Genomic DNA, 288,358 nt, shown 5'->3' on the forward strand with positions numbered 1-288,358 from the left:
ACTGCCACTCGGTGGTGATGGAAAAGCAAAGGCGGAGGTGGGGTGACTGGAAATTTCACTTAAGAAACAAATGGCCCAGTCTGTCTGTTCACTCAGGTCATTTCTGTTAGTTTTCCCATAATTGTACTGGATCAGCAGTCAAGTGAAACGACAGATTCATCACTGATAGAATCTCTGTCCTGGCCGGCCATTCTTTGATTTGTGTGTCTGTGTGGCCGGGGCCATTACTTCTCACTGCCTTTTGATCCTGCAGCAGGCCATCTATCTTTCACATTAAACTTAATCTTCACGTTAGATGCTGATGGGGAATTTGACCTGGAGTGGCTATTGGACTAGTTTCACAAACGTTAGTAACTTCAAAAAAATACCTTAAAAGACATCAAAATTTGAAAGTAGAAAGCAAATAATGATGGCTTTCTAGTAATTTAAGGTTGTTACAAGATCTCCAGTGATAATTCTGATTATTTGGGTTCTTCAATTATTCAACTCCTTAAAAGATGAAAAGTATACACCTCCCTCTCATTACATCGTCAAAACAATTGTAATACTTCTTATGATTTCAGATATGAGCCTTTGAACTTTTTTCATTCACCAACTATATACTAGGTCAGTGGCCGGCAAACTCATTAGTCAACAGAGCCAAATATCAACAGTACAATGATGAAATTTCTTTTGAGACCACATTAAAAAATATATATATATATTTTTTATTGATTTTTTACAGAGAGGAAGAGAGAGGGATAGAGTTAGAAACATCGATGAGAGAGAATCATTGATCAGCTGCCTCTTGCACACCCCCCACTGGGGATGTGCCCGCAACCAAGGCACATGCCCTTGACCGGAATCGAACCCAGGACCTTTCAGTCTGAAGGCTGATGCTCTATCCACTGAGCCAAACCAGTTTCAGCGAGAGCCACATTTTTTAAACTTAAACTTCTTCAAAATAGACTCGCCCAGGCCATGATATTTTGTGGAAGAGTCACACTCAAGAGGCCAAAGAGGCGCATGTGGTTTGCCGACCACTGTACTAGGTCCTCTGTGTTAGGAGCCAAGGGCCAAGGATGACTCAGGGAAACAGAACGAATGCGATCTATAAAGACAGATGAGAGATTTATCAGGGATTTACTGTGGATCGAGCCCACAACCCCAGCATGTGCCCTGGCCGGGGATCAAACCCTGATCTCCTGGTTCATGGGTCAACACTGAGCCACTGAGCTATGCTGGCTGGGCATCCCATACGATTTCTATCTATAAAAGATGTTCGCTGTACTAATTACACCGTATTTTTCGGACCATAAGACGCACTTTTTTTCCCCCAGAAGTGGGGGGAAAAAGTCCCTGCGTCTTATGGTCCAAATATAGCCTACACATATACTTAAAAAAAAAAGTTTTACTTGCCTGGCTCTGTGTGGTCTCTGTGTGCTTGCCCGGCTCTAAAATGGTTTTAAATGCTGCTGTTTACTTTACAGGGTTGATTACATGTGTTTATGACTGTGATGTTGGGTTTTAATGCACATAAAATATTTTAGGACACTATTTGTTTCAGAATCTTTTTTTCTTCATTTCCCTTCTCTAAAAACTGGTGCGTCTTATGGTCCGGTGTGTCTTATGGTCCGAAAAATACGGTATTTAAAATTGGGGGAGGCAGAAAATCAAAGTGGCCAGTGTAAGGAAACGATCTGAAGTATGGTAGCAACCATACTTAGGTAAAAACTGCTGTTTGAATTTTAACCCTGCTATTCTGGCTTTGGCACTCACTTACTTGCTTAAACAATAGGGTAGTTGCCTCAACTTCCAGATTGAGACCTGCAGGCTAAGGCAATTTTCTTGTGCCTGTGGACCAGGACCACAGGAGATTGATTCCCAGTGACTCAGATGGCTTCAGGGATAGAAACTGTAGATAACCTTTAGAGATTAACCGCTCAGCTCTGCTTCTGTACTATCTGCTATCGCAAGATAGGGCCACATTCCAACATCCAGCAGGATATAGCTGGGAACAACCCTTCGGGCTGTTCTGTTCCCAGCCCTTAGAATTTAGAATTTAGAACAAAAACATTTTTGTTGTTTAGACCTTTAAAAGGACTGCCTACACCTGGAATGGTTCCGTTGGGAATGTGGCCACCTGCGTATGGTGCTCTTGCGGCCGTCTTGGCCAGTTCAACAAATCCTTGCCTACTTTTTTTTAATCAATCATCAGCTTCCAGCGGTCTTATTTTGAACCCAGAGTTCAACCCCACAATAGATCATCTTTTTTCTCCTGTTTCTGCCTCAATGATTGAAACCCCCTGCCTTCCTGGGGAAGACACCTCAACCACTCTCTCCACCCCATGCTCCTTATCCTTAGGGGAGATGTGATTTATCAGATGGTGAGAATGGGCACAAGTGGCTGCACACCGAGTTGCCTGCTATCTGCCCCACCACAATGTTTGTTCATGTCACTGGTTGGGCAAAGTCTCTAGATCTGCAGGCCCAGCCTCCTCATACCAGACTTAGGGAGGAGAGCCTGGAGCCTGGTTTTGGCTTCCAGAACATGCCCATCCATGGTGCATTAACTGAGAAACCAGTCAGAGGGTTGGATGGGGCCTCAGGAGCTGACGCAGATTGACTCAGCTGCTCCTGATATTTGGGAGCCAGATAAATAGGATTTATAACTCGTGGGGCCACCCTGGCTGACTAGGTTGCAATGCGACGTCTGAGTCACTGTGCGTGTTTGGCTGCGTCATCCAGCCCTGGCCACGTGACTCTCTGTGACTACGACCTGTGAAAGCCAACCTTGGGTGCTACTGCTGCGCTAGCCCGAGACAGGTATTTCATTATTGGAGAGTGTTACGCAAAGTGCTGAGGTCCCAGAAAACCAGCTCCCTCCCACCTGAAAGTCAGTGCTCCGGCTGCTTCAAAGCTCACTCTGCCCGCCATTCTTTCTATGACTGGCTCCTGTGTTTGCCAATCAAATCTCAGCCTCATCTGCCTCTAACTGAGCAGCCTACTTGAACACATCTAAAGCAGTCACTTTATAAAATTTGTACTATCTTAATTCTCTGCACAGCACTCATTTCCTTATTTGCTTGGTGTGTTTCCACCTGCCTCTAAAATGTAGGCTCTTTGATAATCTTCTTGCAACATCCCGTCTGATAAATACCTGGTCCATATGAGTATTCAATAAATAAATATCTGCATCTGAGACATGAATCTGATGGCAAGGACACAGAGTAGATGAACTCTTCCTCCAAACTGGAGTCTGAGTTCTGGGTCTCAAGAATAAACAATGAGAAAGACACAGCTGCTCTCTGCAGTCAAATGCTCTACCACTGAGGTATACCCCCCCAGTTGCTCTCTGGAAGTGACAACATGAATGACTCTCTGGAGGGACCTCCTGCTTCTACGGATACTTATTTGGTAAAAACGCCTGCTCTATGGTAATGATCAATGTTTTATTTATTCTGTCCATCAGTAACTAATATTGGAGAACTTTTACAATATTAATGGAGGTCAATCTAAGAGAAGTTCAACTTACGTTTTTCAAAATATTTTAATACTGGGTAATAAGAGAAATGATTATGGTCAAAATTATTATGCCAAAACCTGCAGTAAATGTTTGATGGTAGTGTACATACAACTCAGTTTTTGGTGTAAGATTCTTTGGTAGTCAGAAAGAACATCTGATTTACTTCGCTAATAGGAATATCTCTTAATGCTGGGATGGCCTCTTCCTGGTATTTCTTCTGCTGCTGATTTTTAGCATAGTTATCTGCAAGAGGACAAAAGGCTATGATTACCCAGTGAGTTCTTCTACTGTCATTATGTAGACCCAGTACATCATTTACGAGGCTAATGCTTGGATAATGACAAATACGTTTAAATGTCATTAAAGGATTACTTGAAAGCTCTCTTTAGAAGAAATGTCCCATTTGACTAGAAATTAGCAAAGTACTTTTACTAGAGCCTCGATGCATGAAATACATGCACCAGAGGCAGGGAGTGAGGAGGGGGGAATCCCTCAGCCCGGCCTGCACCCTCTTGCAGTCTGGGCCTAAGCCGGCAGTGAGACATCCCTCTCACGGTCTGGGGCCCCTTGCTCCTTAACGCTGCTGTGGAGGCAGAAAGGCTCCTGCCACCGCCACTGCGCTCATCAGCCATGAGCCCAGCTTCTGGCTGAACAGAGCTCCCCCTGAGGGAGTGTGCTGACCACCAGGGGGCAACTCCTGCGTTGAGCGCCTGCTCCCTGGTGGTCAGTGCATGTCATATCGACGGTTTGTTCTGGTTGTTCCACTGTTCACATAGACTTTTATTATATAGACATGTAGCCTGGTGTATGAAATTCATGCAAGGGGGGTGGGTATCCCTAAGCTTGGCCTGTACCTTCTCCAATCCGTGATCCCTTGGGGGATGTCCGACTGCCTCTTGCAATCCAGGACCTCTGGCTCCTAACCGCTCGTCTGCCTGTTTGCCCCTAACCCCTCTGCCTGTCTGCCTGATCGCCCCTAACTGCTCCTCTGATGGCCTGATCACTCCTAACCGCCTCTGCCTCACCCTGCACCTGGGACCCAGGATTCCCTCCTCCGGCCAGTCACTGGCATTGGGGACCTGGGCTTCCCTCCCTATGGCCAGCCTCACCTGGGCCAGACGCAGCCACAGGGCACCATGGGTGGGTGGCTTAGCCTGGGCCGCAGCCCCAGCGCTGGCTCCTGGGACCAGAGGGCGTGCAGCTTGTCCCCTTTCCTCTCTCATGAGCTCATTTGAGCCTTGCTGGTCCCCATTCTTCTCTCCCCAGTGTTGAGTGTCTGAGCCTTACTGAGGATGGCATGAGGGTGTAATGATAATGTGCATATTAGCTCTTTATTATATAGGATTTCAAAGAGGAAAGGAAAGGGAGTGTTATATAAACATCAATGACGAGAGAATCATCGATCGGCTGCCCCCTGCACACCCCCTATTGGGATTGAGCCTGCGACCTGGGCCTGTGCTCTTGACCGAAATCAAACCCAGGACCTTTCAGTCTGAAGTCTGCGCTCCATCCACTGGTCCAAACCAGCTAGGGCTAGCAAAGTACATTTTTATGTCGCTAACTTGGATAGGGAAGTAATATTTCATTCGTCAGTACAATGATGTGTTAAAGTCCCATTTGCACATTTCTCATAGGAACATAATCCTATTCAGGCTGACAGACTATATTTAAATCACCTAAAAACTATTATGTCATTTGGTACAATCATTCATATAAACTCAACACTTTCCCCTTCTGCACAAGTTGTCTTTTTGCCGTGATTCAGTCAAGAGGACAGAAGGTACCAGAAAAGAAGCGTCTTGGTTCGATTCCTGGTCAGGTTGTGGGCTCGATCCCTACCCAGTGTGGGGCATGCAGGGAGCAGCCAATCAATAATTCTCTCTCATCACTGATGTTTCTATCTCTCTCACTCTTTACCTTCCTCTCTGAAATAAATAAAAATATATTTTAAAAAATAAATATAAAAGCTATAACTTCCCTAGCTAGTTTGGCTCAGTGAATAGAATGTTAGCCTGTGGACTGCAGGTTCCCAGGTTCGAGTCTGGTCGAGGGCACAGGCCTGGGTTGTGGGCTCAATCCCCAATGTGGGGCGTGCAGAAGGCAGCCAATCAATGATTCCCTCTCATCACTGATGTTTCTATTTCTTCTTCTCTCTTCCTCTCTGAAATCAATATAAATACGTATTTAAACCCCCCCCACTATAACTGATTTGCAGAATATAATGTATAGGCTCATACACGCACAAAAAGGCTTTAAAAGTTAAAAAATTCATACCTGGAAACTTAAAAAATACCTTACTTTGTAGAATCTAAGCAAGCTTAGGAGTCTTCTATTTTAATCATTAGATTTGAAAAAAAAAATAAAACTGCAAAAAACATGCTGTGGCTTGTCTACCCCTTACTGGAGTCAGGTGTATACAGAGATTCCGAGGACCCCGTCCCTCCAAAATCCCTCCTCCTGGACAAGCTCTGCCTGGGCCTGCATGCACCCCATTAACACTGCCTGTTGAGGAGAAAGGAAGTTCCTGTCAGGGAAGCTATCGAGGAACATATAATAGACTTGTGGTTTTTGTGGGCAAATGCACCTGTTGACTAGTGTACGAACAGGGTATTCATCAGAACTTACTTCCCACGCAAACCTGCCTCTGGTATAACTGCATTACGTCTCCCAGCTTGGTATGCAAGGTGTCATTTTTGCAGCCTGTTCTTGGTTGCTTTTCTCGATAAAAGCACTTAGAGCCCACTCCTCCGCCCACCAGCACCGCCCCTTGGTATAACTTACCTGTGACTGTATGAATGGAGTTGAGTGGCGAGGTGCTCATCATGTTTATTCCAAATAAGAGGACATACCCGATGACTATGGTAATGAGGAGGTAGACGGGCAGTGCGACTGCCCAGTACCTGCAGAGGAGAAAATTCAGTGGGTAACAGACTTCCCCCAAAGCCATACTTCTTGTTTCAAAGTGATTTTCTTCTGTTCCTTCTGTTAGCTCCCTTTCCTTCAAGTTCCTTTTCTTTTCTCTTTTCTTTCCTTCCTTCCTTCCTTCCTTCCTTCCTTCCTTCCTTCCTTCCTTCCTTCCTTCCTTCCTTCCTTCCTTCCTTTCTTTCGTATTTCATTTTAGAGGCCTTTATAAAATGGTGAGTTACGTTTGTCCACTGACATTTAAAAATAAAGTATTGTACTAACAAGGTTATTTGAAGCCCCGTGTATATGTGGGCCAGGATGGCGAATTGGCGAGTCTCACTGTAGGAGACCCAGCCGTTTCACCAGGGGACCGCCAAATGTCAGAGATTGCAGATGCTTTCCTTGGGGAGGGGCCTCCTGTTTTGCTGGGAGGAGAGGGCGGTATAGGCCTGGCAGCCACAAGCCTGGGAGCGTAGTGAGGAAAGGTGCTTGGGGGCATCTTATTAGTCAGCAACGCAGGATTTCCATTCTCCTCCCTGTCTTCAGTGAGGGGCCTCATTCCCAGGATCAGACCTCAAGCCTACAGACTCTTACTCAACGTTCCAGAGAGTAAAACTGTCTTCTGCAGAGGAGACAGGGCCAGTCTCCCTGCCTTAAGGGAAAAGGAGGAGGTTTGGGGGTATTGTGCTCCTTAAACACTGTTTTCAGTTCAATCCAGAATGACCACATTAAAGAGGTATCTGTACGTCCCATTTCTAGCCTTTCTGGAATTCTAAGGCACAGATATTCTTGCTGGCTTCTCTGCTTCAGCAATGCGAAATAGTGCTAACCACCTCAGTTACCTCTCACCTACGTAGAACGCTAAAATTTTGTTGGTACTTCTTACTTGCTATCCCATTATTTGTTACCTTTAAAAAACATATTTTTTCCCTACAGAGTTACTTCAGCAAGGTGTTGGAAGGACATACAGACAAACATGCATTCAACACGTCCTTTTTAATTGAGATACATCTACAATGACCTTTAAAAAGCTTCACATTTCTGTTTGGCTTAAAAGGGTACTTAAGGTTTGAGTAGTCTTAACAAAAAATCTGACCCTTCAAAACAGCATTAATATACTCTTATTTTATTTAAGCAACATATTAAACTTACTTTTGAGGCCAATAGGTCAAGCTTAAGGCGTTCAGCCAAGACTCAGGAACGAAGGCCCACACGAGATACAGGACTGTAAGGAGGGGAGAAAAGGCCAGTGAGCTTGCATCTTATCCTCCACAGGTCACATGAAGCAAAAAGCTCCCGAAAAGCTGCCCTGACTCGCTCAGAAATGACTGTTCCCTCCCTCCACCCTCCTAGCTTCTTATTTGCAACACTCTTGCTATCACAATTACCTCATATCTTTTCATTGTGATAAAAAAGTGACAGAAGCCCTGCTGGTGTGGTTCAGTGGTTGAGCGTTGACCTATGAACCGGGAGGTGGGAGCACAGATTCTCCGACAAGAGGGACCCCAGCATTGTGAACTTCACCCAGCGTCTGGATTCCCATTCTAGTTGTTTTTTACGGACGGTGCGTGTCAGTATTCTCATCAGTAAAATGAGGGTAATAATAACAACATCCACCCCACAGGATTGTCTTGAGAATGATAAGCACTGTCCCCAGCTTCTTTACACCCGGAGAACCCGAAGGCTCAAAGAAGTAAATGGTCTCAGGCCATACAGCTAATCCGTGGAAGAGCCACACTCTGAACACAAGTTATAACTTCACTGCACAGATTTCTCTACCAAACAGCTTGGCTGATGCATTAAGGTTCACATTTCCCACCTTCCTAGTTTCCACAAAATTCCAAAAAGTTGGATGAGGGGTACCCAGTTCTCTCCCTCTTGTCCCCTCATAATTCTCAACACCTTCAGGGGAGAGCTGGGGGCCTGGTGTGTGTGGGATGTGTCTCCATGAGCATCAGTTTCTTTTACCCGTGCAATGGGGTCTTACAGGGATGAATGCACCTGACCTCTCCAGCCTCCTGCCTTCCCTTCACTCCCCAGCTGCCACAGCAGCACAGGAGCCGCGTCCAAGGCCTCATCCGGGGCCTTCCCACTTTCCTCCTCCTTACTGTTGGGAAGAAAGCGAACTGACTCCTAGTCCAGTGGTCGGCAAACCGCGGCTTGAGAGCACATGCGGCTCTCTGGCCCCTTGAGTGTGGCTCTTCCACAAAACACCACGGCCTGGGCGAGTCTATTTTGAATAAGTGGTGTTAGAAGAAGTTTAAAAAATGTGGCTCTCCAAAGAAATGTCAATCATTCTACTGTTGGTATTTGGCTCTGTGGACTAATGAGTTTGCCGACCACTGTCTGAGTCTGTTTCATGTCTCTCCCTGGGCTCCCATGGCACTTCCCACCCTGAGTGTTAAGTTTCCATGACTTGTCTTGTCCATGAGACCATGACCACGGGCCCCAGGTTCTATTCCCTGTGCAGTCCTACCTGATGCTGCATAAACAGCAGCTGGGATTAAACCTTTCGGGCTACTGCCTGGCTCATAGAACCCCCTAAGCACACAGGAGTCCCCTTCAGGTTTTCTCAGAGAGAGGCATAGGCAGGAAGAATCACAGCTCATGTGAGCACCCGAACAGCCAAGGCCGTCATTTCCTTGTCCTTGAACACCAGGGAAAGGCCGTGGCCATCCATCCATCCATCCATCCATCGGGAAAACGTACTTACTGAAGCCAAACTGGGAGCTTAAGAAAAGAACAAAGCCATAAATGGCTCTTTCTGGCAATGGCGACGGTGAATTTTCCACCATTTTTCCCTTTGAGAAGATCTGTGGGAAGGAAACACAATCACCGTTAGGGATGTCCTCCCCTCATGCGTCTGTGATACCCTCATGGCTTTGCCACGGGCCGCGGGCGCAGCCTCTGCAGGGTTAGTTTTTCTCCGGCTCACACGGCGGCGAACGGCCGTCTGCGCACACCCCCCGGCGCCCGCCCGCCCGCCCGCCCGCCCGCCAGCGCCCACGCCGGACCCGCCGCGCACATCGCTCCAAATCTCGCGGGCACACGCGCGCACACGCCGGCGCGCGCACACAGGCCGGCGCGCGCACCGCCCGCAGCGGAGCCCGGGGGAGGGCGGGAAGGCGGGGTGAGAGGGCGGGAGGGAAGACGCCCCCGCCGGCTGCAGACTTCGCCTCTCCGCGGACGGGGAAGGAGAGCTGCGCCGGGCGCGGCCTCCCCGGGCCTGGGCCGCGGCGCCCGGGTCCGAGCGCCCGCCTCGGAGGGAGCGGCGGGAAGGCCAGCGACTGTCTCACGTACGAGGGGCCAAGGGGGTCCTCGACTTGGACTCCTTCGGGCGCCCACTTGGGCCCCTCCCAGCAGCTGGGCCTCTCGGCGAGGAGTCTCCTGCGCAAGCGCCGGCCCGGCCGTCGCAGAGGCGAGAGAGGAGAAGCCGAGCGAGGAGCCCAGGGGCGACGGCGCCCCCCGCCCGGGCGCAGGCGCGGCGCGAGCTGGGCCGGCCGGGCCTCGCGAGCGCGGGGTCCCGCGGGATCGCACGCTCGCCGCCGCCGCGGAGGAGGGGGCGTGGTGTGGCGGCCGCGCATGTGCAGCGCTGCCCACGTGATGTTCAGCCGCCCGTGCTGCTGCCAGCTGCCGCTCCTGGCTGACGTGGAGGGCCGCAGGCGGCAGCGGCTGCGGCGGCGGCCCTCCTTCGAGACTGGCAGTCGGCGGTCCCGGCACGCGGGGCGCGGCAAGGCCGCCGGATGTCTCTCCGTGTCGCAGAGCGGCCGCGATGCCCGCTACGCATCGCCGTGGGTGTGTGGTGAGTGTGGGTGCGCGCGCGCCGCTCGCCGAGGTGCCCGCGGCGTCGTGTCTGCGCGGGAGGATGGGGCGCGGGGGAGGATGGGGTGCGTGGGCTGCTGGGGCGCGGGTGCGCTGGGGGTGTGGCCGCCTCGGCCGGCCCCTGTGGGTGCGTCCCTTTTGTCTGGCGTCCCCCCCTCCGCCCCGGGGTGTTTGTGTGAGGGGAGGAGCAGCCCTTTGTGTGCGCATCCCCGGCCGCCCGCGCCCCCTCGTCCGGAGGGCGGCCCCGCTGCTGGGCCAGGGGCCCTCCGGCCGGCGCGCGCAGGCACGCGCCCCTGGGGCGCCTCCAGCCCTTCGGTGGGTGGCGGGCGAGCTCTTCCCAGGGACCGCGTGGCGCCCCCGGCCGGTGGGGTGACCCCGCTTTGTGTCACTGCCTCCCGGGGGGGGGTGCGCGTCCCCTGCGCGCGTGACCGCGCTTCTTGCGGTGGCGACCCCCCTCGGCCTGCAGCACCCCTCGCCCGGGGTGCGTTCTCGTGTGTCTCGTGTGCGCCTGGGTCCCATGGAGTGCGTGGTCCGTGTGCGGGTGTTCGGGAACGTTCGTGCACGCCTCGTCCTCCGCGTCTAGTGCCTCCTGTGTCTGCGACACCTGTTTTTCTGTCCGGGCCGGCCCCTCCCGTCCCCGTGGAGGGGGCCTGGGGAGGGGGGCTGAGCCCGGAGCCCTCCCCTCTCTGACGCCACCGCGGAGCATCCTCCGCCCCCCGAGGCCAGTGGGGAGGGGGGCTGAGCGGTCTGGCCAGCTGCGGCGCGGTGCTGACGCCATCGCCTGCGTGGAGCCAGCCCCTGCAGGAGGGGGGCCAGCGACCCAAACTGAGCGGAGGCGTGGGTGCCTTTTCCAGAGGCGCCCTACTCCCCCCCCCAAAAAAACAAAACAAAACAAAACAAAGTCAGATTGCAGACTTTTTCCAATATTTGCAAAACCAATAACATTTTAGCCTACCCTGGCATTCTCCATAATGCTTAACGGTCCACGCAGTGTTTTATGGCGTTCACAGAAATCCTCTCTCTTCTTTCTGCCCAACTTTTAAGATTTTCCTCCTCCTCCTCCTCCTCCTCTGGGAGCAGTTTTCTCATTGTTACAGCTCTAGCTAGGTCTTTTTTTTTTATTACAAGAAATTTGCATTTTTATTTTAAGGGAAATGGCATTTATTAATTAGGTATAAGGATATGCAGGGAAAGAAACTTAAAAACCCATTAGGGACCCAACTACTCTTGTGCAAAGGTTCCTGCTCTCCGCTCAAGGGCTGCGTTTTGGTGTTCATTTGCTCGATTGTCTTATTCTTGCCTAATTTTCCTTTTTTTTTTCTTTCTTTTTAACTTATGGTATATTTCATATATGCAATACTAAGGGGGGTCTAACCAATCCATGACTCAGATTTACAGATGTAAAAAATTTACTTTAGATCCGTGGGTTTTTTTTTTAATAAATAAAATTGGAGGTATTGGAGATGGTTTCATTTCCTCTCCTTCCTTCTGTGTTTAGGTTTGTGAACATCATTCCTTTGCATATTTTACTATAGTATACTTGGATCACGGTGAATCCATAAGCAATAATATAGTGTGTTTTTAAACTTCAATGGTATGAAAAATATGTATCTTTTTGCAACTTGCTTTTTTATCAATCAGCATTACCTTTTGATATTTATAAACAAATTGGAAATTTGAGCTATCTTTCGTTCATTTTAATTGCTGGTATGCAAAACCATTGTATGAATATACCATTATTTATCCATTTCTCTGGTGATGGACTTTTGAGGTGGTTTCTGGTTTTTTACCCTAAAAGCAAACCCACAATAAACAGCTTTGTACTTCTATGCTTGTGCACACATCTGGAAATTTCTCCGGGAAATACACCCAGTCCTTTGCTGGATAGTAGTGATATGTGCATCTTCAGCTTAACCAAAAATCACAGAATCTCTCAAAATGGTGGTTCTAATTGTGACTCTCACTGGTATTGAGTGAGGATGCTCATTTTCGCACATCATTGCTTTGCTAACTTTTACATTTTTGCCTTCTCTTTAATGACCAGCTACCTTATAACTTGAGCTTGCGGCTAAATTTGGCTTCTGCTCTAGCCGGGTTTATCTCGAGCAGCTAACTGGCTCAGTCTTCATCTAATTTGTCCTCATAAGATTAATTGCAATAAACATTTACTCTGTACCTAAGGTATGTCAGTTCCTATGGTTGATATAAAGCTAATAATTTCCATCTTGTACCTCTCTAGTGGCAGGTGAGGTGATTTAATTACTTTTTTTTATATGAATTGTTTTTAAAAACCTTTATTTTCTTTATTTAATGTCATATTTAATACATTCAGGATATATATAATTTATTTAGGTTGTGAAGCAAAATAATAAAATGAACACCTATTAATCTACCACTATTCCAAAAACACACACAAAATAACCTGTATTGAATGTGCTCACCTCCACAGTGACTTCTGAATTGTGTCATTCATTGCTTCTTAAAAAATAATTTTATCAGAGATGTATACATCTCTCAACAGGGTATGGTATTGGTTGTTTTTGAGTTAAAAAAAAAAAAGAATATTGGATACAGTTTTCTTGGGCTTGCTTATTTCTCTCAAAACCAAGTACAGATTTAAATGACCAATTTTCTTTGCTGTGTAATATTCCGTGGGTGAATGTAACACAGTATATTCATTCTTCTGTTAATGGGCATTTTGCTTTTAGGTTTTCTATTAATGAAGGTTCTTGTACGTATATTCTATATAGTACACAGTTGCAAGAATTTTTCTAATTTTCACACTGGGTACCGGTATATGCTCCCCAGGGAATGATGATGATTTTCTAGGGAGGATTTGGACACACGTGATGTTTATGAATCAACTTCTAGGTCAAATTTCATATGGACTCTCCTGAACTTGGTAATGCCTAAGGCTTATCACAGTGGCCTCCTTCTGATTCTAGTTTCCCCCCTTTTCACAATACCACTCACCCACATGGAATCTGCCTAGGGCATTACCCCAAGTGGGAAAGTTCCACCAGGGGGGAAAAAAAGGATAATTTAAAATACAGTGTTTAGTGTTAGGGAAAGCCTCTTTCAATGCAGGCACTTTCCATCTCCTTAAGAGCTGCATTCCAAAAAAACAACTTTTTATGTGTAATTGTCGCTGTATATAGTTAGTATTTTTATTAACTCTGCTGCATTAATTATAACAATTTAAACCAGTGATGTCCCTTTAATTCTAAAATGTCACTGATACTCCAAAAATTTATCCTTTGCAGTTAAGTTTAGGCAAAATATTTTCATTGTCTTCTTAAACTATGAAGAGTATGTAATTTTTAAAAGCATTTTGATGGTTTGTGAGTAAAAAGTGATAAGCTATCTGGTAGAAGTGAATTGTGGGTTGTGGGTCATGAATATTGGACTTTACAAGGTGATACCAAATTGTTTTCTGAAGTGGCTGTGCTACCTTATGCTTTGGCCAGCAGTTTGTCAAATCATATACTTTGCTTAGCAGTGTGTAAGAGTTCTGATGGATCTATATCCTCCGCAACAATTGTTACCATCGGTCTTCTTAATATTTGCCAATCAAATGGGATGAAGGGATGTATCATTATGGTTTTAATTTGTATTTCTTTGATTATTAATGAATTTTCTTTTCATGTTTACAAACCTCTGTTTTCCTTTTGTGAAATACTTGGCATATTTTTTACTCATTTTCTATTGGGTTGACTTTTAAAACTAATAAACTGTAACTTCGATCCTTTATTGATTATATGCACTGTAAATACCTTCTGTGACCTATTTTTTAACTCTTGATGTTTTTGCTTTGGTGAACAGAAGTTCTTAATTTTAATGTAGTCTAATTGGAAACTTTCCGTAGCCCCGGGCGTGTAGAGGAACTCCTGGGTTCCTTTTTAGAAGTTTTAAAACGATGCCTCTCACATTTAACTTCATGATCCATCCTGTACTGACTAATGTGTGTGGTGTGAGGTAGTGATGCTCATTCCACCCTTCTCGCCCCCATGTGGCTCCAATTGTCCTCTGATCATCTATTGAAGCGATTGTCTGTTCACCAGTGATACCCTGAACCCCTTTTTTTCATGTTTACTCACTACATGCATGGCTTTGTTTCTGGCTAAGCTTTCTGTGCCACTTGTCCACTTGTCTATCTCTGTGTTGATACCACTATCTTAATTTTTAATGCTATGGTTTAACCAGAAATCTTTATAATTGGGGGAAGGGGGTACTTGAGTCTCAGCTGTTGGATCTTTGTTCTTGTTCTAAGAATCAGTTTGTATGTGACATGAAAAATTCTTTGGGAATGAATTGGAATTAAGTTTGGAGAATTGAAACCTTCCTGTCTGAGAATGTGGTATTTCTATGTATTTATGTTTTAAATGTCTTTTAATGGTGTTTTGTAATTTTCTCCATATACATCTAACAGTTTTTAAATGTTTCGATGTTTCTATTAGGGGTTTTGCTACTATAAACTGTTGTTTTTTTAAGATTCTGTTTTCTGTTTATTGTTGGTAAATGGAAATTTAATGGATTTTAAAATATTGATCTTTAGTCATCCATTTGATAAACTATTTCTAATATTTTCTGTAATTTTGTGTTTCTATGTGGATAATTATATTGATATTATTTACAAATAATAACTCCTTGGGTTCTTTTAGTTTTTTTTCCCTTTTACTTATTTTTCTTGTCTTAATATGCTGGCAAGCTTTTAGATCTAGGTTTATTGGAAGCTTATTTTTCTAGTGGAAATACGTTGTGATCCTCTTCATGTCTAATGTTTTGTCTATCCCACCTTTCTTTTGGTAATAATTCACAGAATTATTCTTTTCCTCTTTGTTTTACTGTCACTTAAAAAAAATCTTCATTTTTTATGTCTCTCTTATAAAGAACATAGTTCTGGATTTCTCTTTTTATTCACCGAGACCATGTCTTTGGTATTTTCTAAGAAGTTAGTTCAATCTCTTGGTGTCAACTCTGGGATATCTTGGTTAAATCCATTTTTTTTTTTTTCATCTAAAATTACTTTACCCTTGTTCCTGAGAGATAATTTTGAGGCATATACACTTCTAGGTTGATAGTTTATTTTCTGTCTGCATAGTGAAGATGTTTTACATGCAAGGTCTGCTGCCAGTTTTACTCATTAAGCTTTGAAGAAAGTATTCTTTTTCTTTTGGCTACTTTGGATTTTCTGTCTTTGATGTTGTGACCTTTTATTTCTAAGTCTAGATGGAGATTACTTTTTAATTTGTCATCTTTTATATACCCATGTTTTCTGATTCTGAATTTTGTCTTTCATGGGATGTAGAAGATTCTGAGGCATGTGTTCTTTAAATTTTGTCTCTCTTTGGATTTACCTATTTCTTTCTGGAAATTTAATGGAATATATATGTATTAGACTGTATGCAGATTGCTTATTTTTTATCTTTCATATTTTTTTTAATTTATTATTTTTTTTAAGTTTTGCTTTCTAAATAGTTTTTAATTTTTACCTTTCATATTTTTATTTCCTTGTCTTTTTTCCAGAATATATAGTGGTGGATAATCTCATCAGGCATATCTTCTAGATCATTACTTTTTTCTTCAACTGTGCCTAATCTTCTCTTTAACCCATCCATTTTTTTCTTCTTACTTTTAACAACTATATCTTAAATTTCTAAAAGTTTTACTTCTTTTAAGATATACCCAGTTTTTTTGTTTTTTGTTGTTTTTTTGGTCTAATGTTTCTTGTTCAATTTTTTTAAATCCCTTCACATTCTATATAGACTATATTGGCAATCCCAATGTCTGATATACTTAGGTCTAAATTTGTTGCTTTTTTTTTCTTTTTCTTTTTCTTCTATTGTGTTCCCTCATGGTGGACTGTAACCTTCTGCATTTAGTGATCTTCAATTATGAACTCCTATCTGATCTTTCTCAGGGACTCTTAAGAATCTGGTTGGGGGGTGCTTTCCTTCTGATAGGATTTACATATCAGCTTTGACTGGAGTCAACGAGTTTTGGTGGGACCACGTTTCAGTTCCCTCACTTTGTTTCTGGTCCAGAGCTCAGTGTCCTGATCCAACTCCCGATCCAGCTACTGTTCTTGGCATTACTATGTATAGCTCTTGACTGCCAGGTTTAGTTCTAGCAGAGGGTTTGTTTGGTTGGTTTTGTAGGGTGTTTTTTTCAGGGTAGGGATGGCTTTGAATATTCCCTATTTCTATGAACTCAGAAAAAAAAAATTTAAAAAATAATAAAATCTAGGGCCCACTTTTTTGGAAGTGATAGTCAGGAAGTCAATTCTTTAATATTTAATATTACTCAAATATTTTAGTTTGTACTAGAAAAATATTGTCATACCAAACATAAGATTTCTTGGTAATATCAAATTTTCTATTAAAATATGTTTACATTGAAGTTATTCTAAAGGAAAATATTAAATATCAGTACAGGTGGCAGGTGATTTTGCAAAGTTTTCTACCTTGGGGAATGTGAATAAAAATTTGGGAAACACTGAGCTAGGGAATGAAGATGGGTAAGACAGTTTGCCCTCTGGACCCAGAATGAACCTACAGAGATAAATCTGTGATGACCCAACTGTGAAAACAGCTCTCAAAGGATATGGGCTGGGTGCTCCGGGCTTCTAGAGAAGAAGTACAGCAGTAAGCTTGGTGGGAGCAAGAAGATCGGAAATGCCTCCTGGAATCTAGTAATAAGGACTGGTAGGCTTCAAGTGGGCAGCAGGAGGTTTGTTTGGGAATGCAGGTAGTTGCTGAGTATGATTGACTTGTAAGTTGAGTGCCATGCAGTGACTGGAGACAAAAGCAGGAACAGGATCACAGAAGACATTCTATGCTAACATTAGGGAGTTTGGACTTTATTCTGAAGATGAAGAGAAGCTGTTGAATGTATTATGATCGGAGTTTTACCGGATGCCAAGATGGAAGGCATGTCACCAGTTAGGAGACTTGCTTGCTAAATCAGTTCAGAGAAGTAAGATGAAGCTACAATTTTGGCAGCAGCCCTGGGCATGAAGAGGTGTGTGTGCGCTAATTTTAGATTTCTTAGGGGAGTAGTAGTGACAAGACCTCGTGGTCAGTTGGATAGAAATGTTGAAAGAAACGGGGGAGTCTAGATTGACCCCGAGGTTTCTGGTCTGGATAAACAGGTGGCATGTAGAGCAATTAACTGATGATATACATGAAGAGGAAAGAACTTGGTTTCCTTAGTTTTTGAGGAAAATGATGTTTCTCCTGAATCTGAGAGAGGCTTGTGGGACATTTAAGTTAAATCAAGTAGCAGTTGACAGGTTCTAGAATCATAAGATACAACCCAGTCTGGAGAGCTTTGAGAGTCTTGAGCATTCTGCTGTTGTGTAGTATGAGATAACCGAAACTGGTTCTAAACAAACACAATTTTTTGAATAGTTAGGAATTTAATGTGTATGAAAGCATACATTGTACACCAAACCTATGACATCATGGATATTATCAATTAGGCCAAGCGAGACCAATAAAAGAAATATCAAGTAAATAAAAATACATGTGATGTGGAAAAGGCAAAAATCATGGTGAAGCTATGCAAATGATGGAAGTTCAGAAAGTGCTGTGTGAAGCCATGGGTGTGGTGGATAAGCTCACCCAAGGAGAGAGTAAGTGTGAAAGAGAAGAGAGTTGGCATTTGGGTGGCAGGGATGGAGAAGAAGAGCCCATGGAGACTGAGGAAGCGCAGCCAGAAGAATAGGAGAACCAGAAGAAGGTCTTTGGAGTCCAGATGAAGAGTTCTGAAAAGGAGGTGGTCTACAGCGCCAAGTAAGTTGTAAGCTGGAAAGTGCTCTTTGGACTTAGCAGTTAAGGGAGACCATTTAGTGGAAGCATCCAAACAATGTGTAAGAAAAAATACTCGCCTAGTATTAATGTTACTGATAAATTGATATTTATAGCAGTCACTATATGCTGAAATACTCTTCTAAGCACTTACAATTTATTAACTGGTCAATCAGGTAGGTAGTAGTACTATCTGCATTTGATGTGTGAGGAAACAAACACAGGTTAAGTTACTTGCCCAAGATCACACTGAGGAAATGGGAGAGCCAGGGTTCAGGCCCATGCAGTCCGGTTCCAGAGTCCATGCTCTTAACAACTATGCCATATCGCCTTTCTGGTTAAAACAAAATAGAAAATTAAAATTAAACCAGTGGTGTAAGTACAGTATAGTTGGTGTGGGGTGTGGTATTGGTGAGATCTGCAGGCTGAGATGTCACAGTGGCTCAGTCTGCGGATGTGAGCCGATTAATTGTATTGTAATTGATGCCATGACAGTGAATGTGGGCCGTAACAGTTTTGGCTTTCTGTATTTACACACACAAAACGTTTGTAAAACAAATGAGTTTAAAGTGTATATATTTCCCAGGATAGCGTAGGTTCCGTATTATATGGCCACTTTGGGTGCCAAATGTCTTTTTATTTTTTTCAAGTCAGTGTTCATTTTTGGAGTTAAATGCTAAACTCACAATATTGTTGACCTAGAACAGCAGTCGGCAAACTGTGGCTCGCAAGCCACATGCAGCTTGAGAGCCTCGGTTTACTGCTCTGTCAACTAATGAGTTTGCCAACCACTGCCTTAGGGAAAAACACTTAAAAAACAAAACAAAAAAAATTGATATTTTACAGAGAGGAAGAGAGAGGGATAGAGAGTTAGAAACATCGATGAGAGAGAATCATCGATCAGCTGCCTCTTGCACACCCCCCACTGGGGATGCGCCTGCAACCAAGGTACATGCCTCTGACTGGAATCGAACCTGGGACCTTTCAGTCCGCAGGCCGATGCTCTATCCACTGAGCCAAACTAGTTTCGGCTTAAAAAACATTTTAATAATGTACTAATGTCTTTAACCTGAAGTCAAAACTTCTGGGTGAGGGTAATGCCTTACACAGCGGTCAGCAAACTTATTAGTCAACAGAGTGGCAAACCGAGGCTTGTGAACCGCAGTTTGCCGACCACTGACCTAGAATAGGTCAGGGTCCAGACATTATATAGAATCAATCTGTTGTAGAAGGTCATTAATGACTGTATTGGAAGGGGAGACGAGCTGTAATGACTCTTGGTGGTTCTCAGAGGAGCTAATGAGAGTTAGATTTAGAAACCGGTTAGATCTGGGCAGTGATCTGAGTGTGAGTGTGACCTTGGGAAGGAGGCGCTTCGGGGAGGTGGGCAGTGCAGTTCATCTTAGCTGAGAAGGTAGGTAAACTTCAAGGCGAGGTCTTGAAGGGTCATCTGCATGGGCCTTGGTGTGTCTGTATGATGGAATTTGCAGGAGAGGGGAACACTGAACTTCTGTCAGTGTTCTTAAACATGACAAGCAGGAGGTACCTAGCTGGCAATGACAAGGAGAAGTGTATGTGGTACAGTGTAGTGTTTGAGAGGAGAGGCTATGGAATCAGAGGGCCTAGGTTTGAATCCTTCCTCGTCTGGTGACCTTGAGCACATTACTTAATCTCACCGGGAATGTTTCTCATCCGAACAGTGGGTGATGGTAATGGAACTCAGAAGACGTGCTTTGAGGATTGAGGGGATGCATGTGACATGCTTGAAATAACGTGACAAATAGTACACAGTTTGCTAGGAAGATTGTTGTTCTTCGCTTCTGAGATTGTGAGGTCTTTTCATACAGCAAATTGGACGTAATAAGAAGAATTAAAGAAATGATTTGTGTTTCAAGACCTGATAGTGGTCTCGCCTAGGAAAACAGAAAGTTGGTTTGTTTTAGCAATAGTGAGATAATAGTGGGGAAGCAGAAAGGTGTAAAAAATGGCGCTGATGATAGGAAAAGAAAGCCATTACTTGGGCTAGAGTTAGAAGTAATAAATGTGGCATTTTTCAATGATGTTTAGGTTGTGCAGCTTTTCTTCGAAAGCTTTAAATCTTACTGAGCTTTCTTCAGGAGAAAAAAAAACCTTAATTTGAAAAGGAAAGTCCTAATTTCCTTTTCCCCATTGAAATAGTTATTTTTAAAACATGGGTGTTAACATGAGGGTTTTTGCCCACCTTTGCAATCTAGCAGAGCTGACTGTTGTAGTTGTAAGTGTTGGAGCACTGATGGTTAGGAAGCTCTGGAGAGGGAAGGTCTGGATGTGGCTGTGGGGATGAAGAGACTGATAGACTCTCTCTATACCACTTGGCTGTGCGCCTTTGCCCAAGACATAAACGCATGGAGGGATGCATAGGACAATCTGAGCAGCTGCAATGAAGTGTTTTCTGTGGAGTCAGGGGTTAGCTCTGGCCAGAAGGGTGAGAGTGTAGCAGTGTGGGACTGTGAAATGATGATTTTCACAGGATGCAGTAATAGTAGACAGTGTAAAAGGACAACAGTGGGAAGATGGCTTGTTTGAGGGCTTCCATGTGCTCGGCACATAAAAGATGAATAAGGTGCCCATAATTACCCTCCTTCTGAAGGAGATATGTAAGCAGATAAATTCAGAGTAGAGGTTGGTGACTTGGAATTTGAGGAAAAGAAATAGATTAAACTGATATCTGAAGACAGTTGTGGAAGGAATTGCAGAATAAGGACAAGAATCTCTCATAGAGCTCAGTGTTCTTTCTTATTGGAGTTACTTCCTTGGGGCATAAGTTCAGGTGTTTTTCTAAAATGTCCTAGAAGCCAGGCAGACTGCTCTCATATATTGAGGGATTTAGTCACCGACTTGGGTTTGTGTTATCTCCTTAGGACGCTGCGCCATGGACATTTTGGCCCTGGGAGAGTGCACCACAGCTGATTATGCGTGGCTAGACGATTGCCCGTATGTGAGCGATACTGTCTATACTTCTGAATTTATTCCCAATGATTATGTTCGTGTGACTCAACTCTACTGTAATGTGGTGGTGAGTAGATTAGTTAACTTTTTGTTTTTCATATTATGTTTTCTTAAAGGATTTACTATAAGGTTTTTAAAAATCGAGTATAATTGACATATAACATGATTTCAGGTGTACTGCATGATTTGAGATATGTGAAATCACCGAGCTAACATCCATCAACACATAGTTACAATTGTTTTCTTGTGATGAGAATTTTGGGGATTTACCTCTTAAAGATGTTTGACTTAGAGCTATCTGAGTATCGGTGTTTTGTGCTACATGAGTTTTTACGAAGAGCTACCCAGGCTTTAGAAGAGGTGATTTCAGAAGGAAAAGGAAAGCAGCGCCTCAGCAGCAAGAAGGTGCAGTGTCAGACATGAGTGAGGGAGGGGGCTTCTGCCCGAGCTACAGAGCTCTCAGGGAGACACCGGGAAGGCCTAGCGACGTGTTGGTTGAAGATGCTGCATTCCAAGAGTATAAATAAATGTGCACTGAACGTTTTTTAGTTCAGTGCTAGTAATCTTTAAAAGTCAAGAACCATGCTTTTGCATCTTATCAGACATCAATCAAATGTGTTGTTGTTTTTTTGTCTGTGTTTTGTGTGTGTGTGTGTGTGTGTGTCTGTGTCTGTGTGTGTGTGTGTGTCTGTGTGTTTTGTTTTTTTTAGGGTAGGCAGTATAAAGATCACGCCGAAAGTGAGAGAAACTTGGGTAAGTACACTGGTATTTTAACTATAATTTGTTAAACATGAAGTCCATCCTTTCACATTAATATAACAGACTTAAATAGCTCTTAAAATTGTGTTTTTTTTAGAGTAACATATTTTGCTCAAGAGCATTTATTTATTTATTTATTTATTTATTTATTTTATAATTGATTTTAGAGAGGAAGGAATAGGGAGAGAGAGAGAGAGAAACATCAATGATGAGAATCATTGATTGGATGCCTTCTGCACACCCCCTACTGGGGATTGAGCCCACAACCCAGGCATGTACTTTTGACTGGAACCAAACCTGGGACCCTTCAATCCTCAGGCTGATGTTCTATCCACTGAGTCAAACCAACTAGGGCTAAAGATAAATTCTTATTAGTATTCTATTTCACTAGAAGCCAAAACCTTTTTTAAAAGAGAGTTTTAGCTCACTTGAATATTCTTAATATCTAACAGGTTGAAATATTTTATCCATTCATTTCTTACTTTCCCATAATCTGTTTTTGCTTTTTCCTATTAACACTGTGATTGATTCTAAAACAAGGCACTAAATATTAATTTAAACAATTTTTAAATTAAGAATTCGACATCTGCAATATGTGGTGTACTAAACCAGTTTCTGTCCTGCGAGATTACTGTGATGCCATTAAAATTCACATCTTCTGGCCACTTCTGTTTCAACATCAACACAGTTCCATAATATCACGGCTGTATCCCTGTGTGGAGGCCAAGTAAGTTACTACGTTATTCATTTTGTATAAACAGTGGTAAACACATGCCCAGTACTGAGGAATGCCAAGTACAGTGGAAGGATAGGTCTCATGCTTATATACTTGTTCAGCTGTATTCTTGTTTAGTAGAGTGGGAAAAGTTGGTACTTGGGATTTGGATGTGAATGAATAATCATGATAACATTCTATCTAATAAAAGAGTAATATGCAAATTGGCCATCACTCCAATACACAATATGGCTGCCCCCATGTGGACACAAGATAGCCACTTCCAGATGGTCAGCAGGGGAGGACAGTTGGGAGGGACCAGGCCTGCAAGAATGGGCAGTTAGGGGTGACCAGGCCAGCAGAGAAGGGAAGTTTGGGTGATGGGGCCTGCAGGGGAGGGCATTTTTTTTGGGGGGGCGGGGGGACCCAGGCTTGCAGGGGAGAGGATTTGGGTGGAACTAGGCCTGTAGGGGAGGGCAGTTGGGAGGGACTAGGCCTGTAGGGGAGGGCAATAAGGGGTGACCAGGCCTTCAAGGGAGGGCAGTTAGGGGTGACCAGGCCTGCAGGGGAGGGCAATCAGGCTGGCAGGGGAGCAGTTAGGCATCAATCAGGATGCCTGGGGAGTGGTTAGGGAGTGATCATCTGGCAAGCAGAAGCAGTTAGGGGCAATCAGGATGGGCAGGCAGGTGAGCAGTTAGGATCCAGCAGGCCTGGATTGTGAGAAGAATGTCCAACTGCCTGTTTAGGCCCAATTCTACCGGGATCAGGCCTAAACAGGCAGTTGGACATCCCTCAAGGGGTCCCAGACTGGAGAGAGTGCAGGCTGGGTTGAGGGACACCCCCCCCCACACACACAAATTTCATGCACTGAACCTCTAGTTATATATAATGAATGAAATTCTGAAGAGCATTAGATGATAAATTTGAAACTGTGTAAGGAAAATTAATATGATTTTTAAAATAGATATCAGCATTGTATACAAGAAAAGAAAAGGTATAATATATTATCCGTTAAACTTATTGTTACTTAGAACGAAGGAACAGAACTTAAAGGAGTAATATGCAGTAAAGTGTAAAGTTTAATAACTTCTTATACACAAGAACCTAATTTAAAAAAAATTTATTCTTAAAGTAGTTTTCATGCTTCTGAGATAAGTTTGAAGGAATTGCAACATCTAGAGTTGATGGAAGATATTGTGGATTTGGCGAAGAAAGTTATGGTAAGTGGTAGAATATGGCTTTGTTGTCCTCTTGTTAAAGATTATAAGTATATGGTGTCAGACTACGTGACTAATTTATAATGGTTGGGGGCTTCAGTCCTGATTAACCTGAGCTGGTGCTGCCTTCCCTGAGCCAGTGATGTGTGTGGGAGAGATCAGGCAGACGGCTGCTGTTGTGGTTCTGACAGGACATATTGAGAACCAAGACTTTCTGTCACTAAGGATAGAAGTTGGAATTTGTCACAAATGACAGTTTTCTCTTGATTCACAGAAACTTTTGTCCCAGGTTCTGAAAGTGAGGGGTTCCGTTTTCTAACTTAGAATTACGCCACTGCCACGACCACTGCCACCAATATTTTTCTGTTTGGGTAATATTATGTCAGATTTGAGCAAGTGTCCTTGTGCTGCACTGAAGGGTTTTTCATTGAGAGCCATTGAATAATTTTTCTTATTTTAGTTGATTGAGGAGCCATCTAGGGTTTTTAAAAATTCTTTATTGTTGAAAGTATTAACTAAGTGTTTTTCTTGGTATTATTCTGATTGCAAACAAATTTAGAAAGGGCATTTGCTGTTTATTCTCTGTTGATAATCCTTTGCAGTAACTTATATCAGCCCAATGTATTTTTATAAAAAATACAGGTGTCATTAACTTTAAAACTCATATATCTAGAAGTGACACTAAATCTTTTTATCATTAGATCCCAAGATGGGACTATTTCTGAATTCTTGTTTTAGGGTCCTTCAGCGGTAAATTGAGCATGAAAGTGCTTGTGGAAATTGGACTACTACATATTCCTAAAATGTAGGATTTTGTTGTTCACTGGAAAATCCATGCATAATTGGCCGAATAAAGATGAAAAATGTGTTTTGTGCTCTTTTCTTGCAGAACAATTCCTTCTTTATTGGAGGCTTACTGAGAATTGGCTATAAAATAGAAAATGTAAGTGTTAAACACGGGAACCCAGCATAAGCACTTGAGTCCATGGCAGTTGTCTTGCTGCTTGTTGCCCACGTCTGGGTCTCCATAGTCAACATTTTATGTGTAGTGTTTGCTAGTTTTAATTTCTATGTTTTGTTTAAGCACTCTCCTTATTCTATGCTGTTTACATAATTTTCATTTCCCCCCAAAATTATGCCTAGTATAATTTTGAACCTCTTTTACAAGTTGATTCTTTTTCCCCCAATAGATTATTTACCTGGCATATGTTCTCCCAAACGAAACGATTAGGTCCTTGGTATGAATGAACATGTTTTGCTATATAATTACTAGATAATTGTCACATACAATGATAAACCATTTTTAATGCTATTGGTAACATAAGCTTTTACACGTTTCTCTTAAGCCTAGCACCTGCACTGATAACTCCACTGTTTAATTTCTGAAGTTATTTCAGACACAAGTACGATTAAAAGTTCTGTGAAGGTCATTGCATTCCGTGCTCATTTGCCCAGCTACACCCTCTTGTTTACCTCTTATTCTTCTATTTGCCACAGAGCATTTAAAAACCATATCCCTTTGGTGAACCTTAATCTATACCTTTAACCTTGAGACAAGGATGGAAGTTCTAATTTAGATGAGCTCTGAGATGCCAGGTTCATCTTGTATTATTACACTCTTCTGCTACCCAGGGCGTCTCAGGCTGGGCTGTAGACTTCATCTGTCAGGTCTCTAATCATTGCAGAGCATCTTGAGCTCTGAGGGTAGTCCAAGGTGGCCTGAAATGTAACATTCACCAGTCCATGGTGTCTGTTAACTTGTATGTTGGGGTCCAGTTATTCTAAGTTCTGTTCTAGGTTAATGAAAATGTGAGGTTAAAAGTTTTATATTAAGAATCTGAAATACTATATAAGATAAATATATAATGCCAATGTGAATTTAGAATTAATAGTGAAATCACATTCTATATCCCTCTTTTTGAAACAGAATATATTGGCAATGGAAGAAGCTTTGAATTGGGTGAAATACACAGGCGATGGAGCAATTCTATCTAAATTAGGAGCAGTTGAAAATTGTTGGCCTATGTTAAGTATTTTCTTTACTGAATGTAAGTATAAATGCTTTAGATTATTATTTGACTCAGTTTTTAATGAAATGTGTATTTTTCTTAGGATTTAAAAAAATGTTTTTTCTCTGAGTAAGGGAAAAGCCTGCATAAAAGAACTTTAACCGTGTAGTTAGTTTCAATCTGTATTTTCTATCTTAATGATTTTTATGATATATTTTATTGAATTTTAAAAAACATGTTTTTATTTATTTTAGAGAGGCAGGGAGAGGGATAGAATCATTGATGTGAGAGACATCGGTTGGCTGCCTCCTGCTTGCCTCCTGCTGACGATCAAGCCTGCAACCCTGGCATGCGCCCTGACCAGAATAAAACTGGTGACCTTTTAGTTCATGGGTTGATGCTCAAACACTAATACTTTAAAAATTTTTTGTCCAATAGATGCCATAGTTATCTATATAATACTCAAGTTATCCTATATAATAAAGAGCTAATATGCTCATTAGACCAGAAGGCAGAACAACCCTCCAGAATGACCTTCCAGAATGATCTGTGGGTGGAGCCTCGAGGCAGCTGGGGCTGCAAAGGCCAAGCCCCTTGCACGAATTTGTGCATGGGGCCCCTAGTTATATATAATACTCAGAAAAAGATCACAACTGAGGCTCATATACTAGGTGTACCAGTTAATAATGTGGATTTTTGTAATCAAAACATAGAATTTCAAGAGAAACATCAAAAGTGCTTTATTCAAAGTAATGTCCATCATTAGCTACACATTTCCCTCATCGTTAGCTACACATTTCCCTCAATTTATAGATACCGTCCCAATAGAGCTTTTCTTGTTTTGAGGCAAACCATTTAGAGACCCAATTTTCCACTTCTTTGTACGTTTTGAAGTGCTGCTCAGAAAGTGCGTATGCCCCCAATCCGAAAAAGTGGTAATCTGAAAGAGCAAGGTCTGGTGAATACAGAGGGTGGGTTAATACTTCCCAGGCAAGGTCTTTCAATGTGTCTTTAATTGGTTTTGAAGTGTGTGATGGTACATTATCATGAAGCAAAATTACTTTGCCATGTGTTCTGGCACATTCTGGTCATTTCACGAACAAAGCATGGTTCGAATTGTTTATTTATTGTTGGTAGCGATCAGTATTAACGGTTTCACCTGGTTTTAGAAGCTCATAATACCGCGTTTCCCTAAAAATAAGACATCCTCCAAAAATAAGACCTAGCGCATGGAAAGATAAGACATCCCCTGAAAATAAGACCTAGCGCAACTTTGGGAGAAAAAATTAATATAAGACACTGTCTTATTTTTGGGGTAACAGGGTACATACACCGTCCTGATCCCACCAATGCAGAGCATTGTCTTCTTTCTGAAGCAATTTGGCCTTGCAGTCGATGTTGATGGTTGACCTGGATTAATCCATGATTTTGTGTATTTGGGATTCTGAAAAATAAATCCACTTTTCATCTCCAGTCACAATTCAACGCAAAAAAGGACTTTCTTTTGTGCCGTTGAAGCAACATTTTACTGAAGACATTTCGGTTTTCCATTTGTCTTTCATTCAGTTGATGTGGCACCCATTTTCCTTCCTTTAAAATCTTTTCCGTTGCTTGTAAACGATCGGAAATTGTTTGCTAAACAACGTTGAATCTTTCTGCAAGTTGTTTTTGAGTTTGACATGCATCTTCATCCAACAATGCTTGCAATTGTTGATCTTCAAACTTTTTCTGTTGACCTGGACGTTTTTTGTCTTTCGCATAGAAATCATCACTTTAAAGCATTTAAAGCAGCGTTCACAGTATCTTGAGATGGAGGATGTTTACCATAAGCTCCCAAAGTATACGATAACTTTTTCTTCAAAATAAAGTAATGAATTAAAACTTCCCACAAATGCTCTTTTTTTTGGCATGAAATTTGACATTTTTAAGTTTAAACATATCTAAGATGTTAACACCTTCAGCAAATTTGACATATGAAGTTTTGAAGCTTGCTGTCAGTACAACAAAATAGCATACATAACAAATCGCATCTATATCAACATATGTGTAACTCCATCTATTGGAGAAAATCCGCATTATTAACTGGTACACCTTGTATTCTCACTGGTAAGAGAAATAAGAGCTAAGATTATAATTTTCATATCCCTGATGAATCTGTTATTATGTATAATGAAACTGCTTTATATTTATTTTTTTACTTTGTAGAATACTTTTCTCTAAAGCATTTGAATATTTTTATAGTACAGCTATAGGAATCTTAAAACAAGGAATATTTGGCTCTTCAGTAGATGATAAGAATTGGCCACCTCTAGTGAGGACAAATTTTGTACAATTGATCTAAATGCTAGAGAAGATCAAGCTTGAACATGGAGACAGGTCTTCTGATAGGTTTAGCAGGCACTGGCCTATATTAAGGTGGGTCTCTCTGTTCTGAAGGCCTTTAGTTCTTGTCTAGATTTTATGGTAGAAATAGAGGGCCAGTATCATGTACTGGGCACCCATGTTGGCTCACTTTTGACTCTTAGTCTCTGTTCTCTCTTCTTCTGAAGGTAGCTATTATCCCTATTTTAGAAATTAGCAAACTAAGACTTTGAGAGGTTAAGTGGTATTTCTGTAGTCTAGTAAGTAGTGGAACCTAGATGAGAAGTTGGGTCTCTTAAATCTTAAAGCCCAGGTTTTCATTCTGTAATCTCAGTCTGACCCTTAGCATTACTTTACTTTATTTGGTGACTTACCCAAATCCTTTCTTGAATCTTACATTTTAAGTACTATTTTTGCCATTGGAATGAATGTTTGTCTAGAGGGGTAACTACATTTTTGTTGTAATAAAATTATTATTTAACACCTTAAAAAATCTTTTTATAGAACAGCTTAAAATACAGAAAATGAAGCCTTGTAAACTTTTAATGTAAATTTTGGTTATTACAGCATTTTTATTATTTTATTAAATTTATATAAGAATAGTCTTTCAAATAAAGTCTAATTTTAACATTTCATTCAGGAGAGTCAAATGTTGAATTAAGACACTTAAACTTTTCATTTATTATTAATTTAGAAAGCGGTTTTACAGGATTTTCTCATTTTTATTGAAATTGTGTTAGGTATACTACAGGAGTTCAGATATATTTGTTGAATTGACTTGAGTGTTTATGAAGCCCATTTGGAATATATTATGATGGAGCATTTGTTGTAATTATAGTTAGAACTGATATAATAATAAATAAGTATTTTCTTAATGCTAGAAATGTAACTGATTAAATTCATAGCATTAATGAATCTAATGTTATTAGTTTTTTTTAAATATACTATTTGATACATGTAAAAGATTACAACAAATATGTTATTTATAAGTACAATATAATGAACTTTATAGATTCACTAACCTAAGAATTAGAACATTAACAGTACCATTTTAAAAAAATAAATGTCCTCTCTCTCCTAAAAAATAAAAAATAGACAAGTACCACATAACTAAAGTTGTAACAGAAAACTGCAATATACTTGAAGAATTTGAAAGACAAACTTGTTTGGAGTGTATACAGGTAAGAAAAAATATTTACTTGCAAGTATATTTCAAGATTTTCTTGTTACACCTTTTATTAACACTCAGAAAGTTCAGTAGAACTGCTACATAATACTATAAAAATCAACATGTTTGAGGGAAATTTTAATAAATTTTGACTGGAATACTTATTTTTTTTGGAAGAGAAAAATAGCATCTTGATGAGAATTTTCTAGTGTTACAGGTTTTTAAAAGAGTTAATAAAATATTAAAATTTGATTTTTTTAATTAAAAAAGTTTTAATTAGTTGAGTAAATACGATTTTCTTTGTTAACAGCATTATTGAGATGTAATTACATGCCATACAGAATTACTCATAAGAAAGATTTTAATGAAATTTTTAAAAAAGGACTTAGAAGCATATTTAATGTTCTAGTTAATTATCTAAAGTCATTGATGTGATCCAGTTTATTTCAGTGAATTTATTTTGAAGATTTGAGTGTTTAAAGTAAGTTTTAGTCATATCTGGACCATCTTTGATAACCTTTTAATGTCATTCTTCCTGACTTTGTTGCCTCTTTTCTGGCAATTAATATAATCAGCATTGCCTATATGTGTTAATGAATTACATATTGTTTTGTAAGCACCCAGGTTTATTGAACAATATCACATTTTCTAGCCTAAAATTAAAGTTCTACCTGGCATGTTTTTCCCTGTCACGCAGCAGGCTTACTGAGTACTTGTAAACATGGGCCCTCAAGCACTGTACAAGGGAATTGGTGGTTAGCAGTCACCTGTGATGTAATGGTTTTGTTCACTTTTTAGTTTCCTTTAACAGAGTTAGCGCTAAGTCCTTAGAGACAGGTTTCTTTACATACACGTACCAAAATATTAAATGTTGCATCATCATTTTCTACATAAGTGACCCCCCCGGGTTATTTTTGATAGCAAAGATAGAAACATAGGTTCATTTTTCCTAGGTAAGGGATTCTTAATTGTCGTGCAATTAACTGATGGGTTTTCTTTCACCTTGGTTTTTCAGCAAGGAGAACTAATGAAAATGAAAGGAAATGAAGAGTTTTCCAAAGAAAGATTTGATCTAGCTATTCTCTATTACAGCAGAGCCATTGAATACAGGTAAGAACTAAACAGACCAGTGAAATCCTTTTTATGTGGCAGATCAACTTAGAATGTAGTCAGGAAGTAAAAGAGGAGGAGCTGGACACTGTCTTCAGCTTGCTATGCAGAATGGAGTTTCTCATGCAGGCACTGGAAGCATTAGAGGTGGTCTGAGTGTATGTATTAATCGGAGAGTATAACTCAGGCAAGTCTTACAAACTGGTGAATTCCATTCTGCCCAGCTCTGTTTTCTTTGAAGTTGTCTAGACCAGTGGTTCTCAACCTCTGGTTCACGACACAGATATTTACATTACAATTCATAACAGCAAAATTAAATTATGAAGTAGCAACAAAAATAGTGTTATGGTTGGAGGAGCTGTATTAAAGGGTCATGGCATTAGAAAGGTTGAGAACCACTGGTCTAGACAGACTCATGTTCTTCCTTATTTTCATTTTGCCTTCAACTAATTTCTCTCAAATTATTAATCACAAAGGGTTACTTACTAGTTCTTAAGATGTCACTTATGAAGGATTTTTGCTTTCTAAGAGGGAACTTTGAAGGGATAATAGTTGGGATTGTTGGGAGTGCATGCGTTCTCTCCGCCTTGTCTTCCATTTGCTCAGCTGCTAGGATTTGGTAGCATTTTTGCAAGTGTGCCTCCCTTGGCATCGTAGCTGGTCCACCTGATATTGTAGCAGCGCTGGGAGGATGTGCTGCAGTCTCCACGGGGAACGAGTGGATCGAGGTAGCACGGCACACTGGGAGGCTGCTGCTCAGTCCCGAGAAGGTAGAGGAAAGGGAATGAGGCTTCACCACATGTGATCAGATAAGATACAGAGGGCAGAATCTGAAGGGAAGCTATTAAGCTACTGTTAATTTACAGACTTTTTTTTTGAGTTCTTTGTCAATGTGTTTAGTCCTGACTTAGATATGTAATTCTGTCCTGCACAGTTACAGCATACTTGTAGTTTTAGCTTGTTAATGTGTCCTGTAATCCTCACAACAGCTGTATGAGGTAGACCTACCTCATACAGGGAAGTTGAGGATGGTGTTACTCAGTTACTCAGGTAGGGAAATGAAGGAACCAGGATTTAGTCAGTTGGGACTTCAAATCCTATATTTTTTCTGCTCTGCCACAGACATAAAGTTTTTGAAAAAGTTTTCGTGCTTTAGGTTTTCTGTATGATTTTTGTTTCACATGTAATTTCCTTTACTGACTGTACATTATTTTTTTTTTTAAGTCCTGAAAACCACCATCTTTATGGTAATCGAGCTCTTTGTTTTATTCGCACGGGACAGTTCAGGTAAGTTGGTTAGTGTTGTTCCCTAACTATTATGCTATATGCCCATTTCTGTTTTGCAGGCATGCAAGAAAATTGTTCAGTAGTTCCTTGGCAGAAATAGTTAAATGATTAAAAGAGAGCTTTGTAAGCTATCTATATAACAACCACAGTAACAGCAGTAATTATTCTGATTGAGTGGGTGACATGTTATACATTATTTGAAGTATTGTACTTTACTTATGTTATTTAATTCTCACAATACTCTAAATAGGTAGGTAATGTTATTCTCCACATTTATATTTGAACAAACTCATACTATTAGTAAGTAGTAATGCCCAGATTTAAACACAGATCTTATCTGATGATATAAAAGTCTGTGTTTATAACACGTTAAATTACCTCCTTTTGCTCTATGAATTAATCTAGAAAGTTCTGGAGGAAGTTGTGCTTGTTTTCTCCATCCTGCTAATAACATGATTCAGTAAATGTCCTTCATAAGTGAAAAGGAAAATAAATTCAGTGGTTTAACTATGAGAGTGAAATACAATGAATTTTTAGTTCCTAATGTTGAACTTAGCTTTTATTTATTGAGAAAGATTGTTGACACTATGCTATGATTTTGTTGTTTCTCGGTTTATAAAACCAGGACATAAATTATCAGCATTACTATTGAGCAGGGTAAGCGGTTTCATTTAATTATGTCCTGCCTTACAGGAAGGGTTTAGGTGATCTTCAAGAATACCGTCACTCAGCCTGGCCAGCGTGCTCAGTGATTTGATTCCTGGTCAGGGTACATGTCCAGGTTATGGGCTTGATGCCCACTAGGGAGTGTGCAGAAGGCAGCCAATCAATGATTCTCTCATCATTGATGTTTCTGTATCTCCTTCCTTTTCCTTTCCTCTCTTAAATAAATAAAAAAATATTTTTAAAAATGAATACATTCATTCAGTAGTAGAATAACAAAAACAAAACATACTGAAGAACCAGGTTATAGAGCCTAGGATCCTCATAATAAAGTGGTATAGGCAGGAGGTCCTGCTTATTATTTGTGTCTGACCTTCCAACAGAAAGGTTAAAATAAGAACATTTGACAAGTGATGGAATTCTCTCTGTCTATGAAGAAAGAGGGCCCTGGTTGCTTAGGTGAAGCAGTGTTTTCCTGGAGTTTGTTGCTTACGGGGTGCTACGAGTTGAGCAATGGAATAGAGGAGAACTGCAGCAATATTCTGTTCATCGAAAAGTCTCCTGGAAAGTGCTGTCTGGGGTTTCACAGTTTCTGTTACTTTTTCTCAAGAAAGCAGAGTCAATGTCAGTTGTTTCTCAGTGAAAGCCCTTATGTTGGGATGTGGGAGGGTGGGGAGTGGGAAGAAGTATATTCCAAGTTTGTAGCTTTAAAAATAACATGTTTTTCTTTTGTCATAAACAGAAAACATTCTCATGGTAGAAAATTTGGAAAATACAAGAGTTTAAAAAGAAGAAAATAAAAATCACCAGTAACCCAACCACCTTGGAGAATATCGCTGTATTTTGTTATGCAGCTTTTAGATGTCTTAAGCTTTGGATAAGCCAAGGCTATCTAGACTAGAGGAATGGATGGGCTTGACACAGTCTTCCATCACTACCACTGTCCTCAACTGTTCAGACAAGGAATGAGCTGCAAATGTCTTTAGGTTATTGCCTCTGGCTATGTCCAGAATTGCAGATATCTTATGCTGTTTGAAGGTGAATCTAAATGTTTTCAACGCGAATAGGTTGGCAGTGTGGCTAGCCACCTGTGAAAATGGAGGTGGCCGATCTGAAACCTTGAATGGGTAGAAGGTCATTCCCTCTGCATGGGGGAGCACTGAGAGCTGAGAGGCAGACCAGGGGACTCTGCCCTCTTCATGAGTGCTGAGTGCTAGACACTCAGGGAGGATTCTCTGAGACTCCACTGCAAAGGAGATGATCGGAGTACAATTACAGAAGCCAGGTAGCCTGGTGAGGTCAAGGCCAAGAGCATGCTTGTGCATCTGACCCGTGCTCCTTCCTGATAATCTAGCTTGTGGTTCAGCACCATTGAGGTTTTCGCTGGAAGCAGGTCAGCCGCATTTTCTTAATCACCAAAATGCATCGGATGCCTCTTTAATGGCAGAATGCTCGTGCCACACTGGTCTTGGTGGTGGTCCTCACCTCGCACATTCTTGATGCGCCGGGCTCAGTAAAGTAGGCATGATGTTTTCTGATCAAGAAGTAGATGATATGGCTTCAGAAAAGAACATGTTGCCAGAAGTGCCGTTGACATAGGACACCTGTCCTGTAGCTAAGTTACCGAGGTTGAGATGTTTTGAAGCTCACATGTGTTGGGGTTGGTAGATCTGTTGTGGGAATTTGGCTGAGCAACTCCAGGGACAGGTGAGGGTGAAGCATCCCCCCTCGGGCACTGTTCTGAGCACTTTAAACCCGTTAACTCACAGCATGTGCATGCCTGTGAGAGGGTGCTGCTGTCTTTGCTGATGGGGGAGCTGGGGAGGTGGAACAGTGTCCTGGGACACTAGGGGATGTGATGAAGCCAGAGTGTGAATCCAGGCAGCCTGGACGTAGAGTCTAGTAGTCACCACAGAGAAGTGGTGACAGAACCAAAGGGCAGTGTGAAAGGTGAGGAAAATTAAATAAATGGTCCAAATAGTCAGTGAATGCGATCATCTTTACAGGACATGCAGGCTAAAAACTACGAGTCTTTTTTTCACACCCGTCAGATTGGCAAAAATGTAAAACGCTCATTATACCCAGTGTTTGAGAGGATGTGGAATGAAGGGAACTTGCATACCCGCTGGAGAAAGTGTAAATTGGTGCCACCGCGTTGGAGAGCAGTTTGGCAAGCTGAAGAACATGCGCCCTCCACGGCCCTCGCCAAACTCACAGACGTGTGCCCAAGAAGAGCTGTGCCAAGCGTCACTGTAGCATTGTTTGTCAATGTAAAGAATGGAAACGGCCTAAATGTCCATCAGTAGGGGAATGGATACATCAATTATGGTATATGGTATATTCATACAATGGAAATCTATGCAATTAGTAAAATGAATACAATGCTGAGTGAAAACGCAAGTTGCAGAAATGATTTTAATGGTCTCATACCGTTTATATTTTGTTTAAAAACATGCAAAATGATATGCATCTCCATAATTATTATGTGTTAAAATGTTTTTAAATGCATGTGGCTGTCTCATGGGAGGAAGGGAGGAAGCGAGGGAGGGAACAAGGTTGGCAATGGGAGGGAGGTACCCAGGACGTCCACTGTGACAGGCTTTTGCCGAGAGATCTGAAGCAAACACGGCAAAACGTTAAGATTTTGCTAACCTGGTAGGTGGTGTGCATTATGTTCATGTTATTTGCTTTTAATTGACTTGAAATACTTGCTGAAAAGCAATACAGTGTAATTAAAAATGTACATGTTCAGATGAATAAAACAACAGTGATCACTGAGCATTAAGGATGAAACAAGTGAAAAATAATCTTGAAAGGAGAGAAATATAAGGAAGACCAAGGGCAGGGAACCCGAGGTGAGGCAAGTGTGGGAAATGGGTCATTCTGAAAGGGTCCAAATGGCGGAGGCAGTGGTGGTGTCGCTGCCAGTGGCACCGTGTGTAAGTTACCGCCACGTGGGGGCCAGGCGCAGGAGATGGCACTGGGAATGTGGGGAACGGGCCTGGAGTGGGGACGGAGCGGTGAAGATGCCTGCTTCCTGTCACAGCTTGTCTCTGCCGAGTCCTGTAGCCAGAGGGAGGTGTGCTGTGTGTCCCAGGACCCCGGGCTTGGATGGCATGCCTTTTATTCTGGTCTGGAAGTTAACATTTCCAATACAGTTTGGTAGTTAAAGGGCGTTTTAGAATGATAGTTGTAACTGAAGTAATTCGAAATTTTCAGTTTAGTTTCTCATCATATAACATAAATCTATTAATTAGAACTCAGCTTGTGAAATAGTGGGCAGATAGAGTTTAAATGACTGTGCTCTCCCATCTGAATTTCTCTGAGGCCAGAGGTATAAATCAACTCAGTTGTACGTTCTGAGATTTTTTTCTTTTTTGGTAAGAGAACATTTATTTGGTAACTCCCAGAGATAGAAAAAGTATTTCCTAAAAGAAATGAGCTTAGAAAACAAGTTATAGTCCTGGTTGGTTTAGTCAGTGGATAGAGCATCGGCCTATAGATTGAAGGGTCCTGGGTTCAATTCTAGTCAAGGGCACATACTTTGGTTGTAGGCTTCTCCCCAGCCCTGGTTGGGGCCTGTGTAGGAGACAACTAATCATTGTGTCTCACATCGATGTTTCTCTCCCTCTCTCTTTCTCTCAAAATCAATAGAAAAATATCTTTTGGTGGGGATTTAAAAATATATATATGAAAAGTTATAGAGGTAAAGGAAGGGCCTTTGGAACTTGGGAGTGAGGAAGCTAAGAGGAAACTAATGGTTAAGTGCCTGATGGGGCGGAGGAGAGGAAAAGGCCAGGAAAGGGAGAACACCAGGGTCTGAGATATTTAAAAATCCTAGTGTGTGGGAGGAGTTTAGTGCGAGTGTAGGTTTGTTGACTTAATTCTCTTATCTGTGTGGTTTGTTTATTTTCACTTATTAGCTGCTGAATTTGCTTTTAAAGAAAACAGTTTTTTCAATTGGCCCTGATCACTGGCCAGGCCAAGGGACCCCACCCATGCACGAATTCATGCACTGGGCCTCTGGTAATGAATAGAAACCGCTAGAGGCCCGGTGCACAAGATTTGTGCTCTGGGGGAGGAGGGCTCCTCAACCAGGCCTGGGGCCAGGCCCCAGGGACCGGTCCAAGCTGCAGTCAGACATCCTCGCAGTCCAGGACCCCTCACTCGTTACCATCATCTTGCAGCGGAGGCCGGAGATGCTCCCGCCACTGCCACTACCTTCACCAGCAGTGAGCCCGGCTTCTGGCTGACAGTGCTCTCCCTGTGGGAGCGCACTGACCACCACGGGGCAGCTCCTGCATTGAGCATCTGCCTCCTGGTGGTGAGTGTCACAGCGGCCAGTCAGTCGATTTGCAAATTCTGCTTTTATTATATAGGATAATGTAGTAAACATTCAACACATATTATTGGGTTCAGTTTATAAGTAGATAAAAAATGAACCAAAACAGACATTATCCCTGTGTTCTAGACCAGCGGTTTGTTGCCAATTGGTAGAAGTCCAAAAGGTTGGCGACTGCTGGTCAGACAATGGGCCAGCAGTGTGAAGGCCTGTGGTGGAAGGGAGCATGTTGCTTTCATGGGGTTAGTGGTGCGCCCACTGAACTGAATACAGAGACGGAGGGGGGAGGTGGTCAGGCTAGACCAAGGCGGGTCTCGTAGGCTACGTTAAAGCTGCCAGTGCTTACGAGAAGGATTGAACTGAGAGGAGCTGCATGATTAGTACCTTAAAGTGGCCAGTCTGGCTGCAGTGGGCGAGTGTGTGGAGGGGATGCAGCGTGATGAGCAGGAGGCTGCTGAGGTGCTCCAGGCGGGAAGTGGTGGCCCAGAGAGGGGAATGTCAGTGGGAATGCAGAAGAGGGAGGATTTGAAATATTGTGGAGGTAAAAACAAGTTGCTTATAGTTTTGCGTTTGGAACTATTCTGAGGTTTCTGCTTCAGCAGCTTCATGGATTATAGGCCCACTCCCTGTCACGGGGGTCTCTGGAAGAGAGAAATTTGACTTCACTCTTGAACATACTGAGTTGAAGTGCCTTTGAAGGATCCATGTTGGAATGTACCAATCATGAGTTACGTGTGTCTGGAAAGGATGGATGGAGACAGGTGTTTGGGACAGTTAATCTCGGTGGACTTGTGGAGATGGGTGACATTGCTCATAGAAGGGGCTCTTACATAGACTGCACATTGGAATCTCTTGATTATTGAAGAAATAACCCCCTCCCCCAGGCTCTGCTTTAACCAGTTGGATGTTGGGCTTCTAGAAGCTCCCAGAGAGTACTGCTGTGTAGCCAAGATTGAGACCCACTCCTGGAGAGCATGAGCTGAGAGAGGAGAGGGGCTAGGGCTGATCCTGGGGGCACACAGTAGAGACCAGTTAGGGGAGGAGGAACCTGCCAGGAGACTGCTCTGCTGCCAGAGAGGTGGCAGGGAAACGGTGTGGCATCAAGGAGGTAAGTGTGGCCAGCAGGGCCTGTTGCTGCTTGGAATTTGGATTTAGCAATGTGGGCGTAGTTTAGTTCCCAAAGGGGGGGGGGGGAGGTGTTAGTTGGAAGCTTGGAGAGAAGCTGGGTTAGAGCAGATTGAAAAATGAGAGTGAGGGAATGGAGACAGCATAGGCAGCTGTTGGAGGTATTTGAGGAGAGGCAGTGAGGAGCAGATAAGGTGTGCTATTGTATTGGGATGTTTTGGCTACAAATAACAAAACTCTGATTTAACTGGTTTAAATGGTGAAAAAAAAATTACCTTATTCAGAGTTCCAGAAGAAGGAGTTTCAACAGTGTTACCAAAGACCTAGGCTTTTCCCAGCCCACTGTGTGACCTGGACCTCCGGCTGCCACCGCAGGATGTGAGAAGCTACTGTAATTCAGACATCAAACCGGATAGTACAGTCTCCAGCAGAAGGATGACTTTGTTGTAATCTTCAAAAATAAAAATAAAAAATACATACTGAAAAGTGTACGGTTCATTAGTGTGTAGGTTGAATTTGCAGAAATCAAACAACCGTAACTAGATCACCACCCCAATATCCCAGAAGCCCCCTTGCTCCTAGTCACCACCCATCTCCCCCGCAAGATAACTGCTATGCTGACTTCCAGCACCATTGGTTATTTTTGCCTGTTATTGTGCAATATAAAAAAAATCATAGTATGTATACAGTATGTGCTCTTTCATGTTTGGCTTTCAGCATTGTTTTGAGATCCATATTGTTGCATGTAAACTTGTAAAGTGTTCATCTATTGCATGAATATACCGCATTTTATCCATTCTATTGTTGATGGGCATTTGAGTAGTTTCTAGTATTTGAGTGTTATAGGTGGTGTCATTGTGAACATGTGTACTCATTTCTGTTGAGTGTATAATTAGGGGCAGGGTATCCTTATATTTAGCTTTAGTACAAAATTTTCAATATGGTTGTGTGATTTTACACTCCAGCAGCATATGATAGTTTCAATTCCATGTCTTCACTAATAATTATTTTGTGTCATTTCATTTGGACATTCTGGTGGGTGTGTAATGATCTAGTGATGTGATCTTAATTTGATTAATGATATTTAAGTTAAGCATCTTTTCATTTGCTTATTGACTACTTGGATTTTCTCCATTATGAAATGCCTGTTTGGATTTTGAGTTGAAAGTCTTTATTAGTAGTTGGGTTTTTTTTGTTTTTTTTTAAATTTGGATATGAGTCATTGTCACATATTTGAATTACAGATATTTTCTCTCTGGCTTGCCTTTTTTACTCTTGATGTTTTCACAAACAGAAGTTACTAATTTTAATATAGTTAGCCAATTATTTCCTTTATGGTAAGCATTTTTGTGTTTTGTTTCTAATCTCTGCCAGCACAAATCACCAGAATGTTCTATTTCTTCTAAAATCACGACTTTAATTTTGGTATTTAGATTTATAATCCATCTGCAGGTGGTTTCTATATTTAGTGTGAGGTGGGGGTCATATGATGTGAATGTCCCATTGATATAATACTGTTTCTTAAGACTACCTTTTCTCCATGTCATGTGATGTTACCTTGGTTGTATAGATCAGGTGACTGTAGGTAAGGGTCTGTTTCTGATTGCTATATCCCATTCTGTTGATCAGCTCATCTATCTTTAGATAGTGTTTTCTTAAAAACAAAAGTATATAACCTTTTAGTGGATATTGTTATGTAGTAGTATGTTACCTAGTTTTGTTCTTGTAATCTCGTTTTCAGAGTGGTGATTCCCCTCAGGTCTCATTTCCGATGAGAAAGCAGGCTGGAGAGCGTTTAACTTTCTACAGCCCGCAGGGATTGGGCTTCCAGGCTCTGTCTGCTGTAGCTTAGCAGAGGTGTTGTGTGAAAGATCTGGGAGTTTATTTCTGGAGTCTTGCTAATACACAAAAATAGTGCAAAGAACTATACACGAGTAACACGTCGAGCATAGAGTGAGGTGAAGATAAGATGTGTGCAGGAAATGCCCTAGAAATGTAGTTATTCCTGAGGAGCTGTGACTGTGACTCTGGATGCCCTTTTCCCTTTCTTTTACTTTTCTGTATTTTCCAAATTTCCTATAATGGACATTTATGGATGCTTAAAAATTAAAAAAAACTTCTTTTAGCTAGGTTATATACGGAAAATTCAAAAAGTACAAATAGAAATGTAAGATGATATATATGCTATATTAAAATAAAAATGAATATTTCTTGTTTTTCTTCTTAGAAATGCACTTGGTGATGGCAAGAGAGCCATTATTCTGAAGAACAACTGGTCAAAGGTAGGCTTCTTTCATATTTTACCTTGGGCAAATAATGCCATACAACTTGGGAAAAAAATCTAATCACAGGATGTACATTTGTATGTAAAGATGTGGATAAAATAGGAACTTGCAGTTCCATAGTCAGAAAGGAGGCGATTGTTTTACAGAGTTAGAGAATGGGTTCAGTGAGGCTGCAGGTGTCTGAGGGCACAGGTCGCCTGTAGGCATCTTGAGGCCCTTGAAGGGACTAATCATTGAGCTGTCAACATTCCTCTGGATGTGTTACAGACCGATTGAAAAGTGAAACGTAAAGCTTAGAAGGAACTATAGAAGATGGTGTTTGTACATAAATTCTTAGAGAAAACATAAATTTGACTTTATCAAACTTAAAAACTCTTGTATGTCAAAACACACCATGAATGAAATCATAATCTGGAAGATCATTTGTCATATATATAATTTATATAATTAATAAGATTTATATCTAGAATATGCAAAGAGCTAAATTAAAAGCTTGGTAGAAATAGGCCAATAAACAAGCATTTCACAGAAGAATTCTGAATGGGAAATAGAAAAACACTAAGCCCTGTTTCCCAGTCATTAAAATAGTACAGAGACAGAAAAACGAAATCAAGAGCAGAATAGAGAGCCTCCAAACAGACGTACATGTACATGAGTTAATAAAACAATGTGATACTGTTTGGGTCCTTCAGATTGGCAAAAATTAATGAGACAATAGCCTTGAGTATTGGTGAGTGTCTATATCAACCGGAACCCTCGATAGATAAACCAGTGGGTTGAATTGGTTACAAGCACATTGGAGAGCATTATGATGTGCGTACACAGTCATTACTTGATTCCAAGTGTGAACCCAACAAACATTCTTGCTTATGGGTGTACAGTGAGATGTCCAAGGTTGGTCATTGCACCATGTTTTAATGGTGCAGAAGCACAAATATCTAAGTGTCCATTAATGAAGCAGTGATGATTGTGGTTTTTCACTTTGTTACTAGGATTTATCAGATCTGTCCCCGTCTTGAACAACCATTATTTCTCTGACCTCAGACCTTCTGCTCTCCCCTTTTTTCACTCCCTCGTTCTCTCTTTGTTAGTCTGTTGCTCTCCTTTCAGTTCCTTAAACATGCCAGGCCCACTCCCCACTTGTACTTGCTCTTTCCTGTGCCTGGAATGAGAGTACCTTCCCCAGAGCATGAGCTGGCCTTACGGCCCCCTGGCTTCCTTTGGTTTTCACTGCGGGTCCTTTTCACAGTGAAACCTGCCCTGGCCACAGTGCTACACGCCAGCCTGCCCTTCCTAGACGTTGGCTCTCCTCTTTCCCTGCTTGACTTTGCTTCTTGGCATTTATTGTTAGTAAACATATTGTACTAGTATGCACTATTTACAGTATGTTGCTTATGGTGTGTGTGTCTCCAGTACGATGTGAGCTCCATCAGGACAGGTTTTTTGTTTGGTTCATTCTTGAATCTGGACTGCCTGACACAGGCACTCATTGAGTAATATTTGTTGACTTAGTGAATGAATGAATTGAACACTGGATTGCAGCTTAAATGAATTAACTGGCTTATCAGTAGATTTAAAAAACAATATTGAATGAACAAAGCAGTAAAAGCATAATATTCTAGAAAAATATTTATCAAACTCATGATAGTGTTTGCTTCTGGGCAATGAGAGACAGGAAAGATTAAAGGTACAAAGGAGAGTTCAGCCTTATTTGCGTAGTATTATTTCTAGCATTAAAGAATCTGAAGCCAGTACAACAAAATGTTAACAGTTAATTCTGGTGTTTGTTATAGTAATTTATATTTTCCTAAATTATAAAAATAGTCTGAATTTTTTAAAAGAGTTTCATTAAGACTCAGAAAGATTCATGTTTCAGACTTCATTTCTGGCTTTTCATAATTTGCTTTTATTTATTACTAGAGACCCGATGCACGAAGATTCGTGCAAGAATGGGCCTTCCTTATTCTCTCCGACACCGCCTTCGGTCTGGCGGAGCCCCCTTTTCGCTCCGGCATGGAACTGCCTTTCCGCCTTCCCACACTGCCCAGAGGCCCAGAGCAGCTGGGGCGGGGCGCTCGACGCCTGCACATGCAAATTACTCCGCCATCTTTGTTGGGTTAATTTGCATACTCGCTCCTGATTGGCTGGTGGGCGATTCGCAGGTACGGTCAATTTGCATCTTACTCTTTTATTAGTGTAGATTATTTTTAAGTTGTTATTTTTTAATCCTCATTCAAGGATATGCTTTTGTTGATTTATTTTAAAAATATGTTTTCATTGATTTTTAGAGAGAGGGGAATGGAGAGGGAGAGAGAAAGAGAGAGAGAGAAACATTGATCAGTTGGCTCCTGTACATGCCCTTTGGTGAATGGGATGACACTCAAACCAACTGAGCCACACCAGCCAGTGCCATAATTTGTTTTTAAGCCAGAGTGAGTAGAATCATAGAATTTTAGAGCCTTCAATTTGTAATTCAGGTTGTTTAGGGGTGTAAAACCTGGGGATTATGAAATTTCTCAAGTGGACTTCTGCATCCAACTTTTGGAGTCACTTTCTAAATACATTATTTTACAGATAAAGAAATTAAGTCTCAGAAAAGTATAGTGACTTTGCAAGTAAAAGACAAAACTGGATTGAGGGTGATGTTTGTTGCTGTTTTCAATATAAGTCCTTGTTGTGCTTGAACAGTCTTTGCTGACCTCTGCACCTGGCATTTGGCAACTGTTCCATAAATATTTTCAGAATGAATGGATGGTAGAATTCTTAATACTAAAACCTAGACCATGCTATTGGTTTTCCAGAGATATCTTTTGCTATTTCAACTTAGAAAAAGAGTACTAAAGTTCTAAAATTACTTTGAGTACCTTATTTAGAATGTTTACTCATGACTTAGTTTATCAAACAAAATATTTACTCTTCTTTTTAGAACAGTTTTAGATTCACAGCAAAATTAATAGAAGGAAGGTACAGAGATTTCCCATAATCCCATTGCCCCACGCACATATACCCTCCTCCATTGCCAGCATCCCCTGATAGAGTGGTGCAGTGTGAAATTGATGAACCTCCACAGGCACATCATCATCACCCAAAGTCCAGTTTAACTTGGGGTTCACTGCGTTGGTGTTGTACATTCTATAGGTTTGGACAAATTTATAATGACATGTATCCACCATTGTGCTTCATAAGGTGTATTTTCATTAAATGAAAGGATAGTTTTCTTGTTTTTTTCCAAATTAGTATTTTTTGTACATTCCTTTGTATTGAATTTATTAGGATGGCATTGGTCCATAAATTACATAGGTTTCAGGTGTATAGTTCTCTAATACATCAACTGCACATTATATATTGTGTGTTCCCCATCAAGTTTCCTCCCATCACTATACTGTTTACCCCCCTTTATTCTTTTTGCCTCCCCTACCTCCCTTTCCTTCTGGTAATCACCATACTATAGCCTGTATCTCTGAGGTTTTTGTTTTTGTTTTTTTATCGCATAGAATCAAAATGGTCTTTGTAAAGTGTGCGGAAAGAGGAAAGAGCTCTGGCCCCAGAATAATAGATCAGGGTTCTTTGGCCTGTGAGTGAGTGACATTAGGCAAATTCCTAACCTTTCCACTTGGAAGGCACTGCTCATGGGGAGATGCTGAGCCTAAAATGGGAGTTTGGTTTGTGAGTAGCTGGCTAGAGAGAGAGAGTTGCATTAGCCCAGGTTTGATCATGTTAGCTCTCTAGATTAAAATGTTCATGCTTGATACAGAAGATTTCCCAAAATGCATAAGTGGGGCCAACCAGGGCTGTGGCTCTGTAACAAAAGCAAAACAGAGCAAAAACCTGATCATTAGAATTAAGAGAAAAATCAGTGGTTTGGGACCTTTTTTTCTTAAAGCCAACAAAGAATGAAGAGCTGATAAGAGAGCTATGGATAGAGGGCTAGCTTAGCTTAACTTGGGTCCATGCTCCTCTTCAGAGGTGGGAAAGCTGCTGCACTAGCTGACTGTCCTTCCAGCTCTCAAATTCCATGGGTTTCCAAACTGTAAGGAATGTAATCGCATAGAGACTACTACTGCCTTGAAGTATTGTGAAACCAATTTGAATTATTTATATGAATGAATTTTATACTTCATTTGGGATAAAATTATTTCACTCTGTAGTAAAATATAATATAGGTAATATTTTTTTCTTTGGGCGTACAAAAAAATCTCTTTAAGTGAAAATGCTGATCCCTAGGCAGTTGTTAAACATTATTATGAATACTGTTCATCGCTTTCACTTAGCTCATTTCAGTAATTTTATATCCTAGAGGTATTAACATTTTTATTTATTTTTCATTGGTAGACTCTAATTAACACTTTAAGTAACTAATCAGATTGCAAATGAAATATTTTTCCTTATTGATTTCCTTTAACTTAAACATATTTTTGAGAAAAATTAAATTCATCTTTTTGGAACAGGGTCATTATCGTTACTGTGCTGCTCTTTCTTTGCTGGGAGAATATGACTGGGCTCTGCAAGCAAACATTAAAGCTCAAAAGCTCTGTAAAAGTGACCCTGAGGGAATCAATGACCTAATTCAGCAGCATGCTAAGTTACAAAAACAAATGGAAGATTTGCAAGGTATTTCACCTTAGATTCTTTTCATTTCAGTTGAATTCTTTTAAAATTTTTGAGGGTGGGCTTCTTGGATTAATGGAGGACCATAAATCAATGCTCAGGTGATTTGAATTTACTTTGTTATCTTGGTTGAGTCACTTAAGTTTCCATTTCTGTCTAGAATTATATTAGTGTTATATTCCATTAGGTAATTATAAATGATTGATATTTTAATTTGAAATATTCAGCAATGAATTATTATATACTCTTGCATAGAAAATATTCCTTCTTGAATTTTGAAATAAATTACATCCTTTTTTAAACAAAATTGTTTTAAAATTATCTCTTTTATTATTATAGTTATTTCCTGAAGAAAAGTCCCTTCAATAGCATTGTTTTTGGTGTTTTTGCACCAAATTTGTGGCTGATTTTATATATCTCAGAAATTTGCTGTGCAGGCTAGGAATTTACAATCCCTTACTCTACACTCTCAGTGTAGGTCTTTCCAGTTTTTTCTTCTCTGGGTATTTGATGTCTTATGGAGCAAATGTCATCCAACATAACGTGATCATAAGATTGTGAGCTCCTTGAAACAGGTACCATCTCTGATTCACATTTCTAGAGTGCTGCATCTAGTCAGTGATCACATCCAATGGGATTGCAAATAATGGCTGTAGAACATTTTAACAAGCTCATCACTAAAGCATCTCAAAATGTAAAATTGGTTAGGCTTACTTTTCAGTTTTCTGAATTTGAAAATCTTTTACAGTATGTGTTATCGATGTACTGTTTACTGTGTGATTGATTTTTATAGGTGGAACATCAACTAGGAATCCAGTTAGAGTCTTTTATGAAAGCAGGTAAGTTATTAGGAATGGCTTTGCCCTGTGAGTTTAAGAATCTCTGTGTTTGATGCTTTAGTAGCTAATAGCAACCACAGTGAGGTTGGGGGTGGAGGATGACAGGTGGTTTTTAAAGTGTTCCTGGGAAAGAAAAGGTGACCTGTGAATTGTCAAATGTATTTGCCCCCTCTTTTACTGAACTATTTGCATATGTGTGTATTAGCGATCAGTAGCTTTAGCCTATGGAAAGGAGTGGAGTGATTATAGGATGTTACTGTGTTTGAATGGGACCAATTTTGGTCATCTGGATGGTTCTGGCAGCGGAGAGCAGGGACACAGCCGTTGCCTTTTAACCCTTAGCCTCTTCTGGAAACAGCTGCCTTGAGACTCCCGGTATTTTTTGCAAAGGCTGAGGTGCTTCCTGTAAAAATACTAGTAGGCAGCGGATAGACTCAAGTATACTTGCAGTAAAGCCAATAGCACCCAGGGTCTGCATTTGTTACTGAACAATTAAAGATTAAGCTTTCCCTCACATGCTTAAGACACTGAAGCTGTTAATTTAAATTAACACGGAGACTTATTTTAATATTAGGAACCAGAATACACTTCTTGAGCTGTTAATCTATTTTAAGTTTTTTAAATTATATTTTGGGTTTTAATACGAAATGTAAAATAATGTTTATGTATAAGGCCCACTCCCGGAGATAGGGATCCTTTTATATATATATATTTGCTTTCAGAGAGGAAGGGCCGGGGGGAGATAGAGAAACATCAATGATGAGAGAATCATTGATTAGCTGCCTCCCGCATGCCCCCCACTGGGTATTGAGCCTACAACCCAGATATGTGCCCTTGACTGGAATGAAACCTGGGACCCTTCAGTCGGCAGACTGACGCTCTATCCATTGAGCCAAACCAGCTAGGGCAGTACGGATCCTTTTAAAACAATCTTGTTTTCAAGGAAAAAAAGGCTGAATTTGCTGGAACTTGTTTCTTTGAAAGTTAACTTTTTTTAAAAGAGCATACTAATCAATAGAAATAAAATAATTATTCCTTTTATCCCCACTCAGAGTCTACACACCTAGTCTAACATCACCTGCGTTTAGTACTTCACTTAACTTTGTAGAGATCGAAAGAGATCCCGAAGAAAGCTACCACGAAATGGCATACGGTAGCAATCAGCATCTAACGGTAAGCTCAGTTAAAAACTAAAAATGAAATTATTTCCAGTATCGTCTCATGTTTGCAATAATATTTTGGTAAAAGGTGAAATTGAATGTCTTGTTGATATGAACCTTTTTTTGCCTATTGATATAAAGAGAATGATTCTACCTTTTAAATAAATATTTGGGCTACCTCCTATAATTACATAAAAATAATATTTTATCTCGGCCCAAGGTGTTTCTGCAGCCTCTGCCGCTCCTCACCGTAGCCAAAGCCCTTGACTCTGCTGTGCTCAGCTGAACCTTGGTCTGATGGCTTCTTAGGCACTGCTAGGCCTCTGGCCTGGTCCTGGCACCAGGGTCCTAGGCAATCTGCACCTGAGTTTTTTTTCTGAACTGTAGTGTGCTCAAAACTTAGCAGATATCACCGAGTCCATATTTACATTTCCCTCCAGTGTACGATGGGGAAAAGGAAAATGGTGTCTTGGGTTATGTGGGAGCCCCTTTCACGTCCCGCGTGGTTCAGAGTTCCGGTTCAGGGTTCGGGTTTGGGTTCTGGAGAAGGCCGCACACAAATGAAAGAGATTAGAAAAGTATTAATTTGGGAATATTGGGGTCCAGGTGGGAGTCCACCTCTAGGGGGAGGACTACACACTGCTCTGGCCTTGCTATCCTTTTTATTGTGACTATGGGATACACCCATAGCCCTTAGGCAGGGAACTCCAGTAACAGAAATACATAAGACAAACAGAGGTGGAGGCTGCTTCAGCTGGCAGTTTTTCAACTAAACAGTGTGGTCAGAGCAATTAAGGTTGTTGACCAGCTTCCCGGCTTCCTGTCCGCATCTCTCTGTTAGTGAGACAGTGATAGGCTTCCGGCAGGATTGATGGATAGTAGTCATTGGAGAGAACTTTTTAAACCCACTTTGTAGTTATATTTGTTTGTTAATACTCTCCGAGGATATTATTTTCATTGATTTTAGAGAGCGTGAAAGAGAGGAAGTAAGGGAGGGGGGAAAGAGAGAGAAATATCAATGTGAGAAAAACACATTGATTGGTTGCCTCCCACCAAGCCCCAATTGGGGCCAGAGATCAAACCTGGGACCCAAGTACGTGCCCTGGACTGGGAATCAAGCCCATGACCCTACAGTGCACAGGCAGATGCTCTAACCACTGAGCAACACCAGACCAGAGCATAGTTCTTTTGTTAATAATGAAAATCTCAGAGAAGCTGTGTTCGTTTAGGGAGAGCAGCCTCAGGAAAGATGTGATAGTACTGACTCAGTACTGAACAGCTGCCCTGCCTGGCCTCATGCTAGGTGTCAGAAATGGAATTGTCATTGGAGAATTTATCATACCATAATCTGTTATCGTCAGTTATCATTTTGTTTGTTTATTCACTTAAACTTAATAACCAGCTGGCTATTTTAGGCACTTGAATAAATTTTGTTATAATCCACTTTTATTGTTTAGCTATTCATGTCTCTGTTTTTCACTTTTTTTTCTTTTGTAAGTCTCACTAATTTTATTTTCATGGGTAGGTGGTAGATGAAGCTTTGAATATAGATGATTGTGACTGTCATCCTGAATTTCCACCACCATCAGGTGAGTTTTTCCCTGTAAATCGTTGCTGAGTCCATGTGGTGGTGTCTAAACTTCTGTGCCCCCAAATTTGCACTTATATCTGCTCTTGTTGTCCTTTTACTTTGCAGTGCTTCTGTGGTAAAACATTGATTATTTATTTGAAACCAGTATTCAGTCTTTTTATGTTATTTAATCTAATTTTGGAGCTCCAACTAAAATTGATGGAAAGGAAAGATGAAACTCTACGTAGCTTGCTATCTAATTTCTATTTGGCAAGGTTTTTTTTTCTAAATACATATTTTTATTGATTTCAGAGAGGAAGGGAAGGGAGAGAGAGATAGAAACATCAAAGATGAGAGAATCATTGATCGGCTGCCTCCTGCACCCCTCACCTTCAGTAGGGATCATGCCTGCAACCCAGGCATGTACCCTTGACTGGAATCGAACGTGGGACCCTTCAGTCCGTAGGCTGATGTTTTATCCTCTGAGCCAAACTGGCTAGGGCAGTGGTCAGCAAACTCATTAGTCAACAGAGCCAAATATCAACAGTACAACGATTGAAATTTTTTTTTTGAGAGCCAAATTTTTTAAATTTAAACTATATAAGAAGGTACATTGTTCTTAACTTAATTAGGGTACTCCTAAGCTGGCCTTTGCTAAAAACTATACGAGCCAACGAGCCGCATGTGGCTCGGGAGCTGCAGTTTGCTCTGACTTGCCTCTGCATCTCTCCTCAAAGCTCCCATCCGATCCCCCGGCCCCATTGCTCTGCCCTCTTCTGCACAACTTTGCATGTCTGTCCCCGCCCAGCAGCACAAGGCTCCCTCCTCCTGCCAGGGACAAGGCTGAGCTCATAGGGCTGGAGGAGCAACAGGAAGCACAGGGCCTGTAATTCAGTATTTCCTTTTCTTCTTAATGGGATTGCTGTTCAATTATTGCAAGAAATGTCTTTTCTTTTCATCTAATTGTAAACTACCTGAAAACAGAAACTTAGCCTATCTCTCTGTGTCTGCTCTAGGCCTACATAATAATGACCATTGTAATTTATAATTATTTCATAGCATACATAGACAAACATCATCAGTAGCTTATTTTTTTGGCTTACCTGTTTGTAGTTAATGCTCACAATATTACTTCCTTTGCTCTCTTATGCAATTTACTTAGTTTTTATTTTACTTTCGTGCTCATAGATTTTTATGTCCAGATTTCAGGAACAAATACTTTTGTATTCACAGGCCAGTCTCCAAAGCATAAAGGAAAACAAAAATCTCGAAACAATGAGTTGGAGTTCAGGTATGTTTTTATCTAAGATACTGGTTTTTTCTCCTAATGTCCTCCTTCCAAGAAAAAAAAAAAAAAATCTCTTTCAAGTAGTAGCTACCTTTATGTATGTATATTATATTGAGAACTCAAGTCCTTTTCAAATACCAAAGGTATGTCTTTTGGAGACCATCATTTTTTACTAGAGCAGTGGTCATCAAACTCATTAGTCAACAGAGCCAAATATCAATAGTACAATGATTGAAATTTTTTTTGAGAGCCAAATTTTTTATTTATTTTATTTTTTAATATATTTTTATTGATTTTTTTACAGAGAGGAAGAGAGAGGGATAGAGAGTTAGAAACAACGATGAGAGAGAGTCATCGATCAGCTGCCTCTTGCACACCTCCCACTGGGGATATGCCCGCAACCAAGGTACATGCCCTTGACCAGAATTGAATCCGGGATCTTTCAATCCACAGTCAATGCTTTATCCACTGAGCCAAACTGGTTTTGGCGAGAGCCAAATTTTTTAAACTTAAACTTCTTAATGCCACTTTTTCAAAATAGACTTGCCCCGCCCATGGTATTTTGTGTAAGAGCCACACTCAAGGGGCCAAAGAGCAGCATGTGGCTCATGAGCCATAGTTTGCCAACCATGGACTAGAGAATTCTGAATCCTGGATGTTAATACTGATTTCTGAAAGTCATATTACAGATATATTAATATTAATTTTTTAAAACTCCAAAATACTTGGACATAAGAGGAAAAAAATATTCAGAGAAGTATAAAGTACAAATTAGTTGCCTTCCCTGTTCAACTTACTGCATTTCCCACACTTCTCCAGTAGCTTCCTATAGGAACTCACTGCTAGCCATTTGTTGGCCACTGGGAAGCTCACTCTGCACACACAGGCATGGGTATGTGTACATTCTTAGCCCCTTTGGAGCAGTTATCACTGGAGGAAAGTATTTATTAAGAACCAACCACTTATAAAATCCATTCTACCAAACATGCCCCTTAAAGTTAATGGTAGGAACTCTTACCACTTATCTTTATAGTTTATCCCCCATCGCCTACAAAATAGGAATTGCCTGTAGAGTGGAATTGTCAGTCGTACATTAGATACAGAAGTTTGTGAAGTTAATGAAAAATGATGCTGGGCAAGCTGCAAATCCATTTCTGCCAATTATATCAGTTGTCAGTTTTTTCTTCATTTCCTAAGGCTGATTCCTCAATAGATTCTTCAAAGAGAATGATTTGAATATCAAAACACTAAGAGGAATGAGTAAAGCCCAATTTTTTTTTTTTTTTAAAGACCATTTTTTCATGCTGCTGCAAAGTAAATACAAAGCAAAAGCATAGAATATTATGTAATTCTACTAGAGGCCCGGTGCATGAAATTTGTGCATGGGGTGGGGGTTGTCCCTTAGCCCAGCCTGCACCCTCTTCAATCTGGTACCGCTCAAATGATGTCCGACTGCCTGTTTAGGCCCAGGTCAGGCCTAAATGGGCAGTTGGAACCACCTCTCACAATTCAGGACTGCTAGCTCCCAACAGCTCACCTGCCTGCCTGCCTTATTGTCCCTTAACACTTCTGCCTGCCAGCCTGATTGCCCCCTAACCACTCTGCTGCCAGCCTGATCAACACCTAACTGCTCCCTTGTCGGCCTGATTGCCCATAACTGCCCTCCCTTGCCAGCCTGGTCCCCCCTAAATGTCCTCCCCCTGTAGGCCTGATTGTCCCCAACTGCCCTACCTTGCAGGGCTGGTCCCTCCTAACTCCTCTGCCCCTGCTGGCTTGATCACCCACAACTGCCCTTCCCTGAAGGCCATCTTGTGGCGGCCATCTTTGATCACATGAGGGTGGCCATCTTTGATCACATGACGGCGGCCATCTTTGATCACATGACGGCGGCCATCTTTGATCACATGACGGTGGCCATCTTGTGTGTGTGCATGTGGCTCGCAAGCTGTTGTTTGCCATCCCCTGGGCTAGGGCAGTGTTCGGCAAACTCATTAGTCAACAGAGCCAAATATCAACAGGACAACGATTGAAATTTCTTTTGTGAGCCAAATTTTTTAAACTTAAACTTCTTCTAACGCCACTTCAAAATAGACTTGCCTAGGCCGTGGTATGTTGTGGAAGAGCCACACTCAAGGGGCCAAAGAGCTGCATGTGGCCTGCGAGCCAGAGTTTGCCGACCACGGTTCTAAGGAATTAATCTGAACTGGGGTCACGGGAACCCTGAATTTGTAATTGGCTCGGCAGAATTGTGGGTAGCTTTAGCACCCTGGTGAGGATGGTCTGAGGTGAAGGCATCTGTGGGGCCTCCATTGACTCCAGCATTAATGTCAAAATTGAATGGAATTGTTAGACATTCAGTTGGTGTGGAGAATTCGTGTTAAAAATGATAGGCATCTGGTATCAAAAAAACACACCCATCTGGTGTTAGAAGTGGTGTCAGAAGACAGGTAGAGAACTGATCTTTCTTCCCCTCACCAGCACTGGGTCCAGGCTTTCTGAAAGGTTCTCTCTTATTAGATTTCCCAGGAGAGGGTCACCTGTGCAGCATTTATAGGGCACACTGCTTGTTTCGGGGCTGTGTTGTCACAGATAACTGTAGATTGGTAATAACTGGAGAGTCAGCACACACACGGTCCCCTTCATTTGTTTCTTTTTTCAAAAGTTCTTTTTTCTCTCTTATCACAATTAATTTATCTGGTCTCTCTCCACTTGTAATTTTATAGGGGTTTTTATTGAGATTTCATTGGATTTAGAGATTAATCTGAGGAGAAATGGCATCATAGTTACATTTCTGTTCAGGATCTTGTGACTTATTTACTCAGTGTTTAAAATGACTTCAGTAAAAGTATTTTTTTTTTTTTTATCTAGCAGACTTTTATTTTAAATAATTCAACACAGCACTCTTCTCTTTTAGCTGTAGTTCACAAGGGAACTTTCCAGCAGATTTGAAAAACCTCTTGGACAAACAGTTCTCTAAATCTTCCAAAGCTGCACACCAGGTACAGAAAGGCTTTCCCACGGAAAAAGCAAACTCTGGGACAAACCGCTTTTCGGGAGAGCCCAGTCTACCCACGTACATCTCTCAGATTTGTTTGTTAGACTTTTATTTGTGGACATGTTAAGATGTGATTGCTAAGTAACTAACTTTATTAATTTACAAACTAACTTTTCAGTTATGTTAACCAGAGATTAAAGTAGCGATTGACACTGGAATTGTGGCTTCCCAAAGGAAACAATTTGTTTCTTGTCCTGTTTGCAGGACTTTGCTAATATAATGAAAATGCTGAGGAGCCTGATCCAGGACGGGTACACAGCTCTGCTGGAGCAGCGGTGCCGCAGCGCGGCCCAGTCCTTCTCGGAGCTGCTCAACGGCCTCGATCCACAGAAAGTAAAGGTAGAATTTCCTCTCCTAACTCCGCAGCAGTGCTGAGGGCTCCAGATGCAGGCGGAGGAGAACCAGGGCTCTCACTTCCCCGTCACCAGGGACCTTTGCCGCGCGGGGAGGGCGTGAGGAACATGGTGCGCGCTGACCCAGCCTGCATGCCTGCGCTCGCCATGCCACTCCCTCCTTGCTCTCCAGTCGGTGTCCCTTGGGCCTCCTGCCTTCTCTCTGATAATCTATGAAAGCAAGGTTTTGGACCAGTTTTAATCACATGTTCTCATTCAGAAAGAAAGTGATAGTGAGGCAAATACTTTATACACACGCCTTGTAAGGCAGCAAATAAATGTACCCACGGACATTCAAAAGAGAGTCACTTCTGTTATTCTAATCTATTATGAACCACGCCTTCAAGGAACTCTGAGACAGTGAGTCTGTGTTTTAGATACTTGATAGCAGTCTATTTTTGCAAAATGTATTTTCTAATTCAGTTTGCCCTATATCTCAATCATAGCGGTGAGTAAGATTTTATTACACTTATTTTTCTGTTGTGGCTCATAGGTTGGTATGATGCAAATTGGGCAGAATTATCTTCAGATTTTTAATTGAAACTTTTTTTTGACAGCAATTGAACCTTGCCATGATTAACTATGTCTTAGTGGTGTACGGACTTGCTATTTCTCTCCTTGGAATAGGACAGCCTGAGGTAAGATTTGTAACAAAAATAATAACATAAATATGTCATTGATTTTTATAAGATATGTAAACACAGTTGTTTTCTCATATTCGCTTATTTCCATCTGTATACTTTCTTGCTGATTTTTTCTGAAATGCCTAAGTTTAGTTTGTGTTATTTTTTGAAAAGAAATTTTATTTTGTATTCTCATTAGAAAAAAGCTGTCAGATAGCCAGCAGAAATCTACTTTTTGTATGAAAAGTAAAGGACATAATGATAGATTTCAGAAACATGCTGAGGGATAAAGGCAAGTTGGAGAACATAAACATCGTGATACCACTGAGGTACTATTTAGAAAATACACATCAAGGGCTGGCTGTGCGTCTTGTAACGGTTACAAACATGAACTAGCCCGACATCAAATTTAAGGTAATGGCTGCTTTTAGTGATGGAGGAAAGGAGCGGGCCTGGGGAGGTTAGGAAAGAGAGTTCAACTTTGTTTTATTTTATTTTTAACATAAAAATGACAGTACAGTATATTTTGTTCTGGGTGGTGAGTGCTTGGATATTTTTTATTTTCCAGATTGTAGTCTTTCCATAACCACATAGTTATACTGGGTTTTCCAGGGGGTTTTTGTTTTGTTTTGTTTTGTTTTTTGTTGTTGTTTTTAAATAAAGATTGAAATGGCTCTAGAATTATCTCAGGTGTAATATTCTTTTGCTACCAATATGGGCTCCTAACTTCCTTGGCTAGATGAAGGCTTAACTCTAATTGCTACCTAATGAGGAGCAAGTTATTTTTTATGTTCACTTGCCCAGTGGCCCGCAGTGCCTGCAGTTCATTTTCCTAGTGGCCTGCTTCTTTCCTTGTTCTGGTTGTGACAGGTGAATATCTTTCATTAAGACCTGCCCATTGTTTAGATTGTTGGAGACAAATTTCATGATCTCAATTCTTTTATTCTTGACAGAGCAATAATAAAGATTTTATGTTTGCCTTTTTGGAATTGAAGAGATAGTTTATTGCATTTGTGATTTACTTTGAAGTAGTGAGACTGATCACAGAAATATAACAATGTGATGAAACTTGAACCTTTGAAAGAATTTAATTATTCAGAGTAGCGATATACTTACTCCAGTACAGCCCTTGCTTAAGACACGTTTGCCATGCCTCCATTGGAACTGGCCTCAAAGCTTCTAAAGAACTCCATTTTGTGGTGACATTTCTTTCTCAACCACAATGCGGTTAGCAGTGTTGCCTGGATCTAAGTGTCTTTAGATTTTTTTAAAAACAAAATTCATGTAAAGCAGAGGATTCCACAGTTGAGAATATTCAAAAGAACACACTTCTGTCTCCGAAAGTGTTACTAAAGGGCTGGTTTTACAGTTGAGCATTTATCTGTCTGATGCCACAAAGCGTTTAGCAACCTCATTGGCATGCTGTTCCCCTAAGGAGACAGCACTCACCAGGATACATGCGCTGTGTCATTGTGCACATCAGTCTCTTCACCATGCAGTCACACTGTGTGTTGTCTGCCAGCCCTGCGGGCCTCTGTGTGTGGGTGGAAACGCTCATCTGCTTGGTGATTTGATGTGTTCAGTGCCAGCTTTTCATTCTGGAGCTGAATCACTTTGGGTGTGAGTATCGTACATATGGTCACAATTTATAAATTGCTAAGAAAATGAATCTGGAAGGTATAATTTTGCCAAAGAAGTTTTGGACAGATAGTTGTTTTTAATGTTATACCAAAAGAATCAGCCTTCAGATAAAGTCACTTCCAGCATTTATTTTTTGAGTGATTATTATTCTTACTGCCTTTGAAGGAATTATCTGAAGCTGAAAACCAATTTAAGAGGATGATTGAACACTACCCCAATGAGGGCCTTGATTGCTTGGCCTTCTGTGGAATTGGAAAAGTGTACTTGAAAAAAAACAGGTTAGTAGATGTCCTAATAAAATAAAATAAAAAAATTTTAAAGAATTTCTATATAGTGATTTTCTATAGTGAATTTCTGTGCAGTGATTTATCAAATGTATTATATTGATTTTATTGATTTCAGAAAGAGAGAAACATCAATGATGAGAGATAATCATTGATTGGCTGCCTCCTGCACCCCCGCCTCCCCCAGGGGGATTAATTTGTATGTGCTCTGACCCGAAATTGAACCATGACTTCTTGGGTTCATAAGTCTACACTCAACCACTGAGTCACATTGGCTGGGCTCAAATATACTCTTACTAGTTATCTTGAAATCTCTGACTTTTATTGTGGGAATGAAAATTCATGTAACATATTTAATACCTTTTTTCTTCGTTATTATGACTAGGTTTCTAGAAGCTCTTAATCACTTTGAGAAAGCAAAAAACCTGATTTGTCGACTCCCTGGAGTGCTAACTTGGCCCACAAGTAATGTGGTTATTGACGAGACTCGGCCGGGGAAAATAAAGGTAACCATTTCTTTCTGCAGAGAGCTTCTCACCAACTGCAAAAGCCCGCCTTCACTGGCTGGCTCAGGTGTCAGAAGGCAAGGAGACAGCATTCTGGCTTCAGCGCCCCCACGGTGCTTCCCCTTTAAGGACTAGGAGAAGTACTAACATTTACAAAACGTTTTCTATTGCCAGTCACACACCTGTCACTTCCATGCCTCCAGTCCTCACAGCAGTCCTACAGATGAGTACTATGATCTATCCCAATTTTATGGAGAGGGAAGATTAAGTGTAGAGAGGTTAGGTAATGAGCTCACGGTTAAACAGCCGGGAAATGGTGGAGCTGGTTTTGAATCCAGGTGCTCTGACTTCATTGTGCATTCTTAAGGCATGCAATCCTTCAGAAAGGGGCAGCATTGCTGTTTCATCATAGTTACTGCTGTTACTGAGGGGTACTTAAAAACTCAGAAAGTGTAAATTTAGTCTCAAATCCAGAAGCAGAGGATGCTTTGCTAGCTTTTGAGAGACTAAATTATGCATAAATTGATTAGGGTAGGCCTTTGGTTGTGGGGAACCTGGTCATGTACTAAGAACTGGCTTTTGACCAAAACTTTTCAAAGAATAGGGGTCAACTCTCACAACTCAATGATAGAAAGACAATTAATCTCACCAAAACTAGTTTGGCTCAGTGGATAGAGCGTCGGCCTGCGGACTGGAAGGTCCCAGGTTCGATTCTGAGTCAGAGGCATGTACCTTGGTTGCGGGCACATCCCCGGTACGGGGTGTGCAAGAGGCAGCTGATCGATGTTTCTAACTCTCTATCCCTCTCTCTTCCTCTCTGTAAATAATCAATAAACTACTATATTTAAAAAAAGGACAACTAATCTAATTAAAAAATAGCCTAAGGATGTGAGTAGACATATCTGTCAAGAAGCTATACAAATAGCCAATAAGCACGTGAATGGTGTTCAACAACTTAGCTACCAGAGAAACACATTAAAACCATAGTGAGATACGATTTCACACCCATTGGGATGGTTATCCTCAGAAAGCAGCTAAGAATAAGTGTTGACAAGGATGTGGTGAAGTCAGAACCTTCCTGCATTGGTGTGGGCATTTAGAACCGTGCTGTTGCTTTGAGAAAATAGTCTGGCACTTCCTCGTGGGTTAAAGAAGAGTTATCCTGTGACCCAGCAGTTCCACTCCTGGATATATACAGAGATAACACGTTTTCACAAAAACTTGTACATGAATGTTCATAGCAACATTATTCACAGGAGGCAAAAAGTGTTCCATCAATTGATGAATGGCTAAATAAAATACAGCCTATTTATACAATTGAATGTTATTCAGCCCATAGAAAGGCATGAAGTACCCACATGCTACAACATGAGCGAACCTCAAAAACATTATGCTAAGTGAAAGAAGCCAGACACAAAGGCCACAGACTGTAGGATTCCATTTATGTGAAACTAGAGGTCTGGTGCATGACGTTTGTGCACTGGAGGGGGTGTCCCTCAGCCCTGCCTGAACCCTCTCGCAGTCTGGGTCCCTTGGGGTATTTCTGGCTCTGGGGAGTGAACCTAAGCTGGCAGTTGGATGTTCCCTAAGGGGTCCTTAGCACTGCCACAGAGGCGAGAGAGGTTCCTGCCACTGCTGTTACATTCGTCAGCCATGAGCCCACTTTCTGACTGAGCGGTGCTTCCCCAGCTCAGTGCAGAAGCTGCCCCCTGGTGGTCAGTGCACGTCATAACGACTGGTCATTCCACCGTTTGGTCAATTTGTATATTAGGGTTTTATTATATAGGATCTCTAGAACAGGCAAATCTACATAGACACAGGAAGTAGACTAGTGGTTGGGAGGAGCTAGGTATTGAAGGAAATGGGGAGGAGTTTCTAATGGGGATGGGGTTTCTTGTTAGATGATGAAAATATACATTTAGACTGAAGTGATGATTGTACAACCCTGTGTATGTACTAAAGACACGCTTTAAATATGTGAATTGTATGGTAAGTGAATGATATCTTTCCCCAAGCTGCTACTTTTTTTTTTTTTAATGAAGCTGCTATTAAGAAATTGTAAAACAAATGATCATTGGATATTTTTCTTTAAACTTTAAATTGGGATGGAGGCACGGGAACTATTGATAACAATGGTTTAAGAGCAGTGGGATCGTTGTCAGGGCAAGAACCAGCGCAGGTAGCAGGGGCTCCGGGAGGAGGCAGGTGCTAGGATCTCAGGTGAAGCAAGCGCCCTAGGGATCAGGAGCAGAATAGCGTCTAAGGGGGTTTCACCTTAGGATTCCCTCTGGAAGCACACAGTCAATCGTATGATTAAAGGAGATTCATAAGAGATACATTATACAGTGAGGTTTGATCGTTACAACAGGTAAGATTTTGATTCTGACTTTGAAATTCTGAAAATCTTTTTTTGTTCTTGCCCTCTTCTCTCCCCCATTCCATTTTCTATGGACATGTCTCTGTATCAGCCTCCATTAAAAAGTGGTATGTAGTTTGTTCTTGGCTAAACATTTAGTTATTTCTAGAATGAAAATATTTTGACAGCAAGAGGTTATTAAAATCATATGCATTTTGATTGATGAACAAGTGTTCTAATAGTATCTTTTTTGTTTTAGATGATCTTAGATAAATTTATTGAAGAATGCAGGTTCCCTCCAGTGCCAGATGCTGTTTGTTGCTATCAGAAGTGCCATGGATATTCCAAAATCCAGATATACATCTCAGATCCAGACTTTAAGGTAAGGCACGACTGTGCGCTGGGACAGTAACTTGCACAGTTGTGCCTCACAATGAATTTAGAACCAGTCCTGTAATTAGAGGCACTCAAGTTCTCCGGGGTGCCAACAGTTTATGTCCTGTGGTCCACCCCTTCCCCCGACTTCTTCAGGTCTGCACCATCTCACCTGGGAACCCAGAGCCACTGAAATCAACACTGAGGGCCGGCTGGCTAATTCCGTTTCCCCTTCCTAGCCTCTGTGCCATCGACTGCCTGCTCCTAGGGGCACAGGAAACAAAATGAGATTATTACCTCTGATTTGTTGTAATTCTCTCTCTTGTAAAATTGGACTCCAATAATCTAAAGGCCATTGTTGATCGCTGAATTGACTCTCAGAAACATAAATTTGAGATCAAGTCTGGCACATAATTAAGTGAATAAGTTACTGGGCCTTAGTTTATTCAAGAAGATAATAAGCTGCCCATTGTGGCACTGTCCCTGATTAAGCTGAGATGGAATATTGTTTATAAAATACTTTATACACTAAAGAATAATGCAACTGTAAGCTATGAAAGAGAATATGTCAGTCAAGCATGTATCTTTGGCACTAGGCATTCTGGGGTACAGAAGTAGTATGCTTTCCCATGAGGAAATGTGCTATTTAATTGTGTGTACCAGGTGAATGCAAACAGCTTTCTCTTTTTCTTAATATGCTTAGTGAGTTAGAGGTGGGGGAGGGATTGTATGTGTGTGAGACAGCACCTTTAAAATGTGAATTAAACATTTTTTTAACTCCCCCAGGGTTTTATACGAATCAGCTGTTGCCAGTACTGCAAAATAGAATTTCACATGAACTGTTGGAAGAAGTTAAAAACAACAACCTTTAATGATAAAATTGACAAGGTAATACTAATAAGATTGGGTGGTTTGTTTTTTTAATATGTTTTTAATGATTTCAGAGAGAGGAAGAAAGAGAGGGAAACATTAATGATGAGAGAGAATCATTGATAGGCCGCCTCCTTCACACCCCACACTGGTGATGGAGCCCATAATCCAGGCATGTGCCCTGACTGGGAATCAAACCATAACCTCCTGGTTCATAGCTTGACACTCAACCACTGATCCACGCCAGCTGGGCACTGTGGTGGTGGGTTTGTTTGTTTTTTTTTTGTGTGTGTATGTGTGTCTGAATAGAAGTTGCCTGGTACATGTTCTTGTGACAGAGGATAAAGATCAAGGGCCTTCAGCATTTCTTAAGCTTTTTTGGGGACGTGCTTGGTGTATGTCCTGTCAGCTCTCCTTGCATTGACCAAGCAAGTCATTCCTTCTGCAGGGAGGCTCTGCAGGTCCCATGGCAGTGAGCAGGGACTCTCAGTGTGCCCTGGAGGTTTCTGATGCTGTTTTAACCATTCCTGATGGTTATAATAGTATACATATTTAGATTTGTTCTGATATATAGCACTCTTTTTTTTTTTAATCAAATAGGATTTTCTACAAGGAATTTGTCTTACCCCTGACTGTGAAGGTATTATTTCTAAGATTATCATCTTCAGCAGTGGTGGTCAAGTTAAATGTGAAGTAAGTATCTAATTAAGGGGAAATCTTACTAAGTTGACAATGAGAATGCTTATACCTTTTAAAGCATGATTTAAATATATGGAAGTTGTATGATTTGGATTTTGTTTTTTCCAGGAAACAGTTACTTAATTCAGACAATATACGAATGATTAGGATGTGAGAATGCTTCTTTGCCATAAAGGATTCTGACATTCTTTTATTTCCTAACAGGAAAAGGAGGCTTTTTACAGTTTAGTTTTACTGTTGTCACTCTTTTTATAACTTTGTTATCTTTATTCCTGGTAAACTTATGGTATTTGAGGGTGAGGGTACATAGAGAGGGGAGGAGTGTCTTGAGGGATTACCTTTATCTCTTCTATATGGAAGTGGCAGGAGTAGGTTGTTATTAAGATACTAGGGGCCCAGTGCACGAATTCATGCACCTTGAAAGCAACTGTGGCCTGCGAGGCTGCGGTGGGCACAGGGGCAGGTCTTGGCCCATCCTCTGTACCCCTGCCAGGCCCCTGCTGCTGTGTATGTGTGCCCGCAGCCCTGCTCCAGCACTGGCACCGACAATGGGTGCAAGCAGGCGCTGGGGGAGGTGGAGAAGCCCACAGGGGTGATCAGAGCCAGCATTGGGTGCCAGTGCCTGGCAGAATTGTGGCACACGGGAGCAAAGAATTTTCAGTAACCATCAGAGGCTCTCCCCGATGACAGTGATTGGTGCCCTGCCTTGGTTTGGCACCCCTGTTCACCTGCTCCACCATCCCACCACAGCCAATGCCCGCCATGTTTCACATGCACCCCCTGGTGGTCAGTGCACGTCATAATGACCAGTTGTTTGGTGGTTCCACCATACAGTCTATTTGCTTATTAGGGTTTTATTTATATAGATTTGTAGTTTATTTTATCTCTGCTTACTTTTAATTTAAAAAACATTTCTTGCTAAAGTGTATGTACTCTCATTTCTCTTTTTAATACATTATTTTACTAAAGTTTTCTGGGCTTTTGTCTGGGTCAGAGCATCATCACTGTTCTCTGCCAAACTGACCATTGACTGTGCTTCTGAAGTGCTTGTTTCTTGTGGTTTTGTTCTTTATGTCCTGAAAGTATGAGACAAATTTCTGGTATCTTTGTTTTATTTAAAGTTTGAACACAAAGTCGTAAAAGAAAAGAAGGTTCCTTCAAAACCTATTCTGAAACAGAAATGTTCTAGGTAAGATTTCTAACAACCCATCACTAGCTTCATGATGTCTTTTACAATATCATTCTATTATGTACAGGATTTCTAAATTATGCTGTTTTTGAATTGGCTATACACACATGTCCAATTAAGTGGTTTTTAAATGCTTTTTATGGATATTTAAAATTTAAAGAGAACTAGCCTGGAATGGTTAATACTGAAACTTGAATCATAGCCTTATTTAGTAGTTGAATTTACAAGTAAAATTATGACATTTGATGTTGTAAAATTACGTGTGATTAATAGATTTAGCATTTAGATAAAAATTGCATACTTAGCTCTCAGTTGTTTAAACTTTAATTCCAAAAGCATAGTTTCTCTATTCAGCAAACATTTTGAACCAGTAACTTATTTCTCACACTGAAATACTTAATGTACTGTCAAAATTATTTCCTTCTTTGTATCCTCTTGTTCAGATCAAATAATTTCTATGTTTTTTTTGCTTCTCTTTTTGGTCCTGCCTCTTGTTTTAAATTCTAATAAGTGATTTTTTTCATCCTTGGTGATCAAGAAAAGGCAAAAGAAAAGAGGAATAGACTTATTTGTTCAAGAGAATTCATTGTAACCATATTAACCAAATTCTGTAGTTGTGGGCCATTATTGGGAAGTGAAAATAATAGTTTACTGTGGGATCTTTTTTTGAAATAAGTGTGTACATGTATTATCTTGCAGAATAATTTTTTTTAAATATATTTTTTTATTGATTTTTTACAGAGAGGCAGAGAGAGGGATAGAGAGCTAGAAACATAGATGAAAGAGAATCATCGATCAGCTGCCTCCTGCACACCCTACTGGGAATGTGCCCGAAACCAAGGTACATGCATGCCCTTGACCGGAATCGAACCCGGGACCTTTCTGTCCGCAGATTGATGCTCTATCCACTGAGCCAAACCGGTTTCGGCGCAGAATAATTTTTATTTTTCCTATTCACCTTAAGCAGTAACTTGTAAACATGGAAATAATATCTGCGCCATCTATATGTGCCATCCTTAACTAAGTCACTCAGTCCCCTTAGGCCCTTGTTTTCATGAAACAAGTGCCATTAGTTTGACTGCATTGACCACATATCAACAGCTTTTGATACTGAACAGAAGGTGCAGACTGAGCTCTGACTAGAAAGGAACACTCCTATCTTACTGTTTAGAGAATGCTTTCTATAGAAGCCAAAGGAAAATAGTTGCGTTTATAACAGGTGAATTATCACTAACTGTAAATGTTTATCAGCCTAAAGAAGCTAAGACTGAAAGAAGACAAAAAACTGAAGAGAAAGATCCAAAAGCAGGAAGCAAAAAAATTAGCACAAGAAAGACTGGAAGAGAATTTACGGGAAAGTAATCAACCCAAAACGGAAGAGCCTAAAGGTATGCTGGAGTCCAAGGCATCATAAAGATAATGTATTCTCGCTTCAACTCGAAATGTGAATACTCATCTTTCTGGGATTTAGGTTAATTGTACTGAATTGAAATTTAGGTTTCAGTTAATACTTTAATACTGTCATAGGTGCGGATGGGACACAGGGCACTGATTTTGGAAGCGGTACACAGGGTTTCAAAACACTACGTGCCACCAACCTGGGACAGACTGTACCTTTACTCATTGCTGAACTGAAGGTGGAAATAATGTTGGACAACAGTCTGTGGGCTCCACTATATGGATTTAGGTTCTAAAAGTGTAAACTATGAAGTCACTAATTATCTGAAACATTACTGAGTTCAAATGAAGCTTTTCGTAAAAGATACCATAGAGATTGCCTAGTATAGCCTTTTTGTTTTATGTTCATCTTGTTATCATTCCGTGATCAACATGAGAACGTCTCTGGTAATTTCACTGTTTCTGTGGACATACTGGTCTGTATGTATACTTCCAGATGATTTGAAGTAAGTTATTCTCATTTTCTGCGATGGCCATCTATAAAATAAATACTTCCTCTTGCTATCTTATTGTTTCATCTAGTATTCCATTAATGTTTCACAAATCAACCAAAATGATCTTTCTTACTGAAAAGGTTTCAGTGAATGTTGGTATTTTAACTTTGGGTGCTTCAAGAGGTTACATGGCCATCCTGTAGGAAGATGAGTGGGCAGGATGATGAATTTTTTTTTTTAATATATATTTTATTGATTTTTTACAGAGAGGAAGGGAGAGAGCTAGAGAGCTAGAAATGTCGATGAGAGAGAAACATCGACCAGCTGCCTCCTGCACACCCCCTACTGGGGATGTGCCCACAACCAAGGAACATGCCCTTGACCGGAATCGAACCCGGGACCTTTCAGTCCGCAGACCGACGCTCTACCACTGAGCCAAACCGGTTTCGGCAGGATGATGAACTTCTGAGATATTTTCCCACTAGTAGTCAGTGAGTCCCAGGTCTGCAATTTAGGATCCAACAATAGGATGAATAATATAATAAGAACTACCAAATATTAATTGAATCTGCAACTGAATAAATGATTGTATGTCCTTGTTTAGCTCCAAAAAACCCATTGGTATTCTTAATGACTAAACATGTTTATTGGATATAACCATGTTATATTGAATATAAAATTTATAATTTCAGGTAGTTGATGAAGCTGGGTTAGCATGGTAGAGGGAAGTAATTTTATTTGAGAGGGACTCAAATTTTAGATGTTCATGAGTGGTACAGAGTGAATGAGATAAGTTACCTTTGCTGCGTTTTGTTGAATGTGAACTCTATTTTTACAAAGGTATTGTTAAAACAGGGTGGAGCAGAAAACATACCCTTATGATTGAGTGAAACAGAGTTTATTCTTCTGTTATTATTTATTAATTATTGTGTTATCTATATGAGCAACTATAAATATACCTTTGCCCCACCCTATATTTATATTCCTAATTTAAAATTTCTTGAGTTGTTTATTTAAAACATCAACACTCCATCTGCGCCATGTTTGTATTGCTCTGTGAGGTTACTGCATTTCTCTCTTAAGTTTCTGTCTGCAGGTTGGTCCTGTTTCTCACTAACTGACCGTGTGGTTTATCCTCAGAAACTGTCGCCCGTGCTGAGAGCTGCCAGTTCCTAGACGACAGGATCTTGCAGTGCATCAAGCAGAACTCCGACAAGATCAAGTCCGGGGTGCTGGATGCGTCCAAGCTCCTCAAAGAGCTGCTCTCCTGGAAGGTTTTGAGCACAGAAGACTACACCACCTGCTTTTCCAGCAGAAATTTTCTAAGTGAAGCGGTGGACTACGTCATTCGTCACTTGGTTCAAGAAAATAATAGAGTCAAAACAAGGATATTCCTGCATGTTTTGAGTGAGCTGAAAGAAGTGGAGCCAAAGTTAGCCACTTGGATCCAGAAACTTAATAGCTTTGGTATGTCATTTACTTTTAGAGATGCAGTTTAGTAGAAAGGACACCTGGGCCTCCAAGTCTTCTGTTTTTCTGTCATTATTTGTGTGTGGTTGTTTTTTTTAAGTAGGACTACAAATGGATAAGGTTAAAAATACTATTTTTCCAACTCACAATTTATAGTTTACACAAAGGTTATAATATACACTTTCAAAAGGTATAAACACAAAAAAGCTCAGTCAGTTAGAAATTCAGTCCCATATTATGCTAAATATTTGTAAACGTGTAAAATGTAAGGACTGTAAATACTGGGCCCAGGCATGGTTACATAGCACCCCCTGTCGTGCCCTCTGGGATTGTGTGGTTCGGAAGTCTGATTCCTTAATGGAAAAGTTAGAGGGAGGAATAGATGGAAGAATTGCTTAAGATCACCTAAAGTAAATCTACCACAGGATCATAAAACTGTTCTTCTCTTCTGGTTTTCCTGGTTTGGTTGAGGAAGGCCCAACCAGTCTCTTTGCCTAAGGCCCTCAAGCAGGCACAAGATGTGAAGGTGAAGGTGATGTTAATGTAAGTGGTTTGCCATCTGATTTGGGTTTTGTTTTTATCACAGGTTTAGATGCCACAGAATCTTTCTTCTCCCGTTTTGGAGCATCTCTCAAGGAGCTTGATTTTAGCATCATGACTTTTCTCTGGAATGAGATGTATGGTCATAAACTAAGCTCTATAGAAGGAAAGCAACTTGACTATTTCTGCGAGCTGGCATCATTGAAGGAAGCCCGGTGTCTGATTTGGCTGCTGGAAGAACACAGAGACAAGTTTCCAGCCTTGCACAATGCGTTAGATGAATTCTTCGATATCATGGGTATGTGGGTCGAGTTTCAGTTTATACCATACCTGGTCTTAGGGGGGAAATCTGTATCTGCGGAGGGTAGTGATTAAGAATAGTACTTTTTATGTTCAAACTTATTCTATGGAACTCAGTGTTGTGGACATATTTAGATCACTGTTCTCATCTTAGATATCTTGACAGTGTTGTGGCAGAGATTGCTTGTTGACAGAATTTATTACGAAACTAGAGGCCCAGTGCACAGATTTGTGCACCAGTGAGGTCCCTTGGCCTGGCCTGTGCTCTCTTGCAATCTGGAACCCCACCAGTGCATATTCGGGGCCAGGGAAGGACAAAAGAAGGTTGGCCACTGGGGAGGGACCTCAGGAGGGCTCCAGGGTGTGTCTAGCCCCTCTCCCAGTCCCAATCGGCCAGACCCCAACAGCAAGCTAACCGGTTGGAGCGTCTACCCCTGGGTGGTCAGTGCATGTCATAGCTACCAGTAAATAAGATGCTGTCCCGGGACTGAGCTTGCACAACCACAGGACAAGTAAAAAGGACACAGTTCCCACTGTGTGCATGTTCCTGATTCTGGTGTTCTGAACCTAAAATGCAGTCCACCGGGCTGCCACCCTTTCTCTGCTGAGTCAGAAGCCAGCAGCCAAATGACTGACCAACAGATTTCCAAGCCCATAGCTCTGCCTCTCACCTTTACCCTGACATTTTCAGTTTTGTCTCCTTTCATTAGAAGTACTAATATTCCTTTAAAGTGTAAAAAGTCCGCGGATCTTATAGATAAAGATAAGTTGGGAGCCCCAACCTGCCTCCTGAAGTCTGCGTGCATTTTCCCTGTTGGAATTCCTGTGTAGAAGCCAAGAGGTCCCTTGAGAGCAATGTGGCTGAACTCGTTTACGTCCCACTGACTGAATTTATCCAATCAGTAACATTGGTGTGTATCTGGTTTTTAAGAGGAAACCTGGATTGGTCTGGATTCTTCCTCTCCGTATTACTCCATTACTCTGCCCATCTGCCTTCTGAATCAACGCCACACCAGTTACTGTGCCCCAACCTGCCCTGTCCTTTCCTGCCTCCTGTCTTTGCTTATTCAGTTCCTCCAGCCTCATCCCACCCCGTTGAGTGTTCATTTCAAGCCCCTTCCTCCCCAAAGCCCTGATGATCCCCTGGACCTCTCCCCTCGAAGACTTCTTTATTCTGTCAGCTTCATTCCGTGTATTTATTGTGGGACTTAGCACACCGGGTGGCAGGCATCTGCCTGCCTGTCTTTTTTGTAGAAATAGGCGTGTGGGTGGCAGGGACTATTTTGTGCACCTCTATTCCCAACACCTGGCATAGAGTTTGGCCCCTAGAAGGCACTCAAATTACGCTGAAATGGATTGAAATTTTGTGGTTCTTTGTAGTTGGCTTCCCGTTTAGTTAGCCATTTCACCCTTGCCTCCTAAACTAGACTTGTGTCAAAGCCGAATGAGGCATAGAGCATAGTCTGTGTCAGTGTACCTGGGGTGGTTTTCTTTAAAGCTATAGTGCAGGGTGGGGAATGTCTGGCCCGCCAAGGCCCAAGTAATCATGTGATTAAGGCATTAGGGATTAGTTAATTGAATGTTTGAACAAATATAGCAGCTAATTTTTAAGTTGAAAATTTGGCATGGCCCATGAATGATGTTATAAATACCCAAATGGCCCTTGGCAGGAGAAGGGTTCCCCATCCCTGTTTTGGTGTATTACATGGCGATGTTAATGCTTCGCTTGCTCACAAAACTCTCTCTCCTCCTGCAGACAGCCGCTGCACGGTGCTGAGGAAGCAAGACAGCGGGGATCTGCCAGTAAGACATTTGGTCACTTTAAATGTTGTGTTCTGGTTTGTGTTGGCCAAAGGAAGGGGGAGGCCCCAGGCCAGTAGTTCCATCCTAGGTGGCACTCCAGAACCCAGTCAGGAGGACTTCTGGCAATGCCTAATATTTCATTAGGAAGCAAATCCCAATCTGCCCCTCAGAATCGGAGCAAGTCAGCAAACGCTGAGGCTTCCGTTACCAACCGCCTTAAAGTCCCACAGCTAAGAAATGTTAGTCTTAGAAATAGGAAAGCAGTTCTTGAATAATCTCCTGGCATAAAAACGAAAAGTTATCAGTAATTGTGAAAATTTTCATGTTTTGCTCTTTAAGAAAAATAAGGGGACATTGTTTGGAGTGCCTCCAAATTGAGTGTAAATTAGAATGCCAGAGTTGTCTTCCTCAGTAGGTTGTGGCAGTTTTCAAACAGAAAATTGCTTGTTTGCTTACTTTATAGTATCAAGTCATCTATACTTGGAAGTTTTGTCTTAATCCATTCTATCAGGTATTGCCTAGCTACTTATGCAAGCACAGCTAAGATACCTGACAGGTTAAAGCTTCTCCTAAATGCACTGTCAGTGCTCCCGTGTCTGGCCAGCTGCACATGTCTAGTTTGTCTAAGTAAAAGAAAAATCATTAAAATATTGTTAGCGTATAACTGGAATTACCTTAAAAGTCTGATATAGTAAACCTTACTAAAAATGAGTTCAGCCGAAACTGGTTTGGCTCAATGGATAGAGCGTTGGTCTGCGGACTGAAAGGTCCCAGGTTCGATTTCGGTCAAGGACATGTACATTGGTTGTGGGCACATCCCCAGTAGGGGATGTACAGGAGGCAGCTGAACGATGTTTCTCTCTCATCGATGTTTCTAACTCTCTATCCCTCTCCCTCTCTGCAAAAAAATCAATAAAACATTTTTTTTAAATGAGTTCAAAATGTTGGAACAATGTAATTTTAGTTATAACAGGCAACATTAAACTTTTTCTTAATTTCTGATATATTATAACAATAGGGCTAACACACCATAGTGTTATTTTTGTTAAACATTTTATATAATTCAACTTATGACCGATCTCAATGTCATGGTATAATATATGGTAGTTTCATAATGCTGTTATTTGAGTGTTCAGTGATTTTTCTCTCCATTTTTTAGTTTAATTCTCCCAAGATAAAAAACAAAGGCAAGAAAAAGAAGCCAAAAGATTTAAAGGTATGGAGTATTTTGTGAGTTAATTATGTAAAATAATTTAATATGTAAATTAGAATTAACCAGTTCTTGGGATATTTTGAAGTATTTTGTTGCAACAACTTTCTAGGCTTTAAAGATATTTTGGCAGTCTTCTACATTTTGAATAAATTCAAGGTTCATGTTGTATATTAGTAACCATTAAAAGAGACTTTTATTTTTATTGCCCTTTTTATTTTCTGAAAATTTTTGAGTAAAGACAATTGTCATAATGTGGAATTTTATCTGGGTAGTTATACAACAGGGTGACCAAGACAGCTTTGTGTGACCAATTATTGTGATTTTTATTGCTGTTTCTATTATCTCTGTGACCTTGGGCAAGTTATTTGACTTTCCTGTGCCCTAGTGTTAACCATTTGTATGAGGAGATGATACCCTTATAAATAATGAAAACTTTCAAAATAAAAGTGGTGAATCCTAACCACAAAGCAGAATCTCCCCTCCTTCCTCTCACACAAGGTTGAGCTCTAACCCATGAGGTCATGAGGGGCTCTTCATAACGCTCATGTATTTAAGGGTCATGTTGGGGGCAGGTGTGGAAATAGTGAACAAGTATTAGAGGAGGATGGAGCAGTTAATAAAACTAATGGGAATTTTGAACTCATTTTCAATTTTTTGGAGTGTGGTAAACTACCTAATGTTAATTTGGGCCTATTTATGGTAGTTGAAACTTTTATTATTAATATGTTTCTATTCAAAAGACAATTTAGGTAAGTCTCATATATTGTCAATCTGCATGCATATTTATGGAAGCATTCATCAGTGTTAACGATAATTTTAAGATAGAACATTATTTTCATTATTTTGTCTTTTAAAACAGCCTATGTTAGTTGGGTCTGGAACAACTTCAATAACACCTAATAATGAGAATATCACTTCAGGTGAAGACCATAAGTAAGTACAGTTTTTAAATTTTGCTTCATTTTAACTCAAGTGTTTTAACTTAAGCGGTGATAATTTAATATACTTTACATTTGTGCTTTCCCTAACTTCTCTGTCTAAAGATCTACATCTTGAACGACAACCTTATGTGATCATCTTGATTGAATTTATAGCATGACTTGTCAATGATGAAAATTTATAAAAACTGCATTAAAATCACAAAGTTGCCCTGGCTGCATGAATCCATTGGTTGGAGTGTTGTCTCATACACCAGAAGGTTGTGTGTTAGATTCCCAGCCATGGCACCTACTAAGGTTTCAGGTTTGATCTCTGGTCAGGGTGTGTACAAGAGGCAACTGAACAATGTTTTTCTCTCCCTTTCTTTCTAGTTAAAAAACATACCCTCAAGGGAGGACAATTATACCTAATAAAAGTAATATGCAAATTAACCATCACTCCACCAAACCACACCTACCAGCCAATCAGAGAGGGTATACAAATAAACCTAACCAAGATGGCTACAGAGCAGGAGGAAGGCTTGGGTTTCCCAGGCAACGAAAGAAGCCGAGCTTTCCGCCTGCCCTAGCCAGACTAAGCCTCATTCAAGGCTACAAAATGGCTGCTGGCCGCAGAGCAGGAGGCTTGGCTCTGCTCCAGGCTACAAAGTTTCAACTATAGAAGGTAAATTCCAGATACCAGGGCCTCCGCTTGGGTCACCAGGGGACGTGGCTGGCCTGCAAACCACCATAGGCCCCTCGCTCAGGCCACCTCATGCCCCAAGGGAATCCCCATCCTGATCCGGGACACCCTTCAGGGCAAACCAGCTGGTCCCCACCATGCACCAGGTCTCTATCCTATCTAATAAAAGAGTAATATGCAAATTGACCATCATTCCAACACACAATAGCTGCCCCCATGTGGTCAAAGATCCTCCCCTATGTGGACACAAGATGGTCACTACAAGATGGCCAGCAGGGGAGGGCAGTTGAGAGGGACCAGGCCTGCAAGGGAGGGCAGTTGGAAGTGATCAGCCCTACAGGGGAGGGCAGTTAGGAGTGACTAGGCTGGCAGAGGAGGGAAGTTGGGGGCAAACAGGCTGGCAGGGGAGCAGTTAGACATCAGTCAGGCTGGCAGGGGAGTGGTTAGGGGGAGATCAGGCTGGCAGGCAGAAGCGGTTAGGAGCAATCAGGAAGGCAGGCAGGTGAGCAGTTGGGAGCCAGCAGTCCTGGATTGTGAGAGGGATGTCTGACTGCCGGTTTATGCCCAGTCGCACTGGGATCAGGTCTAAACAAGCAATTGGACGTCCCTCAAGGGATCCCAGATTGGAGAGGGTGCAGGCTGGGCTGAGGGACACCCCTCCCCCTGCCCCACACACGAATTTCGTGCACCGGACCTCTAGTCTGTGTGTTTGTGTACATATAAATAAATAAAGAGCTAAAGTCCATAATGTCCAAAATGACCAAAGGCTCAACCGAACACTGTAATTCAGCGACCCACACTGACTGCTGAAGGAGCTGCGATCAGGCCCGGACAGAGGCCACAAGAGAAAAGCAGGGTCTGATCGCAGCCCCCATGGCAGTCAGTCCTGCAGTCAGTGAACATGGGGTCAATTAATATCTCCTTGAGAGGAGTTGAGAATGTAAAGTACAATGTAGAGCACTTACCTATGTTATTTCACATAAAACTCTTTTCAACTAAAACTATTTTCTTTTATTTAAAATGTATTTTTATTGTTGAAAGTATTACAGATGTCCCTTTGTTTTAGGTCATATTCCCCATATCCCCCCCCCCCCCCGTTGATGTCCTTCACCCCGCACCTGCCCTTTCCAGGCCTTCGCCAGACTGTGTTCATTAGCTATTCCTGTCTAATACATAAAAATCGATAAAGATTTAGAGAAAATAAAATAAAGGATATGCCTAATAAATATTGAACAGAAGACGTAAAGTTGCTGCATGAATACTGGATACAGGCTTGAAGCCAAAACACAGCTCATGATATAAAGTTAGTCATTGTAACATAACAAAAGGTTCCTCTCACTAAAGAGATAAGATGGTTCCCAATACTTACACACATAATAGAACAGTGTGGGGGTTCAGAATGAACATCATTAAGATGTGTCTCAGTGGTATGCAGATTTTTGAGCTAAGGGCAATTTTAGCTTCAGGCTCAAGTGAAAATTCTGCCCCTTCCTTTAACCACCTAAAAAATATTGAATTAGAGGCCTTGCCCATAATAAGACATTATCCTACATAATAAAAGGCTAATATGCAAATCGACCAAACAGCAGAAAGACCTGTCACTATGACATGCAATGACCACCAGGGGGTAGATGCTCAATGCAGATGTCCCCTGGTGGTACTTTGCTCCCACGGGGGAGCACCGCTGAGCCTCTCCTGCCTCCATGGCAGTGCTAAGGATGTCCATCTGATGGCTTAGGCCCACTCCCTATGGAAAGCAAGAGGGTGCAGTCTGGACTGAGGGAGCTGCCCCTCCAAGTGCACGAATTTCATGCACCAGGCCTCTAGTAAAAAATAGAATCACGAGGCTGATGATAGCACTTGATAAATGTGAGAACCCGCTATGTGCAAGATAATATAGGGCAGTCCTAGGAAATGTTCTTTAAAACGTTTATTGAAGATAATGTTCAATTGATAATTACTGGCATATTTGCTTAAATAGGAGAAATGGAGATGTTTTGGAAGTTATATATATGATGTAGTAGTTTAACCTTAAATGTTAGTAATTTTTAATAGCATCTGGTTGTTGAAGCTATGTTTTGAAGAAACCAATATAGACGTAAGTAGAAATAAAACTAATATGTAGCAATGACCATTTTATATCATATTTTTTCTGGACTAAAAAAAACAAAACAACAACAACAAAAGTTTTGGGTTTTTTCTACATTTCTTAAAGATTGTATAACAGTTGTTTTGCACAGTCATTTTCATGGATTCTTAAAATGGATAAATTGTTTTAAATTAAAATTGTAATAACCTATGCTTATATTACACGTATATATCAGGCAGTATTCTAAGAGCTATTCATATAGTACAACTCCTTCAATTCAGTCTTTCACCTAGGAGGTAACTATTATTCTGTTCATTTTATATGTAAGGCAACTAATGCACAGTGTTGCATGATGTGCCCAAAGACACAGCTTGTAAACAGCAGAACCAAATTTAAGCCCAGCAATCTGGTGTAGAGCCCACACGCAAACTGCATCTTTTTAGAGTGCTAAAATCATGCTCCCCCCTTTTTTTAATCTTTTTATTAAGTACGAGTCTCAATTTCACTTTAAATGAATAGCACTTATAAAAAAAACTTTTCATTTTTCTCTTCAAGTTGCAATCAATGCAACATTGAATCTTTTTACTTTTTAAACCCAGGAGTTTTAAAAAATTTGCTTGGTAGCAAGAATAAGTAGGGTAATCTAAAGTGCTTATTCAGTAGTCAGGTGCATCTATTTATTGACTGTAATTGTGGAAGGTAACTTCTCTGAATTAAATCCTTTGGTAGCGGATTTTTATTTTTTTTGCATCATAATACCACATAGCTGTGTAGCGCCAGCACAGCCAAGGGTTTCGGCGAGCCTGAGGGAGGGCTGGTGAAGGAAGAACAAAATGACGGACAAAGAGAATAAGCTGGGTCTAGGTGGATCTTTTGTGCCTGGCTGAGGCCACAGAACTGATCCAGACTGCAAAGCTGATGCTTTATTTATAGTCAGGGTAAACAAGGTAATTTACAATGTTCTTGTAAGTTTTACTTGTTTTGCAGCATTTTTTGCCCCTCCCACAGCCCATTAGTTACCCCGGAAAGATCTAGGGAGCAGTCACAAGATCAAGCTTAATTATGCTTAGAGGAATGTGTCCTCTAAGCTGGGACTTATTTGCAACTTTGCCAGCAGGTCAGTCTGAGGCTTAACCCTATAACCGCTCCCTACATATAACATGTTACTATCTTTATGTTTACTTTCATTTGTTAGTGAGACAAAAGTAGATTTATACTTGTGAGTACATGAAACAATTTATTCTTGTATTTATTAATTGCATTATTTTTCATACAAACAACTGTATACCTATTTTTGCCTAATCTTGTATTATTCTCGGTCACCTAAAGCTGGGTCAATTACTCACAGAAAATTTTTTTAATCAACAGGCGCAATTCAAATTCCACAGGCCCATTTGTAGTGCCTGACCACCTTCGGCAAGACGTAGAAGAATTCGAAGCTTTGTATGGACAGCACAGCAATGAATATGTTGTCCATAAGAAGAAGGTGTGGGACATTAACCCAAAGCAAAAAAGTTCAACTCTGTATGAGTGAGTAGAATGTTTCTGCAACTACTATTTTATATGGAGGCTGCCAGTTAAAGATGTTATTTAATTTGTATCCCAAATGATTATTTAATGAGTCATTTATTGGCTTGTAAACTCTCGGGAAGCAAAGTGTTTTTATAGCTTTTGTTCAGTATTCTACAAATAAAACTCAGGATTTTTAATAATTAAATTTAAAATTCTAAGGATTATTTTTTTAATCTTTATTGTTCTGAATATTATAGATGTTTCTCTTTTTCCCCACCATCGCTCTCCTCCACCCAGTTCTGACCCCACTGCAGGCCTTTTCCCCCACGCCCCCACTGAGCTCGTCCGTAGGTGTGAGCTCTTTGTCCAGTCTTTTCCCACACCCCCCACAACCCCTCCCCCTGAAAATTGTTAGTCTGCTCCCTTTCTACGCCCTGATTCTATTACACTCACCAGTCTGTTCTGTTTATCAGGTTTTTTATTCATTTGATTTTTAGGTTCACTTGTTGATAGATAATGTGTTTGTTGTCACTGTTCACAATTTTTTATCTTTACCTTTTTCTTCTTCTTCCTCTTCTTAGAGAATACCCTTCAGCATTTCATATAATACTGGTTTGGTTGATGAACTCTTTTAACTTTTTTTTGTCTGTGAAGCTCTTTATCTGACATTCAATTCTGAATGATAGCTTTGCTGGGTAGAGTAATCTTGGTTGTAGGTTCTTGCTATTCATCACTTTGAATATTTCTAGTCATTCCCTTCTGGCCTGCATAGTTTCTGTTGAGAAATCAGCTGACAGTCATATGGGTACTTGCTTATAGGTAACTGTTTTTCACTTGCTGCTGTTAAGATTCTCTTTTTGTCTTTTGCCCTTGACATTTTCATTATGATGTATCTTGGTGTGGTTGGTCCTCGTTGGATTCCTGTTGTTTGGGGTTCTTTGCGCTTCCTGGACTTGTAAGTCTATTTCTTTCACCAGGTAGGGGAAGTTTTCTATCATAATTTCTTCAAATAGGTTTTCAATATCTTGCCATCTCTCTTCTGGCACCCCCATAATTTGGATATTGGTATGCTTGAGTTTGTCTCAGAGGCTCCTTACACTACCTTCATATTTTGGGATTATTTTTTCTTTTTGCTTTTTTGGTTGGATGTATTTTGCTTCTTTGCATTTCATATCTTTGACTTGATTCTTGGGATTCTCTCGTCTGCTGTTGGATCTCTGTATATTATTCTTTATTTCATTCAGTGCATGCTTAATTCCTGATTGGTCCTTTTTCATATCCTTAAGGATCTCACTAAATTTCTCAGAGGTTTCTAGAAGATTCTTGAGTAACTTTATAATTGTGGTTTTTGAACTGTATATCCAGTATTTTGCTTTCCTCCATTTCTTTCATTTGTGATATGTTTCTTTTTCTCCACATTTTGGCTGCTTCCCTGTGTTTGTTTCTATGTACCCGGTAGCTGCTAAGTCTTCTTGAGTTGATAGAGTGGCCTTGTGTGGTAGGTGTCCTATAGGACCCAATGGCTCAGCCTCCTCAGTCACCTGAGGTGGACACTCTTGGTGCACCCCTTTGTGGGCTGTTTGCACAGTTTTGTTGTAGTTAGCTTTTGATTGCTGTTGGTATCACTGGGAGGAATTGTCCTCCAAGCCAATTGGCTGTGATGACCAGCTGTGTCTGCACTGGAAGATCTGTTACACAGGAGACACCCTTACAGGGCAGGACTTGCTTCAGTGGGGCTTTGGTGCTCACTGAGTCTATCCCTTGAGTGTGTCATTTATGAATGTGAAGGATTGTAATTCGGTATGGTTTTATTTTGACCATTGGGTACACTGGCTATTGGATCTCCAAGGAGGTACAAGGTCAGCCACTATCTGGGGCTGCCCAGCAGGAGCTACAGAGAGATCTGCAGATTCCTCCTCTTTGTATGGGGATTGGGGGTGCCCAGACAAAGCCCAGCTGTGAAGCAAGGCTGGCTGCTACTGCTGGCCTTGGACCTTCTTTTGGAAGCCCTGGGGCCCTCCTACCCAGCTGTAATTTGACAGGTTTTAAAAGAAAGAACAGGCCATTCATATGCAAAGCCAATGTACACAGCTTGGGTGGGATTGTAAATTGGGTGGGGCGGGGTCTCAGGAAATCACCAGGGCAAAATAAACAGCAATGGCAGCCAGTCAGCCCTGCACAAGTGAGGTCCCTGCATTTCCATGTCCCCCGCCCTATGCAGGAACAACGATCACTGGGAGCCCCTTTGAAAGCTGCCCTCGCATCCCTGCCCCATGTCAGACAGTCCAGTTTCTCCCCATATGTATCTCGGTCCCCCAGAGTCTCACCCAGAACTGAAGTTTAGAGCAAGCAGGAGCTTGTATCTCCCTCCCGGTTAAAAGAGCTGCACATCCAGGTGCCAACATTTTCCAAGCCTTTGCACCTCTTACCAGTCTCACTGCACTTTCTTCACCTCTCTTGTTATGCAATTTTCACTCAGCCACCTTTCCTGCTGTTCTGGGTGGTAGTTGTTCTGCATTTTAGTTGTAGTTTTGATGTGGTTATGAGAGGCAACAAGTGTTTACCTATGCTGCCATCTTGGTTCTCTCCTAATGATTATCTTGTCAGTTTGAGTTGCTAATGAAGATACTTTCTACTTCCAAAACTGTCCTGCTATGTCCTGATAGGACTAATAAAAGTTTCCAGCCATGCCCTAGTTGGTTTGGCTCAGTGGATAGAGCGTGGGCCTGCGGACTGAAAGGTTCCAGGTTCATTTCCAATCAAGGGCAGATGCCTGGGTTGAAGGCTTGATCCCCTGTAGAGGGGTGTGCAGAAGCCAGCCAATCAATGATTCTTTCTCACCATTGATGTTTCTATCTCTCCCTCTCCCTTCCTCTCTGAAATCAATAAAAATATATTTTATGCCATAACTGGTTTGGCTCAATGTATAGAGAGAGCGTCTGCCTGTGGACTTGGGTCCCAGGTTCGATTCTGGTCAAAGGTCTGTGCCTTGGTTGCAGGCACATCCCCAGTGCAGGGTGTGCAGTAGGCAACTGATGTTTCTCTCTTATTAATATTTCTGGCTCTCTGCCTCTCTCCTTCTTTTCTGTAAAAAAGTAATTATATATATAAAAGAAACATCGATGAGAGAGAAATATCAATCCGCTGCCTCCTGCACACCCCCCACTGGGGATGTGCCCTTGACCAGAATCAAACCTGAGACCCTTGAGTTTACTCTATCCACTTAGCCGAACTGGTCAGGGTTTATTTCCTTTTTTCACTTAACATTTTTGTTTTTATATTCTGTTTGTTTGTTTTTTTCCCTCAGATAAATTTTTTTTTCCTTTTTAAATAGATTGTATACTTATATAATTAAAAACGTATAAAGTAATTTTTAATCCCCTTTATTTTTTTTACTAAAAGTTATTTTTTGTGGGGTTTTTTTTTGTGTTTTTGTTTTTTTTAAATATATTTTATTGATTTTTTACAGAGAGGAAGGGAGAGAGATAGAGAGCCAGAAACGTTGATGAGAGAGAAACATCGACCAGGTGCCTCCTGCACACCCACAACCAATGTACATGCCCTTGACCGGAATCGAACCTGGGACCTTTCAGACTGCAGACCGATGCTCTCCACTGAGCCAAACTGGTTTCGGCTTTTTTTTCCTAAAAGTTTTAAAAATTATTTTCTGATGGAGAAACAAAATTTTACTTACAGTATTGTTGGTTATACAGTTAGCCTTTCTCAGATTTAATATGATTATAACATTGTTGGGGAAGAGTTGCGATCAGCTGGAAGTGAAATAGTATTTGCTTTGGGAGAATTTTTTGGGAAATATACACTGATTGGCCAGATTATTATGATCTCTGAACGCATAATTATCTGGCCACTTAGTATATATATTAGAGGCCCGGTGCATGAATTTGTGCATGTGTGGGATCCAGCCAGCCTGGCGGGGGGGGGGGGGGGGGGGGGACATGGGCAGTTGACGGGCCTGCCTGCTGGTCAAATTCCTGGTCGAGGGGACAATTTGCATATTAGACTTTCATCATATAGAATATACACTGAGTGGCCAGATTATTATGCATTCAGAGATTGTAATCTGGCCACTCAGTGTATATTTTTAATGAACATGTACAAATACTTATAACAACTTATATAAATGCAAATTTTTCCCCAGTTATTTCTCTCAGTTATTGGAAGAGCATGGTCCCTTGGATATGAGTAACAACATGTTCTCTGAAGAATATGAATTCTTCCCAGAAGAAACTCGTCAGATACTAGAAAAAGCCGGAGGTTTGAAATCTTTTCTCCTGGGATGTCCTCGTTTTGTTGTGATTGACAACTGTATTGCTTTGAAGAAAGTTGCATCACGACTCAAGAAAAAGAGAAAGAAGAAAAACATCAAGACAAAAGTGAGAGAAGTATCAAAAACAGGAGAGTGTTTACGAGGTAAACTGCCGCTGAATCCAACCGCTAGGGAATTTAAACCAGATGTGAAGTCCAAAGCAGTGTCCACTTTATCTTCAGCACCAGCTTCTGAAGATGTAAAGCCCCAGCTTGCATCTGCTGATGCTCCCAAACTAGCCTGTGAAGCCGAGAAGCCACAACCAGTGTCCGAGAATCCTCCCAGGCCAGTCTCAGAGGGCGAGAAGCCCAAAGAGGTCTCTGCCAGTCCTCCCAAAGCAGCCTCTGAGGATGCGAGCCGCCAGCAAGCAGCCTCTAAGGAGGCGAGCCAACAGCGAGCAGCCTCTAAGGAGGCGAGCCAACAGCGAGCAGCCTCTGAGAATGCGAGCTGCCAGAGAGCAGCGTCTCAGCATGCGAGCCGCCAGAGAGCAGTGTCTCAGCATGCGAGCCACCAGCGAGCAGCATCTCAGCATGCAAGCCGCCAGCGAGCAGCATCTCAGAATGCAAGCCACCAGCGAGCAGCCTCTACGGAGGTGAGCCACCAGCGAGCAGCATCTCAGAACATGAGCCGCCATCGAGCAGCCTCTCAGCATGCGAGCCGCCAGCGAGCAGCCTCTGAGGAAACGAGCCGCCCACGAGCAGCCACTCGGGAGGTGAGCCGCCTGCGAGCTTCCTCTGTTTCTCCCAGGCCAGCTCATGAGGACGTGAAAACAACCTATTGGACTCAGGCCCCAATGGTCACAGGGTACTGTACATACCTTCCCTTTGGGCCATTCCAGGTTGCCCCACCACCACCAGCATACATAAGCATGGTGCCAACGTTGCCCCAATACACTCTTTACACCCCGATGGCCACCATCTCAACTGAGTATCAGCTGCAAACCTCGGTGACAGTGGTGTCCTCTTACATAGCCAATGACAGGCCAGGTCAGAGTGCTGCTGTGTATTGTGAGGGGCGCCGTCGTCTGAATGCTGAGCGTGCCCCTGGCCAGCAGATTGCCTCAGAAACACAGATCCCTCCGAACTCTTTGGAGATGTCAGGACAGTCACAGTGCGGCACAGGTGGTGCTGCCCCAGCCCAGAGTGAGCCCAGCAGAAACCATGGTCACTGTGCAAATGCTGCCCACAAGCAGGAAGCAAACCCAGAAAGGACCGATGAAGCAACGGATATTCCACATACACAAGGGTTTGCCACACAGGTAAGACTTAAATAGAAAGAGGTTGTCTTAGTACTGAAGTTAAACTTTTTTCCATTTTCCATTGCCAATATATGTACACTAAAATGATTGAACATATATAGTTACTAATGCTTTCACCTGAAAATGTCTTGAAAATATGAGCCCTTTGTAGGACATAATGGGTAATCCTGTAAAGAAGGAATTTTGGGGCCTAGTAAATAATACCCTTGTTTTCTCCCCCAGTTTTACACCAGTTGAGAAATAAACTAGAGGAATCAGTAGATGGAACCAAACATCACTTTAGTAATGTTAAGGCACAGTAGGAAGATGGGGTTCTCTCTATGAAGTGGAGCCCCTACAGCAGTGCTGGCCTGGAGGCCTCCCGTCGTGCCTGCCCCGTAACACTGGATAGAGAAGGAGGGACAGTGTGCTCTCTGCACACACAGCTTCCAAGAGGGAGGGAAAGAGAGTCCAGGTTACACGTGCCCAGTTTCTCCTACCAAAACGGGAGAGGAGGGAGTTAAGCAACCAGATGGAGAGAAAGAGGAGGGAGGTGCATAAAAGTTCCTTCCTAACAAGCATAAATTTAGATTCTTCTGTAGTTAGCTTTACTGGGCATGGATTTATTAAACCCTGATTGGATTATCTCCTACTCACCAAGTTTTTTATTTTCTAGAAATTTGAACAAATAAGAGTAATGAGTCAAAACCATTAAAAAAAAAAAAAAACCCTACAAAAAATTGTGAGCATGTTTTTAAATGGTATTACCTAACGGACCTATTTTACTAGAGCAGTTGACATAGATTGAAATTGAGTGTTTGTTTTGCCCCAAAGGTGTCTGGGAGTGTAGCACATCAAGAAGTCAACACTGAGCCATATGATCCTTTGGAGGCACAACAGGTGAGTCAGAATTGCATTACATTGTGTAAAGGTTCGAATGACTGACAAGAACTATTTTGGAGCCATCTACTAGTAATTCATATGAAGTGTTATTATGGAATAAGCTTTATGGAATAAGTCCTGTTTTGTTTTTATTGTTGGAATTGGGTAAGGAAAAGCAGAGGAAAAGGTAAGATTTTTTCTAGTTTATTTATTTTATAGTATAATGGCTTTACTGTTTAACTGCTATAATGAGCCTGTATTAATTGATAAATAGTGCTTATTCACATGAATGATATAGGTAATATTATAAACTAGAGGTCCAGTGCACGAAATTCATGCAGCCAGGGAGTAGGGGGGATTGTTTCTCAGCCCGGCCTGCACCCTCTCCAATCTGGGACCCCTTGAATGATGTCCTACTGCCAGTTTACAGGGATTGGGCCTAAACCGGCAGTTGGACATCCCTCTCACAATCCAGGACTTTTGGCTCCCAACTGCTTGCCTGCCTGCCTTCCTAATTGCCCCTAACTGCTTCTGCCTGCCAACCTGATCACCTTTAACCACTCCCATGCCAGCCTGATTGATATCTTACTGCTCCCCTGCCAGCCCATTTGCTCCCAACTGCCCTCCCCTACTTGCCTGATCACTCACAACTGCCCTCCCTTGCAAGCCTAGTCCCTCCCAACCGCCCACCCTGCTGGCCATCTTGTGGTGGCCATCTTGTGTCCACATAGGGGCAGGATCTTTGACCACATGGGTGCAGCCATATTGTGTGTTGGAGTGATGGTCAATCTGCATATTACTCTTTTATTAGATAGGATAGAGGCCTGGTGCACGGGTGGGGGCCAGCTGGCTTGCCCTGAAGGGTGTCCCGGATCAGGGTGGGGGTTCCCTTGGGTCATTGGGGTGGCCTGAGCGAGAGGCCTGTGGTGGTTTGCAGACCAGCCCTGCCCTCCAGCAACCCAAGTGGAGGCCTTGGTATCTGGGATATATTTACTTTCTACAATTGAAACTGTGTAGCCTGGAGCGAGTCAAGCCTCTTGCTGGTTCAGTGGTGGCAGCCGTTTCTGTTTGGATTTGTTTACCTTCTATAATTGAAACTTTGTAGCCTTGAGTGGAGGCTGAGGCCACCAAGGGCAGGCGGAAAGCTTGTCTTCCTCCATTGCCAGTGAAACACCTCCCTCCTGCTCTCTGTGGCTGTAGCCATCTTGGTTGGATTTATTTGCATACTTGTTCTGATAGGCTTATGGGCATGGTTTGTGGAGTGGAGTGGAGTGATAGATAATTTGCATATTACTCTTTTATTAGATAGGATACCTTTGCTTTCTAAAGAATGATTGAATTAAAAAATATATTAATATAATTTACCGTGTTAATACACCTTAAGATAAAAGTTATTTGATTGACTCCATAGTTGCTGAAAAAAGGTACTGGATTCTTTCCACTATGGCTTCTGGTTTTTGTTTGTTTTAAAGCTGATTTAAGACAGTTAAATAACTGAAAACAATTCATTAATAACATTTTAACTTTAAAAAATCATCAACTATCCATTTAAAAGACTTTAAAGTAGGGCCAAAGTAAAAAAAAGTTCTGTTCATATCTAAAATATGTATAATATACACATCTTTTAAACATAAATAGTTCTTGATGTTGTTAGAGAATGACATTAACATCAAACTGTTGATTCAATACTAAACCCTTTTAAGACAAATATTCAGACATAGTTATAGTACAGATCGAAAGTTTCATTATAAATTTCAGTAATATGAATAACTTTATTTTAAAAGTGCTGGCTTTGTTTAACAGTATTCAGGGGGTTTTAATTATTGAATCATTGTGGCATTTCTTTCCCTTGAAAATTTTCACCTGCCTTTTACACTCCTTTATTTTAAGAGGCAGTTCTGAACAAGTTCAGAAATAGGCACTTTTTTGCCGAAACCAGTTTGGCTCAGTGGATAGAGCGTCGGCCTGCAGACTGAAAGGTCCCGGGTTCGATTCCGGTCAAGGGCATGTACATTGGTTGCAGGTGCATCCCCAGTGGGGGGTGTGCGGGAGACAGCTGCTCGATGTTTCTAGCTTTCTATCCCTCTCTCCTCCTCTCTGTAAAAGTCAATAAAATAAAAATAAAAACAAATAGGCACTTTTCGCTATTTTAATAGAAAACTTTGTAATTTACTTTTAGGAGGATATTTCACAGATTGAAAAGGAGTCCCACGTTTTACAAGAGCAGCTTAAGGAAGCCCGTGAAAATTACGAGAAGAGAAAACTCCAAGGCTCAGAAGAGACCAGGGACCTGGAAGAAAAGTTGAAAAGGAACTTGGAAGAAAACAAGGTAATACTATCTGGAACCTCTCTTTAAAAGCATGTGGCATCATTAGGAAAATGTGTCTGTGCAGCTCATGAGCTGAGCGTTTGCATGTTTAGGACCTCTGCAAGTTACCATAGAAGAAAGGGGCCATAAATCTGGGTTTTCATTTACCTACATTTCAGTCCGCTTGATTAACCAAAACTATTTCTGGTGACTAAGTTCCAAGTTAGCCTTGTTTATATTGAGAGGCAGTGGAGCATTAGTGGTTAGGAGTGTGAGGCCTGGAGTCAGACTGGCTGGGGTCAGATCAGGCTTGGCCCTCTCCCAGTTCTGATTTGGAGCAAGTTACTTAACTTCTCGGTGCTTTAGTTCCTTACCTAGAAAATTTGGGGTTAGATTAATACTTGTAAAGTACTTAAAACTGATGCATAGGAAGGGCTCTGTGAATGTTGGCTGCTGCTATTCGTACTATTATTATCGTCATTTATTCCTAAGGAAGGATGAGAATAACACGTAGAACCTATGCACACCAGAACTGCAGAGCCACCCTAGGGTGTCTTTTCTGAATCGACTGATTCTGAATTATGTTGGCTAAGAGTATCAGTTATATGTAACTGCTATTGGAGTAATACTAATTAGTGGCAAAGTCATTGAATTGGGGGAACGTGGAATTACAGATGCGAGGAAATGGTGGTGCAGTCTTCCATACAGAGGTAACGGTGATAGTCCATTTAAGAAAGGAAGAGTCTGTCACAGAAGTCGGGATCAGTAGCTGGGGCAATGTATTAAACAGAAGAAAATTAGCTCCCTGGGACCTTAATCAAGGAACTCATTTATTTTTTATTTTATCTTATTTTTTTTCCATATAGATTAGTTTTTTTAGGAACTCATTTGTTGAGGCTGGCCAGTGTGGCTTGGTGGAAAGTACCTCAAATACTTACTTTGGAATAAAGTTGAGGTTTTAAAAAAGAGATATAGAAACCAAATTTTCTCTAATTGAGGAAAAAATCAACAGAAAGTGATGATAATTCTCTCTCTAAACTGGTACATGTAGAGGATGCAGTTACATCCTCTGGGATGTTCCTGCTTTTATCCTGATATTTACAGGAAAAGTATTCAGATCGTTGTCCTTGGTGGAGTCAGAGACAAGTGCGTGAGGGCGCCCGATTAGCATTGTGAGGCCCATGTCATTGGAAGGTGGTCGGCACAAACAGCTCACGCGCTCACGCTGTGTATGCTGTGGTTAAGCTATCAGAGCGTGTGCTTCTAATACTTAGTGCATTTTGTTACCTGACTCCAAGTTGGCTCTCATGCTCCAGTATAACCTTTGGTCTCACATCATCTCCCAGCCAAAGGGTTGGTTCAGAGGTGAAATCATTGGCTTAGAATAGAAGCACAGGTGGGTAAGAAACAAGGTTGGCGTGGCTACCAGCAGCAAGACATGCGAATTTCCTTTGCTCATAGTTGTAGGAGTGATCCAAGTAGAATCAGGATTTTGTAAATGGAGTGGGTCACCTTAATCATTGTAATGACTCAGCAAATCCAGGGTCAGCAAGGTTGCAGCAAGGGAAATGCGAGGAGAGCATCTCCTGCTGAGTGGAGGGCATTGGACTGTCACTGAGCCTCTGCTGCCCAGGAACAGTTGGCTGTGCACCTGCAGGCCGCTGGGCCCAGCCCCACCACTGCACTCGGACTGGGCAGTCTGCCTCCCTGAGCCATTGAAAACCAAATGCTGGCAGGGTCAGGAGGCTGCTGGTGACAGACACGAATCTTTTCACAGCTGTCTCAGAGGAAATACTCCGATTTCCTCCTTATCTTCCTGCACCACAGGTCTCTGCTTCCAGAACCAGCTAAGACTCTGTAGTCGAACAGAATCCCATGGTCTAGGAACTTGCCCCCTTATACTTGAGACCTTGTAACCAGTTTGACACTGAAGCCATTTCTCCCTGCCCTGCCTTCCGTACGTCCTCTTGCTTTTGTGCAGATGTGCCGTGGCCGTACTCTTCTGCGGGAGTCGTGCTCCGAGCGGCGGGCTCATGTGGGAGTCCGAGAGCAGATAGCACTGGTTCTGAGAAGCCCTTTCTGAGCACCATGGTCTGTTCTCGGTGTTACCTGACAGTCTCGCCCCTGTCTGGTGCCCTGAGGGCAGAGGAGGGCTGCGGGGGCTGAGGCCACATACTGGGTCACGTGGTAGCCCTGGCTCAGCCCAGAGCACAGCCAGCTGTGATGGTCCTGCTGAACCCGAGTCAGCCCTGGGGCATTGCCAGCACAGTTCTGATCTCTCAGGCTCCTTTGTTTGGTGAAGTAAATCTTTCTAAAATCGTTTTAGATCTCAAAGACAGAATTAGATTGGTTCCTCGAAGATTTGCAAAAGGAAATTAAAAAATGGCAACAGGAGAAAAAACAAATACAAGAGAGACTAACAGCACTAAAGAAGGAAATGAAAAGGGTTTCAGATGCCACTGAAACGTAAGTTAGGCTCAGTGCAATGATTTCTGTTGTTTGTTTATTGGGGAGGGAGTTGTTGATACTGTAACATTTTGATATTCCCTTTCAAACTAAATCAAGTGAAGTGAAAATTGTAAATACTGTTTCCTCTAATTTTAAAAACATCTGTTGTTGAAATATGTCACCTGAAACGTTTTCTAAACCTGCCATGTTTGCAGATAAAGTGAGACTGAATTAAAGAGAGGCATCCTTCTAGTCTGAGCATTCCCTCTGCTGTGGCCATGACCTTTGACACACACACACATTGCATCTGAAATAAGCGGACTAGTCTAGATCTTAAGCTTCTTTTCAGCACTAAGATTCTGTGGTGATTATTTTATTTATGATTACTTTCACCCTGAATCCTGAAAGCATTAAGTTCCGTCCTGCAGTGTGAGGATTTGGAAATACATACAGGCCTTACACTTATCTGCTGGGCCAAACTGGTGCTAAGATTCTCCATGACTGATTCTTCCCTCACTTCCTTAAACAGTGATATGTCCTACGATTCACTTAGCTTGTTACCTCCTGTGTAACAAAACACCCAAAACTCTGTGGCCTAAATTAGCAGCTACTTCAGCTGATGTGAACCCACATCGCTGGGATGGGCTCCACCGGGATGCTGGTGTCTGGTTCTCTCCCTCTCCCTGCGGCCTCCCTGTGACTTCTATCTACACACTCTCTCCATCTGGTCTCCAGCGTGGCAGCCAGGCTCCTGTGTGGCCCTGGGAGCTTCCAAGAGTGCAGAAGCAGGAGCTGCCAGGCCCTGCAGGTCCGCGCCAGAGCTGTCAGGCTTCCTTCCACCACATTCTCCAGTTTCAGGGGGGCCTCGTCCGGAGCCAAGAGCTGCCCAGTGGGGGCCGGTCACCAGGGGCCACACCACCACACTCATCTTTCAGGGCATTTATGCATTTTCCATTTGCCGTGCCATGTTGTCAGATGGCTTTCATTATGTCTTGCTAGTCACATCTGGGCAGTTTCTAGGCAGCCCTTAAAAGAATGGTGAAACATAAAACACTGCCTCTGTCACGTCCAAGTAGCTCCAGGGAACACGTTTGCAGAAGAGATAATGTTTGTACAGCTCTTTTCCTCTTCATATTTGAGCAGGTCTAGTCTTAATCATTGTTATCCAGAAATTGAGAAATATTTATGTTGAACATGCTCAATTTAGACAGTCTATCTAATTAAACAAAAATAAATGAATCTGTTGATAGGAAAATATTTTTTCTCTGCTAGCATAAAAATTAACCATTTCTGCTGGGGAATAAACTTTTTACTGGTCCCCCCTCAATACCCCTCATACACACACTTAATTAATATATGTATTTCTTTGCCTCTTTTGGTCATTGTTTAAAGATACAGATAGGCTTTAAAGATAGGCTTCTTGTGCTTTTTACACTTTCCAAGTAAATACTTTATATTTAGTTTTTAAAGCAAAATCTTAAAACTATTAGATCTCCTAAAGAAGCTCAAAGGATATGAACAACGATGTGATTTTTCTACACTTTAGATCACACTTAGTATTAAAAGTGGCTGGGGCATAGGGAGCTCCTGCCTGGTGCAATGGGACAGACCAGTGGCATCTATGGAAATGACGCATGTTCCATGAAAGAACAAGTCACAATGGAGTGCTTAGAGGAAGGTGTCCGCACAAGAGGGAATGGCATCGGAGCTGGTTCTTAGTGGAAACGCGGGGTGTTCCGCCAGTAGAGATGACCGAGAAGGTGTGTCGGGAGCATGAAGAGGGAGACTCCTTTCCTCCGGGCGTTGCTTAGGAGTCACATTGGCACTTTGTTTGGAAGGGTTGTCAGTACACACATGAGGGTGTGTGCATGTGTGTTAGACTTTAAGTTTTATTTTTTAAAATAATATGTGTATTATTGATTTCAGAGAGGAAGTGAGAGGAATAGGGAGATAGAAACATCAATGATGGGAGAGAATCATTGATCTGCTGCCTCTTGTACTCCCTCTACTGAGAATCAAGTCCACATTCCAGGCATATGCCCGTGACTGGAATTAAACCTGGGACCCTTCAGTTCAGACACTGATGTTCTATTCACTGAGCCAAACCAGCTAGGGCTTAAGTTCTATTTTAAAGAGCAGAGGCTGGCCCTGGTCAAGTAGTTCAGTTGGTTGGAGCGATGTCCCATACACCAAAAGGTAACTAGTTTGATTCCCAGTCAATGCACATACTTAAGTTACGGGTTCAATTCCCAGTCAGGGCACTACGGAAAACAACTAACCAGTATTTCTCTCTCTCTCTCTCTCTCTTCCCCCTCCACCACCCCTCTCTCTCTCCGTCTCTCCTCCTCTTCCTCCCTCTCGCCCCCCCCCCCCGACCCATCCCCTTCCTGTCTTTCTCTTTGTGACTCAATAAAAACAGCCACCGAAAAATGTAAAAAAACAACAACAAACAGCCCAGTTGGTGTGGCTCGGTGATTGAACATTGATCAATGAACCAAGTGGTCACAGTCCAATTCCTGATTAGGGAACATGCCCAGGTTGCAGGCTTGATCCCCAGTGTGGGGTGTGCAGGAGGCAGCCTATCAATGATTGTCATCATTGATGTTTCTATCCCTATCTTCCTTTTCCTTCCTCTCTGAAATAAATAAAAGTATATATTTTAAATAAGTAATAAAAGTAAGAATCAATTTTTAAAAATCCTAAAAAAAAAAAAAAAAAGAAGAAGAAGAAGAGAGGCCATTTGCATTTTGAATGAGAACCAGTGGTCAGACTGTACTCCTGTCTTAAACGTCCCAGAGGTGCTCCTTGAAGTGGACTGAGATAGAAAGACATATGCGACAGGCATATGACTTAGTGATCAAATAAAATGGCTGAAATCCATGATCTGCCCTCCAAGTATACAAGGAAAGCTTCCAAAAAGGAAAATGACCCAAATTCTTTGCTTGTTTTGAAGATACTAGAAATGAAACAAAGTGTAAAAACTTATAAGGAATTCAAGAATTTTTGCATGGCTGTGTTTGAATTTAAATCAGGTTTGTAAAAAAAAAAAAAATCTTGAAAAAGGAATCAAAATTTGGTGATTATGCTTTCATAGGTACACCCAGAAAAATGATGGACAGGAAAAGGAACACGAATTCCTTCTGGATCAGTCTTCTGAAACCAGGCAAATTAAGTTTAAATTTATTTGTATGTCTTATTATACTTTTAATAGCAGAGGCCAAGCACACTGGACATCTAAACATATTGTTGCTTGTCTGTCCTTTAAATGATTGTTTCTGTTTTTATTTTCTATTTTATTTAATATTTAAATAAATTTATTTTTTTAAAGAAATACATTTTATTTAACACAACAATCCAAAATATTATTTTAACATGTAATCAATACAAAATTTGTTATTAAGGTATTTTACATTCTTTTTTTTTTTTTTCCCATACTAAGTCCTTGAAATTCAGCTTGTGTTTTGCATGGAGCATACCACCCCGTTTGGACTGGCCACATTTCAAGTGCTCAGAGCCCTCTGTGGCTAGAGGCTCCCCTTTCGGACAGTGCAGCTCTAGACGATAACCCTTTCAGAAACTTCATTTCTCAAATCAGCACCTGCCAGCTGCCAAATAAATTTATTCTTTAAGTATTTTTTATGTTATGTTATGTTACTAACATATTATTTCACACTGTCAGTTAAGAAATCTGAATTTATAGTTGATCATTACACCTCTTTTCCCTTGAGTTAACTGGAAACTGTATTTTAAAAACTTTTCTTCTGTGTTACTTGAAATACCAGTCTCAACTACGTTATGGTAGTTTGTTGCTCTGATTATAGGTTCATTGAAGGATTTTCAGTATGAACCTATAAAAAGTTTCCTTTTAATCTTTATTAAATGGAAATAACATTTTCACATATTGGTTACCAGTCTATTCAGTAGTAAGCAGTTATATTTTGCTTTTTTCATATATTATTTCATATACAAATTTCCATTCACATTATGGTCCATGCCTGCCTTATTTTAGCTGTTACAAATATATTGCCATGAACAATTTTCTATAGATCATTTTTGCCTTTGGTTATTTAATAATTTGTGTCAACATAGAAATTCTGACTCAAAGGATGACGGATATCCTATAAAGTTTATTAATATAACTGCTTATAACGCCAGGTGTGCTCATAAAAATGGTAAACCAGTTTCCCACCAGTTCCTCACTTTCAATTTCATATCTTCCTCTGATCATTTGTCAAGTGCAAAGAGCATGTGTGAGTCTGTATTACGTAGTAAAATACTAGGCAAAAAGTTACTCTGAAAGATGTATGTCTTTTCGTGGCATCATCTCAGAGTTACCCTAGCTTTAGCCTTTGTGATCTCAGCGGTAAGATTTTTTTTTTCAAAAGGTGTTTCTCCTTTACTGTTTGTAGTAATACTTTTACAAATGAGAAAACGAAAATAGAAGAGCAAATAAGGAGAGGGAAGGAGCAATATGAAGAGATTCTTCAAAGAGCTGTGGCTGCAGAGGTGAGCCAGGCGTGGGCGGCGGAGGGTAGGGGCAGGAGAGGGGTCCTGGCATACAGGCGGCAGGCCTGGTCTGCTCTGTGCTGACAGCAGCTGCAGCACAACAGCCTTGCCGGGAGCAGAGGCCGGTGTCCTGTCTCTGGAGCAGCCGCTCTCCTCGCCTGCAGCTTCTTCATTGCTGGCCCTGACGCTATAAGTGTCACTCAGCTGTGCTCAGTGTGCACCAGATTCTGTAACCTGCTTTCCTTACTTAACATGATAGCTCAGCCATTCTATATGCTCTCCACTTTGTATGGCTTCGTTATACTAGTCAAGAGTCGGCCATAAGCACGTTCGCCAATACTAGAAAAGGAATTTGAAAATCATCCATTTACAAGAATATCCTTGCCCTCGCCCTCCCCCCAGAAAGATAGATACCAGGGTAAGGATATTGTTTGAGAAAGTAGTGAGGCAAAAAATAAAAGTGATGACTCCTGGCTGCACTTCATTTAGTTCTGAAACTAATTAAGAAGTTAATGTTGTTTATGAGTATGTGTGTCTGTAATTATCCTGGGAAAATAAAAAAAAGGCTTAGCTTGTGCAATCTGCAAACATGAGTCTTTCAGTTAAATATCGACTGTAGCTGCTGCTAAGGAAAAGAGGGAAGGAAAAGCCGAGCACCTGCGGTCTGCCGCGCCCGCGCGACTGCCCACTTCCCCAGCTGTCCGTTCTCACCACCACCTGGCAAGCCTTTTTGCCAGTGGGTCCTGGCAAAGTGCTGACACCAGAGCTGAAGCAGGCAGTTGTACGCTTCCTGCAGTGACCCACAGAAACCACTGGCTGGCTTGTGGGGAAGCCAAGAGTCCACTGCTTTGAAAGCATGCACCAGGGCTTCCGACGCCTGTGAGGTTGAGCACGGCATCTCTGCGGCCCGAGTCGGACAGGGGGCAGTGGTGGGTGCTCGCCCGGAGCAGACAGACACAGGGAACGCCCACCAGGGCATGCTCACAGGCAGCCTGGCTCTGTGCTGTAGCAGTAAGCCACGTGGGTGTGTCGTCTCTGAGAAAAGTGGCATTTAAGGTATATTATTTTACTGACATTTTGTTATTCTAGTTTCAGATCCAAAAGCTTTATTTCATAGTCACCTGAGTGACATTACAACATAAACAAGTTCTGGCTTAGCATGTTTAAGTTTTAACAAGTTCAAATAGTTATTTTCAGTTTTAAAATACTTAAACGTTCTCTCATCTCATGGTAGATATCTGTGCTTGAAAACCAGAAAGAGATGGAAGTGTATAAGTTACAGATCGTGGAATCACAAGCTGAAGGGTATCTGAAGACCCTGAGCCAATTGCAAAGGTACTGTAGACATATGGGTATATTTCCCAGCCTGTCATTTAGCAAATGAAAGCTACAGGTGAGGAAAAAAATCTTACATTAGGCAGAACCATTTTATTTATTTACTTATCTTAATACTAGAGGCCCAGTGCACAAATTTGTGCACCAGTGGGGTCCCTTGGCCTGGCCTGCGGGATCGGGCCAAAACCAGCTCTCCAACATCCTCTGAAGTGTCTGGGATTGCATGAGTGCGCAAGCCAGGCTGAGGGACCTCACAGATGCACCATTGGGGCTGGGAAAGGACGCAGGAAGTTGGCCAGCCAGGGAAACACCGCAGGAGGGCTCCAGGGCAAGTCTGGCCTACCTCATTCAGTCCTGATTGGCTGGACCCCAGCAGCAAGCTAACCTACCAATCGGAGCATCTGCCCCCAGGTAGTCAGTACACCAGGTAGTCAGTGCACATTATAGCGAGCAGTTAAGCATCATTAGCATATTACACTTTGATTGGTTGAACAGACACCTGGATACTTAGCATATTAGGCTTTTATTATATAGCACATTTTTTATCAATTTCAGAGAAGAAGGGAGAGAGAGAAACATCAGTGATGAGAGAAAATCACTGATTGGCTGCTTCCTGCACACCTCCAGGGGATTGAGCCTGAAACCCATGCATATGCCCTGGCTGGGAATCTAACCTTGACCTCCTGGTTCATGGATCAGTGATCAACTACCAAGCCACACCAGTCAGGCAAAAATATAGTCATTTTTTGGGGTGTGATCATATGAAATATATCTTTCATGTTTAAATGTTTATTTTCATTTGTACTTTAGTGCTTTCCATTTTTAAAAATATTAAAGTGGACATTAACAGTTTCATGTTTTTCTCCTTTTTCAGTGATCCTGCAGCATATCCTGAACTAGAGTCTGACATGGATTCATGGGAATCATTTCTTTCTGATGTTAGAGAAGAAATTGAGAAAACAGAGGTAAGTTGTAAAACATTTTATAATTCTGTCAAAATCTGTATGATGGTTATAATTCCCAAGTGGCTAGAGTCAGATGGAAACCATTCCTTTTTTGAGCTGTTCTATTTTTTGTTGAAATTTTAAGAAGACTTTTTCATGAAAATAATGATATTTCTTAACTGTCCAGCTCCGCCCTGGATGCTGAGTGAGAGCAGCATGTTGATGAGGCTGGAGAGTGTCTGTCAGTGAGGTCTTACTCGGCACTTCTGTCCTTCAGGAAACAGTTGTCGTAATACCCTCATTTCATTCATGTTTCTTGGAAGATCGTTGGCCATGTTTAATGTATTGTAAGGAAAAGAGCATGCATTGACGATTGTGGTTTTCCCTTGGAATTTGTTAGGAAACTTGACCCTTTTCTCCTACCTACAGTCTCAGTTTGAAGAACAAATTAAGGCCATTAAAGCTGGCTCTCGGCTCAGTGAGCTTTCTCCAGTGCAGATATCCGAGCATCCGTTTCCCGCATGGGGCGCAGTAAGTCTGTCCTCTTCTGTTTGAAGGGAAGAAAACAAAGCATAATAAGCCAGTATCTTTCTTAACTGGCAAAGCAGTTGGCTGCTGCTGTTGGCTGAGAGTGGGGGTGGGATGGATGAATAGTTGCCCTCATGTTTTCATTAATGGTGCGGTGGTTAACCTTTGGCGTTACAGTAAACATTCTTATATAAATAGAAGACTTCCTCTCCACATCCGGGTCTGAGGAGGGACCTGAGGTGGTGAACACACTGCTGCTACACCTCCCCTCCCTTTTCCAGATGTTGAGGTGTGTGTGTGTGTGTGTGTGTGTGTCCTTGCACTTAAACAAGTATTCCAGGTGTAGCAGGTGCCTGTGATTCAGGTGTAATTTATGAGGCAAGAGACCACAATCTGAAAGTTAAGATTTGTTTTCTTGAGAAATACAGATGGAAACTGCCATCTGGGAGACACATGGGCTTTGTGGTCTGGCATCTCACATTGTGCTTCTGGTTTGAGTGAGGAATGTGCTGAACCTTCTGAGTAACAGTGATTGCCAAGCCTCATCTTGTTTTAAAGACGCACAGTCACAAAGAGCATTACCTTCACTTGTGGACTTTAGCACGTGGCTACACCCAGTTCCGCTTTATTCTGGCATAGGTGTTTCTTATTTGGACACAGCAGATGCTCAGTAAATACTCCACTGAAATGAACTCAGTCCTAGGAAGCCCGGATCACAAGAAGTTCAAGGACTCCATTGGAGAGTTTCCTGGAGCCCTGGCGGGTACTCAGTGCAGAGCGCGTCATCCTGACGCTGAAGTTTCGGGCTCAGCCCTGGTCAGGGCACAGATAGGAACCACCAGTGAATAAGTGGAACAAAACGATGTCGCTCTCTTCTGCTCCCTCTTCCTCCTTTTTCCTTTTCCTCTCCCCGTTTCCTTTCCCATCCCTTTCTCTCTCTCAAATAAAAAAGAAAAACAAGCCCTAATCAGTTTGTCTCATTAGACCAAGTGTCAGCCCATGTTCTGAAGAGTCCCAGGTTCGATACAGATCAAGGGCACGTACCTGTTTGTAGGCTCATTTCCTGACACTGGTTGGGGCATGTGCTGGAGGCAACCAGTCAATGTGTCTCTCTCACTTTGATGTTTCTCTCTGTGTCTCTCTCCCCCTCCCTCCCACTCTAAAAATCAATGGAAAAATATCCTCCGGTGAGGATTAAAAAAAAAAAAGAAAAGTTGATCAGAGAGAGATTTCAGAATGTTTTGCCACAATATTGAAATCTCCTGGTTCTGACCTGGTCTTTAAGGCCACCATTTCCCCAGCACTTGATTCTCACCTTCCTGCTACTGCCTAGCTCTGCCCCATCCAGAGCTCCTCCTCCCTCTGCGTCCTGCCTTCCCCTGGGCCCGGTCAGGCTGCCTCTGCCCGCCCGGACACTCTGTCAGGTGCGTTCCTCTCCTTCACTCGGTGACAGCTCCCTGCAGGAGCTTTTTCCCATCAGAACACGCTAAGCATTCAGACAGTGCATTCATCTCGCAGAAAACACTTAGCCTCCTGAACTGAGGAAAACGTTCTGTTGAGATCCAAAGTTTTGTCTCCACAGCATAAGTTTTTCTCTCCAATAAAGGAATAAGAAATAGTTTTATGTAGAATTAAAGATACTTATCATTTACAGTTTTCCAAGTTCTTATAGCAGATATGGAAGGGCAAGAGTTAGATCTCAGTAGAATATTTTACTATTAATGTTTAACTCTAGCTCATGTGGTTTTATAAATACTCAAACTAATTTCACACTCAGAACCTGGGAGCTCTCAGTGTGCCAGGAGCTTTCACAGTAAGGGTCCCTAACCCACCTCCTCTGTCACCGCCCTTCATCCATTGGGCATTAGTGGAACCAAGATCGGATGTGGTCTGCCCTCAGAGGCCTGTGGGCTTGGGAAAGAGACAGTAGTTACAATTGCGTGCGCAGGTCTCCCACCCCTCCTGGAGGGTGCAGCGTGTCAGTGAGGGCACTGAGCAGGAGGAGGCCAGGCCGCAGGGAGCTGCCTCGGGAGAGTGAGTGTGAGACCCGGGATAGTTAGCAGGAGGCCGGGGTGGGCTGTGAGGGCGTGGGTGGCATATGGAGGCTGGGAAAACATTCTAAGACCGCAATCTTTAACGAGGGGCACTTGCTGCAGCAAGCGTGCAGTCACCGAGGCAGGAGAGGATAAGATGGCCTGGGGAGGGGGCCGTGAGGAGAGGTCAGCCTCGGGGACAGGAGGAGCTTCAGCACTCGGCGTGGCCAGGCTGCAGGGACTGGGAAGGGAGGCGGTGGCAGGCAGAGCATGCAGAACACGAGAGTGGCCGCGGCATCGGTGCCCCAGGGTCTCAGTGGAGATGTTGGGGGCCTTGGCAAGGGCAGTTTGGGGGAGTGTTGGAGCAGCTGTTTGGTTCCTCTCCACGTGCAGCTGGGAAGGGAGGGGGTCCTGTGAGGGGAAGGAGGCAGGTGGGTGTGTGTCCTTCCTCAGCGGTGTTGCAGACTTCACAGAGAGAAGGAATTCTAGAGGGAGTAACTACTGAGAAGTCAGAGTCCAGCCCTTTCTCACAGCCAACAGACATGTTTCGATAAGTAATTAAAAACAAACATTTAATTGTATTCTGATTGTTTCCATAGTCATGCTTAATTATCAGTCTTGGCCATGGCTGTTTCTCTCAGTCCCACTGTGCTGTGTCCCTTACAGATTTGCCCCAAGTCACCTCCTGAGTCTCCAGGCCACGATGATCAGGGTCCCTCGACGTCTGCAAGTCCCACAGCGGTTCCCAGGGATCCAAGCCTGGTCTCTGACGGTGATCGCCCAGTGGGGGCTCCCTCGCCACCCCTGCCAGCATCACCCTCCGCTCAGCAGGAGTGTGAGAGCGCAGGCCCGGCAGCTCGGCCAAAACACAGCCTCCCGTCTGATCAGAAGCCGCCTGCTGCTCAGGGACGAGCCGCCCGTCCTAGCCCGTCTCCAAAGAAGCCGTTCAACAGCATCATCGAGCACCTGGCGGCGGTCCTGCCCGGTTACAGCAGGTACGGGGTCAGAGGCTGGCTGCGCAATGTTGTCACTGAACAGGCTTCCGGAGCCGGTACGTTGGGTCAGGTAGGGGCTGACGTGGAAGGATCGCACCCTTGTTTTATTCAGAAAGACGGGTGCTGCCTTTTCTTTTTAAGCATAGAGGTGTGCATTTCAAATACACTTTACTGTGCGTGTCTAGCGATACCTCTGAGCACCAGCCCTTTCCTACGATGCTGATGAGGTCAGTGACATGCGCGGCACTAGTTAGGGAGTTGCCTAGTTAGGGAGTTGCCTAGTGATGTAGCACTAATTACAGAGTCCCCTGGTTAGGGAGTTGTCTAGTTATGCAGCACTAGTTAGGCAGTCCCTGGGTGAAGTGCAGATCACTGGCTTCATGTGGTTCTGGAAAACAAGGCCCATAAAAGGAGGAGGCTGCAGCTCCTGTGACCCTCAGGTGTGAGGTTGAGAGAATGGTGTGATCCACTGGTGAACCAGGGGTATGGCAGGTTCCATAGGGAATCCGAGTGCTCTTTCACCTGAGCTCCCAGTCCACACGTCAGCAGGGCTTCTCCGGACCTTGCCTTGCCCTCCAGGTTGGTACGAGGAGATGGAGGCACCCCTTGTCTCAGATGAGGTACAGGAGTGTCTCCAGAATACAGCCGGGAGGAGAGGACTCCCCTCCCAGGACGGCCCTATGGAACCTGCCATACCCCTGGTTCACCAGTGGATCACACCATTCTCTCAACCTCACACCTCTGCACCCCCATGTTATTTCTGCCTTGGATACGCCATCAGTTGGAGTCTCTGATTTTTTGATTTTGAAACAAATAGTCCTCGAACTGTGACTGGCCAGAATGGATATTTTGCATCTACAGAGACAGACAAGCCTGCCCTCGAGAACTGAGTGTTCGGTCTGCACGGGGTGTCTATCCCGTGGCCCCAGTGTGAGAAGCATGGTAGATTCTCTCAAGAGCCATAACCCCGTCAATTATAAGAACATTCAAGTTGAAACTACTAACAGTACCTTACAAATAAGATTGTTTGCAATCCTGGCTAAATTTGGCAAAGTTAAATAATCAAACAGAAAAGCATCAATTTTCTGAAAGTTCAAACATTTGTGCTATTCGTGGTATAATATCAAATCAATTATTTACATCCATCTACATCCACTGGTGCTTGTGAAACAGGCTGTGCAAACCATGTGGTGGGTTAGATTGTTAAGGGAGGATGTCAGCCAAGCTGGTTTCCTCCTAGGTAGAGGTTTTGTGTTGGGTCAGACCAATGGTGCCTGGTCATTAGTGGTGCTGCCTCAGCGGGTGCCTGAGCCCGGTGTCTGCCGAGGGATGGCTCTCCTCCCTGACCCCGCAGATAAACTGCTGTGTGACACCGATTGCAGTGAGTCTTTAGACACAACGCTGGGATTTTCACTGCCGCTTGGATAGGCTGATCCTGCTAGTTTATATACAATTGCTATTGTCTGCCTGTTCCTTTTGTCTGGGTGTATTTGTTTCTCTTGGCTGTGGGTTGATACTGGCAGCTAATACTTTTTTTTTTTTTTAAATATATTTTATTGATTTTTCACAGAAAGGAAGAGAGAGGGATAGAGAGTTAGAAACATCGAAGAGAGAGAATCATCGATCAGCTGCCTCTTGCACAGCCCCTACTGGGGATATGCCCGCAACCAAGGTACATGCCCTTGACAGGAATCGAACCCGGGACCTTTCATTCTGCAGGCCAGCGCTCTATCCACTGAGCCAAACCGGTCCAGGCCTAATACTTTTTCAGCAGTAGAAAACAGACTTTCTGCTCTCATTTCTTTTCACTTTCTCCTTCAGCACCGAGCTTGCTGGTTTCATTAGAAAAGTGCGAAGCAAAAGCAAGACCTCGCTGTCAGGACTGAGCGTTGATGAAATCGTCCAGAGAGTGAAGACACACGTTCTAGGGACACAGCAAAGCCAGCAGGTCAGTGTCCACCCAGACACAGGTGAGGCCCGTGTCCTTCTGGGTGTCCCTGTGAGGCTTGTAAACCCAAGCAGGCTTCCCACCAAAGGTGCTGAGCAGGTTCCTGGCGACAAGGGGGCCAAGCTTTTGGGTACCCAACCTTCTTCCCCACCCCATTATCTCTGCAGCCAAGTCCGGGACAAGACAGTTCCGCTGCCTCGGGGCCTGGGGCCTCCCGGGGCCTGCCCACCGTGATAGCTGGACCTTCGCCCAAAGCCCGCCAGAGGACAGGAGGTGCCCCTGTGAGTGCAGCATGTGTGACAGCTGTTTTCCTGTCTGTGAGCGCGTGTGAGGCCTTGGGAGCATTGGGGTAGCCCCAGCCTTCTTATTCTAGACCAAATTCATGGTCCTGCAGAACCGGCAGTGAATGGCAGGGCCCTTCTCTGCTTTTTCGACGGCACGTATGTGCCGAGTGAGTCGTCCGTTTTGATTTGATTTGTACAAATAATCCACATTCAGAGAAACTTCAGAAACTAGCAGAGAAAAACTAACACTCTCTGAACCAGAAGGAGTCGCTGTTACCATTTCACATCTTTGCAGGCTTTTCTAGGCAGCTCTGCACCCACATTCTCTGTTGCTGCTGCTGTTTTAAATAAGTTGATGGTCATTTGAGGCTTACTGTTCTGTGCCTGCTTCTACTCAGAGGGCTTTGTGACCAGCTTTTATGACAGGGATTATGGATTTCCGTTAAGATTTACTCGGCCAGTCGCTAAGGGTTAGGGAATTAGATGCATGATTAATTTGTGATATTCAGCTGGTTCCAAACTTAGCAGAAAATTTGTTAACCATAGAAAACATTTTTTCCTCTGAGAAAATTAGAATTTTAAAAGTATTCTTTTTGTACATTTATATTTTTTTCCTAAAAAATGCTATTTAAAAATAAGTGTTTTACCTAAACCTGAAATTTATATGTTCATGTTTACCAGTATCACCCCAATAAATTTAATTTTTAAAAAATGAGAATAAATAAATATTTTTAATATATTTTTTATTGATTTCATAGAGAAAGGAGAGGGAGGGAGAGAAACATCAGTGATGAGAGAGAATCATGGATCAACTGCCTCCTGCAGGCCCCACACTGGGGGTTGAGCCCACAACCAGGCATGTGCCCTGACTAGTAATTGGGCATTGACCTTCTGGTTCACAGGTCAATGCTTAACCACTGAGCAACACTGGCTGGGCAGTAAATAATTTTTTTAAATAAAAACAAGTTGTTTTATCAGTGGGCTCAGCTAACTGTAGGAATAATTTGCCAATTTAGTGGCAGCAGTGAAAGGAACTTAGTGACTTGTTATTCGTCCACTTTGGTTTCCACAGACACTGGGTGCACAGTCCTGTGAGCTCTGCCATGAGGTGTTCAAGTCCAAAAACGTGCTTGTGCTGAGCTGTGGGCACAAGTTTCACAAGGGGGTAAGTGTCACCCTCAGAGCGGGCATCTAGACTAGGAAGTATTTGGGAAACAAATGGGTTTTCTCCCTGGGTTTCTGTACTTCCTGTGTTTCCAGAGACTTCCCATACCTGTGCAGCATCACTGTGTCTGTTTCCAGTCTGGTGCTGTGGGAGGGGACAGGCTCCTGGGCCCCGGCGGTGTGCCCTGAGCTGCCCGTCCGCCCCTCACTCCGAGCCGGCACACAGGCTCCCTGGGCCAGGCAGGTGCGGACATTGGGCTCGGCGGTCTCTTGCACATGAACCAGACTCATGCTGGTCAGCTTAGTGCAGAGCGCGAGGCGGGAGCAACGTTTCAGAGGAGAAACACTCCCCTGGCTGGTCCCTGTGCCAGTCTGGCAGACTGACCTGCACCCTCCGGGATTAGTGGGGGGCTGTGCTGGTGTTGGGGTGCTGGTTTAGAAGAGATCAGGGCTCTGCCACGTGGGCTTACGAACCCGGCGAGGGGGTAAATGCAGGGTTCCCACTGGGGGCCTGGGAGGCTTGCAGCCTGGCGCCCAGCCTCGGTCTCAGACCTGACACACACCCCGCTGGAATTGGATGAGTTAGTCCAAGGGCCATGAAATGCCAGCTCTGGAGGTCAGGGCTGCTGAAGCGCATGGGCTGGAGCTGGGGTCGGGGAGACCCAGAGTTCACGGGCAGGTTCTGGAGCGGGCGTTTCCTCGGGCTTGGGCCACGCTCCCAACCTGAGCAGCCACAGCGGCCCTGTGTGCTGGGCGCCAGGCCCTGCCCTGGCGGTGAAGTTCGCGCTGCCTGCTGAGGGCAGCACAAAGCGCTCAGCCTGGCACTGCTGACTTCCTTTCTCCCTCCAGTGCTGGAAGCAGCATCTGAAATGCCAGAGCACCTGCCCGGCCTGCCTCGGCCGCACCTCCCGTCGGTAGAGGAGTAACACACCTTCCGGAAGAGGCCTGCTGCCCAGGTAGCCACGGCCCCCCCACGGGAACTTGGCGGTTAGTCGAATTGGAAGAACAACAACATACACTTCTGATGTAAAAGGCAAACATTTGAAGATTCTTTGCACTGTGTCACAGTGCTAGTAAGTGGAAATCTTCAGTGTAGTTGATAGTAATTTCCCCGCTCTGATTAAACACTTCAGTAACAGCCTGAATTGGCATGACCACATTCTCACGCGGCTGGGCTGCCGCTGGGACCACGGCTCTGCATGACACCCCAGAGCCGTCCTCTGTGCGTGACCTGTCCAGGCACCCAGGTGAGAATTCCAACAGGAGTCATGTTCCTGGAAACACGCCAACAAGCTTCCTCAAAGATTCTGCGTTTTAAAAATGGGCTTAGGCAAACCAAATTTTAGTCATATTTCTTTAATGTTGAAATTTTGGCTGAATTAGACCAAAAGATTAGAATCTCATGTGAAACATTGTGTGTTTTATATTGTTAATTATTTCTTTTTCCAAAAGTAGATTTGTAAAGTGCTTATTTGTCCTCTTCTAAAGATAACATCTGACTTTTGAAAATTGATTATCAACCACTTTCTTGGATCAGCCTCTTTACCACTGAAATCGAGGCTGTGTTCACAGTCCCATCTCCCAGGTGGCGCTGCCCTTGTGGCTCCTCCTCTTCTCCTGGGCCTCTTCCTGCTTCCTGGTTAGACCAGGTGCCGGTCTCTGCTCGCAGCGGCATTGTGGGGAGCAGACAGCACCATCCCTTCCCAGTCCCACCACCTAAGACAGCCTCTTGGTAACTGGCCACCCACGGTGTCCCTGCTCCATCCTTCCATGTTTGTGCGAAGTAGCGTCTGCCTCCTGGCTAACTCCAGTAGAAACAGGAAAAACTAGTTCTCGGTACTGACATACCGACGGTAAACAGAACCACAAATTCTGGACACATTCCATTTCTCTCAAACAGGAAGGAGCAATATATTTTTCTGTGTTTTTTGTACCCTGGAAGCTCAGTCCCAAGTTCCTGAGCCAGTCTGTGCCTCCTCTGCCTTGTTCCATGCGTTCGATGTCTCAGTGGCGCCTGTATATGCTTACTGCCTATTTTGAAGAAGATTCTCCTGCCACCTTGCCTACATGTTCCTAATGCCCGCGCACTGTCCGCAGGCAGGTACACAGGGACCAGTGTGTAGCAGCAGGTACCGAGGATAAAGCAGCTGGGAAATGAGACGTGCGTTGTACATAGTTTCAGACTTGTGCACATGCCTTACACATCTGTGAGTGTCACAATAAAGAGTATTTTAAATGGCAGCCCACTGTGTGCGTGTCCGTTCCTTCTCACCAATGTTGGAGAAGCGTTCTACTTGAAAACTCAAGACACCTGTGTTACACTGACATTTTAGAATATGTTTTTGTTTTTTTGTTTTTTACTTTAGAGAGAGAGGAAGAGAGAGAGAGAAACGCCAGTGTGTCGCCTTCTGCACTCGGATCGGGCCCACAACCGGGCATGCACCCTGGTCTGGGATCAGCACTTCCCCCCAGGCTGTTACACTCACATTGTTTAAAGGGATTTCATCAGGAGAGGGGCCTAACCAAGGTCTTGGGGCCTTTTAGAGTCCAAATAAAGGCTCCTGAGATTGGCTATTTAAGTTTATGATGGGAAGCTTACACAGGTGACAGGAAGTTTATTCATGAGAGTACATCCAGGGGTGGTGACGTGCCCTCCTCAGGACCATTTCTTCTTGAGGCCTGTGGATTCTTGGACTGGAGGCCAATCGGTGGGCTTCCCTTTGCGAGGACCGTGGACGCTGACACTGAGGCGATGGAAGAAAATCAGTTATCGTGTTTTCCATCTGATGGCCTTTTGTTGAAAATAGTGTATAATTCAGCCGAAACCAGTTTGGCTCAGTGGATAGAGCGTCGGCCTGCGGACTGAAAGGTCCCGGGTTCAATTCCTGTCAAGGGCATGTACCTTGGTTGCGGGCACATCCCCAGTAGGGGGAGTGCAAGAGGCAGCTGATTGATGATTCTCTCTCATCGATGTTTCTAACTCTCTGTCCCTCTCCCTTCCTCTCTGTAAAAAATCAATAAAATATATTTGAAAGAAAATAGTGTATAATTTAAAGCAAAGACTTCCTAAGAGTCTGGATTCTTGTCCCTGCCTAACACCTTACACTGCTATAAATAGTGGGTTACCCAAAGTAAGTGTAAAATCATGGCCTCGCAATGCAAAACATTACTGTGTTTTCAAGGTATTTCACAGCCTAGAAAGTGGAGGCAGACGGCCGTGAGCACGCACCACAAAACTGAAGTAACAAACCTATTTTCGGTGGTTTTTCAGATCCTCCTGGAGAAGGGGGTTAAAGGAGGCAGGTGGGAAATGGGAACAGGATGGAGATTCTCTCACCCACAGAGGATACTTGCTGGCAGGCTCCTGAGAAGCACACGGAGCGGACGAGCTGGTCTTGTCAGAACCAGGACCTAAAGCATCTCCACTGTCACCCGCACGAGAGTAACGGGAAGTGTGTTTAGGCGGTTTAATCTGTACTAAACTTTAATAAAACTATTGAAAGAACTAGAGGCCTAATGCACGAAATTCGTGCACAGGTAGGGTCCCTAGTGGCTGCCAGCTGGGACCTCCCACGGCTGCCTGCCCCATTGCCAAAGTTCCACACCACCCACTGGTGGTCAGCACATGTGTAACTCCTGGTCAGTCAAATTCCCACCCCTTGGGACAATTTGAATATTAGCCTTCTGTTATATAAGATTAGAGGCCCAGTGCACAAATTCATACTCTGGTTTCCGGCCGCCCCAGCCCAAACAGGTCAGATCGGGGCTGGGCCTGTTGGGAGGAGGAGACGGTGGGAGGTTGGCTGGCAGGCCTGCCCTGATTTGGGTCCGATCTGAGCTAGGCTGGCTGGGAGGAGGGGTCATGGGCAATTGGCCAACAGGCCGCACCCCCAAACCAAGTCACCTCAGCCATTCTGGAAAGTAAGTTTGTTCCTGAAATCTCCGCGAGTTGCCATGGGGACCGTGTGACCGCGGCAAAGGACACCTGTCTCTGTGGCTCATGGGCCTAGCGGGCTGTGTGGGTTCAGACGTGAGCTGTGGGGCCCTCGCAGAGAAGGCGGGGGGCCCAGCCCCCAGGTTGGGGTGAGGACTGTTGTTACTTCATTATCGCCTCCCGGTTGTACCCGTCTTCCTATTCCCCCTAAAAAGTGGCAGGAAGGGACAAAAACAAAACCTAAACGTTACTCAGCAGAAACTAAACAGCGATGGTGAACTACACAGTCCTAAGGAGACGGCCCATCGGTCATCTGAAAAGACGTTTTTAACTCCATTAAGAACAGTAGTTTGGGATAGTGGTCAACAGAGCCAAATATCAACAGCACAACGATTGAAATTTCTTTTGAGAGCCTAATCTTTTACACTTAAACTTCTTCTAACGCCACTTTAAAACAGACTCGCCCAGGCCCCGGCATTTTGTGGAAGAGCCACACTAAAGGGGCCAAAGAGCCGCATGTTTGCTCACCACTGGGATGTACAAGTGGGAAAAATGAGCTTTGGCCTCACTTTGTACATAAACATGAACATCACGTGGGCCGTGGTCCAGACTAGGAGAGCGAAGCAGTCTCCACACGCGGTCCTGGCCAGGGTTCTCCGGGCGCAGAGAGCACCGGCCACAGGACAGACGTCAGGAAACGGGACGTCACTGCCACGCAGGGCTGTAAGTCAGTTACTCTGAGTAAAAGTCAAGTCACGAAGGATTCCAGAAGCATCTCCAAGGAAAAGGCAGTGCGTTTAGACCAGCAGATTATCTGAAGAGGCGCTTCACGGTGTTCACAGGCCGATGGCATCTGAGAGCCCACTCTCTGCGGTGCCATCAGGAGGGACAAGTGAACCGCCATGAGGTGCCCTGCTGCCTGCCAGGAAGGCGGAGGTCATACGGGGCCAGTGCCGTGTTGGCATGCGGAGCAGCTGAGCTTTCAGACGCTGCTGGTGGAGTGGGCGCAGTCGCGGTGAAAGTGGTGACTGACGCTGGCACGGCACCGATGACGTGGCCACGCGCACACCTGCCAGGCGCGCAGTGCGGGTATTCGCCCTCGCCTCTTCCTCGGTGGGGAGTGGAGGATCAGAGCCCAGTGGAAACAGCCCAGGGGCATCGCCATCCGGGCAGGGGGATGCTGCTCAGCGCGCACAGCAGACGTGAGAGCACCGAGCACCAGCAAAAACACAAGCCCTGTCTGTGAAAGTCGAGGCCAGGAGGCAGGTGGGGGAGGCCAGGATCCTCGCCTCAGGTGGCGCTGCGGAGGAGGGGGCTGGAGGTGGCCCCCGGCGCTGGCTGTGCGTCTGCCACGAGGGATGCTCGTCTGAACGTGTCAGCGGGAAAGGTCACGGAGCTGTACGTGTAAAGCCCGTGTGCGTTTTTGTACAGATTGTTTTCAATAAAAACAAAACAAAAGCAGTTCGGCCAGCGTGGCTCGGCGGTTGAGCGTCAACCTAGGAACCAGGAGGCCACCGTTCGACGCCCAGTCCAGGCACATGTCCAGGTTGCGGGCTCGATCCCGTGTGGTGCGTACAGGAGGCAGCCGATCAATGGTTCTCATCAGTGTTTCTCTCATTCGCGCTCTCCAATCAATAAAAGTATTTTTTAAGAAGTCCCAAACAAAAGCAGAAAAATAAGGGCATCCTGGGTCCAGGAGGCACAGTGGTGCCCACGGTCCCTGGGCAGAGCCCTCGCCTGTGAAACCAGATTCCAGTGGGGGCTGGGGGCTGGGGGCTGGGGGCTGGGGCTGGGGCTGGGGGCTGGGGGCTGGGGGCTGGGGGCTGGGGCTGGGGCCTGGGGCCTGGGGCTGGGGCTGGGGGCTGGGGCTGGGGCTGGGGCTGGGGGCTGGGGGCTGGGGGCTGGGGCTGGGGCCTGGGGCTGGGGCTGGGGGCTGGGGCTGGGGCTGGGGGCTGGGGGCTGGGGGCTGGGAGTGGACCTGACACCCCGCAGGGACCTCCGCCAGGCGGGCGGTTCAGGAAGCTGCTCGGTGGGGAGTGGAGGATCAGAGCCTGATGCCAAACCAGCTCTTGCTGCCAAGCCCCGAGGAAACGCCAGAGCCAGGCCTGGTGCAGGGCGGCGCGTGCCCTGGGTTGGCTGGCGCCAGCAGTGGGGCCGTCCGCCTCGCCAGGACCCTGTGGGCTGGGCCCAGGCGCGGGGGGGGTCTGGGTGCTCAGTGGGCTCCACCGGCCCCAGGAAGAGAGCCAGCCGTTCACGGTGCGGGGACTGGTGAGCTGGCTGGTCCACAACGGCTGGCATGGAAGGGCGGGCACAACGGGGAAATGAGTCCTGTAAAACCAAAGGCAGTGTGCCTGCTGCAGAGTGTCTGTCTGTGCTTTCGGGGTGATGGGTGCACCACGCATGCCCCGTGTTGTGGAAACGCTGTGTGGGTTCTGATCGAGGGGGGGAGTCGACACCACGGAAATGGACCAGTGCTGCCCGTCCAGACCCCCCCGCCCCCAGCTCCGGCTCCGATCCGCACCCAGAGCGTGGGGGGGCAGGAGCGTCTGTGAGAAACAGCCGGGCTGATGGTGCTGAAGTGCCTGGGGGAAGGGGCCCTTCCTCGTGTCACGTGGTGGGTGGCGAGGGGGACCCAACCCTGACCCTGCCGAGGTGACCGCTGCCCAGCGAGCGCCTCCCACTGCTGTCGTGCCGGGGTCCTGCCCTGCTGCCAGCGAGTCTCTGCCCTCAGCCTGGCCTCAGCCTGGGGTCCGGCCCTTCCCTGCCATCCGGGAAGCGGCACTGTGGTGCCGGGCAGCTGCCCAGGGACAGGCCCCTGGGGGGCCCCGGCCAGCCCTCCCGCAGCCTCTGGTCTCTCAGGCCCAGCCCCGCCAGAGGCCACCTGCTGACCCCTCTGGGGGAGGGCGTTGCTGCCCTGGGGCCCCTCCTGCCAGAGCCGGCACAGGGCGTCCTTGCTGCCAATACCTGGGCCTCTGAGTAAAGGCTGTTCTGTGCTCGGACTCCCCCGCTGGTGGAAGGTCCGGGGAAGGCACTTGGCGATCCTCCAGTCTCAGCTGTTTATGCTGGGTGCCTGAAGGGCTTAATTTAGACCCCGCTCCCGGTCCAGGAGCCTGCTGCCCGCTCCGCCGTGTCCTGACGTGCCACCGGCCAGGGCGAGCCAGGCCCCGGGCAGCCAGCCTGAGCAGAGCACACTGTGCTGCCCGCTGGCAGCCGCCCAGCCCCCAAGGCCAGCCCAGCCTGCCCTGGCCGCCAGCCCGGCCCGGGGCCGGGCCTGTGGGAGACGCTGAGCTCACGCCTGCCCTCCCATGCCCCCTGGCCGGGCACCCTGCCCCTTCACGCGGCCAGGAGCCTCTGTGCCGGGGAAGAGCCGCAGGCCTGGCAGTTGGCGGGCGCGACTCCAGCACACCCCCGGTTCCCAGTTCACTCCATCCCCTTCCCACCCGCCCAGCAGGGGGCGCTGATCTGGGAGCTGGCAGTACATGCACAGAGGGAGGCCCAGCCCAGCATCTTCAGCTTCCCATTGGGGGGTGTCAGCGGGGGGGGGGGCACAGAGGGGGAGAGAATACTGTCAACTACCACAGTCAAGTAGGCTAGTCAGTGGGAATGGGAGGAAAGCACGGAACTGGGAAAAGGGAGGAGGGAGGTGGGGGGGGCCAGGGAAGGCAGCAGTGGAGTGCCAGCCCTGGGGGCAGGAGGGGGGAACACCTATAGAGGGAGGAGGGGTCACCTGTGGAGGTGAGGGGCCCAGGCAGAGAGAAAGCAGAACAGAGCTTGCTGGAGGACAGAGCAAGAAGGCCAGGGTGGCCCTAACCGGTGTGGCTCAGTGGATAGAGCATCAGCCTGCGGACTGAAAGGTCCCAGGTTCAATTCCGGTCAAGGGCATGTACTTTGGTTGCAGGCACATCTCCAGTAGGAAGTGTGCAGGAGGCAGCTGATTGATGTTTCTCTCTATCCCTCTCCCTTCCTCTGTAAAAAGAAATATATCAAATATATATTTTTTAAAAAGAGAGAGAGAAAAGGACAGAGTTACCTTCATCGGGTGAACCGTGTAGGGGTAGGAGGCCCCCAGGAGGGACAGGGCACCCTGGGACGGGGTGAGTCAGTGGGCCTTGGGCTTGACTGGGAATACTGGACCCTATCAGGCCCCACAGACCTACATCCGTGGGTCTGCCCCGTATCACTGCCACTCCCAGCCCAGGCCATCAGCCCTGTCCTCACCGTCACTTCCTCACATCTGGTCTTCCTGCCGCCCAGACCCGGCCACAGGGAGCGGCCAGTCTCTCGGTTGCGGCCAGAGGGGTGACTGCAGGGTGTCTGGCATCTTTTCTTGTGCTGATTTGCAATCCATGCAGCTGCTTAAATCTTGGACTCGTTTTAAAATTGGATTATTCTTAGGATTGAGTTGCAAGTGCTTTATATACTACAGATACAAGTTATTTTTTAAAATATACTTATTGATTTCAGAGAGGAAGGGAAAGGGAGAGAGGGGGAGGGGGGGGGAAGAGAGAGAGAGAGAGAGAGAGAGAGAGAGAGAGAGAGAGAGAGAGAGAGAGGCATCAATGATGAGAGAGTCATTGATCAGTTGCCTCCTGCACACACACCCCCCCCCCCCCCAGGGGATTGAGCCTGCAACCCAATCAGGTGCCCGGACCATGAATCGAATCATGACCTCCTGGTTCATAGGTTGATGCTCACCCACGGAGCCATACCAACTAGGCCAAAACAGGCAAAGTGTTTAATTTTAATGGAATCCAAGTAATTTTTTCCCTTATACTTTGTGCCTCTTTAAAGAAATCTGCCAAACTAACCAAGGCCAGTAAGATTTTTCACCGAAAAGTTTTATAGTTTTAGTTCTTACAAGTAAGTCTGTGATCGGTCCTGAGATAATTTTTATCCGTGGTGTTTCCTGAAGATCAAGGTTCATTTTTCTTTTGCACGCAGCTAACTGGTTATTTCAGCATGGAACTTCCTGGTGCATTTGTTGAAAGCCAATTGGCCATGTAAGTGTGGCTCTGTTTCTAGACTCTATGCTGTTCCATGGACACAGTTTTCTGTCTTTATGCTGCTGTCCTAATTACTGTCTCTTTATAACAAGCCTGGAGATCATGTAGTTTAGTAGGCTTTCAACTTCATTTCTTTTTAATTTGCTTTTTGCTATTCCAGTCTTTATTTTCATATGTATTTGAGGATTAGCTTGTCAATTTCTTAAAAAATAGCCAGCTTAGATTTTGATATGAATTGCATTAAATCTATAGATCAACATGGAGAGACTTGATGTCTTAACAATATTGAATCTTCTACTCTATGAACATGGTATATCACTTTATTCGAATCTTTGATTTTTCTCAGAAATGTTTTGCAGTTTTCAGAATAAAGATCTTTACATATTTTGTCAAGTTCATCTGTATTTTTCATTTTTTATGCTATTGGTAATTATTTCATTTTAATTTCTGATTATTTATAGCTGGAGTATTGGGAAACAAATAGTATTTGTATATTTATTTTATATCCTACACCTTGCTAAACCAGCTTATTAGTTCTAGTAGCCTTTTTTTTTTTTTTAATGGATTCTAAAGAATTTTCTACATAGATAATCATATCATTGTGGAATAAAGACAGTTTTAATTCTGCCTTTCCAATCTGGAAACCTTTTGTGTCTCATGTTATTGAACTGCATACAACAGAATAAAGCAAAATGTGGAATACAGGGTGAGAGCAGTCAGTCTTACCTTAGGCCTCACCGTGGGCTGAAAACGCTTAGCAGTCTACCACTAAGGATAACGTAAGCTGTAGGTTTTCCATAGCTGCCCTTCGTCAGATTCCGCTTTTATATCCCTAGTTTGCTGAGAGTTTTTTACATCAGAAATCAACGTTGGATTTGTCAAGTGCTGTTTCTGCATTAGTTTGGATCGTAGAGTTTTCCCTTTTTAGTCTGTTAATATGGTAAAATTATATTATGTCCATGGATTTTCAAGTAAATCCATCTTACATTGGGATAAGCCCAGTTGGCCATCCTTTTTGTATCAAATATTATTGTTGAATTCAGTGTTTTAACTTGTCTTATAATGTCTGCATGGATGCCCATGAGGACTATTAGTCTGTATTATCTTTTATTGTGATGTCTTTCTCTGGTTTTGAAAACAGGGTGGTTTTTGGCCTCAGGAAACAGTTCAGAAGCGGTCCGTCTTAGTGCTCACGTGGGCAGCACATGCCCTAACACCGAAACAAGACGGAGAAGATTAGCATGCCCCTGTGCAAGAAAAAAAAAGTCCCCTCTTCTTTGCTTTTCTGAAAGTGTTTGCATAGAATTGGTATCACTTCTTTCATGAAGGTTTGATGCGATTCATTTTTAAACCCATCTGGGCCTATAATGAGTTTTCATTTTTATTTAACTCAAAATATTTTTTTTAATTCTGATTTTCTCTTTGACCCACAGGTTACTTAAAAGGACATGATTTAGTTTCCAAATATTTAGGGGTTTTTAGCTATCTTTCTGTTATTGATTGCTGCTTTAATTCCAGGAGTCAGCATACATACTTTGTATGATTTGATGCCTTTAAAAATTATGAAGAATTGTTTTATGACCCACAGTATGTTCTGCGTTGGCAAATGTTCCGTGTGCACTCAGAGTGTGTACCCCCCAGCCGGCGGTTGAGCGTCAACCTATGAACCAGGAGGTTGTGGTTCCATTTCTGGCCAGGGCACATGCTGGGCTGTGGGCGCCATCTCAGTAGGGGGCGTGCAGGAGGCAGCCTGTCCATGATTCTCTCCTCATTAATGTTTCTGCCTCTCTCCCTCTCTCTCCCTCTCCCTTCCTCTCCCTTCCTCTCCCTTCCTCTCTCTAAAACCATTAAAAACATTTCTTTAAAAAGAAGACAGAAAAGAGCAGGCGCTCGCTGGGCCTTGCTAGCTGTGGGGTGTGGGCTCCGGCGGGGCTCGGGATGGACACCTGCCTCAGGTGTGTCCCGCACCTGGCGCCTCCCGCGGGGGCAGGAGCGGGTCACCCAGCCCCGTGTGAGGCGAGGAGGCGTCATGTCCTCACTTCGAGGCCGGAGGCCGTCCCTGCGCGTTTCCACGTTCTTTCCCCTGGAGCAGCCCACCGAGGATTTTAGATTTCTTCCAATCTGCGGTCCTGGAGTTCACCCCCCACCCCCACCCGCAGGACTGCTGCCTGGGCAGACACAGCAGCACCTGCAGGACCCAGCCCTCCGGGAGCCAGAGCGCCTGATCCGCTTTCCCACCGCGCGGGCGGGCGGCGCCCGCACACCCACTGGGGAGGGGACAGCGGAGGCTGGCCCCTGCTCTGCGGCCTGCCCCTTCCCTCTGCTCCCCAGCCCCGGCCTCCCCACCTCCCCGCCTCCCCGCCTCCCTCCCTCCCTCCGTTCCTCCCTGCTTCCTTCCCTCTCTGCCTCCCTCCTTTCCTCCTCCCCTCCTTCCCTCTCTGCCTCCTCCTTCTCTCCCTGCCTCCCTCTCTCCCTCCCTGTCTCTTTCCTTCCCTCCCTCCCTCCCTCCCTCCCTGCCTGCCTCCCTCCCTCCCTGCCTCCCTCCCTCCCTGCCTCCCTGTTTCCCTCCCTCCCTGCCTCCCTCCTTTTCTCCCTCCCTCCCTCCCTGCCTCCCTGTTTCCCTCCCTCCCTGCCTCCCTCCTTTTCTCCCTCCCTCCCTCCCTGCCTCCCTGTTTCCCTTCCTCCCTGCCTCCCTGCTTCCTTCCCTCTCTCCCTCCCTGCCTTTCTCCTTCTCTCCCTCCCTGCCTCCCTGCCTCCCTGTTTCCCTTCCTCCCTGCCTCCCTGCTTCCTTCCCTCTCTCCCTCCCTGCCTTTCTCCTTCTCTCCCTCCCTCCCTCCCTGCCTCCCTCCCTCCCTGCCTCCCTGTTTCCCTCCCTCCCTGCCTCCCTCTCTCCCTCCCTGCCTTTCTCCCTCTCTCCCTCCCTGCCTCCCTGCCTCTCTCCCTGCCTCCCTGCCTCTCTCCTTGCCAGGGCCTCCTCTGGACTGGAGCTGCTCTGTGGCCAGTTTGGGGGAAGCCTGCTCATTTGAGGAGACAGAGCCAGGCTTGGAGGGAAGGGGCCGGGAGGGGCTGGCCCACAGAACAGAAGGGGGAGCACAGGCTCAGAGCCGTGCTGGACACACACACACACACACACACACACACCCCCGCCAGCGGCACCTCACCGGCCCCAAACAGGCTCCTCCTGAGGGAGCGGCAGAGGGAACTGGCTGTGGCCACACCTGACGTGCTTAGGACGCCCGTGGCTCCTGTGGCCCCGTGGCTGTGGCTGTGGAGGAAGCAGGAGGTGGCGGGTCATCACGCGATGGCCCTGGGTCGCACACGCCCGAATCAATGGCAAACGCACAGGGACTTTACATGACTGAACCCCAGGCAGCCACGGCCCTGGGTCTGAGCTGCGCCTCCCACAGCCGGCAGAGGCGTGTGTGTGCGTGTGTGTGTGTATGTGTATGTGTGCGTGTGTCTCTGTGTGTGTGTGTGCGCGTGTGTGTATGTGTGCGTGTGTCTGTGTGTGTGTGCATGTGTATATGTATGTGTGTGTCTGAGTGTGTGCGTGTGTGTGTGTATGTGTATGTGTGTGTGTCTCTCTGTGTGTATGTGTGTGTGTGTGCATGTGTATATGTATGTGTGTCTGAGTGTGTGTGCATGTGTATGTGTGCGTGTGTCTGTGTGTGCATATGTGTATGTGTGTGCATATGTGTGTATGTGTGCGTGTCTGAGTGTGTGTGTCTGCGTGTGTCTGTGTGTGTGTGCGTGTGCGTGTGTCTGTGTGTCTGTGCGTGTGTGCACGTGTGTCTCTGTGTGTGTGTCTGTGCGTGTGTGTGTGCGTGTGCGTGTGTGTCTGTGCGTGTGTGTGTCTGTGTCTGTGTGTGTGTCTGTGCGTGTGTGTGTGTCTGTGCGTGTGTGTGTTTGTGTCTGTGTATATGTGTGTGCGCGTGTGTGTGTCTGTGCGTGTGTGTGTCTGTGCGTGTGTGTGTGTGTCTGTGCGCGTGTGTGTCTGTGTCTGTGAGTGTGTGTCTGTGTGTGTCTGTGCGTGTGTGTGTCTGTGTGTGTGTGCATGTGTATATCTGTGTGTGTGTGTGCGTGTGTGTGTGTGCGCGTGTGCGTGTGTGTCTGTGTGTGTCTGTGTGCGTGTGCGTGTGTGTGTGCGTGTGTGTCTGTGTGTGTGCGTCTGTGCGTGTGTGTGCGTGTGTGTGTGTGCACCTGTGTGTGTGTCTGTGTCTGTGTGTGTGTGCGTGTGTGTGTGTCTGTGCGTGTGTGTGTGTGTGTGTGTGTGTGTGTAGGTGGGGGGGTGAGAGCTGAGTGCCTAGCCTTCTGTTGAGTGAGCGTCACTCCGGCCCGAGGTGGCGCTGCCTCAGGACCAGGCCCTCGAGGTGTCCGAGGGGCCATCCAGGTGGGAGCTAGCGGCCGGTGGCTCTGGGACTCAGTGGGACTCAGTGGGACTCAGCGCACACAGGCGGAGTCAGCGGGACCAGGATCCCGGGACCAGCTGGGTCGGACTTCAGGGGTGAGATCCATGTCACAGACTGAATCCTCCCCCCACATTCAGCCTTCACCCCATGTGACTGCATTAGGAAACAGGGCCTTTGGGGGAAGCTGGGGCTAACCGAGGCCGTCATGCAGGAACCTCATCCAATGGGACCCTGGTCTCTTATGGGGCCGGAGCAAACCAGTACAACCAGCACCAGCTCTTCACCTTCTTAAAGGAACTGTGCCCTAACCGGTGTTGCTCAGTGGATAGAGCATTGGCCTGCGGACTGAAGGGTCCCAGATTTGATTCCGGTCAAGGGCATGTACCTTGGTTGCGGGCACATCCCCAGTAGGGAGTGTGCAGGAGGCAGCTGATGGATGATTCTCTCTCGTCGATGTTTCTAACTCTCTATCCTTCTCCCTTCCTCTCTGTAAAAAAATCAATAAATATGTTAAAAAAAATAATAATAAAGGAACTGTGGCTCCTCATGAGCTTTTTGCATCTTCGAGCACAATGCAGAGCCTGGGGTAGCGGGAAGCTTTGGGTCAGTTTTGGAAGCATAAACAACAGTTGATGATTGTAATCTCTGGATGAGATATAGCTCTCCATTTAGAGCATTTTACATGTCATCAGTATTTTTATAGTTTTCACTTGGGCTTTCAAATCTTTCATCCAGTGTAGCCCTAAATATTCTATGCATTTTGATTCTATTGAAAATGCTATTCTTTAAACTTTATTTCCTAGTGTTTTTGATGGCTCGCAGAAATATAACTTTTGTATTTTGACCTTGTATCCTGTGATCTTGATAAATGATATTAATTCTAGTATTTTTTTTATTCCTTAGATGCTTCTATGTAGACCGTTGTGTCAGCAAATAGACAATTGTACTTCTTCCCTTCAATTTTATGCCTTTATTATTATTTAATACCTGGGACCTCTAGTACAAGACAGTCTGCCCTTGTTCCCTGTTTTAGGGTGAAAGAAGTCAGCTTTTCACCAGTAAACATGCTGTTAGCTACAGGAGTTCCACAGTTGCCCTTTATCCAGTTAAGGAAGTTTCCTAGTTTGGTGATAGTTTTTAAAAATTATTAATACATGTTGCATCTCATTGATTTTTTTAGTGATCGTTTGATTTTTTTCCTTTTAGTGTGTATGTACATTTTGGGGGGATACCCTGTATTTAATATATATAAGACCTTTCCAATTTTCCATTTCTTTTTGAGTCAGTTATGAGAATTTGTGTCTTTCAAGGACTTTTTCCAGTTCATCTTAAGATGTGGAATTTATTGGTATGAAATTATTTCAATATTTTCTCATCCTTTTAATATCTAAAGAGCCTGTGGATGGTTTATTCATGTCTAATATTGGTTATTTGTCTTTTATTCTTCATTAGTAATGCCAGTTTAACACTTTTTCTCATCTTTTCAAAGAACCAGCTTGTGACTTTGTTATTTTTTCTGGTGTTTATTGCTGCTCTTTTCCTAGCTTCTTTGGTTTTGAACAACTGGTTTTGAACTTAACTGTCTTTTCTACTTGCATTTAAATTATAAATTTCCCCCTAAAGTGATCTGTTGCTCAGTTATTGAATTATTGTGATCTACAGGAATGTAATCCCATTGTGACTTGAGAGCGGACTTTGTGTGATCGAATCCTTTCCGATGTGCTGAGCTGGAGGCTGCGGCTGATGAACAGGCTTGGGGAGTCGCCGTCACAGGGGGATGGGCCTCTCGGGGTGAGGGTGCCCCGGAGCTCAGGCCGCTGGACGGAGTGTGCGTGGGAGGCCCAGAGTGAGCATGGAGGCTGGGAGGGGGGCAAGGAGGCGAGAGTGCCAACCAGTGGGAAGGGTGGTGCCATGACCCCTCGCAGGAGGTGTTCTGGAGAGAGATGAAGGTGTTTTTGTTGTTACCATGACTGGGAGTCAGTGGTGACAGCCAGGGGGCTGAGAGACGTGCCGGGAACCAGGAAATTCATGAGGGAGGACTGGCCCCGGCCCCCGAGACTCTCCAAGTCCCGCCAAGCTCAGCCTGAGCATCAGTGCTGCGGGCCCGGTGCAGGCAGCATCGCCTGTAAAACTGTCTAGCAGCCATGTTACAAAGGTAAAAAGAAGCAAGGGAAGTTCTTTGGGTGATGTGTTTTATTTAATTCGGTATTTCCAAAGTATTATTTCAACATACAATCAATATAAACATTCTTAATGAGGTTTATTACTTATTCTTTAATAATCTTCAGACCAGCCTTAGCCTATTTGGCTCCATGAATAGAGTGTTGGCCTGTGGGCTGAAGGGTCCCAGGTTCGATTCCAGTCAAGGGCACAGGCCTGGGTTGTGGGCTCGATTCCCGGCAGAGGATGTGCAAGAGGCAGCCAATCAATGATTCTCATCATTGATGTCTCTCTCTCTCTCTCTCTCTCTCTCTCTCTCTCTCTCTCTCTCTCTCTCTCCTCCCTTGCTCTCTGAAATCAATAAAAGTATATATTTAAAACAAATGTTCCTTATTGAGGAAAAATTCTCTCCTTAAATGCGTACTACTGGCTACCGTATAACTTCCTAACATAAATTAAAAAGTAATTGTCAGTCCAGTCGACAACACCAGAGCAGCCACCTGGCCGTGGCCGTGGCCGTGCCGCTGAGCGGCCGGTGCAGGCGGAGGCCTCGCTTCGCGGCTGTGAGCAGCACGCCTCCCGGGCACTGGTGTGCGTGGGTTCCAGGAACGTGCTGCTGCGCACACGGGGGACTGAGGTCTGACTGCGCTTTGATTTTTCTGGAACTTCACCAGGAGGAGCGCACCGTTTGGGGAAGTGAGGTCGCCCCACAGCACCCCGTTTCCGCGGTCTGAGTCCCAACGCAGCCCACGCCCCGGCCGGCGCCGCCTGCGGCTTCAGGTCCTGGTGACCCTACCTGTGGGGCAGGCTCCACGCCGTTCCCTCCCGGGCCCTCTGGTTTTCCCGCCTCCAAACGCATGACCTTAGCACACGTCACCTTTACTTCCTCCGTGGATTAGAGCTGAGCATTGTGTCGATTTTTTAAAAACCAGAGTGTAGGTAGGTTGAATATGTATACATTTCTTTTTTAATGTATTTCATTGATATTTTTTACAAAGAAGAAGGGAGAGGGATAGAGAGTTAGGAACATCGATGAGAGAGAAACATCGATCAGCTGCCTCCTGCACACTCCCTACTGGGGATGTGGCCGCAACCGAGGTACATGCCCCCGACCGACCGGAGTCGAACCTGAGACCGCTCAGTTCAGAGGCCGGCGCTCTATCCACTGAGCCACACCAGCCAGGGCTGTCTACATGTCTTACCAGGTTACTATAGGAAATATTGAACAGATCCAGCTAGTACTAAACTATTGCTACTCATGAAAATAGTGGCTATAAGTAAGAATATAAAACTGCTTGTGATAAGAAGGAACGTGGGGTCCACAGTAGAGAAGGGCCCTCGCGAGGTTCCGCCCTCCTGCCCGGACGCGATGCAGCCAGAGCTGGTCTCCGCCATGGGGGTGGGGAGGCACAGGAGGCTGCTTTGTCTGAAGGTCACACCGGACGCCCTCCGATGGGAGCAAGCTCAGTGATGCCACCAGATGAGCCTCAGGAGCTGTTCTCGGGAGAGGCTGTCCTGCAGAACGGCCTTGTGAATGCCGCCAGCCAAACACTCACCATGAAGTACCAGCCTCCTTCCGTCCGCTCACCTGGGACCCTCCCTCTTCCTGGTCCCAATCTGCTGACCCATCGGCTATCCCTCCGGGCGGGCGGGCCGTGTGGTCACCGGAATGCGGAGGTTAGACAGTGAGGTCTGTTTGTGCGGGAACGTGCTCTGGGGAAAACATGCTCATGCTTTTACAACTTTCTCAGCGGAGAGACCACCCAGTGACAGCTGGCACAGACGTAGTGATGAGTCCAATCCAGTGGAACTATTGTTGGGGGTTCCAAACACCGTGCAGAAATCCCCAGGCCTTTCACCCTGGCTTCTAGGCGTCTTTTCCCCAAAGGGATCTCACGGCCCCGGAGGGGGTGCCGGCTGCAGCAGGCACCTCGGCCCTGGCACAGTCGGGCACATGCCCTGAGTTGTGGGGTGAGCAGGAGGCAGCTGATCAATGATTCTCTCTCATCGCTGATGTTTCTATCTCCCCCTTTCCCTTCCTCTCTGGAATCAATAAAAATATATATTTGAAAAAACAAATGTGGGTTGAGCTCATTTAGGTTTGAACCTTATTTCCTTTTCTTTCTTTTTAAAAAATATTTCTATTGATTTCAGAGAGGAACAGAGAGAGAGAGAGAGAAGCATTGATGGTGAGAGAGAATCATTGGTCGGCTGCCTCCTGTAAGGCATGCCACACCCTGGGGACGGAGCCCGGATCCTGGGCATGTGTCTTACCCAGGAATCGAACCGTGACGTCCTAGTTCAGAGGTCAACACTCAACCACTGGGCTCCGGCCGCAGGTCAGTGATGTCCTCGTTTCCCCGGCCGCTGCTGCTCCTGCTCGGCAGGCACGGGAGCACCGCTGTGCCAGCCCAGCAGGCGGCGTCTCGGTGGGAGCCGGGGAGCCGTCCGAGGGCAGCATCCTCCGGGGGCGGCTCCACGCTCAGCGCGGGCAGGCCCTCCCGCAGGCCGGCTGCCGGCTCCCGCCCCCGTAATGGAGTGACGTCCGCCGCGGCCAGGAGCGGGGACCGTGCAGGCGCCGCAGGGCTCCCGTGCGGATCAGGGGAGGCTGCCCTGTGGACGCTGCCGTGTCCCACGTGGCTCTCCCGTCCTCACGGGAGCCGGTGCCGCCGGGTGTCAGGAGCCGAGGTGGGGCCGCGTGGCGTCAGCCGTGACGGGGTGTCAGGAGCCGAGGTCGGGCCACGTGGCGTCCGCCGTCGAGGGGGTGTCGGGAGCCGAGGTGGGGCCGCGTGGCGTCAGCCGTCGAGGGGGCGGCTCCCGTCCTCCCCGCCTGCCGGTTCCCACGGCGAAGCCGCTCCTGCCGGGGCTGGTGGGCCTGCTGGAACCACGCGGCCTGGCGCCTCGTTGGTGCTGTTTCTTTGGCCTTTTCTCCCCCGGTGCTTCCATAGCCACGTCTGTACTCAGGGAACAGACCTTTATTGGAGTTCCTCTACACTTTATTAAATCTATTGGCAGGAAACACTTAATTTTATATTATAATTTTCTTTCTTTTTTTTGTTTGCTGTAAATAGTTTTATTTTTTTTAAATATATATATATAATTGATTTTTTTACAGAGAGGGACAGAGAGTTAGAAACACTGATGAGAGAGAAACAACCAGCTGCCTCCTGCACACCCCCCACCGGGGCTGTGCCTGCAACCAAGGTACATGCCCTTGACGGGAATCGAACCTGGAACCTTCTGTCTGCAGGCAGTCGCTCTATCCACTGAGCCACACCGGTTAGGGCGTAAATAGCTTTATTGTTTCCCTTGGGTCCAAGGCTTGGGGGAGGGCCCAGGGGGGTTAGCGGGCTGCCTCCTGGCTGCAGGGAGAGGCCCGGGCAGGGGGGGACCGGGTGGGGCCCATCTCCCTGAGCTTCCCCTGCCCAGCGGGAGGGCTCTGCAGGGAGTCCCGGAGTAGGGGTGGGGCGGGCGGAGCCCAGGCTGCAGGTCCACAGGGGCCTGGCCAGGTCCCCAGGGCCACGCGGCTCCCGAGTGCCACCCCCTCCTCTGGGGCGGCCTCTCCAAGCCCCACTGGGCTAGCATCCTCAAGAGACTTGCGCCTCGGCCAGCTCTGGGGGAAGCGGCCCGCGCCCTCTGGAGCCGCAGGCCGGGACACACACAGACACACACACAGACACACACAGACACAGACACACACAGACACACACACACACAGACACAGAGACACACACAGACACAGACACACAGACACACACACACACAGACACACACAGACACACACAGACACACACACACACAGACACAGAGACACACACAGACACAGACACACAGACACACACACACACAGACACACACAGACACAGACACACACAGACACACACACAGACACACAGACACAGACACACACAGACACAGACACACAGACACACACAGACACACACACAGACACAGACACACACACACAGAGACACACACACAGAGACACAGACACACACAGACACACGCAGACACACACGCAGACACACACAGACACACATGACACACACACACAGAGACACACAGAGACACACAGAGACACAGACACACACACACAGAGACACACACACACAGACACACACACAGACACACACACAGACGCCCAGAGCCAGGCAGGTGTGGAGGCGGCGGGTGCTGCTGGCCAGGCAGTGGGCCTCCCCTTGGGAGAAGGGGGATCATTCTGACGAATCTGGGAGCTCGTGGCTGGTTGCAATCAGGAGTGAAGGTGGTAAGACACGGTGTTGGCTGGTCTCGGGCGGAGGAAATCCAAGATGGTTCCGAAAGCGGTGGTTAGGAGAGACTGAGGCTGGAGGAAGGGGTGTCCTGCATCTGTTCTGTCCGAATACTGCTGGACAGGGACAGAGCGGGGACACCGAGGGCACTCTGCTATAATTCCCATCCGGCTCTGCTCACCCGCATCATCCCAGGGTTACGTATTTCTTTTTGTTTGTACCGTAGTTGTTTGCAATCTTTATTGTTGAGATTATTACAGATGTCCCTCTTCTCCCCCCATGGCCCCCATCCACCCGATCCCACCCAGCCCCAGGCCTTCGCCAGCCTGTTATCCGTGTCCATAGGTAATGCAGACATGCTTAGGAGATCTTTGTTTAATCTCTTCCTGTCCCCACCCCCCACCTCCACCCCCCTCCCTCTGAGAATCATCAGTCTGTTCCATTTCCATGCCTCCGATTCTATTTTATTCACCAGCTTATTCTGTTCATTAGACTTATTCATTTATTTTGATTTTTAGATTCAATTGTTGATAGGTATGTATTTGTTGCCATTTTGTTGTTCATATTTTTTGTCCTTTCCTTCTTCCTCCTCCTTTTTTTAAAAGAATTGATTTCAGAGAGGAAGGGAGAGAGAGAGGGAAACATCAATGATGAGGTGGGTTTGTAAATTAGATGAAGCAGGTTCTTAGGGAATCACCGGGACGGAGCAAACAGAAATGGCTGCCTGTCAGCCCTGCGAGTGGGGAGGTCCCAGAAAGGAACAATTAACCCTGAGACACCTCCCTCTGGGAGAAAGCCACTCCGGAATTCTTGACCTGATGTCAGACAAACCAGTTCCTCCTCATATGTCCGTGTTCCTCAGAGCCTCACGCTGGGGCTGGACACAGAGGAAGTGGGACCTTGTAAGTTCAGTTCATGGTGCCGGCCTTTTAAGAGGAACAGCTGGGTCTCCAGCAGCCTCTGTGTCACTGAGCCCCAATCGCACTGGTTTCTACAGCCCATAGTTCTTACTGCCCTTAGGGATTTCTCTTCCCAGCTCTGGGACCCTGGGCTGGGGGTCCGGTGCAGGGCTGGGACCCCTTGCTCCTCTGGGCTGGCCTCCACAGAGATGATCTCCCTCCCAATTAAGAGAGTGGCACACCTGGGTACTGGACCAGCCAGTTCTGTGCCTCCGTGCCTCCTGCCAGTCTCAGTGTGCTTTCTTCACTTCTCTGGTCGTAGGACTTCCGTTCAGCCGGCTTTCCAGTGGTTCTGTATTTTGGTTGTAATTCTGATGTGGCTGTGGGAGGCAGTGAGTATAGGTGTTTACCTACGGCGCCATCTTCCTGCGTTTTTTCTTCTTCTATTAAAGATCTTTCAATTGAATTAGTCTTTTCAAAGTACCAACTGATGGCCTTATACATTTTCCTATAGCGTTTCTGCTTTCAAATGAATTCCTGCTTTTATCATTCTTTTCTAATTATTTTATTGTTTCATAAAACATTTGAATGTCAAACTCATTAGTTCTCATTCTCTCTGATGTAAAAACATTTAAGGCTATGAATTTGGCTCTGGCTGCAGCATTGGCCATAGTGCAAATCTATTACTGTACGGTGTGCTCGTTTCCACTAAGTTTAAAAGGGCCCATTAATGAAGTTTTGGTTTCCACTTTGATGAATGTTGTATAATTTACAAGTGCTTATATTGTATTCGATTTTCCTTTTGTTATTAATTTCTAATTTTATTGCACTACAAAGGAGTGTGTAGCATTTGGGGCAGTTTCTATTTGTTAAAATTTGAGATTTCTTCTTTGTGGCAAAAATATATAATTGATTGTTGCAAATTTCCTATGAATTAGAAATATGTATTTTTAGTAAAATATAAAGGAACATGGTAGTAAAAAAGGAGGAAAAGCTCATTTCTTAAATGTGGGCTTTTTGATGTATTGAGCTTTGAATTTGGGTTTTCTTAATGCATACTGATGTGGAAACTTAAAAGAATAATTTAAGAATTTATTTTTCTGCTCCTTCCCACTGGGAAGCCTGAGCACACCCTCCTCACAGTGTGTCCACACACAGCGCCGAGGCTGGGCGGCCGGGCCTCCCCTGGCGGCCCCACCGGTGGCTGCCCATCTGCAGACAGAAAGTTCCTCCCGTTCCTGTCACTTCAGACCCAGACGCTGTGGTCTTGAGGCGTTAGTCCTCACCCAAGATGGGAGACGGGGACCCCCGAGAATGGGGTGATGGAAAGGCCATGGGGGTGCCCTGCTCAGCAGCCCTGCTTCTCGAATCACAGGAGGGATCAGGTACAGGCCCCTCAGAGTTGTCAGCGCGTGGCTGCCTTTTCCTCTCATCGATGACGTGCCCCAGGGATCTGACTACGCCGTGTGTGAGCGCTGTGGGATCAGCTTTGCGGCTATAAGCTCGGGGCCTTGAGTTGTGTGAAGCCGCGTTCTCTGAACGCTCACCGCCCAGTCTGACAGCCGGCTCCAGTGGTCGGGGTGCGAGCTTGGGCCTGGAGGCAGACTCCCCTCCAGCTCAGACCCGGGTGCTTTTCCTCTCAGGCGGCTGTGGCGCCTCGTGTCGGAGTTATTATAGTGGAAGGGGCTTCCCTGCGAGCGTCCCCAGGGCGTTCGCGTTGCCCGTTCCTCTCCGCCGGAGTCAGTGAGAGCACAGCCTCCCCTGGAAACAGGTCCTTCGCAGGCTTCCTCCCCCTCCAGAGCCAGGGGGGACGGAGGGCCGTCCGTCCACCCGTTCACCCGGGGGCGGCAGGATGCCACGGCCGGCAGACGGGGACGGGCGGGCCTCGGCTCCCTGCGCTCGGCTGTGAGTGACCCTCAGGATCCCTCGCGCCCTGACACTGCTCCGTGCGGGAACCGGCACTGGACACGGTTTGCCTGAGACGCCTGTGTCTTCAATCACCATGTCATCCCTCATGTCACCCCTCCCAGAAACCTGTCCCACAACCCTGGGCTCAAACACTCCGTGTCCGGACTCACCCGCCTGAGCCGGCGGATCCACAGCGGGGGCCGGACTGGGGGCGGAGGGCGCAGGTGACAGGCCGTGGTGGGGACAGGACAGAGACAGGTCAGCGTGAGGCCCGGAGGAGGCAGGCCTGTTAGATGGCCGCTCCCCGGGACGAGCAGGGAGGTGGGGAACCCTCACCTGTCACAGGACCACACCTAGAGGCGAAGAACAGGAAGTGAAGTCCCTAGCCAGGCGGGCGAGGTCTGGGCAACACAAGGTTTCTGAACCAGAGGGGGAGCAGGAGGGAGGGGGGCCTGTGACCTGCGTCAGCCAGCCATGCTGGCCGGGGGCAGCTCAGGTTCCCAAAGGGCCCGTGACACTCAGGACGTGAGACTCCTCGGGGTGACAGCAGGTTCCGGCCCCAGCTAGCAGACAGCGGGCCTGGGACGGGCTCACAAATCCAGGAGCGGTGCTTCCGTTTTTACGTTTTATTCTGCTTCTCGCTCCGCCGGCTCTGGAGCACAGTGGCTGGGCACTGAGCCCCGTCCTGCTGGAGCTCTGACGGCCAGAATGTGCGAGGACCTTTCCAGAACAGTGCTCTCCTGGCTCCGCCTCCCCTTCCTCCTCCTCTCCTCGGGCCGAACGGGAGAACGTGACAACCCTGAGCCTGAGTGGGGGCCAGCGCCCCGGTGGTCTGTGCAGGACACCCAGCACCCGAGTTCCCCTGGCAATCACAGGGCAGGCGCGGGGCCGAGGGACGTCCAGCCGGAGCCCTGGCCCGGGATGCTGGCCGAGGACATGGCTGTGCTCCTCTGCAGGTAATCACCCCCCAGGACAGCACTTGTATCTGCGTCCATAAGCTGGTTTAGTAAAGGAATTATAGAGCAATACACACCCCAAACCATTTTCCAAAATTCTCATTAGCTGTTTTTTTAATTAAAAGTTGTTTCTACCTTTGAAATTTACCAGAAAGCATAGCCTCTGTTTCTGCCACTGGGAACACGTCAGACAGCTCATGTGACCGTAAAAGGAGGCTGTGCAGTGTCCCCCGGCCGGAGTCGGCTGGTGGCCCTCAGCCACACGTCAGAGGCCGAGGGGGCCCACGGCCGCCAGCCCGAGCCGGTCCCGGTGGAGGACTGGCGGGGAGGCCCGCAGAGCCAGGGCTGACTCCGAGGACCGTGGGTGCTGTGGGCAGAGTGCAGGACGGGGGCGGGGGTGGGAGGGGGCAGCAGTGGGTGTAACAGCTCAGCACGCCCTGAACCAGCGGGGTCTGACTGGCACAGGTCCCGGGCGCAGAGAGGCCGGGTTCCTCGGTCCAGGGCACCGTCCTGGCACTAGCCAGAACGTATGTGGACACGTGTGCCCCTCACGTAAGCTGGCATGGAAGTGCATTCTGGGAATACGGTGGCACAAGATTTTATACCAGGTCCTGAGACTTACTACTTCGGCCACTGTCACCAGCTCCCTCACTCCCAGACAGCAAGGCCACTGTCAAGTTCTCGTGAAAAATGTGGGCGACCACAGGGCCGTGTGGCACACACGCCTGCACCGGCAGTGGAGGCCACTGCAGGCACCACCGGCAAGGAGCCCCCTCCGCCCGTCCCTGCCGGCAGGGCCCTGGGGTGGCAGCCGGGCAGCCGGGACCTGACCCAGCGAAGCTCACACCGTGGCAGACCCGTCCTCGGTCCCTCACGAGCAGCTGGGAGTCGGAGTCCTGGGGAATGACTTGCCAAGAACACGGAGCATCCGATGGCTCTCAAAGGAAAGGCCGGAGCAGGCGCCGCCGGGGGCAGGCGCGCGGAGGACACGAGGAAGGAGGTGACCGGGACCCGGGGGGTCAGGTCCACGCCTGCCCGGATCACTGAGGACCGGCTGCGGCGGCTCCGGCTCCGGCTCCGGCTCCTCCTCCGGCTCCGGCTCCAGCTCCTCCTCCTCCTCTCTCCCTCTGCTACACGCGGCAGAGCTTCAGGGGGAAGTTCTCGGTGATGAGGTGGTCGCCCTGAAGCAGCACCACGACGTTCACCTCGAATTCTGAGAAGACAAAGGTCGGAGGCCCGGGTCCAGTGCGGCCGACACCCCCCTTCGCCCAGCACTCCCCCTGGGGTGACACGCACTCGGTTACGCTGTGTGGAAGGGGTGCAAGTGAGCTCATGGGCTTTCCTGTCTAATGTAAAGCCCAGGGTTCTCTCCGGACTAGACAGCGCACCTCAGGATTTGGGGGAAGTGACATCGACAGGACACAACGGCCCTGGGCGGGTCCCCACGCTCAGAGAATGGGGCACAGAGAGGCTCCGGGCCCTCACACGCCTGTCCCACAAACCGGGCAGTGACGACGGCCCGGGACCGCCATGTTCTGGTCCCCGCCCTGACCTCACGCACAGCGCTGGCCTGGCCCCTTTCCCAGCCCCCGCCGGCCCCCGCCCCGGCCCCCGCCCCCCCGGACTGGGCGGGAGCGCACTCACCCACTTTGAAGTTGGTGGTCTCCAGCGTGGGGCAGGTGAACAGCCGGGGGAAGACCATGTAGATGGGCACCGAGAGGCCCCGGCAGACGTCCCCGTCGGCGATCTGGATGTTCTGGATCTCCGTGGCGTCCCGGGCGTAGCCTTCCGCACAGCCTGGGGGCCCCGTGCGGTCAGAGACCCCCACAGCCATCAGGCGCTGTGAGCACGAGGACCGTGGGGACCACCCCCCTCCCGTGCTCCCCGGGCTCCGGAGGCCTCCCCCCTCCCTCCCGCCGTGCTCCCCGGGCTCCGGAGCCTCCCCCCTCCCGTGCTCCCCGTGCTCCCCAGGCTCCGGAGGCCTCCCTCCCGCCGTGCTCCCCGTGCTCCCCGGGCTCCGGAGGCCTCCCCCCTCCCGCCCTGCTCCCCGGGCTCCGGAGGCCTCCCCCCTCCCGGGCTCCGGAGGCCTCCCTCCCGCCGTGCTCCCCGGGCTCCGGAGGCCTCCCCCCTCCCGTGCTCCCCGGGCTCCGGAGGCCTCCCCCCTCCCTCCCGCCGTGCTCCCCGGGCTCCGGAGGCCTCCCCCCTCCCATGCTCCCCGGGCTCCGGAGGCATCCCTCCCGCCGTGCTCCCCGTGCTCCCCGGGCTCCGGAGGCCTCCCTCCCCCCACCGTGCTCCCCGCGGGGCCTCACCGCAGGTCTCCACGCGCACCAGCTGCAGCTCGATGCTGCGCACAGCGGCCTCCGAGCTCTCCACCACCAGCTCGCCCGTGAGCGGCTGCGTGACGGCGCAGTTGGTGGAGGTGAGGTGCCCGCGGACCAGGAACTTGGGGAGCAGGGCTCTCTGGCAGGAGACGGAGAGAGGGCGTCAGGGCTGGGAGTGACTCCAGTCAATTAGGATAAACAACAACGGAAAACAAAGACGGTAATTCTGATAAAACCCACGGGGACCCTGCTTTACCAAACGGGGAAAAGGGAGACGAGTGTTCATCTGTCAACCTAACTGCCCCCGAATTCCTGCAGACGCAGCCCTGCACCCCCCCCCACCCCCCATCCCAGGCTCCCGTCTCGGCCACCGCACTGCACCGTCAGGCTGAGAGCTCCTCGCGGAGGAAAAGGCGTGTAAAAGCGGCTAAGAAGTATTTAACTCAACTAGTCACGCCAAAAAGTTAAAAAAATAATAATTTAAGCCCGGCTGGTACAGTGTCGACCCAGGAGGTCACAGGTTCGAGTCCTGGTCAGGGCACGTGCCTGGGTTTTGGGCTTGCTCCCCAGTAAGGGGCGTGCAGCTGATTCACTTTCTCTCTCATCAATGTTTCTGTTTCTCTTTAAAAAAAAAAAAAAAAAAGGATCAATAAAAAAATATTTTCACAAAAGAACTCAGGATGTTCTGTGCAATAGTTTTGGCAAGTCCACACATTTTGGAAACGCAGAGAACAGTGTCCGTGCTGGCTGGGAGCCGGGCCTGTGGGCGGAGGCTGGGCCCGGGAGGGATGGCGGGAAGCAGGTGAGGAGGCCCCACTCTGGCCGCGCCTCCCCCTCGGACGGGTCCCGGTCGCTGGAGATAATCCGGAGCTAGACCACCGTCCAGCACAGACTTAACGCGAGCCACACATGCGACCACACACATAACTTAAATGTTCCAGTGGCCACATTCTAAGAAGTGAAGGGACCGGGTAAATCAGCCAGTGTATCAGCATCACGTCCACATACGACGTCTGAAAAGTCCGACGTCACGTTCCCTCTCGGGCTGAGGCCGACTCCCAGTCCTGCCCCAGCGCGTCTCACTCAGGCAGCGGCCACTGTGGCCGGGCCGCCCACTGGGAGCACAGCCTGGGGCTGAGGAGCAGGGAGCCGGGATGAAGTCTTCATTCAGGCCCGCGTCCTAAAAATAACTGAAGTACAAGCAGCTCTTGTTTAGGAAGGTGAGCGCCGGTGCACCACACGGACGCTCCTCGGCAGACGAACAGTGAAAAGCTCTCAGGGTCCGATGGAGGAGCTGCCAGCGGCCCGCCCGGCCCAGCACGGTGAGACCACGCACGCCAAACAGCCCCGCCCGGCAGAGCCACGGCGCCACCGAGGCCCACCAGGCCACCCAGGGCGTTCCTGAGCCTGTGGCTGCCATGACGCCACCAGGTCAGGGGCTGCAGCCTTCAGCGGGCAGAGCACTGGGCCGGGTGCCCAGAGGCGCTGGGCATAGTCAGACCAGAGGCGGGGGCACTGGGCAGGGGCAGCCAGCGGGCTCCCAGGTGATGCCAGAGGTGGGCAGCTGGCCTCAGGCAGCCTCTGCCGCTGGCCCTCGCCCAGGTGGCCTGCAGCTTCCCTGAAGGGACTTCCCACCAAGGAGACGCCCACGGCAGCTGGGCAAGGAAGGGCCAGTGTCCCCAGTTACTGCGGCCCAGGCAGGAGCCCGCCACCCACAGACAAGCCCCCTGCGACCCGACCCTGAAAGAAGCTCCAGGCCAGCCCCCTCCGCCACAGCTCCGAGTGCGTTTGTAACGGGAACAGATTCTCCGGGCCAAGCCAAGGACAGAGCCTAACGAGACCATCCGCCTCAGACCCTCATCTACAAACACAGTCTAGTAACCAAGAACCCAGACACAGGTGAGGAAAACAAGAGCAAGGAAAGGAGGCGCGCACTCTGAGAAAGAACCACCCCAGGGAACAGCGCCCACAGGAGGGGATGAAAGGAAGGGCCCGCGTGGGGGAGGAGCCCCAGGCAGGAAGGAACAGCGGTGAGAGCATTCCACCCGGAGCGCTAATACCCGGACAAGCGATCAGATCAGGGCTTCTGGGATGCGTCCGGGAAATGACATCTGAGACATTCCCAGGACTGAAGGCAGGCTGGCCTCGCCGTGCAGGAGACACTGAATGCCAGATCCAAGCCTGGGCGAGTGCCCTGACATTCCCCAGCACAGGGACGGGCGAGGTTGGGAGTGCGTAGGAGAGGAGGGATAAGGGAGAGGAATCACAGCAGCGCCCACAAACATGAGGACCAGACTGTCACCCGTATCACTGGGCACTAGGAACCCAGGGAACTATTTCAGGGCAAATGATATCAGAGCTGGACTTTTCTACCTAGACTACAATTCAAGTGTGGGAGCAAAGGAAGGGGGTTTCCAGCCACTCAAGGGTTCACGCTCACTCCTCACCCCTTCTGACAGAATGACTCCAGGATGTATTCCAGCTAAACGAGGACCAAGTTGAAAAAAGGAGGAAACACAAGTGAGTAGAATCAATGGCGAGCAATGACCACGGTAAAACTTACTGTGAAGACTGCGGAATGTACGGAAACTTCAGGCCACATGACGAAGCTGTCTGTAGCCAATACCCCTGGGGAAATGAAGCCGCGATAACGGGACTTCGATTTCAGACACAACAAGCAAGGCGGCGTGATGAGAAGAAAACGCAAAAGCGTTACGAGCCTCTGTCAGAGGAGCGGCTTCTCAATGTTATGTACTCAGAACGCCCACGTGTATCTGAACGCTTAAGAGTAGCTACTGGGAAAGGAGAAACAGGATGCCAGAGGAAAAAGGAACAAGCACCACTCAGGACAGAAAGAAACAAACAGCCTTAAAGAATGAGGAAAAGTGGGGCAGCACAGTCTGCCAGAGTCCAGGCAAGGTGGACGGAGTACAATGGGCCGGTTTTCAAACCAAGAAGAATGCTCCGTCGGGCCAGGTGCGGAGGGACAGCACTGGCTGCTTTTATCCCTCACCGCCAATTCCCTCCAGCTGTCACACATTTCCTAGCATGTAGATTCTTCACAAGTAAGACTCAGACCGTTCTAACGGAATGAAGGAAAAGGGGGCTGACGGAACGGCCCTGGGAGCTCTCAGGGAGGGTGAGGTCGTAGAGGGGGCCAGGGCCCATCCCCACCCGCACGGTCCCCGCTCTCTCCTCTGCGGGCCCCTGGGGGTGCGCTCTCCGAAGTGGTGGCCATGGACTTTCTGAAGGCCCCACACGCCCGTCAGCTGTGGCTCTGCGGGAAGAGGCTGGCCTCACTTGGGAGCCCCGCCCCAAGCTTGTCCTCCACCCGACTGACCAACAGGCCCGGGACAGGCTGCGGGGGAGCGGGAAGCACAGCTGTGGCCGTGGAGGAGAAGAGACAGGTGGACACTCGTAGGCGGTGGGCACTGGGCTCAAGGGAAGGGAAGAGTCTAACCAAAGCGCAAAACTAGAAGATGTGAGAAATAATAAACACCTATCCTAAGAAACTTCACAGTATGAGTCTTCTAAGTAGTTTCTGAGTTTAAAGCCAGACTGCTTGGGGTACAGACGATGACCAGGCCTTTCCTCTCGGCAGTCTGCAGGGGCTCAGCTGCTCAGCAGGCACCGCTGGCACCGGGGGCGGACAACGACGACGGACACGACACATGTACCTCTTTGACGTTCTGTAGGGTTTCGGGCGTGATGGTGAAGTCCACGGGGCTCGGAGTCAGCTTCCCCTTCTGAGGCTGCGGCAGGAGGGAAACCACACTCAGGGCTGAGGCCCAAGAGCTCAGCGGGCCAGACTTCCTCCCTCTTTGGAGACAGGAGGGCAGCCTGGTGAGCCCGGAGGAGCTCGGCACCAAGAGGCAGGGTGCGTGGCTCTGAACGCACGAGGGAACGAGGCCGCCGGAGATGTGGGCTGGGGGCAGCGTGCGGCCGGCCAGGGAAGGCCCACCCACACGGCAGCCGCGGGGGACACGGACCCAGGGCCGTGAGCACGACCATGCCACCAGGTGTCACCCCGAGGCCAGCGCTGCCCGTCAGCGAGGCCTGCGTGCTGGGACTCCTCAACGGGCACAACCCCCCAGGTCAGCGCCACGCAGGCCCTGGCACCACCAGGGACGCGGGCGCGGGAAGGACCCCTCGCTGGCGGCTCAGCTGACCCTCCCGGAGCACACGCCGGCCGCCGCTCACCGCCGAGTGCACGATGAACTCGCTGGTCTTGGTCAGGTCCTTCGCCAGCAGCGAGCGCTTCATGTCGCAGCGCAGCGTGTACTGCAGGGACGGGAAGCGAGCGGCGTTAGTGCCATCGTTTCCTCTTAGGCTATTCAAGGACACCAGTCAGGGTTTCAGGAAAACTCAGTCTAACGGAAGTGTATCTGAAATCAGCATGCACAGAGGGTGACTTAATGCTCAGAATAAAGGCGTTTCTATATTTAAGAACACACGGTAAGGTTACTCCTCAGCCGATTCCCACAGCCGCCCTGTGGTTGGAGCTGCGGACCGGGGTGCAGGGTCCCGCCCGCAGCACAGAGCGAGGGTGAGGAGGAGCAGGCACTGAGCAGAGGCGGTGGTACCTGCAAGGGCAGACGGGGGGGGGGGGGGCCCCCGCAAGGGGAGACCTGCCTGGATCTGACCTGGGAGTGCTAGTTCTGTGGTCCACATCTCTGTTTTGACTGAGTCAGCTCGAATTGGATTTCTATAACTTGCAAATAAAAGGGTGTGACTAGCAGGCCCTAACTTTCGGTCACAATGTTTTTTAAGCGTGAAAGCAGTAATTAGCATACAAGGCAGCTGGTGGTAAGTCAGGAAGGGCTGGGCAAAGGGGGGAGGAGGGAAATGCTGATGCTTCGTACGGGAACGGGAACGGGGTTACACGCAGACTACCATCTCAGTTCTAACAGCACAGGGTAAGGACTGTTAGGGCAAGGGCAGGCACAGTAACTCACTCAGTCATTCAGTGACCATCTGCACTGAGCGGCCAGATAGCTATGATCTCTGAACGCATAATACTCTGGCCACTCAGTGCACGAATTCATGCACTGGGCCTAGAGCACTCCATGCCAGTTAACCCTAGGAGAGGCCGTGAAGACTGTACTGCACGGGGGTTCCCGGGGTGGGCTCTGAAGTCATACCTGCCGGTGGCAGGAGCCCACGCTCCGAGTCCTGACGCAGTTCTGTAACTGGAGCTCAGACTTGTCTGCAAAGCCCTGCCTCCCCGCTCATCGTGATCTCTCCCCATCGCGATCTCTCCCCATCGCTGCGGTGTGATCGGGGCATGGGGGCAGGAGGTCGGCCTGGGCAGGCTGGAGCAGGCACCAAAAGGAGGTGCAGGTCCCATCTTTTCCGACCATCAGTGAACACAACATCGACAGGCGTGAAGCAAGAAGACACGCACCCACAGACGCCTACAAAGGCACTTTTAACTGTAAACAGGGTGACTGGCCGGGGAATGGTCTCTACCGAGACCAAGTTATCGGCTAAAACTTTATTATGAAATAAAAAAGTTCCTAGCTTCACCCTTTTGCACATAAACAACAAGTGTCTCCTCTCATTTAGCGGGGGTGGGGGTGGGGGCAGCAGGACTGACATCAGAAAAGTACCTTTCTTTAAAAAAAGTACCCTTCCTGCCACTGACCGAAGGGAAGTCCCCCCCCCCCACAGTCATGCCTCCAAACTCGGAGACAATGGCAACTGTGAGAGACACCCAGAAGCCCAGGGGCGGACAGGAAGTCATAAACTCACTTCCCCTCGTGGACAAGGTTTGTTCAGTGGAGAATCAGCCTCTGCTAACGCAACGGCCTCCGGTGCTGAACAAAGAGGTGCTTGTGCGGAGGAGCAGACAGGCTGGCGGGCCGGGAGGAGGCCTATCCATTACCCAGTGAACGCGCCCTCACAGCGCGGCTGCAGGGCGGGCACCAGGGCGCTGGGAAGTGCGGCCCGGGCCCTCCGGCTCCCCGGACACAGTGGTCACAGGAAGCGGGGCCCGGGAGGCGAGGCGCGGAGCTGGGCACACTCGGGGTCCCGCAGGAGTCAGGCTGCACTCCGGCCACCCCCGTTCTCGGGGCAGCAGCCCAGCAGGGGGCAGTGAGGCTGCACTCCGGCCACCCCCGTTCTCGGGGCAGCAGCCCAGCGGGGGCGGTCAGGCTGCACTCCGGCCACCCCCGTTCTCGGGGCAGCAGCCCAGCGGGGGCGGTCAGGCTGCACTCCGGCCACCCCCGTTCTCGGGGCAGCAGCCCAGCGGGGGCGGTCAGGCTGCACTCCGGCCCCCCCGTTCTCGGGGCAGCAGCCCAGCGGGGGCGGTCAGGCTGCACTCCGGCCACCCCCGTTCTCGGGGCAGCAGCCCAGCGGGGGCGGTCAGGCTGCACTCCGGCCCCCCCCCCCGTTCTCGGGGCAGCAGCCCAGCGGGGGCGGTCAGGCTGCACTCCGGCCACCCCCGTTCTCGGGGCAGCAGCCCAGCGGGGGCGGTCAGGCTGCACTCCGGCCACCCCCGTTCTCGGGGCAGCAGCCCAGCGGGGGCGGTCAGGCTGCACTCCGGCCCCCCCCGTTCTCGGGGCAGCAGCCCAGCGGGGGCGGTCAGGCTGCACTCCGGCCACCCCCGTTCTCGGGGCAGCAGCCCAGCGGGGGCGGTCAGGCTGCACTCCGGCCACCCCCGTTCTCAGGGCAGCAGCCCAGCGGGGGCAGTCAGGCTGCACTCCGGCCACCCCCGTTCTCGGGGCAGCAGCCCAGCGGGGGCGGTCAGGCTGCCGCGGGGCGCACCTGGATGTTGACGAACACTCCGTGGTAGGTCTCGAACAGCACCTTGTTGCCCTTCACGAGCAGCGGGAACTCAAAGGGGACCTCGGTCCGGCCGCCGGGGAACTTGCCGGGCTTCACCATCTCGATGGTGCTGTTGATGATCTGGATGGGCTGCGGAGAGAAGCTCAGTCCGCCGCTGGGCCTGCTCAGCCCCAGGCTCCGTTCTCCTCACCGAGAGGCAGGCCCGGCCTGGCTGACACCCGAGAGCTGACGTAGAAAACATGGCGGCCCTGCGGGGCTGCGGTTAGAGCCCCTTTCCTCTCCCCTCAGGCCCCCTATGTGAAAGCCAGTATGTCCTCAGGGAGAGGAAACTATAACTACAGAAAGAGGGCACATTCCGGAATCCGGGATCCACCCGAAAGGGTGGCCACTGCCCTCCCGCACGGCAGGCAGGTCCAGTCGCCATGTGCCCGGGCCAGGGCGGGCGCACCAGAGGGGGCGCGGGCAGGACCACGCACACCGCCAGGAGCGCTGGCCTTGTCCCGCCGCTCAGCCCGTACGGCTCTCGGCTTCTATCCAGCGGGAACGAAGCCAGCGGCTCCCAATCTCAGGATGACTGTCACCACAGCCCGCAGAACACAGACAAGTGAACACGCCACACCCAGGAGCACTGCACCCGCCGGGCACCGGGGCCTACCTTCACGGAGTTGTAGAAGGCTTCGAACACGCCCACGCTCTTGGCGCTGAGCTGCAGGTTCACGGCGCCTTCCACGGTCAGGAACAGGCCCTGGTGCTGCACGGGGTCCTTCCCGCTGACCACCACCACGCCCGAGAGCATCTCCTGGGAAGAGAGGCAGCTGCCCGTCAAACGAGGTCCCTTCGGCCACCTTGTTCGTTAGCAAAGCGAGCCTCTCTCCCCATCAGTTTGTTCCAAGGCGCAGACATTCACCAAGCACTGACAGTCACCAAGATTGGACGCCAGGGGGCCAGGGGAGAAGGCGGGTCGGGCGAGGGGGGGTACTGCTAATTACAGGCCAGGCTGGGCACAGCCCACCCACCCAGGTTTCCAGCAGAGAGCCCCGACAAAGCCTGCATTCAGAGGGCAGGGAAGGGCCGGGCGCATGGCAGAGCCCCCTCCCCCATGTGAATGAATGCGATAAAATAGACCCTTGTCTCAGGGTCTCTCGGTGCTGACGACAGTGACGGCGCATTCCCCGTGCAGGAGCCACTGAACTCCGCGCCAGCCCCGTGGCCTGGCCTCCCTGGCGGCACAGTGGCAGGCATCTTCCCCAGCTTCCTGTCCCCACGTCCGTCCGCTGGCCGAAGGTCAAGGCCAAAGCCCTGGTTCACACACCATCCCACAGCACCTCCGCTTATCGGAAGATGACTTCCAAGTGAGATAACACGGACATTCACTTCGCTCTCTCAATCGGGCGGTTTCTTTCTGTCCAGGAACCTCACCGTGTCAACTGCTCCGGGTGAGGTGGGGGGTGTGAAGAGGAAAAGGAATGAGGAGATTAGACAGCATCACCCAGCACAGAGATTCTACAATAAACACAAAACAATGCGCTTCTTCAATGACCTTCAGAAGTGTAGTGGGACTGCTGCCAAACCATAACATGATAGGAAGTTGACAACAAAACTAGAAAAAAAGAAAAGAAAAACAGGAAGAATGACCTGTAGTTCAAAGCATTGGTGTTTAAATCTGTCTGCCTTCCATTTCCTCTCGTCACTCGAGAAGCTTTCACCAGGCCCTCTCCTCAGCGGAACTCTGGCCGCAGCCTCAGTGCTAAAGGTGCTGGGCACTGTGTCTCCCACTCCCACCTCACAGCCCTGAAGTCAGCGAAAACAGACACTAGCGTCTCCATATTAAGCAGAATTGAAGGAGTAGAGCTCTTAATGTAAAAAGCTCATGAGCAAATTTAAGTGAAAATTCCTCTGAAATGGCTTTTAAATTCAATTAAAATTAATTCTGTTAAGTTTTGTTTAACCCAAATCGAACAAAGGCAACTTTCAAAAATTTAAATCCACCAGTATGTTTTTTTAAAGCACACTTCAGCCCTCGCCGGTTTGGCTCAGTGGATAGAGCATAGGCCTGCAGACTGAAGGGCCCCAGGTTCGATTCCAGCTGAGGGCACATGCCTGGGTTGTAGGCTGGATCCCGGGTGGGGGCTGGGGGGGCGTACAGGGGGCACCCGATGGATGATTCTCTCTCATCATTGATGTTTCTTTCTAACCCTCTCCCTTTCTGAAATCAATAAAAATATATTTAAATAAAACAACACACACTTCACTGGTATGTCCCAGAAATAAAATGAGGCAGAGTAATTTCACAAACATTATCAATTAAACAACACAGAGGCCGTGAGGAAGGTTCTGCTCCTGCTTAGTCAGGATGTGCTCAGGGAGCCTCCGGGAGGGGCTGACTGCCGTGGGCTGGCACTGATAGCCAGGCGCCAGGAGAACTCCCGTCCGTGCTGCACACGGGCACGGCAGGGAAGTACTGGGAGCAGGCAGGCAAGTACTTCGTGACCAAGGGCCTCTCTTGTCATTCTCTGATTTTAATTACGAAAGAATAGAGTGGAGAGAATACAACATTTAAAAAAATTTGTAGATAAATTAGATACTCTAACAATATACAGGTCTAGTCAACTCTGACCGGCAAAAGGAAGATACAGAATTTGTCCAAGAACAGCCCAATGAGCCAAGAATTTTAGAAACAGAAGAGATTTCAACAAGACTCACAGTAAAATGAGAAAACAATCTTTCTCTCTCTCTTTTTTTTTATAATATATTTTATTGATTTTTTACAGAGAGGAAGGGAGAGAGATAGAGAGCTAGAAACGTCGATGAGAGAGAAACATCGACCAGCTGCCTCCTGCACACCCCCTACCGGGGATGTGCCCGCAACCAATGTACATGCCCCTGACCGGAATCGAACCCAGGACCTTTCAGTCCGCAGACCGACGCTCTACCATTGAGCCAAACTGGCTTCGGCATCTTTTTCTATTTTTAACTGAGCTGTAATTGATAGGTGACACTGTGTTAGCATTAGGTATACCAGGCAGTTCTTGATTAATCCTGGCAAAGGAGGACAGAATGAACGTGGATATTAAATGAGAGTGAATATAAATCAAGGGGAACTTCCCCGCAGACTTGTGTCCAGACTCTTGGCAAGGAGCAAGCAGTGCCCATTCCTCCCCCAACACAGCAAGTGGAGGTTCCTCACCCGAAGCCATGGCTTCAGAGAGGCCACTCAGACTTCAGGTTGGCAATGAACCCAGAAACGAGTGCAGAGCCATGGGCATGCGTGCTACGCTTTAGGAAGAAGAGTCTTAGCGTTTGGCCTCCCAATCGAGGCGGCCTCTGACCTGGGAAAGACCGAGAGACACGGAGCAGAGACGCAGGCCCACCACGTGCGCACACTGACCAGGGAACGGAGCCCAGCGCTGTGCCTGCACACCTGGCCCTGAGCGCCGTGGCCGGAGCGCCGGCCCGAGGGCCAGCCAGCGGCCCGGGTCCCACTCGCTCTGTGGGACCTCCGAGGGGCGAGGCGTCCAGGCAGCCACACCACACGGCGCTTCTGCAAATCAATGCAAGTCTTTGTCCCGGAGGAGCCGCGTCTAGAGAAAGGTCCCGACAGCGCCTTCAACCACAGACCAAGGACGAGGCTCAGAGGCGACTGCCGCCGCCTGCCTTCCGTGCTGGCTTCCAGGCAGAAACCACGGCCCTGGGGGCGGGAGGGAGCCATTCTCTCCCTGTGTCTTCTCTAAACGGAGAGGCCACTGCCAACCACACAACGTCCTCCTTTCTTGTTCTGGGGAGTGAGATACCAAACCCGTAATTACACTGCGGGTTTGAAGATGTTGGCATCAACTCACATCCCCCCGCTTCCCTGGAAATTATCCAACAGAATAAGAAACAAAACCGCAAACTCCATTTTTGGCGAAGGGAAAACCCAGCTAGATACCATGAAAGAGGTGGAGGAGCTGCAGGAAGAGCGAAGATGGGGGTACACGTGCAGGAAGAAGCCAGAACAAGGCCGTGGCTGTAGGAACAGCTTCTGAAAGGTGAGGGCTCGCTGGAAAGGCGGTCAGGTTTTAAGGAGCAGAGGCGGACCTCAATGAAGAATCCTACAAATGTGCCCCAAGCAGGAAGCAGACCTCTGTCTCAGCAGAGGGAGGCACTGAGGGCTCCCCCGTTGCTATCTCAGAGGCGGAAGAAAAGCAGAGGCAGCCAAAGCCGGTTTGGCTCAGTGGTAGAGCTTCGGTCTGCGGGCTGAAGGGTCCCAGGTTCGATTCCGGCCAAGGGCATGTACGTTGGTTGCGGGCACATCCTCGGTAGGGGGTGTACAGGAGGCAGCTGGTCGATGTTTCTCTCTCATCGATGTTTCTGGCTCTCTATCTCTCTCCCTTCCTCTCTGTAAAAAAATCAATAAAATATATTTAAAAAAAGAAAAGAAAAGCAGAGGCAGATCGGACAAGGTCACTTAGAAAACCTCAGTGTTTATACATTCATCTCCTACAAGAAGGTGACATTAAAAGTGCCGGCAGAGCCCTGGATGGATAGCTCATCTGGTTACAGTGTCGAATGCAGATGCCAAGGTTTCGGATCGGATCCCTAGTCAGGGCATCAGGGCAGATACAAGAACCAACCAATGAATGCATACGGAAGTGGAACAACAAATCAATGCCCCCTCTCTCGCTCTTTCTCTAAAATCAATAAGAAACATATATTTTAAAAATTGAAACTCATGATTTTGAACCTAGTGAATTGGTTAACTATTAACACAATAAATCAATCTTTACAGAATGAGTGCCCTCTAGTCTTAAACATACAAAATTCTAAGCCCCTTAAAATTTGGTAAGTTGCCCGGCTGACGTGGCTCAGTGGATGAGCGTGGGCCTGTGAACCAGGTCACGGTTCGATCCCCAATCAGGGCACATGCCCGGGGCTGTAGGCAGTTGTGGGCTAAATCCTCAGTGTGGGATGTGCAGGAGGCAGTGGATCAACGATTCTCTCATCACTGATGTTTCTAGCTCTCTCTTCCTCTCTGAAATCAATAAAAAATATATTTTTTTAAAAAAATTTGGTAACTATGGGCATAGTGTCTTCCTCGGAAGAGATGTCAAAATTGCATGTTTATGTCTTTCACAACCACGATACTGACAGCGCCGCTTTCATGAGTATGTGTGCCAGGATAAAAGAATGTTAAACATTCTGGATTTATAAAAACAAATGGCGTGTGTGTACATTACGGGAGGATTTACTGCAGGGCTCTCCTCACGGATACTCCTCTGGCGGCCGCCCTGGAATAACATAACCCACAGCGTCTGAGCCAAACGCTGGCCAAGGACACATCCACTGGCCAAGCGAAGGCACCGCCGCTCAAACCACTCGGCTTCAGGGCCAACAATGCGGTCACCTATCTTTTCGCCTCGGTCACTGGCCCTCCTCCCTCCAAACCCACCAGGAGGGGACATCCGAACACCGGCACAGCGTCTGCTAAGCTCTCACTGGGCCATGTGCGGCGTGCATACCGAATGAACGAACACCGGGCAGACGGGCCATGCTGGGTGTGAAAAGACGTCGTAGAAAAGCTTAATGGCACCTCTGCCACCTACCACTGGAGTGAGAACCTATAAAAAACGTCTCTTTACCCGAAACCGGTGTGGCTCAGAGGACAGAGCGTCGGCCTGCGGACTGAAAGGTCCTGGGTTCGATTCCTGTCAAGGGTATGTACCTTGGTTGTGGGCACATCCCCAGTGGGGGGTGTGCAGGAGGCAGCTGATCGATGTTTCTCTCTCATCGATGTTTCTAACTCTATTCTTCTCTCTTCCTCTCTGTGAAAAGTCAATTAAAAAAAAAAATATATATATATATATATATATTTTTTTTAATGTCTCTTTAAAAGACTTACCTTTCGCCCTGACTGGTTTGACTCAGTGGATAGAGCGTTGGCCTGTGGACTCAAGGGCCCCAGGTTCGATTCCGACTCAAGGGCATGTATGTACCTTGGTTGCATCCACATCCCCAGTAGGGGGCGTGCAGGACGCAGCTGATCGATGTTTCTCTCATTGATGTTTCTAACTCTCTATCCCTTTCCCTTCCTCTCTATAAAGTATCTATAAAATATATTTTATTTATTTAATTTTTATTTTAAAAAATATATATTTTATTGATTTTGATCAGCTGCCTCTTGCACACCCCCCACTGGGGATGTGCCCGCAACCAAGGTACATGCCCTTGACCGGAATCGAACCTGGGACCTTTCAGTCCCCAAACCGACGCTCTATCCACTGAGCCAAACGGGTCTCGGCTCAATAAAATATATTTTAAAAGAAAGAGTTAACTTTCAATATTGACATACACTATTGTATTCATTTCGGGTGTACAACATTGCGACTAGACATTTCCATACCTTACAAAGTGATCGCCCTGGCACCATACGTAGGTATTACAGTATTATTGACTATATTCCCTGTGCTGAACTTGGCATCCCTGTGACTATAACTGGCAATTTGTGCTCCACAATAAATGTTTTAAAACACTATCTCATTTAATCCTCACAACAAACCCTCCGCGTGGGCATCCTCTCCATCCCACAGATGAGAATCAGGACCAGAGAAGGCAGAGTTCTGCCCTTCAGAAGAAAAGGACACGATTTCAAGTATTTGTTCCTCTCGGTGCTCTTGCTTATCCCTGAATTCTGAGCCTCGGCCTTTCCAGCCATCACCTGGGGGGACGCCGCCTCCTCAGGGGCTGTGAGGAGGAAGCACTGTGAGCTGGAAAGGGCTATGCTAGTTTATGTCACTATAAACAATGTTAAGTCCTCTCATTGGGAAATCACAAACTGAGCTGGAAATACGGAATCAGGGAATTTCTATCACATTCTTGATTGCATCATACCATCTGTAAGGCCTTCTTTAAAATGTATTTAGTGTAAATGCATTAGTGTCAAATGCTTTAAGTGCAAAAGTGACTGAAGATTAAGAAACACTGCCATAACCCAGTAACTGCAGACTCCGGTCCTGGTAATGGCACCAAAGAATGTGCACTCGATGGGCACGGCTGACACACCTTCACCACCTCCCCCACGAGTGGCCCTCTGAGTCAGACTTTCGGCTGGGTCAACTTCATGGTTCCATTTCTTGCATCTTTTCTAAATGTGCTTTTTATTACTTGTACAATATTTTATTATCATTATTTTAGAATATACTTTTGTTGATTTTAGAGGAGAATAGAGAGGAACCATTTATGGCTGATCCATTTAAAATTTAGTAATTGTGGCACCTGACCTTATATACTTCAATATTCTCCTACATAACCAAAATATGTATGTCACATTCAGGAAATTTAATACCAACATAAAACTATTAATAGTCCAAATTTAAATTTATTTATCAAAAATTATGCCTTGTGCCGAAACCGGTTTGGCTCAGTGGATAGAGCGTCGGCCTGTGGACTGAAAGGTCCCAGGTTTGATTCCGGTCAAGGGCATGTATTATACATTGGTTGCAGGCACATCCCCAGTGGGGGGGTATGCAGGAGGCAGCTGATCGATGATTCTCCCTCATCGATGTTTCTAACTCTCATTCCCTCTCTCTTCCTCTCTGTACAAAATCAATAAAATATATATATTTTTAAAATTATGCCTTGTATTTGGTTGTCATATCCATTTAGTCTCTTAATCTAGGAAAATTTTTTTCATGACACTGACATTTAAAAAAATATATATTTTTATTGATTTCAGAGAGGGAGAGGGAGAGAGATATAGAAACATCAATGATGAGAGAATCATGGATGGGCTGCCTCCTGCACATCCCCCACTGGGGACTGAGCCCGCAACCCGGGCCTGTGCCCAGATCAGGGGCCAAACGGTAACCACCTGGTTCATGTGTTGATACTCAATCATGGAGCCACAACGGCCAGGCAAGATGACGACATTTTTGAAGAATCCAGACCAGTTACTTCATAGAATATCCCTAATTCTGGATGTGCTGGTTGTTTCCTTAGGAACTGATGCAGGTTCTTTTTGGCAGGAATACTGCAGAGGTGAGTGAACCTTGTTATAGCCGAATGTATGCCAGTCTCACTAGTGGAGACAGTAAGGTGTGGTGGTCACGGTTGGGCTTGATTAGGGAGATGCCTACCAGATCCTTTCATTGTAAACGTGTTTTCCTTTGTAATTCAGATGACTATTAGAGTCGTGTAAATATCAAGTGTTCCACTACCTCTGCACCCAAAGCTTTTAGCATCCACTCATGATCTTTGCCTGGTATTTTATCCTACCTTTTTAAAAAAAATATATATTTTATTGATTTTTTTTTACAGAGAGGAAGGGAGAAAGACAGAGAGCTAGAAAAGTAAAGAGAGAAACATGAATCAGCTGCCTCTTGCACACCCCCCCACCGGGGATGTGCCCGCAACCAATGTACATGCCCTTGACCGGAATCGAACCTGGGACCTTTTAGTCCGCAGACCGAGGCTCTACCACTGAGCCAAACCGGTTTCGGCTATCCTAGCCCTTTTAAGACCGCGCTGCATTCATGTGACTGATCGCTACTCTCAATTTTATCCCAGAGTGAGAGCAACTGGGATTTCGACCCTGGCTGCACAATGGAATCGCTGGTATCGCTGGGGAAGGACCTGGACAATCACATTTTAAAAAAAACACCAAAAAACTCAGGTGATGGATCCTGATGAAAAGTGAGGGTTGGTGATCCCTGGGGTAGAGGAACCTTGCAACAGTTTCATTTTGCAAATAGAAAACTGAGGCCCGAGGAGGTTAAGCGGCCAGTGGCACAGAACTCAATGGCACAGTTAAGATTTTTTTTGCTTGCATTTTAATATGCCATTCTTTCTGTATGCTATTCCAAGAACAAAACCAGAGAAATGAGTAACTTTTGTATAGTGTCAGAGCTGACCACAGCCGGAAGTGCATACTTCTGTTTCCAGGGTGAATTCGGCCTTTCTTCATTAGATCTCTGCAGAGGAGCGAGGTCTCCGTGCTGCCCGCGACAGCCCACGCCGGCCGAGGCGGAGCCGGAGGTCCACGGAGCGCAGCGAGGAGCACCGCAGCCCGGCGCCGGCCCCTCGGCCCGCACGCCCCCCGCCCCGGCGGCCACGCTTCCGGGGGCGGGGGCCCTCGGCGGGCAGCCAGCGGCGCGGCGCGCCCCGCCCCGCCCAGGAACCCCCCGAGGCGCGTGGAATCCTGGAAATGACAGAGCCTGCAGGCCCGCCCACCCCACTTACCCCGGCGTGATAGACCTTGTTCGCTCTCTTAATCTTAATGTCCAGGGAGGTCCCCATCCCGAAATCGCCGCGGCAGGCGCCACTTCCGGCCACACGTGACCCGAGGAGAAGCCGGGAGGACCCGCCCCGCCCGCACGGGCCCCACCCCTTTCTTGTCTCCCTCGGCAGTTGCGTCACGTGACCTCGCGCCGGATGCCGGACGATTTCCCCGCCTTCCTCCTTCCGGCGCAGGGGCGTGCTGAGGCGGGGGACGATCACTCTTCGTCACGCCCCCGCCGGGCGTGAGGGGCGGGACTAAAGCAGCCCCGCCCCTTCCTGAAAACCAGTCATAACGCCGGAAATGCCCTCCTTCTCGCCCGCTTACTACAAGGTTGGAGGAGGGCTCTCCCGGCGTGCGCCGCGTTGGGGGCGGTGCCGGAGACGCGTCGCGGGAACGGCCCGCGCCTGGGAGCCGCGGCTCCCGTCATGCCGTGCGCGCAGAGCCGCCGCACCAGTGAGTTGGCTGGAAGGCACGTTGGCGGGTTGGTGCGTTCCCTCCCTGTCTTCTCCCCTCGCCCTCTCCACCCCCCACGGTCTCCCGGGGGTTCGGAGGGCCCGCGGCCTCGCACTCAGGACTGTGAAGCGCCGCTGGACGGGTGTCTCGGCGGCCCCAGCCCCGCCGCCGGGCCCGGGGCCAAGGTCTCGGGGAGCCCGGTGACCTCGCCCCCTCCGAGCCGCGGCGCGGGGTCCCCGTGCCCGGGGGCTTGTGGGTACGCCCCTGCGCGCCCGGGGCGGGTGTTGAATATTCATATCCGTGCGCGGCGCTGGGAACCAAAGCCGGGCGGACCTGCCTGTCTCCGCTCGGTTCCGGGCCGGAGCCGCCGGAACCCGACGCAGGTCACACATGTCTGGGGGCAGCATTGCTTCCTGGCAGGGCAGCAATGCCGTGTTAGGCGACGTACTCCGTCTATGGAAAGAGAATCCTTGTAAGGGTTTTAAACAAGGACCTCTCCAGTAAGCAGAGAGGTACATTGAAGGCGTACTGACGATGTCTTGAAATGCCTGGGTGCCGTCATGTGCTTTAAACTGCATTACTTAAAAAATGTTCTCTAAAACGACTGAATTACTGTCCCGAGTGCCTTCCTGTAGAATGGAAGGCGTTTTGTAAGACAGCAGTGACGGAGCAGTTGCTTTTGAAGGTGGTTACAAGTGGTATTTCCCGGCTTCCAGTTCTCAGTTTTCAGCTCCTCTCTGCCCTGAGGGCTTCCGTCTCTGCCTTGGCGATCTTCCTGCCAACTCCAACTCAGCAAATCTGAAGCAATCCATTAGGGACTTAGTCATCTCAGCCTGCCTGTTTGCAATTCAGGAGTGGATCCCTCCCCCTCCACCAGTCTCACCCATCCTTTTCAACCACTAAAATATCAACCTCGGTAGACAATGCAAGGAAACAGGAAATGAAGCCAGGATCCACATTGGCAAGCCTTTGGCTTCCGCAAGCCTGCTTTCTGCTTCCTTTACCGCAGGACGTTTCCTGTTCCTCGAGGACAGGCGTGCCAATTTCCCTCCTCCCTGCCGGTTGTACACAATCATTACGGTATGCTGGTGCAGTGCAGAGAGTTACCAGTGGAATGAGTTTTGCCATCATGGTGTGTGATGGCTTCCAAACATGAAACCACTTTTCCCCATTCACTGCTGTTTTCCATCCCTTCACCACACCTTGGTGATGCTGGAACTTCCTGGTCAATTTCAGTTTCTGAAAATCAGAACATGTCCAAGTGTCTGCCTGTCTCATGGCCTGAGATCCTGAGGGTGAGAAGGTGCAAGCATGGCTCCGGCTCTCAGACACTTACTTCATGTTGTCTTCAAGGGCTGGGTGCCATATTAAAGCGAGTATCTTAACCAGCCAGTGCTGCAGTTCTCTTTCCGCTGAGATGCCTCTTCTCCAGAGGACTGGCCCTTGTTGAAAACTGCTTTCATGGGGGACATAGGAAGCTTGGTGGTCCTTCTCTCCACAGTTTTAATGGGAGATCCATCCCCAGCTTGATTTTTTTCCCCCATCATCCCATTGCCTGCACACAGTACACTCTCCCCAGTCTCCTGGGTGAGGGTCCAGCAAGACCATTTATCTTCCTAAGAGTCCATCTGACTCGTGGGAAATACATATTCTTTTTTATTTTATTGATTTTTTTACAGAGAGGAAAGAGAGGGATAGATAGTTAGAAACATAGATGAGAGAGAATCATCGACCAGCTGCCTCTTGCAAAACCCCTCCCCCCCCCCCCCCCTGAGGATATGCCCACAACCAAGGTACATGCCCTTGACCAGAATCGAACCTGGGACCTTTCAGTTCGCAGGCCGATGCTCTATCCACTGAGCCAAACCGGTTTTGGCGGGAAATACATATTCTTGCCACACAAAAAGCTAGACTGGAGGGTGTCCCATGGCCTTTCCATTCTGTTATCTGTCTTTGTTTTAAACGTTTTTATTGATTTCAGAGATAAAAGAGAGAGAGAGGTAGAAACATCAGTGATAAGAGAGGATCATTGCTTAGCTGCCTCCTGCACACCCCACACGGGGGATCGATCCTGCAATCCAATGTGCCCTGACCAGGAATTGAACCATGACCTACTGGTTCATGGGTCGATGCTCAACACTGAGCCATGCCATGCCTTTAATCTTCCTCTATCATGAAATACACACAGGAATAAATCAGCAAGAATGCTGACTAGACACATTTGCAAGCAGGGGATGGAACACCAGCCTCGCCCTCCAGCGGGTCCCACTGACGGGAGGACAGGTTATTTTACAGCCTCCTCTTCATCACTTCCACCAGAAACGCTGCCGCATGGCCACCTGCCTCCTTTCTTCCTTCCCATCATCCTTGTAGAGACTGGAGAGGGGAGGAGTGGGGAATATTTGGTGAAAATGGCTACACCTGCATCTTCTTCCGAAGCCCTGGGGAAGTGGATTGTAGGCAGCTTTCGGTAGAAGAGAGTGCTCTGCCTTTTTATTTTTTACTTTTATTTTATTGATTTTGTACAGAGAGGAAGGGAGAGAGAGAGAGAAAGTTAGAAACATTGATGAGAGTCATCGATCAGCTGCCTCTTACACACCCTCTACTGGGGATATGCCCACAACCAAGGTACATGCCCTTGACCGGAATCAAACCCGGGACCCTTCAGTCCCCAAGCTGACACTCTCCATTGAGCCAAACCGGTTTCGGCGAGAGTGCTATGCCTTGCGTTCAGCTGTAAGCCCAGTGCTCCCTCCAGACAACGGAGCGGTCCCATTACAGGCCTTTCGGTGGGTACCGTGATGCCCCCCGAGACCTTTATGTCAGGGCTGAAGGCCACGCTCCTGAGCTGCTCAGAGTTTGGTCTCAACCGCTTTCAGCTCAGTCATTTTTCTGGAACTTATCTCGGCCTCGGATAGCTGCTCTGCCCAAGGTCAAGGTCCCTTCTAGAGGGTCAAGCCACATCTCATGAACGTAGTCAACGTGAAGACCTCTCCTCACCCCAGTTTGGGACAACTCTGAAGGACAGTGCCAGCTGCTAAGGTCCCTATCTTAGTAGCTGTTGTGCATAACAGATCACCCTCACAATTAGCAGTTGAAAACAAGAAACAAGATATTCTCACAAATATCTCCTGGTATCTGTGGGTCGGGAAAGCAGTTGCGGCTTCAACCAGGGTTCTTGCTCCTGGTCTCGGTGGTTACCATCAGTAGGTTAGGCCACAGGCTTGTGAAGGCTTGGCTGGGCTGTAAGGTCCACTTCCAGAGTGGCTGTTGGCTGAAGGCCTTGGTCCTCACCATGCGGGACTCTCCACTGGCCACTCCGGAGCCCTCTCTGTGTGCCAGCTGACCTCTCCAGACCAGGCGATCCCAGGGCAGAGCCAGCAGGGCCTTGTATGGCCGAGCTCTGACTTCTCTATCCACTTTTCTTCTGGTCATTAGAAGAGAGTCACTAAACCCAGCCCACACTCAAGGGAAGGGGAATTTGGCTCCGCCTCTAAAAGGGAGCATCAAACTGTAAACCACTCCACACCCACTGGGCAGTGGTCGGCAAACTCATTAGTCCACAGGGCCAAATATCAACAGGACAACGATTAAAATTAGTCCACAGAGCCAAATTTTTTAAACTTAAACTTCTAATGCCGCCACTTCAAAATAGACTCGCCCAGGCCATGGTATTTTGTGGAAGAGCCACACTCAAGGGGCCAAAGAGCCACAGTTTGCCTACCACTGCCATTGGGGAACCTTGTGATTGCATCACAGTTCAACCTTTCCTTCTGCCCAACCTAGGCCAGCTTCCATCACCCTACCCCTCCACACCTGTTGACCTGGAGAGCACCCCTAAGTACTTTCTCCACTTGGACCTCTACCTCAGGCCTGCCTCCTGGCAGCCCAACCTCAACACGAGCTTCCTGACTTGACTTCTCTGTGCCTCAGTTCCCTGTAACAAGATCTTAGAATCCGTTCATCACAGGAAGGTTGACAAGATTCATAGCAGCTCATGTGTTTATCAACTACTTGTGGGCCAGGCACTGCTCTAAGCATTTTAAATGTTTTAATTTATTCCATCCTCACAACAATCTTACTAGTTCCCTGCCTTACAAAAGGAAAACACTGAGACACACAAAGTGCCATCCTCATTCAAGGCCATGCCACAACTAAGTGCAGCACCCATGTTGATTCCAGAGCTCACGTGTGCAATCAGCAATCACCATGATACATGTGTGTGCACAGCAAACACCTGGCCTGACAGCAAGGTCCATGGGGTCTTCATTAAAAGACTGCTCGGCCTTAGCCGGTTTGGCTCAGTGGGTAGAGAGTTGGCCTTTGGACTGAAGAATCAGGTCAAGGGCACATGCCCAGGTTGCGGGCCAGTGTGGGGTGTGCAGGAGGCAGCTGATCAATGATTCTCTCTAATCACTAATGTTTCTTTCTCTTTCTCCTTCTCCCTCTCTGAAATCAATAAAAATATTTCTTAAAAAGACAGGGCAAAGGACTGCCAACCAAATGTAAAAATCAAGCAGCGGTACATGTTACAGTCAAAGGTGACTTAAAAAAGGAACCAGGGTCATTTGTGCTTAATGATGCTTGAAGTAAAACAGCCCATCCTCTGCAAATCCATCTATGTTGTTCTTAGGCATTCTATCTTTGCTCAAATTGTTGAAGGATGGTGGTTTGTTTCATGGTTTTTGTATTTGAGTCTAATGCATGTTCTAACATGATAGAGGCAATGCATTATTGTGTAGCCACGGTTTTCTGGAGAAGTTGATATTTTAGGAATTGTATTTCAGATCTTAAATAAAATTTGTTTCTAAATTTTAAAGCAAAAAATAAATAAATAAATAAATAATAAAATAAAAAAGGAACCAGGGCCATTTTATCAATTGAATAGAGGCCCGGTGCACAAAAATTCATGCTCACCAATGGGGGGAGGGAGTAGGGAGGAGGAGTGGCCGGGCAGGGCAGGAAAGCGATAGGCAAAGCAGATGTTAGCATTGGAAGCTGGGTGAGCTCTCTCATGTCTCCGCTTTGTGTGGTGGGTGTTTACATTCCATAATAGAAGGAGACAAGATCGATGTTTGCAGTAGGATAATACTTTTAAAAAATTAGCTAAAGCATTTTTTTATGCCTTGTAATTCCCAGTAGGTGCCCCAACTCCCTCTTCATCAGATTTATATCAAAAATCACGAAATGTGTGACACAGCACTTTCCCCACGATAGGAACGGGTGGTTAGAGGAAGGATGTGAACCGGGAGCAGAGCAGCATAGAGCCTGGGGTAGGCTCCAACCACCTGGCTTCCGGCTTCCACACCCTCTTGGGAGGGGATGGACAGGGCTAGAGAAAGTGATGGGAAACTCAGAGCCGGGGGACACTCAAGGGGCAGAGGGTTAGAAGGTCCAGCAAGAGTGAGTTGCTGGCTGTGTCAGGAATGTGAGCCGATCCCTCTTGCCTGGTGTTGCCTGGGTCTGCAGGGACGGACTGCATGGGGCTCCAGCTGAGACCCTGGCCAAGGTCCGTGGAGGTTTGGAACCATACGCCTCTCCTGTCCCAGGGAGAAGATTAGAATACTTCAGGGAGAAGGAGAACGGGGAGGGGAACAGGGAAAATGAAACACTCTCCATTGAGTTTCACCTGAATAGGAAGATTGATTCCCACCCCACCTCCCAGCAGAAGTGGTTGCTGGAGAGCTAACCTGGGTTAATTTATAGAGGGCTGAAGACTGTTACTTGTTTGGCCATTTATGTGTTGCGCCTGTAAATTTTAAAACACCTGCATATGCAAAAATCAATAGGCATTTTTATTTAACAGCAATAACCAGTTAGAAAATAAAGTGAAAATAGGGATTGTATTCTCAATAGCAATAAAAACATACAATACATGGAGCAATTTGAATTTAATATATGTTTTAGTTACATGGATATAGCTATAAGGCTAAATTAAGAAATATGAAAATTGAGATATGTACCATATTTTTAAAATGGATATCTACATACTTTTAAATGCCCAGTCTTATCAAATTAATTTTAGGCTTAATTTCTCTCAATATAATATTTAATGAGGAAATTTAAAGAAATTATGTTAAAATTCTTCTGAAAAATTTATAGTGTTAAAAAGATTTTTTAAAATGTTAATTGAAGGGAAAAGAGCCCTACTAAGCATAAAACAGTAAAGCTATAAGAGTTAAAACATTATTTGGGCATAAGATTAATTAGACAAGATAGCTCAGAACAGATGCCAATATATATATATATATATATTTTTTTTAAATATATTTTATTGATTTTGTACAGAGAAGAAGGGAGAGAGATAGAGAGCTAGAAACATCGATGAGAGAGAGTCATCGATCAGCTGCCTCTTGCACACCCCCTACTAGGGATATGCCCGCAACCAAGGTACATGCACTTGACCGGAATCGAACCTGGGTCCCTTCAGTCCCCAAGCTGATGCTCTATCCATTGAGCCAAACCGGTTTTGGCAGATGCCAATATATTTTAATATATGATAAAAGATATAAATTTATAGAGGATAGAGGATTATTCAGTAAATAATAGATTAAATGGCTTTTATTTAGAAGAAAAATTCTAGGTTTTGCTATCATACCATGAGTTACTTCTTTCCCCAAAAAACCTTAGTTGGATTAAAGAGTTCGGAAATAATAAAACATGTTAGGCACAGACTTAATGGGAACTGTGAAAACCCTGTGTGAGAAAAATTACTTTAAAACTTATTAGAAGATTTGAACAGAGAGAAAAGCATACCATGTGCCTAAAGAGGAAGGTTCAATATCATCAAAATATTCTCTCTTCCATTATTTATACATTTAAAGCAATGCCAGTAAAAATAAACATCTTCTCTTTCTTCCTGAAGCCAGGCAGATTGATTATGAAGTTTATTTGGAATAGTAAATCAGCAAGACTAGCCAGAAAAAGTCCCAACGAGAAACTAACAAGTAAGGAAAGGGCCTAGGCCATGTCATGTACATACTAGCACATGTGACCAACAGCAAGAGGTGGGCATTCTGGTCCTGAGCCTTAAAAAGGCCTGGACACATCTGCTTTTGCACAGGAGCCCCAGGCTCTCTCCCAGGACCTGACACATGAATGAAGCCATTTGGGAGGCTACTCCCACTGCCATGTGACTGCAGCCACGTGAATTGCACCAGGTGAGACCAGCAGGTGAACCCCTCAGCTGAGCCTCAGTCCACTCACACAACAGAAATGATAAATGGCTATTGCAGAAGAGAGAATTTTATAATATGATCATAGCTATGAAAAATAGTCAAACAAACAAAAACATGCAATATACACACACACACACACACACACACACACACACACAACACACACGGCCTAGCAGAAAAAGAAATGCTCCCAGGTATTAACAGTGTCTGTTCTGAGATAATTAGAACCACAGGTGCCTTTTGTTCTTTTTTTCTCTTCTCACAAATATATTATTTCAAAAAATACCGTAAATTTTAAGGTATTTATTATTAAAATTTTAAAATATATTTACCACTAGAGGCCCGATGCACAAAATTCGTGCACTGGGGGGTGGGGTCTTTCAGCCCAGCCTGCCCCCCCTCATAGTCCGTGAGCCCTCAGGGGATGTCCTACTGACGGCTTAGGCCCACTTCCCATAGGGAGCGGGCCTGCCTAAGCCGGAGTCTGGCCTCCCTCTGTGGGAGGCGACCGGACTGATCAGGGGAAAGTGTCACCTCCATCACCCTACTGCTGCTGCCACTGCTGACTGCTGCAGCCGCCAAGGTATTTTCATCAACACGGGCTCCAGTCCCTTTACCATGAAAAAATGACAACTTTCTTTAGGCATTTTCAAGATGTCTCTTTCATAGGATATGACCTTTCTTTCTTCCTTCCTTTCTTCCTTCCTTCCTTCCTTCCTTCCTTCCTTCCTTCCTTCCTTCCTTCCTTTTAATCCTCACATGAGGATATTTTCCCATTGATTTTTAGAGAGCATAAAAGAGAGAAGGAAAGACAGAGAGAAACATCAGTGTGAGAGGCACACTTCAATTATCTCCTGCATAAACCCTGACGGGCCCTGGCCAGGGAGGAGCCTACAACCTAGGTACATGCCCTTGATCAGAATCAAACCGAGTCCCCAGCCATGGCCTAGGAGCTGGGGCTGGGGGCCGCCCCCCTGCATGTTATTCTCTCTGGTTCCCAGGCCAGGCGTGGGTCGTGCTGTCTGTTCTCTCAGGCTCTGGGCTCACGCCAGGCCCTTCCTCCTGAGCTGGTCATGACCGTTAGGTCTTCCCAGCCTAATTTGCATATTACCTCTTTTTAGATATAGATATAGATTAGCTTTTTTTTTTTTTTTTTAAAGCAAAAAGCAATCTATGAGGCAGAGTTGGGATTATTTCAACTGCAAGAACCAGAAACCACTTTTAAGTGATCTTAAGCAAACATATAGTGGATTTTGTCAAGTTCAAGATGGAGTTGTTATAAGCTATATATACAAACTTAATTTATTCGTTTCCGGACCTTCTTCCATACAGAAGATCCTTGCCCCTTCACAGGAGAAACATTTATACTGCATCAGAAACTTGGTATTAAAAAGGCAAGGAAGGAAAGGAATATCAGGAAAGGAAAGGAAAACTTGTTAAAACCATATGTTCTATTTCTTACATTAATATCCTTCTCAGAGCCATCTGATAATTCAGCCTGTGTAAAGCTAACACCGAGCCACATACCTCTTTCCCTGGCTGTGCTGTCGCTATCCATTGACCCACCGCGATGTAGCATGTGTTTACCACGAAGAGGCTGCTGATGGGCCAACTGGCAGTTCCTACAGCGTGGCAACTGGGGACCATTGTGTCCTGACTGTGTACCGAGTCACTCAAAATTCTTACATGTACGTCCACTAAGAGAAAAATCTAGAATAAAAGCATAATATGCTACTGAGACGGATGTCCTTCCAGACCAAGCCGTGGCGAGAGGGAAGCCTGGGTCCCAGGTGCCAGAAGGAAGCTGGTGCCAGCAACTGGGGGAAGGAAGGCCTACTCCTGCATGAATTTCATGCATCAGGCCTCTAGTTTTTATAACAAGTGTAGCCAGAACTCATGCAAAACAAGCCCCAAAAATGTGTGCCACGGGTTTAAGTTAATAATTCTTTAAAGAATAGGCGAGCCAAAACCGGTTTGGCTCAGTAGATAGAGCGTCGGTCTGTGGACTGAAAGGTCCTGGGTTCGATTCCGGTCTAGGGCATGTACATTGGTTGCGGGCACATCCACAGTTGGGGGTGTGCAGAAGGCAGCTGGTCGATGATTCTCTCTCATCAGTGTTTCTAACTCTCTATCCTTCCTTCCTCTCTGTAAAAAAAATCAATAAAATATATAAAAAAAAAAAAAAAAAAAAGAATAAGCGAAGCCTTTGTGAAAGATGTTATGGTGGCAGAAATCGCCAAAATTACCTTGATGTCCTGCCATCGCTCATGAATGCCTAAGAACATGTCAGGGCTGGCAAAACTGATGGAGGCCAGGTTCCCTCCAGCCCTGGGGCAGCTGCCAGAGTGCCCGCTGGCCCCACAGCCAGGAGGGGTGCAGAGGACGCAGGGCCAAGAGCAGCCCAGGCTCCTTACCCTCCAGCTCCTGGCCGGCTGCCTGGGCTGTGTCCGTTTTGACCGCATCCAATCTCATTAGCTGGGCTGCTGTCTCCTTCAGGGACTCCTGGGTTTTCCGGATATTCCAGAAGGGCCCAGTGGCGAGGAGATGCCAGGTGGTACCACAATTCTATGGGGAAGTTCCTCGTTGTGGTTCCCCCTCTCGGACCCTGGCTGAGCAGGACAGCGGCTGCCAGCCACGGGCTCCTCCTCCAGACGAGGCCTCCTTTGTTCCATCTGACTTGTGGCCCCGTTGGCTTCTTTTCTCCATCATCACCGAGGTCTCCTTGGCTTATCTGGACAGTTTCCTTATTATTCCTAATCTGAAGGCAAAGTGTTGGATCAGACTAGTGATTTTCAACCCGTGTGCCCCAGGAATTTGTCAAACATGCAATACCCAACTGTGTAGTCAGGGGCACTGGCTGCCTTCTCCCGCCGGTCTGTGGCCGTGAGGCAGTTGGTGGCAGGTTCCTGTGGTACTTTAGGAGGCATACTCCCAGTTGACCGAGGCCGAGCGTTAGGAAAAACTGGTCGGAAAATTTCAGAATTTGGGGCACGTTCAGCTACTTCCTGCCATTTCCTGCAGAGCCCGGACAGACGTGAAGTTGGGGAGCAGCCAGCCAGGCTGTAGCAGAGTGGGCAGCATTGCTCCGCCAGGGAAGCTCTGTGCCCGGCTCGATGTGATGGAGAAGCTGGTAATGAGTGGACTCAACGCCCCCCCCGCGTCCCCCTCAAGCAAAGGCGGCCTGGGCAGGTGGCATCCCTGACATCTCAGAGTTGAACGAAGGGCTTCATATTTTCAGTTTCTCTGCCAGACAATCCAGAGGCAGATGCCCGTGTCAGGGTGCTGCCTTCCAGGAGAGTCCTTCATTCCCTAAGATTGGAAGGTGGCTAGCGACCAGTGACTGGAAGAGAGGGGCTGGGGGAGCAGAGCGACCAGCAGCCAAAGGACAGACCACTTCAGGCAGAAAGAAAACAGCACAAAGTCCAGGCGGGGATCTGGGCTGTGGTTCTTGAAAATGGAGCGGGGCTGCCAAAGCAAAACAACAGTCCTTTCCTAGGATACGGGCGTCCCAAATATTTTAATTCTCAGGTGTTCGTCGTCGTCCTTCCGTCATCGTGTTGTTAAAGGGACCGCGAACTGGCCTGCTACCCCTGAGCAACCCCGCAGGCACCCCTCATTCCCATGCTGCTCGGTTCCCAAATGGGTAAACCCTCCAGCACTCACTTCTTTTTATTTTATTTTAAAAATTTCTTTCAGAGGGGAAGGCAGAGGGGGAGAGAGATAGAACATCAGTGATGAGAGAGAAGCATTGATCAGCTGCCTCCCGTACGCCCCACACTTGAGGATCAGTCCGGCAACTCAGGCCTGTGCCCTGACCGGGAATCAAACCGTGACCTCCTGATTCACAAGTCGACGCTCAACCCCTGAGCCACGCTGGCTGGGCCAGTGCTCCCTCCTGATGTGGCTTTTATAGATGGGGGACAAGGCTGTCCTCCCTCAGGGCAGCTGGGAGGGTGATGAGCGGGAGACTGTCCCACAGCTGGAGGCACTCAGACGCTGACCACGACATGCGCCTTTGCCAGAGAAGGGGACGCTCACCGTCCATAGGATTGGCTCAGTGCTGCAGGCCAAGGTGCTGGGTCTCTCCCGTGAACCTTCTTTCCAAATGGGAGAGTCTATTCCACTGTTCTTTTCCGGCTGCGCCGTGGGGTGCTGCTCACTGAGGCAGATGCCTGTTCTGTTCTTGATGGGCTTCCAGACCAGAGGAGCCCCTCTGAGCCAGAAGAGCTCTGCGCTCCGCCCCAGATGCCGGTGCTGGCGCTGCAGGCTGTGCTTCCATGGGACCTTGAGGGTGCTGCTCCCGAGAGAGGTATGACTACAGACAGGCGGGCAGACACGCGTGGGGATAGCTGGGTGGCTGAATGGGCAGGTTGTGCTGGGGTAGTTTGCTGTTCTCTACCAGCATCCCCCACTCCCACTTCTACAGCGGAATGTCTTGGATTGCAGCATGCTGGGATGTCATCTAACCTAATAATAGAGTAATATGAAAATTAGCCATCACTCCACCACACAAGCCACACCCACCAGCCAATCAGGGCACGTATGCAAATTAACCCAACCAAGATGTCGGGTAATTTGCATATCAAGACAGGCTAAAAAGAAGATAAGTCTGCAGAAGGGAGGGAAGCTGCAGAGAAACAAGCAGGGCGGCAGAGAAGGGAGGAAAGCAGGCAAGGCAGCGACCGCAGCAGGAAGCCCTATTGCAGGGATTTTCCTGCAACAGCCACTAGTATAAATGATGTTTGTTCAGATATCAGAATCTTTTTTTTTTTTGCCAAGACCCGTTTGGCTCAGTGGATAGAGCATCGGCCTGCAGACTGAAAGGTCCCGGGTTCAATTCCAGTCAAGGGCATGTTCCTTGGTTGCAGGCACATCCCCAGTAGGGGGTGTGCAAGAGGCAGCTGGTCGATTTTCTCTCATCGACGTTTCTAACTCTCTATCCCTCTCAGTTTCTCTCTGTGTAAAATCAATAAAAAATATATTTAAAAAAAAAAAGAATCTTTGTTTTCAGGCCAGGCAGATAAGACCTGGATCACATAGAGCCTCAGGCCACATGCAGCCTTGTCCTCTTGCTCCTGTGTTATTGGGAGGGAATGGCTGGGATGGATGGGATGTTAGTGAGCTCAGTCTGCATAAAGCCACTCTCACTTCTGAGACCAATTACAGGTTCAGGGAAATCCCCAAACCATTCCAGTTTCAGCCCTCTGCTGGAAAGGCTCACGGTATCACTGAAGGCTGTGGTACCCAGGTTATCACTTATTACAGCAAAAGAATGCCGCTTGAAGTCGGCCGGGGGAGACGCACGCAGGGCAGAGTCCAGGAAGATGCCCCCCGCCGAGCTTCCACTGTCCTCCCTGTGCAGCCATGGTCAGCGGTGCTCCTGCCAGCCAGGGAAGCTCACCCAAGCTTGGAGCCCAGTGTTTCTTGGGGCCCCATCATGTCATAATGCTCACTTCCCACATGGCTGACCTCAATTGGAGCCCCTCATGAAGCTGGACTAAGGCCACATGACCCAGAGCCCCCACATAGCCTTTCTGCCATGGCCGGCCTCCAACCTAAACAGCGACGCCTGTTGAGCATGGCAACCCATCTGAAGCCAAAGGCTAAGTCCAGGCTTCTCCTTGGGCCCGGTTAAATTCCTTACTGCACATGCATCCATCTACAGCACATGTGTCAAACACAAGGCCCGCGGGCCAAATCCGTCCCGCCAGGCCTTGCAATGTGGCCCGCACCGCACTGTCATCACTGCACTCCACTGCGTTTCCATCACAATGACAGTTTATGACTGTTCAGTAAACCATTCGGCCCGCGATTTAGGCTGGATTTTAGATTTTGGCCCCTTCTCTGATTGAGTTCGACACCCCTAATCTACAGTAACAGAATCCCAGTTTTTACCTGCGCACGGGCACCCAGAATTCAGAACCCCAGCCTCCCACGCGTGTTGTGACTATGTGACTAGATTCTAGGCCACGAGATGTAGAGATGGTATTTGCCGCTTCTCAGAAGTGTCCTTACGTGGAGGGGGCTTGTTCCCCCTACTTTTTTCTTGCTGCCTAAGTAGGGCTTGAGGGGCTGTCTTGGCCCCTACGGCGAAGCTGCATGTTCAGGATGGTGAGCAACACGTTAGCAGGAACCTGGGTTTCTCTTGATTGAGGCACCTATCATATGAATGTTTGGAGAAAACATTTAAATCATGTTTAAGTCTCTATTCCTTTGGATTTTCTGTCCTTTGCAGCAGGACCTGATTTCAGCATTTGCTTCAAATTTACTTTTCTATAGCTTACATCCAGACTTCCAAAACTCTTTTCTCACTGATGACAAGATTCCATCGTTAATCCAGCTCACCTTCACATTATCAGACCTTTCCTCGTCATTGCCTCTCTGTGGTAACTCTTGCCTCACTAGAACACTGGCCTTTGTCCCAAGCCTTCATCCTATCCAGGCTTTTTATTTTCCATTTTCAGCTGAAGCATGATGGCAGGAAGGGTCATTTTCTGATTATATAATTATCTTTCCATGGCTAATGGATTGGAGATTTGATTGAACTTTATACCTAAGTTTTATATCTGTATCTTCAGGTCAATTTTTTTGATTCCCCTTTTTAAAATTGACAAACATTTGTTTAATCAAAATAATTATTTATACTTCTTTCTAAGATGTGATATTTGAATTTTAACCACGTTTTATCAAAATATACCAGGATTTCTTATGCCTACCTAATTGCTTCACAACAGATCAACAGAAAGCAGAATAAACATTAATCTTTTATTTTTATGTTTTTGATGTTTTGTCATCTTTTGTTGTTGTTTTTAAATATATTTTATTGATTTTTTACAGAGAGGAAGGGAAAGGGATAGAGAGTTAGAAACATCAACGAGAGAGAAACATCAATCAGCCGCCTCCTGCACACCTCCTACTTGGGATGTGCCTGCAACCAAGGTACATGCCCTTGACCAAAATCCAACCTGGGACCCTTCAGTCTGCAGGCCGACACTCTATCCACTGAGCCAAACCAGTTAGGACATCTTTTGTTTTTTATAAAAAATGTTACTGCAGCTTTTATAAATATCTAAGAAATTAATCATTAAGACACAAAGGCTGAGCAAAGACTGCTTTTTACATTATGAAGACGGGTGTCTTCTCCTTCCTTTACTTTGCAGCCGCAGGGCATTGTGGGACCTGTCACCAGCCTCCTGGTTGGTTAGTGTTGGGACTGGAGGTTGGAGGAGTAGGAAAGAAATGACCCTAAAACCCAAAAGGCTCATTTCTAATTTGCCTACCTTAATGACTTGCTTTCTCATTTCCATGAAAGAATAGATGTATTACATATAAGTATATTTATATGTACCAGTATATGTGTTTAAAGTATGAAAGTTATTTTTCTCATTATTATACAGTCAAAATCAAAGTTTAAACATCAACCTGTATCAATGACGTGTTTCTTACTTCACTTTATTACGCAGCCATGGAAAGAAAAGGGGTGGGATGCCTGAAGGACGGAAGTCATAAAGTCTTAGGCGGGTGACCTGCTATGGTTATCAGACAGGGTGGCGGGGGATTTGTGTCCTCAGTGAACAGGGCCTCATGGAGTTTCCTTGCTGAGCGGACCGTAAGAACTTAGACACCAGGGTCTTCCTTTTCCAAATGGAATCACTGAGTCTGAGGGAAATCAAAGACATGCTCAAGGTCACCCTGCTACTCAGCAACAAAGCCAGAATCAGCACGCAGGCTGCTCTGGCTCCTGGTCAGGCTCTTTGGGAGCATCCTGTGTCCCCTCTCAGGCCAAGGTTAGAACGTAGGGCGGGTTTCGATCCGCGCAGAAAGCAGCTGGATCCAGCTAACGCGTGCTCTTCTGGTTGGAAAGAAACTTGCGTTCTGGTGAAGCAGGGGATTTCTGTCTCCAGAGGAATGCCAACACAGTTTTTTTCTGCCAAACCAAACCAAAGAAAGAACACGGAGGTCTCCAAAGTTCATCACAGACACGAGCCACCTAAGAACAACCCTGAGCTCCTGCCTGCCTTAGGCCGCACATGCACATTCTTTGAGGATGACAGTTACTCCATTTCGTACCTCGCCCCCAGCAGGCAGTTGGTGCAGACGTTGCTTCTGAATGAATGAGGCGTATAAATCATGGCTTTCTACCCTGGCATCGGGCCCTTTGCAAAGAAGCAATAAACACGTGTCGAATTTCCTGTGCTGTCAGAAACATCGTGATCATCCCGTTAAAAATAAAGAGCTCCCAGGCTGGCTGAGCACATCCTCCGGCCTCTTTGGTCGCTCAGCTGTGCGGCCGGAAGGGCGGGCCGGTGGGAGAGGAGCCGGGCTGGGACGGAGGCCCGGAATGCTGGCTATGTGGGAAAGCGCTCGGAGAATGCCTCGGAAGCGGAGGAAGTATTTGTAGCGCACGCCACGCACAGCGATACTCGAACCAGAGAAGATGCGCTCGAAATAGATGCGTGGGGCACGTTCACCGAATGTCACATTTCCACCACTTTCCTGCGTTGCAGCCTGCTGTGAGCCTGAGCACAGCGTGTGCGCCACAGACGGCAGGTCAGCTTGTAAGACGATAGGGCACATACTTTTACATGGATCCTCTTATGGTAAAATACACATAAAACTGTGATTACCTAATGGCACTAGCAGCTTTCAGAAGAAAACTTTGCATGCATAATTATATCTTTTAAAAAAGACATGCAGTGGTTTTGTTCACTGAGAAGTAGGTGTCACCAGTTGAAATGGAAGGACTAGAGCTGTGTGTGGGACCAGCGCTGAGAAAGTTACCCTCTCAGCTGGGCCCCAGCCCACACAGTGGTTTCTTCTGGACTGCCAGCGGGGACAGCGACACGTTGTCTAGCGTTGGAGTTTCTAGTTGTAGGGGAGTTCTCATCATCCAATGGGAAAACATGTTGTTTCAGAGCGTTAAGAGAGCAAATCAAGCCCTGGCTGGGTGGCTCAATTGTTTGGAACATCATTCCATACACCAAAAGGTTGTAGGTTCGATTCTCAGTCAAGGCACCTACCTAGGTTGCAGGTTTGATCTCTGGTTAGAGTGGGAGGCAACTGATGGAAGTTTCTCATATTGATGTTTCTCTCTCTCTAAAATCAACTTTAAAAAAAACAAACAAACCTACACATATCCTTGGGTGAAGATTTAAACAAAGAGCAAACCAAGACAGTGAAAGGATCCACTCAGTGGACTACTACTCAGCAAGAGAAAGGAACAAGCCCTAGCTGGTTATGCTTAGTGGACAGAGCGTCCACTTGTGTACTGAAAGGTCTTGGGTTCGATTCCAGTCAAGGGCACATTCCCTAGTTATGGGTTCAGTCCCCAGCAGGAGGCATGCAGGAGCAGTCAATCAATGATTCTTTCTCATCATTGATGTTTCTATCTCACCCTCTCTCTCTCTGAAATCAATATATATATATATATATATATATATATATATATATATATATAATTTTTTTTTTTAAAAGGAACGAACTACTGGTTATATAACAACCTGGATGGACCTCAGAAACATTTCACTAAATGAAAGTAACCAGACAAAGCTATATAGGGAATGATTCATTTATAGGAAGTTTTAGAAAAGGCAGAACTGCCTGGAGCTGAGGTGGGAGTGGGGAGTGACTGCATGTGGACAAAGGGAGCTTTTGGGGTGGATGGAAGTGCTGGGGAATGGAATTCATTCCTAATGTATAAGTTCACTAAAATATATGTGAGTTCATTAAAACTCATGGACCATTGCAATGGGTGAGTTTATAGTATGTAACTATACCTCAATAAAGCTGTTTTTTATTTTTAGGCTCAAGTGTCCTTGTCTTTTAAAATATTTAGAATTTTATTTTTCAGTTACAGTTTATGTTCAGTATTATTTTGTATTAGTTTCAGGTGCACAACATAGTGGTGAGATAATCATATGCTTTACAAAATGCCCCCCCCCCCATATTGTCAGTACCCACCTGGCAGCATACACGGTTATCACAGTGTTCCTGACTGTATTCCTCAGGTTGTATTTCACACCCCTGTGACTGTTCTGGAACCACCAATTTGTATTTCCTACTCCTGTTTACCCAGACCCAACCCTCCTCCCCTCTCGCAATGATCAGTCTGTTCTCTGTCTCTATGAGTCTGTTTCTATTTTGTTTATTTTTTCTTTAGTTTCCACATATAAGGGAAGTCACATGGTATTTGTCTTTCTCTGACTGTTTCCCTTAGCATATACCCTCCGTGCTGTCACAAATGCCGAGATTTCACTCTTTTTATGACCGAGTAATATTCCACCATGGTTCTGCCCCAAAGCCGCTCTGCCCATTTATCCATCGACGGCGCTTGGGCGCTTGGGCTGCTTCCGTCCTGGCCGTTGTAAGTAACGCCCTGCAGGCACACGAGGTGCACACATCCTTTCCGGTGAGTGCTTTGGGTTTCTCCGGGTAGAATGAAGCTTTTTTGTTGAAAGAAATGAAAAGAAGCAGTTCCTCCAGGACCAGGCGCCCCCCCCCCATCGCCTTGCTCAGCAGGAGCCTCCCCTGTCTGACTCCGGGAGCCGCACCTTCCAGGGCAGCCTCCCCAGCACGGAGCTTTGTGTGCAGATCTAAGCTCTGTCAGAGCAAAGCAGCTTGCCGAGGTTTCAGACGTCAGGGTTTGCCATTTGCAGACATGGCTGTTGTCAGTCGGCTCCCATACCAATGCCATGTCCAAGGATAGCAGGCCGCTTCCCTAATTTGGAAAGAGAGAGAGCGGAGTGACTGGAGCCCAGGAGAGTGTCCTGAGCTTTTCTTGCACCAGGCAGCTGTTTGGGGCAGTTCCCGGGCAGGAGGAGGGTATTTAGGGCGCAGACTAAATGCCTTCACTGACAGCTGTGGCTGCTGGCTCCCATGTTGCAGCCACCGTCGCTCTGTGGGCGGATTGCGTTAAGAAAACGCACCGTGTTCTAGAGAGGGACCGGAACACTCAGGTGTCAGCTGGACTGGCCTTTCTGTCCACAGCAAGGGGTTCTTGAACTTGGGTGCCCACCGGAATCTCCAGGTTTGTTAAAGAGGCAGATGCCCAGGCCAGGCCTCAAGGCTGCAGAGTCGCATGCCTGGGGGCAAGAGCCAGAGCCTGGTCTTTAAGGAGCCACCGAGGTGACTGTTACACTAACGGGCCTCAAAACTCGGTTTAGGGAGGAGGGAACTCTGGGTAAAGAGGGAAGAAGAATTGGGTGGGGGAGTTGTTGAGAAAAAGAGAGAGAGAAATAGGGAGGGAGGAGGCAGAGGAAAAGGAGCGCCCGTGAAGATGGCCGGTCAGCAGGCCTTGTCTAGGTGTCACAGCTGGAGTGAGTTTAGGTCCTTCTGAACCTGGCCTCATCCCCATCTCTCGCTCGGCCTTGATCCTTACCTGCTCTCGGCCTGGCCCCCTGGAGGAGGCCCCTGTGGTAGAGGGGACTCAGGTCGTTTCCAAGGGTCCTCTCTCGCCCATACCCCACCCCTAGGGGGCAGGGGACTGAACGGGAGGAAGAGGAGGCCTTTGCTCAGGGAGGCAGGTTGCTTCTCAGGCTGGGAGCCTGCAGGGCAGTCTTCTTTCTAAGCCCTGCTTGGGGAGGAACGGGGTGGGGAGCACAGAGCCACAGAGAGGGGTGAGTTGACAGCCCAGCTCTGCTGGGTGGGAAGACAGGCTGGCATGGTGGTCCCCTGCTGATCCCCTTAGCTTGGAGACCTCGCTTTCCCATCGTCCCTGGCAGCAGCCCTTGGCTCTATCCGGGAGGTTCTGCCCACTCACCACACCCCATGGGCAAGCCACTGGCAGCATCCCCTGTAACGTGGGACCCACCCAGCCCCCAATCACTGATTGCCCCAGAGTGGATGCTTTACCCCGTCTACAAACGGGCATTACCGCTAAGACATCCCATCCTGGTGCTAGTTTCTCATACTAGCCTAGGCACCTTGGGAACCTGGGGAAGGGGGAGAGCTGTGCGGGAGGGGGCGGAGGGCTCCCTCCCCAGATCAGTCCCCTCTGGGCCCCGCCTTCCTGAGCGCCAGTCCCATGAGACACCATGGTGTGGGGAAAGGAACTGGAGGTTGGCTAGCCCAGCTCTGACCCACAGTCACCCCCTTTGCCCATCGCCGTCCTTGTTTTAGCTCCCACCCCTTCCTCTGTGGACCGGAAGCCAGCCGCATTGCTTCCTTATGGTGCGAAACGAGCTTTCCTCAAAAACGGACCTCGTTTGAATTACTATAAAATAATTTATGTGACTATATCAGAAATTATGAAATTAATGTTAGTCTGTAGGTGCAAAAGTGGAGCCCTGTGTTTCAGAATTATATATTGAAATATTTACAAATGAAATGATATGATATGAAATTATACATTGAAATATTTACATTTGAAATTATATAATCCTGGAGGTTCAACCTCTGAACCAGAAGGTCATGGTTCGATTCCCGGTCATGGCACATGCCGGTGTTGTGGGCTTGATCCTCAATAGGGGGTGTGCAGGAGGCAGCCAATTAATAATTTTTCGTCATCATTAATGTTTTCCTCTCTCCCTCTCCCTTTCTTTATGAAATCAATTTAAAAAATTTTAAATTAAAAAAATAAACAATACAGGAGGGCAGGAAGTGGGTGAGGGCAGGGTGAAGCAAGGCTGGCCTTGAGTTGGTAAGTGTGAGTCTGGATGACTGGGTTTCATTGTACAAGACGTCTACTTGGTGCCTGTATAAAATTTCCATCGTAAGAAATTGTAAAAATACTGGTGGGAATTTTTGCAAGGGAATCCCTCCGAAATAGCATGAACTACCACCATGTGAAAGGCTGTGAACAGAGATTGCAAAGGCAGCCACCCCAGTGGGAGTGGGTCTCGTGCAGCCCGCCGCTGGTGTGTGGACAAGAACATGCCAGAGTATGTGTTCCCCCTCCCCTGGATGAAAATAGCAGCTTGGGGTTGTTCAGTTCACCTCTGATGACACAATCCCAGATAAAATATTCTAAGATCTACAGCTTTTAAAAAATAAATAAATAAATAAAAAACAACAACTTGTGCCCTAGCTGGTTTGGCTCAGTGGATAGAGCATCAGACTGAGACTCTCAGGTTCTATTCCAGTGAAGGGTACATGCCTGGTTGTGGGCTCCATCACCAGTAGGGGGCGTGCAGAAGGCAGCCGATCCATTATTCTCTCTCATCATTGATAGTTCCATCTCTCTCTCCCTCTTCCTTCCTCCCTGAAATCAGTAAAAAAAATATATATATATATATAAAAAAAAAAACTCGCAAAAACATTTACCTAGGTCCTTAGTGTTTATTTTATTACATACTAGAGGCCCGGTGCAGGTTTGTGCATTGGTGGGGTACCTTGGCATTGCCTGCGGGGAGTAGGCCAGAAACTGTCAGTCCTACGCCACCTGCTAGCTGCTTGGTAGGCTTGCTGCTGCTCCACTGCCGTCTTGGGCTGCAGCAGCAGCATGAGCCCTGTGTTTGACACCCGTTGGGGTGCACTGACCACCAGGGGGCAGCTCTTGCATTGAACGTCTATCCCCTGGTGGTCAGTATGTGTCATAGTAACCAGTTGATCGGTTGTTCGGTTGCTTAGGCTTTTATATATATAGATTAATTGGTAGAGTTAAGACTAAGAAACATTTGCCCTGGCCAGATGGCTCAGTTAGAGTGTCGTCCTGTACACCAAGTTAGGGCACATATCTAGGTTGTGGGTTTGATCCAGGGAGGCAATCAACCCGTGTTTCTCTTTCACATCAATGTCTGTCTATCTCTCTCCCTCTCATCCTTCCTCCCTCCCTCTCTCTCTCTCTCATCAATAAAAACATATCCCCATTTGAGGATTTTAAAAAAGAGAGTACCATTGCTCAAAGTAGAACATTTTCCTAATAGGTTGAAAGCGTGTGTGTCAGAAAAGGAAGCATCTTGGGAGCCCTCCAGCAGCTCTAAAAAGTTCCGTGTCTCTGTGCAGAGCGTCTTATTTAGAGGAGTGAGTAGGAGGTGAGGATGTGTGTTGAAGATTCAGGAGCATCTGATTTCACTCTTTATATATTCATTATGGGTAAGGGTTGTCTCCTCTGGAAGTGTGGATTCAGGGAGAAATATTAAATGTTTTTATTTTAAGTTGTGATTATCCATTTCACCTCTGTGTCTACTCATTTCCAGGGTGGCCAAAGTCTGTTCTCTGCAGGAGGACCCAAGGGGACCATGTGCTGCTGGTGTGACCCATCACTTTCCTGATTTGATGGTTATTCTCACACTGTGGACACATTTGGGGGCTCACCTCTGAGACCAGGAGTTTCTGACTGCCCTTCAGTGACGAAGGGTCCATTTCTTTTGTGTGTATGTGTGTGTGTGCATGTGTGTGTGTGTGTGTGTGTGTGTGTGTGTGTGTGTGTTTGTGTTATTAATTTCAGAGAGGAAGGGAGAGGGAGAGAAACATCAATGATGAGAGAATATCATTGATTGGCTTCCTCTTGCACGCCACACACTGGGGACTGAGCCTGCAACCTGGGCATGTGCCCTTGACTGGAATCAAACCCAGGACTCTTCAGTCCACAGCCAATGCTCTATCCACTGAGCCAAACCAGCTAGAGCAAATGTCCACTTATTTTCATTGGTGCCTTTGCTCCATTGGCCCCTTCCTTCCATTTATACAACTTCCCAGATCGAGGGTGCTATCTACTTTGGTTGGACTTTGAAACACTCTGCTCCCAACTGGTCCCTCAGCTGTAGTGTTTTGCTCTTAGGACACATGTTTACTCAAAGCCGTGCATCCTACTGTCCAAGCTCCTTTGTTTCCAGGGACGAAAGACCCACCCTCTATAGATGGAAACAGGAGTTCATTACAGGAATATTTGTCACCAAAACACATTAGGAACAAAATAACAACAACAATGGGAGGGGGGCAATGGTAAAATATGTACACAGATAATAATTTAATAAAAAAAACAATAAAAAACAACAACAACAACAATAAAGCCCATTTCTCCACTCAAGGGCCCAGGGCCCCCTCATTGCATGTCTAGGTGTTCATGAGTTCAGTAAGATTAAAGGTTTAGAACTATAGGGACAGCATTTAAAATTTTTTGTATGAAAAATTTGATATGAAATATTGACACCACAAAAACAATAAAGCAAATAATAGAGTTGAGTAATTGGACCAATTAATAGTTGGTATCCTTTTCCATGGAGCCATATTCTTTTACAAAAGAAATGAAATTAATAAGTAAAGCCTAGATCAGACCTCTCATTACTATATTCCAATCCAACATAAATTCTATACATTTTTTTAAATTTATCCTTTCTGATTTTCTGAATAGACAACACTACCACATACAAGTAAACATTTCTTTTCTCATATGTTTTACTTGTTGCTTTGATTGGAATGTTCAAAGGAATTTCAACTGATGCTATCGTGGTGGACATCATACATGATTTTATTGGGAAATGTTTTCATTAACTTTTAAAAACAACACATTTTACATTTAGAAGGGACACAAATAGGAAATCAATAAACATTACAAAGGGTTTTTTGCAAAAAATGCTCTGAAGTTACATTCCACATCAAAATAGAGTCAGTCCAGTCACATACCTATGCACAGCTGACTCTTGAACAACATGAGTTTGAACAGTGTAGTTCCACTGTATGTGGATTTTTTTCAAGAAATACTGCAATTATTATTATTTGTATTTTTAATTTTTAGTTCATTCTCACCCAAGGATTTATTTATTTTTTTGTTATTGTTGTGGGGGGGGGGGTAGGAAGAGAGGAAGGGAGGGAGAGAGTGGGTGAGAGAGAAGATACGTGACGTGAGAGAGACACATTGATTGCCCCTGCATGCACCCGACCAGGCCCGGGAATCAAACCTGCAGCCCTCCGCTGTGCAGACTGAAAATCCTCTCTTTGAATAAAGTTTTTAATTGTGGTAAAATTTACATAACATAGATTTTTACCATTTTTAAGCGTACAGTTTAGTTGTTTTAAATGCATTCACATTGTGGTATAACCAACCTCCAGAATGCTATGACTTTGGTTTTATTTATTAAAAAAAAAATAAGATTTTATTTTAGGGTAATTTTGGACGTATAGAAAAATGGCAAGATAGCATGGAGAGTTTCTGTATGCTCCACACCCAGTTTCCCTAATTATTAACATCCTCCGTTCATATGGCAATCTGTCAACAGGAATGGCCCAATACTGATACCTTTTTTTTTAACTGAAGTTTATGCTTCATTCATATTTAGATTTTGTCAAATGTCAAAGGATACCACATTGCACTTAGGCTCCTCTTGGCTGTGACAGTTTCTTAGTCTTTCCTTATTCTTGATAACTTTGACATTTTTGAAAAGTTGGTTGTTAATTTTAATTAAACCTCTTAAACTTGCTTTTCTGCAAGCATTTAGAACAAATCAGTATAACTTTTTCCTCTGGAAGAAGATACAAGCTTAAGCATCTCAGGTTTCGTAGCAATAACCTGAAAATTTGTTCCAGCGTATCATTAAAATTCTTTTTGTTGGCTCTCAGTTCTTGAGTTGAATGAAGAAAGAATTCAGAGGCAAGAACTCTGGCACAGGAGGAAGTTTACTTAGCGTGCAAAGTGACAGGGCACTTGAGAAGCTTTGAATGGGCTGCTCTTCAGGGGCAGAGTGAGCCTGCTGGGCTGTGTGGACCCTGGGAAACAAGTTCCAGAGACAGAAGAAGGGCTGCTGGAAACAGGCTCAGGGGTTTGCTGCCACTGCCTGCTGCTCCCCTGGTTGCAAGTCTCAAGGGGACCCTAAGAGAAGGAAAGCAAAGAAGGCCTGGGTATGTTCCTGAGAGAGCACTCCAACGGGGTCCTTTGTCTTAGGGTTTTTTTTGTCTGTTTCCTAAAGGCTAGGATTCTAGGGGTGGTCTCTGGGGGATCTCAACAGAATATTCATCAGCTTTCCATGTGTGTCCTTCAATAGGATGCTGAATCAAAATGAATGTATAGGTCATTCCCTGGTCAGTCTAACCTTCAAAGAGTGTCACCTAAGGGACCTGGACCACAGGATCTGCCCTAGCATGGTCTGGAATGCATAAGGTAAGGTCTTGGGATTTATTACCTGGTTGTAAATTGCTCTGCCAGTTTGTTTCATTATCTCAGTTTCCCCATTCCATTTGTCAAGGAATATTCCCCTTTTCTTACTGTCCTGCCTCATTTTTACGATTTTCTGTTTTAATTTTTTCAAAAACCCTTTCTTAAATGTTTTAACCATGACATTTACATGTAAATCTGACTACTAGTTTATTTTTTTCTGCCACTTTTGCAGAAAATAATTTGAAAATTTTTCAGGAAGAATGAATAGATGGTAAATTTGATTCTTTTATTCTCAGGCCCCCCCTTTTTTTTTAACCTGCAAAATGGAGATGATACACATCTCATAGAGTTGTTTGCATTAGATGAGGCAACAGCTGTAAGCTTTTAAGCAGAGCTCCTGGCACCTTAGAAGCAATTAATAAATGTTAACTCTTGTTACTGTTGTAATAAGCAAGGATTATTTTGCATGTATAAAGAAATCCACACAAAGACATATGCAGCCCTGACCGGTTTGGCTCAGTGGATAGAGCGTCTGCCTGCAGACTCAGGGGATCCAGGTTCGATTCTGGTCAAGGGCATGTACCTTGGCTGTGAGCACATCCCCAATGAGGGGGTGTGCGGGAGGCAGCTCACTGGTGTTTCTTTCTCATCGATGTTTCTGACTCTCTCTCCCTCTCCCTTCCTCTCTGTAAAAACTCAATAAAAAATATTTTTAAAAAGACATGTACAGTGATGAAGAATAGTGGTAAGGATGGTCATAATTAAGAGGCTTTACAGAGCCACAGAACAGGTGGCATAACCCTATGATCAACTTGCTAAATATGGAAAAGGCCCGAGCATTTCTGCCAACCGTTTTAACCTGGGTGACGCTGTCACCCACAGTCAGAAAGCCACGTGGCTGTCCAAAGCCACAAAGCACATCTGTCCCTTCAGAGGTCACTGGAGTTTGTCAGCTGTTCTGTTCCCTTAGTATGAGTCAGGAGGGTTCTGGGGAAATGCCATCCCTGGTGGCAAGGACTGACAATTTAGTTCAAAGATAAATAAACACATGATAACAGTTAGGAAACATGTCATGTCAAAGGCAGAACGTACCTTCCGGAGAGAGGGATTCAGCATGAGAGTGTTCTTTATATAGACCAGAATTCCTTGGATTGGTTCTCTGTCATTCGTGAGCAAGAGAGAGGACAAAGCGTCATGCCTGACGCCAGGTTCCAGGACTGGGATTTTGTGGGGTGACTCACGCAGCTATATTTACCATTTGCAGCGTCACAGAGCAAGTCCTGTGGAGTCCGGGGAAACCTTCCCTCAGTGGGGGGTAGCAGGGTGGTCCCTTCTTTCCCATATATCTGCTCACAGACCCTTTCTTAGAGATGGTCTTGGAATGGCGGTCCTGTGATCCCATAAAGACCAATGATGGAAACACACATCTGGGTGTTTGGGGTTAACTTAAGAATGTGTTGCTGCTATAAAGACAGACGTTTACTGCTCTTGACCTTGTGAGAGGTCTGTGACCAGTTCGGAGTTGGTCATACTGGGGCCCCTGATCATTTTCCGTGCTCAGCGGCTGGAATCCTGGAACCTGACAGAAGGGGGAGGGGAGTCAGATTGCCAGATGCGTGTGGGCTGGTGATCATTAGGGTGGATATTGCGTTTAAATCTTCTTCTAATGTACTTGTACATGTTGATGGCATCATATTTAAATAACAAATGACGTTGGCTTCATCAATTTTGCCTTTAAAAGCTTTCGCAGGAAAGAGATAAAGGATAATGTGGCTAATAAAGGAAATGCTGATAAAGTATTAAAGAGAACAGAACACTTCTGATGGCTCCTCACTCCAACCGGGAGCCTGGGAAATAAGCGAGCACGAAATAAAACAGCTGGGTGGGCTCAGAGGAAATCAGAGAGGCCTTTTTTTCTCCTGTGCCGTCCCCCACGTAGGAACTGAGAGGAAAAATAAAGCTGCTCAAGTCCGGATAGGGGAACATTTAAGAATTCTAATATTGTGAATAGACATTCAGGCTGAGTTTTCCTTGCGAAGCGAGAACAGGAAATAAATCCTTAGGAAACAACTAAGAGACTAATAAAGCAATAAGAATATTTCCAGGGGTTTAAAGTAAATTGTTTAAGAAAAAAAAAAAAGCAAAAACGGCGTAATGAACACATTTTGTCAGATGACACATATGACAACGAGTACACAGACCAGGCTTCCCCAAGAGCCAGCGAGATATGAAGTGCTTTGAAAATGTAAACATGAGTCAGATGCCTGGCGATATTGCCTTCCTTGGGAAAATAAAACACCAGGACTCTTCTCCCTTTTCCCATTTTTATATTTACCTTCGAATGCAAGAGTTTATTTCTATCCGGTAAACCTGAGGGCTGCCTAATATAAAATGGAATGCCCAAAATTAGACTTCTCCATCTCTTACTGTCAGTTGTGAAAAGATTTGTTTCCCTGGTTATCATTTTTAAATTGTTTTTAAAAATTTCAAACGATAGAAGGTTAAAGAAACATATTACAGCACAGCTGGTGTGGCTCAGTGGTTGAGCATCGACCTATGAACCAGGAGGTCACGGTTCAGTTACCAGCCAGGGAACATGCCTGGGTTTAATGATTTTCTCTCATCATTGATGTTTCTCTCTCTCTCTTTCCCTTTCCCTTCCACTCTGAAATCAATAAAAGTGGTTTTTGTTTTTTTTTTAAATACATAGCCCAAAACTGGTTTAGCTCAGTGAATAGAGCATTGGTCTGCTCAGTGGATAGAGGGTCTTGGGTTCGATTCTGGTCAAGGGCACATGCCTGGGTTATGGGATCGAACCCCAGTAGGGGGTGTGCAGGAAGCAGCTGGTCAATGATTCTCTATCTCATCATTGATGTTTCTATCTCTCTTCTTCTCTGAAATCAATAAAAAAATATTTAAAAAATAATAACATCAATTAAAAAATATATATATATAAAAAATAAAAAGAGAGAAATATATATGGACCCCATGTGCTTACTCCTCCCGCTGCTTCACCGCTGACTACTGTAGACCAGCCTCATGCCATCTATACTCCCACCACTCATATTACTTTGAAGCAAATGCCAGACATCAATACCATTTCAGTTAGAATTCCTAAAAGATTAAAAAAAAAAACTTTTCAAAAAGAACACGAACCTTAATAGCATTAGAGCCTCTTACAATGAGAATAATTCTTTAATTTCACCAGAATCCAGCCAATGTTCCATTTCCTGGATTGATGTGTAATTTTTAAAACAGGTTCGAATCAAAAGGGCCCATTCGTTGTGATTGACGGATGAGTCTCCGAAGACTCCTGAGATCCACGGGCATTGCCATGAGGGCCGCTGGCTGGCTTTCTCTCTCTCCTTCCCCCACCTTCTCGCCCACTCTCCCCTCCCCCCAGCCCCAAGGTCTGACCCAGGAACTGGTTGGCTCCTCATTTCACCCTCGCCTATTCTCTGCAGGTTCCCGTGGCTTGAGGAGTGAGAGGTTTCAGGGTGCAGGAGTGAGTGAGAAGACTGAGTCCTTGCCCTCCTGAAGCTGCATTGGTCCCGGCGTGAGAAACGTGAGAGACACTCGGGTGGGAAATCCCGTGTGATCTGAAAGGAGCGCTGTTGTAACGTTATCCCCAGGATTCGGGAGGGGAGGCTTTTATACAGGAAGTTCAAGCAAAACTGAGTCATGTGCAACGGAAGTGATCACCTTCAGGATATCTGTCAGTTAAGCCAGGTAAGTATTCGCAGACTCAGATCACTGGGGCCAGAAGCCATGGCTGCCAAGCAAAGGGAGAGAAAGTGGGATGTTTCCGTAATACCTGTTTAAAAGAGAATAGGTCATTTAAGCAAAGGAAACTGGGAAAGACCTTTAAGTAGATATCTAACCAGTTATTCAATACTAGAGGCCTGGTGCACAAATCCGTGTAAGTGGGTGGGAGGGGGCTCTTTCCGCCTGGCCCCTCGGGATTGGGCTGAAACCAGCTCTCTGACATCCCCTGAGGGGTTCCAGTTTGCTAGAGGGCACAGGCCAGGCCAAGGGACCCCACTGGTGCTGATGGGGCCAGGGAAGGGCTGCCGGAGGGCTCCAGGGCATGTCTGGCCCGTCTCACCCAGTCCCAATCAGCCAGACCCCATCCTATTATATAGGATGACAACAGTACAAAGACACAAAAATGTCTCCTGGTTCTCAAAGTTTCAGGAATTGGCTCAATGACATTTTTGAGAGATGCTCCACCTACCACCTCCTCCCCATTCATGTCACAGAAGAGAAAACGGCAGCTTGCGGGCTGGGAGCTGGGCCCAGAGTTGAGAGTCACTCACCTGCGGAGTGCTGGGTGAGACACATCGCCAGGCCAAGGCCAGGGCTCGCCATCTCTTTGTTCCTTCTCCTAGCAGGGGCAATTGGGAGGGAATCACACCAGCAATAGAGGTAACGGGGTACCACGCACAGGTCGAAGCTAGAGAGTGCCCTGAAGGGGAGCAAGAACACCCCTCTTCCCTCCTAGGCTCCAGCTGGGCCTGCGGGGTAAGCTGACCACAGGCGGAGGGACGGAGAGGGTAGACATGTATTCATGTTTAATACTTGTACGGGAGCATCGCCAGAAAAAAGTGAATAATAAATCGGTGAGATTCCAGAGCTCATATACCCCCCTACCAGGAAGGGGAGGGCAGGCAGCCAACGTGGGGGAGCGTACGTTTTAGGGGAGTTGAAGGGGCTGAGAAGACTGGCTGGGAGCGGGCCCAGACTGACAGTTGGCCTGGGTGTGGTGCTGAGGCTCCGGCTGCTGGCATTCCTGGGGCGGGGGTTTGTGATAACAAGTCCCTCCAGGAGGGTCAGGCTCCAGGCAGAGGAGGAGGCAGTAAGCCTCCCCCGCCTTTGCCGTTTTCTAGTGCTTTCCGCTCAGAACAATCCATGCTCCAGGGTTGCATGTCCGGAACCCCTCACCATGACACTCGGTCAATGTTTGTGGAGCGCCTCCCTGTCCGGAGAATGCTTCGGGGGTTTCTTTTGTGTTTAAATTAGGCTGGTGTCTCAGATGATTTTCACTATCTACTTGTTCTGCCCTCCTCTTCTGATAGATAAGAAGGGCTTGCTCAGGGTCCCAGGAGGGGTGGGGGGTCAGCGGCAGATGGGCCCAGCACCCCGGCCCCCAGCGCTCCCCGTCCTGTCGGCTCCCCAGGGCTCTGCGCAGGAGCCACTCCCGTTTGGGGTCCAGATCACTGACACAGGACCTGCACGGACAGAATGTCTCCGCCAGATGAGGGAACAGGTTCCCGATGGGAGCGAGTGTGCAAGGAAACGCTGTGGAATGGGTGCCTCCCCGGGAGAGGCGTGAACCTGCTTCCCGGAGTGTCGTGTGTAGGGAACACGCAGCCAGCACACGCTGACCCCCTTAATGGGGAGGCATCAAGCTTCCGCCCGAGGCGCCTGAGAGAGAAAGTGGCCTTTTTTAAAAAACTGTAAACAAATGCCAGCTCCGTTTGTTTTTTGTTTGTTTGTCTATAAAGTGATGCGTGTGCATAGGGACCTTTCAATGGGGCCCTTGATGTAACCGGAGGTGACAGCGAGCACAGAAGCCACTCTCAAAGACAACCCGAGTCCCTTCTTCAAAAGACTCGGTGTCCTGAGAAACCAAAAAGGCGGTGCGGCAGGGGACCTGCTGTGATTTACAAGCTCAGACTGAGCCCTGGCCGGTTTGGCTCAGTGGACAGAGTGTTGGCTTGTGGACCAAACAGTCCTGGACTCGATTCCCGCCAAGGGCACGTACCTTGATGTGCAGGAGGCAACCAATCCATGTGTTTCTCTCACATCGATGTTTCTCTCTATCTTTCCCTCTCTCTCGCACTCTCTCTAGAAGATCAATGGAGCCCTAGCTGGTTTGGCTCAGTGGATAGAGTGTCGGCCTGTGGACTAAAGGGTCCCAGGTTTGATTTTGGGTTGCAGGCCTGATCCCCAGTAGGGGATGTGCAGGAAGCAGCCAGTCAATGATTCTCTCTCATCATTGATGCTTCTATCTCTCTCTCCCTCTCCCTTCTCTAAAGTCAATAAAAATAAATAAAAAATAAAGATCAATGGAAAAATATCCTTCAGTAAGGATTAACAAAAAAGTAAAAAGTAAAAAATAAACTAAAGTTCAAACTGAAGTCTGATTAAGTCCCTGATGGAAAAAAATATATATACTAGTACATATATGCAATGGTTGGGGGAGTGATGAGAAAATTGGACTGTGGGTTGTGTATCAGCCCACATTGGGGGTCATGGGGATTATTGTTAATTTCCTCGGATGTGATGTTGATACTCAGAGCATGGAGGAGAATGTCCTTGCTCTCAAGCCGCCAGCAGGAATATTTATGAATGAAGCTTTGTGATGTTTTGAACTCCCTTTAAGCGATTCACAAAATAAAATGGGGGAGAAATAATGCTAATGTAGAATCAAGGTTAATATTCAGTATATGGATAGTCATAGTACTGTTCTTCAACTTTTATATAGATTAACATTTTCTTTTCAAAATAAAAGTCAGGGGGAAAGTCTGGTGGGAAAAATCTCATTACCAAAACATGTGGCCTCCTGTTTCCCCCACTTCCTGTTTCCCAGGATATCTGCTTTCAGCGCAGTTAGCCGCTTGTCCTGTTGTTTACCTCCAACTTAAAAGCAAAGGCAGATACTGCTATTTGTTGACTCTACAGTGTGAGACCTAACTAATAACTTTGTGGTAGGGTGGGTGACAGCTTTAGCTGTTTTGTATGGAAATCCATGTTCAGCCTGTTCACAGTTATAACGAAACATAGAACCATGTAAGATTAACAAGAGTGCACGGTGATTACAGTGCCTGAATTGTAAAACTACCTTTTTTATTGGACTTAATTGCTTTACTTCTTCAGTTGCTTTGGTTTTTATGAGCTACTGTTAAATGTTTTCTCACCTAAAAATAACGGCTCTAGCCCTAGCTGGTTTGCTCAGTGGTTAGAGAGCCGGCCCATGCACGGAAGGTTGTTGGGTTCCATTCCAGTCAGGGGTACATACAGTATCTTGGTTGCAGGCTCAGTCCTCAGCCAGTTGGGGTGTGTCAGGGAGGCAGCCAATTGGTGTGCCTCTCACATTGATGTTTCTCTCTGCCCCTCACCCCCAAAATAATCAATGGAAAAAATATCCTGGGTGAAGATGAACAAAAGACATAAATGGCAGTTCTGTAAAATCCCACTCAGGCCATTTCCTGGAACGTAGTTTCCAGCAGGCCATGCCCACTCACTGGTCGCCTGCTGTGAGGCGGTGGGTCCGGACTACGTGCTCCCCAGGTTTCCACGGAAACACTGTGTCACCTGGGCCTTCCCCTGCCACCACCTGGAATGCCCATGTGTCTCTCCCGTGTGGGGCCCCGGATTCCTGGATCCCAGTTTTCCCTTTGCTTCCTTATCTTCATAGTCAGCTCTCTGTGTTTTGTTGAGGAGTTGAATTCCATTCAAATTCCTGACTCTTTGTCTGAGACCTTTTCCTCTCTAAAACTTCTTGGGCTATTTTCTCCTATCATGGGTAATCAGGGCTGCTAATTGACTGTAAGTCCCTACAGTTTTTACCTAATGGTCCAGGTCCTACATTTTTTAAATATAACAAAATTAGCTCTCTCCCCCCCCCCTTCTCAGCTCAGAAATCAGAAAAGAACTGGAGGACTGAGGCATGGTGGGCACCCAATAAGAATTGGTTTCCTTCTCTACCGCCCTGAGCACCGAGAACCACTCTCCTGGCATCCCTTCTCGGTCACATCTCTCCCCTCTGACTCTTCCGCCTGGATCTCTGTCCCATGTTCCGATGACCTGGGTGTACCTCCTGCTCTGTCCAGGGTTCTGAGGAGAAGTTCTTGGGAGCCACCAACCAGAAGAAGCAGGCCCCTCTCTCTAAAAGGAAGAGAGGTGAGAGAGGAACGCCAGCCCCACCGTCCCACGGAATCCTAAACCAGGAACCCCCCAGGATGCTTTGAAGAAGAAGAGCCAGGAAGGAATTCATCTTTCATCACCCCCACGCATCATGCCACAAGGTCGCAGGCTTTCTGACCTCTGGTTCTCCAGCAGGGCTGGGACCATTGCACTGGAGAGGAAAAAGCAAGTAGGACACACATATATATGTAAATTTTCAATTTTTTTTTTTTAGAGAGGAAAGGAGAGGGAGAGAGAGAGAGAGAAACATTAACGATTAGAGAGAATCGCGCACGAGGGAGCCAGCAACCCCGCATGTGCCCCTGCTGAGAACTGAGCCACGACCTCCTGGTTCAGAGGTCGACACTCAACCACTGAGCCACAATAGCGGGGCTGGATTTGTATATAGAAAAGGCTTTCTTCCTCCCTAGCCAGTTTGGCTCAGTGGATAGAGCATCGACCTGTGGACTGAAGGGTTTGGGGCTAGATCCCTGTCAAGGACATGTACCTCAGTTGCAGGGTCTTCCCCCGCCTGGGCTCTGTTCAGGGCTCATGCAGGAGGCAATCAATTGATGTGTTTCTCTCACATCGGTTTCTCTCTGTCTTCCCCTCTCTCTAAAAATCAAGGGGAAAATATCCTCAGTCAAGGATTAAAAACAAACAAACCAACTTTCAAGAAAAATCCTGGACAGTGAGTTGCCAAACATGAGTAAATGGAACCAAAAAATCAGAAGTCTCAGCTTGTGCCTGTGCTGTGGTCATACTGAATATCTGGTTGGAGGCCTACTTAACACTCTAACCAAATGAACTACCCCGTTAGGGTTTGATTGTAGAAAATTTGCGAAAAGGCACAAAGAAGGTAAATATCACCTGTATTACCTCCCAGGACTAAACATTATGCAAGTTAATATCTATATTGCTTACTTACAAAATTGAAGTTATACAAAATCTACTACTTTAAAACTTCCTTTATCATTAAACAGGCTGTGATCATTTTTCTCATGCTGAGAAATATATATGTATATATATATTTATTTTAATATATAATATACATATATATTTCTCAGCATGAGAAAAATGATCACAGCCTGTTTAATATATATAATATTATATATTAAAATAAATATATATATATATATTTATTTGGGAGAGAGAGAGGAAGGGAGGGATAGAGAGCGAGACGTAGAGAGAGAAACATTGATTTTTGTGCCACTTATTTATGTATTCATTGGTTGATTCTTGTGTGTGTCCTGGCCAGGGATTGAACCCACAACCTTGGCGTATTGGGACCATGCTCTAACCAACTGAGCTACCTGGCCAGGACCCCGTGGAATATATAAATTTTTATGTGTTCTATTTCAACAAGATATGCTGCATTTTTTAAGTGGGTCTCCCTGCTGGACATCTGTTTCCAACGTGTCACCTTCAGGACAGCCTTGCAGGGAGCCACACACAGGGTGGGGCTCGCCCTGGGGACACAGCGGAGGCACCCGAGGCTTTACCCTGTGACAGTCTGGGCTCCGGTGGGAGAACTCCAGCTTCCTTCCAACACTTAGAGGTGAGCATTCGGAAGAGTAAGACTTGGTCGGTGGGTCCCAAGAGGGAAGATGTGGAAGAGCTATGGGAACGCTGGGGAGACCAGTGTGTGGTGTGCAGAGACGATTTTCTACAGTTTAGGGCAGCCAGCGTGGGTACGGGCAGATTCAGGAGGCAGTGGGTGTCCATGCTTCTCAGCGGCTTCCCAGCGTGGCTGTGTCTGAGAACATGGGAGAAGTCACAATTTATTTGTTTTCTTGGAGCGGAAGGGTTCTCGGGAAAGGCTCCAGAAGTGGACATTTGAACGCAGTCCTCTTGTTATTTCTCTCAGGGCCCGGTGTGTATACATGTTCATAAAGATCATGGCGAACCCCCCTGTGAAATGAGGCATTCAGAGAGGTTAAGGAAGCCCGGTTCCTAACGGAGGCAGTTGAGACCTGACTAGAGGTCCATGCTCTTGGGCCTCACAACTGCTTTGCTCCAGTTGCTGTTATGACTCTTCAGGTCACCGGCCCCTTCTGTTATGTCCAGACCCAGAGGACATGGCCTGTGCCTTCCTTCACTGCAGGGAAAGGAAAACGTTCCCCATGACGGATAGCAATATGGAACACACCACCGCACAGCTACCAGGCAGGGTGTCCTGGGTGTCGCCTCTCCCCGTCGGTGATTTTGACAGGTAAGGGTGGGGCTCACTCTGACATCCCGTGAGTCTGTGGTGCCTCAGGGGCCTTCTGCTCAGGACAGGCCCCTGCTGCAGGGGTCTGAAATAATACTTTTCAAACTCAGGCTCCCTGTCTCCTGTGTGCCTCTGGCTCTGTCAACACAGAACTTGAAACACTGGCCTTCGACCCTGCACTCTAGTTGTCAAGCTGCAAAGCACATCGCTTAGGAATGTGTCCCTGTTTCCAGCACCCCGTCTAGAGGGAAGGGTCAAGGTCTCCTGTGGGCTACAGGGGGGGCCGAGCACCATCTTCAGGTGGCCGGCCAGCTGGCTGCCTGGGGACCCTTTCCACCAGGCGGTTCTCGCCAGAGCAAGTCCGAGGGTCCGAGATGATGTGCCCCCGAAAGGCATCCACATTCAATGCTCCCCGAAGCCATTGGAAACCTTCCTCAGGGTTTGCAACCCGCCCCCAGGCCCCTCCAATCTTCAGGAAGCCTGCATCCTCCGAGGGAGGAGAGGAAGGCCGGAAGCAGATGGCCATCCCCAATCAGCCCAGTGAAGCGTGTTCCTCTCGCTTTTAGCCATTTCCTGGTTTTAGTTACTTGCCTGCTGGTGGTTCCTTTGTTGCAAGAACATTTATTTGGTGCCCAGTATATGCCAAGCACTAGGAGTAAAAAAAAAAAGCCAAGTGGGTGAGGTCTCTGCCCTTGAAGAGCTTCCTCTTCTGGCAGATGGAGGAGGGACCTGCAAGCAGCCAGGTGGATGCTCTGAGGAGGGAATGAGAGAACAGAGCCTGCAGGGGACGGTCCTGTGTTCTGGGGGCCTCACTCGGGAAGCCTAGCCCCTGAGGGGGGTCCAGTCCTGCAGGGGCCGCGGACACACTCCCAAGCAGGAGTGTTACCCCAAAGCCATGAGGAGGCGGCTGGGGGGTCAGCAGGCAGTGCTGGGACCCTGACCTTGAGGAGGGCGAAGGGGAAAGGAGACAGGGAGGCCGGGCGTGGCTGTCAGTCTGTTACTTCTGTGCTGTTTGGATTTTCCAAGCCATGGACCTGAATGGTTGTTTGAAAAATAATCAGTGGTTATCTGGGCAATGAGAGTAAGTGGCTCCTTTCGTCTTATTCTTTATACTCTTCATGTTGCAGATTTCAAAAGGTAACAAGTAATTTTTGCTTTTATGTGTTTTTTTCCAGTTCTATTGAGATATAGTTGACATACAACACTGTATAAGTTTAAAGTGTACAGCATAATGATTTGATTTATAGTGTGAAATGATTACCAAAATAAGTTTAGCCAATATCCACCTCATAGATAAAAAAAATGTTGATTTTTTTTTTCTTGTGATGAGAACCCGTAGGATTTATTTCCTTAACAGCTTTCATACAGAGTGGGGCAAACGTAGGTTTACAGTTGTGACTATGTGAAAGTTTATTCTTGTATTATTGTTTATTAATTATATTATTTTCCATACAACTGTAAACCTACGCTTGCCCCAGCTGAATTCTTCATGCAGCAGTGTTTACTGTAGTCATCATGTTGTATGGCACATCCCTAGTATGTCTTTTTTTTTTTTTTAATATATTTTATTGATATTTTACAGAGCGGAAGGGAGAGAGATAGAGAGCTAGGAACGACGATGAGAGAGAAGCATCGGCCAGCTGCCTCTTGCACACCCCCTACTGGGGATATGCTCGCAACCAAGGTACATGCCCTTGACCGGAATCGAACCTGGGACCTTTCAGTCCCCAAGCCGATGCTCTATCCATTGAGCCAAACCGGTTTCGGCTAGTATGTCTTTATTGATAATGGAAGTTTGTACCTTTGACCACCTTCATTCATTCCCCCCAGCCCCCAGCCAGTGTTTGCTTTTAAAGGTCTGTAGGTAAATGTGGACACGGGAAAGAACAGACACGCTTGCTGTCCTTCATAAATCCACTTTGGCTCTTTGACTTGGCTCTGGATTTCACCGTGCATCCAGGTGGACGGCTATTGTTTTTGCATTTGGGCCTGAGAACCGTTGGAAGATGCCTACTAAGAAGGGCTGTGGCTAACTGAGCTCAACTTGAAAACAAAATCAATCAAACAAACAAACAAACAAAACACAGAACCTAGCAGCCATTTCTGCTCAGGCGCCTCTCATGCAAACTGCACATCCAGGAGCAGCCCTTACTGAACTGCCTGCCTGCCCTCTGCTCCTGCCATCCCAGCCAGTCCTTACTGAGGAGTTCCTGGAGTTCTGTTTCAACCAATAGGAGTAAGGCTTCCCCCAACCATCCCAACTGTGCAGCTATCATAGTGCCATCAACAGACCAATCAGAGCAGCTCATTTCTGACCAATCAGGACAGTGCTTTTGGGACCAATCAAACTGTGAAGATTTGAAGTCCTCATTTGCATGAAGACAGGGCAACCATGGGCTAGAAGCAGGGACTTCTGTCTATATAAGCCAGCTCTCCTCTGGCTCTGAGAATGCACTTTCCCTCTCCACTGAAGACTGGAGACTGAAGGCTGTTTCCTGGCTGAGCTGAACACTGAAGATGGACCACCTGAGCAAAGCAGAGCGCACCATTGCAGGAGCAGGCTGCACAGGGCAGAACAACAGGTTAACGAATAAACAAAGTGTGACATTCACACAGGGCCCCAGAGCACCTGGTCTAGGTGAGAGGGGTTGGGGAGGGTGAGGCAGTGAGGCTGAGCAGGGAAGAAGTCTGGGCTAGATCCACTTGGGAGATGGCCAGGGATGGAGATGGTCACAGATAAATTGGGATGATGGATGTCTGTTGTTGAGATCATACACTAGTCTAACAACAATAGCTTTCCAGTTTTCTTTCTTCTTATTCTTTTTTTACAGTTAAATTAAAAAAAGAGAAGTCAATAAAGAGATGACAGTTCTTCCCCTCTGCCCCAAAGGAGAATGCAGGTAGGGTACAAAGAGCCTATATATGTGTGTATGAGTGTGTATGACGTTAACGTCATATATATGACGTTAAATGGGCAAAGAAATGCAAATTACAACAAGAGTGTGGAAAAAGTCATTCTCACATACTACTTTTAGGAGGACAAATTGGTGAAATCACCTCTGAGGGACATTTTGGCAACGTGAATCAAAGTTCCGTAAGAATTTATGCCCTATCCTAAGGAAATAACTGGACAGTTGTGTAAAAGCACATATGCAGTGTGTGTGCAGCTTTATGCTAACAAAAGAGGAACACTTCCTTTAAAAATAGAGCAGTTAAAGGAATTGTGTCCCATTCAACTGATGACTGTTAAAATAATTACCTACATTTCAGTTGATTAACACAAAACCGTGTTCATAACATAATTGTAGGTAAAAAAAATCAAAAAAGGCATAAAACACGTGCTGCATGTGTCTGGGTGGGTTTCCGTCTCCCTAAGAAAGTCTGGGAAGATATATGCCAATATAAAGATATTGATGAGCGTTATCTCTGGTGGTATCTCTGAATAACCTTCACCTCTTCATTTTCCCATATTATAAACCTGTTTCTAATGACCATAAATTACTTTCTTTTAAAAAAATATATGTTATTGATTTTTTACAGAGAGGAAGAGAGAGAGAGATAGAGTTAGAAACATCCATGAGAAAGAGACATCGATCAGCTGCCTCTGGCACACCCCCTACTGGGGATGTGCCCGCAACCAATGTACATGCCCTTGACCAGAATCGAACCCGGGACCTTTCAGTCTGCAGGCTGATGCTCTATCCATTGAGCCAAACCGGTTTCAGCCATAAATTACTTTCTTGTTTTGTTGTTTTTGGACCTCAGCTGTAGAGAATTGAGTATTAACGTCCTGATTTCTAGCATGCTATCACTGTCTGTTTAAATAAGGCCCCTCTCTCATTTTTAATTTATTTCTGTTAACCTGTTTGACATACACGAATTCGTTTTAAAATCAGAACCAAAAATAAGGCTTTGCAGGGGGAGCAATGCAGACCTTCACTCGGAGTGCCAGGAGAGCAGGGTGTCCTGGCCACGCCTCTGTCCGGGGTGACGTGTGCATTGCCCCCTTTCACCTGGTGTGAGGGGCAGTGGTAGGAATGCTGGTGAGTCTGTCCTTGGAATGTTCCGGGTATACCTCCCGGGAGGGGGAGGGGGTTTCCAACTCCTGAGCTTTGAACCCAACACGTGGAACCAAGCAAGAGCCCACCATCTCGGCTTAGATCTGGGCTCACTTTGCCGGGGCTGCCATAACCGAGCACCACGCGGCAGGTGGCTTCACCGCAGAAATGAACTGCCTCGCGGCTCTGGAGTCCAGAGGCCAAAGGTCCTGGTGGCTGGGCTGTTGTTCCCTCTGATGACTGACTGTGCGGGTGAATTTCTGTCTTCTCTCTCAGCTTCTGCCCGTCACACTCTCCCTGGCTTCCCTGGGTGTGTCTGTCTCAGTCTAAATCTCCCTTTTTATAAGGACACCAGTCATATTAGATTAGGGCTCACTCCAAGGGCATCTTTTTTTTGTTGTTTTGTTTTACTCCAAGGACATCTTAATAGCCTCTGTCAGGACCTGACCTCCAAATAATGTTGAGTCACGGTGGGGTGGTGGAAATAGGTTTTGCAATGATGCCGGTGTTTGAATCTCAGCTTTATCACCTCCTGGGAGTGTGATCTGGGGTAAGTTTACTGACTGAAAACTTCCATGTTCCCTAGAAGATTAATTATGCAGGTTTTCTTCACTATCAGCAATAACAATTGGAGTCAAGTTTCACTTAACGTGAAAAGGTGCCAATGCTCTTGTTCCCAGAGAAGTAAAGTTGGTGAAGGGGGTGGGAGTGGGGAGCAGAGAGAGAAGCAGGAGAAGGAGCTATATAGTGTGAGTTTTGGACGAATTAAGTATGAATCTCTCAATAGGGACACGCTTGACCGCTCCCTTCCAAACAATCTAGTTCAATGTGGATTTAGCCACATTAGTAGGGCAACCCGAAAGAAGGTGTGTTTTTTTAATTTAATATTTTTATTGATTTCAGAGAGGAAAGGAGAGGGACAGAAAGATAGAAACATCCAGGTTGAGAGAGAATCACTGATTGGCTGGGGCATGTAACCTGGACATGTGTCCTGACCAGGAATCAAACCCTGAGCTCCTGGTTCCTAGGTCCACACTCAGCCACCCAGCCCCGCCAGCCGGGCTCCGAAAGAACTTGACAGTTACAGCAATTTTTGATACAACCAAAAATCAGTCTTTAGAGTACGCTATTTGCTTGACTACTTTTGCGTTATTTATTTTAGGTGCAGTCTGATTTCTTGCAGGGCCCGTTTATTCGAATGGCTACTTTGGTGTATCAATGTTTTAATTACTGAAGGAGGTAAACATTTGCTGGAAACAGTTTAGAGTAAGTGTCTTCCCTTGTGTCCCATGGGACAGAGACCAGTGTTTATTGCAGGGTTTTCTTTATGGCTCTACGGCTGTATCTGTTGCTACTGTATTTGTGAACAGGTTTAGCTTAAAAATGGGCACCAACACTATCACACGATGGGAAAAAAAATCAAACTTAGAAATCAATAAATGAGTGAGTTGGTGCAACATCCTATCTGTAGTATCCTTTTAAGCGTAACATTGAGCTGCCATTGCTTAGGTTTGGTACAAAATACCGTTTTTGGCTAGAAGCTGTCTGCTGATTACAAAGTAGCCAGCGCAGCATGGCTCCCGGTTCAGCTAGGTTTTCATACCTGGGATGTAGCAACATGCATGTGGGAAGAAGGGGCCGATAGCACACACATAAATGAAGGGTTTGTGGTTGGATCCAGAACCTGGACACCGAGATGGTGCATGAGCAAGAAGACGCCAGCACCAGAATAGCTGCAGGACCCATTGAAGGGGCCTCCCCGCCGAGCAGGCTGCGCCCGGAGGCGGGTAGGTCTGCCATTGCCGGGCAGCCGGGAGAGCGTGCCGGGCCGGGAGGAAGTTTGGGATGGCTCCGGCCGGGGTGCGGGGGCGCGGGCGGCGTGATGGCACCGCGGTGTCCGCCGCAGGGGCATCCCGGGCTCCGGGGGAGCGTCCGGAATTCCTGAGATGTCTGCGGCGCGGAGGCGGCCTCCCCGCCCCCGCCCCCGCCCCCGCCGCGGCCCCGCGGGCATCCTCTGCGGGCGTCCTCCGCGAGGGGGGCGGCGAGCCCTGCGCCCCCGGCCGCAGCGAGGCGCCGGCGCGCCCCGGGGACGCAGGTGAGAGCCCGGGCCGGGCGCGGGGTGGGCTTCCCGGGCCCCGCGGCGGCAGCGCCGGCCCATCCCCCTCCCCCTCCGCTCCCCTCTCCCCGCGGGCGGGGCTGCGGCGCACGGAGCGGAAGCGCGGGGCTCCGGAGGCGGCGGGAGGCGCGGAGGCCGCGCGCGCTCCCCGGGCCGCAGTCGGCGCGGGCGCGGGGCGCGGCCGGCGGCCGGGGAGGCGGCGGGCTCTGGCGCGCAGGCCGGGCCGCCGCCTCCGCCCCCCGCCCCTCCCCTCCCCTCCGCTCCCCTTCCTCCGCCCGGCCGTCGCCCTCCTCCCCCTCCCCCGAGCGAATCACGCGCCCTCCTCTGACACTCGTAGCGGGCCCGAGCTCCGAATTTATCCTTCACGTGACCCGAGGGGGTTGGGTGGTTGGTCGGGGACGGCGAGGAGAGGGGAAGGAGGGAACGGAATCTGCCGTTGCCCGGGCAACAGGCCCCGCCCTCCGGCTCGGGCCGGGGGGGCGGGAGGAGGACGTCAGCACGTCAGCCGGGGTTTTGCGTTTTGATTGACAGTTGCCATAGCGACCGGGTCGGTCCGTCGCCATTTTGTTGGTTGGTTTTTTTTTAAACCCTTTCGCTTCCCGCCCGAATAATAATAAAAAACCCTATTGGAGTGAGGCGGGGGTGGCGGCGGCAAGAGCGGCGGGGGGATCCGGGGAGACTGCTGCCGTCGCTGCTGCCGATCGCGGCTCAGATCGGGCTGAGGGAGCGGACACCCCGAGCGGGGGGTGCGGGCGCCGCCGCCGCCGCCGCCGCCGCTTCTGCTGCTGCTGTTCCTGCTGCTGCTGTTGGTGCCGCTGCCGCCGCCGGCGAGCGGGCGGGACCGGTGTGAGTGTGCGGGTGTGTGCGAGGGAGCGTGTGCGAGGGCGAGTGTGCGTGCGCGCGGGTGTGAGTGTGTCTGTCTGCGGGGACTCGGGGGCGGGCGGTTCGGGCTCTCCTGGCGGAGCCGCCGCCGCCGCCGCTCGGCCCGGCGCCGCTCGCTGCGCAGGTTCGGAGCGCGCGCCATTTTGTGAGATTTACCAAATCCGCCTCGGGAAGCCGCGGCGGCAGCGGCCGCCCCTCGGCGCCCGGCCTCGCCGCCGCCGCCCTCCGCCGGGCCGGCCGCGCGGCCCCGGAGCGGGCCCGGGGACTGCGGTGTTCGCCGGGAGGGGCCTGCGCGGGGCTCCGGCCCGGCGCCCCGGACCGCGGGCCGGACGCCGAGAGCCGCGGCGCGGGCGGCGGGCGGCGGCGGCGGCGGCGGCCCCGGCGGCGGACTCGCGGCGGCGGCGGCGGCAGCAGCAGCGGCGGAGCCCGAGGCTGAGACTCACCGGAGGGAGCGGCGCGAGCGCCCCGCCATCGTCCCGGTGAGTGTCCGGCCCGGCCGCGGCCCCGCCCGGCCGGCGCCCGCTCCCCCCGCGGCCTGCACCGGGCGCCCAGGCCGGCCGGGCGGGCGGAGGGAGGGACCTGCCATTTTAGGAGGAGGCGCCGCGGCCCGGGCTGGCGGCCGGGAGGGAGCCGGTCCCGGAGGAGCGGCGGGCGGGCGGCGGAGGGAAAGTTGCCGGAGGGCGGGCGCGGGGCCGCGGCCTCCGGGGAGCGGGGCGCCGGGGCGCGGGCCCGGAGGACGCGCCTGGCCTGCCCGGCCGCCCGGGCGCGGGGCAGGAGGCTGTCTTCCTCCTCCTCCTCTTCCTCCTCATCCTCTGCCCCCAGCTCCTCCCTCGTCCCTCCTCTCGGCCCCTCCGGTGCGGAGCCGCCGGGCGCTCCGCAAGGACAATGCGCGCTGAGGGGCCGGGGCCGGGGCCGGCGAGGCGCCGGGAAGGTCGGCCGCCCGCCCGGTCCCCCCGCGGCCTCGGGCGGCTCCGGGCCGGGCCGCGGGTGCGAGCGATCGGGCCGCTCGGGGCCGAGGGGTGACCCGCGGAGCAGCCGGGGGAGCCGGGGCGGGGGGTTCGGGAGGGATCGCCCAGACCCGGCCATGGAGCAGGACTCGCCGGTCCGTGTGCGGACCCAGGCCCTGCCCGACGCCGTGGCGCCGGCGGAAGGCCCCTCCCTAGCCCGAAATGGTTAAAAAAGGCCCGGCCGGCCGGGGATCGGCCCCGATGGCTTGGCCGGGCCGCGCATCCAGCCCTGGATTCTGCGAATCCTGCGGCCGAGGTGCGGCCCTTGAATGGCAGCAGCATCTGGGGCTTGCATTCCGCCCGAGTTGTCAGGAAAATACACCGTAAAGCGTGGTGTCCACACCGCTGTGAGGATGAGGAGGAGGATGAGGACGAGGACGAGGACGAGGACGGGGATGAGGACGAGGACGAGGACGGGGACGGAAAGGGCCGTGCTCTCCTCTGGGGGCCTCACCCCTCCCGGTGGACACTGACCCATTTCACAGATGAGGAAACTGAGCGGTGACTCATCCAAGGTCACGGGGCTGGAGCGCTGGGAGCCAGTAGCCTAGCCAGCCTGCCCGGGCCCCTGTCACTGGTTCTCACTCCTGGTGGGAAGTCCTGGCCAGTCGGAAGCCATCCGTGTGTCATGACTCAGGGTTCTGACCTAGAGATGGTGCCCATGGCCAGGGTAGCGTGGAATTAACTCTGTAGTTTGCTGAGGTGGAGAGGAAAGAATGAGATGAGGCCCTCTTCGTGACACTCATCAGTCCCCCAGCCCACCCAGGGAACCATGCAGACCTTTTTTTTTTTTTTTTTTGAATGGAAGGAATTAAATGTGATACATTTCGTTCTCCACGCTTCGTTTTAATTATAGGCGTCATTTAAATATTGGTGAGTCATAAGAAAGTTTTTTGTAAAGTTCTGTTTAGTCATTTTTATCTTTGAATACGTACATATATTTCTTCTGTGACCCTTTACACCTTCCATATACAGTGTTTAGGAAAGGACATATTTAATACTTTGATTTTGGGGTGTTTAATAATTCAGTGGAATTTTCTCTGGTTTTTGTTTTCTTAGATTCCTCATATTTTAGTTGTTTAGTTACATTAGGAGTATTTTCCAAAAACTATAAATATGAGATTAGAATTAAAATTTCATATGCTGATTTTAATCTGAAGAAATTAGTTTCAAAGAAATTGTAGAGTCTTTGGAAAAAGTTTGCCTGGCGGTGGCTGACTTTTAATATATATAAAACTTTCACTTAAAATACCCCACTGCTTGTGGAGGATTTGCCTTGCCATAGCAGCAGTGTTTTTGGTGGCAGTCCAAATTTCATTTAGACTTTAAACCCTGCTAGCAAGGTAAGGACTCCTGTCAATGTCTCTACCAAGTTCTAGGGTTAGACCGAGGATAGAAAATTCAGAAGAGACATAAGTTTAGAAAGGAAGGGTCATCCCTGCCTGGGTAAAGTGAAGGCACACTTATTTGAAACATAAAAATGATTCTAGATTTGAGTGAATGGTCATTATTAGTGAGAGAGTGATCTAGTAAGATCTTTATTGTTAGGAATTTGGAATTTAGGGCTAAGACTGTTTCTTAAACATATTTTAAAGACATTTTGGTGGGATCTTGTTAGAAACAACAAATATAAAATTGGTTGGGGATTAAAAAATGAATGATTTAGTCCAGTCTTTAAGGGCACTAACATTTAAAATTTACAAAAATATTCCATTTTAATGCACTGACCTGTTTGGGGAAGGTAGATAGTAAAAAATACCCTTGTTTAGAATCCCCCCATCCCCCTTCTAGAATATTGTTCAGTGTCTGGCCTTTAGTTTTATTTAGAGAGTTACTGTATTTATGACTCAAAGTTGGGTGGGGAGTGGTAAGTGTAGCAACTAGTATTTAAAGAATTTATATAAGTTTTTATAGTGCTATGAATGTTTATCTGCAAAAGCAAAACACAAGATAACTTGTTACAACACATGGTATAGAATGACCTTGGGCATGTATTTTGTTTTGAAACTACAGAGGATGAAAAGACTAATTTGTATTGAGTTTTGGGAACTAGAAAACAATTTAGAAAAATAAATAGTTTAGAAATCTAGTCTGCACAGGATGTTTCACATGCATACTTATTGTTGGCAAGTGTCCAGTTATGGGAAGAAAATTTGGATAGAAGTAACTTCATTATGAATGAGAAGGGAATTGCCTTATATATATGACATTAAATATAAGGTTAATAGAACAGGGGTTTCATTTGTGACGGTGTTTGTAAGAAGATGTGTATCCATTTTTCTTTGCTTTAGCAGTAACTTTATTTCAAAGAACTTGCACGCCACCCTCCCCCACCTCTCTAAGCGATTCCTCTTCTCCCTCAGGAAAAACTGGGACCATCTGAACCCACCAAAACCTAAAAACTTCCAAAAAGAGTCTTTATAAAGAAATCACCTCTTTTCTCCCCAAATTTAATTAGTCTTTAATTTTGTTATATTCCTTATCAGTAATTTAAACTGCGATCTAAGCATTTGTATTGAGTATTTGGGTGGTTTTACCTCCAGAAACTTGTGTATATTTTCTTTTTAGAAGTAAAGATATTGTATGAAACTATCAAACATGGTCACCTGAGATCTTACATTAGCACAGTTGCCCTGTCAAAGTGGGGCGGAATTTGGATGAGCACCTTATATAAATTATGATTATGCCATTTAAGAGACTTCTTAACATAGGTAGATTATTTTGTCCATTGGACAATGTTTTGATGGCTAGAGAAAATTTGGTAATTTATAATCCAAGGCTAGCACAATTTTGGATTAAAAATTTTGGGTGGTTAAGATTTGTGTTTAATTACTTGGAAAAATAATCAAATGGTTTTAAATTACTTAAAATTTCTCTTCTCTTTGCCCCTGAATGAAGAAATCTTGAAATCTTGCCTTATGTCAATACTATAATGTTAAGCAAGAGCTGTAAAGCTTACCATTGGTTATGTGAAAGTGAAATGTTTACTTCACATGACTCAAATAATTTAAGGTTCATAGTAGGTAATTAAAGACTAAGTATTGTTTCCTAACCCAGTGGTCGGCAAACTGCGGCTCGGGAGCCACATGCGGCTCTGTTGACTAATGAGTTTGCCAACTACTGTCCTAACCTAATGGCTACAGGCAGCCTTCGTTTTTTGGTATATGAAAAATTGTGGAATTGTATAAACCATCTAAATGTTTTTTAATAGTTAAGCTTTTGCTTTCAAGTCCTACTTCTAGAGTTGTATAATGAGTTATTATTGATGATAATAACTGTACATTGAACATCTAAAATGATGTGGTTCCTTGTAGGCATACTTTTTGCTAATATAGAATCATTTTGGCTTCTTGGCAATTAGTTCTTCTACCAGAGCTATGCACCCTCTGTACTTGAAGATTATTTTAAAAAGTTTGTATTACTGTTAGGGTTTTGACAAGGCATAAACATATTTTTGTTTGTTTGATGGACATGTGCTTATATATATATATGCATTTAATATATAGTGCATAATAGCTTAAAATGTATCTTTTGAATTGAGGTGTTTTGAATTTTATTCCCCAGGATTGAAATGCTAGTTTAAACTGGCTGTGTGTGTGTTTGTGGGGGGATAGTGAGCTGGTTTAACATGCAATGAAACTGATTTTCAGGGTCATTTCTATTTTAGGTCACATCCCTGTTCATTAACTCCCTAATTTTCCTAAGTTAATATGTCAATTATACAGTGACAAGAGTGGATTTTTTTTGTGTTTTATGGATATTTGTGGTTAAGGTTGGCATCTTAGCACATACATTTGGGTACAAACATGCTGCAGCTGTGACATGTACTTGAAATCTGTGCTAATAGTTACAGACAGCAGTGGAGGCAGCATGTGCTGTGGAGAGAGGAGAGAACGGGCCTGGCGCTGGTGCCTGGCAGAGAGGGGCCAGGCAGGCGAGTGGAATCTCAACAGGACCTGCCATTGACTGGCCGTGTGACCCGGTGTGACCCTCAGCACAGGGACCGCACTAAGCATCTTCAGCAGTAATGGGGTCAGTGGTACTTACCTTATGAGTGTTCTTATGAGATTGATAATGTATGTAAATTTCTAAATAGCCTTCTTCTCCCCTTGTCCTTCCCATATTCTTCTTCATTCATACTCATCCTTAGGGTCTCAGCATAAATGCTACTTCTTTCAAAAGGCCTTCCCCAGACCGCCAGTCTAAGGAGGGTTCCTTGGCCAAGGTGTTCTTCCAGGACTGTTATTTTTCTTCCCATAGCTCTTACTGTAAGTAGCTGTGTAATTCTTCAGTTACATTCGTGTGTGTGTGTGTGTGTGTGTGTGTGCGCGCGCGCACGCGCGCGCGTGCGTGCATTCATTTAATATCTATCCCTATGTTAGGTTGTAAGGGGCATCTGTGTAGGAATGATTCTTTCTTGGTCACACCTGTAACTCCATTGCCTGGCAGGGAGCAGGGGTGTATGAGTGTATGTGTACACAGAATGATGGTATAGACAACCCTAAGCATGGACCACTGCTTAGTGGTGCAGTCCTGGACAAAAGCGCTTCTCTGAGCTTCCGCTACCCTATACGCCAAATGTGCGTAGCACCAGCTGCCCTGCCCAGGATTTCGAGAATGTGAAATGAGATACTGTAATGAGGTGCTTTGCAAAAGTGTAGAATGCCATATATTGTAAATATAAGCTGTTTACAGTAGCGATACTTTCAGTAGTGGGGTTACCAAGAATTTATAACTAGTTTCAGCTTTACTGAGTTGGTAAGTAGCTATTTAATATTTATTACAAATTTATTTTTTTTTTTTTTTTTTTTTTTTTTTTTTTTTTTTTTTTTAAAATATATTTTATTGATTTTGTACAGAGAGGAAGGGAGAGAGATAGAGAGTTAGAAACATCGATGAGAGAGAGTCATCGATCAGCTGCCTCTTGCACACCCCCTACTGGGGATATGCCCGCAACCAAGGTACATGCCCTTGACCGGAATCGAACCCGGGACCCTTCAGTCCCCAAGCCGACGCTCTATCCATTGAGCCAAACCGGTCCCGGCATATTTATTACAAATTTAAACTTTATATATTAATTAGAACATGAGCTTGGGCCTATGTTCTGACTAAATACAGTGGCTTAAACAAGAAGTTCATGTATCAAGTGTAAGTCTAAGGCTGATGTGTCTGCATGGTATAGGGGTTTGGTTTCTCCTGTCTTGTTGCTTTCCCATGCTTAAGGAGACATCCTTTTCTGTACAGTACGAGGCGCCTCCCACACCCACAGTCCAGGAACAGGATGTGGGGGACACGTCTACCCCCTCCTCTCCCTTTAAAGATAAGCTGGGGCCTGGCCAGGTAGGTCAGTTGGTTACACACACACCCACACACACCCCCCTACCTACCCGGTGGTAGCTTAGTTGGTTACACACACACACACACACACACACACCCCCATGCGTCTCAGGGACATGTAAGAATCAATCAGTGAGTGCATAAATAAGTGAAACAACAAACCAATATTCCTCTTTCTCTCCCTTCCCTTTTCCCCGCCCCCCTCCACACACACACACACACACACACACACACACACACACTCACACACTTTTTTTTATTATTAATAAAAAACCTGTACGTTTTACAATGGTTTGTACTTTTGTTTATACCTGTTGGTCAGAACTTAGCCAGGTGGCCACATTCAGCTGCAAAGGAGGCTGGGATATGTGGTCTTTGGTGGTTTGGCTGAAAACCTGTTTCTCCTGACAGAGGAGAATGGGGGGTTAGGAAACATTGCTGTCACACTTTCAGATGTTTTGGGAGAAACTTGAAGAAATAAACTTTTGAAAAGACAACACATTGCACTAATAAGTTTTATTTTTCTAAAAAAAAAAAAAAAAAAAAAAAAAAAGTTTTATTTTTCTTATTTAGTCACTAATCTTTTAAACTATGGTATACAAGTTCAAATAGCTCACCAGTATTCAGCGTATGCAGTTGTTACATAAGTGTCAGATTAGGAAAAATGGAGTGAAGGTATTTTGAGTCTAATGGCACATTATTTTACTGACAGAAACATGGTTCTTGATGGCTGTGACTATACTGTATGTAAACAGTATTTGGAATCTTAGCTTTTGGATTTTGCCTTAGTCTCCTCGACTATACAGTGTGTGTTCCTGCTGATATCCTCGGCAAACAATACTAGTAGAATAACACTTGCATCTTGTCAAGGTTTCAGTAAATGTTTGAGTCATTGGAGTTGCGAGGAGGATGTTAGCGGAGATGTTTAAAAATACATTTATTATCTGCTCTAGCTGGCTCGACTCTGTGGATAGAGCGCCGGCCTGTGGGCTGAAAGGTCTGGGGTTCGTTTCCGGTCAAAGGCACATGCCAGGATGCAGGCTTGGTTCCTAGTGCAGGAGGTGGCCGACCCATGATTCTCTCTCATCATCGATGTTTCTGTCTCTTCCGCTCTCTCTTCCTCTCTGAAATCAACCAGTTAGCTGCTACGGTATTTTGAAATTAATTAAAAAAGGTCCACCGCTTGCATCTATAGACGCCATGCGTACAAATAGTTTAAAAAATATAAATACATGTACTAATATCTTCCACTTTAATTTCTGTGGGTTTGAAAAAAAAAAGGTGTAGGATTCCTTTGGGCTCTATTGAGAATTGCTAGATCTAGTAGAGACCTGAAAAAACTTAGGTTCTCAGTCTTCTGGGGGGATTCCCAAAACATATTCGCCTCTCTGCAGATCGGGTGATGCTTTGGCATCTGCTTTCATAATCAGGGCTCCGGGTACTCCTGGTGCTATAGAAACATTGATATAATTCATGTTTCTTAAAGAAGGAAATGGGCGCAAAGAAACTTAATTGCTTGTGAACCAATGCCTCAGCATAATCAGGTCTGGAAGTAACATATGTTTTCCTGCCTCTGGGTTCTTTTTTTTTTTTTTAATTTTTATTTTTTTAATTTCAGTTTTTTTTAATTAAATTATTATCTGTGTACATATTTTACCATTGCTTCCCCCCTCCCATACATACCCTCCCTCCCCAGAATTTTGTGTCCATTGGTTGTACTTATATGCATGTATACAAGTCCTTCTGTTGATCTATTATCTCTCCCAGATCTCTCTCCCCTCCCCGCTGTAATTTGACAGTCTGCTTGTTGCTTTACTGTCTCTATATCTATCTTTTGGTTCATCAGTTTATAATGTTCTTTATTATCCATAAATGAGTTGAGATCATGTGGTGTTTCTCTTTCATTGACTGGCTTATTTCACTCAGCATGATGTTTTCCAATTCCATCCAGGTTGCTGCAAATGATGAGAATTTCTTTTTTTATGGCAGCATAGTATTCCATTGTGTAGATGTACCATAGTTTTTGGATCCAATCATCTGCTGACGGGCACCTAGGCTGTTTCCAAATTCTAGCTATTGTAGATTGTGCTGCTATGATCATAGGGGTGCATATATCCTTTCTGATTGGTGTTTCTATCGATAGTTTCTTGGGATATATTCCTAGGAGTGGGATTATTGGGTCAAATGGGAGTTTCATTTTCAGTTTTTTGAAGAAACTCCACACTGTTCTTCACAGTGGCTGCACCAGTCTGCATTCCCACCAGCAGTGCACGAGGGTTCCTTTTTCTCCGCATCCACGCCAGCACTTGTCATTTGTTGATTTGTTGATGTCGGCCATTCTTTTTACCAAAGAAGGAATAGAGGACAGAGTACCAACTGCACTGGGACTTCATAGGGATACCTGTTATTTTAAAAAATGATGCTGCTTATGTGTGAGCTCATTGGTAGTGAATGGTTGGCTCACTTGTGAGCAACTTAGAGAAATAGTCCAAGTTAGTCAAATGAATATTTAAATGTATGAACTTGCCTTCCTTACGAGCCCAGACCAGGGATTGAACTCTCAACCTGGGTATATGACCTGACTGGGAATTGAACCCGTGACCCATTGGTGCACGGGATGATGCTCCAATTAACTGAGTCCCCTGGCCGGGGCTGGATTTTCATTTCTTTAATTTGAGTGAGTTTGAACATCTTAAGTTGTACTATAAGTCTTGTGCTTTAAATGATAAAAATATTCATTTTTGTCAGATATAGTTAAACATATTTCCTGATTTTTCAGTATTGTGTTAGCTGGTATTTTGATAAATTGTAAGCGCTTGTAATTGTACATCCTTGTTACATTGTAAAAGGGGCTTCTTAGGCCTCTTCAGCTGAATAAACTGTCCTGTGCATGTGAATTATGGTGGTATAAGCTTTGACTACAAAAGGGAACAAGGTTTGGTTTCCTCTGCTGTTAGTGTTGAGATAGTTGTGTGTATACAGGCAAAATGAACAAGATCTTGTTAGGAAGTAGAGGTATTGCCATATGAAGGACTAAGAACACAGCAAGTAAGACAGTTCTGAGAGTTTGAGCATGCCTGTGGAGGAGGTGGACTGATCTCGGTATGGAAGAATGGCTAGGCTTGTACAGTAGAACCTTAGAACCTGGGGATTGGCAGTCCTCTGGAGGAGGTCATGTGGCAGCCTGTGGTGGTGGAAGGGAAGGGTGACAGCCAGTGTGTGTGTGTTCCAGAGATATATGTGTGTGTGTATACACACATACACGTACATGTATACACATATAGATATGCACATATGTATATCTATAATAAAAGGGCAATATGCTAATTAGACCAGACATCCTTCCGGCCGACCTTCCCAAGGAAGCCCAGGGAAGCCTCCAAGGCTGCAAGAGCCAAACCCCTGAATGAATTTTGTGCTGGGGCCTTTGTGTGTATATGTAAATATGTATGTGTATGTGCTGGGCTAGGAACAGTGCAGTGAGAAATGAGAGGGATGGGTCTTGTGCATTAAAAGGAATTGGAGTGTGGGTGATGGGAGGTCTTGGGCAGTGCATGGTGACACATCTGTGGGTTAGGAAGATGAACCACAAGGAGGGCCTGGAAGGCAGGCCATTTGAGTGGATAGGCATGAAGGGATGAGAAAGGTAAAAAGGGGAAGACAGATGGGAGACCCAAGTTTGAAACACGTTAAAAATTTCTTAATTATTTAGTTTTCAACAGAACAAAGTGAGTATTTCAGGATTTAAAGAGCAATGTCGCCAAGTTTTTGGAAACAGGAGAGAATTAAACTTGGTGGCAGTATAGTGAAACTTGTATGTGCGGAATGGTGGGTTCAGTGGGACAGTGGAGAGTATTCCTACAGCAGGACCGGAAGTAACTGGAAGAACAGAGAGTTACTGTAGCTCCCGCTCCCGCTAGGGCAGGTGGGATCATGTCGCACGTTAAAGATGAGCTCAGCAGTGGGCAGTGCAGAAGCCTGTGTTAGAAGCTGTGACTCTGGAGAGGAAAAGGCTATATCATAATTCAAAGTTTGAAAAGCACCTAGTTAACTGAACATGTGAGTTTAATTTATTCTGAGGGTCATAGTATTTTCATGAAAAATACCATGTTCCGTTTATTTTTACTTGTATCTTTATTGGGAGATCATCATCTAAAATAATTTATTATTTGAGGTGGGTAGAATTATTTATTGAGTATCTGCTAGTGCCAAACATGGAACTGGGGCCTGAAATTAAAAGGTATGCTAAAAACATCATGGAAGTTATGCTCTCATTGGGGGTGGCGGGGGTGGGAGGGAGGGATCTTGAATAGTATCTAGAGGAGCCGTAAGAACCCAGTCTAGAGTACATGTACATTTTCATTAAAGGGAACACAGAGTCTATGAAATGGAGTAATTTTTGATGTTGCCTTTTGGAGGTCAAAATTTTGGTCTCATTTTAGGGTCTTTTTTTTAATATACATATTTTATTGATTTTTTACAGAGAGGAAGAGAGAGGGATAGAGAGTTAGAAACATCGATGAAGAGAATCATCCATCAGCTGCCTCTTGCACACCCCCTACTGGGGATGTGCCTGCAACCAAGGTACATGCCCTTGACCGGAATTGAACCTGGGACCTTTCAGTCCGCAGGCTGATGCTCTATCCTCTGAGCCAAACTGGTTTCGGCTTAGGGTCTTTCGATAGTTAATTTTTGAATTAAAGTTTATTTGGATCTGAATAAGACTTCAGTCTTTAAGATAAATACTGTCTACTGAAAAATTTGTTCTGAGGTCATTATTCTCCCTTGAAAAGACCTGCAAGTATCACCACATTGGTGTTTTTTTTAACTTCATCATTACATCAGACATTATTGGGAGACATCATTTTTGTAGTACAAAACATTGTTTCATAAAAATTTTTAAAACAGCAACGGTAAGAAGATTATTAGGATCTCATTGAATATTTTGCAATCTAGTTTTACTTTTTAAATTTTCCTATCATGGTTCTATGGTACAGTTCAGAACTTCAGTAAAGCTGGGTAAATTTACTTAAGAATTGCCATGAAGGCCAGTTACTCAGCAGTATTAGCTATGCAGACGGAAGACTTGAGTCCTAGGATTCATGGGAGGAAAGCTATTGCTGAATAAGACAAAGATACAGGTATCTGAAGTAAAGGATGAGGGCCTGTAGCAAGGTCAAGGAATAGGGAAAATTTAATAGAATGGGCAGAAATCAAAGAGGGATTTGAGCAAAATAAACAAGAATTCTCTGTCCTTAAAAACACACACACACCCCAAAGCCCAAAAAACAAAACAAAACAAAACACCTCTGTAATGATTTGTTGTGACTTCTAGGATAAAGACCAAATTACTTACAGGACCCCTCCCTGGGTGATGGCCCCTGTGCAGTCTTATTCCCAGGTCTCTGGATCCGTGTCTTTGCATGTGCTGCTTCCTTAGCTATCTGTTTAAACGTCTCTCCTGCTTCAGTTTCAGCCCAGATGTCACTTTTGTAAGGGAAAGCACCTTCCCATCCCAGTCACCTCTTGTTTAACATCCCATGTACCCTGTGCTGATTTGAATAATGCCCTTCAGTGCGCAGGGGCAGCGGCGTCTGGCTCCCTCTTGTCCAGGGGTGTTGCATGTTTGGCATAGAGTGAGCACTAACTGAACACTTGTGGGATTGATCAGTGAGCAGCTACATGTTTTGATCTTTGCTGGTTGGTCTCAAGGACAAAAGGACTACATCAGAGGAATGTCTGTGCATTTGGATAGAGAGCTGGACAGGGAATATGGGAGCCCTGAGGAGAAAGAGAGAGGTGAACCTGCCTTTAATACGATTGGAAAGCTCTTTGTAGCCAGGAAAGAGACATTATTCACTCCTGGATTAATAACTTAAATGCATGTGAAATATCTGTATGTTAGAAGCAAGATTATGAGGTAGAAAGATTGTGCCTTTTTTAAAAGAAGTGCATAATTTTAGTAGTTACTGAAATAGATATAGCCCTTAGTGGTCATTTGGAGTGGTTTTAAATTGTGGTTTTAACTTGTTGGATGTTCCTCATGATTCCGAGCCAACAGAGTGATGTTCTTTCAGCAGGTCTATCTGGAATGTCAGCCCAGCATTTGCAGTAGCTGTCAGGCTCACATTTAAAAAGCTCTAGCTTTACTTTATTTAAAAAGTGACAGAAAAACGAAGAACATGGTTTGTTTGGGTGTTTTTTTGTCTTTAACTTCTTCAGGTTTGGATGACAGAACAAGAGTGATTGAGGGGGAAAGTTCATTGGATGGATTTTCAAAAGAATGAACCTTGTAGTTAGAAAATTATTGAAGGTGTTGATTTTGTCAGGAGAATGAAGTATTTTAAAGCTTCTAGGTGACTTGTTTTAAAATACTTCGGAAACTTCTCAGTGACTAGTTTCTGTTGTAAATGTTTAGAAAAGCAAATATTAAAATTTTATGGACCGTCTCTCTGCTTGGCCCCAGGCGAGGCTCTTTGGACACAGCAGTGAGTCCCATGGCCACATGGTTCCTGCCCTCACCACGTTCCCAGCACAGGCAGCTCCCTGGCAGGGTGTGCAGTCCTTCCATCCTTCCTCCCACCCACCCACCTGTTTGTTTATTGATTGAACTTCAGTTTTGATGGCAACATGTTAGACTTCTTTAAGCTACTTGTTGCTTTATCTCTGGTGACATGGGAGATAACAATTATAGTACAGTACTAAGGTAAAATAAAAAAATGTTTGTGTAAATTAGTGAGTTTCTCCTCTAAGTTGTCATTTAATAATAGTAACAATAGCTACTCTTAATTGCCTGCTAGGGGCCAGACATTGTACATATTCATTATTAGTTATTTTAATATTCTCAGCAACCCTACAAGGGGGTTGGTAGTATCTGTTTTGAAATTTAGAAAACGGAGATGTATGGAATTAAATTGGCTTAAGGTTAACCACAGTAGATTACATCTGCTTCCAGATAATAGTAGTAGTAGTAGTAGTAGTAGTAATAGTAATAATAATAATAATACCTCCAGCAAAGAGTTAACTGCCCTAAAGTTAAATACTTAGAAAAGAAAGAGAAAAATGGATTCTGTAACACACTAATAAAAGAAATAAATAAAAGTTCTGGTATTCTGGGATTGATGCCTCGTTGCTACTGGTTTGTTACTCTTTTGGGTAATAACTGAGAACATTTAACCGCTTTCGATGTTGGGGGAATTTTTTGCCTTAAGAATCTTCGTGGGCCCTGGCCAGTGTGGCTCAGGTGGTTCAGCATTGTCCCATGCATTGAGAGGCCACTGGTTTGATTCCAGTTTGTGGCATCTGCTGTGGTTGTGGCCTTGATTCCCCACCAGGGGGTTGGGTGGGGAGGGTTCCTGCAGGAGGCAGCCTATCAATGTTTCTCTAGCCCTAAAATCAATAAAACATTGGGGGGGAGGTCCTGGTGGAAGGAAGAACATTCAATCTGAAAGTCAATGGCTCACTTTCCTGCATCTTTTGGGGTCATCTGACCTTCACTGCGCTCCCCCAGAAGCCTGGGCTTGGCAGGGCTAGGGGACCACAGCTGCTTCCGGTTTCCAGAGGCTGACAGGCAGGTCCAGCTGGAGCGCTTGTTCCCAGGTCATTGGTATCTGGACAAGCTGCAGGGACTGAGGCCTAGATGGTCTCCGCTAGAGCAGCTCTGTGGTTTGAATTCTGGCTCTTCTGGACCATGGAGCCTTCCGGCCAGGCCCTCTTGGGCTTTCTGTGAGGTGTCTCGTATACTTTAATAACTTCCTTTTCGGTTTGCAACTAAGAACTTTTACCTAGATGATGCTAATTAAGATAATAGACAATTCTAAGGAACTCTCCAGAGTCGGTGTTATCTGTGTCTAGATCAGAATTTACTAATGAGAAGAGTTCACAGTATATAGAAGTGAAATACTTCTAAATCAGCTTGCTTGTTGATTGAATTAATTTGGATTGTGTACTTGTGGATTCAGGAGTGATGATAAACCAGATCCCTGCACTCACAGAGCTTACACTCTATGGCAAAATGTAGAATAAGCAATAAAGCAAATTGGACACAATGACAAAGAATGGTACAGAGTGGTATATGCCACAGTAAAAAAAAAGATGGGATAATGTGATAGATGATGTATGAATGTATGTATGTACGCACGTATGTGTTTAGGAGTTGTATCTTAAATAAAACAATTCCTTTAAAACCAGTGTCAGGAGTCATGGCCTCTGCTTTTCATTAGAAGGCAGTAGCATTGTGAATTTACCCTCTATTGTAAACAACTAGGAAACCGGACCAAATACTCGGGACATCTGTTTGCAGATATTGAACAATAGGTAGTGCAGAACTGTGATCTCTGACCGGAGAAAGGGAACGGGGTGAGTCCAGTTACGACCCAGCTTTGTGCCTGGAGGCAGTTCTCAGATCTTAGACCTCAGTGCCTTGAGCAGGAGTCCAGATAGAGCCCTGTGGCCTGAACAGAGAGAGTGAGATTGGAGCTGGGCGAGGCCAAGGCGGTTCTGATTGAGGAGCAGTGTCTGGAGAGGGAGCCATGCAGAGATCCCCTAAACCTTAGCGGTCCCTTTATATGTTTGACAGTACCAGTCTGCTGTGCACATCCAGGGTGCAGTTTCATAGAGGAACATTCTGGGGGGAAGGAATTCCCTGGGAGCTAGAAGCAGAACAAGACTCCGAGCTCTCACCCAGGCCAGGATACGTTGAGTCTCATAGGCACAGCAGGAAGATCTTGTTATATGCTGTGTCCCCTGTCCCCTGACACTGCAGCGGGTCATGTCTTAGTAGTGGGGCTAATAAATTAGCTCTGAATAGAGTAAAGGCTCAACTAGTTCTGTCTGAAAAAAGCTTAAAAACATGCCTTGAGGGGGGCAACCTGATCTGAAGTAACACCATCGCCTGCCATTGCAAAGTGTAACAGTCTTTAAGGAAATTAACGAAACCCATTGCTCAAAAGTGTAAAATGTTCAGCATTCAATCAGACATTACTAAATATGCCAATAAGTACGTTAATATAACTTATAATGAAGATACCCATCCATTAAAACCAACCTAGAGCTGATGGATACAGGCAAGGACATTAAAAACAGTTATTGTCACTGTATTCCATGCATTAAAAGGATTTAGTAGAAACTTGAAAGGTCTAAAAAAGCCCAAATAAAAATTTTAGTTGTGAAAACTAACGTATGAGATAAAAAATGCAATGTATGGAATTAATGATAGATTAGGCATCACTGAAGAAAAGTTTAGTGAATTCATAGACATAGAACAAGAAACTCTGCCAATAGAAACAGGCATAAATGATAGAAATAATGCAGGCATATGACAAAGTTGTTGAAATGGCTACTGTAAAATGTAGGGTGAGATTGTGGGTAATGTTGATTGACATTTTGGTATGTGAGTTTTGCATGAAAAGAACAACTGTGATTGCTACCTGAAGGTGACTTGATGTGTAGTTCAGAGCAGTAGAGTGAGCTCAACCCATGAACATATTTAAAGTAAACGTTTTCATTGATTTCAGAGTGATCAAGCCCAAAACCCAGGCATGAGCCTTGACTGGGAATCGAATCTTGACCTCCTGGCTCATGGGTGGACAGTAAAAACATATTTGGGGGGAAAAAAGAGTAGTTGAAAATCTGTATTTTAAGCAAAGTACCAGTGATTGCTGGAAGAACTTTTATTACAATAATTTAACAATGTTATGTAACAATATTGCCACAAAATTAAAGTCTTAAAACACTTATATTTATATTTCACAGTTTTCTGTGGGCCAGATTTCTGGGCACAACTCAGCTGGGCCCACTGCTTTAGGGTATCAGTGGGCTGTAGGCAGGATGTTGGCTGAGCTATTGTCTCATCTGAGGCTTGACTGGGGGGAGACTTCTCCGCTCAGAGCGTTATCCGGTAGAATCCAGTTCCTTGTGCACTGTTTCACTGGTGGTGGTGGTGGTGGTGGTGGTGGTGGTGGTGGGGTGTCTCAGGTTCTGGCTGCTTGTTGGTAGGCATCTGCTCTCAGTTCCCTGCTGTCTGGTCCGTCCCAGCGTGGCCCTTACGTCCTCACAGGCAGTGGAGGAGAGAGGGAGGCTCCTCACACAGATGTCAGACTTACGTACCTTATCCATGGAAGTGAAGTCCCGCCGTCTGTCCTTGGTTCTCTTGCTTAAAAGCAAGTCAAAAGTCCTGTGTGACGGGAGAGGTCCGCAGAGGTCCCCACAGCAGGAAGACTATGTGACTGTCACAAACAGCGCTGTGGAATGGTAAAGAATACATCTCTAGAGTCTGATATAGATATCTGGCTTTTCCTAAGAATATAAACTTCTCTGAGCCTCGGTTTCCCGGTCTATATGACAGGGATAGTATGTACTTACTATTTATAGTGTTACAAAGAGTAAGTGATATGCTGAGGACTTTGTTCTAACTCATGCTCATATTTTAAGTCTTTAAAAATTAAAAAAAATACTTCATTGATTTTTTTTTTTTTTTAATAGAGAGGAAGGGATAGGGATGGAGAGTTAGAAACATCGACAAGAGAGAAACATTGATCAGCTACTTCCTGCACAATCCCCACCGGGGATCGAGCCTGCAACCAAGGCACATGCCCTTAATTGGAATCGAACCCCAGACCCCCAGTCCGTGGGCCGATGCTTTATCTACTGAGTCAAAAGGGCAAGGGCCATATTTTCAGTCTTAATTTGGAGGTTGTATATTCAGGGAAGCCTTCCCTGACTCCTCTTCCTTCTGTTCTGTTACATTTCCAAACACCCTAAACTTTTTCTTCTCCTAGCTTCACACTTGTTTGACCTGAATTTAATAGATACTAGGGCTGTGTGTGTGTGTGTGTGTGTGTGTGTGTACATATACGCTTTGCACTAAGCTGCTTAAAAGCAGAGGTTACATCTGTTTTGTTCATTATTGTATCCTAGGGCTCTGGCACATAGAAGACTTAATAAATGTTTGCTGAATGACTGGAAGATTGAGGTTAAAATGCATGCATAGTTTCTGTAAGAAAGCGTTTTTATTGTTACCATACTATGCTTTTCTCAGGTAGTTGAGCAATCAGTCTAAAAGATATTCCCTCTGTTTCTGAAATGGTCAGGAGGCCCAAGGCATAATCCTATATAATAAAACTCTAATATGCAAATCTACCGAACAGTGGAATAACCAGTCGCATGACGCACGCTGACCACCAGGAGGCAGACACTCAACTTAGGAGCTTCCCCCTGTTGGTACTGTGCTCCCACAGGGGGAGCACCACTCAGCCGGAAGCCGGGCTCACGGCTGGCGAGTGCCTCTGCTGCGGCACTAGGACCCCGCGAGTGGGCCCAAGCCAGCAGCTGGACATCCCTCGATGGCCTACTGGTTAGAACGGGAGAGGTCCGCAGAGGTACCACAGCAGGAAGACTGTTCCTGTCACAAACAGCGCTGTGGATGGTGAAGAATACAGCTACACTCCCTACCACACTCCCCCTGCACAGAAGTGCACCAGGCCTCTAGTAGTCTTCTACTGAATATAACGGTTTGCAGAGTGAATGCTAAATAGTGGTTCAAACATATTAAGTGGCTGACAGTATGAGGACACAGTAAGAAAAATCCGTCCAAGTGGGTTAGAAGCAAGATAACCAGTAGGGAGCTTCTCTTTGCCATAAAGGTGCCCTGCAGACCACTCCCTGGTGGCGTGGTATGAAGGAAATAAACGCGGAGAAAATTACCTTCTTGGAGACACACAGTGCACATGAGTAGGAACCACCTCACCTGTTAACATAGTGAGGGCCATCTTCAGCAAGCCTGAACACTATAAACATACACATACCACAGCCTCGGAAGGTATTATTTTCATGTAACTGATGGGAAATTTAGGTTTAGTTAGAGGTGAGGTAATTTTCTCTAGGTAGGGGTGTCGAACTCAATCAGATAAGGGGCCAAAATCTAAAATCCAGCCTAAATCGTGGGCCGAATGGTTTACTGAACAGTCATAAACTGTCATTGTGATGGAAACGTAGCGGAGTGCAGTGATGACAGCGCTGTGCGGGCCACATTGCAAGGCCTGGCGGGACGGATTTGGCCCGCGGGCCTTGTGTTTGACACATGTGCTCTAGTGGTTGGTAAGATAGGATTCAAAACCAGGGTCAGCTCTTACTCATAATTCTATATAGCTTTTGTCGAATATGGTTTGGCAAATACTTGATTAATTTTATGGAGCAGCAACCTTGTATATTTTGAGAATTGTGGGTCTAGTGTTAGAATTTTGCTTTTTCCTTAGCACCAGGTTGAAAGAAGGGTTTCTGGTGTTAATTTATATTGTATCTTAGCTTCCTGAGTTGAGTTGGTTGTAAAACTTGAAGAGACTTTGGTAGATCTCATCTAATATCCAGTCAGTATAATGCACAACAGAAAGTAATTTTGTGTTTTCTCTTTGTGATTGAGTACAGTTATGTCACTAAAGAAGAAACATCTGTGTAGTTTTGGATTCCTTGTAGCTGTTCCTCTTCTGTTATTTTGAAATCTACCTGTTACCTGCGCTCCTGAGAGTTGTTTCTGAAATTGTCTTCAGTTACGATCTTGTATTATTGTTAGTGTCCCTCCTTACTAATCAGAAATTTAGTCTCTTCTGCTTACTGCAGGTTTTTTTAAGAATTACTTTTTAGGTTTAACATGCATATACTCAAAGTTGCATACTGCTGACAGGCTGATGATGAAAACAGCAGTCCCCAGTACACCCTCCCTGCTGCTGTCCTCCCCTGCTGCTGGTCCTCCCTGCTGGAGCACTGCTTCCTGCACATGTCACCCCAGGCTCTGCCTGCATAGACGCCAAGAGGCTTCAGATGTCTTAAGTCTTGAGAGGACCGTGGCACATCCAAGACACTCGTGTCACTGTGGGCCATGCCCGCTAGTTGGCAAGCTCTACCCCATAGGTAATCATTTGACATCAAGTCTTAGCTGTTTCTTCTTGCTGTATTCCTCTATTTCTAAGCCACATGCTTATTGTATCCGTTAGGCTGCTTTGGATGTATTTGAAGCCGGTATTGAGTCCCTGACTCAAACTGGCTTAAAATAGGAGAATGTAACTCAGATCCATAATTTTACTTGTGACTATTTCAGTGTGCATCTCTAAGGAAAGTCCATACATTGAAAGTCCAGGGGCAGGGTAGACGCTAGGGCTCATTGGTTAGGGGGCATTCTCATGTCTTAAGGGCTCCAGGTTTTTCCTCTCCCCCTTTAAGTCATTGGTGTCACACCCTTGGACTATTAAGATGGCTCCAGCAGTTTCAGGAGTTATATATTTCTTTCTTTTTTTTTTAAAATATATTTTATTGATTTTGTACAGAGAGGAAGGGAGAGAGATAGAGAGTTAGAAACATCGATGAGAGAGAGTCATCGATCAGTTGCCTCTTGCACACCCCCTACCGGGGATATGCCCGCAACCAAGGTACATGCCCTTGACCGGAATCGAACCCGGGTCCCTTCAGTCCCCAAGCCGACGCTCTATCCATTGAGCTAAACCGGTCCCGGCAGGAGTTATATATTTCTAATGCAGCAATGTCTAGAGAGAGAAGAGAACATATTTCTTATCATATTCTATATAATAAAGAGCTAATATGCTAATTAGACCCAGCGGCAGAATGACTGTCCAGAGGACCTTCCAGACAAAGCTGGGGCTGCGAGCGCCCAGCCCCTTGCCCGAATCTTGTGCACTGGGCCTCCAGTAGCCATATAAGAATGTGGAGACTTTGCCTAGAAACTCTCTGGCAGATTTATCTCCTGGGTTCTGGGCCTGTTTCTGAAACATTCACTAGAAAGGGAAATGGCATTACTTTTAGACCAATTAGACACACTCGTGGAACTGGCATGCTTTCTCCTGGGCATGTACCTAAGTGGTTAGATGTGCAAATGGGTTCTGAACAAAACTAGCTTTTGTGACAAGGGAAGAAGGGGAGTTGGTAGATATTCCTGACCTTATGCTTGTCTTTGACTTAAAATTTAAGACACTATTGACTTTTTAAGGGAGATGAGTACCTTGAATCCATCTGCCTTATACTTTTCTTTTTCCACCTACTCGTTACAGTTATATTTCTGTTAAATATATTAAGTGTTTAATTATGACCATGGTAGTCTTGTTTATCAGTTGTATACTATGATAAATTTCCTTCCTTGTATGATTTTGTTTTTCCTGGAACTAACAGTTATATTGTGTTGGTATTTTTGTTTGCTTTCATTTCTAGTTTCTTGTGACTGCCATCCAATATCTTCTCAATATAGTTTTCTGCACAAATATATCAGAGAATTAGTTGTCCTATTCTCCCCCCACACCTTCCCATCCTTCCCCTAATAACCTTCTTAGGGGAGCCTCCATCACACTTTTAGTTGTTGTTGTTAAATATAGTCAGTGTTTAATTATGACTATGGTAGTCTTATTCCAGCTTTCTAGGCTCAATACAATGCCTCTTACGTATCTCCAGTAGCTTTGGATCTCCTGTTTCCTTGTCCTCTGGCCTTTATATTACCTGTTTATCTTTCACTAGACGCCCAGGGCATGGATTCATGCACTGGAGGGTCCCTCAGCCTGGCCTGTGCCCTCTCTCCAGCATCCCCCAAGGGATGTAGTACTGTGTGAGGCGGCAGGCAGCTAGGGAGGAGCCTGAGCCTGGGTCGGGTGCTGCACCACCACTCATCCTGGCCCAGATGTGCCTGCCGCCGCCGCCGCCGCGGATGCGGGAAAGGCTCACACTGCCACAGCGGCGCTCACCGGCCGTGAGCCCGGCCTCTGATGTCCATTGGTCAGCTGAGCTGTGCTCTGACTGTGGGAGCACACTGACCACCAGGGGCAGCTCCTGCATTGAGCGCCTGCCCCCTGGTGGTCAGTGCATGTCATAGTGACCGGTCAAACCGTCAATTGGTCGACCAGTTGCTTAGGGTTTCATATATATAGATTTTCCTGGGGCCCAACTTCCAGTACTTTCTGATTAGAATGCATGATAGTTTAATTTTTTAAAATAAACTTTTTCTTTCTATTGACCAGGAATCAAACCCTCCACCTTTTGGTGTATGGACAACGCTCCAACCAACTGAGCCTTACCAGCCAGGGCGAGAGACGGTTTAATTTTTGAGACATTGTTTGAAAATACCTTTAATTTCCTTTTCCTCATGATTAAAACTGTTGACTGGAAACAGAATTGCAGTTTGAATGTAATTTTTACTGAGAACTCTGAATGTATTGCTTTATGATGTTCTAGCTTCAGATAGCAGATATAATTTGTATTTTGGATTTCATTAAAAATACCTCAAAGTATGGAATAAAGAACATAATGAACTCCCATGTACTCATTATCCAACTTCAACATTTATTAACTCATGACCACTTTAAAAAACATCTGTATATCTGTCTACACCTCTTCCCTTTGAGTTTTTGCAAGCAAACCCAGATACATAATTTCACTTTTGACTACAAACGGGCGTAACAGTATCTCTAAGGACTAGTTCCTAAACTATAATCCTAATGCCATTTTCATACCTTCAGAAGATTAAGTAATTCTTTAAATATCCAGTAAGAGTTCAAATTGCCTTGATTGCCTCATAATTGTGCTTTTCAACTGTTTATTCAAATCAGGATCCATAAATAAGGTCCATAAAGTGTCATTGATTGGCAGATCTCTTAAGTATCTTCTAATCTATTGTATTACTTTCCCCTCTGTATCGTTTCCCCCCTTGACTTTATTTGTTGAAGAAACTGTCATCTGTCTTGCCTACAGCCTGGGTGTTTTTGTTGGGAGATGGCAGTGTTAGTGGTTAGAATACTGCAAGAGTACAGGAGGCACACAATATGTGACTGTGATGTTGCATAGATGCATTCATTTATTAAGAGATTTTGGTCCTTCGTATGTACATCTCCCCCACTCTCACCATGACAGTTTAAGGTTCCGTTCTTTACGTCTGGTGTTCGGACATTACGTCGTGTTTGCTTTGGCATGGTGTTTTCCTTGTGTCGGACCCATCCTTTTACTTAGGAGGTGCATGTCATTTAAATCTGGGGAATTTTCTTGATTATTTCTTCTCTTTGGTTTTCTCAAGTGACATGTGATTTTGTTATCTTCTAATTTTTGTTTATTTTTTTTACCCTTCTTGAGAGAGGTTTTTCAACTTTTATCTTCCATCTGGCTATTTCGATTTTTACTTCATGAATACATATATTTGTTTAATTCAGCCAACACATTCATACTGTAGTTAAACACCTTTTTACAAACTTTTCCTTCATGGCATTGTCTCAGTTTCCTCTGGGTTCCTGTTTTTCTGCTTGTTTTGATTTGTCGTTGACGTTGGCAGCTTTCCTGAGATTTGGCCATTCCTGGGCGAGTGGCCGTATGTAAGAGAAAGCATGAGAAAGCTGATGAGAGACTTGGAGGGCGAGGCTTGTTCATCGAAGGCTGAGAACAGTGATGGGTGCCCAGGCACACGACTGTCCCCAGGGCTTTTCCTTCAGGGCTCTGGGGGTCTCTGATGGGACTGGAAATCCACACTGGGGAAGGGAGGGCATGTCTTGTGCTGCGGTTTTGCTCCCCAGCTCTGCACAGGCTGCTTTGCTTGGGCCTCTAACTCTGCTGTGCTTGGTCTCTGCCAGTGTAGAGCTTCTGTTCATTTGCCCCAGAGACTATACCTCTGGCTCTTTGAGGACATGGTGGTTGCCAGCCTGGGAGCTTGGTCTACAATTTGGGGTCTACTACCTTTATTTTATTTACTTATTGAAGTGAACTCATACAAGTTACATACAAATAATGTACTCTATAAACCATTTGAGAGAAAGTTGTTGACATGATGTCTGTTTTGAATATTGTAGTTCATAATCCCCCCAAATGAGCGTAACAGCAATATAACCATCATTACAGCAGCCTCTGGTCTTTAAGACTCCATTCAAGCTTTGGCAGTTGACCCAGTAGTGTTCTCTATAGGAAAAGGATCCAGTTTAGGATCATTGACACATTTTGTCCTCTTGTGTTTTCAGCTCCTTGTTAGAAATTGTGAGGCCCCCCCCAAGTCAAGGATCCTGGTAGAACACAAAACATACTTGGAGCCAGGCAGCAAGGCAACCATCTTTACTTCTACGTAGAGTGCACACAAGGTCTGAAAGTGCGCACACACCGAGCAGTTTATAATCCCTGAAGTCCGTGACCTGTCCTTTGCTCTTTATTGGAGCTCAGGTGCACAGTCTTTAGAGATTGGCTAATTCAAAGGGAGAGTTTGGCCTTTGCTGTTTCAAGGTGGCGGCCCCCAGGGGAGCTGCAAGCCATGTGGTCAACATGGTGGCTGCCAAGTCACGCGGTCCACAATGACAGTTGTCTAAACTGTTCTTTGAAAGAAAAGATGACTTATTCTCACATCCTGATCTAGATGTGGCTATTTTTGTAGAATACAAGCCAGTTATTTTATAGAATCACCTGCAATGTGAATTTGTTTGATTTTCTTCATATTAGATGTAGAATGGGCATCTTTTCAGGAATATCACAAAAGTGATGTTATATTTTTCTCCTTGCATTTGTTAGGTGGCATATTATTGATTTTCTATTTCTGCTGTAGTCAGTTACCACGTTTATTAATTTACAGTTCAGAAGTCCAAAATGGATCTCAACTGGGCTCAAATCAAGGTGTCGGCTGGTTGCATTCCTTTTGGAGGGTCTCCAGGAGAAGGCATTTCCTTGCCTTTTGCAGTTTGGATAGGCTGTGCCTGCATTCTTCACTTATGGCTTGCTTTCTTCATTTTCAAAGCCTGCAACTTTGGTCCTAGTCCATCTCATGCTGCCATTTCTCTCTCTCTTCTTTCCCTGTCTTTCATTTGTTAAGGACTCGAGATTACATAGACGTTACCAAAATAATCTGGGATAATCTTTCAATTTTAAAGTTATCTGATTAGCAAATTTAATTTTTTCTACAACCTTAATTCTCCTTTGCCATGTAAAGTAGCGCATTCACAGGTTCTAAGGATTAGAATGTGGACATCTTTGGGGGCTATTGTGTCTACTACAGGTGGTATATGATTTCAGTTTGTCTCATTATTGAAAATACTTACTTTGATCATTTGATTATAGTGGTGCCTTCAGGCTTTTCCATTTTATTATCCCCTTCTTATCCCACACAATTAATAAATATTTTGTGTACAGGTACTTTGAGACTGAAATATTCCAGTCCATGGAGCCAAACTGGCTAGGGCCACAGGCAAATTTTTACTGAGGTTTAATACATAAACTATTTTATTCGGAGCGTGTATAGGTCTGTAGTTGGAGATGAAGTCTTGACTTCTCTCTTTTGGTAGGAGTTGAGTTGTCTTAAGTGTGCTGATACAGTAATACCTGTCAGGATTTACAAGCCTTTTTCCAAGGTCAAGAAGATGCATTATTTCAGAAGATGTAGAATATTTACTTTTTTTTTAAAATATATATTTTATTGATTTTTTACAGAGAGGAAGGGAGAGAGATAGAGAGCTAGAAACGTCGATGAGAGAAACATTGACCAGCTCTCTCCTGCATACCCCCCCCCCCCCCCCCAGGGATGTGCCCACAACCAATGTACATGCCTCTGACCAGAATCGAACCCTGGACCTTCAGTCCTCAGACCGACACTCTACCACTGAGCCAAACCGGTTTCGGCAGAATATTTACTTTTAAACATTTTGCAAACAGGTACATTACAGTCTTTCCTCCATATTTGTTTGCATACCCAATGCTGAGGTATCTATTTAACAAACCCCGGCAAAACTCAGTAATTTAAAACAATGACATTACTTAGCTCACAGTTCTCCAGTTTGGGCAGGGCTTGCCTCCATTCCACATGGCATCTGCTGGGACTGGAAAGTCTGAGGTGACTTATTCCCTCACATGTACTGTTAGGGCAGTGGTTTGCCGCCCTGTTGCCTAATGAGTTTGCCAGCCACGGGGCTAGGGAATCTGGGGCATCGACCTCCACCTGCCTAGCGGGTTCTTTCGCAGGCTGGTCACGGGGAGCTGGACTTGGTGTGTGATGACGGCTCTGTCGGTGCCAACAGCAGACGCTGCCGGGCCGCCTTAGGTTTTATGCCTGGAGCCACACCGTGCCAGCTCAGCAGATTCTTTTGGCTCAAAACAAGTCTCAGGGCTGCCCAGGTTCAGGCCGAGGGGACTGTACAAGGTGTAGCCACTGGCAAGAATGGTGAACACTCCGCCACATGAACCATATATTCTTCTCAAGGGCAAATGGTGACATTTCTATTATGTTTGTTTTTTTATTATCTAATCTTACTGGCTTATTACTTTTATAATGCAGTGATGTAACTATGTATGCTTCCCTTTCTGTTATAACTACATTCATTATATTACTACACTTATGTAGTAATATAATCTGTCAAATTCAGTTAAACTGTGGATTGGTAATATTGGAAGGATTCGTAAGTACAGAGTTGGGGGTGGGGAAAGAGATATAATGCACCACACCTAAACACTTTGAATATGTACTTTGTGAAGTGACATAAACCTTCTCAGCCTTATGTTAAATCCATAAAATATCTCAGCATATTAACAAACCTGGAAAAAAAAACCCTCAAGTATTTCTCTAGTAATGCCCTGATTTCCTTTGTGCAGGAGAAACAAGACATAGACAGTTTTAGATACTCCGTAATTGCAGCTCAAGATGTTCTGTTTTGCCTTCTAACACGTCTCTCCTGTGTTAATGCCCTGGAAGTGACAATGTTTCATTTCATTTAAATAGTTCTCATCTGGATTCTATGTTGTGGTCATCCCATTACTAGGCTTGAGTGTGAAGTGAAGTTTGTCAAAGCATTATGGGCCATGGCCAGTGTCCATTAGAGCCCTCTGGAAAGTTTAAGAAGTGCAGAGTTTGGGTCTAATCCTAGACTTCGCATATCCAAAAGTCTTGGAAAAGGTCTGAGTGATGTGAATTATGCCGTTTATAGGTTCTATACATGCATTTTTCTTCGGGATGCTGTCACTCTGCAGGGGGCAAAAACTGTTCTTTGGCACAGGAAAATGAACACATACACACACACTACAGTGGTTTGTGGCCCTCCATATGTCAGTCCTACTTGACAAAATATTCCTTAATATTTAATTTCTCCTGTTAAGGAAACAATTAATTTAAATTGCTTTTTCCCTGGGGATAGGAATAATGAAATAAAGGCTGAGAAACATTGTCCTGTGGGATCATTGTGACATAGCACGTGCCCCACAGGACCCATGCCGCTTCCTCCGTCTTGGGAAACCTTAGCATATGGTTTGGATAAAGTTTCTTAATACTAAGATTTTACCTACAATCAATGGCTTTTTCTTTAAAAGAAATCTAGAAGGTTAAAGAGTTTTACTCTGCGGTGTTTTGCATCCAAGCAGATGGATCTTGTACTTAGGAACAAGCACTGTCAGAATGGACTCCGTCCGGGATTTGGGAACATGGACTTGGTGCAATAGTCCCTCCCACCCTCTCTGCGGAGGGTATGCTCCGAGACCCCCAGCGGATGCCTGCAATTAAAGTGGTACCACGCCCGCACACACCTCCGGGAAAGTTTAATTTAAAAGTAGGCACAGTCAGATGAACAGCAATAACTAGGTAATAATAAAATAGGTTAGTGATGACAATATACTGTAGTAAGTTACGTGAATGTGGTCTCGCCCCCTAATCCCTGATGGTACTGTACGATGATATAATGTGAAATGTTATCACACTACTCAGATCAGTGTGCACTTTAACGTGTTTATTTCTGGAATTGTTAATTTAATATTTTGGACTGCGCTGACAATGGTTAACTGAAACCTGAGAAGCGAAGCCACCGACGAGGCTGGACCATTGTATTAGCAAAACCTCGTCACTCTCTAGCTTGTGTGCACACTGTCACCAGGACCCCTGGCATGGCATCGGAAAGGACCGCCCTGCCTCTGGGAGCGCGGCTCCTCCCCCTCCTCCTGCTCCTGCAGGAAGTCGGTGCCAGGCATCCCTGTTCTCTGGGAAGAAGTATAGGAGGGTTGTTGACTTCCTTTTTGCTTTGGGATAGATACCAGTGAAACCCCCCCTTTTTGGGGGATGGGCAGTGGTGGGAGAAATGGAAGTTTTCAGTCTACTGATATATATAAAGAAAACGCCCACATTTTGATTTAATCATTTGTAGGTCCTTCAAGGTTGTATTATATTCTTTGTACTTATTTTCTGTGTCATTTGTCCAGGCTCAGGGGAGTTAAAGGCATAGTACAGCTGGGAATGAAAGGTTTCTGTAAATCTGCATTCACCTGGAAACAACATTCTTGCCAATGACAGATGCTAGGGTAGATTATTTGTTGAATCAATGAATGAAATTAATCCAAGCGTTATTATTTTTTTAAAGTAATTCTCTTCTCTCCGATTTTAGAATCTAGTCTGTAGCATCATGTTGACAGAAGAGTGTTCTGGGAGGTTCTTGTTAATAAACTTGAGGGTCCAAAATGTTATCATCAACACGTTAGAAATGTCCTCAGCTGATGCAGTTGTGAGAGGGAGTTAGTCCTATTTGTCACGGGTAGGGTTTTAGGGTCACAGCTAACTAAGCTGCTGTAACTGGGAGCCGCAATTCCATGGTTCCACGAACATTACCTCAAAGGTAGATGGCCAGATTGTGGGGTGTGTGCATGTGACTACCTCAGTTGGTCACTCAGAGACACGTTCCTGTCCCAGAGAGCAGCCCATAGCTCACTGGGTAAACTGGCCTCCTTCAATACCACGGGGCCTCTTGGGCCCTGAATTCTTAGCCTAAGCCCCTCAAAATCGCCTTGGGCCCTCGTTCACAATGCAGGATCAGACCCTGCCTCTGGAGGTTCTGGTGGCTTTGATTCAGCATCTGAATTTTTAACAAGCCCTTGAGGGCGATTCCCAGAAGCTGTCAGTGGTATGGCTGCCACTGCTGTAGGTAGTCTACACAGCAGGTGTCTCACATGCAAAGGTGCAAAATTATACCTTTTTGGCTTCCTAGGATTCAGAGCACGTAAAAGGCTCTCAGTGTTTCACATTGTTCCATGAATTAAGAAGTACTCTGAAAACATAGGTAAGTCAAGTTTGTGCCAGGTTTTGCACAACAGTCCTAAATGTGAGCACTGTCATTCCCATTTAATAACTGAACTAGAAAGCTAGCCTTCTTTATCTTTCATAATCAAACAGATATTTAGAAGAAGTCAACTGTCCAGCATAGCTACCGATAATGGAACTTGCCAAATGACTTACTAGTGTGTTTTTACATAGTGTGTGTAAGATACCATGTATGAACTTGATGACTTCAGTTAAACACATGGGCAGTGTCATCCTAGTGGGAACTGCTGTTGGCCAGGGCAAGCTGAATACTACATAGTCTCCTTCCTTTAGTAACTACAACCTAGTAGAGAAGACCTAGAACAAACTATGACAGCATTCATGACATCTTCCTTTTAAAGAATGAATCCTTCAGTCATCACAAGGCGGGCTCTGGATATGATGTACGAGTTGAGAAGAAGGAGGAGGTCAGGGGAGGCGGAGAGTGCCGGAGAAGTAACTTCCTTTTTCTGTTAACCCCAGCGGGACCAGCCTGTCAGGTGCTAGTGCAGCTGCGGACCTTGTAGGCAAGTGATGAGAGAGAAGCTTTTGAAGGTTAAGGTATGCCCCATTTCCTTAACCTTAACCTTAGAGGGAAGAACGAAACTGAGAATGCAAATTATGTGCCAGGCACTGAATTCCATAGCTCTGCCAATGAGAGAGGCAGTGTCCTTCAGTGGAAGACGCATGTTTGTGTATGTGTAAATCCTTACCGAGGATACGTTTTTACTGATTTTAGAAAGAGAAGAAGGGAGGGAGAGAGAAACATGGATTGGTTGCCTCCCCTACATGCCCTACCAGGTTAGAACTTGCAACCTAGGTATGTGCCCTATTTCTTTAAAAAAAAAAAAATAATAAAAATAAATATATATATATATGTATATATATATATACATATATATATATATATTATTGATTTTTTTTTTTACAGAGAGGAAGAGAGAGGGAGAGTTAGGAACATCGATGAGAGAGAATCATCAATCAGCTGCCTCCTGCAACACCCCCCCCCCCCCCCCCCCGGGGATGTGCTCGCAACCAAGGTACATGCCCTTGACCGGAATCGAACCCGGGACCTTTCAGTCCGCAGGCTGACGCTCTATCCACTGAGCCACACCGGTTTTGGCTTGCGCCCTATTTCTACTTTACAGTTATTAAATGGGGATAATAGCTCTCAACATTTTAGAACTGTTGTGCAAATGGCACAGAACCTGGCACAGACTTGACTTACACCACCACCTAACATTTTCAGAGTACTGTTTAGTTCATGAAACAATTTTAAATACAATTCCTTTACACTCCCTGAATCCTGGTATTTATACCGCAGCCTTTGGTGTATGGTACGATGCTCCAGCCCAGTGGTCACCAACCTTCCAGACCTCACGGACCACCGGTTGGCGACCACTGCTCTAACCAACTGAACCGCCCAGCCAGGCAGGAGGAGGGGGATTTGGTAACGTTGGCGGCAGTCTGGCTCTCTCTGCATAGATGTTCAAACAAGTGGGCTCTCCGGGTGGAAACTTCACAGCCCGTATCAGACTCTCCCTCCCTTTCAGCACGTTTGCCTTAGTTTTGCCGAGGGCTATGGGCCCACCATGTTCCATATTATGGATAGAGACCTGCAGGCTCACCATCAAGCTTCAGGAGCGGTAATGCTAATGTACATCCTTTGGGCTCTGTGGCAAGCATGTCAACCTCAAAGGCTAACACAGGCCAAGTAAACAAGGTTTAAGTTTATGTGGGTCCCACACAAAAAGTTTCAGTTTTCTTAGAAATGTAGGTTTATTTCTATAGAGACGTGTTGAATACAGAGGGCTGAAATAAATGAGTCACCGTTAACATAAAATAACATTTAAATAAAAATTAAAAATCATTTGAACATTAACTTACCAGACTCTGAATTACTGCACAAATTAATAAGTGTAATTAAATAAATCTATTTTTCTTGGTCTCCAAAAGTGAAATATTGCCTGTTGCGCACACCAAACAAATCAATCCAAAACTAATGATGTGGCTGTCGGCTGCTAACATATTCGCTGCTGGTATTCGTGGAGAGAAATGGTGCGCCTGCACGCAGGGTGCATAAGGGAAGTGAATGCAGCTCAATATCAGTCATTAGCGAACATTGTAGTTCGTTATTAATAATTCTGTGTAACAGGATATTGTAAAAATGAAGTCACAAAACTTCTATTAAAACTTTTCTTATACACCGTTATATTGGCGGGGTGCAAAAATATTAGTTGTGGGCCACATGCGGCCCTTGTGCCGTGAGTTTGACATGATTGCTTTGCAGGGAGTAGAAGGGTTGATAAAATTGACAAATAACATACCAAATGTTAGTGAAAAATAAGACAGTGTGTGCCCTCATGTCATTGACATCTAGGTTTGGATTTTGATATTGGTTGGTTGTAGTAGAATAATCTTGAGCTTTCATACTTTTCTTGAACTTGCATATGTTGGATAGCTCAGTATTAGATTTCACCGAGCATGAGAGTGGAGGGGATTTTAAACTATATGCTTTAGAATGGTTGTCTTTTTAAAGTTTGAAGGAACTCACCAAAAAGCAGTAAGACTCCTTATTCTCGGTGGGAAGCTGACGTAATTAATAAGCACGCCTTTCCACACGCGTGTCCGAGGGCTGGGGCTGGCCTCCTCAGGAGGATCTAGGGACGGTCTGTTCTGGCCTGTTCTAGTGTCTTGTGCTGCTGACATCCCTGACTTACGGCCACACCACTCGGACCTCTCCCCCACGGCCATATTGCCTTTCTTCTGTCTGTCAGGTCCCCCTGCCTTTCTCTCAAGGGCACTTGGGAAGGTATGTGGGTCCCCCCGGACAGTCTCCTCAGCTTGGCTTCACCATAGTCACATCTGCAAAGTGGGACATGACAATGCAAAACCTTTTCCCAGATACAATAACACCTACAGGCTCCAGAGATTAGTATGTGGATTTGGTCTGTGTGTGTGTGTGTGTGTGTGTGTGTGAAAGAAAGATATATTTTATAATTTACACCCTTGTAAATTATTTGAGAGAGAATGATTTGCTTTTGAAATATCAACTTTCAGCTATAAGTATATTTTCAATTACGGTAAGACTCCATAGTATATTTTGTAAATTTTCAGTGTTAGCTTTGGTGATCCAAATTTGGGACCCAACATGGGAGGCATCTCCCCTAATGTTGCCACCTTACATGCCCTTTATAACGATGGTTTGTGATCTACTCGTCTCTAAATAATGGAGGTTATCGTTCTTTAGGGCTAGCTCAAGCTGACAGTGGACATTTTTATCAAGTATTTATTAAAAACTAGAGGCTGGTGCATGTGCCCTGGTGGGATCCCTCGGCCTGGCCTGCAGGGATCAGGACAGAGCGGGCCGTCCCACATCCCGAGGGGTCCCGGAGTGAGAGAGCACTCTGCCAAGTTGCTGTCTCCTGGCAGTTCCTGAGCTGAGGCTTGCCCCCTGGTAGTTAGTGAGCATCATAGCTCCTGGCCAGTTGGCTGGTTGGCCACTCAGTGGTCGCCTAGGCTTTTATCTATATAGATGAGTAAATCTAGGAAAGTAGTATAAATTATTAAAATTTATTTTAGCAACCTAAGAATATTTTTATGTTTTTATTGATTTCAGAGAGAGGAAGGGAGTGGAAGAGAGATAGAAACATAGATGAGAGAAAAAACCGATCAACTGCCTCCAGCACACCCCTCCTAGAGATCGAGCCCACAACCGGAATCGAACCCAGGACCCTTCAGCCCGCAGGCTGACACTGTATCCACTGACCCAAACTAGCTCATACAATAAAAAGCTAATATGCAAACTGTCCCCTCGCCCAGTGGAGAGTTTTTGAAGTCATGAGCAAGTCATTAACAGAAATGTATGTGTGTATATTGATCTTAATACCTGGTTCTTTCTTGAACCTGACTTTTGTCACCTTTTAAAAAACAGACTCTTCATTTATTTTTCTAAACATCATAAAAACATTTTTAAGTTTTTTCCAAATTATTTTAAGTTTCTGGGTATGAAATTTGTTTTTCTGCTATATTCCTCTTGTGCTGGTTTTCTTTTTTTTTTTTTTTTTTTTTTTTTGTGTGTGTGTGTGTGTGTGTGTTTGTATTTACTGTGTATGAGCTCTTAACAGGAATTTTGAAGGTATTCTATGTATTTTTTTAATTTAAAAAAAATACAAGCTAAAGTTTATTTAGAAAGTTTATTTAGAGGTAGAAAAAATAAGCCAGCTGTACTGCGTGGGCTCAGAAAACAAGTTACAGAGGCAAAGAAGGGCCTTTGGATCTTGTGGGGGCAGTGGAGAGGGGAAAAGTGGTGAGAGAGAGAGAAATAGAGAGAAGGCCCCACGATTCTATATTTTGAAGGAAGTACATATTAGTTTTCAAATAGTGACACTTGCCACTTTCTGTTCTCCATTTTCCAAATGTAATAACTATAAACACAGTAGGCATACCTGCCTCCCACTTTGTGCAAGTGTTTCCATGGTTTTTACTCCTACATACAGTATGTTATATTATACATTATAAACTATAGCTTGCGATTTTATTATTTTTGCTTTAAGCACATTTTAAACTCCAGCTTACAATTAACTTTTGTTTTAAACAATCAACAATATTTAAATTATGAGAAAAATACTAATTTGTGACAGTTTACCTACTCATTTACCATTTCTGGTACTCTCCATTCCTTTGTATAGAAATCATTTCCATCAGTATCATTTCCTCTCAGTCTGAAGAACATTCTTTAGCATTTTTTTAGTGTAGGTTTGTTAGCGAAGAACTATCTCAGATAAAAAAAAACCTTGCAAATGCCTTCATTTTACCTTTGTGTTTGAAGATTATTTTCACTGGCCATGGAATTCCAGATCGATTGTTTTCTGGCCTTCATTGTTTCTGATGAGATGTCAGTGATAATTGCTGTTTTGTTTTCTATATACCGGTACACTGAGTGATCAGATTTTTATGATCTCTGAACTCATAATAATCTGGCCACATAGCAGTGTGTGTGTGTGTGCGCGTGCGTGCGTGCGTGCGTGCGTGTGTATGAATTATTGCATGAATTTGTATGGGGGAGGGGACATGGGCAGTTAGCCGGCCTGCCTGCCTGCTGGTCAAGGGAAAAATTTACATATTAGCCTTTTATTATATAGTGTTATATAGGATATACACTGAATGGCCAGATCATTACGTGTTCAGAGATCATCATAATCTGGCCATTTAGTGTAGTCAACTTTCCCTATCTGTGGGATTCAAATTTTCTGATTCAGTCAACTTGGATTGAAAACGGTATTTTTGATCTGAGGTTGGGAATTCATGAATGCAGGGGCTGACGGTTCTATGGCATATTGTTCTATGCCATTTTTAAAAAAAATATATTTTATTGATTTTTTACAGAGAGAAAAAGAGAGGGATAGAGAGTTAGAAACATCAATGAGAGAGAGTCATCGATCAGCTGCCTCTTGCACACCCCCTACTGGGGATGTGCCCGCAACCACGGTACATGCCCTTGCCCGGAATCGAACCGGGACCTTTCAGTCCGCAGGCCGACGCTCTATCCACTGAGCCAAACCAGTCCCGGCTGTTCTATGCCATTTTATATAACGGAAGTAAGCATCTGAAGTTTGGTATCCACAGGATTCTTGAAGCAATCCCCTGATGATACTGAGGGAGAATTATAGTACCTTTTCTCTCTCTCTAGCTACTTTCAAGATTTTCCTTTCATCTTTGGTTTTAAGCTGTTTTCCTATGATATTCCTGGGTGTGGTTATAATTTGAGAGGTTTTCAACCATGTCTTCTTTAAATATTTATGTCCCTCTTTCTCACTGTCTTCTGATTTCTTTTACGTGTTAGAACATTTGATATTGTTCTGTTCTTTAAGAGTTTCTTCATTTTCCTTCAGTCTTACTGTCTCTTTTAGATTGATAATTTCTACTGACCCGTTTTTACGTTTTCTTATTTTTTTCTACCATCTTTAGTATATGCTCTTAAATCCATCTGTTAAATTTTCATTTAGATAGTTTTTTACTTTCAGAATTTCTTTTGAGCTTTTTTAAATAATTTGTTTTTCTGTTAAGACACTTTGCTCATACATTAAAGAGCTTATGTTCCTTATAGATTTTGAACATATTTTTTTCTTATTCTTTGTATCAAATAGCTGCTTTAAAGTCTTTGCTAAATCAAACATCTGATCTGTCCTGGGGTTGGTGTTCTGTTGACTCCTTGACTGTGGATCACATTTTTCTGTTTCTTTTGCTTGGTTACAGTTTTAGGATTTGAATGTCTTGTTTTCTTCTTTTTTAGAGTGTTAATGTTTGTTCTAGAAGACTGATTGATTACCTTGAATTTATATAGGTTTGAGTTTTTTGCTTTATTTTGCAAGATTTATGGAAAAGTCAGAGTGACTCCTAGCCATTTTAACGTGGTGGGACATGGCTTCCACACTGGGCCTCTGGATTTTGTCTGTGTTTGGCTTTAAACATTGTTAGTATTGGTCTGGAGTAGGCTGTACTCCAGGGGTTGGTCCTTAGTCTTGAAGGAGGGAAAACAATGTGAAGGGATGTGTTTGTCAGGATTCTCCAGAGAAACAGGTGCCGTAGGCCTGTGCTCGGCAAGCTCATCAGTCCACAGAGCCAAATATCAACAGTACAACGATTGTAATTTTTTTTGAGAGCCACATTTTTTAAACTTAAACTTCTTCAGGCCGTGGTATTTTGTGGAAGAGCCACACTCAAGGGGCCAAAGAGCCGCTTGTGGCTCCAGAGCCGCGGTTTGCCGACCACTGCAATAGGAGATACATGGTGTATTTTAAAGAGTTGGCTCACATGATTATGGAGGCTGAGAAGTCCCAAAATCTTCACTTGGCAAGTTGAAAACTCAGGAAAGCTGATGGTGTAAATTCTAGTGTGAAAGCTGTCCACCTTAAGATTCAGCAAGAGCTGATATTTTAGTTTGAGTTCAAAAGCAGGAAAAAAGATCTATATTTCAACTTAACACAGAGTGGCGGAGTTGTGGAAGTTTTGTTCTATTCAGATCCTCAGCTGACTTGGTGAGGCCCACCACATTGGGGAGGGCAATCAGTGTACTATTCAAATGTAATTCTCACAGAAACACCTTCACAGACAACCCAGAATAATACTTGTTGGCCAGTTGTCTTGGCACCGAAGGCCCAGTCAAATTGACACATTAAATTAACCTTTAGCCCTAGCTGGTTTGGCTCAGTGGGTAGAATGTCAGCCTGTGGACTAAATTAGGGTCTTGGGTTTGATTCTGGGCAAGGGCACTTGCCTTGGTTGGGGGCTCAATCCCCAATAGAAACATCTTATAGTTGATGTTTCTATCTCTCTTTCCCTCTACCTTCCTTTTTGAAATAAACAAACTGCTTTTAAAAAATAAATTAACCTTCATATGCTGTTAGTGAGAATTTTCCACTGTGACTGGACAGGAACACCACATCCCCCCAGGCCTGTTCATTCTCTGTCACTTCCGTTCTGCTCTGAACCTCATAGAAGTCACTTTGATAAGCTTTGGGTGGTCTCACCCTGTCCATGTGCGTTTTGGTCCTTTTGGGTCCCTGATGTAAAGTTATGGTGACCCCTTCTGCCCAGCTCCTATCTCTCTGTTGTCCTGTCTCCCAAGATTCCAGCTCTTTAATCTTTACCTTCACATTTTAGCAGTACTGCCAAGCTTTGTTTGGACTTCAGGACCCTCCACCATGTTGGGGAATTATCCCCAGAACAAAAATATAGTTTCAGTGGAGGAGATGATTTTCTTCTAAAATTCTAGCTGTCTCCCTGATTATATTAAACTAGAGGCTTCATGCATGGAGGGGGGTGTCTCTCAGTTCAGCCTGCGCCTTCTCACAGTCCAGGAGCCCTTAGGGGCAGGAGGTGATCCGGTGACCAGGGGAAGGCAGTGCCCCATCACATTTCTGCTGCTGCCACTGCTGGCAGCGCAAGCCTCGGGCAGCCCTGGGCCACTGGGCAGCCGAATCCGAGGCTTCCCTGCACTTCGGGCAGGTCCTGGGCAGCTGGGGGGCTGAGAGGACTGGGGGACTCTGGAGGCAGGTGTGCCCCAGCGGGGCTAAGGGGACTGGGTGCGCCATTTTGTGGGTGGAGCATTGCCATCTTTGAGGGTGGAGCATTCAATTAGCATATTCCATCCTTATTGGCTGTGAGCTCCATCATATTTGTGATGATATGAGGGTCAATTAGCATATCCCCTCTTTATTGGCTGTGGGCACCATCATTTTTGTGATGGTGTGAGGGTCATTTAGCATATTCTCTATTAGATAGGATGGAATGGACAGATTTTAAAATAGTATCCTTTGGGCAAAGGTCAGGACATAGGGGTGGTGGGATCAGAGTAAAAAATTGAACCCTACTTCCTGCTTAGTGTTGGAGTCATAGCCAGGCAGATGCTATGGGTCCCAGACTTTGCAGGAATATGCAGTGATGGGATGTGGTGGAGGGAAGAGGGGGAGGGCTTGGTTGCCTGCGTACCATGCATGAAACAACTTCATTGGATGCCTTCTTTTATTCATTCTCTACCTGTTTTCCTGTAATATTTACTTATTCTTGGTTTTAGTCTAATCTTTAAGTACAGGGAGCAAGTCAATTCATTTTATTTTTGTGAGATTTGGCTTAATTATTTGGAGACATTTATTCACTGTTCCTTTAGTTTTTCATTGTTTTGGTTGATGATCCTTGGTACTTCCAGATCCTCGCCCATCTATCCATCTATTACTTTCTCAGAAGTTTTGAATTCTCTCACCACCTCTCTATGTAGATCTAGAAATTAAAAGAATTGGGAACTTAAACCTTACAAATAGAAAGACTGTGACTGCAGCCTCACTTGTCAGGTTGTTGGGAAGGCCATTTCTGATGTTCCCCGCTCCTTAAATCTAAATTTGTTCCCCTGGCTATATCTCTGTCAGCAAAGTCTGCAGTCATAACACTGGGATTTTTGTCTGTTTCTCAAGTTGGACTATGAGTTAGTTCCCTGGTGGCAGGCACGGTGACAGTAAATCTTACACTTATGACTTCAGTACTTAGCAAATATTTGTTGAAATGACTGATGAATTCAAAACTCTTCATCATGTCATGACAACATCTGCCTTTTAGGATTTTGTGTATGTGCAGTTATTTAATACTGTCTTCAGTGTCGGTAGGCGTAAATGATGGCACTTCCTGAAGTGTATACAGAGATACTTGTGGTTGTCTCTCTTTCCACTCTGTCCCCACTTCTAAACCACCACCTTCTTAGCTCAGTGCCCCAACTACAGACACTGCTACTGAAGGTTTGCAGTTACTTTCCGGACATTTTTCTCATTTATAAGGAAGTATACGTATGTTCTTGTTATACATATATCTTTGCACATATTTCTGTGAAGAAATGGAGTTTGAGTGCTCAATTACAGTAGCAATTGGTTTGATAATCAGGTTTTTTCAATGTTTACTTTACTTTCAGATTAGTCAAAAGTAAGGCACATACATGATTTCTCACTTTCCACATCTGCTAAAGGATTGATTTGAATGAAATGAAATTGAAGATTTCTTAGTTCTAAATTCAATGTTATATAATTCAACTCTATTAGACATGAACAGTGGGGTGGGTGTTCTGCTTAATATGAAAAAGGAGGAATGAAATTAAAATTGACTTTGGATAGCAAAAGGAAATTTGGGGGTAAATTGTTAAAATGCTCAATTCCCCCCCCTCATCCAAAAGTGACTAGAGAATATAAGCGTTTGAAATTAGTAGTGGGATCTGTCTTTTGTGGGCATTGGCACTAGGAAATTTGCTCTTGATTGAGTCAGTAAAGCTAGCTGATGATACCTTAAAGCGAATTGCAACCCAACTCCCTGAATTTTCTCATCACACTGTTTGTTTGTTCGTCTATTTATTTATCTTCATTTTTAAAAAGTATACAAAGTGACCCTGGCCGGTTTAGCTCAGTGTTGGCCTGCGGACTGACGGGTCCCCGGTTCAATTCTGGTCAAGGCCCCATGCCTGCGTTGCAGGCTCGATCCCCAATAGGACACAGCCGATCAATCTGTAATAATTGATGTTTCTATTTCTCTCCCCTTCTCCCTTCCTCTCTGAAATCAATAAAAATATATAAAAAAATAAATAAAAATAAATGTTTAAAAAAAGTATACAAAGTGGATTTGGAGACATGGCTCTATCTATTTATCTAATTGTTTAATCTGTCTATTCTAATCTATCTTGTTGTTAATCCTTACCTTTGGATATTTTCCCATTGATTTTTACAAAGAGTGGAAGGTAGTGGGAGATACACATTGTTTGGTTGCCTCCCAAATGGCCTAACCTGGACCAGGAATTGAGCCTACAACTGAGGCATGTGCCCTTGACGTAAATCGAACCTGGGCCCTTCAGTCCGCAGGCTGACACTGAATCCACTGAGCCAAACCGGCTAAGGCCACAGTGTATACATATTAACACAGTGAATGCCTTAGACCTTTCTTTATGGCAACCAAAACTTACATAGGTAAATCTTTGTTAGTGATTTATTTAAAAACAACCTTTTGTGGAAAATAGTTTCCCAAACAATTTTAACCCCTTTTCTCCTTTTCCCAAAGAGGAACAAGCTAAAGAATAAAAATGCAACTCTTACCCAGTCATGGAATGTTTGTCATAAAATGGTATTGAATCCTTTGGTTTCTTGTTGATAATTATTTATAATGTTTTTAGCTCATATAATGATGATTCTCTGTAGCAAATGTACTAGATTTTATGCCTTTTGTGTTGAAATGAGTTATACTAGTAGAGCTAAACCATGGCAAATTTATTTTTTTCCATTATTAGATTGCAGGTATGACTTAACTGCTTAATATTAATATGTCATCTTAAGTATTTAAATTTTTTAATTAATTTGTTTCAACAAAGCAACCAAAAGCCATGCTTTAGGAGGTGAGTTGGTTTGATGATGGTGTTCTCTCTCTGATGAGAATGGGCTGTAGCAGAGGAAGCTGGCTGCCCTGCAGGGTGAGAGGAACAGGGTTTCCCACTGTCTGGGACACACGCTGCCGTGTCTATAGTCAGACCTGCAGCTCCAGGCAGTGGGGTTAGGGCTGCAGGAAAGGCATTGGAATGCTATGGCAGGGCTGAGGAGCAAGTGCCTGTAGTGTAGATGGGGGAAATGTGTAGCAGGAGGTGAGGTGGGGCGATGACTGTGTAATGTTACAGTGTACAGAGGTGAATGTGTGAGCACGCACTGTGCAGTGATTTACATGCCGTATGAGTGCTGTGCCATTGATAACACAGAGTTTTCTGGAACTGCCCTCTCTGTAGCTGAGACTCTCAGTCACCTAGGAGTTTCAGAACTTTGCTTGAAGCCACGCAGTAAGTTGTGGAGCCAGGAGGTTAAATGCGGGCAGGCTCATGAGCCTGATGGGTTAGGACCTTGAATAGCAACTGGGTTAGGCAACATTAAATGCTTTTTTGGGATAGTGACCTAGCAATAAATTAAGTGACTTTTAAACAAGGTCTTTAGTAGTTTATCATGAGATTTACCCTATAATGGAGTTTTAAAATGGGCTGTACTGAGAGGTTGTCCTCATGGTTGTGGCCTTTAGCTAGATTCCATGATGACTTTTATGTTAACATTAGAGGCCCAGTGAATGAAAAATCATGCACCCTGGAGGTGAGGGAGGGGTGTCCCCTCAGCCCGGCATGTGCCCTCTCAAAGTCCAGGACTCCTCAGGGGTGTCTACCTACCAGCTTAGGCCTGCCCCCCAGGGTCTTAGGCCTAAACTGGCAGTCAGACATCCCTCTGGCAGCCTGGGAGCCCTCGGGAATGTCCGACTGACAGCTTAGGCCCACTCCCCAGAAGATTGGGCCTAAGCTGGCAGTCATACATTCCTCTCACAATCCAGGACTGCTGACTCCTAACCACTTTCCTACCTGCCTGCCTGATCACCCCTAACCCCTCTGCCTGCCTGCCTCATTGTCCCTAACCACTCACCTGCCTTCCTGATCTCCCCTAACCACTCTGCCTGCCTGCCTGCCTCATTGCCCCTAATCACCTCTGCTTCATCCCCCGCTGCTGTAGCTTTGTCCAGAAGGACGTCCAGAATGATGTCCGGAAGGTCGTTTGGCTGTCTGGTCTAATTAGCATATTACGCTTTTATTATTATAGATAGAAGCTCGTTGTGTGAAAAATCATGCAAGGGACTCAGCTCTTACAGCTCTGGCCACCCCAGCCAGCCCTTGCAGCCCTGGCTTCATCATGAAGGTTGTCTGGCTGTTCGGTCTAATTAGCATATTAGCTATTATATAGGATGGAGGCTGAGTTTCTTGGATCATTTTCCTCCTGCTTACTTATAAAAGTTGTGCTGCACTGAAGAATAAAAGGAAGAAAATTAAAAATCACTCAGGTTTTTATTAGCCTAAGACAGTGGTCAGCAAACTGCGGCTCGCAAGCCACATGCGGCTCTTTGGCCCCTTGAGTGTGGCTCTTCCACAAAATACCACAGCCTGGGCGAGTCTATTTTGAAGAAGTGGTGTTAGATGAAGTTTAAGTTTAAAAAACTTGGCTCTCAAAAGAAATTTCAATCGTTGTACTGTTGATATTTGGCTCTGTTGACTAATAAGTTTGCCGACCACTGGCCTAAGACATTTATCATTAATGACTATATATTTTCTTCCAGGGTTTTTCTGTGCTAGTATTCTACTCTAGGAACTGTGCTTTGGGGAAGATTTTGAGCTCTTCCTGGTATTTTACTTTTCCCTTCATGTAATACAATTACCATAAGAAGTAAAGGATTACAAAATATTTTATCACGTGAATGTGCCATAACCTATGCCACGTTTTCTTTTTGTCTTGCACATTTCCCCCCGTTTTTGAGATCATTTTAATGATACATTTTTGTATGTGAATTCTATATTTTCTATCATGAAATGGCTTTTTAATTTTTAAAATGTTTTTAATTGAGAGAGAGAGAGAGAAAAGAGGGAGGAAGGGAGGGAAGGGGAGGGGAGAAACAGTAATTGGCTGCCTCCTGCACACCTGCTACGAGTCCGGAACGCCAGGCATGTACCCTGACCAGGTGATGGCACTGGGCATGGAGGAGAGTGGAAAGCCAGAGGCGGTTCAAATGGAAGGGACTTAGTGAGACCCTGTGAGTAGGTGAGTCAGCAGTTGTTATGACGTCTCTAGAAGGATGGCGGTGCTGGGGTAGAGCGGGCAGGTGAGCTGTGTAAGGAAGGGGGGACGGTGTTTGGATAGTGAGTTGTGTGGTAATGTCACACTGGAAGTGACCCTGGCAGCTTGCTGCTGGTCTAGATACTGAATGAGAAGTTAGGGTGGAGCAAAAGAGATCGGAATAGTAGTAATTAGTCTCAAGTAAACGCTTGAAGCACTTCTTTTGATGAGAAAGATGTCTAGAGGGATGAGTGGGGCCCAGGAACTGGAGGTAACCTGAGATTGGGGTGAAAGTGAAAAAGGCATGGGGCAGCATTTGGAGGGGAACTGGTACTCTGAAATATAAGACCACACATACTAAGGGTTTTTTGAGGAGGTAACCCTTTTGTAAGTTCCACAAAAGTGTAGCAAGGAAAATAAGTAAAACTAAACTCATTTTACTACTCTGAGTAGTTGGCTTGTTGGAAGAAAATGTAAGCTGTTAATAATAGTGTGTGCTTTTTTAATTAATTCTGGGCCTTGTTATTTTTATGTATTTTTGAAAATGAGGATAATTAAAAGCAGTGGTTTATAAAATTACATATAATTACGTATGTCTAAAAGTACATATTACCAACTAAGTATATGTGTGCATGCATTTATGTAAATAAGTTATAACGTATATTTTATAAATAAAATTATATGTGTTTATGTATTACTATGCTTTAGACCATCCTATTCAGAAAAGTTAGTGTTACAGAGGGGAGAGCAGAGTGGTTTTCCAGGGCATCTCTTAGACACTTGTCCTGAGGGGGGTTTGGAGGCATCAACTGAACATGTTCTTCCTGTGTCTCCTGACAGACAATTTAGAAAATCCTTTTATTGACTTCAGAGAGGAAGGGAGAGGGAGAGAGAGATGGAAACATCAGTGGTGAGAGAGAATCGTTGATTGGCTGCCTCCAGAACGGCCCTGCCTGGGTTTGAGCCTGCACCCCCGGCCTGTGCCCTTTACCGGATGGAACCCGGGACCTTCTGTCCACGGGCCGACGCTCTGTCCCCTGAGCCAACCTGCTAGGCCAGTGGTCGGCAAACTCATCAGTCAAACATCAACAGGACAACGATTGAAATTCCTTCTGAGAGCCAAGTTTTTTAAACTTAAACTTCTTCTGACGCCACTTCAAAATAGACTCGTCCAGTTCGTGTTATTTTGTGGAAGAGCCACACTCAAGGGGCCAAAGAGCCGCCTGTGGCTCGTGAGCCTCAGTTTGCTAAATGCTGCGCTAGGGCAACAGGTGGCACTGTTTTGTTTGTGAAACACATACACACGTGAGATCACCCCAGATGTTTAGGTTAAGGAGGGACATTAACCAGGGTGAGTGCAAAATACTGGACCTCATCCTTGTGTTAATCTCTGAGCATCTAGAGGTCACTGGGCCATTCCTTTTTATTTTTTTAATAGGCTTTTATTGATTTTTTTTTTTTTTTTTTGGGAGAGGGATGAAGGGAGAGAGAGAGAGGGAGAGAGAGAGGGAGAGAGAGAGAGAGAAGAAACATCTATGATAGAGAAATACCTATTGGCTGCCTTGCACATCCCCTACTGGGGATCCAGCCTGCAACCCAGGCATATGGCTTGACTGGGAATCGAGCCATCAACCTCTTGGTACATGGGATGGCACTCAACTACCTGAGCCATCCCAGCAGGGCTTGGCCATTTTATAAAATTTGATTTTATTTAAAAAATATTTTTATTGATTTCAAAGAGGGAGAGGGACAGAGAAATTAGAAACATCAGTGATGAGAGAGAATCATGGGTTGGCTGCCTCCTGCATGACCCCAGTTGGGATTGAGCCCACAACCTGTCATGTGCCCTTGACCAGAATTGAACCTGGGACCTTTCAGTCCGCAATCTGATGCTCTATTCACTGAGCCAAACCAGCTAGGGCTTGGCCATTCATTTTTAATTCCTCTTACGAACTAGGATTGACTTGAATTGAGGACATTATGTATAGGTGATCCTATGTAGTAATCCTATATAATGAAAGTATAATATGCTAAGTGTCCATTCGGTTGACAGTTCGGTTGACAGTAGCTATGATGTGCACTGACCACTAGGGGGCAGACACTCTGACTGGTATGTTAGTTTGCTGCTGGGGTCCAGCTCATTGGGTCTGTCTGGGCGAGAGAGCCAGACATGCCTTAGAGCTCTTCCGCCATCCCTTCCCGGCTGGCCAGCTTCCCGCAGCTCCTCTCTGGCTGGCCGGCCCCCATGGGCCCTGGCCGGGACTGGGTGAGAGGGCCCGATCGCTCCAATTGCCAGCCAGACTGAGGGACCCCACTGTGCATGAGTTGGTGCACTGGGCCTCTAGTATAAAATAATATCCTCAAGGAGCACATCAACAGAAGAGATAGGAAAATCTTGGTGTTGTGTACTTTGCTCTTGGTTCCATTAGCAAGGTAAAAGCAGGTTTCAAGTTTCAAAATGTATGGTAGTGAAAAATTGGAAACAAATATTCCCCAATAGGTGTTTGCTTAAAGTAAACTTACTTCAGTACATAGTACTATACAACTATTTAAAATCGTATAAGTGTAAATAAATTGTTGATGTAAAGATGTAAAATTATAAAAACAAGAGCAAAGATTTATTATATTTTAGGGTGGTGAAATTTTATATGACTTTTAGTTTTTATTCCTAGTTTATTTTTTTTAAAGCAATGAGCATATAATATTTTATAGTCAGAAAGACCTTATTTCAGATAAATGATGGGAGAAAAACTTGAGATTTTTCATTTTAAATGGAGAGAAGACTATTGTTCAGTTCTAGTTTCTGAACAACAAAATTGCTCACAGTTGGGTTGGAATGGTGACAGGATTTGTTCCTAAGGCAAATAGTTCTGATGAGAATGAGCTATAGTGGATAGATTTGAGCAGGGAGTGCAAACAAAACAAGAAGGGCCCTTAGCGAGGAACCATAGAAATGGAGTAATGAGGTGAGTTAGCAAAACCGGCGAGGTGAAACCTAACACCAGAATCTGTGGATTGCATGTGGGTAAGCAGCAGGAAAGGTCCTAGATGGTTAGGGTTTTAGTTTGGGGGATGGAGTGATGGTGACACCCATCAACTGAGACTGAGGATATAAGGAGAAGTGAATTATTTTCTGTCCTCCTGGTCTTTTAGCTCTTTGTTTTTATTTACTTATTTATTTTTGAGCAGGTTAGAAGGATGGGAGATGGATGTAAATTCAGTTTAGCATGGAGCCTTAGGTCTGCTTATAGTAGAGCTTTTTCCTGGCATCTGTATAGCAGCCACTCTCCAGTAGTGGGAGTTGGGATGTTCAAAAGTTTTGTGGTCTAAGAATTCATATTTGAGGAACTCCATTCAAGAGAATACATGTAGCCGAAACATGTATTCATTGGCTCAGTGGTAGAGCGTTGGTCTGCGGACTGAAGGGTCCCGTGTTCAATTCCGGTCAGGGGCATGTACGTTGGCTGCAGGCACATCCCTGGTTGGGGATGTGCAGGAGGCGGCTGGTCGATGTTTCTCTCTCATCGACGTTTCTGACTCTCTCTCTCCCTTCCTCTCTGTAAAAAATCAATAAAATATATTTATAAAAAAAAGAATACATGTAAATATGTTGACAGATTTGATGGTTGATATAAACTTTTGTAAATCTTTTATGTTTTCACACTCAACTAATGGAAGATAAAGGATGGCAAGCAAAATAGAATATCAGTGGTAGTTTATTACCATATTTTCCAGCGTATAAGACGACCCCCTAATTTTACAGTTAAAACATAGGTTTAGGTCTATATTCGCTGTATAAGACTACCCCCCACTTCCGAGGCAACACCAGTTCTTTTTTTAATAGACCGCCTCTCTGACTCTGGCCAATCTGAGCAGGCTTTTTACTAGAACACAGTGTAGCTTCGGGTACAGAACATGTATAATTTGCATGCATAAAAAGCCTGCTTGGATTGGCTGAGTCAGAGAGGCGATCTATTAAAAAAAGATCTGGTGTTGCCTCGGAAGTGGGGGGCAGTCTTATACAGCGAATATAGGCTCAAACCTATGTTTTAACTGTAAAATTAGGGGCTCGTATTATACGCCCGATTGTCTTATACGCTGGAAAATACAGTATTTTGAATTAGTGACAGGGCACAGTACTTTATATAAATTGATAACTTACGCTGAGAGTTTCATTCTCTCTCATCCAGTAAAAACATATTTGTCGCTGCATTATGTATTAATGGATAACATGCATATGAGGATGAAGTATTTCCCTCCTGTTTTCCTGTAATTAATGCTGTACCCAAATATTCATTGTTTAATTTGGTCTCATTGAGGCTAGGTACAGTCCTAGAGAGGCCAAGTAACTTGATGCTTGAGGTAGCAAAAATTTGGGGCAATATTTATTTAGTCCTCTCTGTTCTTAGTTCTTGAACCTTCTCTCTCCAGTGCTTATTCATGGTTTTGTTAAATCTTTTTATATAATTTCATGAGAAACCACATCCTTCTATCCCCTTTATTACATATCTCAGATACTCCCACTTCCCACATGCCTTTGGAGTTGTATAATTCAAGACCCAGGTTTCTAACTCTTCATGCTATTGTAGCTTACTCAAGGCTTCAGTGCAAAAGTGACTTAACTGCTATTGGTCTTACCCTTTTTGCAGTTTGTCTTCCTAAAAAATTTTTTCTTTTGTTAAGGGAACATATAACAGCCTGTTATATGCTGTAATCAAAATTTCTCTGCTTCCATTCTCCTATCGATAAATGAAATGCTTTTTACAAGTTAATTTACTACTTAGAAACTTTATTTCATGTTTAGAATGGTTGATGCAGAAGAATGGGTTCTTCTTGTTTGGGATTCTCTGTGCCTCCTGAACTTGTGTGATTTTTTCTTTACCAGGTAAGGGAAGTTTTCTGTCATCATTTCTTCAAATTCCTTCTCTATTCCTTTCTCCCTTTCTGCCTTTTCTGGCACACCTATTCTAATACTGTTATGTTTTTGTCCCACAGCTCCCTTAAGCTGTCCTCCTGTTTTTTAATTTTTTTTTCTTTTCGGTTCTCTAATTGAGTGATATTTTCAACTCAGTCTTCTAATTCACTGATTTGATCCTCAGCTTCCTCTAATCTGCTGTGTATTCCTTCCAATGCATCAATATTCTTTATTTGTGTTATGTCATTCTTTATTTCAGACTGTTCTTTTTTCATAGTTACTATATCTTTTTTTCATACTGTTGAGCATTTTTAACATCATTTCTCTGAACTCTCAGATAAATTTCTTACCTTTGCTTTATTTATCTCTTCTTCTGGAGAATTAGCTAATTCTTTCATTTGGAGATTGTTTCTTTGTTTCCTCATTTTGGTTGTCTGGGCTGGTGACTGTGTTTTAGGTAGACCCCTGTACCTCTCAATCTCTAGTGTAGGACAGTGTTAAAAGCTGTTTCTGACTAATTCGATCAGGCAGAGACTCAAAGCCTCTAGAGAATGCTTCCGACTTGAATTGCTCCTTCTCTCCTCCCCGCAATCATCCTCAGGAAAAGATATTTTCCAATAGGGTGTGTCTGTTGTCTTCCTGCCAGGCAAGGCCGAAGTCTATGTGGGAAAAAGATGTCCTCCGCTGTGTGAGGGAATGACTCAGCCTAGGAAACTTGGGGTGTCTGCCTTCTGAGCTCTATCCCCCAATTCCCCAGTCCTGGCTTCTACTCTCACAACTCCAGTCCACTTCACCCTCCCTTTGCCAGAGCCTTCCTCTGGGTGACTTCACAGGGAATTTTTGTGCATTGGCCCTTTTTCAGCTGCCACTCCCTGGCAGACAGCACTTCACTGCTTTTCACAGCCTGATGTTAAATGGGTAGCCTCCTCAGTTTGGTGCTCTCTGCTGGGAGCCCAGCTTGGGGATTAGATCCCAGAGTTCTCAGTGGCACCCCCCTTTCCTTCCCCCACCCCTGCTGAGATATCTCTCTAGGACTTTAGTTGTCTGTGGGTGCCAGGCCAGCCCTTTTGTGCCTCCGCCCCTCCCACCAGTCTCTGTGCGGTCCTTGTGTATCAGGGTTCTCTCCTGTGAGTTTTCCATTGATTATTCAGGAAGCCTTTCTGTATTTCAGTTTAATTCCAGCTTGTTCCTGGGAGCATGTCCGGGCAGCATCCTCCTAATCTGTCGCCATTTTTAATCTGGGAGTAGCTTATTCTTAATTGACAGCTTTATTATTTTTTTAATAGCTGCTGCATGTGTTCTCACTGTTTTTCTTTCTTTATTAAGGTATTATATATGTGTCCTTATCCCTCCATTGCCCCCCCCCATTCTGTGTCCATTGCTTATGCTTATGTGTGTGCATACAAGTCCTTTGGTTGATCTCTCCCCCTTACCTACATCCTTCCCTACCTTCCTTACCTTCCCTCTGAAAATTTGAGATCTCATCGCTTTTGAAATATTTAAATCCCATTGTGCATTATATTTCATTTTTCCTGTGGGAATCAAAATTATACAAGAATATATATGCAGTATATGTGTATCATGTAAAATTAATGATAGTAAGAAACAGCTGCCTGTGTATTTCCACATAGCTTGAGAAGTAAAACAGTACCTACCAGAACTTGTGTCATACTAATTTTTTTCACCTGCTGCATGTAATGTTTCTCTACTACTTTATTTTGAAACTAGATAGGATCTTTAGTTTTGTGTCATTACAAAACTTTGTGACATTGGAGAAAACATCATATCTGCCACTTAATTCATCAACTTCTCAGTTAAACTGGATTTGCCATATCATGCTAATTTTTTTATTTGTCACAGTTTGCCACTCTTGGTCTTTGTGGATTAGTATTAATTTTTTAAAAATACATTATTGATTTCAGAGAAGAAGAGAGAGTGAGAGAAACATCAATGATGAGAGAATCATTAATCAGCTGCCTCCTTGATGCATGCCCCCTACCAAGGCTTGAGCCCACAACCCAGTAATGTCCCCTGACCGGGAATTGAACTGTGGCCTCCCAGTTCTTAGGTTGACACTCAACCATTGAGCCACACTGGCAGGTGGATTAGTATTATTTTTATAAATCTCAGTATGTCAGTGCTTTTAACTGTTGATATTCTCACCCTCATTCTCTTCCTCTCTTTCCCCTCCCTCCTTTCCCCTCATCTCTGAAGTTATGTTGTACATTAATTAATTTTTAGACAACTAAAAATGGTTTGTAAATTTAACTTTAAACCACTTAAGCTCAGTTCCTAGATTGTTCATTGATCATTTGTTGTATTGCCTTTGGCAAAATGTGAGCTAATACATACTGTAAGAGACTCTCAGGATTGTGGGAGGTCCTGTAGTTAGCATAGGAGGTGCTTTTCATTGGCATCTAATCTTTGCTACATAATTGGTGAATGGTTGGGGGAAAGATGAAAAATTCACTATCGGTTTTCCTAAAGAAAATGTAAAACATGAGCATTCTTTTCATATACTTTGTTATTGGGTGTGAAAGCGACCACTCTGGCCCTCACTGGTACTGCGCACGCGGCTGGGCAGATCCCATGCCCTGGGAGGTTGCCAGCTCCGTTCCCAGCCAGGGCATCTGCCCAGGTGCTGGCCCAGTCCCCCAGAGGGGGCTTGCAGGAGGCAGCTAATAGAAGTTTCAGTCAGTGTTTCTCTCTCTCCCTGCTTCTCTGAAAATCAATAAACATTCAAAAAAAAAGAAAGAAAGAAGGAAAGTAACCACCCTGGAGGATATGAAGAAATAAGCCAGGCAATGAAAGAAAAATACCACATGATCTCACTCTTTTATGAATAATAAAGAACATTATAACCTGATGAATAAAAAGATAGATAGAGAGGCAGAGAAGCTTTGAGCAGACTATCAAATTACAGTGGGAAGGCTGGGGGAGTGTTGGGAGGAGGTAAGAGATTAACCGAAGGATTTGTATGCATACATGTAAGCATGAGCAGTGGACACAGACACTGGGGCGAGGGGTGGGGGTAAAGGCGTGTGCCAGGGGGTAGGAAAGGCCAGGGGAAGGTCAATGGGGCAGGAGGGGGGGGGGGGAAGGAGACATAGGTATTACTATTTATAATACTTTAAACAATAAAAAAAATAGAATCCTTACTTAAAGCAACCCATGGTCAAGACTTGAGTTTCTTTCTCATACTCAGTATATAATGATTTAATTGTTATGTGTGTCAGCAGCACATTTTGTTACTTGTAGAGATATTTTACCCCTTGCTAAAGGCTTCTTTTGAAATGAGTGATTAATGGATGACTTCTAAAAGATGTCAGATGTCCAGCCAGCGTGGCTCAGTGGTTGAGCATTGATCTATGAACCAGGAGGTCACGGTTTGATTTCCGTTCAGGGCACATGGCTGGGTTGCTGTCTTGATCCCAGGTATGGGGCGTGCAAGTGGCAGCTGATCAATGATTCTTTCTCATCATTGATGTTTCCATCTCTGTCTCCTTTTCCCTTCCTCTCTGAAATCAATAAAATATATTTAATAGATGTCAGATTTAAGATCAGACTATTTTGATGATCTATAGTCAGATGCATTATGCATGTACCTCTGGCTCATCCATATTTACTACCTTTAGATATTTAAAATACTGATGAAATGATCTGCTAATTTCTAACAACTTGTAATAAAATAAAAAGAATACTAATAATGTCTTATTTGATTCTTCTTATAAAGTGCTTTTGTAACAGTAATACCTTTTTCTATTGAAACCATTGACGTTCTTGGGGTTTAGGTAGCACTGTAAAATTTTATATGTGAAGAATACGATGTTTAGAGCTTAAAGGATTTAATGATATATTGTATATAGCTAGAGAGTTCATTTATATTTTCTTTTTTCCATGGCTTATGCTAGAATTCCAAAGACTGGTCATTTATATGGAGGAAAAGTTGTTAGAGAAATGTCTTTGAAGTAAAAAAACCCCACATTTAATCTTGATTATTCCAATATTAACTTTATAAATCTATTTTGATGCAGTATTTTCATGTTTATCCATCCATCTATCCATACAACCCTCAAATTGGTTATCATTTAGGGTTTTACTTGCTAACATATTGGCATTTGAACTAGAAGATGGTTCTATAGAAATGGAATCTGAAAATAGATAATGATTTTAGGTAATTCCTAATTTACAAATAATTTATACATTTAAACCCCTGTCTCTAGCTCCTCTTCCAGTTGTTGCTATTTGGACTTAGAGCTTTCAAAGAACTTGTAAGATCATCAGTAAGAGAAATAAATGGACAGCAGAAATATTTGGAGTCAATAAATATAAACTCAAATCTAAATTATGATCCATTTCCCTAAAAATGTTTTTCTTTAAACTGCCTCAGAAGTTTTTTTTACTTTTTATTGCAACACTATCAGAATTCTATCAGTTAGGGGTTCATTTGTGTTAACTAGCATCCTTGTTGAAATTGCAAATTTAGTGGAAGTGAATTATTTCAGCCCAGTAGATTTCTTTCTATCAGTTACCTGACATGAAACTACACTGAGGCAGTAGGAGTGTTAGATGGAAATTTGGGGATGTATTTAGGCGAAAGGCTGCTAATTAAGCAGGATGACTGGGATGCCATAATGTAACATTTAGGGAATCACAGGGAATAGGAGTCGAGAGAGTGCTAACAGAGAAACAAACCAACTTTAGAATTTGTCCAGATGGGAGAGGATCTAGAATTGGTTAACTTCCTCTGTTTGCTCTGCAGAGTCCCTAGTGCCTGTGACCAGTAATGTCTTTGAGAATCAATAAGTGTCTTTTGGCTAGCCTGGGAACGGACCTAGATAAGCAACATTGTTTTATTAGGAATATTTATTGAATTCCATAGTATCAATTTTAAAAGTTCATTTTTAGACTGAACTCATTTATAAAATAGGTTGTAGCCTGTAAGCTTGTCTTTAGCTCTTCTGCTGTTAGCATGTGCTCTCAGTTGATAATAACAACGTTGTTTTTGCTTTTCTGTCATTATGGAATTTGCTGGTCAGTCATGAAATTATCAATGGAAATACAGTAAAATAATTAGAATAAAGTAAGAGAAGACATTCAGAGAGCAGAAGAGGGCTGTGGGCGTAGAGGAGCAGTTGTGACTTCATTGATAAGTAACATTGGTAGATTGACATGTTATCTTTCCTATAAAGTAATTTTCATCACCTGTGATTACCTCTGATAATAAGTCACGATGAAAGTGAACTTGCATTCATACTGACTTATGAATTGATGGAGATTACAAGATATAGATTCCCCCCAGTTAAATTACATAGAATAATAGAATGTTGATTTTATTTCGTATCTACAAATGTGTGAAGTTTTCATTGGTAGTAGGCAGATTTCAAAATGTTTTTCTTCCTGACAATTGAATACTTTAATAAAAGTTATTTTCAAGCTTAAATAAATGTTAGTAATGAATTTGAATTAATTTTATGATTGTTTGGGGGATTGTAGTTACTTTAGATATTCCTCAATTAGGATAATTGTCTTGCATCCTTATCTCTCATCATCATCTGTTTTTCTTCACACAGTGTTATAGTTTTGCTGCTGGACTCTTCCCTCCCTTCCCCCACCCCATCAGGATGATATGAGACTTGAAGGAAGACGATGCATACAGGTGACTCATGTTTTAAAATACAGTAAGACTATGGCTGTCTGAGAGAATGTGAAATATTTTGAATGGGGGAGCTGTCTGGTAAAAACTAATAGTGGGGAGAATTATTTAGATCAGTAATGCAAAAATAGCTGGGCTATTTATTTAACTTGACTTTGGAAATCAGTTTGATAATTAGTGGCTTATAGTGCTAATAATACAAATGCAGCTTAGTAATTGTTGGTACCTAACCTTTTTATAAGTGGATGGTTGACTAATACTTTGAGAATTGAAGTATTTCTGTTAAAAATAAACTATTTCCTTTATAGTTGAATGCATGTTTCCTTTAGATCCCTGTTAGAATAGAACAAGTCTTTTAAGGATATAACAGTGTATCGGAAATTAAATTAAGGATAATACATCTATATGCATGATCCCTTTCTAAAACATGGCTAGGATTTTGATCCTCTCTCCTTTCCCTCCTTTTTTCCCTCCTGCCTTTCCTCCTTCCCTCTCATCCCTTTGTCATTTATGTAGAAAAAGCAGTATGGAGTCATTTTTGAAAATATTTTTGACTGTTTTATAATTAATTGAGGTGCTCTTAATCATATATGGAAAAATTGAGGCTAATTCATGTATGGCTCTGTTAAAACTTCAAAATGTAATGTAGCTAATGGATAAAGTGTTACTAACTTTAAACTTGTATCTTAAATTAGGCCAATTATGAGACATTTTGTTGAACCAAGTGGCTTATTTTTGTAGACTTTCTCAAAGATGGTCTTACTTGATTATATTTATAAATTGTCTGAAAATATGGTTTTAACTGGAAAAGAAATAAGTGCATAAATCCTGGATAGATATTAATTTACAATATTGGTGTAGCTGTTAACGATTTTGTCATTGGTTTTGTTTTTAGTGATCTTTGTTTTTTAAAAAAGGAAAAGTTAGCTTTTTACTTTGGAGTGGATTTATAAAAATAACTTAGGTGTACCATTTTATATGAGAAAGTGTGCTTGAACATATTTGCAAATTAAATAATAGATCAAATAATATTTTACATTCATGAGGGACTTAAGGAATATGATGCTAATCCTTTTTAACTAAAAGATGGGTGAGGAATCATCCGTAACTGTCTCTCAACGTGCACATACATAACAGATGTATGCCTTGCACACAGGGTAGTTGAGTGGCTGATAGACTGAGGCTGAATACCACCGTCATAGAGAAATAAGTAGAAACATTTTCGGAGAAAACTTTAGAGTTTTATGAAAATTTGTTGTCAGAGCTTACAAGTGTGCCCTCTTGGTGCAGGAAGAGTTCCTCAGCACTGCCCGCTCCCATTGCTCCTGGGCACTGCCCTCACGCTGGCTGTGCCCAGTACATACTCACTTTCCACTGAGGTCCGTAAGAGCAAGGTGCTTTGGGGGTGTCTCAGAGACTTCCTTATGAATATTAGTAATTTTGGAGATTTTTCTTATGAAAACTTGAAGTGGCAAAGTTGCTATTTTATTTTTACTTCATAAGATAAGAGTTTTCAGAAAGCTTTCTTTTTTTATGAATGCTAGAACAAAAACAAAATCTACAAATATTGGATTTATGACAATACAGTCTCTCTTAGTTGGCCTTGTATTCCTTAAAAATTTTTAGCATTTATTGGCTATAAAGGACAAAAATCAAGAAAGAAGTTCTGTTTCTTTCTAATAAATGTATTAGCTGTTGATGTATTTCCCTCCAAACAGTTTGAAAGTTAAAACTTGATTTGAATATGAAATAACAGCTTTCATAATAACCATTAATATGTGCAGCAGTTTGCTCTTGTTTTATCATGCACACATTTATTATACTTCAACTGGAAGAACTTCACCACAGAAAGGCCCATAGGCGTTTTCATGACAGCTATTTCTAGAACGTTTATGCACACTTGAAAGAGAACGTGCCGTTTTCCTCAGGCATCCGTGGGGCTGGCTTTCTGTTGGTTAGATGCACGGGTCCCTCGTTCTAGGCCCGGGTGCCAGGCAGGACAGAGAGCGGGCACTGACTGGTCTTTCAAAAGCCAAAGCTTAATAGATTTTTACTGAACACCACGCCAAAGTTGTGTCTCTAGTGTGTGTGTGTGTGTGTGTGTGTGTATTCCTGTACTTGTTAATTTGTGGGTCTTTTCACTTATTTGAATATATAATTAGAACATAAATGAGGTAAAATTGAATTATTTTGTTAAGTTTTGGAAGAAAAATCATTGTGGCAGAACAGTTATTTGGCTCACATTTGCTTTGTACCAGGTACCGTAATAGACACCCTGCCCACAAGGATCCTTGTGCTTAGGAATCAAGGAGCGCATTTCATTTGGAGGAGGGGACGCATATAAACAAATGGTGCAATGGGTGCTTATGGGAAAATTTTAAGTCTTATTTATTGAATTCAAGGCATCTAGACTAAAAACAGAAAGCACTCTCTGGTTAATGGCAATCATGGTAATGGTGTCACCTGACACCTAAATACTGATGTCAAAAATCTATGTTTGTGTCCAACTGTTCTCTCTCCTGAGCTCTTGACTCATGTGACTGCCCCAGGATGCCTCTCACTCCCACTCACCTCCCCTTACTCCTGTCAGTGATAGTGACCCCGTCATCCTGGGAGCTGGGGAGACACCCTTTATCCCTTTGAATTAGAGGGACGCACATTCAGTTTGTTTAGGATGAGAATCACTTACTTCTGAGCTTAAGTTTGGAAGACATACTGCCTCAGATTACTGTGCACATTAACACAGAGGCTCTTGCATTTTTCAAAAGTATTCAATAAAAGGGCCTTCCTTCTGATTTACTTGTTGTTTATACCCATTAACATTTAATGCAGATAAATTTGAGAAAAGCTGTTGAACGTAGTAGTTGATACCATTCTTTTTTGTTGTTGCCTTGGACTTGTTTAACAATTAAATTGTTCCACAGTAGTGATAGGTTAGTCACTTTAAAACTTGAAATAGTTCTAGAACATAACTCTTTGAAATAGTTCTATAATAGAACATAACTCTTTGAGATTCAGTAGCCTTAGAAATTTATTTTAAATTATGCTCATTTATGTTGCTGTCATATTTCTTTTATATATGAACTAGTGGCCCGATGCAGGAATAAAGATTTGTGCAAGAATGGGCCTTCGTTCCCTGGCTGTCAGCACCGCCTTCGCTCTGGCCAGACCAGCTTTTCCACTCTGGCCCTGAGCTGCCTTTCTGCCTTCCCACGCTGCCCAGAGGCCAGAGCAACTGGGGTGGTGCAGAATGCCTGCATTGTTGCCATGGTGATGACCCAAGCGTCCCACCCTGACCCCTCCATGCCCTCCAGTCAATCAGGAGTTAATTTACATACTCCTGATTGGATGCAGAGCATAGGGAAGGTATGGTCAATTAGCATGTTACCCTTTTATTAGGTAGATTTAAGTGCTTAAAACAGTGGTTCCCAATCTTCTTTATTTTTCTTTATTTTTTGCCCATGCCCCACCTAAGCATCTTTAAAATCCTGATGCCCCCCCCCCCTTGTGACATATAATTCTTATTACTCAAAAAGTAAATTCCTATTTATGGAGGAAGCCTAAAAGTTCATTAAATTGGTCTAAACAAGCTTCCAAAGAACATGGCATACATAAAAGAGAAAAATAAGAGAACGAAAGGACAGTTGAAGTTCTGAGAAAAAAAATCACTAAGAAATTGTTAAAAAAAATAGTAATATGAAACGAAAAAATAGCAAATAAAGTTTCAAAACATAATAAAGAATTGACATGCATAAATATGTCACAATATATATTTATATACTATATATGAGGCCCCAAGAACCATAAGCAATACAAAAAATTCACTGTTAATAACTCATTCTTGAATTGCCCCCTTAAAAATCAAATTGCCCCCCTGTGGGGCGTATGCCCCACGTTGGGAACCACTGGCTTAAAACCATTTGACACTTTACTGACTTACAGTCTTTTAAAATTTTTTTTATAACTTACTGTAGTCTTTTAAAATTTAAACATTTCTTTACCATTAATATTCTTTTATAGCATTTCTAGAGGCCCGGTGCACAAAATTTGTGCACAGAGGTGTGTGTAGCTCAGCCCGGCCTGCACCTTCTCCATTTTGGAACCCCTGCGGAATTGGGCCTAAACTGGCAGTCGGACATCCCTCTCACAATCTGGGACTGCTGGCTCCTAACCACTTGCCTGCCTGCCTGCCTGATTGCTCTTAATGCTTATGCCTGCCAGCCTGATCGCCCACTAACTGCTCCCCTACTGGCCTGATTGACGTCTAACGTCTGCCCTGCTGACCCAATATTCCCCAACTGCCCTCCCCTGCTGGTCCAATCGCCCCCAGCTGGCCCAATTGCTCCCAACTGCTCTCTGCTGCTGGCCCAATGGCCCCCAGCTGCCGTCCCTTGCAGGCCTGATTGCCCCAGCTGCCCTTGCCTGCAGGCCTGGTCGCACCAGCTGCCCTTCCTAAAGGCCTGGTTACCCCTAACTGCCCTCTCCTGCTGGCCTAGTCATCCTTAATTGCTCTCCCCCAATGGCCTGATCTTGCCCCCGGCTGCCCTCCCCTGCCGGCCTAATCTCACCCCAGCTGCCCTCGTCTCCTACTGCCCTCCCCTGTCAGCCTGTTCACCCCCAGTTGCCCTCCCCTGTTGGCCTAATTGCTCACAACTGCCCTCCCCTGCCTGCCATCTTGTGGTGGCCATCTTGTGGCGACATGAGGGCAGCCATCTTGTGACGCGAGGGCACCATGTAAGGGCACAGGACCACCTAGGCTTTTATTAGTACAGCTGTTAATGCCTGATTAGTGTTTTACAGATCAGTTGCTATTTGTTTAATCGATTCCTCAGTGTTGCTAATTAGTTCATAGGTAATGTTTAAGTGAACATTACTGTGACGGTCTTTGTGTTCTTTGATTTATTGCTTTAGATCCAACTGCTAAAAGTTGAAATTGTTGAGTTAGAGGATATGTATATTTTTTAGACTTTTGATATGTATTTTCAGATGTCATTTAAAAGTACAATGTACAGTTCTACTAGCAATAATTTCCCTATATTCTAGAATTCTGGGTACTTGAAACTGTTTCCCAATTGGATAGGCTAAACACAATTTAATATTTTAATTTGCATTTGTTTGAATATTAGTGAGATTAAGTTTCCCATGTTTATTATTCATATGTTCTGTGAATTTTCCTTTTCTTTTTTCTTTAATGTTCACCAGAGTATATTTTTTCACTTTGATTTCTAGAGAGATTGGAGGGGAGGGAGGGAGAGAAATGTGAGAGAGAAGGGGGGCGGGAAGAGATTGAGAGTCACGTGAGACTGATACATTGATTGGTTGCCTCCCGCACTTGCCCTGGGGCGGGGAGTGAACCTTTACCCAGTAAGTGCCCTAGACTGTGCCCTTAACTGGGAATGGAACACAGGACCCTTTAGTCCGAGACTAGAGCTCTAACTACTGTGACAAACTGGCCAGGGCTGAACTTCCTTTCAATATTTTCTGCTGATTATTTCTCCTGGAGTTTTTATTTCTTGTTAATTTATAAGAGTTCCTCATTGAAACCTTACTATATGCCAAGAACTATTCTAAATGATTTATATTTATTAACTTATATTTTCTTGATTATAACAGAGAGAGATGATGGCTAGTAGAGCTAGGTTACAAACCCAGGAACTTGACTCCTGACTCTTAACCAATATGTTCCTACATTGTTACTTCTGCTAATACATTGTCCAGTTTGCATTTGTGTTTTAATTTTGCTGATAGTATCTTTTTATATAGGAGCTTTAAGTTTTTGTATGGAGGGACTAGTGTAATTAGTTAATGCTTAGTGTAATGCCTAGAACATGATTGAGTCTCAACTATTTGTTGGACAAATGAGAAATAAACCCATTAATAATCTGTTAACGGCGCTAATCATTTATTTTATGTGCTAGAGGCCTGATGCATGACATTCGTGCTCTGTGGGGGCTGGTCTTTCAGCCCTGCCTGTGCCCTCTTGCAGTCCGGCACTCCTCAGGACTGTTCACCTGCCAGCTTAGTTCGATCCCTCGGGTCAGTCACCCTGGTTCCTTAGCGCCCGCCTGTAGCGGAGGGGAGAGGCTAAGCCGAGAGGCTTCTGGCTGAGCGGCACGCCCCCTTTGGGAGCACACTGACCACCGGGGGCATCTCCTGATTGAGCGTCTGCCCTCTGGTGGTCAGTGCACATCATAGTGACCACTCGTTATGCTATTCGGTAGATTTGCATATGAGGGTTTTATTATATAGGATTATATTTCCTCTTTTTAGGAATTCCCAAGGGCTTCATAAATAATTTACTCTTAGCTTTTGATAAGATACAATATGCTTATCTGTATTAGCTTTCCTGGAAAGTCTATGGAAGTAATTATTGCTTTAAAAAGGAACATGTGTTCTTAAACAAGCAAATATGAGTTGTGAAGAATGTATATTATTGACAGTGATTTGAATTGTAGATTCAAGTGAAATAAAATATTTGTTTTGGTTCTTGGAATAATTTGGTAGAGTTGGTTTTTGGAGTTCTAGAAAATGGAAGATTTGGCCATTGTTTTAAAAGCTTTTTGAATAAATTTTGGTTTTCTTTAAGAAGATACTTTAAAAGGGAAAACCCAAACTAAGAAAGCTGATGTACAGCGTTTTTATTGCTTAAGGTTTGAATAGTGTAGGTCACCTTCTTCAAAAGTGCAATTTAAGATTTTACTGTTTAGTGTTTTTTCTCTCACTTCCTTTGGTGGTTGACATTCGGCTACCTAGTGGTCCCTCGTTAGTTTGGTTGAGGCTTGTATATTCGTTACTCTAGTCTTTACAAGTGCAGAGATGGGTCTGTGTTTGAGATTATATTAGAGAAAAGAACAAGTAGGTTATTTTCATTTTTGCACACCCTGCACAAAATATATTACATGGGATTAAGTACTCAAAAAGTAGACGCTTAAAAATGTTACCTTGTTAAAACTAAAAAAGAAAAAAAAAATTTGTTGCTGAATGCTTGTGTTTCTGTAGCCTATTGGTTGCAGCCAGTCTTTTTCCCCCCCTACTAGTTGTATTCTTTTAAAAATATATATATTTTATTGATTCTTTTACAGAGAAGAAGGGAGAGGGATAGAGAGTTAGAAACATGGATGAGAGAGAAACATCGATCAGCTGCCTCCTGTACACCCCCTACTGGGGATGTGCCCACAACCAAGGTACATGCTCTTGATCGGAATCGAACCTGGGACCCTTCAGTCCACAGGCCGACGCTCTATCCACTGAGCCACACCGGTTAGGGCATAGTCATATTCTTTTAGGTTATATTAAATTGACAGGTTAAACTTATATTGTATTTTTCTCCTATGTTAAACATTAATTACTCAATATTTATGCATATATTAATTTAATCTATTTTGGAAGTAAAAAATGAAATGTTTCCTTCCTTCTCACATGTTAGTAGTAAGACCCCTTTTAGTTTTTAGTTTTTATATTCTTCCTTTGGTTACTTTCATCACTTTAATACAATAATGTGTTTATAGCTGTCTTTTTACTTAAAAAAATAATGACCGTCATCCCAGAAAGATGAATTCAAGTAACTCTCTATGCTGTCTTTCTTTTTGCCAATTTCTACCCCTTTTAAAAAGTTTTTCTCTTGATATTATTAACATTTTATAAAACTTATTTAAATCTCTCTTGGCGCATCAGTTTTAGACAGTTTTTCTTGATTTCCCAAGGAATGAAATGAGGGCCCTTTACATTACTTTTGCCTCTTGCCTTTTACCCACCAGACAATTACTTTTACATTGTATGTAAGTATATATACTTACACACCTGTCCTTAACTGTAATTGAATGACATGTTTTGTGTGTTGAGTTGTGTGAAAATTGAAGACAGAGAAGTATACTGGAAGAACATACAGTGTATAAGGAACTGTAGCTAGAGAGATGAAATACTATGTCATTAAATGTGTTCCACTCATAGGAGAAACGTTATCGAATACATTGGATGGAGGTGTAGTGCAATGTGATGGTGATTTTAAGGAATGAGTTAATTGTATGATATGCATTCAGTTGATAATGCAACATGCAGTTAATTGTCTAGTAATAACCAAGCCAATTTCTGCTCCTCCTACTCCACTTTTCCTTTTGTACCCAGAGTGGCACCTGCCACTTCTGTGGTTCCTGGTGCCAGCTTTCGGCTCTAGGTCTCGCTGGCATTTCTTTAATTATTGGCTCGATCCCATGGACCTTTAGTCTTGAAATCTGTCGGAATCTGGTTCACTGGTGTGTCTCCATCCCATGCTTTAAATAACTGATATTATATTTGTGATTCATTACTGCTGATTTGGTGGATGTTAGTGAGGGAGAGGATGAGGATGAGGATGCTTGACCTATGTAGTGTTCTAGATTTTCTTTTCAGAAGCTCTCTACTTCCCCTCCTTAGGACACTGAGCTTCTAGGCGTGGTGGTGATTCCTTGCTGGTAGGATTTTTTCAAGCTCTCCCCCAGGTGTGCTGCCCTTGGTTCTCTATTTACTGTGAATCATATAGTAAGAACTAGGTAGCTTTCATGGCTTGAAAACTGTACCTGTTTTCAGATGACATGAAAATTGACAAGAAAATACTCAGTGCAGTTTGTATAGGTGAATATGCTCAAGGAAGGTGAAACTTTGATTGCCTTGATAAGCAGAATACAAAAAGGTATTTTAACGCCAAAAATAATTTGCAAGAATCTTTTTTATCAGTGTGCATTAGTTATGATAACACTTATCTCTTATTCAGTCAACTTTTATATTTCCATGATACCTGAGTGAAGGAACAAAAGTATATTTAATATACAATGGTGAGTATTCATAATGCTCTAAGTTCATTTTTGGTTAGGGAGGGAAAAGGGGATGAGAATGGGACCATTTTCCAAACATGAATTAGTTGATCCACAAGAGGACAGCCCCAAATTTTAAAATCTATGTTTATAATTTAGGTTTAAATAACAGTTAACATATTTTTATAAGCAGACTTATTGAGAGGGAGTGAAAAATGCATTAGGGTGGCTTTTAAGTTGGAGACTATAGATCTTTGCTGGGCTTATTTAATCTTTTGTAAAAGATGTTCAGATAGACAGTATGGTGGCAGCCTCGCTTATAAAATAGAATAAAGAATTACCAACTTGATTAAAGTAATTGCTCAGAACTAAGCAATAAAAAATACTTTTCCAGATTAGATGGTTTTTAAGTAAAAAAGGAAAATACATTTTATCCACTTGGTATTTTTTAAAACTTTAAAACAATATCAAATTTCTCCCTAAAATTCAAAAGCATTTGTATGGTATGATTTGTAATTTGACATGATCTTGGATGATTTATTATTGGCATAATAATGGCCTGTTACCCATTGAGAGGATAGAGGCTATTTATATATCTTGAGCATCATTAGCAGATAAGAAGTTAATAGTTATTTATCCTAAATGTATTTCTTCTTACAGTATAGAAGAGAAAGTTGTAATTGAAATACTATTTTTTTAAAAAGTAAATGATTAGTTGTATACCTAGAAAACTTATTTTCTTTATTAGAATTTCTAAAATACACATTTTATGTAATGAAGATCCTAATTTGGTGAGCTATTTTTAAATGTTTTAGTTGTTTAATTTCTGATTCTAAAAATACTATTTGCTGGTGCTTTTCTAAACTCCACTATGTAAGTTGCTTTTGAAAGCATCCTATCTAATAAAAGATTAATATGTAAATTAACCATCACTCCACTACACTCACAAGCCACACCCACAGCCAATCAGAGCCAATATGCAAACAAACCCAACCAAGATGGCTACGGCCACAGAGAGCAGGAGGGAGGCATGGGTTTTTCTGGTGATAGAGGAAGCCAAGCTTTCTACACACCCTGGCCGGCCCCAGACTTCTGCTTAAGGCTACAAAGTTTCAAATATGGAAGATAAATCCCAAGAAAAATGGCTGCTGCCATGGAGCCAGCAGAAGGGTTGGCTCTGCTCCAGGCTATAAAGTTTCAATTGTAGAAGGTAAATAAACGCCAGATACCAGGGCCTCCGCTTGGGTCGCCAGGGGGCATGGCTGGCCTGCAAACCACCACAGGCCCCTCACCCAGGCTACCCCACACCCCAAGGGAACCCCCATCCTGATCTGAGACACCCTTCTGGGTAAACCAGCTGGCCCCCACCTGTGCATCAGGCCTCTATCCTATCTAATGAAAGAGTAATATGCAGATTGACCATCACTCCAACACACAAGATGGCTGCCCCCATGTGGACACAAGATGGCTACTACAAGATGGCCAGCAGGGGAGGAGGGACCAGGCCTGCAAGGGAGGGCAGTTATGGGCGATTAGACCAGCAGGGAAGGGCACTTGGGAGGCACTAGGCCTGCAGGGGAGGGCAGTTATGGGCGATTAGGCCAGCAGGGAAGGGCACTTGGGAGGGACCAGGCCTGCAGGGGAGGGTAGTTAGGGGTGATCAGGTCTGAAGGGTAGGGCAGTTAGGGGCAATCAAAACTGGCAGGGGAGCAGTTAGGCATCAATCAGGCTGATAGGAGAGTGGTTAGGGGGTGATCAGGCTGGCAGGCAGAAGCATTAGGGGCAATCAGGAAGGCAGACAGGTGAGCAGTTGGGTAGCCAGAAGTCCTGGATTGTGAGAGGGATTTTCCACTGCCCATTTAGGCCCAATTCTAATGGGCAGTTGGACATCCCTCGAGGGATCCCAAATTGGAGAGGGTGCAGGCTGGGCTGAGGGACACCCATGCTCCCCTGTGCATGAGATTCATGCCTCTAGTTGAATATAAACTGAAAAACATTTAAATTAGGTTGTTTTATCCCAAAGCATCTATCATCAGGCAGAAGATGCTTCCTGGTCCCAAAGGAAAATAGAAGTGCCAAGGTTTTAATATTTTTCTCCTTCAAGGATGGCAAAATTATGAAGAATACTTAAGGTGTGGTCCAGGATACAGTCCTTGATTACATGGAAAATTCCGTTTACTACTATAGATTGGAAGATAGAGTGGGTTAGAATTGCTTTATGAGTGTGTGTGTGTGTGTGTGTGTGTGTGTGTGTGTTTGGAGGGGCATTAACCACAATATTAAAAGTTTATGAGCAAAAGGGTGAATAAAATTGGTTTTAAAATTTTTTCCCTTTTATTTCTCTTCTTGCCTTTATTCTTAGGTATTAAAAGGGGCTTGTGTAGGGTTCCAAGGAGTTCAGTAACATACCAAATAATATAAATTGAGTCTTTCAGGGAATGAGTTAAATGCTTTGGGTTAGAGAGTGATTTTTCAAGCCTTCCTAAAGCCTTGGTTCAGACCCTGTTTCCCCGAAAATAAGACAGTGTCTTATATTAATTTCTGCTCCCAAAGATGTGCTAGGTCTTATTTTCAGGGGATGTCTTATTTTTCCATGAAGAAGAATATGGTACACATTTATTGTTAAATGAAAATAAAGGAAATTTATTACCTGTATATGGTACGGTAGTACGGTAGTTGTCAACACAAACCAAACTGTGAATCCTACAGTATCAAGAATTTACTCATTTATTCAATGACAATCATGTCATCATCTTCTGGAACATCATCATAACAATCCAATTCCTGAATTTCCTGGTGAGTTTCTTGTGACTCCATTTCTTTCAGAATCAGTGGACCAAATCTCTCATGTTTAGCAATAGCATTCTGAGACAGAGCCTAGGGGGAGGTCTTATTTTCGGGGGATACCTTATATTTCACTCAGAAGGAAACCTGTAAGTAGGTCTTATTTTCGGAGGATGTTTTATTTTCGGGGAAACACGGTAGATGTGGATGATGCCAAGGAGAATGATTCTGAGCCAACCTTTTAAAAAATGCTTATATTTTAGTGTATGTTCATATTAAAACAGACCAAGAAGCTTGCTGATACCTGACTGATATATTGATTATTCATAGATACTCTTAGAAGATAATTTGGGAGGACTTTGATTTCATCTATAGGATCTTTATCTTATATGCTGCTTTTCTAACTGTGGGTTTTTGTTTTGGTTTATACTAGTAGAATGAGGGGCTGCTATTAGATGATACTTTATTTTTTTTTTAATCTTTAAAGTTCTGTTATTGATTCCTTTGCTCCTTCTAAGAAGCTGACTCTAGTTTGGTTTCATTGACTTGGAGTGGTTTTCATCTAGAATCTGTTAAGTAGAGAGACGATGAGAAGAAATTAAGAGCCAAGTGGTGGGCAGTGGTGTTAGAGATGGTGGGAAGTGGCTTCGGTTTTCTTAGGGGGGGAGGTAATTGGCAGGGATAGGAATAGGACCAGCATGCTGTTATCTTTGGCTCTGATGCTCGAATCTGCTATTTTACAAGTGCTAGAGGTTTTTCTGGAGACATTTACAGACGTTCGATGGAAAATATATTTAAAAATCACTAACTTCTTGGTGTGGGATGAATCTGTACTTCATTTAGGAGATAATTGCTAGGATAGGTGGGACACGATCTATTTTAAAATAAAATTGTATCTTTTATAAAGATACAATTATAAGGCACAAATGGGAACTGTATCTCCTTGACATGTTTCAAAGCATTTCTCTGAAAATGTGAGGTTAAAGAAATTCTCTTAACCACTAAGAATTGTCAGAACACTGTTCTTTAAAACTATTTTTGTAGCTATTAGTGTGTACTGACAGAGTAGTTTTTTGTTTTTTTATTAGAAATTTTACATATGAATATAAATATGCTTATATTATGCCTATATTTTAGCTTAATTACGTGGGTTCAATTTGTATATTCTATGCTTATGGGTTAATACTTAATTTGGGTCTTTTTATTTTTAAATTATTTGTGAAGTTGTATAACATGTGTCATAATAAAAAACAAAATATTAATGTCTCTTTGGGTGTTCTGTTAGACTCACCTTTTAGTCTTTTCATAGTAGAATAAAAATACTTTGTAGGATTTTTCTATAATGTCATGTTTGAGAACCTATAGAAAGACATTTACAGAACGATTGCTTTTGAGTCGGTGGGGGAGAAAGTAGAAATGTTGATTGCAGCTGTTAGAAAAACATCTATATAGTAAAAAGTTAAAATGAAATGCATGACTTCAACCGTATGTATACTCTGTGTGTTATCATTGGATTGCTTTCGGATTGGAAAGCAGAATATGATTCTAATCCTTTACAGTTGCTGTTAATTTTGCTCTAAACCTGCAAGTGTTAACAGCAACTTGAAAATGTGACAAAGCTCAATTTCATTTCTTGTTTATTGCTTGTTTTCCTATTGGACAATTGGAAGTAGCCCTGCCCTGGCAACTAAAATAGGCTATTTGCATAACCTCGTTTGATTGGCTAGCATTCCAGCTAACTGTTCCAATCATATGGCGTGGGTTTGGTGGTAGGCTATGCTAATTAGCCGCTGTTGCTGGGGTTCGCGATGGCTCCCTGAGCTGTTCTGCTGCATTGTGTTGCCTGGTGAGAGACAGTGATAAATGAGTGTTTAATGATCTGCAGCAGTTCCCACTCACTGCGGGCAGGCGGCTTTTAGAACAGAAGTGGAAATCAGGATTTAATTGCTCTGTTAAATACCTATATCCAAAATATGTGTATCATATTACAGAAGTGAAGTTGTATAAAATCTTTACCTGATTAAGTGCTTTTATAACATAAAAGGAAAAATGTTTTACTTTTATCTCTTAAAATATACAGGTAGCAGCACAATATACAGGTTTTCTAAAATTGTTCAGGAAAATTGATCTTTTTTTTATTTTATTCCACATTAGAGATAGTACCATTGCAATGAGTAGCATATCTGATTTTTCTCTTGACTTTGACCTTTTATAAATGTACATGTTTGTTTTTAATAAATTGGTGCAAGCTTTTGGGCAGGATTTATCTCATGCGACTCCTGTGATCTAGCAAAATAGGAGCATAAACTTGAAACCCTGTCTGTGATGTTCGGTTCATTTGGTTGTTATTCACCACCTTCCACTGTCATTACTTTTCATATTTAATCAGACATTTAGCTACTGCCTGTACTGGTTTATCTTTGGTTTTCAGGAAGTCTGTTTTGGGTACTGTTAGGTGGGTGATTCTTGAGGAAATACAAACTCAGTTTTGTTCAAGGAACATAAGAGGTGAATAACTTATACATGCAAAGTTAGCTAAAAATCTAAGACAGCTATCCGGAAAGTTCCGTGAGGATTTATCTGGAGGAGAAGGGAAGAAGCCTTCCCCAGGTGTTTGGAGGATAGGGTCATGGGAAACGGGTTGTGTGTACTGGGAAAGGCTTACAGAGGAAGCTCACAGAATTGGGTAGGTTTTAAATGTGGTTTAGGATTCAAATAGCTAGAGAATAATAGGAAGAACACTTTAGTGTGAAGGAGAGGCGATAATTGAACAAAGGTAGCATTTCCTGTATCATTTAGTTACCTAGCACAGAAGGTTCCAGGCTTAGAGGTTTCAGTGCCCAGGTAGGCTGGTCAGTCATTTAAAATGAGACCTGTGGTTTTACTGTTCTAACTCTCGTTCTCTTTGGTTTTTCTTCATTTGGTTTTGTGGCGTTCAGTTCTCACTTTTTTGTCTGTTGGTTAAGACTTTAACTTACCTTCTTCCCGCTCTCTTGTGCAGGATGTCACCAAAAATAGTCCCTGTGAATTTAAATGTCTGTATCAAGTTTCCTAAAAAGTTTACCCATTTAATTCTTCTCTCCTTTATGTAAGGGCTTAGTAGACAGACAAGCTAATTGGACAATCTTACAGCCTGGTAGAGAGTAACGAAAATTAAACCATAACATTTGATTATTAATTATGCTTTCCTAGGTGTATATACTGAACAAGTATTCTAAAACCAATGTATGGAAACTCTTTATTGTACCACACAGTCCAGAGAGTACCACTCTCAGGCCATTTATAATTTTCTGGAGGTGGACGAGCTGTGTCTTAGCTACATCACAGTATGCTGCAGGAGAGGTAGCCACTCAGGAAAGGAGGGCCATTTTTTTTGGAGTGGGGTCAGGAAAAGGTTCTTGGTTAGAGGGTAGGTATTTCACATGGTCTTGGGGATGGGATGTTAGCAGGTGATTCAGTAAGGCTGCCAGGACCATGCACGTGGCACCAGTGGGAGGGAGCCTGTGGAGGAAGCTTGGTGACTAAGGTTGATGGGAAAGGAGCCTGGGCTGTTGAGGCCATGAAGAATGGAAAACATAGACTTTGAAGTTTTTCTTGTGAAAAGAGGGGGATTTAAAAATTCTTCATAGCATTGTTTCATGGTGGGTTTTTCTTTTTTTAAAACATCTTTTATGAATATTTGCAAATATTAAAAGGTATTTTTAATATATGAAAGTACAATATTGAATAATTTTAAGGTCTTTGGTCTAAGCAACTGTAAGGTTTGCGTTACCATCACGAGGTGAGATATGGAGTAGGAGAAGCATATCTTTGGGTGGGAAGTATGCCTCTAAAATAGGGGTGTCGAACTCAATCAGAGAAGGGGCCAAAATCTAAAATCCAGCCTAAATCGCGGGCCGAATGGTTTACTGAACCAGTCATAAACTGTCATTGTGATGGAAACACAGCGGAGTGCAGTGATGACAGCGTGGTGCGGGCCACAATTGCAAGGCCTGGCGGGACGGATTTGGCCCGCGGGCCTTGTGTTTGACACATGTGCTCTAAAAGGTCAAATTTTGGGTAGATTAAAACTTTTCAAACAGCCTTATTGTATTACTAGGGGCCTGGTGCACAAAATACATGCATGGGGAGGGGCGGTCCCTCAACCTGACCTGCACTTTTACTAATCTGAGAGCCCTCAGGGGATGTCCTACTGACAGCTTAGGCCTGCTTCCCGTGTTCTCTGCTCTCTGTGGATAGGCCTGCTTGACACCTGGTGTCTGCTGTCTGAGGGGGCCTGCTTGCACTTAGCTGCCAGGGCCAGGGACAAGCAGGGCCCTAGTGTCTGTCTCTGTGTGGGCCCTCTGGGGGACTGCTAGCCCCTCACAGCCACGGCCAGGGCCAAGCAGGGGCCTGCTGTTTGCTCGCGTGCTGCTCGGACGCTCCCACCCTGCCCCCGGCCATTTGTGCACACACCGGTTTGGAGTGCTTGGGTCCTGGGGATGTTCCCGCCCGCCTTGCTGCTGCTCCTTTTAGGCCGGGAATGGCTGTGGGGTTCCGGGACCTCTGCTGCTCCGGGCCTATGCGCTGTCCTACAGGCTCAGAGCGCCTGGTTCCCAAGGAAGCCTGTCCCTAGGACACAGGTCATGGCTGTGTAAGTGGTGGTTGGGTGGGGACATTTACATCGTTGCCATGGGGACACAGTGGATGTTTTCACCCTGCCCCCGCTGCTCTGTGCCTGTGTGCGTAGGCCCGAGGGGCTGGGGGTCATTCTGGGACCCCGAGTGCTTTGGGCCTATGCATGGGCCTACGGGCTCAGAGTGGCCTGGGTCCTGAGGACACCTGTCCCTGGGCACCGGCGCATGCACAAGCAGCTGCCCCATCCCCACTGCTCCGTACCTGATGATGCAAATTAGCTCACCATCTTTGTTGGGTTAATTTGCATACTCCTGATTGGCTTGTGGGTGTCTTGTAGGTATGGTCAATTTGCATATTTCTCTTTTATTAGTGTAGATACTTGGCATACAATAACATCACATATTTCAAGTATATGATTTGACAAATTTTGACATGCATCACCCACAATCAGGATAATGAACATACTGGTATCTATCCCTCCCCCACAATTTTCCTTGGCTTCTTTATAATTCCACTCTCTGACCCCTCTCCCCCACCCCCCTTCCAGTCCCTAGGAGACTACTGCTCTCCTTTCCATCAATATAGATTACTTCACCGTTTCTAGAATTTTATGTAAGTGGAATCACATAACATGTCCTTTTTGGTCTGGTTGTTTTCACTCAGCATGATTATTTTGAGATTCACCCATGCTGTTGCACATATCATAGTTCATTCCTTTTATTACTGAAGCACTATTTCATTGTGTGGATATACCACGGTTTTCCACTCACTTGTTGAAAGGACATTGGGGTTTTTACAGTTTCTGCTCGTTACAAAGTTGCTGTGAATATTAATTTACAAGTCTAGTGGAATGACTGGACCATATGGCAGGTGTATACTTCACTTTTTAAGAAGCTATTAAATCATTTTCCAAAGTGGTTGGGCTATTTTACATCGCTACCAGCTGTACAGAGAGTTAGCGTTCTGCCACACATTCCTGATCTGGTGTGGTCACTCCTTTTATTTTAGCTATTTTAGTGCATGTGCAGGCCGTCTCATTCATTTCCCATGATTAATGATGCTGAACATCTGTGCATGTGCTTATTTGCCCTCTGTAACTCATCTTTGGGGATATGTTTGTTCAAATATTTGCCCAACTTTTCCCCCTCCCTTTTCATTAGTAGGCTTTGAGAATTCCTTATCAGTTTTGAATACAAGTTCTTTGTCACAAGACACTTTTAAGAAATAAAAAGATAAGCTCTGGACTAGGAGAAAATCTGTGTGAATTATGTATCTGACAAAGAGTCTTAAAAAAACAAATGTTTTTAATTTTATGAAATCCAATTTATTGATTTGTTCTTTTATGGATGCTTTTGGGAAAACTTTTGCCCACTTGTCTCAAAGGTCTAAAAGGTTTCCAGTAGTTATTTTTTCCTCCAGACTTGATGGTTCTGGATATTACATTTAAATCTGGCATGCACTTGGAATTAATATTTGTAAATAGTATTGCCAAGTATAACTAAAAAAATCACTGTTTTATGTAAATGGATATCCAATTATTCCGCAACTATTTGTTGAAAGAACTTGCTTTTCCCCCACTTCATTACATTTATATCTTTGTCAAAAATCAGTCTTCCATATGTGTGTGGGTCTGTAAGTTTTTACAAAAAAGTCTACTAGGATATTGATTGGGATTGTGTTGAACCTATAGATGATTTTGGGGAGGAATTGACATCTTAATATTGATTCTTCAGAGTCATACACATGGTATGTAGTTGGTAATATCTCTCCTATTTAGATTTATTTTAAATTTTTCTAATTAAAACAAAAAAAAATTTTTTTTTAAATTGAGTTTTGGAGCAAGAAATACTGATTGGCTGCCTTCCGCAACCTCCTCCTGGGGAGTAAAGCTCTGCGGCCCTGGCCTGTGCCCTGACTGGGAATTGAACTGGCAACCCTTTGGTGCCCAGGATGACACTCAGCCACCTGAACCACATGGTCACGGCTCTAATGAAAACTTTTCCACATCTAGTCCTTCACATCTTTTGTCAGATTCATACCTAGTTTATGTTCTTATGCAGCTAGAAATGGTTTTTAAATTTCAGTTTCTGATTGTAATGGTCAGTACATAAAAAGAAATACAATTGATTTTTATATATAGTCTGCAACCTTGCTAAGATCACATATGAGCTCTGATAGCTTTTTGTAATGTTTGTGAAGAACAGGAGAGGGCTTGTTTATTGAATTGTGCCCCCTCTGCACTGTACCACCTGTGGTACTTCCTAACTAGTGGTTACTTGGATGTGTGAATGAGTGTGTCTGAGCAGACAAGTTATAGGGACAAGGGATTGTAAGAAAGATTAATAGTTTTAGGACAGACTGGAGGCTTAGGAGGTGCTTATAGTACACCAGGCATATATTAATTCATTGGACTCAATCAATGCTTATTGAGCTTAAGTAAGAACCCTTCACTAGATGTTGGGAATAGATGCACCTGTGGAAATAATCATAATCTGCCTCTGTTCTTACACTGTCTGAAAAAGTGGCGTGGAGAGCGGGGCTTTCCGGAAGAGCTGGGGAGCTGGGCGGAGGTGCTGTGCCGGTCATTTCAGTTACTAGTATTAATGAGGAACTGGCACGGAGAGTGAAGAACGGTGCTGGAGGACACCTTAGTAAGTGTTGGAGCCAGACTTCAAACCTGGGCGGTTCTATTCTTCCCCTAATATATTTCTTTAAGTCTGTCTACTCACTTATTTAATACATTGTTTCTTTTGTAAGGAAACTAATCTATATCTATACTAATAAAAGTGTAATATGCTAATTAGACTGGACATCTTCCAGACATCCTTCCAGCCGTCTTTCCGGACAAAGTCACAGTGGTGGGGGCCAAGGCAGAGGCTGTTAGGGTTGACCAGGCCAGCAGGGGAGGGCAGTTAGGGACGACCAGGTCGGCAGGCAGAGTGGTTAGGGGTGAGCAGGTAGACAGGCAGGTGAGTGGTTAGGAGCCAGTGGTCCCGGATTGCGAGAGGGATGTCTGATGGGATTTTTAAACCCAATCTTTGCCCCATGTTGAGTTTTTTTTTTGTTTGTTTGTTTTTTTTTAAATTTTATTGATTTTTCACAGAGAGGAAAGGAGAGGGATAAAAAGTTAGAAACATCGATGAGAGAGAATCATCAATCAGCTGCCTCTTGCACACTCCCTACTGGGTATGTGCCCGCAACCAAGGTACATGCCCTTGACTGGAATCGAACCCGGGATCTTTCAGTCCACAAGCTGACGCTCTATCCATTGAGCCAAACTGGTTTCGGCGGGTAAGGGCTTTCTTGCTTTTAAAACATTGAGTAGAATTTGCTACAAAAATGTCTGAGGCATTAGGCAAAATAAAGGGGCAATGTGCAGAAAAGTTTAGTTGGTGAAAATCCCTGTTAGGAACCACATATACAATCATATTTGTGAGTACCTAGTTAATGTGGAAAAATATTTCATAACTGAGAATTTAAAAAAGTTTGAAAAAATTGAGCAGTAGGTCTCTCTGTTTACTCATTTGGTATATAATGGATTACACTGCACTCTTATTTTAACCATCTTCTAAGTATTGTAATATTTCTGAAAACAGGCATATTTACTTTTCCCTGAACACAGTGAACTGAATCCACTATTAAATACTCACTGCAGCAGGTGCCACACAAAAACCAAAGCTGACAAGTTGCATTTTTCAAAAACTGATAATGAAAATTCAGGTTCATGGCGGGGGGGGGGGGGGGGAGATTTAAAAGCATTTTAATTGACTTTTCTATTAATAAAGTTATTAATGGGAAAATTAACACTGCTTTCAAGTTATTGAAATATTACTATCCTTAGCTTGAGAATCCATAGCATGAAAATACCTTTCAGATCCTTTACTTTGAATTTATGGAGTGTTTTTGAGTTTATGAAGTGTGTTCAAGTGTTAGCTCATGTGACCCACCCCTGGGCGTTGGAATGGTTTCCCATCCCACTTTACAGAGGGCTCCTGAGCCTGGGAGAGAAGTGGCGGCCACACTGAGTCAGCGCCCAGGCCAGACTGGGTTCTTCTCGATGCAGCGTGTGCTCAGGGCCTGGTCCTGCTCTGGGGGGCGCAGACACCGCACCCTCCTCCCGCTATTGGAGCGCAGCAGCCAGGCCAGGGGGCAGTTCTGCTCCAGAGGCTCCCTCCGTGATGTGGTGACCTTGGTAGAGTCACTGCTCTGCTGTGTGCCATTTGTGTCCCCCCTCCCCGCCCTCACTGTTGGCACTATCCTCCTCTCAGGGACAGCCATTGCTCGGGAGGGGCGGGGGCACTTAGCATCTGACCAGGAAGCGTAGCTTCACACATAATCATCTTTCTGTTCTCCTGACAGGAGAGATGTTTCTTTCACATCCCCTCCTCTCTAGCAAATGGTGTCCAGCTCTCCTGAGGTCAGTTAGTTGAGGCATGCGATGGCATGTTTTGAGTGTCACTTTGTGCCCATTCACTAAAGATTTGTCAGTGAATGAAGCAGCAGTTCTGTCCTTAAGGGCCTTGTATTATAGTGGTAATTAAGAGATAATGATTTAAAACATTTACATTTTAAATGATATATAGGATAATTTCAGGGTGCCTCATACTACCCGGGCTACTTTTATCCAGCTTGCTGCCTCTTTTGTAAAAACAATGCCCAGCCACACTCATTGGTTTATCTGTGTTTTCTGGCTGCTTTTTGCTACAAGAGCGGGTTGATGAATGACAACAGAGACTGTGTGCTCCTAAAATATGCGCACTCTGGCTTTAAGAGGGAATTGGCTGATTCTCCTCAGCACCTTGCCAGCCATTGTGCACGAAGGTGTGGTTCCACTTCGGAGCTGGAAAATACAGCTGGTTTAAGGAGCCAGCAGAGAGGACAGGCCGTTGGAGTGGGCAGTGTCTGTGCTGTGGTGTGGGAATGCCATGTGAGTCAAGGTAGAGGCGATGAAGTTTCTTAGCTTTGAGATGGGAAGCCTACTTGCTTTCAGCGGAGCGCTTATTCTTGGTGTTTTCTAGTGAATGTGAATGGTGCATAGCGGTTTTAAAAATGGTGCACTAATGATAAAGTAATAACGCTATGTACAGTGTACCCCTGAAGACACTGCGGTTTCAGACACCCCAATGAAGCAGGTATTGCCCAAACAGGTGACATCTGTGACCCCAGTGAAGGGGGCGCAGTAAGACATGTGTGCCCTGAAGTAGCGGTCGCCAGCCTTTCGGACCTCGCGGACCACCAGTGGCCCGGGGACCACCGATCAGTGGCGACCGCTGCCCTACAGCCTGGTGTCCCTTTAAATCAGATAATGGTAGCTGCCTGTTTCCGAGTCTCACTCTTCAGAAGTACTCATTACTAAGAGCTGTTAAAAGATGGGTTTTCCCCTCTGTCTAATAGTCTCTTCTACCAATACTTTAAAAAAAATCTGTATTTCTGATCATGCTCCTTTCCGTTGTGACCCTTGTTTGACTTGGTCCCTCACAACGCTAAGGTTAGGGATTGAACAACAGTTGATTATTTGTCATGATTTATTCTGGAAAAAATTTGTATACTACATTTCTTTGAATTCAAATATTGAACAAAGGAGGGAAATACATATAAAATAGGGATAATTTAATTTGACGATTCATGTCAGTTTTATCACCCCTACCTCTACTTTTTTGTAGCTATTCTCTAAGGAAAAGTCTACCCTTTCAAAACCCACAGCACACTTCTTAACTGTTGGGAGGTCATTTTCTATCAGTCCAGATCTTTACTAATGATAAGTGGCATACATCTGATCAGTGTGTTCACACTGGGAATAACAGTTCTTGTAAAGTATTTACTAACCTTTTAGGGTTGATATTACTTTCTGTATTCATTGAGGTAGGCTAACTGGTATAACGAAACATTCCCAACATTTTAGTGGTTTAAATTAGAAGTTCATTTCGTGCTCATGTGACAGCCCAATGACTGTTATACCCGGACTAACTGCTCTACACGGACAGTTACTTATTCCAGGACCAGACGGGGCATTTTCCCGATTTTCCATTCACACGTGTCCAGAGGTCTTCGGCATTCAGCATCGCATTGGCAAAGAGCAGGGAGGGTTCCTCAGGGAGAGTGGTATGGGGCAGGCTGGCAGCACCGCACATACTTGTTGGCACTCCAGTGGCCAGATCTTAATCGCAGGCCTGCTGGTGGTAAGCCTGGGAACGACTGGCTGTCTCAGCCGGGAGAGAAGTGCCTCTGGCTAATTAGCAGTCCTGCCGTGTGGCCAACAGCCGCCACACACACCAGGAAGACATTGATTTATTCTGAGTTATTTCTTTTGTTGCTCCTTTTCTCATCCCCCCATGTTTCTGTACGTTACCCCCTCTCCTGTGATCTTGTTGTTTTTGCGGGGGTAAGGGTTGGGGGCGTTGGGAGTGATGGCCCTCATTGTTCATTTATGTGTGATAGTTGAGGTTTTTGTGTGCAGACAACAGAAACTCATTCTTGGCTAAGTTGGGCAGAAAAATGAGTTTAATTGAAGGCTGCAAGTTAGCTCACAGAATTGATTGGAAGGCTGGAGATGGTGCTAGAAAATGAAGTGGGACCAAAGTGGCGGGCAGCAGAGGCTCCAGCAGGGGGAAGCCAGAGCTCCCGCCGGGTTCGAGGGCCCCTCCTGGGTGTGCTGCGGAACGTCACCCTTCCTCACCCCAGCACGTGGGCTCGCACTGTTCCCGCACCTCCGAGATCATACACGCTGAGCAGCAACACCTGCCTGTTCAAAACCCTAGTTACTGAGGAGTAAGGAAGAGTGATTTTTTGTTGTTGTTGTCACTCTGGCTTTTATAGTAGAGGGCATGGCTTTTTTTTTTTTTTTTTTGTCTTTCATGATTTCCCCAAACCTAAATGCGTGTCCAGAGATACCAAGTGACCAAAAAATGACAAACAGCTACTGTAGGACCTTTTTAGCAGATGAAAGGTCCCATGTGAGATAGAAAGCTGTGTTTCCGTCTTGATTTTTTTGCCACCGACCTTTTCGGACAAGTGATTCAACCTCTCTGGGTTGCTGCTGTCCCTCTGAAATTGAGGTGGGGAACTTGATGTCTGTTAATATCTGCTCATGTGCTCACTCACTGAGTAAATATTTATTGAGTGCTTTTGTGCTGCTGTAAAGAGCTTAGTAAAGAGCTGTGCAGTGGGTGAGAGGAATGCAAGCGGCTCCTGAGGAGGAGCTCATTCAGACTAGGTCTGGGTGAGAGTGCTGTGGGCAGGATCCAGGAATCCCTCTGCTTCATTCACCCATTCATTCATTCATTCACCCACCCATTCATTCACTTGTTGTCTGCTGGAAGCCTTTGCATTTGTAGTTAGGAGAATATACAAACAAGTAAAAGATCAGTCCTTCCCTCAATTCCAACTCACTATTCTAAGCTCTCAGTAGGCACCTGTGACTAGTGCCATCAGGTCTCAGGCATAGCAGTGGTTTCCTAGTGACTTGAAAAAAGAACGGCCAGCCGAAACTGGTTTGGCTCAGTGGTAGAGCGTCGGTCTGCGGACTGAAAGGTCCCAGGTTCGATTCCAGTCAAGGGCATGTACGTTGGTTGCGGGCACATCCCCAGTAGGGGGTGTGCAAGAGGCAGCTGGTCGGTGTTTCTCTCTCATGGACATTTCTAGCTCTCTATCTCCCTTCCTCTCTGTAAAAAAAAAAAAAAAAAAAAAAAAATAAAAGAACGGCTCAAAGCATTATGTTGTTCACATGAAATTAATATAACGCTATATGTCACTTATACCTCAACTAAAAACATTTCTTGTAAGAGAAAGTTTACTTAGAAAACCAGAGAGGTAGAAGAAGTGAAGGGAGAAGAAATGGGCTGAGGGTTCCAGAGACGGCAGGAGGGCCCTGGCGCTCAGGGCAGAGGGAGGTAAAGAAACATGCCTGGTGGGGAAGAAGGGGGGAGAGGAGAGGAAAGATAGGGTGCTCCCTCCTAGGGAGCACATTTTTCTCTTTTTAAAGTAAGATGTCTTTTAGGAGGCAGGTGGAGAGAATTGTTGTTGGCGTGTGTCACTCACCTAGAAAAATAAGTACTTCTGTGTTAAAAACAATTGAATATGATTTTTAGCTTTGTGATTATATTTGGAATTTTACAAAATTACATATCGTACACATCAAAAGACAGTAGATTATTTTCCCAAATTATCCCTCAGTCCTTAATATACATATTGGAGTCCTTACGCAGTCTTTTATGTAGTGTCTCAAGTTACTGTCAGTCACTTTACCCGGAGTAACTGAGTCTTTGAGGACGATCATGGGCAGGAGGACCCCTTAGAGTAGGAGCTTGGGGCGCGGTGGCAGTCCCTCGGGGTGATGGGTTTGTACAGAGAAATTGTTTGAAATTACGACCTCACATTTTTAGGTATTAATGTTGTAAATAAAACTTTTACAGACTTATTTATTTATTTATTTTTTTAAGTATTGTAGTCATGAATATACCCATGGGATTCATGGAAAACATCAGCTCCAATATTAACTTATTTTTATATCATTGTTACTTGAGATAAAATACCCAGTTACAGTGTCATACAGGCATTCGAAAGTGTTGTATCTGAAAAGATTTAGAAGTTACTATTATGTGCTCTGCTGCTGGCAGAGGCGCGCGTTGAAGGAAGTAGACTTTGGCTGTGTTGAGCGGAGTGCCTCATATAGAATGGAGCGAGAAATGTAACATCGAGCTAGTTAGGAAACGTGCGGTCTCTGCTCGGGAGCCAGCCTTCTGATCCTGGTTGTGGTATTGTCGGGCAGATATGATGTCAGGGAACGCACTTCTAGCTGCTAGATGGGATGTGCCCTTTTCATGAATCACTCCAGAAAGCCAATTAGATCTTCAGACAAAGTGATTCTGTCCAGTTTAAAGTGACGGTGGATATGGTTAATCAGGGTTCAACTTCTCTTCCGCCTGGGAATGCGGAGCAGTTAGTTACACCGGTCAAACAGAGGCTCCGCACAGTGCTTTGCGATGAGGGAGCAGGGGAGTGGGTATATGTCATTACACGTGGTGCTCCCTGTGTGTACTGAGGGGACCTTGGGGAAGGCAGCATGCTCTCCCCGGTGCCATGTGCTACCTTCAAGCCTCGCCCAGAGGCTTCCTAGCGGATCTTGCCTCCGCACACCCTTTCCTCCTCCTGGGTCGTCCGCCTGTCCTTTCTGCTTTCGGCCACGGTTCAGTTCTCATACACTGGAAATGAGAACTGCTGAGCTGTACTCGCAGGCAGCCTTGGAAGTTCAGGTCATCACGCATTTCAGGAGAGAGCACTCAGCTCTGCCCTCTGGCTCATGCCGCCCTGTTCTCCAGGCACCGGCTCCAGATTCCGAGTCAGTTTGAGTCCCGGTCGCCCTCAGCTTTCATATTTACACAAGTTCTAAGTCCGGTTAGCTTGCTCACGGTGTGTTTCCTTCTCTTTCTCAGCGTTGGCCTCTGGAAGGCTCGCTCCTTTGCTTGGACTGTTGACATAGGCCCCTAATTGATCATGCTTGTGCTTCTGTTCCAACCTCATTACATGTCAGGTCCATCTTTGGCCTGATTCTTTCTCCAGAGCGGGGCAGACCTGAGTGTTTGTAATTGTGTTGCTAGAGATTGAGGATATTGTATAACACTTTGGACAGTAACGTTTTCCAGACTATTTTCATTTGGTAGAGAACTGAGATGCAAATTTTAACCACTTTTGCACAGTAGGTATGGAAGAAGGGAAACTAATTCTGAGTTCTGAAATGATGTGTCTGTTTGCCATATAAATATACTTTTAAGGAAGGGTATTTATATTATTAAATTTTATAACTTCTCTTGAAGAGTTAAAATTTGCTTAATGCTTAACTTCAAAGTGTCTGGCCAGGTGAATACCTTGTCTTTTGGGCATTCTGTAATGGAAAATCCCTGTAAATATACTGCTTTTAATTGGAATCACAAAGTCAAGTGATTGCCTCATTGGGTAATTTTAAGTATTATGCTGCAACTCAATATAGGTACCCAAGTACTTAACTGGATTTAAATATATCTTGTATGTTTAACAGCTGTCTCACCAGAACTAGGAATGACTGAGGAGTATGTGTATGGTTCTGCTCTTTGCCTGGGGTAGAGGGAAAAGGTTTTTGTTTGTTTGTTTGTTTGTTTGTTTGTTTTTAATGTTGGGCTAAACTGAGAGCAAGCAGCACCTGACCTACAATTGAATGGTCACCTTAATAGCAGAAAGCCCCGCCCCAAGCATAGAAAGTAAGGTCTCAGCGCTTCTTGGCACCTTGTTTGCTACTAAATGGGGAAATTTTTTATTTAAATGGCTTCAGTAATGATTAAACATTTCTTTTATTAGGGACACTATAAAAAAGATTTTCCACTTGAAGTTTTCATGACTACTCATAACCCATGACATATCAGGTAGTATTATCTGCTTTACTTATTTTTACTAATTAAAAATTGTTTAAAAATTTTAGAATGTTGAGGAAGATAATAAATTTATCCATATTACATGCTATACTGTGTAAAGTATAATAATTTGTAGAATCTAGCAGCTATATCTTGGGTGACTGTTTTAGTCTTTTTTGTGTGTTCCAGATACTATGACTAAAAATAAGTTCTTGACCTCTGATGCCAGCTGTAAGACTTTGGTTTGTCTTTTATGATGGAAGGGGTTAGGGACTCATTTCTTGGAGTTGCGGAGAATAGTATAGCACCTCACACAGAACGGGTGCTTGTTAAACAGCGTGACTAAGTGTGTGCACATGCACGCTGGTCCCAAAGTATCAACATGTTCTTTTTAGTTCCCAAGGACAGTTAGTGCTCTACTTGGTCTCCTCTAGTGGCTTGTTAGTTGGTCTGTTCCTACCATCCACCTACCTACCTACCTACCTGCCTACCTGCCTACCTATCATCTATCATCTGTATCTATCATTATCAATCATATCTATCAACCTGTCATCTGTATCTATCTCTCATTATCAATCTACCATCTGTATCTATCGTTATCTATCATATCTATCAATCTGTCATCTATATCTATCTCTCATTATCTATCAATCTACCATCTGCATCTATCGTTGTCTATCTAATCTTAGTGGTTGCTTGAGGGCTTATTCCAGGCATCCTTAAGTTCTACTGTGAAGTATTTTCATTTTACCTCTCTGGTTGTCACATGTTTTACTTTTGTATGTTATAAACTTTACAATACAATGTTACATTTGCTTTAAGTAGTTATGAAAAATATCGACAAGCCGAAACCAGTTTGGCTCAGTGGATAGAGCTTCGGTCTGCGGACTGAAGGGTCCCAGGTTCATTGGTTGCGGGGACATCCCGGGTAGGGGGTGTGTGCAAGAGGCAGCTGGTCAATGTTTCTCTCTCATCGACGTTTCTAGCTCTCTATCTCTGTCCCTTCCTTTCTATAAGAAAAATCAATAAAAATATATTAAAAAAAACCAAAAATATCTACAAGATAACTTTTTCTTTTTTATTATTTATCTACATATTTACCATTTCTGGTGGTCATTATTCCTTTGTGTAGATCTCAGTTTCTATCTCAAATCATCTTCCTTCTCTAAACTGTAAACATTTTCTGAGTATGCTGTTGACAAATTTTTGCACTTTCATTTGTCTTAAAAAGTGTTTTCCTTCATTTTTGAAGGATGTTTTAACTGGATAGAGAATTGTCGGTGACAGGTCTTTCCCCTATCATCTGAAAGCCGGCACTGTAGTGTGTGTGTGTGTGTGTGTGTGTGTGTGTGTGTGTGTGTGGTTTCTTACCAGAAGTCAGTGGTTCCCTGTATGTCATCGGGTACTTTCCCCCCTCTGGCTGCTTGTACAGTGTTTTTCTTTAGTGCTGGTTTTCAGTGATCTGGCTGACTGCCTCATTGTGAGTGTGATTGAGTGTGTGCGTGCGTGCGTGTGTGTGTACACTCAAGTATTCTGTAGTGACATGTATTGGCCCCTAACTAGAAGCTAACAAGAAATCAGTTCCTATGTCCTTATCATTAGATAATTCACATTTATTTAAAACCGGTGGAGCCACGCACTGGGCTGTGTGGTCGGGATATAAAAGTGAGTGAGGGAGGCTGTTCAGCAGTAGCTCTAGCCAGTGCTATGATTAGACTTCTTTATTTCTGGCTCATGAGCCTCATTTTAAAATATTTCTTTCATCCTTACCACCTTCAGCTCACTCCCCTTCTTTCTCAACAGCTTCTTCACATTCTAAATATTACTGATGGGCTCAGTGTATTGTTTCATTGAATAAATATTTATTGAATGCAGGGCATTTGCAGGCACTGTTTTTGGTACTGATTAATGATATCATGAGGAACAAAATTTAGTCATTGACTTAAATTCAGTTCCCCTCTACTGTGTACCTTTATTTTCAGAACATTCAAGGTACAATTGCATGTTCCTTTAAGACTTGTTCTGTTTCATTAAGAGTATGTCTTGTTGCAGGTGGCTTTCCACATAAGCTTGTCCCCCACCACCCTCCTCCATTTCTTAGGGGATTCGGTCCCAGAAGCTTGACCTCATAAAAGTTTCCATATTTTGGATGCCATAGTTTTAATTAACTTGAATTATTTTTCTTTTTCTTGTTCTTTTTCTCTAAATCCAATGTGGGTTAATACTGTCACAAGGATGGTCCCCTGTCAACATATTAATAACTAAAAGAAATTCAAGTTGCCTCTAAGTGGAGTTACATGTGGGGTTAACCAGACCAAGACAGTTATTTCACTCGGGTCTTCCCTAGGCTTTTCTAGTTAACAGTTCCTCCATGTCCACTACTGTGTTTGAGTCTTATTTACCACCTTCCACTCTGAGATCTGTTCATGAAATGAAATGGTTCTCTGTGGAATCATTGCTCATCTCTATTAATGGTATGGTCTTTACTTATTATAGTTTCTTTAGTAAACTATTTACCAACACAATTAAAACACACACACGTTTATTGATTTTAGGGGGGGGAGGAGAAACATTACTGATGAGAGAGAATCATTGATTGCTGCCTCCTGCATGACCCTTACTGGAGATTGAGCCTTTAGCCTAGGCATATGCCCTTGATCAGAATCGAACTTGGGACCCTTCAGTCCTTAGGCCGATGCTCTATCCACTGAGCCAAACCAGCCAGGGCCCACAACAATTTTTACGGACTTTTAAAAAGTTACAGAAATATTCTCGTAAAACAGGTCCATACAGGATATGAAAAAGGAGGACCCACATGCATATCCTTTTTTCCAGCATGCCTTTTGTACTGTTTGGCACCACTTTAAAGTATTATTTTGGAATTGAACTCCAAGTAATGATTTTGAAGAACATTTTGAATTAAACATTATAAGTTTATTATTAAATTACAATATAATGATATTGCTACATGTATTGTGATATATTCTCGGGTTAAGTAAAATATTATTAGTTCTGATGAGCTAGTTTTAAGTTTAGTTGAATAAGACTTGCATATAATATGGTAAATAGCAGGTTAAACCATATAAAATTGTAATTTCATAGGCCAAAGTAGTTCTAATATCAGCACTTTCAACCTAATACTTTACTGTCATCATCCCTATTATTGGATGAACTGAGTTATTTTTTCTTATTAACATTTGAATTAAAAGGGAAGATGGAAACTTTAGGAAGAATACAAATCATGGTGATTTGCTTAATTAATAAAATTAGGTTGACAAATTTCCATATTAGTTTGTTTTAGACTCTTATCTAAAGAGGGAGTCATACCACAAGTGAAAAACATAGTTATTTCTTGTTAACCCATATTCAGATTATCTAAAGCAAATTTGAAAAAGAAAAATTTCCTTTTCATTTGGCATATCAGCCTTATGCGCGGGGATGTGCATTAGTTTTGAAAAACATAGCACAAGCCTTGAGTCTAGGTTGGTAATCTATTGGGAGGAAAAGCACTGTAGTGTATGATTTGGTCAGAATACAGCATATCTTTGGGTTGTCTGTTACTTGTATTCGCTGGAAAGTGGCATTCTTTTATTAAGGGGAGCCGTTGGATTGTTGTTTAGGTGCTACTCAAAGCATCGTTGGTATCCTCTGGTGGCTGTTAGAAATGTAGATTCAAGCCCTGCCTTCGATCTCCTGCAGCAGAATCTCCACTTTTAACAAGATCGAAAGGAGATTTGTGAGTACATTAAAGTTTGAGGAGAGCTGTTAGAGATCATGAATGTCATTGGCACCCCAATAAACAGTGTCATAGTACCACCACAGTAAAAGCTTGTTGAATTTAATGCACGTAGTTGACTGGATCTAGGCTCAGAACATGAAGTATTTTAGGAGGATAGTAATCCTATATAATAAAAAGCTAATATGCAAATAGATCGAGTGGTGGAACAACCAAACAACTGGTCACTATGACATGCGCTGACCACCAGGGGCTGTGTTTGGAACATGGAAGGCATTGGCCATGGCGGGATGGTGGAGCAGGTGAGCGGGGCTGTCAGACCAAGGTGGGGTGCTGTCATTGGGGTGCGAGCCTCTGGTGGTTACTGAAAATTCTTTGCTCCTGCGTGCGGTCCTGCTCGGCTTTCACCAACTGCCAGCACTGGCCTTGCTCACACCTGCAGCCAACTCCAGAGCTGACGCTCACACCTGCTGTCGGTACCCACTGCCGGTCCTGGTCACTCAGCACTATCAGCGGGTGCAAGCAGCTGCTGCTGGCCCTGATTGCCCCTGAGGGCTTCTCCACCTCCCCCTGCTACCGAGGGGTGATTGAAGCAGCAGCCACCACTCACACCTGCTGCTGGTGCCTGCCCCAATCACTCCGCACTGTCAGCAGGTGTGATCGGGCGGGTCAGTGCGTGGGAGCAGTGCCAGCAGGAACAGGGCTGCTGGTAGACGGGGACAGGGGCCAAGGCAGGAGAGGCAGGGCAGGGTTGTGGAGGATGGGTAGAGACCCACCCTTTTGCCTGCCTCAGCCTCACAGCCTACAGTACCTTTCAAGATGCACAATTTGTGCACTGGGTCCCTAGTAACAATAATAATCAAGCAGCAGCTAACCATTTCTTTGTAATTCTTTGACAGCTATGTGGATGTCAAAAAGTTATCCATCTGTCCCTTTAAATGTATCTTGAGTCTGATTCTAATCATGCTGAATGGTTTGGTTGAGTAGAGGTCTTGTGATTGTGTGTGTGTGTGTGTGTGTGTGTGTGTGTGTGTGTGTAACATACAAGTCAACAATGGTTTTACAAATTAAAGAAGTCATTAGAGTTTGATGAGTTGATGATAATAAAGAGGGAATGTGCTAATCATACCCTCACAAAGATGGCCACACCCACAGCCACGAGATGGCGGTGCCCAGTTCCCTAAGTTCTACTGGGGCGGCAGGTGCGTGGCACGACCAGGCTTGCCCTCAGGTGGGTCCAGCTGCTCTGTGCACCTGTCTCTGGAGTCCCCCAGTCCCTTCAGCCCTTAGCCGCCCAGGGCTGTCCGAGGCTCAGGTAACAGGGCCAGCTGAGGTTTGCACTGCTGGCAGTGGCAGCAGCAGCAGAGCTGTGATGGGGGCGCCGTCTTCCCCTGATCGTCAGTTCACCTGAGGGTTCCTGGACTGTGAAGGGGGGCAGGCTGGGCTGAGGGGGGACACCCCCCCCCATTGCATGAATTTTTATGCATTGGGCCTCTAATGTATAAAATACTAAAAATAATGTAATTTGTATTCTGGAGGGGGTTAAAACCAGTCTAGTAGAAAATAAGACAGGAACATACAAAAGTTATTAGTGTTCATATATAAGTTAAATAGAACTACGTGTTGTTTACAAGAGACAAACAAACCTAAACTATAAGGAGATAGAAAGGTTGAAAGTAAGATATAACATGCAAAGATTAATAGAAAATTTGGTGTAGCTATACTACCGTATTTTTCGGACCATAAGTCGCTCCGGACCATAAGACGCACCAGTTTTTAGAAAAGGGAAATGAAGAAAAAAAGATTCTGAAACAAATAGTGTCCTAAAATATTTTATGTGCATTAAAACCCAACATCACAGTCATAAACACATGTAATCAACCCTGTAAAGTAAACAGCAGCATTTAGAACCATTTTAGAGCCGGGCAAGCACACAGAGACCACACAGAGCCGGGCAAGTAAAAAAACTTTTTTTAAAGTATATGTGTAGGCTATATTTGGACCATAAGACGCAGGGACTTTCCCCCCCCACTTCTGGGAGGAAAAAAGTGCGTCTTATGGTTCGAAAAATACGGTAATTTCAGACAGTAAAAAGCATTATTGGAAATAGAGAAGAGCAGTTTGTAATGATAAAAGATTTTAGTCATCAGAAAGGTATAACTCTAAATGTATGTAATCTAATAATTGAAATGGCAGATTTATAATACACCTCTCTTGCTAACTGATAGAACAAGATGAGAGCAGAAATAGAAGCAACATATAAGAGAGGGTAATTAATAAACCTTTCATTAGACATATCACAAAGAAAGAGAAGGTCTCATTAACTAATCTTGAGTTGAAAGGGATATCACTACTATTATACCTTCTTAGATCAAAATGCTTGTGAAAAGATACTATGGAGAACTTGATGGTAGTATATTTGAAATTTAGATGAAGTTGACATACTATTAAAAAATTCAATTTACTAAAATAGGCATCAGGAAATACAAAATCTAAATAGTTCTATTATATAAATATAACTTTTAATTGAAAAATCTACAAAGAAAACTCTAGGTCCAGATGGTTTCACTAGTAAATCTACCACAAAAGGTTAACCAGGAATCCATTGGTAGTTCAACATTCACAACTCAGCCAATGTTTTTCATCACATTAGCAGTAAATCTGAAAACTTAAGTCATTTCATTGGATGCTGAAAAACATTTTATGAACTTCATTATCCGTTTGTGGGGAACAGGTTTTAGCAAACTAGGACTACCAGTAGAAGGGAACATCATTACTCTGCAAATGGTTATCAATTAAAAACCTATAGCAACCACTGTACTGGACAACTGTTGAAAGCTTTCTTTCTGAGATTGGGAAAGAGACAGTGGTGCTTATCTCTTCTTCTAATCACTGTTCTATGGTCCCAGCAAATGGAACGAGGGAAAAGGAGGAATAAGGATTGGGGAAGAAAAAATAAAATTGTTTAAAGTGCCCAGTAGCTACTGATTGATAGTGCAGATCAGCCCATCATTGCAGAAAATCTGATGAACAGTACTGTTCAATAGAGACAATGCAAGTGCAACCAAAATCCCAACATGGGTTCATTTGTTTTTAGTGAATTTGATGAGATAATTCTAAAACATATATAGACATGCAAAGGGATAAGAATAGCTAAAACATTCTTAAAGGATAAAGTTCTCTACTAAATATTAAAACTTGTAAAGCGATCATTAGACAATGTCTGGTTTTTGTATAAATAAAGATCTAAGAAATCTAGTTAAGTCTGTATCCAGCAAAACAGAATAGAGAATTCAGAAACAGATACAAGTTTGTATGGGCATGTGATTTATGACAAAGATGGCATTGCAGAGCAGTGAGAAAGTTTGTCTTTTTAATCATTGCTTTGGGGTCAATTGGATATTTAATTTTGGGGGAAATAAAATTTAAGAGCGTTGCCCATCCAGATGTGAATGGTAAAATCTGACTTGTAAAAGAAAACAATTTTTTCATAACTTTGGCATAAGGAAAGATTTAATCAGACACCAAAAGTACTAATTCTAAAGCAAAAGTGATAAGAGATTGTGTTAATTAAAAAACACCATTAAGAGAATGATGATGCAGATCATCTCTAAGCAATAAGATTCTCACATCTAACATGTTTAAAAATAGATACTTTTTAACTTTGAAATTTTATGAAAAAGCTTTTTGATAGAAAAATGGAAAAGAAAGTCTTAATAGGCATTTCACATAAATGGATATCCAAATAAAGGATGGTCATATTCGCTAGACAAATACAAGTTAAAATCACAGTGGTCACTACACATCTCCTATAATGACTGAAATTAGAAAGTCTGATGATTCAAGTATTGGTGTAGGAATGGAGCAGAGGGAATTTTCATAAACTGCTAGTGGAAAACATTGAATTTTTTAAAAACGGGGGGGGGTGTGTGGAATGCTAACTCTGAAGTGGAAATAATCCAAATGTCAATCAAAAGTAGAATGAATAAACAAATTGTCATATATTTATATAATTGGATACTATAAAGTAATGATAATGAACAAACCAGCCTATAAACATATCATTAAGTATAGAGACCAATTTATATAAAGTTAAAACAAATCTGGTTTTGAGATCACATACTAACTTTTGGGGAAGAGGGAATTTGGATTGATTCGGAAGGGCCATTGAATAGTGTGGGGAGGAATTTCAAGGATGATGGTCATTCTTTTTTTCTTGACACACAAGCTCAATTGATGATAATTGTTTGTTACATACTAATGACTTTTGTACCTTTTCTGCATCTATATCTATCTATCTATAATAACTTATGTCAATAAGAAGGTAATATGCTCATTGGATTGGGTCAACTGGACATCTTCCGGACCTCCAACTTCCTTCTGGACAAAGCCATGGTGGCAGGGACTGAGGCAGAGGTGGTTAGGGCGATCAGGCTGTCGAGGGTGCAAGCAGTAAGGGGGTGATCAGGCTGGCAGGGGAGGGCAGTTGGGGGTGATCAGGCTGGCAGGCAGAGGCAGTTTGGAGTAGGTAGGCAGTCAGGCGAGTGGTTGGGAGCCATTGGGTCCTGGACTGTGAGAAGGATGTCTGACTGCCAGCTTAGGTCCTATCTTCAGGATCGGACCTAAACCAGCATTCGGATTTCCTCCAAGAGGTCTTGGATTAGGAAAGGTATAGGCCGGATTGAGGGACACACCCCCCTTGCATGAATTTTGTGCGCTGGGCCTCTAGTATATATATAAAAGCCTAAGCCGCCTCTACAACTGAATGACTAAAACAACTGGTTGATGCTCAGTGCAGGAGCTGCCCCCTGGTGGTCATTGCCCTCCCATAGCCAACCTCTCACCCCCCCAGCTGGCGGCTAGCAGGCCCCAGCCAGCCAATAGGCCCTGATCACCAGCCAGGCCTAGGGACCTTACCCATGCACAAATTTCATTCACCGGGCCTCTAGTCCTGTATAATAAAAGCCTAATAAGCAAATTGTTTGATTGGGAATTCAACTGCTTGCCATGACATCGCTGACCACCAGGGGGTGATGCGGAACATGCTGACAGCACTGGTAGCAGGCAGCAGTGTAGGTGCTACTAGCCCCAATGGGCCCCACTGAGAGCGCCTTTACCACATCTCTCTGTGGGGACTTGGGCGCCATGACTCAGGTGGAGGGGGTTGCATGAGGGTCTGGGGGCCCAGATGCTGCCCAGTGCCCAGAGGTCAGCTGGACACTGTCCTTCCAAGCCAGATGCTTGCGCTTTGATCGCCAGCCAGGCCTAGGGACCGCACCAGTGCACGAATTTCATGCACTGGGTTTCTAATATTATAAACTAGAGGCCTGGTGCATGAATTTCTGCACGGTTCAAGTCCAGTGGTCTGCCCCAATGGGGGCCATTGGGTGCACTGGCCTGCGGACGGTTGGTCCCTGATCAGGGTGGGAGGCAGTTGGCAGTGGGGCTGGCCCAGGGGAGGGACTTTGGGCAGTTGGACAGCCAGCCCTGCCCACAATCGGGGTGTTGAGATCTGATTGGGGGCCTGGCCAGCCAGGGGCCGGGGGGCGGGTGGGTAGAGGAGGCATGGTATCAGATCAGGCTGGTTGGCTGCTCCAGTGCGCATCATAGCCACTGGTCATTCAGTTGTTCTGGTCGCTGGGCTTTCTATATGTAGATAAGTTTATGGCATATAGTAATGGCATGGATAATGGAAACAGAGTAATATTTTAAACAGCACTTTTTATATACCAGTTTCTATTCTGCATGTCTACTTGTGTCCATTTAAACTTCATAACCTCAGGGATTAGGGTTAGTGTCATAATACATCTGCTTCATAGATAGGGAAACTAAGACACTGAGTGGTTCAGTTAGTCACCATTCAGGGCCTCAGTTTCTTTACTGTTTACTTATAAGAGCTATTTGTGTCTCTTTCCATTTTTTTTTTACAATGCAGACTTAAAGCTTCCTTTCCTCCCATTATTTAACATGGAGGTTTCCAGGTTTTGCTATTATTAAACAGTGCTAAGAAAACATTTTTCCTAACTGTCTTTGTGCACATCATCAATTACTTCTTCAGGATAAATTGCTCGGTGTTTTTTTTTGGTGTGTTTTTTGTGTGTGTGTGTGTGTGTGTGTGTGTGTGTGTGTGTGTAACTGAGCAAAGTTGCTCCCATAATTATATTGAGTATTTTTTATAATGAGTAATGAAATGTTTAGAAAAGTTATCTCGTCTGTCATCACAGTTCCTTTGCCATCTTAGGTATTCAGAAGATATCTGTTGTGTACTGTGGGTCAGCCACGCCCCTGATGCTGAGTGAGGGAGACAAGCTAAGGTCTCAAAGCAATGCCGAGGCAAGTGGTAGGCAAGTTAACGGTGGAAGGTTGAGATTTGCATTTTAGGAAGTCACCAGTCATGTTATTGAAGAAATGACAATTTGCAGATGGGCATAGTAAAGACGAGTAAGTGCTAGGAATCTATTTAGTCTTCCAGGCGAGGCCTAGGAAACAGAGATGAGGGAGAGGTGTGGACGGCCTCTGAGAGGTGCTGTTGGATGGTCTGTGCAGGTGGAGGCAGCAAGCATGGCGGCTGTTCGCCTGAGGTGGCCCCTGGGGAAGACTCCAGACTGCAGAGCTTGGAGCCTAGTGGACTGGGTGGGAGACAGGTCACCCCCTGGGAGAGGAAGTAGGAGTGAAACCTGCGCTTGGGGAAGACCAAGCTTTGTTTTCCTCGGTCAGTAGTGCCTGTGTGGCATTCATGCAGAGATTGAAGGCTGCACTGGAAGGGGCACTGTGTCATCCTTTACTGTATGCACTGTAACTGCAGCTGATACTGAGCCATTCCCTAATTGCCAGAGCTGGTCTAAGTACTTCATGTGTGTAAAACACTTAGCCTTCACCACAGCCTTTTGAGGCAGATACTGTCATATCAGGAAGTAAGGGGTATAGGTGTCTCATTTAACCTTCACAACACACCTAAGGCAATAGGTGAATGGGGAGCTGACGTTTCAGACTGCGTGGCTGAGAGCCGTGCTCATTGCTCTTGGGCCATTGGTGGGGTGAGTGTGAGGAAGAGCAGGCTTCAGGCAGTACCCTGCTGCTGGGCAGTGCTGACACGGTGGGCGATGGCTATTTATTCAGGGAGACAAGCTCAAGTGTGCCGGTGCAGAGTTTGCTGACCAGGGTTCACCTTTGCTTTAGGCTTTAGTCTGTGATAGCCAGTTTGGATGAATATAAGAAGGTCTTTTCCTTCTTGAAGGAAGAATTAACTTTTATTTGTTAGCTGCCTATACTTTTAGAGACCCAAAGTGTTTATCATTCATTTCTTCAGTAAGAGTCATGATCATGGGTGTCCCAGCCTCCCTGCGGAGAATTACTGGTCACTCAGTCTTGTGATGAGGTTGCCAGGCCCAGGTTCTCTTAAGAAGAGTCCAGAGAAAGCAGCGTCTTGTGGATTCGTTTGTGTGTGTCATGTTCAGCCTTTAATTCCCTGTGTCGGTGGTGAGCACCATTAGAACAGACCTTTCGGCGGGTTTGGGCTAATGGAGATGTGGCTCGCCATGCCCCTGGCAGGTGCAAAGCCGTGTCTTAGCCATGTTCTGCTGAATTGGCTTCTCAGGGTCCCAGTCCATTGGAGAGCCACTTGACACGATTTACATAATTCATGGTTCTCAGTTGATGAAAATCTCATATATGAAAATAAATATTAAAGATTATCCTTATTGCTTTATAAAAAGGAACTATTTAAGATTTTTCTCTTAATACAGATTTATAAATATTCATTTGATCACTATATTTTATCTTTTAACATAAAGCTGTTGTGTTGGTGACATATTGTTTGTAGTTCTAGAGGTGTTTAATGTCATTGAACACCCTAAGGTACTCATTTAAAGAAATACCAGATAGGCCCGAGGATGCCAGCACCAGCTCCGAGTACATCCTGTGACCAGCCCTCCCTTGTCTTCTCGCAGGAGGAGAGACTTCAGCATGCAAACCTTCATCTGTTCGGCTTGCACCGTCATTTTCATTCCATGCTGCTGGCCTTCAGATGGCTGGACAGATGCCCCATTCACATCAGTACAGTGACCGTCGCCAGCCAAACATAAGTGACCAGCAGGTTTCTGCCTTATCTTATTCTGACCAGATTCAGCAACCTCTCACTAACCAGGTAAGTTCACAACATATCAAAACAATTTGTTGGAATGGTAGTTTATTCCTTAAAATGGTAAATAGGCAAAATGCTTTAATGATTTTCAGTTTTACATGTCAAGTGGGATTCTGGATTGACATAGTATGATGTTAAGTTTGCATTTAAAGATGGTTTTTTTTCTTCTATTTCACTTAAAACACACAATGTAATCACATAATCTTATTCTATGACAAGGAAGGAAAAATATTTTCCTAAAGAATATTAAACTGAAAGCTTATTTTTTTTGTTTTGTTAATTCTCTCATGAGGATATTTTTCCCATTGCTTTTCAGAGAGAGAGTGAGGGGTAGGGAGAGAGAAACATCGATGTGTGAGAGACACAGTGACTAGTTGCCTCCTGCATGTGCCCCACTGAGGGTGGGGAGTGAACCCGTAACCCAGGTACTTGCCCTTGTCCGGGAATCAAGCCCTCAACCCTCTGTGCTCGGGCCGATGCTTTAACTATGGAGTAACTTTGGCCAGGGCCCAAAAGCTTATTTGTATAGAAAAGGGTGGTTAAGTAGAAAAATGTAAATTATAGGAGGACAACTCAGAGTTCATTATAGCAAACTTACATAGCTGATTTTATGCTTTTACTAAAGGCCTGGTGCACAAAGTTCGTGCACATGTGGGGGCCCTCTGCCTCACTGGCGATCGGGGCTGATCAGGGCCATCTTGCCCAGTCCCGATCGGTCAGACCCCGGCAACAAGTTAACCTACCAGACGGAGCGCCTGCTCCCTCGTGGTCAGTGCACGTCATAGTGACTGATCAGTCAACCGCTTGGTCAGACTCTTAGCATATTAGCCTTTTATATAGAGAGAGATAAAAGCTACTTTTGTATGCATATATTTATAAAAATAAGGACAAAACTCCTTAAATTAAAACAAAAATATGTAATGCAAATTAATCATACTGTTCATTTTGATATTTAGACAGAGATTCAGTGTTTTTTCATAAAATACTTAGTGTAAAGAGAGTAAGTGCTGAAATCTCTGGATATAATACATACATATATGCATGTGTATGTGTATTTTTCATGATTTCCTGAGTTATCTTGCACACATTACATTGATTTTGCTTTTGCTTTGGGAGAAGTTTCGACTAGCTATAGTTTGGCAGTTTCTTTCCTCACTGGGATTGAGTCTATGATGAGTCTGAAAATGGCTGTTTTTCCATATACTTGGGTATTTGGTTTGCCACTGTTTTGTTTAGGTCTTTTAATATATCAAGCGAGGATAAAAAAACTTAGAAAACTTCAAAGTATTTCTCACACTGGATTATTTCAAAGTAATGTGTTTGGCTACAGTTAAATAATGTCATTATTAGGGGACAATATTGTATGTATTATAATAAGATTTTGTCACTAGTTGAGCTTGCTTTTTATTTATGAAGTGTGCATGTGTACTATGAATTATGGCAGGACTTAAGAATTTTTTTATGCAGTATATTTATATTGAGAAGTTGGATGTTTGGAATTTGACCAGTCGGTCAGAATGTTCAAGTTTGGAAAGTGTTTAATTGTAAGCCAGAAGAAAATTCTCTGACATCCAAAAAGTAGTAATAGCACAATGATTCCATTGCATTGTACTTTTAATAAGCAAAGTAAAGTACAGTTTATTTTCCTCGTGTTCCACAGTAGCCTGTCCGGCAGGGTGCCTGTTTCTGTCTGTTTCATAGCTGATGGGACTGCCTCCCTCAGTGTGTGAGCACAGGACCCGGGGCCAGCCCAGGCATCTCTTGTCTCAGATACGGCGCTCTTTGCATTCCAGCACCCGGCAGTAGGAGGGCTGGGACAGATTCCAGTTCTTCCAGTTATTTTATGGTTCTTGTAAGGAGGTAATTTAGCAAAGTTCCTTTTTTTTTTTTTTTTTTAAATATATTTTATTGATTTTGTACAGAGAGGAAGGAGAGAGATAGTTAGAAACATCGATGAGAGAGAGTCATCGATCATCTGCCTCCTGCACACCCTCCACTGGGGATTTGCCCGCAACCAAGGTACACGCCCTTGATTGGAATCGTACCCGGGACCCTTCAGTCCCCAAGCCGACGCTCTATCCATTGAGCCAAACCGGTCTCGGCCAAAGTACCTACTTTTAGTTATAACTGATATCTTGTGGATTATTTTAAAATGAGATAATTCACTTAGTATTTTCATTTTAATCTATAAAATACTTTGAAAGATTTATATAAGATTGTCTTAAGTATAATTCATATTCAGTATTTATAATATAAAATAAAATTTAGTCCAATATATCTGCTAAACACCAGATTTCTGACCCTAATAAGGCAGTCAGATAGAAGGCTTTTTTCCAGAACCGAAGTGTAAACCACTATAATTGGGTGCTGCTGTGGTATGTTCTACAAGTCATGGAACATGGGTTCAAGTTTTTGTTTATGAGCTGCTTGTATTCCTTCAGTCAGGCCTCCTGGACCCTGCTCTCTGTCACTTGAATGTAAGATTGGGACCTCGACTAGGACAACCCCTTTCAGTCAGCTTGCTGAGCTTGTGGGTCTTCTGAGCACCATGGGCTTTCAGCGTGGAAGGGAAGGAGAGAGCTTGCCCTGACTCTGTATATTCTCCCAGCTTCGTGGCTGTATGAAGCAGGAAATGCCGACAGCATCTCCGAGGGCTGGCCTTGAGTCTTTCTAACTTTGTACTGAGTATTTGGAGGAGTCATTTCCTAGTTCTGGACTTGTGCTGAAGTGGTGACATACAGGCTGGTCCGAAGGCTAGTGCTTTTTGTAAACAGAACACACCTGGTGTATATATATGAGTGCCCCTGAGATAATACCTTCTGCTGCCAGGGGCATCTGAGAAAGCAAGGCATTCAGAGTCAGCCAGTTGATTTGGCCTTTCAGGCAGTCTGGCCAGTTGTGGGAGAGGTTACAGTATTTTGTGACGGGCCAAGCACACAGCACACATGCATGTTGAATGCAGAAAAACACCACTACTCAGTCAGCATTACATTCGTACCCAGGTTGTGCTATGATTGTGTGGTCTTGGTGTTTTGAGTGAACATAATTTGTTTTTGAAATACGTAGTCAGTGGTATATGCTTTTCCAAATGTTTGAAATACCAGTGGAATTATAAATGGGCAAGTAAAAATCTTATATTCAGGATTTGTACATAATTAATTTTAATAAATGCATATGCTTATTTTATTGTCATTTATTGTGCATGGCAATTATTTTGCCCAACAAATAGCCTAAAATGATTCAGCTAAGAGGGTAGAACAAAGAGGCTACAAGTGCTAAGGGGTTCCCAGTACAGTGCTGTGGCTCAGAGCCCCGGGGAGGTGTGAGACGCCTCCACGCCTCTCCTCGCCAGCATGCCGCCTGGCTCTGGGACGTGGCCCAGTGTTTACTCCAGACGCTCAGGCTTCTCATTGGTAAATGGTTTTGTGAAATCTCACAGGGAGCTCTCCTCTAATAGTCCGAGCAGCTTCTTGCTAAGTAAATTACCAGCACGAAAATAATGCCAGGGTCTTAAAAAATAAAAAGGAAAGATGCTAAGGGAAATCTCTTATTACCTTAAATGCTTATAGCATTTATTCACATAAAAATAATTGACGTGCTTATTACTGATACTGTCTATTCATTAAATTAAGTCTTCAAGGAATAGTGTACGAACCCCAGGATGGCTAGTGATGGTGACTATAGCTGTACCTATTATTTATATTTAGAAAAAGAAAACTGTATATTAGGAAAAGTAATCAGATTTTCTTATTCTTACTCTTTTCAGATAGTTGTAATCACTGGAGTTTTATTTTTTTCCTCCATAAACCTTATTTGGAACTTTAAGACGAAGAGGATCATGAGAAGAGATAATTATTAACAGTAATTCATGAATTTATCAACTGGATAACAACTTTTTGGAGTTTAAGTATAGGTGCAGAGAAAACTAATGTTAATGCTGGTTGAAGAGAAAGTACAGCTAGGTGACTGCTGTGATCACGCTCTCTTCATACCGCAGGGATGGCGATTTCTTCTGTCCTGTCCACTGTCGCCTTATAACCTTCCTCTGGTTTTAAAACTTGATTAATTATCCCAAGACTCCAGATATTTCTGGAGGTGTTGCTTGGTATGAGGTCGTTACTGCCTCTGCCCTCAAATGGCCTGAGGATCCTTTGAGAGGGGCTGCATCAGCAGCTTCTGACTGTCGCCTTGACTGGCATGAAGGTCTGTAAGAGCTAAAGGACCCCCGGGAGCTAGTGGTGGTGACTGTAGGTAACTTCATGTAACTGATGAGTTTTGAGGATCTAGCGATGGAACCTGCGTGGGGCACGAACAGCAGCGTTCCTGTCCAGCAGGAACTCACAGTTGAACTCTGACTGCCTATGGGATGATGAAAGAGAGGTGGCTTACGATTGAGGATGGGAGGAGTGAATAGAGTATGGTTGAAATGAGGTTTTTAAAAGACAGTTTTATTAGCTGTAAGGTGTCCTGTGGAACTTGTTTGTGGTCACTGCCTATGAGGGAATATGCAAATTGGCCATCACACTGTCACAAAGATGGTGGCACCAATAGCAATAAGATGGCAGCACCCAGTCCCCTCAGCCCTGCTGGAGTCCCCAAGTCCCCTGAGGCGGCAGGCGCGCCTACTGCCAGAGTTCCCAGTCCTTTCACAGAAAATTAGTTGCCTCAAAAATTGGTTAAGCTTCTTAGGACAGAAAGCATTCAAAATCTTTGAAAAGGGAATTCCCATATTTATAAAAGTTTAGATTAGACAATTCAAGGTTTTTTCCACTACAACCTTCTATGATTTTGTGATATTAGCATTCTGAATTCACATAGTAGCAGTTGTATTGTGTGTAAGCAGATATTATTTAAAGGAATGGCATTATTATTAAAACAACTCAAAACCACACTGTTTATCAAGGACATTCTGTGTTATTTTCTAAGTGGCTGGAGTTAATGCCCCTAAACAGGCGGTCAGACATCCCCCGAGGGGTCCCAGATTGGAGAGGGTGCAGGCCGAGCTGAGGGACACCCCTACCCCCTGTGCATGAATTTCGTGCACCAGGCCTCTAGTTGTAATCATAAGTAAGGATATTGATAGGTATTATGACTCCATTTGTTTAGTCAAATATTTATTAAAAACCTACTGTGTGCCAGACACTCTTTGAGGCAAAGGGAATACAGTATTGAACTTCCTGCCCTTATGAAGCTTTCCCTTGTAGTGGAAGGAAAAGGAGGAAACAATGGACATGTGTATGTGTGTAATGTGTAATCTGCCTGATGTGCTTTGGGCAGTCACAGAGCAGGGGAGGGGGGTGTGGAGGACATGTTGCACCCTGAGAGCAGGTTTCAGCCTTGCTCACAGGCTGATGTTTGTCAGAGCGCAGAGTCTAGCTGTTGGAAGTTGCCCTCTGCAGCACCAAGCCCCAGTCCTCCTCCACGGCCAGCTTCGTGCTGCCCCTGAGTCTGCGTGAGGCCAGGTTTTAGGAGTAATCCAGAGGATGTTTTTCACTGGGCTGGTCATATGGTGGAGAAGCCCGCTTGGGCAGCACTTCGTGAGGCTCTTAAACCAGGGTGCCTCTGTAATCCCACCGTCCATTTGGGGAACAGGATTGAAGCCGTGGGCAGCTGGGCATTTATCTGCAATTTCATTGATTTGTTCCAGTGGTCTTCCTCAGTGGGATCTGTTGACAGAAATAACCAAGAGAGCGTATAATCATTAATGTAGATGCCTTTTTAAAAGATAATGGGATACGGAAGAGGGGGTTTGTGCTGGTACAGTAAAGTTAAAGTGCTAGTCTTTTCTGTCTATTTAAGGTGATGCCTGATATTGTCATGTTACAGAGGCGGATGCCCCAAACCTTCCGAGACCCAGCAACTGCTCCGCTGAGAAAACTCTCTGTTGACTTGATCAAAACATATAAACATATTAATGAGGTAAGACTATTGATTTGTTATGACAGCATCTCTCTTGCAATGGAATAGGGAAAAGTTACTTTGTGACCTATTTAAGTGTACTAAACTTTTTTTTACCCCAGTGATTGTCATTTGGATGGTTTTTGTGAAGACTGTTAAACTAATGATTTATAGATGATATAATTATGTGAAGAAAGAAGATATACTAACAAGGACTGCAAAAGATTTACTTGTGGATAGTTTCCCCTTTTTCCCCAGAGTTTTACCTAATAAATGCTGAGTTACCAGTTTTTTAAATAACTTCTCAAAAACAAGCAAGGGCAGCATGAGAGCACAGTGACCGCTATAAAAGTATGCTTCTGTTAGAATTTTGCTTCAGTTTTTATATATCTGCTTCTGCTTTTGCCGTGGATGTCAGGAAACTCTGAGATATATTTAATAACTAGTTAACAAGCACTTGGCCTAGTGTATTTATCTAAATTTCTGTGGTTTTAAGTTGTCTTTTTAAATTTTATGGGTGTTCTTTTAATAGTAAGATATCTAAAAGCCTTTTTGGGTGGAAGTAGGTAAGATAAAAAACATAGCAATTCATATTACTCGTCTTCCAAGTTGGCTCTTTGCCACCAAAAGTCATTTTTCTAGTGTCTGAGCCCTTTGGCTTGATTGCCATTTGCTACTTAGCCTCAACGCCAGCTCCGTTGTAATTACTGAGGGAGCTTTGGAGAAGAGCACACACCTGTGCTTCCTTCCCCACCCAGTGAGAGTCCTCTCCGTTCACATTGGAGCTTATCCTCTCCGGCTGTAGAGCCATGTAGCTAAACAGATGTTCTATATAGGTGTGAATTTTACAGCACTTGGATGCTGCTTAATGCCAGTATTATTATATTAATGTGCAAAGATAAAATTAGAATGAATGCAATGAGGAATATTTCTGAGTTGAATATCACACACAATGTGTTATAAAAGATATGATGCCAAACTAGCTTTTGAATATTAAGAATAGCTGATAAATTGTTAATAATTTATCAGTGTCAATTTGTTAATATCTGATAAATTAAAAGGCCACTGTTAATCTGTTGTTAACAGTAACTTTGTGAAGCTAGTTTTTAAATGTAGTGCTACCTTATAAACTAGAGTTTTTCTAATGCTATTCTGTGAAACCCTAATTTATAATTGCCTTGAAGTTAGTTACCAATTACTTGGACTGTTGCCTAGTTCACCTGTCTTTTGTTTTGTTTTGTTTTGCTTTTAGTTGATCTTAGAAACTATTTTGTAAGAAAAGCGGATATAAGGAAAATAAGCCAGCCTGTGATCAGCCTCCAGGCTTCTGGTCCTTAGTATCGGGCGGGGCTGAGGTGGGAGAAGGATGTTTTTCACTAATGGTTACATTATTACAGGCTTAAAAATTGAGCATGTCTAGGAGGGCCTTTATATTAGTAAAACATCAGTTATATACATTTAAACTCTCATTTGTAAAATCTTGTGCCTTATGCAACATTGACTGCTTGCTTGCCCTGTGCACTCCGTCTGGGGGCTGGAGCCTGCAGCCTGGGTGTGTGCCCTGACCGGCAGTAGAACCTGCGGCCCTTTGGTACAGGGGACAGTGCGCCAACAAGCTAGCCTCACTGGCCAGGGATAAGCAGTGTAACTGTAAAGTGAATTTTATTGTAGACAATTTTCATTGGTTATGTATCGGTGCCATTGTATGATTCAAATAGCAACTACTGAAGTTTTTTATTTTTATTTTTTGTATTTGTCATAAAGAGTAAAAATTCATTAATTTCCTACGAATAGCAGATTTGTCTCTTGATATATGCCCCCCTAATCCACAATGTTTTAAGTTATACAGTCAACACCATATGTTCTCATTTCAGGTTTACTATGCAAAAAAGAAGCGAAGGCACCAACAGGGCCAGGGAGACGATTCCAGTCATAAGAAAGAGCGGAAGGTTTACAATGATGGTTATGACGACGATAACTATGATTACATTGTAAAAAACGGAGAGAAGTGGATGGATCGTTACGAAATCGATTCCTTAATAGGCAAAGGTTCCTTTGGACAGGTAATTTAATGGAAAATGCTGGGTTTAATAAGTTTCAATTTCTTAGTGAATGATGTTATATGCTTTCCTCAGTGGCATAGTTTTCATTGTTTGTAAATAGATATAAACAATGGGTATGTGTTTGGATTGGCATAGCTCTCTAAAGGTAGTACAGTGTATCAGCTATCAAAATCCCTGTGGACCTTTTTTCTTTTTTATATAGCTACCAAATGCTTATGTTACTAAGAGATTGATTTATATATATTGATTTTAGAGAGGAAGGAAGGGAGAGGGAGGGAGAGAGTGTGATAGAAACGTCAATGAGAGAGAAACTTGATCTGTTGCCTCTTACTGGCCCCCTACTGGGGATATAGCCCAAAACCTAGGCATGTGCCCTGACCAGGAATCGAATTGTGATCTTCTGGTTCATAGGTCGATTCTTGCCACTGAGCCACACCAGTCGGCACTGAGAGGTTGATTTTAATCACAAATATGAGCCTGCGGTTCATATGGACTTTGTGTAGTCTATGGCTGATTCTTTATTATGAATGCTAGAGATAATTATATCCCTGTCTGGTATTCCTCCTCAAGGAGCAAAGCATTACTAGTTTTTAGCTGGCACAGCAGGTGCCCTTTCCCTCCCTTTTTGGAGGCTTGGAAAGCCAGGGGCTGTGCCCTGGGTTTTTCTCTCAACTCATCTCTGTCTGTCAGGCCTCTCCTCCAGTGCTCACAGCATTCAGCATGGCTCAGTGTAATGGGGTCAGTTGGATGCATTAAGAGGATCATTCAGGGAGCTTCTATCAGGAACAAAGGAATTTGGGAACGCCAAGGAAACTCTTTGTTTTTCTTCATTCCTGGCCTCTTTCTTTACCCATAACTCTCCTTTCCTCACCTGCCCACCCCGCTCCAACACAAAGCACAAAACCTCACTACAGTAGTCTCTTTCATCAGCTGTGCTCAGACCAATAGCTAGCCAGGCTTCCTCTCTGCACCTTAAAAAGCATTTCTGTGGCTGTGGGTCCCCAGCTCTTTGCACTGTAAGTTCTTTCTCACTGAGTCTCAGAGCTCTTTTTTGTTTGAGGTGTGATTTACTGTTAATCCCAGAATATTTGTCTTGCAACCTTTGTGCTCTGAGTCAGTCATTAACTTGCAGTCCAATTACTTCTTTTGACTTCTTAATGATGAGGATAGAAGGGGTCTCAAAATGACTCATCCTGAACTGCCTTTTAAATTTTATTTTGTTTGTTTTTTGTTTTTCTTTAAGTATGGGACCTGCGTGCATTTACTAACCTGTTCCTACCTGGAGAGAAAGAAACATATACCTCTCTTTAACCTGTGTGGAACACATTCATCATTTGTCAGTCTTACCATGCTTAGGACAAAAAGTATACCGTGGGCCGTTAGCAGCCACAGGTGTAGACCCAGAAAAGTCTATGCTATTCAATAAGCTTGAAAGGAAACATGAGCAGGATTGTTAGAAGACCTCTGGAGCTTTGGTGTGGCTTTGCCAGGCCTTGATGTTCCATTTATAAGTCTGTCCCTTCAAGGAATTTTAGTGATTTTACATAATGCAGGGGCTTTCCCCTTGATTTGTAACCTCGTTTTCTTCTTAGTCAGAGGTATTTCAGTGTGTGTGGAGTCCCTCTTTTATGAAAGTGCTAGAGGCCCAGTGCACAAATTCGTGCAACTGTGGGGCCTGCTTGATTGTGCCGAAACTGGCTCTGTAACATCCCCTGAGGGGTCCCGGATTGCAAGAGGGTGCAGGACTGACTGAGGGACCCCATCAGTGCACGATAGCGGACAGCAGGAAGTTGGCCCGCTGGAGAGGGACCATGGGAGGGCTCCAGGGCATGTCCGGCCCATCGTGCCGGACCCCAGCAGCAGCTAACCTACTGGTCAGAGCGTCTGCCCCCTGGTGGTCAGTGCACGTCATAGTAGTGGTTGAGCAGTCTTAGCATAGCATTAGCTATTATGCTTTGGTTGGTTGCACGGATGACCGAACACTTAGCATATTAGGCTTTTATTATATAGGATTATTTGTTTTGTTAGAAACAGCTCCTGTTTCTCTCTCAAAGTTTCTTAAGGAAAGTTACTTCTGAAACCAGCTTTTGAGAGTGATTCTCAACACCTTCGATACAGGGATTGTTGTCTCCACCTTGAAAATTACACCAACGTGTAAGCAATTGCTGTCAACAGGATTTTTTTTTACTTCTGTGATGTCCTCCGTGAAAATTATAGCCATGTAGCCTACTCTTTAAACTTCGCTTTCCCTAAATACTCAGTGTCTGAGTCAGAGTGATGTTTTCTTCCTCTTTCATTTTAATTTTCTTCTACTCTTAATTTCTGTAAACCTATGACAATGTAGGCCTCTTTGACATAAAGCTTCACTTCACCAGGCCAGATTGATGCCTCTCCTATGCTGTTGGTGTGCTCTGATTCAGGACCTGGCACTTCACCAGACAATGTCCTCCATTGGCTCGGTTATACTCTCTGAAGGCGCCGCCAGACCCTTGTTAAACCAGGCTCCTTCCTTGTTAAATCAGGGCTCCTTCACTTCGTTAGCCAATGGTTGTCCTCATTGCATGTTGAAATGTCCCTGGGAAGCCTGCGGGGGGGAGGGGAGGAAAGTTGAGGAGGGTGTGCGGGGGAAAACTGATGCTTAGACTCTATACCAATTGACTCAGAATCTGTGACTGGATTCTGGGCATTGGCATTTTCAAAACCTACCCATTAAATGTGTAATTCAGGGTTAAAAACCATTGCTTTGGCATTCAACGGTTAACTATTTGCTAAGTCAGTAAATAGTTGGGCCCTGTTAGTGGCCTTTGTCCTGGATTCTATTGGGATAGAGGCACCGGCGCAGGCAGTCTCTGCCTTAAAAGGCAGTAGGTAATGGTTTTCAGGATGGCTGGAACTGGAGATACTGCACTTTTCCTTCCATGTTTGATTTCAGCTGAGCCATTTATACTGTCATTGACCATCTCTTTATCTTACGTAAATCTTGGAACATACGTTGCGTTCTCTTCTGTAACTCAGTGGTACTCAACCTACAGGGTGGAATCACTTGTAATTCTGCCTGCACCCCCAGACTTTCTGAATGTGCAGATTCTGAATGATATTATAAATACAACTTATTTAATCAGTTATAGTCGCTATTCCTGATGGGTAAAGATAGTTTCTTTTATCTATATTGATTTCTTAATTTTTATGTAAATCTCTTTGTTAACATGAAACTCATTTTAAATGAGTAAATTTAAAATGAAAAGTGTGCATGGTGATTTAGTCATGAACACTCCTGACCTTAGCACTGATTCTCATTTTAAAACCATCAAAATTCTCTATGACATTTAGTGTATAGAGCACATGTGTCAAACACAAGGCCCGCGGGCCAAATCCGTCCCGCCAGGCCTTGCAGTGTGGCCCGCACCGCGCTGTCATCACTGCACTTCGCTGCGTTTCCATCACAATGACAGTTTATGACTGTTCAGTAAACCATTCGGCCTGCGATTTAGGCTGGATTTTAGATTTTGGCCCCTTCTCTGATTGAGTTCGACACCCCTAGTATAGAGGGATGGGCAAAAGTAGGTTTATAGTTGTGAAACAGTTTATTCTTGTTTGAATTAGTATATTATTTTCCATACAAACAACTGTAAACCTTTTTTTGCCCACTCCTATATTGTGGAACTTTCCTGGTAATTTATATTTGATTTTTTTCGTGGAAACTAATTTTTATTTTATATGCCTATGTTATCTTTGAAACTATAATTTAAAGTTAGAAATTTATCTACATTTTTCAGGTGACAGGACTTTTGATATATTTTACACTAACACTTAGGATTTAAAAAAGGTTTTATTTTGTTTTTTTCTCATTAAAAGAACCTAACAGAATTGTCTTACAGTGTTATTTAATAAGAAAGATGAAAAACCAAAGCACTTGTTAAAATTTATTTTTGAAACAGGAAAACAGATAATCCAATTTTGTTAAAGTTATCTATTTTGCAGATATTTAGAAATACTATAAGGATGCAAAAGAAATTCGATAGAAAAGATTGACGTAAAGTGATTGTAAAGTAGTAAATGAATGATATTGAATGGGAAGGAATAGGATCTCTTCTAAGTAGGAATGTCATGAAATGAGTTAGGTAAATGTACAATTAAGGTGAATTGTAACTGCTGGGAAATTGTTGCCATTAGTGAAACAGAGAATTATTCCTCTTTCTTCTCTTTTAGGTTGTAAAGGCATATGATCGTGTGGAGCAAGAATGGGTGGCCATTAAAATAATAAAGAACAAGAAGGCTTTTCTGAATCAAGCCCAGATAGAAGTGCGGCTGCTTGAGCTCATGAACAAACATGACACTGAAATGAAATACTACATAGGTAAACAAACAGGGGACAGAGCGGTGTGCCTAATCCAGGCCATATATTTGAGTTAGTGGTTAAATACTTTGAGTTTCTCTTTACCGTGATTGACTAAAAACTCAGTTGTTTATTTCTGTTGGTGGGCGTAGATTTATATAAGGTACCTGATCTGGCAATAATATGCTAAGTTTTGGGACTGTGCATTATAAATGGCATACAGTTTAGAATCAAATGAGAATAGTGACTTTGGAGGGTCAGAGAGCACTAAAAAGTCCCATTTGTTTGCTTTAGTCATGGACATTTATCCAGGAAATCTTCCTGATAACTTGAACCATTTCTAATACAGATCAGTAATGAGAAGTAAACTAGTATGTTTGTTCATAATGGTTATAGAACCATTTTTGGTATGGCTGAGTCAAAATCTTAGCTCCTCCGGCTGTTTATAAAATAGTTTGGCGGCATTAGAAGCTGTTGGACTGATTACAACAGAAAGGAGATAATAGCCACCATTTATTGAACTCTTACCATATTCTTGTGCTTTTCCTGTATCATCAATAATAATCATAGCAGTCCTGTAAGGAAAGTGGGAGAATGTTTATTCACAGGTGGTTTGTATAAAGAGGAACGATTCCCAAGGCCCAGGGCTCTGGAGACAGGATGTGAACCTGTCTGCCTGACTCCGCAGGCTGTGTTGGTTTCATTGTCATGTGGTGTTTTTCTATGAAAACAAAATGAGACAGAAGAATTAGGAAAATAGTGACGTCTAGGGCTGATTAGTACATGGGCAAACATTTAATTATCCATTCTTCAATGCTCTTAACCAAATCTAAGATGCCCGTGAGTGTGAGATGCTAATAATTTATGTGCTACCAAGAAACAGTTGCTGCCCAGGATAAATATAAGATGCCATCAGTTTTATGATAGAGACCTTAGAATCAATTAATGATAGAAGTGCCTATAGGTATATATTCATAGCAATGTAGATTCAGGATTGCTGGCTTTACTTAATAAACATGAGGTTAAATTTTACTTAGCAAGCTCCTTTTTAAGAAAAGAAGGGAGGACATTGTGGTGTTAAAGGTTTTATTAGTCCCCTGAATGTGGTTGAAACAAGAGAATGCATGTTACAGGTATAATGTTCTGATACTCAGAGTAGATTCTATATATGAAGCGCCCTTCACTCCCCATTGTACAATTAAAGGATCTTATGCTATTTCTTTTTCTTCCTCGGGTTCTTCTCTTTAGATAGCAGATATAATTGATAGTAATACCATTAGGATTTAAAGCCTTTTTTACTCAGACTTACTGGGCATGTGCTGTTCGCTGTGATTATAACTTAGTGTAAGGGTAGCTCGTTTCCACAGAAGGGGCTTTAGCAGCACAAGAAGGACCTCCTAAGGATGCTCGGCTTACAAAGTGGCCTCTGGACACGGCCTCCTCCTCCTCCTCACTCTTGTGTGTGCTATTTTGAATGTTTGCTAAAGTTGAGAGAAAATGTTGATGTGTTACTGTAATATTTTAACCCTGCTTTATTGAAAGAAAACATGGCAGGCATATACTAAGTACTCAGTAAATGTTAGCTACTCAGCTCTTACATAATAACAGTGATCATTTTTGTTTTTGGTAAACAGATGAATGATCATTAATTGTATAAGTCGTTACAGATATTCTTTTGGATGAGTTTTTAAGTTCTTTTAGGAGGATTGTGACTGCAGTGTCACAAGAAATTGAGGTTCTAATATTGGAAAACAACAAATCAAGAACTTCAGAATTAGATGCAGACATACCAGTAGAGTTGATAACCTTAAATTTAAGGTGTCTGAAAGTCCTATTGCTCTTTTATATTGTAAATTATAATGTGAACTAGAGGCCCGGCACATGAAATTCGTGTGTGGGTATGTGTGTGTGTAGGGGTTCCCAGTCCAGCCTGCACCCTCTCCAATCTGGGACCACTTAGGGGATATCCAACTGCCGGTTTAGGCCCCATCCCAGGAATGGAGTCTAAATCGGCAGTCAGACATCTGTCTTGCAATTCGGGACCTCTGGCTTCTAACCACTTGCCTGCTGGCCTGCCTGATTGCTCCTAACCACTCTACCTGCCGGTCTGATCACCCCTAACTGCTTCTGCTTGCTGGCCTGACTGCCCCTTAACTGCCCCCCCTTCTCCCCCTGCTGGCCTGGTCACCCACACAGCCTTTTTGTTCAGTCCTTTGTTCATTAAGGACTCACTAACCCCCCTGCCGGCCTGGTTGTAGGTAGCCATCTTGTGAGGGTGCAAGGGTTTATTTGCATATTACCTCTTTATTATATAGGAGAGTTAAAAGCATTCTAATCTCAGAGCTTCTTAGAGGGATTTTCATAATCACACTGGAATTCTGACATCAGTTACCTTTGCATTCTTTTTGTAGCTACTGCTTACTCATTAAAACTTTTGCATGGATCATTTCTTGGGTGTCCTATTGTCACACTGGCTGTGTTTTTAGTTTTAAACCCGTGAACTTCAGTGATTAAGAGCAGATGTTATACATTCTTATGTAACATTTAAGGATTCTTCTTATTTGCGAAGTGTTGATTTCTACTACAGACTCCTACAGAGTCATGTAGTATTCATATTGAGTTGTTTGTTCTAATTTTAGATCATGTGTATCAGGAGTGATCTAAAAGCAGTATTGTTACCAGGACAACTCATTGTGTCCCCTTCCTCAGGGACCAGCCAGTGAATACTGTCATAGTTACTCTAGATCAGGGGTCCTCAAACTTTTTAAAGTGGGGGCCAGATCACGGTCCCTCAGAGAGCTGGAGGGCCGGACTATATGAACTACTAATTCCTACCCACACTGCACA

The 288,358-nt window shown here is 44.6% G+C and overlaps 4 protein-coding genes and 4 long non-coding RNA genes across 17 annotated transcripts in view; 4 read left to right on the plus strand and 4 right to left on the minus strand.

Annotated features, from left to right (window-relative positions):
• The first annotated feature begins 2,876 nt into the window (after positions 1-2,876).
• On the plus strand, positions 2,877-3,585 carry LOC123652803. The gene is made up of 2 exons (XR_006742295.1): positions 2,877-3,292; positions 3,328-3,585. It is a non-coding gene; the product is annotated as an uncharacterized LOC123652803 (long non-coding RNA).
• LOC118722282 (phosphatidylinositol glycan anchor biosynthesis class P) lies at positions 3,413-9,216 on the minus strand. Its single transcript, XM_036443635.2, has 4 exons — positions 9,123-9,216; positions 7,562-7,634; positions 6,287-6,405; positions 3,413-3,748 (listed from the first exon to the last, which is right to left on the minus strand). The coding sequence occupies exons 1-4, from the start codon at positions 9,202-9,204 to the stop codon at positions 3,618-3,620; spliced, it is 405 nt and encodes a 134-aa protein (XP_036299528.1). The 5' UTR covers positions 9,205-9,216; the 3' UTR covers positions 3,413-3,617.
• TTC3 (tetratricopeptide repeat domain 3) lies at positions 9,123-101,142 on the plus strand. Its single transcript, XM_045585228.1, has 47 exons — positions 9,123-9,222; positions 9,712-10,211; positions 20,940-21,094; positions 21,738-21,780; positions 22,363-22,513; positions 23,634-23,721; positions 24,608-24,661; positions 25,646-25,766; positions 29,184-29,269; positions 30,272-30,366; positions 31,591-31,653; positions 40,011-40,065; positions 44,517-44,679; positions 45,470-45,515; positions 46,568-46,688; positions 48,201-48,264; positions 49,479-49,536; positions 52,448-52,532; positions 52,793-52,927; positions 53,538-53,618; positions 55,410-55,522; positions 55,914-56,034; positions 58,650-58,772; positions 59,552-59,653; positions 60,236-60,328; positions 61,456-61,523; positions 62,775-62,911; positions 64,556-64,882; positions 65,472-65,723; positions 67,482-67,528; positions 68,688-68,744; positions 69,601-69,674; positions 73,819-73,980; positions 78,122-79,547; positions 80,361-80,426; positions 82,588-82,737; positions 85,043-85,182; positions 88,259-88,327; positions 89,574-89,670; positions 90,905-91,005; positions 91,880-91,970; positions 92,379-92,480; positions 95,177-95,505; positions 97,327-97,453; positions 97,621-97,734; positions 98,810-98,902; positions 99,751-101,142. Exons 1-47 carry the CDS (start codon positions 9,164-9,166, stop codon positions 99,817-99,819), a joined length of 6,873 nt encoding a protein of 2,290 aa, XP_045441184.1. The 5' UTR covers positions 9,123-9,163; the 3' UTR covers positions 99,820-101,142.
• A 21,390-nt stretch (positions 101,143-122,532) lies between these two features.
• VPS26C (VPS26 endosomal protein sorting factor C) lies at positions 122,533-140,918 on the minus strand. Of its 2 annotated transcripts, XM_045585229.1 has the most exons (9): positions 140,762-140,918; positions 132,204-132,347; positions 131,528-131,677; positions 128,963-129,043; positions 128,440-128,514; positions 124,751-124,901; positions 124,086-124,238; positions 123,551-123,654; positions 122,533-123,514 (listed from the first exon to the last, which is right to left on the minus strand). In XM_045585229.1, the coding sequence occupies exons 1-8, from the start codon at positions 140,816-140,818 to the stop codon at positions 123,572-123,574; spliced, it is 894 nt and encodes a 297-aa protein (XP_045441185.1). In that variant the 5' UTR covers positions 140,819-140,918; the 3' UTR covers positions 122,533-123,514; positions 123,551-123,571. The 2 variants fall into 2 exon arrangements, with proteins under 2 accessions (XP_045441185.1, XP_036299525.1); XM_036443632.2 differs by having other exon boundaries at positions 122,533-123,654.
• Positions 140,919-153,435: 12,517 nt separating this feature from the next.
• LOC118722284 lies at positions 153,436-155,087 on the plus strand. The gene is made up of 2 exons (XR_004988957.2): positions 153,436-154,102; positions 154,307-155,087. It is a non-coding gene; the product is annotated as an uncharacterized LOC118722284 (long non-coding RNA).
• Positions 155,088-168,643: 13,556 nt separating this feature from the next.
• LOC123652764 lies at positions 168,644-171,228 on the minus strand. The gene is made up of 2 exons (XR_006742260.1): positions 169,781-171,228; positions 168,644-169,278 (listed from the first exon to the last, which is right to left on the minus strand). It is a non-coding gene; the product is annotated as an uncharacterized LOC123652764 (long non-coding RNA).
• A 10,490-nt stretch (positions 171,229-181,718) lies between these two features.
• DYRK1A (dual specificity tyrosine phosphorylation regulated kinase 1A) overlaps positions 181,719-288,358 on the plus strand; it is a 125,733-nt gene continuing 19,093 nt past the window's right edge. For 3 of the 9 annotated variants that reach the window (XM_045585230.1, XM_036448546.2, XM_045585236.1), the window contains exons 1-6: positions 182,974-183,119; positions 234,681-234,766; positions 273,021-273,217; positions 279,014-279,133; positions 280,987-281,175; positions 285,385-285,532. In XM_045585230.1, the coding sequence (XP_045441186.1) occupies positions 234,757-234,766; positions 273,021-273,217; positions 279,014-279,133; positions 280,987-281,175; positions 285,385-285,532 (664 nt within the window). In that variant the 5' untranslated portion in view covers positions 182,974-183,119; positions 234,681-234,756. Of the gene's footprint in view, positions 181,738-182,973; positions 183,120-219,122; positions 219,142-234,680; positions 234,767-256,575; positions 256,581-271,711; positions 271,716-273,020; positions 273,218-279,013; positions 279,134-280,986; positions 281,176-285,384; positions 285,533-288,358 lie in introns of those variants that run through there. The other 6 variants (XM_045585233.1, XM_036448547.2, XM_045585232.1 and 3 more) reach the window with 5 other exon arrangements.
• LOC123652804 lies at positions 256,141-270,300 on the minus strand. Its single transcript, XR_006742296.1, has 3 exons — positions 270,291-270,300; positions 260,951-260,954; positions 256,141-256,228 (listed from the first exon to the last, which is right to left on the minus strand). It is a non-coding gene; the product is annotated as an uncharacterized LOC123652804 (long non-coding RNA).

Source organism: Pipistrellus kuhlii, unplaced genomic scaffold (assembly GCF_014108245.1).
Source record: "Pipistrellus kuhlii isolate mPipKuh1 unplaced genomic scaffold, mPipKuh1.p scaffold_m20_p_2, whole genome shotgun sequence".
Classification (NCBI taxonomy): Eukaryota; Metazoa; Chordata; class Mammalia; order Chiroptera; family Vespertilionidae; genus Pipistrellus; species Pipistrellus kuhlii.

Coding starts and splice junctions, on each gene's coding strand:
- LOC118722282 (XM_036443635.2), bottom strand. CDS start 9,204: ATGGTGGAAAATTCACCGTCGCCATTGCCAGAAAGAGCCATTTATGGC. Junction 7,635..9,122: donor AAGCTCCCAGTTTGGCTTCA/GTAAGTACGTTT, acceptor CCCTCCTTACAG/TCCTGTATCTCGTGTGGGCC. Junction 3,749..6,286: donor CTCCATTCATACAGTCACAG/GTAAGTTATACC, acceptor GTCCTCTTGCAG/ATAACTATGCTAAAAATCAG.
- TTC3 (XM_045585228.1), top strand. CDS start 9,164: ATGGCTCTTTCTGGCAATGGCGACGGTGAATTTTCCACCATTTTTCCC. Junction 61,524..62,774: donor CTGAAACAGAAATGTTCTAG/GTAAGATTTCTA, acceptor AATGTTTATCAG/CCTAAAGAAGCTAAGACTGA. Junction 88,328..89,573: donor GATCAGTCTTCTGAAACCAG/GCAAATTAAGTT, acceptor TACTGTTTGTAG/TAATACTTTTACAAATGAGA.
- VPS26C (XM_045585229.1), bottom strand. CDS start 140,818: ATGGGGACCTCCCTGGACATTAAGATTAAGAGAGCGAACAAGGTCTAT. Junction 132,348..140,761: donor ACAAGGTCTATCACGCCGGG/GTAAGTGGGGTG, acceptor CTCTCTTCCCAG/GAGATGCTCTCGGGCGTGGT. Junction 128,515..128,962: donor AGTTCATCGTGCACTCGGCG/GTGAGCGGCGGC, acceptor CTCCTGCCGCAG/CCTCAGAAGGGGAAGCTGAC.